Below are 288,358 nucleotides of genomic sequence, written 5' to 3'. Positions count from 1 at the left end.
CATAGTCACGTATGAGCCATCACCATCCATTTGACACGGGCTGGGGAGAGGACATGTGCGTTTCCTCTGTGACACGGGCTGGGGAGAGGACATGTGCGTTTCCTCTGTGACTCACTTTTGAGACGGCAAACCAAGTGCAAAGTGAAAATCACATTACATCCATGCCCTGCAGACACGAATATGTTTCAATTTTGCAAGGGGATGAATTAGGCAGTGAGCCAATCCGAGGGTCCAATGTTGCAACTGTTGGATTTATTATCCAACCACATTCGTCAATTTGAGCTGGGGGGGGGGGGGTACTCTCGAATACACACACCAAGATCCTGACTGTTCCAGTTCACTCCGAGAGCGTAAAAATGGACCCACGAGGATCATCGCGTCACAAATGACCTGTCCCTCTCACGCACACAGCTGACAACATCAACGGGCAGAGCAGATGGGGTGTTATGAGAAGGAGAAAGGACTTCCATTTTTTTCACAAGGTCAACGAGTTGGCTGTCACAAAGAATCAGAGTCAAGACATGGGTGACGGACACTCAAGATATAGCTGCCGATAGGGGCTAGGCTACCAGAACCATTGAGTGTCCACCACTGAATACTGAATATATGTGTTAATGTCACATGAACCCCTAGTGTCCCTATAGGCTAGGGCTAATACATTTGGTGTAGAGGGGGGGAAAGGGGTATAGAACTAGTATAGAACCCTGGGGGATAACGGTCAATGATATGGTTTAATTGGTTCATTTACACTCTCAGAGTTAAATTAACTAGTGTGGGCACCATGTTTAAAGTTGCTCTTCATAATGTGGCCTGAAGGACTTGAGTAAATAAAATGCAGTTCAAATAAGCTGCAGTACAGTAGGCCTGTTATTGCCAACTGTGGTCAGGCAGTAGATAATTATTAGGCTCATGTAAACAAACATATCTATTTTTGAATTAAGATGTCACTCAAAGCTCCATGAAATTGATGGATATGGAGTCTTTGTTTTTGTTTTTTTAAGAAAAGAAAAGAAAAATACATCCTCAAGAGGAATGTTACCATAAAGTAAATGGCTTTGGTTTGTCAAATAAAACATCCAACTTGTTTGTCCATTCTGTAGACTCCGGACCTTGTGGGTGTCCTGCCAATGAAAGCAGGGCTTCCTGAATTACAGCCATTTTTCTTTCTCTCGCTTGTCTCTGTCTAGTCTAGTAGCCAGAATGTGAACGAAAGCATTAGTTTTGCAAAGAAAATCACTCATTGGGCTAAAAACGGCCATTGCCGTCATCACAAATGTGATGATGTCAGCACAATTGGGCAATGGCCGTTTTTAGCCCAATGAGTGTTTGTTTTGCAAAACTAATGCTTTGAATGGATTCAGCATCATGAAACCCCCCTAGTTTGACATGTCACATGCTACATAAAGCATGATGACATTTTGAATATTTTGCCTTCTATAGGTTGTTAATGGTATGGTCACAGATTATGTCAATTATGAAAATTGCTCAACATATGCAAGTTGGCATCCGGCAGTTTCTTCATGCTGGGGACCCATACTAAACATTTATAACATAAAACCTTGGTGTACTCAACATGTCCGGGTTCACAATGGGGCTCTATTATATGGGCTGGCTACTAGACTTAGTAAGCTCCCGGTGAAAAAACAATGTGCATCTTGCCAGTAGTCTTGGTGAAACTCCACATGTGCAACAACAGCCCATTCACATCCAGAAGTGGAATGTTCTCGCCTATGTGAGATGACTAACCACTGTCTGTTACCCTAGCTCCCCTGAACACGTTGTGAATCGTTTAAGATCCTTTTGTAACTATTTTCCCAAATTTGTCACATAAGATGGGGAATGCACATTCACTTTTGATGAATTGAAAATGGTGGGCCCTATTGTAAACAAGTGTAATGCAGTTTATGGTGTCGTGCACTCACAGTTAACAGTTTTTGTATTGAGTTGTCCTTGAAATGTACTGTAATTCTGCAAACTGTTAATAAATCAATCAATCAATCAATTCATGGTAGGGGACAGTAAAATGGTATGGTATTGGTATACGCCATGAGGTTTTTTTAAGATTTGTTTTTGGCTTTTGTGCCTTTTTTATTGATAGTTAGTTACAGTGAAGACAGACAGAAAGAGGGAGAAGGGGAGAGCAGCAAAGGTTGTAATGAACGGGACTCGAACACGCGACACTCTGTCAAGCGAGAGCCTATATGTGGCATGCGCCTGGACCACTAGGCCAGCGGGCGACAACAATATTAGCTTTTTTGCAGCAGCAGATGTTTTTAATCCTGGTGGAAGACAATTCCTTGAGGCTCAAATTCAATAGGATGTAGTCTCTCTCTCTCTCTCTCTCTCTGTTTGAGTATCTCTCTCACTCTTTCCATCCAGTAATACACCTTTGCACAGGATGCCTATTCATCGCCTACTTCCCTCGTCGGGAGATGTATTAGTCACGGCATGTTTTGTTTTACGGGCCAAATAAATGTTCACACAGACTTGTTCCCTCTCGATCTGGAGCCTCGAAATCGGCGTGTCAAAACAATACACAAATGTCCTACAAAATATTGACTTTTCTCAGCTATTCATTGGCAGTGGGTCCAGCTACACACCGTAGCAGGCACAGACCGGCACACATCTGCGTCTGACTGGATTTGGGTACAGTAGCTGACATCTGGAAATTTGAGTTAAGACTTACGCAAGTGTGCCATGGCTCACTCAGCATTACTGTAATGGCCCGAACAGTGAGAGTTGCTCTTGTATTCTAAGTTTACTCGGAAAAAGGTATAATTACTATAATTCAAAAGTGCTGACTGCTCAAGTGTTTGCATCAGTGGAAGAGCTGAAGGGTAAACACAGGTACTGAACGTGCGTGAAGTGAACATTTAAAGAGGCACTCATCTCCAGCACCAAAGCTCAGGGACATTAAGGGGCAAATGAGCTGCATGCATTATGCAAAACTTCTTCAGGGATTTTTCACTCACTGTTCACATAACATCTCTTTCAAGCCCCCTCCCATCGCTCTCTCACACACACACACACACACACACACACACACACACACACACACACACACACACACACACACACACACACACACACACACACACACACACACACACACACACACACACACACACACACACACACACACACACACACACACACACACACACACACACACACACACACACACACACACACACACACACACACACACACACACACTGTACACACAAACACACGTTCACAGGCTCTGGCAGAAGTTACGGTGCAGGCATAAGTGGAAAATGACCCTCATACCCCATCCTGCGTCGATGTGGAGGGGGTGGATGGGGCGGTTTTTGGGGGAGGCCCTTCAGATGTCTGACATGTTTCTGCAGGACCGCAGGCCGCGTGCTGGCGCAGAGCACTGGCTTGCGGTGGGCTGTTTGTCTGTGTGATGCTGGCACGGCCTCCCATTCCCGTGCATCTGGTCCCCATTAGCCAAGCCGAGAGTATAAAGCAAGGAGGCGACGGGGGCCGGGACCACTGCATTGACTGCTTGGATCATGGGGCTTACTATCTGGTTGTGCGTGCTCTGCCTGCAGGCTGGCCTGCTGTCACATGCCCTGGACTGTTCAGGACCCACCGCAGGGGAGGACTGTGTCAGTAAACAGACCACAGGTGGACAGGTAAAGAGTGCACTTTTTAAATGCTTGGTTTCAATTGTAATGGTTGAATAATGTAACGGCTGTAAAGTATCCTAACCTATCGATGCTACGTTAAAGTTGTTGCAAAGAGATACTGCTGGGTTTTATCATTTGAACCCAATACAACACAGGCATTTTGAACTATCATTTGGTTACATGTTACATTATACCACTGACTTCTGCCAGTCGACAGGCTAATACATCTGTATGACTCCATGCATGAAAATGAACCAAATCTCAATGACGAAAGCTACGAAAAGCTAAAGACAAGCACTTTCTGTAATGCAAGTGGGCAAAACGCAGTAAGTTATGACTGCTGTCATCACTTTAGTTGAGCTGCGCTGATGTTATACTTGGCACTGGAATCCGAGAGGGGAAAGCGAAGTTGATTTTCAATTTTATGGAGCAAGAAATAAAACTAAATTTGAGCCTATCACTAAAACTCACATTGGTCAAGTTGCTGTGGCTGCTGCAAGAGGTGAGTGGGACCACAGCAGAAGTATGCAAATGGAAGATGTCGTCTAACTCAGTGGTTCTCAACCTGTGGGCCAGGGCCCAATGGAGGCCCACGAGGGCATTGCAAGTGGGCCACCAAATAATTGCAAACACTACGATTTTTATGTTAATATACTGTATATTTTTAAATAACACTAATATCTTTCTTTTTAAAACTTGAAAATGTTGTTTTCATTGTGATACAGATGAAGAGTAGCTTAAAGTATACAATGTTGATTCCATCGATCGAAGCCGGAACACAATCGATTGACTGATCATTAAAATGCGAACTCTTGGAAGCAGCCACAGCAACTTGACCTTCCATTGTGAGTTACTGATATGCTCCAATTAACTCTAATACTTCCATACAATTTAAAAGCAATTTCACTTAAGAGTTAATAGTGGTCATCAGATATGTGGGCCGGTCGACATTTTCAAGATGTTCAAGTGGGCCCTGATCCAGTAAAGGTTCAGAACAACTGGTCTAACTATTTCTTAAAACCAACCAACCCAAGGAAGTATAATTTCCTTTCCTGTCAGAAACAAAGTCTCATTGTAATGGGTTTTGCAGCCACGATGCCACCACACCAAAAATAAACCACTCTGTGGAACAAAATCCTTCTGCTCCCTTTTAGCTTTTCATGTGGCCGCCGGGCCTGCTATACTTTATACTTGTGGTGGACATTTTTCTGTGGACAAGACTTCGTGTTCTGTCCAAAGTAATCATCCTCATATGGACAACAGAGCCCTGCACAGCTGTAGGAGGCCGCGGCGAGAGGCGCAATTCCACGCACACATGAAAGAGTATACCGGTGTGGGAATTCTGTTCCATCCGTAAGGCGTTGGACGTCACATGTGTTTTTCTCTCCTATGTTTATTTGTAATTGTATTATAGTATGCACAACTTTGCACTTCAGAAGTGGGTGGAACTAACTGATATACCCCGGGGCTGGCAGCGTCTTCTCAAAGCTGTCATTTATTATTTATATGCAAAGTTTATTTTGTCTGTGCACTTTCCCACGGGGGTCACTTGTACAATGGAACAGAATACATTAAGGGAGTAATTTATGGCACTCGTCGACACATAATGCCTACAACAGCAGAAAAACCAAATGGACTGTGGCAAGTTTTGATGAGAGTTGTTTCGCATAATAAGTTGATGAAAAAACTAACATGCTGTGGCTCAATGTATAAAGGAGGACCTGAAAGAGAACTAGTTTCAAATATTGTGTTGCTGACCTCAGTGCAGAAGAATTACAGTTCCTTGTGTGTACCATGCCTGTACTCATTTGTACTGGACATGTCAGTGAGGACAATATGAACAGTCCTATGTGGGCCTGGGGGAAATGGGACACCATTTAGACCTGTAAGAAAGCTTTTCATTCTGTGGAATTGAAACTATTCATGAATAGTTACTGAAATTGTGAAATATCTGGGCCAGCGCTGCTTCGATCCATACATGGCAGACCTTTGTAACAACTGACACTGGCAATTTCTCATTTCAATACCAGCACAATTGGGACACCATTGCCGTATGCAATCATGTATTTGTAGATTAATGAATCATAATTCTGTATGAGAATACAAGCTGTATTGTATAATTCTATGTCCCCCCCATTCTTCTTTCTCTCTGCTCAGCCTGATGACCTGAATCCACAGAGGGCGTCTTCTCCCCTGGTATGTGGTACCAGTTACGTTTACTGTGCACAAGGACATCCTTCACACTACTAACACTGAAAGTCCATTTTCACCGGGAAGTCATCGCAGTGTATATTAGCACAGTCATAGTGGTTGTCAACCTGTGGGCCAGGGCCAACCAGTTGATTCAAATAAACTCAGCGGCCCACCCATCAAGTGGGCCCTCATCCATAAAAGCTTGAGAACCACTGCACTATACTGTACCATGTTGTACTATACCATCTGATTGGGGTCAAGTGTTTTCCCTATAGCTCTCAGATAGTGAATATGATGTTGTGTAATTGTGTGTAAACTACTGAATGGGACAGGGCGACTAAAACATGCAACGTTGTTCATGAAGGCATGCTGTCATACCTTCATTTAGCATGGCAAAGATTTATAACAGACCCAATACAAACCTCTCTGTTTAACATAACAGTAAATTAGCTGGCATTTCTCCGGTTACGGTAATAAATTGTATCTTGAGAGCCATTAATTGAGCTAGCTATAGGCCCCTATACACTGTATCTGGAGGACCATTGATTGAGCTAGCTACAGGACACTACAGACAGCTTCCACAATACATTTACTACAATGCATTCTGACACTTATTCTTTCTCACAGTGACAATACATTTATTACAATTTACAATTTAGGCATTTAGCAGACGCTCTTAATCCAGAGCGATTTACATTAAGCAAGAACAAAAAGCATGGGAATACATCACAAAAAAGCATTTATCATGAAACATGCGTAAGCTAAGAAAGTAACAGTGGAATATCTATATTATGAGACTATACATATAAACTATATATATATATCGATAGCAGCGACCTATGCCTAGATCGATGACAGGCGCAGGAAACGGCTGGGCCCTAGCAACGGCAATTTTCTATAGAACAATAGGGAATGGAAGGACAAGCACCCTGTCTAATGAATGAGTTAAGGATTTACACAAAAGTGATGCATTAAAGGCTAATTAATCTGAGTTAATTGGATATTTTGCCACAGGTTGTTTCATTCTGTGCTTTTTTGTTTTGTAGAGCCCATTCAGATTTAAGAGACATGTGGAGAGGAGGGGTCCCACCCACCTGAGCCAGTTCAACCTTCCTGGGGCATTCTCTGCCAAAGGATTCCCCAACACACTCATCCAGGTAAGACAGCTGTAGACACAGCCATGGGCAGGAGGTAGAGCTAGAGAGCAACCGCATACATACATGTAAAATGTCAAAGTTCCTAAATTGTGTGCATTTCTCACAGTGCTTCTCAAATGGTATGTTGAGGCACACTGGTGCCCCATGGGACAAGTCGAGGTGTGCCTTTGTACATTGTGACAAACATTATCCTTTGTGCGTATTTATATCTGTGTCCGGGGCCAAGGCTCCAAGAACATGAGTCAGCGATGCAAGTTAAGGAGTTTTGTTACTCACCATTTCTGGGTTCATTGAATTCCAGTAGACTACAAAACCTCTGTCACCACCAAACAACAAGATACTTAATGCAACACTACTAAACTTATTGGTTCTTTTTTTTCATCCATCATGCACTTTAAATATCACCATGCACTTTACTCTGTGTTGTATGTTATGTGTATGTTAGTGTTTTTATGTACTACGGTTATAGAGCACCGAAGTCTGACGTCACTTTCAGTAGAGGGCGTCAGTCCCCAGGTTCATGTATTTGTTTAGTTGCATTGAAATCCCCATTGAGGCGATTTTAGATCGCCTCATATAACAACTGTGTTTGAAAAATAAACATGTCACCCCGGCCGCTTCACTCATATGGATATGAAGAATCAACTGAATGAGAGAAAACGCTAATGTTACTGCTGCTGAATTAGTTAGATTTTCGCTAGAAGCAGACTGTATCATATATGAGTGACTGACTGTTGCAAACGATACAGAGACACCTCCCTAACAATAACGCAGAGACAGCTTGTTTATTTTTGGACCACAACGCTTATAGTAGATGATATTAAGATCGCCCCATGTTATTCTCCATAGAGAAATTACTTCCGTGAACCAGGGGAATCGTCGGGATGAGCGAGTTACGTCAGGACTTCGGTGCTCTATGTGGGAGCTCCCTAGAAATGTCGTTGTATGCTCAGTGTATGCTTTGTGTGCAATGACAAATAAAAGTCTATTCTATTCTAAACAAACCCAACAGGATGAGAACTCTCTTCAGGCAATACCTTTATCACACAAGGCCCTGTAGCTCTCCATCTGTGTTCCTGCTTTGCCCACCTCCAACTGCCCTGTAGCCTCCCTTAAATAGGGAGTGGATCCTATACCACCGGACACAAAATTAATTAGCAACAATTCCTCCAAATTCTCCCATAAATAACCCATTGTATAAAAGTAACCTAAACATTACTAAAGATGTGTTACAAATAATTAAACAAGTATAACTCCATAAAATAGCCACCAAAGTAATCAAAAAAGTCAACCAAAGAACAAGATTCCTTTACAGGATCTCCTCACTGGTAAACAAAAACACCTTGAAGACCCTAACAGGAGCCCTCGTACAAGGCCCTTAAAACAAGGCTCCAGTCTCCAGACTTCCCAAAACAAACTGGTCAGGCTCCTACTTGGCCTCACCCCCCGAACCCAACTCACCCCCGGAACCCAACTCACCCCTGACAGGCTGGGATGGCTTAGGGTCGACGACAGAGTACAGCATCTTGCAATGGGTCTGGTCCACAAGATTCGATACACCTCCAAGATACCCATGTAATGTCAAATACTTCCTTAATGTTAACGAAGTCCACACCCACAACACCAGAGGCAGTGCAACAAACCATGTGCAACCCAGATTCGGCACAAACAAGGGACTAAATTATTTTCACTCCTATGCCACCAAAATGTGGAACGCCCTACCAACAGTCACATGCAAATCCCTTGACTCCTTCAAAACCGCTCTGAAAGGGCACCTACGGACAGCTGCAATACGAAACTGACCCCCGTCAAATCTGGTCTGATAAGAGCACATACCCTCGAATTAATACTGTAGCTTTCATTGTCATTCAGTGTGTGTGTGTGTGTGTGTGTGTGTGTGTACGTACGTACGTACGAGAAGACTGTGATTTCCACTTTAGATCTCTCATTGACATATACTGCAATAACATTCATTTTTATACTGATGGTTTTCACAGCATGTGCACCGTCCACCATCTAAGTGTGTGTGTGTGTGTGTGTGTGTGTGTGTGTGTGTGTGTGTGTGTGTGTGTGTGTGTGTGTGTGTGTGTGTGTGTGTGTGTGTGTGTGTCGTTTCAGGCGGAGAGGGCCAGAAGACATCTGCCTCAATCCAGCAATAAGAGGAAGAACAAGCGCAAATCCCGTGTGGGCTCCTTCTCTCTCCTTAGCAACGATAAAAGCACCCCCCTACAGGTGAGTTCCTATGGCAACGCCATACGTAGCCTGCGTATGTACAGCTAGGGGACAGCTGCAAGTGTGTGAATAGGGTGGCCCAGGGTCGTCACCATGCTGGCCTGTGATCGACATTTTTGTCAGAAAAGAATGACAATGAACAGTTACCACACATAGACATAGCCCTAATTTTATACTACGGAAAACCTAATACGGTTATACGTATATATGCCAAAGTGCTACACATTTTAACCCATTGAGGATGGAAACCCCTTTTTGTAACTGTACCTTTCAGGACCAGAACCCCTTTTGGGGTAGTTGTTGCTATACTGTATGTGGACATACACACACCTGTCGATGTCCTGCCTGCATTCTAATGATTTCACTGTGCACTTATCCTTGAACCGTGTGTGTGTGTGTGTGTGTGTGTGTGTGTGTGTGTGTGTGTGTGTGTGTGTGTGTGTGTGTGTGTGTGTGTGTGTGTGTGTGTGTGTTTGTGTGTGTGTGTGTGTGTGTGTGTGTGTGTGTGTGTGAACTGGCATGTCCCATTCTGTGCTCCATATTGTTGTCATTTTTTTAATCTGAAGGTTTTCAGAAAACTTAGGTCAGGATTTAGAAGGCGTTTTTAGTTAAAACTATACTATACTTTCTGCAGTATTTCAATCTGTCTCCTAGCTATTCTGGCATTTCAAAAATTGGATCTTATCAGTACCGTCAGTGCTTTCATCGAGCACTACTTTAACAAAATAAGAACATTATAGTTCATTTATTTATTTCCAAAATTAGAAAAATTGCCACGAACATGGACAAGCCATTTGAAGTTGATGACCCCTGAAATGGACTCTGAGAGCGTAAAACAGACCAACCATTTTGGGTAAATGTTTTATGCTCTCAGAGCATAAAAGGATTTCACTGTGTGAATGTGAAAGAAGTGGTCTTTGCTGTGCTCGCTGACAACTAGAATATGTTTTAGAAAACGACTCATTCAGCGTGCATGTCAGCAGCGTGAGTAGGCAATTTGACGTGTGTGTGAGTTCTGTTCTGTAAGTCTGTGAGTGACTACTGTATCTCATCTGACAGAATTATCACATACGGTAAGTGTATTTTGCACTGTCTAATATTGAATGGGAATATCCTTCAAGGTCGTCCGAGCCAGAAGACAGGTGAAGAGCCAGCCGCCTAAAAAGGGGAATGCCGGGGCATACTCTATTCTGGTGAGACATCCTAAATTATCACTTCCTATGTGGGTCACACATACAGTATCTATTTGTTACACCAAGTCCACTTTCATGGTTGGGAGGATTCCAATGAAAATGTTGTCAACGATAACCACTTGAACCCTAATATCTATTACTACAAATATTTGGCGAAAATAGAACATCTATACGCTTGTATATAGTCTAATATACAGTAGATGTGCTTATAGATAAGCAGAGGGAAATAGTAATAAAACATGGACTTAAGTAAAAAGATGTAGCCTAACCACACCAAAGGGTCGAGAAAGTTTTAGCGTTGTCCCATGCAGCGGTGTGATATGTCCTGTTGCACGTTGACACATGTCGTCCCAAGTGATTCAACTAGTTGAATTCAATAGCCCAAACCACACCAAAGGGTCACCATGCAACTCCTCTCAACCGATTGGACCCAAGGAGTTGCATGGCGACCCTTTGGTGTGGTTTGGGCTTAACACTTGTTTGAGACCCTACCTATGGGGGACTCACACAGGACAATGGTTGGTAGCAATCTGTTTTGATTAGCCCATTAGAGTCCAATGACATGCATGTATTAGCCAGACTTCTGTTCAATATTTAACTGACATGACACTGACTGAATGCTCTCCAGGGAGATTCGCAGAACGACGGGCAGAACGACAGACCCAAGAGGAGTACAAGAAGAGGAGGAACACAGCGAAGGAGACCTGTCAAGAAGGATGTTTGTTAACAATAACTGTATTTTTTATTATGGCAAGGCCCGGGATTCCATTTAAAAAAAGAAATAATAATAATCAATTAAACCTTTTTTTTTTTTAAATATCAATATCAAACATATCAGACAGTCTACATTTCCCAAAAGGAAATGCATGTATTTAATTCAGTCCCCACCAGCCATACAAATGAAAAGAGAAGGGATATCAAATAAACCCAAAGCCCAATTTGATTTTGACAAGATTACAAGTACCACCACTAGAACAACCCAAACCTATTGACCGAACAACCTGATAAGTTTGTCTACGGTCTAAGTTCAAAACATCTTGCCATGTGTGTCCAATCTTACCGTTTCAACGGTATGCTAGCTAACGTTTACAAGCCAGTCTGGAAGCATATTAATACTTAAAATGTTTTTATATATTATTCTGGAAGCATATTGATACTTTTTATGTATTATTTCAAGCATCTAATATATACCTGCATGTATAGCCAGCCTACTCTTCACCTCAAAGGATTCCATTTCTTGGAGTCAACAAACTTGTTTTAAAATATTTTATCAGAGAACTTTTTTTCCTCTTCTATAAACTCATGATTTAAGATTGAGGATATATTTTTGCAGAAATATTTCTTTTATGAGAAGTTTGTTTCTATCAGATCTCAATAAAGTTTTAGTCAAGGTGACTGTTGGAAAAAAATATTGTACTCAGTCTTTAAATATTAAGATATTAGCACTAGTTTTTGGGTAAAAAATTTGTAATTATTCAAGAAGTATTCAAAAAGTGCTAGATTTTTTGAAAATAGCAGATCAACAAGCACACAATGCATCGCAACGATGTGACATGTGAAATTGTAGATCGACTATTTTCAAATAGCCGACCCCCTGGAACTTTGAGATCCACCGTTTGACCATTTATTCGAGGCGTATTAGAAACTGCATGCCAGTCTTAGTGGCAGCCTAACATTTTCCTTCCCTCTCTCCCAGAATCACACCATACGCTTCCTACACATGGCATAGACGAACGTGCCAGGACTTTGATTCAGAAAATGACGGATTAGAGATGGTGTAAATAGCACTGAGCAAATAACAGATGGAAAAGTGGTGCAGGTATAGCGAATGCTCAGTGCTTGGCTGACAGAAGGGCAGGAACCATTCCCAGTCATCCATTAGTGGCCACTTAACCACCTTGTTTAACCACACACACACACACACATTGTCAATTATTTCGAAGATAAATGATCTGCAAGCTCACAACACATTTTGGAAGAAAAAAAACTTCTCAATCTTCCAATTTATTTATTTTTCGCCTATAATGACATGTCCAAAATTGGGACGACAGGGTTAAAGTGGTTAACAGACTGAGGGCAATTAGCTAGTGGGAAAGAGAAAAAAAAATAGAATGAAAATATAGTGCAGACAATCTGTTTCAGGAGTCAAAGCGTGTCTATTTAAAACACCCTCTGTCATTTTGGGTGCATTTGTCCAGAACTGGAAACTTGCAGCATGGGTCTGGGACCAAATGGGTTGTTTGAGTATTTCTGCAGGGCTCTCGGGCAATGACCTCAGCTCTTTGCACAGAATCACTTCTTTGTGGGCAGAGAGGAAAACGGGAGCTCTGGTGAAGGCAATATTTGGTGAGTATATGTGGGCCTAACAGCTAGCCTACCAATTGTACCTAAAATAAATGTTCGGTAAACAGAAAATAAATGTTCGGTTACAGTACAAAGTTCATCCAATCAGAAGAGAGAACCCCACAAAGATTTATCATCATGTGTTGAAGTGTTCCAGTTCCAATGAGTTATCTCTCCTGATTGGTAAAGGTGAACCACAATCTAAATAAAGTAACATGACTCATCCTACGTTCATGACACACTAATTGCGCCATTGTTATGGTTTGGTTTCACAGACGTCAGACGCATACACTCAAAATGCCAAAGCAACAAACAACAAAACATAATATGTTATTTAACATAACTAAAACGAATATATGAACAGCTGAGATCCCTCCCTCCATGCAGCTTGTGTAAAATAAGCAATGTAAAATACATTGACAGTTCTGCAATGTATAGCTAGTTCTTATCACCTGTATGTGTAACAGCTCAGTTCTGTCAATTTATTTCGTAGACTCTGGTACCTAAATATCACACTTAAATCACATATTTACCAAACAAAGTGCCTTTACATATAGGAAAGCTGCAGACTGTCACATGGTGTGTGCAGACCGAAGCTTTCCTATATGTAAAGGCACTTTGTTTGGTAAATATGTGATTTAAGTGTGATATTTAGGTACCAGAGTCTACGAAATAAATTGACAGAACTGAGCTGTTACACATACAGGTGATGTATAAGAACTAGCTATACATTGCAGAACTGTCAATGTCTCAAGGTCAAGGTAAACTTTATTGTCCACAAGGAAATTTGTCTTGGGCTTTCACCCCAGCTACAGCCACACATAAAACATCAATGACAACAAAAATACATTACATTACCTTCTAAATACAGAAATACATCTCTATAAAAATTCCCCCTCCCCCAGGATGCTTCTATGTAGATTAGATTAGTTTAGGTTGCACCTGATAGTATTTATATCAGACTTAGATGTTGTGCATGATCTTAGCTTACACGCACAGCGAGAGAATGCACGCACGCAATCTGTTCACATTGCAGCCGCATTAACCACTTCAACTCTAGCATCCCTATTCTGGGGAGGATGTTTGCTGAAAATAGCTGATGTGCAAGCTGTTCTACAAGCCGTTGTAAGCTTGAATCCGATAGTTTTGACTACGTGATTTGATGTAGAGAGAATATATAATAGAGAGGGTTTATAAAACAGCATCCCGTATCCACCTGGAACCTTATACAAACATACTGAAAGCATGCTGGCTGACAAAAACCCCAGACTGGGCTCACACTTGACATTTCCTACAGCGATGTTCAAGGGAGAATTTGAGTTCAGTTCTTAAGCAGTACTCTGGACATCTGGCATTTGCAGCGTATGATCAAAATAAAGGAAACACAAGCTTCTCTCAATGATGGTGACTCTATAAGCGTATGGAGTGCTTTTTCTGACATGAATCCTGCTTCACTCATCTCCTAGTAGAGGGCAAATTTGACGATATAATCACCACTAACAACATTAAGTTGCGGCACCATCTGGACCTTCCATCTACAGTATTATAACTGTGGCTGAAATTACCTTCTCGCATGCCATCCCTGAATTTACCATAAAGGGCTCTCTCTGTTGGCTTCGTATAATGCATGTTGCCATCTAGAAAATAACAATGTTGTTGATATGTTCTCCATATGTTGTTGATATGTTCTCCATATGCTCTGGCATATGGGGATCATCATCACTGCCGTGCTCTGAACCATTTGTGTGACCTACAGTACTCATGCCTAGCTGACAAAGAGCATTGTCATTTTCAAAGACACCACCAGTGCCGCTGAGAAAGCAATGAAGAGAACCACAAAACATCTGTTAGTAGTGATTCTAATTCTCCAAAACACCCCAACCAAACCAGACTTTACATTAGTATTTCCATTATTTGTTTTGCTTTATTTAGACAGGTCAACAAAGAGACAGGAAAGGGATGGGAAGGACATACGTGTTGCATGTCCTTCCCTGGCCTCCAGCTTGAATCAAACCTTGAAAGCATGACTACGCAATATGGATACACCATCCAGTTTTTAAGTAGTGCAGCCACTCCAAGGATCAGCAATGTGTGTCCCTTTGTATGTCTGTATGTATGTTTAGAGTACCAACAGGTGACAAAGTGGCGCTGTTGAGCTTCACACTGTGCACTGGTGCATGATGGGAAGCTGATTTGTAGTGCAACAGTAACACCAGTAGTTTTTAGTGTAACACCAGCACAGAGCACAGTGCAGTACACACTACGGTGTAGCACATGCACAGGTGCATGATGAGAGGAAGTACAGGACATACTACATAGTCCGACAGCCAATAGTCCGACAACCAACAGTCCAACTACTCCAATAGTCCGACAACCAATAGTCCGACACCCCAACAGCACCACTCAGTTCAGAACTTCAGACGGGTCTGATTTATTTTTTTACCCCAACATGTATGTAAGCGTTAGGTCAGAGCAGACACAGACCTCAGTGTGTTTTACCCCAACATGTATGTAAGCGTTAGGTCAGAGCAGACACAGACTGCATCAGACTGCAGAGAAGCCTGTCAGATGTGAACCGTGCTGTCACCTTTCCTGTTTTCCCTCTACACCTCAGACTTCTGCTTCAACTTGGCTATGTGCCATCAACTGCAGTTCTCAGATGACTCTCCATCACAGTGGACAACTAGAAATGCACTCTGTCGAGGTGCCAACTTAAAGTTGCATGCATGATAGGGTTGAACTCTAAGTATATATATTTTTATTTTAACTTGAACTATTCTTATCTCTCTACGCTTATCTGCACCTATCCTGTGTTTCATGATGCTTTTGCTTGCTGTTGCTGCTACGATATCTGGATTTCCCCACAGATAACAATAATGTTTTACCAATATGTTATCTCATCTTCTTAGATCTTACAGAACTGTGCACTGCAGCACTTGGTCTAACAAAGAGATAATATCTCACTATAAGGTGAGATTTGTCATATGTATTTGTTTGACAAGGTGAGGAGAGGAGAGGCTCTGCATTTCTGCAATGGCTGCTCTTCTGTCATGCAGAATGTCTCTTCTCCCTTTTCTCTCCTGTCAAATAAAGAAGAGCCGACCTCCCTGGTCCCTGACATCACCTCCCCAATCGTCTCGTCTAACTCTCCTGTCAAAACTTCCTCAACCTCTCCCCTCAGCACTCCTGTCCTAATGAAAGGGAAAGAGTGACACATCCAATGTATTGTGTAGGCCTACTGTGTGTGTCCGCACGTGTTTGTGTGTGTGTCTGTGTCTGTGTGTGTCTGTATGTGCAACTGTGCATGCATGCATGTATTTGTGCGTGCATACTAGTAGTACTATTGTGAGTGCCAATTGGCATTTAAAGAATAACCATCCTAAAACATTTATGTCCTCCACACAGGTACAGTATACTAAAGCACTTGAGTGAGCGAGAGAGAGAGATAAAGAGAGAGAGAGTCTGTGATGTGTGTAACTGATAACAATGTTATGACGTGAGCACAGTAGCCCGCTGACCTTTCAGCATCGATGGCAGAGGGAGGCTTATTTGCTCACAGAACTCATTGTTTCTATATTGACTTTTCCTGGCACTGTGTCCAACTCTAATTATCAGTAAAGCTTCGGTCTGCACACACCATGTGACAGTCTGCCAGCTGCAATGTCCTCATTTTGTCACAGATGAACATTTTCAACATGACCCATTGTAGTGGTATTTCAAGAGCACTCAAATGGGAATAGTTGCCATGATAAAAAATAATATATGTATCAACCACTACATAACTACTCACACAGGTGGAATTCAAGGACCTAATGACACACAGGATGGAGACAGCAAAGTTATTCTTCACATGCATGTTTCAAAACAAAATATATAAAATCACTCCTTATACTTTCTACCTGTTAGTGTATATACAGTACAGTACAAGCGGAAAACATCTGCTTGTCTGGCATAGCCAGGGTTATTGTGAGCATGTCTGAAATAAGTGTCAGAGCTGAAATTGACATGTAAATATGAAATAAATGCTTAAACATGTAGATAGGTGTAGAAGAACAGAAGTGAACCTTTCAAGTCTGTTTTCTGAACCACCAATATGTCAATTTCAACCTATGATTCCCTGCTTTCATATTTTCATATTTCAATATTTCATATTTCAAACTAAAACTAAAAGAAATCCAATGGCAGTCCCTCAGTAAAAATTTGGTCACAAATGACGGCGAGTTGCTCCGAATATCCCAACAGAGTTTTATGCAGGCTACACATGAGCCGACATGACATTTTTGATGCTGACCTTCTATATCAGCCTATTTTAGCCTTAGCAACACACTTTTTCTGGATTAGTGCAAAATGCTGAATATTATGATACATCTTTGGGGATTCATGTAAATGCTAAACTCATGCGATTTTGCATATCTGCGCAGATGCTAACCATATACTGTATGGGCAATTCCATTTAATCTGTGTGGAGTTCATCAGAGTGTTCCCTGTTTGAAAATGATTGATACCTGCTGAGTCACTACAAGCCAATCTCTGCCCTGCTCAGTGCATTAAAGCAGAAAATACTGCTGACCTGCTGCACACTATATGAGGCCCAGAGAAAACTGATTTATTAAGAAGGGAATACGCCCAGACAGGGTGAATCAATCTCATAGCTGTGGATTAGAATAGGATGGTGTGGAGTGAGAATGAAGACAGTGGCTCTTCTGAAGAGCATGTCCCGGGGAGTAGAGCTGAGGCGCCATCTTAGATGGCTGACTAATGCGTGGTAGGAAAACCTAAGGTGATCATTCCGACTCTTCCGAGCTCATACTCAAAAGTAGAAGGTAAATCATCGTTATTATCGGGCAAACAAGAGTAAGATAAAGATACTAGGGGCTCCATCTTGCGGCAGGGGCCCCTTTTCCTTAATTTGGGGATTTAGTATTGTGTGAGAGGTGTAGCCCTGTAAAATGTGTTATCTTGTGCCACAGCCTAAGTCCCGAAAACACCTCAAGGTTCAAGGTTTCTTTATTTTGTCTCCCAAGAGAGAAATTTGTCTTGGACTTCCATTACCCCTTACATTATGCATAGGTGTGGTTTGGGTGTTACAATGATTAAACCAATCACTGTGCCTCCTGCCATTTCCTTTAAGAGATCCATTATCCATTTAACATTATGCCCAGTGATTTACACTATGGCCCATGGCCATGGAAGAGTGACAAACGTTGCTGCCTTGAAATATAGCCTAGTTATATTTGATACAGCGGCCGGGTTGTTTTGTGTCCAGTAGCTCCAACACAGCCTCACTCGTGCAAATCTAATAACTTCTTGACACTGCTGAATTGAATTCCAATCACAGAAATTTGTGGAGAATTAAGACAGAACGAGACCTCTGAGCTGTGAATGTTGTGCAACATGACTCAAGCCGAGGCAGCTCAGGTCTCACCGTCTCAGAGTCAGGAGCTCATCCTTTTATCAAACAGAATTTGCATTAGGGGTGGTTTGAAGAGGCACTTTCCATTGTCCTAATCCTGTGTGCATAAGATAGCAAATATAGGGAAAGCGCATCAACACGCCTACAGACACACCTCCACCCGCAAATATAGGATTCTGCAAAATGAATAGTGGGTTGTGTGGCCGCAAGATAACGTTTACGCATAGTGGAAGCTCCTAATGCGTAATTCACGGGAAATGTTAATTACTTGAGGATAAAGCATGGCATAAGATGGAGCCCTAGAGATACAGACAGAAGGAGATATAAAGACAGTGATACAGAAAGAGAGGCCAAGGGAGAGACATAGACAGTGATGCTCAGCCGGAGCAAAGTGGGATTAACATGTGACTGACTTTTCCCTCTGCTTCTCAGTGACATGAAGGTCATAACTGGCTGGGATGCAGATGGGGCTGTCAGTCGTGTGGAGAGCTTAGGGGGCAGCACTGAAGCAGGGAATTAATCCTAATAAAACCACAGCCTTTCAACTAGTAATAGGAGCTTTGGAAGTGGAGTGTGTGTCACGTCCTCACATCTCAAGGCCTGCCAGGAGGGAGGGCGGCGAAAGGAGCAGCGAAGGACGTGAGAGGTATAGAACCCCACAGTCCAATCCTCAGTGTTAAATTAACTCCATTGGCGTCTCCAGTCATCTCCATTCTACATACTACATCTGGCCAGCTCATTTGTGCTTTCTGCACCAGCATCTTTCTTTAGCACAGCTTCCTTTTGAGTTCCCAGTGTTGATGTCAGTTACCGACTACTCTCATTCTCACAGCTATCTTCTCTGATACACTTGGTAGGTAGCCAACAGCTACCTACCAAGTTGGCTATATAAAATGCTGAAATTCCTGACATACCCCACCCCATCACCTCATTAACTGTGTGCAAATTAAAACTGTAAATGCATTGTACAGGGCACAGTTAACATAAGGAACACAACATTCCTAATTTCCTAGAATGTAACGCTTCCCAAGTAATAAGTTAGCAGGGGTCTATGATTAAAATATAAAGTATAATATAGAAATCACACCTGTGTGAAGTGAGGGGCGCTCTTATCATCATGGCGTAAAATAGACAATATGCCTATTTGCTCAGACACTATGACTCTCCATTCATATAGTCATTAGGAATTTAATGTTTGTGTAGGACAAAACTCACACCTGTGTGAAGTGAGGGGCGCTAATATATTAGAGTCTAACTCATGTTGATTAGGTGATGTAATGGTGATGTAAAACAAACGGTGCCAACAAACATTAAACGCCATTAACAATAAAGAGACAATATATTTTCCCTTCATTGTCAATGTGTTTACTGAACAAACTTTGAACTAAAGACAATCATTAAACCTGTGTATAGGAGGGGCTAGCGCCCCTCAAAAATAGACACTATGACGAATTGCTCAGACACTACGCCGAAACATTCTCCATTCATTGTCAATGGGACTTTTAGGACAAAAATAGAAACTACGACGATTAGCTCAGACACTATGACGTAAAACTCTCCATTCGTTGGGAATTTAATGTTTGTGTAGGATGGAAATCTACACTAATAGCTTAATATAGGAGGGACTAGCGCCCCTCAAAAAACACTTAAAGTCAAAGTCACCACATTAACTTGGAGGGCTTTGGCAAAGAGGCGAGAAGAAAGACACCTTTTTAGCTTGCATCAGGAGAAAGAGCCCTGCTTCCACTTCAAACACATTGTAGAAGTCATTTTGGGAGATAAAAGGAATAGCAAATCACTTTTGATTACCGGGATGATTGGAGTTTTGCAGTGTTGCAAGGTGGCACAGATAAACGTTCGTTATGTCACCGATGGATGATAACAAAATAAAAATGCCAACTGCTGTATGGAGGGCTCAATCGAGCGGGGATTCAACCCCAGTCTCCCACTCGCCAATAGGGCTGAGCCCGATTGGCAGGGCTGTTGTGGGCTGGGTCTGGTGTGTGAGACTGTGTGTGTGTGTGTGTGTGTGTGTGTGTGTGTGTGTGTGTGTGTGTGTGTGTGTGTGTGTGTGTGTGTGTGTGTGTGTGTGTGTGTGTGTGTGTGTGTGTGTGTGTGTGTGTGTGTGTTGGGGCAGTAAAGATGATTGTGATTTTGAAAATAATTAAGTACTTTACCTAAGAAGACACATGGTAAACCAAAATGGTTGCCAAATGACTTGCTGGCTCATAAAACTCAGAGTGGAACATACTTTTGTCAATGGGGGGCTTTATCTTTCTGGGTATTATGGGGGGCATGAGGTTTTCAACAAAAGACTGTGTCCCAGCATCAACCTCAACAAAGTCAGAGAAAGGGCATAATTGTGGTAAGAAAAAGTAGCCTACCTTTTATGACGTATATGGCCAGAACACTGGAGCCTTCATTGGGTTGAACATCCAAGCCTAAGGGTCTAGGTACCTGGGCAGAAACACATCACATTTCATCTTACTGTACATTATTATTATATTACATTCAAAAGTCATAAAGGGACATTTTAAAACAGTGAACGTGCACAATGGGGGATCGTTTAGAGGTCCAGGGAGGGTGAAAATGACTCGGTCACACGTGCTGTAGCTTTGCCTGGCCCTCCACCTATCACAGAGCTTAAAATGCAAGTGTAGTATTTTGAGTATATCAATGTGTGTGTGTGTGTGTGTGTGTGTGTGTGTGTGTGTGTGTGTGTGTGTGTGTGTGTGTGTGTGTGTGTGTGTGTGTGTGTGTGTGTGTGTGTGTGGAGAGAGAGAGTATTATTTCAAACCACATGCAGGGTCACCATGATTTATGATATTTCTTTTACACGTATGGCTTCTTGCCAAGTTCCAGGACCGGTAGTACATAATGTACATTCAATTAGTTGAAACAGCCTGATGTTTGCTCATTAGAGTTGTGTTCTTTAGGATATGTTCCAATCCCACAGAAATACCCTCTGGGCTGGTGATGACATAGTTGCTGCCTAATAGAACAATATTGTTTAGTCGTTTATCATACAGACAAGATGATATTAGTTTTTTATTCTCTGCAATATATTGATTTTCAAGCATCTTAAATCTTAAAACATTTTTTACATATAGCCTATAACAGGGCTTAATTGTCATTGAAAAGAAATGCAATCAAGGTCTATTTTGCATAAAACACATAATTTCCTTAATCATCTTCAATTGTTACTCTTCTTCCTGACTCCTCTCATCACAAGAGACTCCTCTAACCAAACGGACCAATATCGCCCTCATGTGGTTAACATTTTACACTGCTAGATCTGTGGGGAGGGGTGAAAAATATACAAATTACAATAAAAAAAGGTCCACTCTTTTTATGTGTGAATGTGAAAGAAGTGGTCTTTGCTGTGCTCGCTGACGTATTCCCCATCGATGATGTCACTGGAGGATGTTTCTGAACTGCCCACAGCCCTCCTATGAGACATAGGCCCAATTCCCTCCCTCAAGCCCTGAACCCTCATTGACTTTAGTGACGTCAGCTGTAAGTGCTTGAGTTTGAGAGGTTGCAAGGGCTCCAAATTGTTGTGAAAGAAATGGGACAGCACTTGAGTCCGCCATTCATGACACTTCATCACTTTATAAAAACTGTCCTTATTCACAGCCAGTGCCTACATGCTTGGCCTATTTATACATGTCTATTTTAGTATTTAAGCTGATTGTTTTATTATTAGTTTCATAAATACACTTTCCTGTGTGATAGGGGTTGTAATATTCATATATACCGGTAATATTATAAATTGCATTTCCATATTATTTTACTTTGCTCATTAGTCATTTCTCATCATGTTTCCCTTATTATATATATATATATATATATATATATATATATATATATAGCCAATCCTTCCATTCCATCTCCCTTTGAGAACAGTGAGAAAGCACTATTGTGTTTTAACTGCGATACATAACTCATTTGCATACTTAAATGATTGACGTTTGGAGGATCCCCCTCATTCCCCTGGTAATTTCTTTGCCAAAGTCAGCCTAAAGTCAGCATCGATGCTGACTTTGGCAAAGGGCACATAAAGGGGCGGGGCTGAGCCCTCACTGACTTTAATACCGATTTCAAACGGGACATCCCTCAAGCCCTCGCAGACTTCACATGAACACGCAGCTAAATCAGTGAGGGCTCATTGAGTCAGCAAGGGAGTGGATTGGGATTGGGCCACAGACCGAGTAAAAAATAATTGTGCCATTTTTTCATGATTATTAGTGAGGACCTATTATATGAAGATATATAGAAGTGGTGAAGTGGTCCTTTAAAATATTTTTTTACTTTAACTCAAATACAATTTTGATCACCAAACTTTTACTTGTAACAGTGTTTCTACATTGCATTATTGCTAGTACTTTTACTAAAATATGTATTATACTGTAGGGTTCAATTTAAGCAGTTAAAATATGGAGTTTTACTTACAGGAGGTTGCATTGGCGATGTCGAACCACAGCCTCCCCTTGCCACAGTGCAGGTTGCTGGTGCCAAGCCACCGTCGCAGTTTGAGATTTCTGGGTGAGAGACAACACAAGAGCGCTTAGCCTGGTGGTCTGACACTGGATTTACAGGTTTTGTAGCAATTTTATATACATTTCGTTTTTAATGGTTCATCTAAAGCCAAAATATAGTCCCAATACCTGCTGTACACTATTGATTGAACATTTTATTCAGTATGCTATGTAGAATGGGTATAGTTCAAAATAAAGTATATAGGTCAATACAAAAAACTGCTACTGAGAACTGCTAGAGGATATACCCTTTAAAAAACCCTAGTTCAGCAGTTTTCATTTTTCAACCAGTGGTACTGGTCCGGGGACCAGCAGTGGTCCTTGAAGGGACTCTAGGTGGTTTCCAGCTAACCAAAGGGACCCTTAGACATTTAACTCTCTGTGAAATTAAACCAAATGGACCCTTACAAGTTACATTTTATGATCTCAAGTGTTATTATTGTTAAACATCTGCATAATTAGGCTAAAGATAGATAGTGCACAACATTGTGATTTTCATAATTTAATATTCACATTTATTCTGTTCAATTGATTGATTTTTTTTTTTTTTACATTTGACCAAACAAAAGCCTATGCATTGTATAGTTAGAGATCATTTTGTGCACCTGACAACTATGACTGAGTCATTATTGTTTTCTGACAGTTCTACTCATGTATCCCTCAAATATCACCCTCATGTGGTTAACATTTTACACTGCTAGATCTGTGGGGAGGGGGGGGGAAATAAATTCAAATTACAATAGAAACTTCCACGTCTTTTTATTTAGGCAAAGTTAAAAAACATTTATTTTGGAAGCAATAACAAGTAACAGTTTCATATAATACTCTTTTGGGATGGGGGTTGTAAGTAAAGTCTAACTGCCTGATGAGGATCAATCAATCCAGACAACATTCTTCTCTATCAAGACCACACATAAATCTGCCCATCAGACGCTCCTGAGAGCAAATGCTCCCCCTTGTGGTCAAAGACGACACTCTGCACTGCATCCTCGTGGCTCAGAGTGCAGGCTACCTTGTTTGTGGACAGGTCAACCACTCTCAATAATCCGTCTCCCCCAGCAACAGCCAGCATCTGCCCCACAGGACTAAAGGCCACTTGGTTGCTGGGTTGAGGTCCTGTCTCTACGATGACAGCTGGGGCCACCAGATTCCTGACGTCCCACAGCATGACAATGCCACAGGAATCACAGGAGGCCATGGTCTGGCCCGACGGGTTGAAAGTGGCATGATTACAGGAGCTGGTGTGTCCGCAGACCGTCTGAGAACAAGTGGCAGTCCTAGCATCCCACATGGCGAGGGTTTTGTCAGCTGAGGAGCTCAGCAGGGTGTTGGAGAACGACAGGAACTCCACACTGTTGACGGAGGCGGTGTGTCCACGCAGCGTGGCTCGACAACGCTCACTCTGAAGGTCCCACACCTGCAGATATATACACACAGAGAGCAAGAGGATATACATACATAAAACTGCTTGCATGCTACACCTAATAGGTATTATTATTACTATTACAAATAGTACAAGTCAAGTCTCAGTGCGACGTGTGAACTCTTTTTCAATGAAGGTATTATTTTACAAAACAAAACAAATTTGAAATACAGTGAGTTTCTGCTGGACAGCAATGATATTGAAAGGATTTGCATGCACTTTCAATTATAACAGCAAACCTTGATGGTGCAATCCCTTGAACAGGATGCCACAAAGTTGCCACAGGAGTGGAAGGAGCAGCCCCAGGTGGCTCCAATGTGGCCCTCTAGAGTGAGGACCAGAACACCCAGGGAGAGGTCCCAGATACGGAGGCCCCCGTCACCTCCTGTGGTGCCCAGTTTGGTCTCATCCGGGTGGAAGCTGATTCCAGACAGCCAATCGGTGTGGCCCTCCCCCGTAGCTAACAGATCTCCTTCTGGAAGACCCCAAACCCTCCATAGCTGGTCATCACTAGAGGAAGCCAGTATAGGTTTTGTGGGATGTGCCGCGAGGCAGCTGACTGACTGACTGTGTGCCTGCATAGTAAGGCATACAGAATTGAGCGACATAATGATCATATTAATAACTCAGGGATTCGGGCCAACAGCTGAAAGCTGCTACCCATCTAGACATGTTACAGTTTACACACCAACTGATATAGATATCAGGGGTTCTCAACGTTTTTGAAATGCTTTGGCCATGTCTTGCGACCCCCACCCTCAGTTTACCATTCATTGTCAATGGACGCCAGCAACGTGAAGCTACGAAGCAAATCCGACGTTTGTAGCTGCTGCAAAAGATACAAAGCTACAAATTGAAGCTGAGCTGGGTTCAACTTCCAGATGCAAAACTACAAAGCTACAACTGTAGCTGCGCCTCCGACACACGTCACTATGGATGCACGCTTGATAACGTCAACAACCGTGTGAGCAACAGATTTTACAAAGCGACAAGTAACAACGCAACAAATATGCTGTGATCTTTGCATATACCTCGCGTGAACGCAACATAATTCTGATTTATGGCCAAATTTGCACCAGGGAGAAGGATAATAAATAATAATGAGTATCATCAATGATTATAAATTTTTCAGTATGTAGTAATCGTCCCAAAGCTAAATTGAATGACCTTGAGTGTATTGGTAAGGTGGAAGCCATCTGCCTTGGTCTTGGAAGGAACACTTTCATCTATGGACTCGTGCTTTTGTGGATTGTTGGCTTTAAAGTTTAGAGGGAACTCAGAATCCTTGGAGTGTTTGTAGACGTTAGAGGTCTTGGCTGGGTCTTTGGATGGGACTTCCGTTAGACACCTAGCTCTCCTATTAGATTTGGCACTTTGTGCTTCTTTCCCCCCTGTGCTCAGAGTAGATGGTAGGGAAGGAGAGACAATACTGTGCAGAGCAGCTTGGAGGCTGTTCACTTGCGCCAGCGCCTTGTCCCTTTCCAAACTGAGCAACATCTTCTGCCTCAAAGCCGCCTGGTATTTTTCATTCATCTGCGTTACGGCGGGTTCATATTTGGAACAGTGGACCTTTAGTCTTCTGAGGTCTTCGATCAGCCTGCCCTTTTCCTGGACAACTCGCTCGTGGTGCATGCGGTGGAAATCTCTCTCTTTCTGGAGCTTCACCAGTGTCTCCGCTGCCGCCGAGGACACCAGTCTGTACTCATTCCTCTCCATCTGTGTGTTCCTTAGCTCCTCGTCCAGACGCTGGGTTTGTGTGTACACGTCTGGCACCAAACCAACCTGCAGGGGTGGAAGAGCAAGCACTCAGAAAAGCAGCAATACCACCACAAGACAAGAGCCTACTCATTAGGCAGAATAGCCATTTAAGAATTGTATGTCATATTTTATTTCCTCTGTTTGGTTTGTGGTCATGTATGTCTTGTATTTTAACATGGAAAACGCTTAGCTAATTAAAAAATATATATAAATTGTATCATGTCATTGGACTACTCACATGCATCGTGGACATCATTTGATTCATAATCATCTAAATCTACATAACGTGTTACTAAAACTGTCAAATATAGTAGAGGAAAATGTACAATCATTTGATTCTGAGATGTAGTAGAGTTTTAGCCTCATATAAAGTATTGAAAGGTACCGTGACAGTACCTGGGTGACGTAGCCTAAGTAAATAAATATAGTTAGTGTACACACCTGTTCTGGCTTCAGTAAGCCCTTCTGCGCCATCTCGTGCCATTCCCTTTGAAAGCAGTCGAGCGTTTGCGTCATACCCATTTTGAGAAGAAAGCTACGCACAAAGTCATCCAAGGGCTGTTCTCCGGCCCTCGTTGTCTGGAGTTTTGGGGGGACAGCAATAGGGGCGCCGTCTCCCCGGTCCCCCCTGATAGCTCTCACCGTCGCCTCCAAATCCTCTTCTCCCCCATCAGTTAAACTCCAGTCATCATCTACAGCCACCTCCTCGTACTGAAAGTCATCATCAGTGTCCTGATTGGATGCTGTGGTCATTGTGTGAGTGAAGTTTACCTTATTTTATTGTCTGTTTTGGTCCTGTACTTCAGTCTTTTTTATTTACTTATTTTTCTTAATGTATTGTAGGTCTAGTGATATATATGTATATATATATATATGTATGTTGGTGTGTGTGTTGAAAAATCAATAAAAACAATTTAATAATAATTGTGTGAGTGAAGGAATTACCGTGGAAGTGTAAGAACGAATTTACAACGAAGAGATTAAGAAGTTAAGAAGCTGGAAGCTGTTAAGAAACTCGACGTTGCTATGGATACCAGACGCCAGACACCCCCCCCCCCCCCCTCCCCCGAGATGAAGTCAGGACTTCAACGCGAGATTATCGTGCTGCTCGCGTCGGTCGGTCAGATTCATCATCACATACCCAAACAAACATGGCGGACTACCGAGAGGCGCCCTTGGCCACTCGGCCAAAAACATTGGACCCGAACGAGTATTTTAACTTGTCGCCGCACGTGCGACGCGCAGAAGAGGAGCGAGCTGGCCTGCGGGCCGGCCTGAAGCGTCAGTACCAGCTGCAGCTCAACAACCCGCACAGAAAAGAGCTGATTGTAAGTATAGCTATACGTTAGCATGCTGGCTGGCTAGCAATGTCAGAGCCCCCCCCCCCCCTTCATGAGCAGAGCAATGTAATCCTTCCCATTCTGACCTGAGATCAGATTCATACGAGGTTTCCACTGGACACACACTGGGTCTGATTAATAAAAACGTGTCAGTTCCGTTCGTTGTATCTGAAATTGTTAGGCAGGGTTCAGGTACGAAATTAGTTTTGTTCACCTCATTAGCTGAACCCGGAATTCAGAAGATTAAAATACAGTCCCTCGCAGACAAGTCCACGTTCACAGCAGACAAATATTGACTGTAAACACAGCTGATGGTAATCATCACATTAATTGTGTTTTGTGTGCTCTACTGTGGGTCTACTCTACGCTTTCATTCGTGCTGATTTTTGTATAATGGGATGAATCTAGAGTTGCAATACCCTCCATTGACTCCCCACTCATCCAATTTGCTTTTGTGATCTGCTTGTATTAAACAACGTTAAAACTCACCAACATTGCAGCTACTAGGCCAAGCTTTAATTATCCTCTTTCAATCTGCCAAGCTTTTGTTTCATAAAAATCCATCATAGAAATGTTATGAGCTACTTTCTGTCAAGAAATTCTCTGCAGGTGTGTTCTCAAGTGTTGGAGTTTGGAAGCACTCGTTTTTTTTAACGGGTCGCGCTGCTGCCTCCTTCATTATGTGCAAATGCAAAACAGGTGGTACTCAGGGCCGTTTAGTGACTGCACAGTCCACTTATGTTATTGTTGCTTTACATTGTTGTCGTTTTAAAATATGCCAATACATAATACATTTAAACACTGACACCCACATGATACACAAACACGTTATCATTGAGCTCCATTCACCTGTCAAAATGTCTGCTGTTAAAAAGGGTCTGTTGAATTGAATATACTGAGTGAGTGGTTCTCAGATCCCCAAATGATGTATTTACTATTTAGACGTGGACCACCATCTGAACGTATTTTCTTTTGCTAGGGACCGATCAGGGTAGATTACGTCATTTTCAAATGATCGGAATCGGATCGGGAGCCAAAAAATATAAATATCAGAATTGTTGAAAATTGGTATCGGCAGATTGGGAGCAAAACATCCCTAATTACATTACCCATTCCTATTACTCACCCATAGAAATGAATGCATATATGTAATGTATTGTTTATATCAATCTACTATGTACACACGGAAGTATGTTGAGCTGCATCTCTCGTGTGTGTCGACACCTGGTTCATTTGTCAATTTGCTTTTTGTCTTGTGCAGGAAGACCCTGCCCTGACCCGTTGGGTGTATGCACGGACCAACCCCTACCCGCACTTCAGGCCCACGAACAAGACGTCTCTGCTGGGTGCGCTCTTTGGCGTTGTCCCTCTCTTTGTTCTCTACTACACCTTCAAGACCGACAGGGTATGAGACCAGATGCCCTGCATTATGTTTGCTTGATACCTCAGGGCTCATTCAGTGCTGGGAACTTCTCATTAACCCATTAAAGGACCACTTCACCACTTTTCAACGTATCTTCATATAATAGGTCCTCACTAATAATCATGATAAAATGGCACAATTTTTTTCTACTCAGTCTGTGTCTCATAGGAGGGCTGTGGGCAGTTTAGAAACCGTCTTCCAGTGACATCATCATTAGGCAGATTATTTTTTAAACAAGATTTCTTTACAAAAATGTTTCGATTTTCATTATCGTGAGAACGATGGCTTCCATTTTCGCAGTGCAACTTTTCAGGACTAGAAAGCCTGCCATTTTTATTAGCTTGTATTCCACATCGATGATGTCACTGGAAGACGGTTTCTGAACTGCCCACAGCCCTCCTATGAGAAACAGACCGAGTAGAAAAGAATTGCGCCATTTTTTGATGATTATTAGTGAGGACCTATTATATGAAGATAGGTTGAAAAGTGGTGAAGTGGTCCTTTAAGACCAGGAAAGCATCAGTGTCGTTTTAGAGCCGAGCTTAAAAGCATTATATTATACTTTGGCTATTCAAACATCGTGAAGGTTTGTGCAAATCTTTGAATATATATTCTTCTAAAGCTGACATTTTTTTAAATGTGAAGGAGAGGTCGCACAGCTCGTAGTCACGTTTCGGCAACAAAATGCCTTCAGGGTATCACAGGGTATCACTATCAAGTTTGTCTCCTGTGGTCAGCACCTCTCCACTATTGGTGTGCGCTCCTATACCTTTTTGTTACTAACATTTTAACTCACATTTTAACTTTTAACATACTGTTGCATTGCACCCTTAAAGACTATCATCATTAGTGACATTTTACGTAGCTGTGTGGTACAGTATACAGTACAGATACTATTAAAGCAATAAGATGCAAGAAGCAGTGGTTTAGGAGGCACTTGGCTTATTGCTTTCATAAAACTCTTATATGGCAACATGGAAATCATATAGGCCTACATATCCCAGTTAAAACTAGGGATGCCAAACGACTCATATTTGGCCAATCGACGAATCGAGGCCAAAAATCGACGTGTCGAACGACTTTTTCCCTTTTTTTTCTTCATTATTTTTTTTGTTGTTGTTGTTGCTGCGCAGCAGTTGAGGAGAACGCAACTATGCATTCCTTTAATCAACACAACTTCTGCAGCTGCATCCATATGTTTAGAATTTGCACAATGATCAAATCCCAATAATAAAAAATAAACTTTATTTTGTAAACAACGAAACTGAAGGAGCAGCGGCGCTATCGGCTAGCTGCTAGTCCCAACTCTCAAGTGTCTGCAGCCTGTCACGAGTAATGAACTGATACGAGACGCACGTTGTTCCGTATTTTAATGTCGGGTCGGATAATAAATACAGTATAAATGACGGCGGGATTTATTTGACAACTCTATCCTGCTTTCTTCACGGGAAGAGAAGAGCGCTCACCGCTCAGAACAGAGCAGACCTGTGGCTGTCAGCTCACTTTACGGCATGTGTAGATGAGCTGGGTCATGGGTCTGGGAAGCTCAGAGCTGCAGCCATTGGCTCATGATACGAGCACACGACCAATGGGACAGATCATTCAGTGTTGCTAAGATACCACCCCCCACCACACACACACGCACACACCCTTGGACGATGGGGTCCACAGCGCTCAAAGTAAACTTGCATGCAACGAGCGGCACTGACTGACTGAAAAAATAATAATACAAATAAGAACGATTTTTCGACTCATACGTTTTGAGTCGCGGGAGGCATGAGTCGATAATCGAGTCGATTTTCAACTTTTTTCAACATCCCTAGTTAAAACAGTTTTAATAACAAAAAATATTCTACAAGAAAGTAATCCCTGCGACTGCCTGCACAAACAAGAACATTGTTGTGCAAATACACAGAAGGTACTGAATGTTACACGTCGCGTTACCTCTATGTGAATGTTTACATTGCATTTTAGAATAGTTCTCAATCAAGCCAATGGAACAATCTTTTTTTTTTTTTAATGAAATACTAAACACTCACTGGTACATGTACTGTTACAGTATGGTACACCCCGTTCTTTATCATTCTACTATTCTATTCATGTTAGAAGTGAAGTGAAGGCACCACTTGCCTCTATTCAGAGGTTTCCATCTAAATAATCACCCAATAATGTCAGCAAGACCCAGTTGCAATTGTCATACTGCTAGGCTCTTTGAGAAAATAGGCAGCGAGCGAATCATAAAATGCACATTCATAAAACATGCAGTGGGGGAAATGTCTGGAAGGTGAAGAGAGTTCGGTGATATGAGTTTGTTGCCACAGCAACAGAACTGACCCCCCCTCCCCCTTTCTGCTCCAATGTCTACTCTACAGGATAACAGAGAAGAGCAGATCAAAGCCGGGACCCTCGAGCGCAAATTCAAGCTGGCATACTGAGCTCTAATCTCTGTAGAAGACTATTATATTCTAAGAATGTCAACGTGTAATTACTGTTAAATTAATAAAACATTATGTTGTTAAAAACTAAGAGTGGCTTTATTGGACTTTATTGGACTTGTTAAAACACTACAGTTTATTTTTCTCCTTTCACCGAATGAAACACAATAAATCAAAGGACACAAAGTTGATGAGGTTAATAAGAAAGTCTTAGCATAACGCATGTATGAGTCTATATATTGTAAATCCTATACTGTATGTGTCAACTATATGCATGATGCATATAGGACATCTTGAATTTCCATTTACTTTTTGTTGGGGTTAAAGTGACTGCGAAGTGTCTCCCAGCACTGGTAGTATTTCTTGTCCAGTCTGTGGCAGGTTTCTAGACCCCATTTGGTCACGGCCATACTGAACGAGGACTCAAACATGAAGGCCTGGGGAAGGAAATGGGGAACATGTAGGATTTTGTCAAAACAAGCTTTTGTGGATTGCAATGTACAAACGTATCAGTCATATAAAGACAAAACAACTGATCTTTAACCACAAAGGTATTTGTACGACAAAGTTATCAGATCCAGACGGGATGGAAAAGGTGGACTGAGCTTGCAATAAACTTTGGGAGCATATTTAGCTGTGTGCAGATGTTATAGTATATATTGTTTGTACTGCACCTGAATTACTGCTTTTTTTTTTGTATATTATACAATCAACAATAACATTCAAATGGCTTTTATAAACAAATGATTAGTTAACCACTTACTAATTAAAATAGCTGATGCATTGTGAGCTTGTGATGTGCTATTTTCACTAGTTTTGGAAATCTCATATTGTTTTCCTAATAGAGGGTATGCGTGTGACATAACCGGAAGTTATGCGGGAATGCCTACTGAGTGACAAAAACTACTTTCTGGCCTTGACAGCCCATACATCCACACAGAAAAGTCCTATATGATTGCATTAAATGTCTTTAAACAACATTAAATTCACTTTATGCATGCGCATACCCTCTATAGTCGATTTACTAGATTTGTTTGAGTAACTGCACCCCTACTACTTTTCTCATGAAATATGTCGTTACCATGGTTCCCTCCGCCACTCTCTCTGGTTGGAGGTCGGCGGTGCTGTTCTTCTCGAAACATTCCCCGTCGGGGCCGTGCGGGGTCATGATGCTGTGGAGACTGCCTCCTCCGGGCTGGAAGCCCTCTTCTTTGGCCTCGTAGTGGCCCTTGATCAGACCCATGAATTCACTCATGCAGTTCCCTAAAGCAACAACAGGGGGAGGTATGACAACTCTACACACTAGACCAGGTCTAAACCTTAGTCTTTTGGTTACAAGCTACATGGATTAGGGATGTGTATATATATAGTGTATGGGCCAATGTTAAATGTATTTTGCAATTAATCACATGTGTGCATGTGAATGCATGCAAGACATTGTGGTCTTACGGTGATAGTATGGTGGACGGAAGGTGTTGTTCGTCACACCCCAGCGAGGCGGGAAGATGACAAAGTCAGCGATGGCCACACCTGGACGAGTGGACTTGGCTGTCAGCACGGTGAAGATAGACGGGTCCTGCAGGTGAATCACAGGTCAATGTGGGTGGTTTAGCCTATATTAGAATTCTGTCATCACTTCACATTTTAAGTTAATTCAGAAGAAATTTGTGATTTGGGTGACCATCTATAGTCTAGAAGTCTCCATCTAAACCAAGGGGTGGTGGGTGAGGATTCATCAAGTCACAGGCATGGAGAACATATGCCAACACAGCGGATTATTACACATATCTTCTGAAGTTTATATTACACACACAGAGAAATATATACAGTAAGAACAGTGGATCTATCTATGACATCCCTAGCAGACAAAGATAACAGAATGAGCAGGAACAGGCATGCATCTCATATCATATTGCATACAGAAAGTCCCTCTGATATGTAGTGGACACTGGAGTGGACAATCATGCCATGGTTTGATAACCATGACATGATGTCATGGTGCTTATGCAGATAAATGTTTTGTCTCTGAGGTCACTGTGCACAAGGATGCTAACGCACGCCAAAGTCCTTTTTAGCGGTGCTTCTCTCCCGTGCGGCCCACGGGAGAGAACTTGGAAGAGGGAATCTTGAAACAACAAGAAAGTGGCCGCACACGCCAATAGCCAGAGTGCCAATACTTTATTAGAACAGCAGGTTAAGACAGAATCCAATGTCTCGGAGGTCATACATCATAACAAACCTGATGTGTCCAGTTTATTTTATTCCTGATGTGTAGGATATTCCTGTGTATTGAGTCGAGACTGCTGACAAACACGAGAAGGCATGAACACATCACCCCTGTACTGGCCTCCCTTCATTGGTTGCCAGTACATTTTATAATTGTATTGACAACTTTTAAAGCTGTGCGAGGTCTGGCCCCTTCCTACATCTCGGCCATGCTAAAGCCGTACAACCCCCCGCGTACCCTCAGATCGGTGGGTAGGGGTCTCCTGATTCCCATGAAAACTAAACTAGTCACCATGGGTGACCGGGCGTTTGCAGCCAGGACACCATACTTGTGAAATGCCCTACCCCAGAACCTGAGGGACGCAACCTCAGTGGCTCTTTTTAAATCACTGTTAAAAACACAGGCTTTCCCCTAGATTTATTGTATTGTCTTCACTATGTGGTATTGTTTTATTTTTATTGTTTATTTCTTTCTTCTGTGTAATGCTGTAATGTTTTATTGCTATTGTTTTATTTAAGTGCCTCTTAAGTGAAGTATTGCCTTTTTATATGCCATAGGAAAACACTTTGTAACTCTGTTTTGAAAAGGGCTTTATAAATAAAGTTTATTGTCTCCACCAGGCCGAAGGCATGGGGAGAGAGTATGTTTTGCACTCCGTCCGTCCGTCCGTCCGTCCGTGTGTGTGTGTGTGTGTCCGTCCGTGACCAGCTAATCTCGGCCACCGTTAACCCGGTCGATGCCAAATTTTGCACACACACTCCCTGGATGCCAACGATGAACCTCTGCCCCAAACTTTCCAGAACGGCCTGTTATAGCGCCACCAGGAGGCCGCTTTGTGCAAAACAAGTTTTTGCACAGTACACCTACAGATTTTGTCCAAACATCACGCAAATTTGTACACAGTCTCTCTAGAGCCATTCAACGAAACCGGTCTTTCAGATTTCTCAGACTCCATCCTGATTGGTTAAGATTGGCTTCCAAAGTTCACAGGAGTGCTCAGTTTCAAACAAAATGCTGCAAATCATGAACACATCGCGTGATTTCCGTGAAATTGTGCACCCACATTCCCACTAGGCCGAGGACAAAATGCCACATGAACAATTTCAACTCAACCTCAAGGTGGCGCTATAACTGGCCAAAAAGTGTTTTTACCTCTAACTGCACGGATCTGTGGATAACCTGGTGGAGACCTGTGCCCAGAAGGGCACTTTTTCTAGTTATTATTATTATTATATAAGTCTGTGAATCACCACTGAAACCTTGTATCTTTTTTATGTTGTATTGTTAACAAAGAAAGAAATATCTAATTCAACAATCATTCTTCATTGTTTCATGCTGTTGTTTCATGTTTTGTTTTTATTTATTTCTGCCTATTGATATGCCAAAAATATGGACGTCAGGTTGAAAGTGGTTAAATCAATTTGTTCTATAATAGGCCAGTCAATCTAAGCTAAAAGGGGGCATGATCCAAAAGAAATTGCAATAGTAATAATTCAAGGTATTTTATGATCCTTAGGGTCATACATATATCATATTAAAAATAGATTATTATATAAATTGTGGATCATGGAAATACAGGGGTTGAAAGTTGGGTAGCATGTGATGTGTCAAACTAGGGGTTATTCATGATTCTGAGTCCATTCCAGTCATTCGTTTTGCACGAAAAACACTCCTTGGGCTAAATTAGGCCATAGCCACTTGCCCGAAATGTGCTGACCTATGGTCGTTTTTATAGAAATGTTTGCCTTATAGGATGTTAATGGTACCCAACTTTCAACCCCTGAATTGACCAGGACCCACAATTTATATAATTATCTATTTTAATATGTTATTTGGATGACCCTAAGGATCATAGAAAACGTACTATTGCAATTTATTTTGTAGGCCAAATCTTAGATTGACTGGCCTATAAATATTTAACCACTTGAACACTAGCCTGTGTGAGCTCATAGACTGGCTATATCTTTGGCAAAGATATTTGGTGTAGAGAAAAAATAGTATTTTGTATAGTGCCCAGGGGACCCTGGTATATGGCTTAACAAATGAATAGTGGTTAACCAATGAAAAGTATTATAACATAACCTTGTAACTACTGTACATAATTACTACAACGGTGGATCCATCAGAACAGGTTCTTTTTCTACGTTTCCTGAAAAGTTATGTAACACGGTTTCCACCGGACAGGGAATGTTATATTTCTGAATACAGTGACTCACCGCATGGTCAAAGGCCACACAGTTGATGACCATGAAGTTATCCAGGTTGTACTTGTATGGTGTGTAGTTTCCATGCCAGGCCACCACATTGAAGGGAGAGAAATCCTATACAAACAAATCAACACAAATCACAAATGTGCAAGCAGCAAACACAAAAGGACACAAATTGAGTTGTTCAGCGCGTGAGGGGGCAAAGAAACGATGAACAATGTCTTTGTAATCTCAAATTCTCAGAATAAGCACTTCATGAGAGAGAATACTAATGATAATGATTGATGAAGGACTGTATTTTGAAATAGGGTGCGCTTGCTTTCATTATTTGGAATCTTTCATACCCAACATTTTTCGAGACAATCAAATCAAACTTTCACAAACTTTGGGCATTATTTATGACGCACACATCGGAGCGGGGTTGAGGGTGAGAGTGAGCAGCAACCACAGTGGGTGACGCCGTGACGGAGATATTTCTTCATCTCGATTGTTATGGCACTTTCAAAGAGACATTCAATGGCAGCACAAAATCAATATAATTCATTACAACTTCAGCTACCTTCAATGTGACCCACCCACACAAGCACACACACTCTTCACAACTAATATACACTTGTGATCACAAGTGTAATAAAAGCTTACACACACACACACACACACACACACACACACTTCTGTAGCATATCCCCATGAGTACAATCAGCAATCACACACCCATTATATGCAGCCAGTAATATAGCCTACCTTTAAAAAAAGCATGCACAACACACATACGCAATGTTATGAACTTGTCATACATTGACCGGCTTTGTGGACCCCAAGGCAGGTAATGTTTGGACATTGCAGTTGTAAGAACTCTAAATCTAATAACACTCAATTTAAAATAAATGGAGAGATGGGGGAGAGAGGAAATACTTGCACACACACATACAAAACACAAACATATTCTAGTATATATCTAGTACTCTAGTATATATCTAGTGCTGTCTACATCACGTGCTATAAGTTTCAGACTACGGCACACACACACACACACACACACACACACACACACACACACACAGACACACACACACACACACACACACACACGCACACACACACACACACACACACACACACACACACACACACACAAACACACACACATTTTAATTATTTTATTTGGATCTGCACAAGAGGCGTAATACAATAGACCCAAACACTGATCAGAATTAGGTTATACATTATATGGTCCAACCAGATATAGCTGCTGCACATGCTTAACACACAGAGGGAAAAAATATATATATAGCACATTGTTGACATACTATTACTTACTTACTGTCTAGACACTACTAGACAGGATGTTTGTTTTGGGTTTTTTAAGCCACCTAGGGATAAATGAAACAACGCCTTCTCCAGACAGACAGACTGCCCATAGTAGCTGAGACAGAACAGTATTTAGCCAGCTTTTTTGCATTTGTTGGCCCAGACTTCCAAATACAAGGACAATAAGTTGACAGTTATATCCCAAGGCCATAATACGTTCCACCAGAAGCTGATATTTCATAAGTTTGGATGTAAAACAAGTGTCCATATACAAATCAAATGGGCAGCCTATTTCAAATATAGTGACAGTTTTTCTAATTTCATTGATGAACACAATATCTGGGGTATTTGGAATATTTTGTAGTGAATTGACATGCGACATTGTGATCAAACCAGTCTATTTTTACAGTGCTGTGTTTATACATTGTCCTGTCCTGTCCTGTACTCCTCTGATCTTGTCTGAGACCAGGTCCACCAGACGGTCATGTCTGGCAATGTGGCTGCAACCATTTAAGATGTGTGCAACTGTTTCTTTGTCATGTGGTACTGGATGTAGGGTGCAGTGTGGGTCGTGTGCTGATGGGTACCAGGTTGCCAAGTTGAACTTGGTCGGCAACACCTGTAAACAGGCTTTAATAGTGAAAATGAGAATGTCCTCATGACCTATGGTGTTATTTCACAGTATAGAGTGTGATAATGAGTGGTTTGCAAAGGGAAGAAGAGCCAGTTTTCCCTGCAGCCTCAGACTGGTCCAGTGTTGTGCACTTTCTGATCGCTTCATTCCTAGAATGGTGGCTCTTGCGGTCGCGGATTTGATTGACAGTTCATGGTGCGCACCGTCCTGCTCGTAGGTCACACATGCACAGACACGCGGATCTATGATGATGCTGTTGTTGAGCGCAGCAGTTGTTGTATCAGGCGCCACCCACTTTAACTGTAATCCTGATCGCTGGCATAGATCATTAAGATCCATCCAGTCGGACCGCACACCGAATCCAGCGGCTTTAATGTCCAATTTACTCGCCTTAGTCTTGAATCCAAGGAACTGCGTCTCATTCTCCAGCGCGGGTGGTACTTTACGTCGCTGCATGTGTTGAATGAATGACTCACGAGCCATTTCCCTGACCGTGGGGTCGTCGCTGTTGAGCATATTTATAAGGTGACTGGTTCTGGTGGCGGTGTAAACCCATTCAATATTCGGTACACCCAGACCACCATCTCTGATGGGCTGAAACAGTATGGCACGGGTGGAGTGAGTATTGAGACAGAACCAGCCCCTCACCAAGCGCACTGCCTTGTTATTCAGTTCTGTAAGGGTGTTCTGTGGCAAATGGATATTCGAGAATAGATGTTGTTGTCGAATGCCAATTCTCTGATTGCCTGCAATTTCATTCGGATAGGGAGGGGGGGAGGAGTCGATCAAGTCCAGTCTGACAGAGTAGTCATCATACAGTTCTCTGACTTGCTCTTCCCAGTCGCCTGCAACATTAAATTTATGCCCCAGGTATTGATAAGTTTCATGTCTTGAATACACTCTGATACACTCTGAGTGAATACACTCCTTGGGGGTCCCCGAACCTTGAGACCCCCAAAGACGCCCCCAGGGGGGCGACACGATTCAAATGAGCCCACCCCCGTCCAAAACGGTAGAGGAATGACAGAGTTACCATTTGGGGGTCCCTGGGGGTCCCCGAACCTTGAGACCCCCAAAGACGCCCCCAGGGGGCAACACGATTCAAATGAGCCCACCCCCGTCCAAAACGGTAGAGGAATGACAGAGTTACCATTTGGGGGTCCCTGGGGGTCCCCGAACCTTGAGACCCCCAAAGACGCCCCCAGGGGGCGACACGATTCAAATGAGCCCACCCCCGTCCAAAACGGTAGAGGAATGACAGAGTTACCATTTGGGGGTCCCTGGGGGTCCCCGAACCTTGAGACCCCCAAAGACGCCCCCAGGGGGGCGACACGATTCAAATGAGCCCACCCCCGTCCAAAACGGTAGAGGAATGACAGAGTTACCATTTGGGGGTCCCTGGGGGTCCCCGAACCTTGAGACCCCCAAAGACGCCCCCAGGGGGCGACACGATTCAAATGAGCCCACCCCCGTCCAAAACGGTAGAGGAATGACAGAGTTACCATTTGGGGGTCCCTGGGGGTCCCCGAACCTTGAGACCCCCAAAGACGCCCCCAGGGGGGCGACACGATTCAAATGAGCCCACCCCCGTCCAAAACGGTAGAGGAATGACAGAGTTACCATTTGGGGGTTCCTGGGGGTCCCCAAACCTTGAGACCCCCAAAGACGCCCCCAGGGGGGCGACACGATTCAAATGAGCCCACCCCCGTCCAAAACGGTAGAGAAATGACAGAGTTACCATTTCGGTACAAAAAAAAAAAAAAAAAGAAAACGACCGGCCGGCCGACCTATCCACGGACCGGCCGACCTATCCACGGACCGGCCGACATATCAAACGACCGGCCGACCTATCCACGGACCGGCCGACCTATCCACGGACCGGCCGACATATCAAACGACCGGCCGACCTATCCACGGACCGGCCGACATATCAAACGACCGGCCGACCTATCCACGGACCGGCCGACATATCAAACGACCGGCCGACCTATCCACGGACCGGCCGACATATCAAACGACCGGCCGACCTATCCACGGACCGGCCGACCTATCGCACCGGCCAATGGGGTACAAATGGATTCTGCCCTCCCTCACCTGGCAGCAGAACAAAAGCCACCTTATTAGCATGAATACCTGTTCGCCCAACACCTCTTGGCTCAAGTGCCCCCCACCCCCCTAAAGGTGTGTGACTACGTGACTAGGGGGAGGCGATATTCAGTCTTCATTTCAGTGGGTGCATATTGGCTTATTAATAATTATTTTGCCAGTGGGCGCTAAAGCTACCACGCACCCCCGGAGTTGACGCGCCTGCATACAAAACACAACCATATTGGTCCAGTCAAGCAAATAATTTGAGCAATTTCACTGCACTGTGGGGGAGGCAAACAGCAGGATGTGACAGTAGCAGCTTCCTCCCCCTCTGATCAGACCCCCTATCCCCCCCGGCCCCTAAAAAAACGTTCTTTCAAGTTGTTTCCAGGCTCTGTGGAACTCCAGGTGAAGAGGGTCAGGTGCAGCTGCCAAACTCATCCTCACACCTCCACAGACCTCAGTCTCTACCCTTGTGTTGATGTTGTCTTTGCCTGCAGTATACAATGACCTTGCCACCCCCCCCCCCACACACACACACACACACACACACACTCACACACAGTCACACACACACACACACACACACACACACACACACACACACACACACACACACACACACACACACACACACACACACACACACACACACACACACAGACCCCCGTCCCTGTTATATATTATGAGGCGAGTCAATTACGCGCACGACAGGACGTTTCAGGGGGAAATCATTCTCTGAGTGAAACATGCAGAGATTAATGTTTAATTCGGGCAAGGTTTTTACTTGACTATGCAAAGCTATGCAGGTACGCTGTCTGTAACTCAGAGATGCGTTAACTAATCATGAGTGATTAAGCCATATGAGGGAATCGAGGCGGAAGCATGCTGAATGAAAAGCGGCTAACGATTTCACGTTAAATCATCAACCGCAACTGTTAGGCTAATATGTGCACGTGGACGAACACAGCTCCCCTGCTAGTATTGCTGTGGTCTTTATGATAATGGCCCACAAATGACATGACTGTGGGATGTGTTGAAACACTGTGTTGAAACACAATGAGCTGAACTCTGACTCCAACTAAGAAAAATGGGTGTGAGCGGTACTACAAATTAACTACATGAAAGGACTAAGATATTGCTAAATGCAGGTAGGCCTACAGTGTACATTAAGCCCAGCCTTTTAACCCATTCTGACCTGAGATCAGATTCATACGAGGTTTCCGCCGGACACACACTGGTCTGACGAACCCATTCTGACCTGAGATCAGATTAAAAAAAATGTCAGTCGTTCTTCAATTTTTCAAAAATAGCAGACCTACAAGCTCGTATCGCGCCACTCGGTGGCGCGATATGAGCTTGTAGATCTGCTATTTTTAAATAGCTAAAGCATAACATGATGCTGACACCAAAATGGGTGCCCGGTCAGAATGGGTTAAAGGTTACAGTACATGTCATCTCAATACATCCAATTAGCATGCCATATAATAGATATATATAGATAAGGAAAATACAAAATGGCAACAAAAAACAATAAGTGCATAGCCTATAATAAGAACCGTTCACTTTGGTTCACAATACGGCGCAAAGGTATTTTGAACCATTCAAAATACCTTGTACCAATATGCAGTATAGTGTTCAGTATATTTAGTTTACCAGTGTCCCCCTTGGTCCCCTCACCAAATCTCCTCTGGGAAATGGACGATCTACATTCTACAAGGTCACAATTGCGTTGCGTTACGTTGCGAGCTTGTAGATCTGCTATTTTTGCTGAATGTTTGCCCTAAAATAGATGTGGTTACACACATCCCTCAATAGGAGGAAGACGTGTTTTCATTTCACGGATTGCCAATCCATGATAGATAGCAGCACCAACTAGGAGAGGAATAGCCAACGAGAGAGAGAGGGAGTGAGCGAGGGAGATTTCTTTTTTTGAATTAACGTTTTGGCGTCAAGCCTTCCTCAGCATGTTAAGAAAGTAGTCAGTAATGTGTTTACCACGAGGGACTGATAGACATGACAAGGACTTCAGCTGTAAAAACAATAATTGAAAAAAACGAAACAAAAAAAACAGCGTGTGTGTGACCCTGAAGGTGAAAAATAGCAGATCTACAATCTCAAAAAGAAAAGATTTTGTGTAGAGCGTAAAAAAGGAGTGGACCAAGTACAGACCAAGTGATTCATATTCAAGATGTATCAACAGAGAGTGCAGGGTTTTTTTACATTCACATGTTCAAACACCCATAAAGAAAGTGAAAAGCAAACTACCTGTTGGCAGGCAAAGAGTTTTCCCTGGTACTTGTTGATGATGGTGTAACCTGTGGGCACTTCACGATCTTCATACCATGCAACTGGACACTGGAAGTCCCGTGGATTAGCCAGGCCATTGGCTCCTGCAAAGATTACACACATAAACCACATTAAATATCTTGGACTCAAACTTGACATTTAAAAAACGTGTTAAAAATGTAGCCAATAAAATCAAATTCAATGTATCTAATTTCAGACACATAAGTCCATATCTAACAACAGCAGCTAAACTCTTCATGCATGCTATGATTTTTGCTACACATAACATACTGTTTCACAAACTGGTCACAGACAAATCAGACAACTTTAAACCCCATAGAAAAGAACAGACATTAAAAACACTTGACCAAAAGCCCAACCGTTACCACCATTGCCATATACTGTAGTTCAAAAGTACAACATATTTAATTTTGACAGATTTCAACATTTTGCAGATGCTTGTCTCATTTTCAAGATCTTGAATGGACTTGCACCTCCACAACTGAAACAGTTCATAGATCGAAGGGACAGAACAACCAGGGCAACTACCAGAGGAGACTGCAAAGTGCCAACCAGATGTAGTGTGTTTGGTAAAACTCTCTGTTAGAGCCTCCCATCACTGGAACAGTCTCCCTACCTTCAAATTCAACCTGAAGAGCACTGGTTGAAAACCACTGCTTTACATAAACACACATACCTATGGGTCCCAGGTCTGGGAGTTCAAAATGGGCCCCGTACACCTCCAGTATGTAGCCTCTGGTCTCTCCAAACACATTGACACTGAACCGCATCCCTTGCTAAAACACATTTTTAGAAGTAGGTACAGATGAGATGAGGCCTCCTGTTCTCGTGTATCAATATCAAGCTATATAATAGGTTGGTACAGAAGATTGCGCAGCGGCTTATCCATAGCTCAGGCTACAACATTACATTTCTTTTCACACAGGCAGTGGCAAACAAATCACCTGGATGACACAGATCTCGTTGGGCTCAACCAGCATCTTCCCAAACTCGGTGGTAATGAGGATCTCACCTTTCTGGGGTACTGGATGGGGGGGAGAGAAAGAGACAGAGAGAGAGAGAGGCTTTGAGAAATACTATCATCAGAAAATATAAGTTTATAAGTTTTGGTAGAGGAAACAAATCCTCATTGTTGGACTGACCAATTAGGAAGTCTCCATCGGAGTTATTGAAACACCTATAAAGACAAAAAATTGTGATAATCAGGGAACATAATGTAAAAAAAAACAGGGTCCCACAGCCAAAAACACATAGGCACACACACATGCACACATGTATCGAGCACAGACCTGTCAACCATGGAAGTGTTGCAAGTGTACACATGGATGCCAATGCCATTGCGTGATTTGCTGTCCCCAGCACCACAGACAGTCCGAAGTCCCTGAGACATGCAGACAAAGAGTCTAAATCAACACATTTGTAACTGCACTATTTATAACTACTGCTGTAACTGCGACACTTACAGACACAAAGTCCACTTTCTTCTCAGAGGATTTAGGAATGGTGAATGGCAGCCAGCGCATCTATATAACAGGAATGACATAATCACGTTATTCAACGAGGACAGAACCTTGTTGTGGTGGCAGAATGGTACCAGACAGAATCGATGTAATTGGCCAAGTATGTTCACAAAAAGGTTTCTGCATTGCTAGGTCAGGCTTGAGACAAGAGTCGAAGTACAGTATGTATCATCATCAGACCAGTTAGAAATATATATAACAATGGCATTGCACAGATAGATAGTAAATTATGAAATATTATGGCAGATATTAGATATCTAATAGACATTGCACGTGGTAGGTCCTGAGTGCAAACTGTACGAACAACAAGGTGTGATGTGTGCATGTGCTTATCCACCACTTACATAGTAGACCTACCACGGTACACAATGACACATGATGCAATATCAACTTATATGCATAGGTTTCTGTCCCAATGTCCATCCATCCAAGTACCTGATTAGGATCAGGTTCCACATCATTCCAGTTCTCTGTTAAGTCTCCGCAGGGCACTGAGGTGAAAGGCTTGTGTTTGGCAGAGGGCAGGATGCGATAGAACCAGCTGGGAAAAAAAAAAAAAAAACACAAATATGAAAGAACACATATGAGATGAACGTCATGTAAAACATGAATTAAAATGACTAACTGAACTCTGAACATATACATAATATACACTGTATAGAGATGGTTCTCTGTCTTGCACTTTGGTACAACTTTGGTACCAAACTTAAATGTGCTATATAAATAAAGGTGGTACGGTATGGTTCACATTACCTCCTCTTATTGGCTGGCCGTGGGCAGGTGAAGGCGGAGCCAGAGAGCTGCTCAGCGTAGAGGCCATAGGGACAAACCTGAGGATTGTTCTGCATGCGGGGACACAGTCAGTGGTGAAAAGATTACTCAAGTAAAGTAAAATTACTCATTGTGCAGAATGTGCCATTTCATGTTTTCAAATGTATAAACATCTTTTGAAAATACTATAGCTGATCTACAAGCTCACGATGTGTCACATCGCACGCAACGCATTGTGAGTATTTTGGCTATTTTAAAATAAAGCCGAAATGTATATAGGGCTGAAGTTGTTACTGTATGACCTTTGTACGTGGTTTAACATCACAATATAGTATAATTACTATAGTACTACTATGTAGAAACAGTCCACTTTCTCTGTCACAGCTCTCTTCTATGTGTCTGTTTTGTTAATCAATTAGTGTTTAATGTAATTCACTGGTGATGAAATGAAGGGCATGAAAGATGACACAAATTAACAAACCAATTGAGCGTTGTGAATTTGCTAATGTGTACATGCACTCATGGGTACGTGAAAGAGACGAACGGAAAGCAGTGTTACTCAAATGTTTTACTTAATTTAAGTAAAAGTGTTAATACCACAATGTACAAATACAAGTAAAAGTCCTGTATTAAAATTTACTAAACATTAAAAATAGCTGATCTACACGCTGTGGGTTTGTAGATTGGATATTTGTTGCCTTGATTTGGATAGTACGTTGTAGAATGACAGGACATATGGGGAATGATGAGGTCGTCAGGTTCAGGAATCGAGTAAAGTAAAAAAGGTACAGTACTTGAGTAAAAGTACCTAGTTATTTTTCCACCACTGGCGGAGAGAGAAACAGATAATGGGGGAATAGAGAAAGAGAGAGAGAGAGAGAGAGAGAGAGAGAGAGAGAGAGAGAGAGAGAGAGAGAGAGAGAGAGAGAGGGTGAGAGAGTGAGAAAGTGAGAGAGTGAGAGAGTGAGAGAGTGAGAGAGTGAGAGACAGACAGACAGACAGACAGACAGACAGACAGACAGACAGACAGACAGACAGACAGACAGACAGACAGACAGACAGACAGACAGACAGACAGACAGACAGACAGACAGACAGACAGACAGACAGACAGACAGACAGACAGACAGACAGACAGACAGACAGAGTTACCTGTCCTTCAGGGAGTGAACCTGGACAGCGAGGATCTTCAGATGAGCACTCGTTCCCAAAACCACTCATATACTGAAATACAGAGAAGATTTTGATGTAGGTACCTTTAAGAATAAGTGATGAATAATGTGCAACCTGTGCAGAAAATGGATTATTAATGTTGGTTATCAAATTAAGGTTTAATTATTGTCCTGTTAATTCAAATTAGAATGATAGAATCATGTTCACATCAGTTCTAGTTTTGTGTAGTTCCCCCTTTAGCCATTCAATATTTGGGATGATTTTGCAGAGAACCTCGCCCTGGGAATGAGCTGATTCCATTGCATTTTAGCAAATGTCATTGTTTATATAATATTTCTGCCAAAACACTTTTGGTGCAACTGGATTCTCAGTTAAGTTATCTCAGTTATTACGCTGTTATCCAAAATTGTCAGTCAGTGGACTTGCACTGATATGTAGCCATCCCCTCTCTTTATAACTGAACACCAACAAAGTGGCCCATGTACAAACAAACCAAATAAATGTTGCTGAGTCATTCCTGCTCTGCAAAAAGCACAGACTGTGTGCTGTCCTGTTGTACTATAGCCTACCAAACATGCGTTGAAAAAAGATCAAATAGGGTAGGCTATACACATAATCCTCTCCTGTCTGTTCCATTTAATATTGATTTTTTGGTAGGCTATTTGACAAAAAATATATATATCATCATTAGAACACAAAGTCCAATGCACGCATTCCAAGGGAGTGTAGGCTACAAACTTTTCAAGGCAGCCGACCACATCTGGGCAGCTGCTGAATACTGCACTGTGATTGGTCTGTAGGGAACGCCCCTCAGCAAGCCGACATGCCACTGTCAGTGTCAAATGATGATTATCCACCGATATGCGGTGGACAACATGTGGCAATTATTGTGGCTACAATAACAACTTCAACTCGTAGAGAGTTGATAAACTTTTAACATGCTACGACGCACAGGCTGTACATAGGCTACTTTTACATTATCATTCTTCATTCACTGTGCAGCCAAGGCTATTCTGCATATTTCATAAATGAGCAGGCTACAGAAAAAGGCTATGCTGATTGAAGGATGCAAACAAAGAAAACATACTGATTGTAATGATTACCTTCAGTTCGGCCATAGTGCTGTGTGCTTTTCTCCACAGAAAAGGTTTCTGTTATGGTTGCTGCGGTTAAAGTTTGACTTATGTCCTTTTAGATGAGTGCTCTTCAACCAATGTCCAACACACAACTGGGTGAAGGGAAGGGAAACGGACCGGGGGAAGGATTTATAGACTTTCTCAATATGGGTTTAATTAAGTACAGACCTTGTCCGTGACGTCAGCATGGGTTCTCTTGCACAGAGGGGGGGGGGGGGTGCTTGAGGTCTGTGTCAACAAGCATACCTATACTGCACGCACGCACGCACACACACACACACACGCACACACGCACACACGCACACACACACACACACACACACACACACACACACACACACACAAAGGTATTAGCCTACACAGTGGTGAATGTGGATCCTGAGAATAAAATAAATAAATAATAACAAAAAAAACAGCAACAAAAACGTGTCACCTTATATAATACGATTAGGCTTCATAATGGATGAAAATTAAGGGGAAAAAAAGTCAAGCGCAAAAAACAAATCACGCCCATGTGAACCGAGCAATGCGGGCTGCTCAACAACACCACTGGCGGTATTGTAGCTGTTGAGGCTGTACTCTAAACAGACAGACATACAGACATACACACGCGGCCATTCATTGGAGCGGTTAGGCAACGCTCAAAAATGTTTCGCCAACATTTCATTAGCCTGTTGGCTTTGCTGCTCCATTGGTCGTTGTCATAGCCTGACAGCCTGAATTTCCATTTTGTTTCACTTCATATCATTGTAATGGTCATGATAGCTTTAATTATGTGTGCTTATCAACCACGCTGCTGTAATTAATTAATTGATTCCATCTCCCAAAAACAATTGTCAGTCAGTGTGCATCATAAACGCATGCACTAAACCGTAGCCTATTCATATAACTTGTAGGCTAAGATTAATTCATGACTCATGCTGATCCTGCATGAATTAATGCAGGGTGTGTCATAAATTGCTCAGCATTAACACATACTAGGCCTATATGACTTATGCCATAATGAGTAGTTCACACACTTCAAGATCATATAGGCCTAATGTTAATTCGCAGTTACTATATATACATTCATTGATTTGTGACTGATCAAATTGATTCTTCATACCTTTAACACTTTATTTTAGGACCAATTGGAGAATTGTGCTCCTCAGAGGCAGCGCAGGTCTCTGCCAGCCAGGCCAGTTGTAGATTTATATCAATCTTATGGCCAATCAGGATAAATACCGTCTTGAATTGATGACATGACTACAGAGATACTGTGTATACCGGTTTGCATGATGTTTGGACAAAATCTGTAGGAGTAAAAGGTGTTTTGAAAACACACCCTGCATCCAGCAATATATATTTTCACACAAAAAATGGGTTTGTGATAAGTGGATGTGGCTGTTATTCAATCAAGGAGTGGTTGGTGCAAAATAATGGCTTGACAAAAATAAAAAAGTAAACAAATGGCAGTGCAGCAATGTTGTTGGAGACAGTGTGGGCGTTTGAGTGCCGATCACTCTCATATATTTTGGGACGGTGTTCTCCAGAATTGGGAGGAAATTATGGGTTATAAGATAATTTGTAACCCCCGGATTCTGTATCTTGGATTGACAGCAGAGGACATAATGGGGCATGTCAATGGTGGGCAGCTAAAAAAGCCATCACGAGAAGATGCTGAAAACAGAACACTGGCTGGATTATTGAAAAAGGTCTCATGGAAAGAGTTACTTGAAAAACTTTGGGAAAATGCTATTGTATAAGAGTAAATAGTGTGCAAACCCCTTCTTTTTTCTTTTCTTTTTTTTGTACTGTATCTTCTTTCAGCAGGCCCAAGGGAAAGGAAATGATCCTTCCCACTTAAACTGGTGATCAGTGATCACCCCTACCTTTTTCCCCACTTTACTTTCTTTCTTGTGACCACGCGCTGCCTCTGACTTAAGGTGCGTCACCCGTTCAAATCATATAATGGAAATAAAGCCAGGTGATGGGTCGCACACAGTACACCAAGACTGCTTTAGTTTTTATTCTTGCATGGTGAATAGCTGATAGCCGAATTGTGTTGTTATTCATGTCATGTCTACGAATTGATTGCATACGGCCCAAATGGAAACAAGACCGCAAGGACCTTTTTTTGGTCTATCCCTTTTGAACGAAGTGTTTGACTGTACTCTGTTGCTGTTTTTACATTTATGTTCAATAAACTATTCAATCAATCAAAACTCCACGTGGCCTTGAAAAAAGTATTATGTTCAACTAAATTCATGATGGTAAAACTTTTACTATATGATGTAGGATGGTTTTAGTACCAATAAAAATGATATCATATAATTACTATGACGTTGGGTTGAGTCCTTTTTTTCTGCTTAGATTGACTGAACAAATCTTTCCATTTTCTATCTTATATTGTCAGTTGTCAGTTTGTCAGGGCCTATGGAACTATGGATCTTAAACGTGTCTGATAATTCTACAATTGGTCTATAATTTAAATAAAACTATCACATAAAGTCATAGTGACTTAACTTTGTTAACTATGAGTATTACGAATTATGTTCTGTTGTAAGTAGGATAGGCATTTATAAGCTTTCGGCTTCTGCCTATTCATTTTGATCACCTTCATGTTTTGTAACAGCTTCCATTCATTGTTGTAAATACTGTATTTGAAACTGAAGGATGATCAAATAAACTAAACAGTAGAAGCATTTGTTAATGGTGCAGCAACGGGAATTCATTATACTGTCGATTCTCCATTGATTCACCCATTAAATCGCCACGAGTCCTGCTTTAGTTAACAACAGCATGGCCTCTAAAAACGTAGACATTTACGTAAAATGTAGGCTATTCAGTTCTTTTTCTTTTCTTTTCTTTTTAAAGAGGACCAGAGGGGTGCCTAATATTCCCAGTGGTACTATAAAAAAGAATCAATTTCTCTTTCTCATTCTTGCCTCTATTCCCTTTTTGTCTGTCTTATCTCTTGGGGAGGTGTTGGAAAGGGGTAAATGATGGCAATTCTCATAGTGGAGGCGCAAATAAACTCGCTGCAGCAGAAGTAACTGTTCTCTAGTAGAGCGTGCAGCACAACCCGGACCCCCCGCTGGCAGGCAGTTAGGGTGCTGTGCCAAAGACGAGGAAGAAAATATCACGACCCAGTCTGAGGAAATTGATCTACTCCTTGTATGAAGACAGAAAATGAGTGAATTTAATTTCGTTCTTGACTTGACTGATAGAATTCTAGATTTCCTTTGGCTGCTGTCCGAATGGGGTCTGTGTGCTTTAAAGGGCAAAACCGGTTGTAGATGGTAGAAAGGAGCCTATACTGCATATACTGACACTTATATCTATGCATGCGTGAGTGGGCCATAAATGCTTTGTTATTAGATGTCTGCTGGACTTAGTGGTTTGAAATGGTGTTCTTGAACTCACGTGGCGGTATATCCACATATATATGCATTAACAAGTAATGACACAACCACACACACACACACACACACACACACACAGCATCCATCGTTCTGTGAGATGATGACATTATTCAGCCACCTCCACGCACACACACACACACACACACACACACACACACACACACACACACACACACACAGCATCCATCGTTCTGTGAGATGATGACATTATTCAGCCACCTCCACGCACACGCATGCACGCACACACACACACACAGCATAGCATCCTTCGTTCTGTGAGATGATGACATTATTCAGCCCCCTCCACGCACATGCACACGTGTGTGCGTGCATGCGTGCGTGCACACACACACACACATTTTCTGATTTCAGGACATCATCATACTCTTTGTGTTGTTGGCCTTGTTGGGGTCCATAAAAGATACACCAATTAATGTGTACTCTAGATACTATAGGTTGCTACATGCTCCAAGTAAATCCATCCACCCATCGAATTAACAGGATAAGTGAGTTTGGTGAGTGTATGGATTAATTTGGAGCATGGAGCTGCCTTTACTGTCTCAGAGTCAAACAGAAACACAATGTATCTGTTGTCAATAGTCTTTGCATACAGCACAATACATTACACAGCCATGCTCAATGCATGCATGCCATATGTGGATGCTCACATGCAGTAATGTAAAAAAGGCTTCAACAAGGCAAGGCACAATTCTTCTTCCCGTTTATTAACTCAAACATTAGTCTCAGAGGCTACCAACTTGCGCACTGTCAACCACCTAACACTGATGATGAAACATTAATCAGAAATAATTGCCTATGCTAATTTTCTTATTTAAATCGATGGGAAGATTAGCGTGAGTAGACTATTAGGAGGGTCCATAATAATGTTATGCAGAGAGATGAGTGTGATAGTGTTACTGTTAATCGATATGTACAGTATGGTTTACCACTAATTTTACACACAATCCATAACATGTCATTGTCATCAGCTACGGTATGTTTGAGTTGCATTGTGAAGAACTGATGAGACTTTTTTTTAACTTACGGTATTGTACTTGTGAGTTGAGAAGATAATGATAATCTGCAGCAGCCCAAAACCTCTGCCAATTTCCACTTTGCAAGATTTTCCACCATTTAGCATATTTTACACAACAATTTTTTTGCTTTTAAAGTAAAATGGTGCTTTTATCAAAGGCACTTAACATAGATTGTGCATTCACCCATTCACACACAAACGAGTGGCATTCCAACGCACTGCCATTCCTACTATGTGGCTTCCGCGTGCGGTTAGGGTTAGGGACAGGGTTAGTATTGAGCGAGTATAAATGGGATTCAGAGTCTTGCTCAAGTCTTGCTCGACACTAACTCCCGGGATTGAACTGGTAACCTTGTGGTTCCCAACCGGCCGATCTACCCTTCCGATTGGCTATGACTGCTATGAATACTGCTACGAATTTTGCGCAAGTAGCCTGTTCTGCACAAACTGCCACAAATCATGAACGCAGCATCCGATTGCCATGAAACTTTGCATGCACACTCCCAAGGCCTCCACAAATTGTTTTAATTGGCGGCACTATGGCTGTGGCCATTATTGACTTCCAAATGTGTGGGCCCAGCTGGCCCCTGGGCCTGGCAGAGATCTGTACTCAGAGAACGCTTTTCTAGTTCCTTCTGTGTCAGCATCAGACTAGATAGATAGATAGATAGATAGAATACTTTATTGGCAGTTTAAGAAAATTGCAGAAAATGACATCATTTTAAAAAACGCCAAATGGACTTAGACACAAAAAAGCCTTCGCTTGTTTCCATTGTGGTCCACTTTGTGACATGAAACTATACACATACATACTGTACAGAAAAAACAACCATGGAACATATAATACATAATCCTTATATATAAGGCTGGGAGCTATATACATAGGACAAGAGGTACCCTGAGAGAATAGTCCTGAGCATGGGAGATGGGCTATCCAGGGTCTGAAGCTAACTATGACCAGTTAGTGTGTAGATGGAGCCATGATTTCAGGTCTTTCCTAAATATTGCAATAGTTGCAATAGAATTTAGGGATTTCAGGGCTGGAGGGAGTGCATTCCACAGAGTAGTGGCTGCGTAGAAAAAAGCATTTTTTCCCATGAGTGTCCTGAAACTGGGGGGAACTAGGTCATAAGGTCATCTGGTTGAGTACCTGTGAGCATCCCTCACTCTGGGCAGGTAGCCCAGCAGGTACTCTGGAACAGAGGCACCTAGGATCTTGAAGACCAGACACAATGAGAGCTGAGATACTCTCTCCTCCATGTTTAGCCATCCCAGGCTACTAAAGTGGGCAGAGGTAAGATGAGACCTGGGGTTCAATTTTAGTAGTAACCTCACAAGCTTGTTTTGGGAGGTCTGCAGCTTTGTTTTCAAAAGCTTGGAGATACCTCTGTACCATGAAGTACACGCATAGTCAAAGTGGCACTGGATGAGGGCACCGGCCAAGGTCCTCATAGCACTGCTGTTGACATAAGGGGATATCCTGCCCAAGAAACGAGTTCTCTGGTTGACCTTTGAGATCACTTTCATTGCCATTTTTTCACCTGTGAGTTTGTTATCTAGTATAAAACCCAAGTAAGTGACCTCTTCACTATTTGTGACCACACTGTCACCCACTCTAACTGTGAAGCCTGGGGACTTGTTGAGGTTATGACTTGAACCAAAGAGAATAGACTCAGTTTTCCCAAGGTGCAGTGACAATTTGTTGTCGGAGAGCCAAAGACAGATGCTACCGAGCTCTGTGCTGAGTACTCTCTCGACCTGCGACTTATCTTTGTCCGAGACCAGGAGAGCTGCGTCGTCTGCGAACAAGAACAGATTGCATTTACATGCTGAGTTCATGTCATTTACATAAATTAGAAACAGTAGAGGCCCTAGGATGCTCCCTTGGGGGACCCCACACTCTACTGGGAGGGAGGTAGACAGGGTACCATTTACATCGACCACCTGTTTCCTTCCCTCAAGGTAAGATCTCACCCATTTTAATGATGGGCCATCAAAACCGATTGCCTTCAGCTTGTTTAGCAGTATGGAGTGGTTCACAGTGTCAAACGCCTTTTGAAGGTCCAGCATGACCATGCTGGACCCATGCATGTGAGTCCACCTCACGTCTGAGTCTGTCAAGTATAACAGACATGTGTCAGTGGAGTGAGATCTTCTGAAGCCTGACTGAAATTCAAAAAGAAGCTTGTTTTGAAGCAGATATGAATTTATCTGTTCATACACTAGTCTCTCTATGACCCTTGAGATGGAACAAAGGATGGACACAGGGCGGTAGTTCCCAGGGTCCAACTTGCTGCCCTTTTTATAGAGAGGAACTACTCTTGCAAAACTTAAAGGTACTTTGACCAAGTGGCAAAATATGACGCAAAAAAACAAAAAACAAGTATCCTGGATTACTGTGTTTTAATAAGACACTAATGCAGTTTAATGTTAAATTACCCTTGGCATAAGCTATCCAATTGTGTTGTTTGCGCCTGCATGCACACACGTGTGCGCGCCCGCATGCACACACTGTGCACGCCCACACACACACACACACACACACACACACACACACACACACACACACACACACACACACACACACACAACAGCTTCATTTAACGCTGATTAGATTTGCAAGGACATGTAGTATAACAGCTCGATGTCTCCTGTAACTACTCTCTCGCTTTCTCTCACCATCCATGTCCCTCTATGCGTAAGTTGAGTATCCCTTGAATTGTATCCCCACTAATGATATGCAAATGGTTTAATATGAAGATAAAGACGGTGCTCTCCTGGTTCATGGCCTTTACGTTTCCACAACAATAGTTCCAGCGACGAGGACGTTATTTGGGAGTCATTAAATGATGGCCTTCCTGACATGCACCCCCTCACCAACAGCCCGCATTGGCCATTAAGAGCTGCTCCTCACACCCACACCAAGACACACACTACAGACGCCTTTTAGCACCAGCTCCCAGTTCCTTACACATCACAGTGTCAAAGAATAGAAAATTACACTCTCCTCCCACAGAGAAAATTGCTTTGGAATTGCTTGGTTATAAAGACGTGCTTTAAAGGGAGGGGGTGCATGCAAAAAAGAAGAAGGGAAAAAAGGCACACAAACACAATTATTTAAGCTCTCCGAGGACGAATCTTACAACTTAATCAGAGGATTTACCAATTATTGATGTCAAAAGGGATTTTTCTTGTCAGTTGCATACTGTATATGCATTTTTATGCACATTGAAGATACATGCATTTTTCTTGGCCATACATGCACACTTTGCAAGTGTGCATATTTCTCTTTAGTTAGCATTAGTGTGTCAGCAGTAGCCAAATAAGATATGGTAATATGTTTGGGCAACAGCCAGAATAAACCATGATGTCAGGTCTGAGAGACATAGCAAAGGGTCTGAAAAAGTAGATTAGTAGAACACAGCAGAGGAGATTGAACGAAAGATGGGGTGATGTAGGAGAGTGAAGTATATCGGTCAAGTGTTACGATGCACGGCTGCATAGTAGCCAACCCTCTCTCAACCAGACAAATATTCAACTCCAGTACTTGGGTCAAAGTATAGATACTTGTCAAATATTACTCCACTATGTGAAGTGAAGGTTTCTCTGTGAAATGTTTTATTTGAGCTAAAGAGTAGTGATTTTAAAAATACTCAAGTATTCAAAACAAATTACTTTTTATTTATCTTTATATTTTTATTATGAGCCCTAGTGGGCTGTTTGCACAGACTCAAATATTATATATGTGTAGCTATGGTTGTAAACCAAAATAATTGATAAAATAGATTTTTCAATTGATTCTGTTACTATTGGGTGTGCTAAATAAAATACTAAAAGTTTAGGAAAAATTAACAACCAGAAAGGCATCGTTTTCAAGACGGCGTCCAATTTGCTAAAATACCTATAAACTGGGATTTAATATGTAAAAAATCATACCAATTATGCACTTCGTAACTACTTTTTGAATTTTGGCATGATGTTAGGTATGGGCATAAGGTTTTCAAAAACCATTGCAAACTAATTTGGCTCGCCCCCTAGTGGTCGGTTTGCAATGAAACCACTATTAGATATATCAGTATATGGTTGGTACCCCAAATAATTGATAGAAGAGATTTTTCAATGGACGTTGCCCGTGGACAAGGCACGTTACCTCCGCAAGTTAGCTATTATCGGCATACAGTAGATGTTTGTCCGTATGTGATTAAGGATTGGAAGAAAGTTGCATTGGCAGCCATAGAAAATTCTGCCCAAGGTAAAAAAAACGGATGTGACGTTTTTGGGCGTTCCTGTCTTGCTCCGTGTCAGTGTTAATATTTGAGTCTGTGCCACTAGGGGGCGCTCCCAATACGTTTGCACAGCTTTTTGAAATCATTATACCCATATGTGCGACCCCAGCTAAAATAAATGTGCAAGAAATATTCATAATAGCAAAAATATTCTAAGGAAGCAGCTGAAAATTACAACACGTCAATTTGACAAAGCAGGCTGTGAATACTAATAAATAGCAATATATGGCATGTAATTATAGTCTCTGCAACGTGTTGCCCTTCGGAGCGCAGAGGTGAAATGGCAACAGGTAACAAGCAGGCTACTTGTATGAGCAGTGAAATGATGGTGCTACAACTGTAATGTCCATCATAGGATTGAGCATTAGCCCATCATGTCTGGTGCAATGAAGTTAAACCTGATTTATACTTTTACACCGTCGCACGACAGAGCATTATTTAAGCATTATCCTGTTTCAATCTGACTGGAGCAAGGAGTCATGGCTGACAGACAGACAGACAGACAGACAGACAGACAGACAGACAGACAGACAGACAGACAGACAGACAGACAGACAGACAGACAGACAGACAGACAGACAGACAGACAGACAGGAAAGGGTGCCTCTGAAATGGTATAGTTTATACAGAGAGCGTATGTGTGATGTGGAGACGAGAGGTAAACAAGAGCATTGGAGAACATTGCATGTTTGTCTGTTTTGGGCCCAAATATGTCACTGCAAACGCATGGAAATAATATTATTGAAAACGATAGTGACTGTGTCTATACCTGGCCAAGTGGCCATGCATATAGGAAACGTGTGTGCCTACATGCATGTGTGGATGTGTAGTGTAGTGTACGTACATGCATAGGTGCATGCGCATCCAGTAGCTTACGCATTGCTTATGCAGGGGGTCGATTCCTCAGTTGTTCCCCAGGTCTCTCAGGCCAATTTGGGGGTAGAAAAGCACTTCGATCATGGCCTGCTAGTGTGAGGTATACCCCAGCGGGGGGCAGCAGAGCCCTGCAATCTATATTGGATTTATTCCTTTCCCATCTACAGGCCCAACACAACCCACTGAGAGGAAGTCTCAACTGTCCCACAATAACACACACATGAGCTGCGCACATAGTCCTATAAACAAATGTCGTATCTGGACAATAATTCTATACTATATCATGCTATAATCAACTACATTCTGTGCTAAGTAAAATGTTGGAGTCTGTATGTCTGCAAATCTGAAAGCAATCACGCATAGTCAAGTACCTTGGCTGGTCAGGTGTGAGAGGAAGTTAGCATACTATTGTTCAACAAGAGGCCACTTGATTCTGTATGCATCTGCTATTCCTATGTATGTAAAATCAACCACACCCAGATTACCCAACTGTTTGATGGAAAACTGCATATAATGTCCGGTTGTAAATGAAATAGGTCGTCTGATGGCAGGCTGACCATCGAGGTGGTTAGTCTGTGGTGTGCTCCCGTGGCACACAGCATGCATGGCCACGGGGAAGCTCTCTGTTGTTTTTGGTCTCTGTCTGCAATAAATACAACTCTACACTTCAGCTCATCTCTGCCTGCGTGTTCCTTCATCCGATCGTCTGAGCAGCTGAGGCTTTGATGCCATTGCCTTGGTACAGGGCCTACAGTTTGCTATTTAGAATAGAGAAACTCATTCAGCCTTTTTGTCTCTATTTAGTCTAGTTGTAGTTAGTGTATGGTATAAAATATACTTCACAAACATTCCTAGATGCAGAGTATGCACGCATGTGCATGCGTGCGCCGCGCACACACACGCATACACCCATGGCGCACACGCACACACACCTGCACACCACACACACACACACACACACACACTGTACACTCCCCCACAGCAAGGAAGTTATAACAACACACTCTATCTCTGCATGGGTTGCACCATAGGGTCAAAGTATACTGGAATTTAGACTGATGGAGATAGAAACTGAGAGAGAGAGAGACAGAGACAGAGACAGAGAGAGAGACAGAGAGAGAGAGAGAGAGAGAGAGAGAGAGAGAGAGAGAGAGACAGAGAGTCGGACCATGGTACTCATGGAAAATATTGTTCTGATTAATACAGGCCTGTTCTGAAATTGATTTTTATCACATTAAATCAAGAAAGGGGAATTTACATAAAATTCAGACAATGTCAGGGAGGAATTACGTTCTTAATTTAGTCTATAATCTAATGTAATTTGCATCACACCATTTGAGCAAGGTATTACACTAACTGAATAAATATAATTCTTCAGTCTCTGGGTGGGGGGGGTGCTCTCTGGTTTTGATGAGCTGGCAAGATCACTGATTTGCATATTTAGCTACTTTGATTAGCTCTCGTGATGATTCTTGTGGATTTGTGTCCTTCCTGCAATCGAATTAAAACGAAGGCCCGCAATCAATAAAAGGGCAATGCAGCATTGAAAACACATAAGGCACTCTGCTTGTGCGGTCAACAGGTGAGATGGCAGTGTTGCTGTACTGCTGCTGATGATGTAGCTCACTGTTTCTCAAAACCTGGTCCGGGCCCACCAGGGGTCCAAATGGACCCTTGTGGGTCTGTATTAACTCCAGAGTGTATACAAATACATTTCATTTTATTGAGACTGCAGGTCGCAGTTACTATGACAACCAGCAGGAAGTTGTCACGCACTTCCTGTTAGCGCTTGATGTTACTCTCTTGCTCTCTCTCACACACACACACACACACTTACTTGCTTATGGTAGTCCATCGTATCCGATGATGACTTCTACTTCTACTGGTGAGTTTTCAGGTGACTGTGAAGTCCAATCCGAGCGCCACATGGTTTATTGCAGTGAGGGCATATGAAGTCAGTGATAGTTGTACTTGTGGCCTTGGCTGCAGTGATCATCTTCCTCCCCTGGCGTTTCCTTTCCCTTGCCGTACTCCTCTCTTCTTCAAAGCACTGCGCGCGCGCGCGCGCGCACGCACGCACGCACGCACGCACGCACGCACGCACGCACGCACACACACACACACACACACACACACACACACACACACACACACACACACACACACACACACACACACACACACACACACACACACACACACACACACACACACACACACACACTAATTAGTGTTAAACCAGTTCAGTTGTGTTAGATCAGCTCAATTGATGTCCAGCACACATGAATTTTACTTACTCTGTTACTCTTGCCTGTTAAAACTTTTAACATGCTTGCCTGTAACGGCAAACTTGATATTTTACAACACTTTGTCTGTAGATGTAACTACACCTCCTCACGCGTGCTTTGAAGAGCCTTTGCTTGTAAGTTTTCATGCTTTAGTTCCTGCGGTCGCTTCTCGCCCTTAAGGCGTCTTGTATATATCTATTTGAGAACCCCAATCTACACTGTAAAATTATCTGCATTCATTTAACCTACGAGTCCATTTGGTTCCACTTGTATTCACCTTGGTGTGTGCTCTCAGAGTTACAGACCTGTAAGGGTCCATTTGGAGCCCCTGGTGGTTCCCGGACCCGACATTGAGAACCAGGGAAGTAACCTCTTTTCAGCAAACGAGCTCTTCATTCATGGGATCAAACAAATCAGTTATCATTGGAGACAATGGGGAACTGTGACCTATCCACCTGCACTGAAAGAGTGGCCCCACAAGGCTCATGCATGCATGGGCCCCAGAATTGATAACGCTCGACAGAAGCCGCACGGTTTCCAGGCTCCAACTCAACTCATCTGTGGAATGGTGAAATCATGCGTATGTCGCAATAGCCAGATATAACCCAGTACACAATTACAGGAGTGGATGGACGTATAGGTATAATGAGTCCATTTAATAGCCCATGCAGGCGTATAGCCCTGGCCCCTGTGTGGTTCTCAAAGTGAGGTCCGAGGACTAGGGGTCCCAGGCTCCAGCAAAACGAAGAACAGTTTAACCCCATGCATACTTCGGTTGTTTGGAAATAGCCATATTCCTCAAGCTTGTAGATCTGCTATCACTATCCATTTTGACTTTTTTTTATAAACAAAATATGGCACGACATATTTTCAGATGGGGTTCTCAGACAAAAACATCAGTTTGGGGGTCCTTGATATGAAAATATTTCAGGACCATGAGGCCCATATCGGTCTAAGGTCATATACGGGCAGATGCAAAGATACAGTCTACCATTCATTGTCAACGGAAGCCAGCGACATGAAGATGCAAAGATGCATCCGACGTTTAGCTACTACAAAAGCTACAACAGTGTGAACGCAGCATTAGAGACACAGAAGACAGCTGATCCAAATAGTCGTAGGCCAATAGAATCATCATAGGAGGGCTGTGGGCAGTTCAGAAACCGTCTTCCAGTGACATCATCGATGGGGAATACAAGCTAATAAAAACTGCAGGCTTTATAGTCCTGAAAAGTTGCAATGCGAAAATGGAAGCCATCATTCTCACAATAATGAAAATCTAAATATTTTTGTAAAAATATCTTGTTTAAAAAATAATCTGCCTAATGATGATGTCACTGGAAGACGGTTTCTAAACTGCCCACAGCCCTCCTATGAGACACAGACTGAGTAGAAAGAAATCGTGCCATTTTATCATGATTATTAGTGAGGTCCTATTATATGAACATAGGTTGAAAAGTGGTGAAGTGGTCCTTTAATGTTTTCCTTAGTTGTGAGCTAGGGAAAGGCACATTTTAAATACATGATATATTAAAGTGATTATAGGCTTGCAAGATTGCTTTCCGTGTGGCCTTCTGGAACAAAGGCCAGCGAAACCCCAAAGAAAGCTATAGGCCTACTTTGGCTGAAGCATTTTACAGTCATTAATTATTTTCCTTGCATAAGGCCAAATTACCGAGTTTGTTGAGCGAAATTAGAGCCCTTTGTTTTTTATCAGACCACATTACCGTTGGAAATTACGGATGATGACTGCGAGTGCGATTGCCTTTGTTGTTCCGATCATCGCCTGCGCGCTAACAAAGTCATTAAATTGACTCGCTCGTGCTCTCATTATGCGGGTTGTTAATAACCGCTAATTAACTTTGCTTGCGCGCGTCTTAAAAGCCCTCTCTCTCCGCCTCGCACTCCCTCCCCTCGTCTTCCTGGCAGAGCAGCATCCAATTATTATGTCCCAGCAGCAACAGCAAGGACGGAGGACATGTCGAAGGCCAGGAGACAGCTAGAGTAATGTTTGATTAGAGACCCAGTGGCGTGCATAGATAGACACTAGGGGGTGCTAGAGCACCCCCTGCCCTTTTTGGCAATTTTGCTCTTTAAAAAAAAAGGTTTATTTTTTTTCTTAATTTTTAGTGTGTGGACCATGCGGTGACATTGATCAAATCTTGATAAAAAAACGCTTCTACTATATTATTTAGGCCCCCACAATCTAAAGCTATGTTTCTATGTCAGTGGTTCTTCGATAAAGAAATAAAATAGCAGACCTACAAGCTCGTAGCGCGCGCTATGAGCTTGTAGATCTGCTATTTTTCAATAGCTAAAGCATAACATGATGCTAACACCAAAATGGGTTACCACCCCAAAATGGGTTAAGGCAACCAGCCGGTTCAAGCGCTGCACAAGGTGCCCTTTTTTCATTTGAGCACCTGCCCCTCTAAATGTCTGTGCACACCACTGAGACCCATTGTTTCTCAATATCATCAGAAATCCCACAATACATATTGTGTGTGTGTGTGTGTGTGTGTGTGTGTGGCTCGTGCAATGGAGTAGCCTATAGTATATGGCGCCTATACTATTAAGCTTAGGCAAGACTCACTCGTATTTCCCTTCATGTGGTTGTGACTGTCTGTAGGATATTTCAATATTTGTACGTCTCTTAATGTTTTGATGAATTGAACAAGGTGGACCCTCTTGTAAACAAGTGTAATGCTTTATTGCATGGGTCGTCCACTCACAGTTAACAGTTTGTGCTTGAAATGTACTGTAATTCTACAAACTGTTAATAAATACTTCAACCAATCAATCAAAACTGTAGACGTTGTAGTTACTCTTCAGACCAGGAGATGGCGCCAGCTGAAAAGCCTGAAAGTTGTCGGAAAACCTGTTGAAGTTGAACGCCTTTAATATTAATAGATTTTCGAGGGTCTATAGGGCTTTTTACACACACACACACACACACACACACACACACACACACACACACACACACACACACACACACACACACACACACACACACACACACACACACACACACACACACACACACACACACACACAAACAAATATAGGGTACCTTATAAATATTTACTTAATTACAAATAATTAAATAGCCTAAATTAAATTAATTTATAAAATTATAATATTTATTTATTTTTCTGTCAGGCTATAGCAATCTCTACCTGGTAGACCCTAAAAATCTCAACAATTCATGCACGCATCCATTCCTGGCGTTTCCCAACTTTCAATGAATGTCACATTGAAAATGCGAAAATTGCATCCATTCATCCTTCTCCCCCTAATGTTATGTAGCTATATATGCACGTAATTAGTATCCCACGTTATAAACAAAGAACGGATGTCCTGCTGGCAGAAATGGCTGCATGACATCTCTTTTTTTCCAAGGGGTTAATAACAGTGCGCGGATAAATGAATCAAATTTTGCCCCCCCCCCCCCTCCCCTCCCTCCCCTCCAAATTACAGAGCGACTTATACAGAACCGTCTCTGCATTACGCACGTGACTGTTTGTCAGCGTGCAGGACTGCAGGTGGAAAATACATAACATTTTATATTATTACTCTCATTACCGGGTGACCTGAGTGCAAATAAACAAATCTAGTAGTTTCTGACACAGTAAATGTGGGGAATTAATTGTGCTTTTAAAGCATCTTTTATAGCGTCAGCATGTCTCTTTGATTTTCAATGTGCATCAATAGCAACCTATATCCAACACACTAGCCCTATACCATAACATAATACATTACACATGGTTGTTCTCAAACCTTTTCACTCAAGGGCCCCCAACTAATTACCCCCTCTGAAAATATGTTGTGCCATGCATTAAATACCACAGGTTAAAGTGGTTAAAAGTGGATTTGAACCTAAAATAAAATAAAATGTCTTAATGTACTAGGCTTGATGCGATGGAGTGACTGTGGGGAGATAAAACCGAGGACTGTGGGGAGATAAAAAAAGGGGGAGGGGGCGACGACGATGAGAGTAAATTGCAGCTTGTTGAAGTTTCTTTTTTTGATTGAATCGTGAAAACGATGCTTTTAACAGCGATGGGCTCTGATGCGAGGCCCGGCCCCCGGGGTCAGGCCATTCGCAGCAGGTTTAAATGTCTTTCATTTAAAATTACATTCTCGATCCATTCCATTCTAGACTTATCCCTCTGCAGCACAAACAAGGGACTCAATTATTTTCGCTCCTATGCCACCAAAATGTGGAACGCCCTACCAACAGTCATTAAGACATGTGATAACCACATTTTCTTGTGAATTACGCTTTTAACACATGCGCCATGCACAGAGGCTTTTCTACTACATTTATTTAGTTTACTTTTTTTTTTTTTAAACATCAGACTAATTTGGACTGCGATTCCAAATTATGTAAAAATGTTAATTACACAAATTCATATTGTTATATATAGGCTGTTATATTAGTCGTTGAGATATAGTTTTGCAAGATTCAACTGCATATTGAAATAAATTATTAGAGAATGCAAGTTTTGGTTAGGACTAACGTTTAGCAATTAATAATTATATATATATTTTTTATATATATATATAGATATATATATATATATATATATATATATATATATATATATATATAACCAAGTTATAAGCTTAGGCCTATACCTTTTATCTTGAGTATAGGGACTATATGGCTATATGACAAATGTATATCCTAAGGCATTTACAGTCTTTGCATGCAATTATGTAATTCAACAGAACGGTTAATTTTAATAAAATGTATGGAAAAAGGGTGCATGGTATATGGCTCATGTCATGAGTATTAATTTTTGTCGTCGCTCTCAGCAAAAATGTTGATACCAGTTCAAGAAAAACGACGCCGCTGTCGGCGAGTTCATTCCACACCACAGGGATGAAAACTGTCAAGTCTTGCTCTTCCATTTCTCTCAAATTAACTATAATGCGCGCGCACACACACACACACACACACACACACACACACACACACGAGCCAATCAGGCGTGTAGTCTGTCGGTGCGAGCGCGCATAGAGCCACGCGGTTCGCGAGGCAGCAAAGCGCCGTCTATCATTGAAAGACGAGAGAGTGAGAGAACGAAGTGGGAGAGAGAGAGAGAGAGAGAGAGAGAGAGAGAGAGAGAGAGAGAGAGAGAGAGAGAGAGAGAGAGAGAGAGAGAGAGAGAGAGAGAGAGAGAGAGAGAGAGAGAGAGAGAGAGAGAGAGAGAGAGAGAGAGAGAGAGGGGGGGGGGGGGGGGGGGGGCTGACTGGAGCCGAGTCAGAGGCAGCGCCGCGACGACGACGAGTGAAGTGAAGAGAGCGTGGGACTTCGAGAGAGAGAGTGACACCTTCTTCACGTTGCTCTCTGTCAAAATAAGACCGAGCCGCCGCGACGCCGTCAAAATGAACGGTCAGTTTGAAGAAGAGGTCCACGGGGACCGAGGAGGAGAGCAGCGGAAGAGCAAGTCGCCGACGCTGCTGTCATCGTACTGCATCGACAGCATTCTGGGCCGCCGGAGTCCCTGCAAAGTGAGGCTCATAGGAGCGCAAAGTTTGACAGGTCTGCCGGACAGAGCGGAGCAGCTCGACAAGACAGCTGAAGGTAAAGAATTAGCCTGTCGTGTTGTGTTGATGCATGCACGCTGTTGTTGTTGTTGTGCTCTTTGTTAATTTATTTATAGTGAGCCTGTTAATTTAGTTAGCCTGTCCTGTGTTTATGAACCAAAATGTGAACTTGAGAAAGAAGAAGAAAAAAAATATATAGACAAATATAAGAGCTGATCTAACATATAGTTTTAGATTCTTAAACAATTGGGCGTTGATCTACATTTTAACCTGCTGACGGGGATCTAAGCATCATATCTAAACGTGATTATTAAACTTCTGTGGCATGCATGTGCCAAATGACATGTGTGATGTGTGACTGTTTATTGCCTAATTACTGTCCTTCAAGTTCATAACTGCTTCATCGCATATTCTGACCAAAAATAGGCTATATAGCAGAGCAAGGTGCGCACAGCAGGCCTGAAATGTTAGCGTTCTTATTTGTTGTCCTTTGCGCATAATAACGGTGTACTCATATCCTACTCAGGCTCAACTAACCTGTCTATCGACACCGATATGCACCTGCCACCAAAGCTCCGCAGGCTGTATGGACCGGGAGGGAAGTACCTTCACGACCACGGAGAAAAGTTGGATAGGGAACGACTGCTGCTGGACCAGGCCTGCGACAACCTCAAGATCAGCCAGGCGCCGCAGGTGAGCATCAGCCGAAGCAAGTCCTACCGGGAGAACGCGTCCCTGGGCCTGGGAGAGGGCGACAAGAGCCCAGGGGAAGGTTCCGAGGACGGCAGCCTGGGACTGGTGGAGCTCGGGCCGCTGAAGTTCGAGGAGGACACGGGGAAAGAGGGGGAGAACTGCGGGAAGGCGGTCAGCCTCTCCCCGAAGGACGAAGAGAGGGAGAGCTTGATCGCCGGGGACGGGGACGTGAGGGACGGGGAGGACAGCGTTTGTCTGTCGGCGGGCAGTGACTCTGAGGAAGGCATGTTGAAACGCAAACAGAGAAGATACAGGACTACATTCACCAGTTACCAGCTAGAGGAGCTGGAGAGAGCTTTCCAGAAGACACATTACCCCGACGTCTTCACTAGGTCAGACATACATCCTATTATATTACCGACATATTAGATATAATTAGGCCTATTACAGCCCACATATTAATTATGCACATCGTATTCCCTTTCTTGAATGATTTATATAGATATTAGGATATAATAGACAAATAGGCATATGCCTATTAAATACAAATGTTTATTATTAATAATTCAGATTCCAGAACGAAATAATAATAATTAAGCTATAACAATTTAAAATTTCAATTAAAACAATTTAACACACAATTCCCAAAAACAAACACACACACACACACACACACACACACACACACACACACACACACACACACACACACACACACACACACACACACACACACACACACACACACACACAACAGTTCTGGGGAAACATTACAAATTGTAATTAAACTTGACAATGTCTTACATTTATTTAGGTCTATTTACGCGTAAACACTACCCGGCTTACGTAAAAGCCTAAGCAGAAATCCCCCTGTAATTCCATATACGTTTGTAATTGGACACTACGGAGTTCGCACCTCATAAACGCGCCAGCGCAGTAAACCGTGCCTGGCATGAGGGAACACAATGCGTCTAAGTGGAAACACTAAGGTCGTTTAGCTACATTTATCCCTCGCCATTGTACACGCATGGCATCCATGTTATTCTCATAAGAATTAGCGGATGCGCCAGGCTCACATTACCATGCGGCGGCATGTAATGCGGATTCATTCAGCGCAATTTGAGGCCTTCACAAGCTCAAGGGCGCTTACGCGCGCGCGCACACACTGACTGACACACACACACACACACACACACACACACACACACACACACACACACACACACACACACACACACACACACACGCACACGCACACGCACGCACACAAAAATGTACTGTAACTATTTTAGACTCATATTATCTATATAATATATATTATTTTGATGTAATTATATTTTAGGCTAAACTAGAGCATACATCTCTGATGATATTTCAAAATCCTACAGCCCATGCAAGCATGGCAGTTATGCTGCTGCATGCACACATTGCACACACTTATATTTCAAAACCCAAGTCGTTGTAGGCTGTGTATATACTAAAAATATACAAAGAAAATCATTCACCATTTGATTTGGAATTATCCTATTTGAACTGAATTGATTTAATTTATTTTCACGCGCCTTGATGGTCTAATTTGCGCCAAAAGCCCATATAGGCTATTTCAGGGGACGTCAATTGCCTTGTTCAGATGTCATTATTTCAACCATTATGTTGTTACAGTGACTCACTGACAGAGACAATCACCAGGCGGCAGGCCCTACACATCCAAGGCAGAAAACAGTATATATGCTTCTTTCTGTGGCAGGGAAAATGCTAACCTATATCCGTGGTCTATTGTTGACTGCAGCGAACATGTGTAGAAACAGCAATTCTACCTCGCTACCAAATTGTAACCACGTATTTCTCCGTCTTTCTTTCTGTCTGTCTGTCTTTTTCTTTCAGAGAAGAGTTGGCGATGCGTCTGGACCTCACCGAGGCGCGTGTGCAAGTAAGTGGCCTTCTGTTTAGTTTATTGCTGCCTGAAACAGCGCCCGAAAGCTTTATTTAAACACAATAAGCTTAACTTAACAGCATGACTCGTAAATAGATAAATCATAATGTTTTATATCCCCTGTAAAACGTTAGCTCTCTACGCCGTCTGGATAATAATCGAATCGGTGATATTATGCGTCTCTTGGCCTTGAATCGACGGTGCGCCATGGGCCAATTTGAGACGGTCATTTATTACTCTGAAATGTGCTAAATGGGTCCAATTGCTGCAGCGGGGAAGGCCTTTCCTGTTATTGAATGTTATTACCGTGCGATTGGGGACGTTTTAGTGGCAATTAAGTCAACGCTGGTGATTCATAAACGCTCACTTAGTGCTCCGAGTCCGAGCAAACACTGTTGTATTTCCAGGGATACAAGACTGTTTGAATTCCCATCAGAGGGGGAGAGGGGAGGGGAGGGGAGGGGACAGTGGTGGACGGTGGACGCATGCAGTATACCTGACTCAAATACTCCTGGTCGCTCAGTCAAACTCAAAATTCTTACTTGATTAAAAGTATTTAAGTATTCAAATGCTTTATAGTGAAAATAGCAGATCCACAAGCTCAAGCCTATACTTTTCCCCAGAAACCTATAATATTTGTTTTTGAAATGTGTGATAGTATAGGTATATATATAGGCCTAAAATATTCTCAAGTACAGTGTCATGATCACGCACGTTGAGGGCTTGTTATATAGGCCCTATACCAAAAATGTATACAATACTTTAAGTGTATAGTCTATATATATTCAAGTAAACATATACGTCCAAGGTCCACCGCTATATAGCTAGGGGGAGAGAGAGGGAGCCAGAGATGGAGAGAAAGAAGAAGGGGTGTAGAGAGAGGAAGAGAGAGGGAGGGAGAGAGAGGGAGAGAAAGAAGAAGGGGGTGTATAGAGAGAGGAAGAGAGAGGGAGGGAGGGAGAGAGAATGAAAGTGTGTGTGTGTGGGGGGGTGGTGGTAGAGAGAGAGCTAGGGAGGGAGAGGGAGGGGGAGGAAAAGTGGGGGGTGACGGGACGATAATGCTATTTGATTTCCCATTATGTGATTGCAATAGGCCTGCATTGATCCGATGCTTTGCACTTGGGAACGAATGAGAGACCATTAAAGGTGTTTGCGCCCTCCCCTCCTCCCTCGCTGCTCCATTGAGAGCGTGGCTTGCATGTCGAAACCCTGGGCTCATAACCAAAGAGACAGTTCAAACACGATGGAAGCTCTGGCGGGGTTATGGCCGAGGGTAAAACAACAGATGTCGCTTTAGGGGACCGTAAGGTGAACAAATCACTTAACGGGCGCCATCAGGAGGTGATAAAAACTCATAAATTCCCGAGGGGCCATGTAATGCTAAACAGCCCCTCCTGGAATAATGCCTGTGTGTATGTGTGTGTGTGTGTGTGTATTGTTGTACTGTTCTTTCTGCTTTGGCAATGTAAACGTATGTTTTCTCATGCCAATAAAGCCCTTTGAATTGAAATTGAATTGTGTGTGTGGTCACTGACTGTCGCTCAAGTTGCCCGTTCAATCACTCTGCTCGTGTTGACATTTTCCTCATTGTGAGAGCCCCATGTTTCTGCAGTGCAAACTGGTGCAACAAGGGGATGCGTGGGAAAGTTAAATAACGCGCCCCGGATGGAAGTCAGTTGTTTCTACGATTCTAAGAATTTTAATTTAAAGCGCATTAATTGCTATTGGAGCCAGTTCAGCGGCTATTTTATGCAGCTCTTAATTATCTCTCCCCACCCCGAAGCCGGATCTGAAAGGAGCGAACGGGGTTTAATTAGCTATAACTAGACGAAAGGACTTTCCCTCTCGTGTAATTACTGTTGACCTAATTAGGCCTATACTGCAGCCTGGTGGCCGCTGTACCTGCAACACATAGCCGTCTACAATTGGCAATTGTTTTCAAACATTTTCATGTCAAGGACCCCCAAATATATGCCCCAAGTCTATTTGGCCACAGAATCCCATCTGACAATGGGGAGGAAAATATCTTGTGGAAGAAAACATTCAGACCTATATATATATATATTTATAGGCTATAATCTTTTTTATTTTACTTTTTTTTAATGGAGAAAACATGAAAATGTTGCATTGTTATGTGTTGTGAGTTTGTAAATACTGGTAGTCTATTTTATATATAGAATTTCTTTGACATTATTTTAATTGTTTTCATCAGGATGGGGGACAATTATTTTAGTGCTTAGCACACCTGACTGCATGCACCTTTAACCGGACACAACGTGATAAGCATCTATCATATAAGCTGTAGCACTCAAAGCAAGTGTTCCTACTTTAACTGTGTTGAAAACCAGGACATTTGAGTCTTTTAGAGATTTGGTATAGGACTCGGGACATCAGCTTGAAAACGGGACAATTCCGGCCAATGTCTGGTCACCACAGGTTATTCCCGATGGGGCCAATAGGCTTATACAATGTGTTGACTGCATGGATGTCAGCACCTCAAAACAACCTTTTTTGCTTTAGTTCTTAAGGACCTGTATTTGGTGGGTCCAGGGACCTCCAGGGGTCCTTGAGGCGTTCCCAGGGGTCTCTAGCAGAAATCAGTTCAATCCCTTTAACCATATTGGCAATTTTCAATAATCTTGAAACAATTGGAAAATGTATATAGAATATTTTTAAAGCATTTTAACAATACAAATATTTTATGGGGTCTCCAAAATATATTCTGATGGCAAATACTGTAGCCTACATAATATACTGTAGGCCGGGGCTCCTTATGCCGCTCTCTGCCAATGTAAATTATACTACATTTTCTTTTCAATTTTGGTCAAGTATTTGGATGTACATTTCATTCTGTGTTGACAGTGTTTGCGGTGTTTTGTATCCGTTATGTGTTGGTGTGTACGACTTTTTGGAAAACAATAAATACTAATATTTGAATAAAAATAATAGGGGGTCCTTGTCCTTGACGTGAAAATGCTTGAGAACGACTGAGCTAATCACAATCTAGCCTGAGCCAAATGGGAATTTAGTGTGGCTTTCTGTTGCTCTCACCATGCGATGATTGTATCATAGCACGCCATAGTACATATGTATAACATAGTAGTATATATATATAGTTTATATGTATAGTCTCATAATATAGATATTCCACTGTTACTTTCTTAGCTTACGCATGTTTCATGATAAATGCTTTTTTGTGATGTATTCCCATGCTTTTTGTTCTTGCTTAATGTAAGTCGCTCTGGATTAGATTAAGAGCGTCTGCTAAATGCCTAAATTGTAAATTGGTGTCCATTCCCAGGTGTGGTTCCAGAACCGCCGAGCCAAGTGGAGGAAACGAGAGAAAGCTGGGGTGCAGGGCCATCCGTCCGGCCTGCCGTTCCCAGGTCCCCTGGCAGCGGCCCACCCTCTCAGCCACTACCTTGACGGAGGTCCCTTCCCTCCTCATCCACACCCTGCCCTGGAATCCGCCTGGACGGCTGCAGCCGCCGCTTTCCCGGGCCTGGCACATCCGCACAACGGCTCGGCACCGCCCCTGGCTACCCAGTTAGGACTGAGCACCTTTCTGGGCACAGCTGCCATGTTTCGCCATCCTGCTTTCATTGGACCCACCTTCGGCAGGTGAGACGATCGCAGACACCCCTCCCCCCCAATCTCTAGCAGCGATTCCCGACCTGTGGGCCAGGGTTCACTGCCTGGTGAGATGGAGGACGTTGCAAATCACTAAGATTTTGATTGATTGATTTGTACGATGAAGTACGTCACAATTTACAAAACATTCACTGAAATGTGGAGATTAGGACAGGAGACAAGGTTTTTGACTGACAGCAACAGTGTTTTTCTCATGCTTAACATCCTCCCTGCATGGCTTGCTCCGTCTACCAGACTCTTCTCCAGTATGGGTCCACTGACGAGTGCTTCCACCGCCGCGGCCTTGCTCCGGCAGCCCGTGCCTCCTGTGGAGAACGCCTCCCACCCAGGCCCCATCCTGTCCGACGCGTCCTCCTCCTTGTCCTCCTCCTCCTCCTCCACCACGGTGGCTGCAGCTGACCGCAGGGCGTCCAGCATCGCCGCGCTGCGCCTCAAGGCCAAGGAACACTCGGCTCAGCTCACCCAGCTCAACATACTGCCGACAGCAGCCCCGGGGAAGGAGGTGTGCTGAACACTTATAACACCAGCTATAGCGCCCCAAACCAACCCACCCACATTTAACGACTTAAACCCTATAGACTTAGTAAACTGGACCCGAGTTGGCTCTGTACTTGGGACCACTTTTTTCCCCCTCTACACCAAATCTCTTCACCAACGTGTCACGTTGTGAACATACATATCTGCTATTTTTGGCTCCCCTGAATTCCCCCAAGAATATGGTTGCCGGGGTTAGAGCGGTTAACACCCAAAGCCCTCCATACTCTCCTGGAGGTCAGAGCAGTAGAAGCTCATCGGGACGACCACCCAAAACACAGCAAACTCCTCTGTGTTCAAGCTCTCCTGACTCTAAACCACTTAAACCCAATATACTGTACCAAGATTGAACGGTGTCCTCCAGGGCTCTATACTAGGTCCACTCCGTTTTTCCACCTGAAACAAATCTCTAAAAAAATAGCAGTTCTACAAGCTCACATGCAGCACATAAGCGAGTGGCACGTTATGAGCTTAAGATTTGCCCCCTGCATGCAGAACAGGGATGCTATAGGGTTCATGTGGTTAAAGTATTTATATATAGTGTTTTGCTGTACACCCCTCAGTACCTCCCCCCACCCCAACAAAATAGCACAACCAAATTCAGAGCACTGCCTAAACTAATGTGTAAGTCGGTTGACTGCTCACTAGTCTAATACTTCCAAGTCGTCCATTCCACCCAACCATGACCCAAAATTGCATTGTAAAACAAAATGCTATACGCCAGAGGATTAAAACCAACATGTGCACGCATACGCACCTGCAGTACAACTCTCTGAGTCCAGTGATTTGAATTCATTTACAATGTCCAATGTAAAAAACAAACAGGATCAGGTTGAAAATTTGAGATGACATTTCATGACCTTCACTGAAAATGTAACTTAGGACGGTTGGTTGATATGTTTAGCAGTTGCAATATTTTACACGCTTCCGTTTTATTTTATTATAATGCTATCGAAGAAATACATTTCAAAAATATTTTTGGGGTGGTGTTACCACCTACAATATTTCTGCACCAAATACTTAAACTGATTTTGACATTGGCCTAGTATCTTGTTTGAATTTGTTGTTCAGCACTTAATAACAATACAAGGATTCGAATTTCCACTGAGTTTGACGACAGGACAAACATGCCAAGTTGGGATTTGACCAGTGTCTCTTTTCGCTGAACTGTGCAAGAGAAAAATTTGTACATATTGTGTAAAAACAAAACAAGGAAAGAAAAAAGAAAAAAAAGGTCATTGTATATTTGAGAAGAGACCATGTTTTGATCAGTTGCACTTGGTGTAGTGTTTTATGAATGTTACCCTGTGTAGAATTTCTCCTGTGTTTATGAAATAATATTAGGTTTTTAGATAATTATTTATGTCATATCTGTTTTCCAGAGAGAACTGAGTGATGAGGACAGTTTTGTTTTCTTATAAAGTGATTGTACATTTCCTGGTTTATTAATGCTAATTTGAATAAATTACACTGGTAAAATGACTTATTCCTTATTTCAAATTCCATTAGGACTGACATAGGCCTAAAACAGGAAAATATGTGAAATAGAAAATTATATAACTATTAATAAAAACTGCTATAAAGAACATTGGTATATTTTTTGTCTTACATTGTCATAAGAAAATGTTGACCTTATACCCATTATCAACTCTTGTCTATTTTATACTTATTGGTGAAGGCTGATTATTCTAATTGAGCATGTCATATAGTAACAAATTATAAATACATAAGGCTAAATAAATAAATGAAATACATCTAAAATAGCTGATATTTTCTATAAAGATTCTGAACAATTTTTTCTAATGGCATGCTAAATACAAATGGTAAAGCCTGATGCACATAACAGGAGACTGTATAGAGCTATTATTAACAGATATATAGGGGAGCCTGAAAACAAGGTTTAAGGTTCATAACATATTTTAGTTCCTTTGTGCCAATGGGGAGGAATGAAAATCTAAAAATACCACTAAGGATGAATTTAGCATGGGAGAGGTATAGGCCTATAGACAAGGGCCACCTTGAATAAATACGAGAGAAAATGTATTAGTGTCCTAATGGCAAATATAATTCCGTGCGCTGCGTGCGTCTGTCTCTATAGTGTCGAGTTGACAAAATACTAGCCCATATATTCATGGCCTAATCCCCACATGCGAAACGCACGACAAAAGGCGAGGGTTTTCAATAGATCGCCCACTTTATCCCCTTCACAAAACTTCCTTTAAATCTTTTAAAGGCGCTAAATTGGTCTTAACATCTGTAATGCCATGTCGATGGAAGCGAGTCCCTTTGTCATTAATGAAGTAACAAAGCACTTTATCAAAAAGTCTTTCTGTGGAGGCCCAGATCCCCTCTCCTCGCCCCTCTCTCCCACCTTGTAGACTTAATTCCTCCAAATCCCTCCATGCATGCACGGAGCGCAGCGGCGACGCACAAGCATGGCAATCAATGCAAAACTTCTTCACGTTCGTTTGACCCGTCTATGGTGCACAACCAAATCGCGTGAAATTACCCTGCGGATTAGTTTAGATCCCTTTATTGACTGCGTTGAAAACCAGCTCGTATTCGGATTTCGGCCTCATTTTATAGGAATAAAGGCTACCTCATGGCTAACGGCTAATCACTCAATTCACACCGCAGTAATTAGATAGGCCTACTATAAGCACTGCACCTCAACGACAAACTAAACAGTCTGACTGCACAGCTCTATATACGACTATACCATTTAAAAAAGCACAGAAATATTATTACACACAAAAAGCACTGTGCGCGATGTGATGAATGATGATTATTATTCGTCATATTCCCCAGTAGACCTAAAGGCCAAATTGGCCAATGGAGCGTATTTTTCTGTTATAGGCCCCTTTGGATTTTTTTGATGAGATTTTCCGGCGGAGCTTTAATCTTATTGTGAATTTAACTAATGAATGGCAAACCAATTTGTCCATATATCTGGGGAATGCCGGGCGCCATCCAGGAGGCGGGTGACCCGCTGTGCGAAGGGCTTAACTTTGTCTCCAACGCAAAAAGGCGAGGAAATTGAAATGCTGTCGTCGGGAATGCATTTTAAAAGTCACACTTGTTGGAGGCGTCGCCTCTCTGTTCTTATTCAAGACGCGGCCTGTATGGGCCTCTTGATTATGCACGAGTCATGACATTTGGAAAAGATTGCATGAATGATTGATAATGAATGTTTATAAAAGGAAAAAAAAGTGGATGAATAAATGGACTAGAAACGTACACAAATCATAGTGTGTGTGTGTGGCTTGGTAGCCTATTACACGAATTAGGGCATATAGTCCAGTGGTGGACACGACCGTCCACGGCTGACTGGCTGACTCATGTGCAGGTCTGACAAATGTTCTCAGTTATTTAAATTGCCACCCATTATATACCATCATAACCGCTCTATGCCCTGTTCCCATTTACTGCGACGCGCATGATTTGGCTGTTGTCTGTTGATTTCGATTCTCCGGGGCCTGGTGGTTGCTCCCACCACGTCCCTCCTAGAGAATAGACCCAATCACTCTACGCCTATAGTCGGATCACTCCTCGCTCAGTCAGTCCCCGGGGCCGAGAGAGGAGCTCCACAGCCTGGTTAATAAACCAGACCGAATCAGCCGTTGGCAAAAATAAATTGCCTGCCGGCGCGGTCCGTGCGATATTAGTCTGGTTTATTAACCAGGCTAGAGCTCCACCACAAGGCACTTTGATGAAGACTCGCCTCCCCCCCGGAGGAGGAGACCAGGCAGGCAATGAAAGGCCTGAATAGCGGACCATGGCACTCTGTTCCCATTTGGAAAGGGCCTTAATTCCCCGTCTCTCTCGCTCTCATCCAATTAGCTCAGTGCAAGCGGTTTATCGTCTCATAACCGCCCTTTCAGCCCGAACAAGGGAGACACTTTGCAATAGAACCAGCTCTCCTTTTGACACCCTCTCCGGTATAGGCTACTCATGTAGCCTATGTTCCACCTCGCTATGAATAATAGGGACAGAATGGACCACTAATTCCCTCATCAAAGGCTACCTTGTCCAATGTCCATCGCTTTGCCCAGCGCCGCCATTCTGCATGGTCAAAACGTAGTACAGGCAATAAAGCTTAACGTGTCAATAGAAAGAGACTCGTTCGCTTTTATTAGCTTAGTGAGGTCGAATTAATGCAGGGACTATAGATTTGGCTGCGGTATTAGTCCATTGACAAAGCTAAGATGAAAAAGCATCACATGTAGAACGCAGACTGCTGAGCGCCCCCCCCCCCCCCCCCCCCCACACACACAAGCTATATACTGTATGTTCCCATATACAGTCTGACAGTCCACTCCAGAGATTAAGGTGATTTTTGCCCCACTTATATACATCTTTTGTCCCCACTCAATATTTGCCATTGACAATGAAAGGAGAAATTAGGTCAAATGTCAGCTAAATATTTAACCAACCAATCACATACCATCACATTCAGTTGTTCATGAGATGATGTATAATAATTATAACAGCGCCCCTCACTTCACACAGGTGTGATTTTTATAAACTGTATATCACAGTGGTCCTCAAACCACTTGCACCAACATTTCAAATAGGTGTACTCTTGTTTCTCTCTCAGTCTATGCTAAATGACCTATAGTTTAGCCTTTGCATGAGCCTGCAAGGTCATAGAGGGCACCAAGTGCATGCTATGGGCTGAGGTGGAGTCTGCACACAATTCATTTCCACCTGAAATCCTCCCCCTTTAAAGAAACACTCTTGGACATCTTAATAGAAGTAACTGCACGTGCCTCAAATCAGTTTAAACAAGTTTTGATGACATGGAGTTAAATTAACACTGGATTTGGATGGTTTTGCACTGCAGGGGTGATGCATGGTTTCAAGTTTGTTACTCAAACTTGCCATGGAGAGACTGCTTCCCTCACTGTATTCCTTCGGTCCGCAAAACCACCACTCACCCCCATTGGACACAGCAAAACCACCGCTCACCCCCATTGGACACAGCAAAACCACCGCTCACCCCCATTGGACACAGCAAAACCACCGCTCACCCCCATTGGACACAGCAAAACCACCACTCACCCCCATAGCACACAGCAAAACCACCGCTCACCCCCATTGGACACAGCAAAACCACCACTCACCCCCATAGCACACAGCAAAACCAACGCTCACCCCCATAGCACACAGCAAAACCACCACTCACCCCCATAGCACACAGCAAAACCAACGCTCACCCCCATAACACACAGCAAAACCACCGCTCACCCCCATAGCACACAGCAAAACCACCGCTCACCCCCATTGGACACAGCAAAACCACCGCTCACCCCCATTGGACACAGCAAAACCACCGCTCACCCCCATAGCACACAGCAAAACCACCGCTCACCCCCATAACACACAGCAAAACCAACGCTCACCCCCATAGCACACAGCAAAACCACCACTCACCCCCATAGCACACAGCAAAACCACCACTCACCCCCATAGCACACAGCAAAACCACCGCTCACCCCCATAGCACACAGCAAAACCACCGCTCACCCCCATAGCACACAGCAAAACCACCACTCACCCCCATAGCACACAGCAAAACCACCACTCACCCCCATAGCACACAGCAAAACCACCGCTCACCCCCATAGCACACAGCAAAACCACCACTCACCCCCATAGCACACAGCAAAACCACCACTCACCCCCATAGCACACAGCAAAACCACCACTCACCCCCACAGCAAAACCACCACTCACCCCCATAGCACACAGCAAAACCACCGCTCACCCCCATAGCACACAGCAAAACCACCGCTCACCCCCATAGCACACAGCAAAACCACCACTCACCCCCATAACACACAGCAAAACCACCACTCACCCCCATAGCACACAGCAAAACCAACGCTCACCCCCATAGCACACAGCAAAACCACCACTCACCCCCATTGGACACAGCAAAACCAACGCTCACCCCCATAGCACACAGCAAAACCACCACTCACCCCCATAGCACACAGCAAAACCAACGCTCACCCCCATAGCACACAGCAAAACCACCACTCACCCCCATAACACACAGCAAAACCACCACTCACCCCCATAACACACAGCAAAACCACCACTCACCCCCATAGCACACAGCAAAACCAACGCTCACCCCCATAGCACACAGCAAAACCACCACTCACCCCCATAGCACACAGCAAAACCACCACTCACCCCCATAGCACACAGCAAAACCACCACTCACCCCCATAACACACAGCAAAACCACCACTCACCCCCATAGCAAAACCACCACTCACCCCCACAGCAAAACCACCACTCACCCCCATAGCACACAGCAAAACCACCGCTCACCCCCATAGCACACAGCAAAACCACCGCTCACCCCCATAGCACACAGCAAAACCACCACTCACCCCCATAACACACAGCAAAACCACCACTCACCCCCATAGCACACAGCAAAACCAACGCTCACCCCCATAGCACACAGCAAAACCACCACTCACCCCCATAGCACACAGCAAAACCACCACTCACCCCCATTGGACACAGCAAAACCAACGCTCACCCCCATAACACACAGCAAAACCAACGCTCACCCCCATTGGACACAGCAAAACCAACGCTCACCCCCATAGCACACAGCAAAACCACCACTCACCCCCATAGCACACAGCAAAACCACCACTCACCCCCATTGGACACAGCAAAACCAGAAGCTGGCAATAAAGATACAATACGCTCAACATACTCTGGGTTTCACTTTTTATTGACGTTTTAGTATTAAAATCACAACATACAAAAAAAATAATATGCTTATTACAACAACAAACAAAACCAAAATCACCTAGGTGGGTTTGGAATACCGTACGAAATGATAGGTTAATACATAATCTGCACATATTGTGAGACTTAAACAAAGTCCGGAAGGACATCAGCTGATCCACAGACACAGCACTCCATTTTTCACCAAACTTTGTTTCTGAACCATCGCACCTTTCTTCAACCCACACACAGACACACACAAAACTGCAATGAATGGCAGTAATTAGAATAAGTGTTCGTTCACGTGGTTGCTTCGAGGGGAAGTCATTTCAAAGCAGAGGGGAAAATGGCAGATCTATATAAACTCAGAACGTGTTGCTTTGTGAGCTTGTAGATCTGCTATCTTTAGTGCTTGACACTAGTGCGCAACCAAGTATAACTTGGTAGCCCTTCATCCTGCTCCTCTTCCCTACTATCCTATATTACAGCGCGCACAGAGTCATTTAGGTTTGATTGCTGCCCCCATTTACCACACCCGATAGGGGTGACGGGGTCACAGACAGTTGAGAGTGACTGTGTTGTGTGTGTGCGCGTGTGTATTTGAAGGAACTGGAGGGGGGAGAAGATGTGATGGGGTTCATAATAGGGCCATTAGATGGCATGTACGTGATATAGAGGTCATAGTCTGTAATCGCTCACAAACACACACACACACACACACACACCAACGCATCCTCCACAGGCGTGCCGTTTTTGCCGCAATTTTCGGTATTGAAAAGACAATCCGGGAATGTACACAGACATATACGTACATTAATGGAATATTCATGTATTGGGCCAGTATTTATCAAAGCAAGTGTAGCCCACAGCTGCAGAGTCGATCAAAAAAAGAACATCGACTTCTGTACAGTTAGTTAAAATGGCAGGTGTTCAGTGCCTCAGCAGCATCGATCCATCAGAGCACCAGGAGTCTATTGGTCATCAGTGAGACTGTATGTACATGCTGTGCGAGTGTGTGTGTGTGTGTGTGTGAGAGACGGAGCTGTTGTTTATGTACATACTACACAAGTGTGTTTACTTGAGGGAGGTGAAGGCCTGGAAAAGTTTGGCCAGGTTAACGTCCGAGTAGCTGCTGGCCGTTAGCGCCTTGTCCGGCACCTCCTTAAGCCTCCTGTACACTTCCTTCTCCTCCTTCCATGTCTTGAGGCGATCTGAGGAAAGGATGAAAGTTGGAGAAAGTCAGGGGATATGTAAACGTAAAGATGTACATCCCTTCTTAATTGACAATGTACTGTATAATGCTTTACTGTGCACCTCATGGATCCGGTGTTAATTCTGAATATTCCATTGCTGCTAAGATTTAGATTTGGCTGCTAATGGCGATGATGTATATCTATTTTACTGTACTGTTCTAGTCATATAACCATCTTTATCTTGTTCTCCACTTGTACCCGTGTGAGTTAAATACAATCTTGATTCTCAATAAAGGAGACAAAAAGGTAAAGAGAGTGCTTTGATATTTCAGTGAATCAAAACCGTTTAAAGTTGGATTTCTTCCTTAAGAGAGCTGATTGAGCAGTAATGCTATCACTTTGAGGCTGAGGAGGTAGATGGCAACACACCACTACCTGTGATGGCAGACAGTAGACACACACTCAAAGTTTGTATTACTATACTTATGCAGACAATATTATTACGAGCAAGACGCCCTGAGGGCAAGAAGCTGATACAACAGCTTGAGAAGCAGGAGTTATGCCCCGTTCACACCAAGGAAGCTAGAAGCAGCAGCTTCTAGATTCCTTGGTGTGAACGGGGCTTAAAACTATAAATCTGGTGTCAGTGAGGTCAGATGTAGAGTTGCTGGCCGGCTCCATATATGCAGATCTAGTATGTTAAACCATGTATGGCTATCCAGGGTTTGGTGAGGTCAGTGTCGTGATCCAGGTGATGATAGTCATCTCCACATATGGAGATCCATGTGTTGTACCAACTTGTTTCATTTGCAAGTGTTAATATTCAGACATCTCCATATAAGTTGGGGTACCATTAATAACCTACAGTATATATGCAGGCAAAACTTACAATTTTAAATTCTGCTTTAAGTAGCATGTGAGTGGTCAAACTAGAGGGTTTTCGTGATCCTGAATCCATGGGCTAAAAACTGGATAAGTGGCTGCACGTGCACACACACACACACACACACACACACACGATATGAAAGCTCCCTAGACTAGAGTGTATGAAGTAAATACAATGCGTCTGTTACCCCCTCAGGTGGGCTGTAATATGGCTAGATGGGGCACAGTGAGCTTCTATCTTGAGTCACCAGAACCGATCTGACCACATCAACTCAAAGACACTGAGACCAAGCTGACCGAGGCTCAAAATCACAGCCAAGGGAGACAGAAGATGACAACTAACAGCTATCGCCAAGTTCCTATTCTGCATCCGTCTTGTTGTATAGTACAGTACATACACAACGAGGCTAAGTTGTTATCGGTGTGTCTTGCTGTGCTTTTGCTGCTTTATTGGCTCAGTGGTTATTCTGGCTCTGGCACTCAGCTTTCAGTGTCTCCAGCAGGGCTCCAGCGTGCGACCTAGGTCGCATATGCTACTTAACGTGCGAGTTAAAATATAATGAGGTCGCTCCGGTGCTACCCATTGCTTTCACTCCCCGCCTCAACCATGAGGCACAGCAGGCATTAGTGCGATAATAAAATATTACTTTCTTCTGGCTCATTCCGCCGAGTCTCGTCTCTCTCTCTCTCTCTGCATTAGTTTCCCTGCAGCGCACAGTGCAGGAGAATGATGAGAATGATGCTCGGCTTTGCTCGGGCTGAATCCACGGAGATAGCAGAGTCAGAACATGTCCCCAAACACACTTGTTTGATTAAACATCGAGTGCCACTGAAAAATAGCGTGTTATTTTGCGTCGAGTAGCGTGTAGCCTGCGAGTAGTGTGCAGGCTACATGCATAACAAACAAAATACATCTTCCACGTGAAACTGGTATATTCTTTGTCGTACGACGTGTTGCGTGCTGAAAATAGCAGATTGACAAGCTCACAACGCATCGCGTCCACCACACGTTGTGAGCTGGTAGATTGCAGCTATTTTCAGCACATGGAAATATGCAGGCTGAGACATTCAGAAACTTTTCCCTTCACAACAAAAGCACATCAGCTTTCACATGTTTGGGCTTCATTCCATATAAAGACAGAAGCAATGCAAGGATTACGAATTTCACAATTGCAAAAGGGTGCAGGAAGAGTGGGCACGTAAACATTGTGGGCACCTCAGTGTTAAATATCCTTATTGGCCATGTAGAGGTTGAACATGCCCATGCTCAACGCGAGACTGGTGACTTATTGCACCTGTGCCACAGCGCAAATGTAAACACAAGCTAACAAGACTACAACTCAAAATTATGGAGATATCAGATTTTTGTCCCGCTGCTTCCAGTTCATCGTTTCTGCTCGAGAGAGACCAGATCAAGGTAGGAGGGAACTTGTGAACTCAATACTGCCACAATCTGGCGGAATCAGGTTAACCGTAAACAGACATGGTACCCTAAACATACATAGGGACACACATTCCTGGGACATGTGAGAATGGCTGCATGCTGGTATTGCAAATCTAAAATAGCAGATCTACAAGCTCAGCTTGTAGATTGTTGGTTGCGTGTTCAAGTATATAAATCTGGCATATTTCACTTTTGTCAAACCATCACAATTCACGTGAATATTTTACTCAATGTACCAAATTTCATATTTCTAAATTCCATTCCTGTGACATGTGAGAATGGTCCAGTGAAAAAAAGAAAAAGCCCATTGGGGGTGTAGGGATTTTTTTCCCCACTGGTCCCAATTTCACTAAACCCAGGTGAAATGGGCAGGGATACCTTCTATGATGTCATTGAGCATCATGAAGGTACCCAAGGACCCACCCACCCGAGCCCGTAGATTGGCTATTGATTTGATTGATTGATTTGGTGTAGTGGGAAATACTAGCAAGTCAACAAAGTATATAGGGTTTAACTGGTTAATAACCAATTCAATAATCAATCACTTTATAAAACAAGTCTGTGCGAGTGTGTGTGTGTGTAAAATGGTTCTGGATCAGACATATACTGGTTCATCCATCTGGCAGGCTGTCAGGTCCCAGCTATCTCCTGTTCCGTTCTTCCTGCCCACTGCATTAGTGGCTGATGGATAAATACCAGTCCACTGTCTGACCCACGGGAACAAAGGTTAGATACACACACTAACAGTAAGTAAGGCAGGGGCTCTCATGTACACACACACACACACTAAGAGGAGATACTCAGGGACGATGAAAGGTAGTTAAACACTGCATGGACACACAACACCGTCATGGCAACTACAAACCATCCATGTGACACACACACACACACACACACACACACACACACACACACACACACACACACACACACACACACACACACACACACACACACACACACACACTTGACTTAAGCAACAGCAGAAACTATCACCAGATAGGGATAGGAAATACATCAATATGATATCGATGTCAAGATACGAGACTAGATATCATCAGGCAATTTGTAATATATTATCATAATATGGAATAAGTGTTCTTCTCATGGTTTCAAAGGCAACATAACACGTTGAAAGCAGTACACAAAGTACAATTTAACAAGCTATGCCAAAAGGATAACAGAGGGCTTGTTTTGTTTCCATTGTACTCGATTCATCATCAAGACATTCAATAGTACAATACCAAAAGTAACAATAGCCCTAGTACTAGATAGTTCTCATCTGAGCAAGAACAGAGATGGAGGGAAGGAAGGATGAGAGGAGATGAAGAGGAAGGTTTGAACTAGTGAGGGAAGGAAGGATGAGAGGAGATGAAGAGGAAGGTGTGAACTAGTGAGGGAAGGAAGGATGAGAGGAGATGAAGAGGAAGGTGTGAACTAGTGAGGGAAGGAAGGATGAGAGGAGATGAAGAGGAAGGTGTGAACTAGTGAGGGAAGGAAGGATGAGAGGAGATGAAGAGGAAGGTGTGAACTAGTGAGGGAAGGAAGGATGAGAGGAGATGAAGATGAAGGTGTGAACTAGTGAGGGAAGGAAGGATGAGAGGAGATGAAGATGAAGGTGTGAACTAGTGAGTCCATCAGAGGAATAAAAGGGGTGTGATGATGATGCATGATCAAGCGGAAGCAATCATGTCATTTCTGAAAGCTAGGAGAAAATAATTCCCCCCCCACCACCTCTTTTCTCTCCTTTCTCCTTTCCACCTCAATCACTGTGTAGCGAACAAATAAAAGAATGATTTAAGTGAGAGAGACACCTTGCTGTAAGTCCGTGCACAGTAGGGTTGCAGTTCAAACTAGAAAAAGTTCCCTTCTGGGCACAGGTCTCAACCAGGAGGATAGGACTGTGTGAGATGTTTGGCAAAATGTTTAGGAGTAATATAAACAGGTTTGTTTTTTGCAACAATTTTCTTCATTTTGTTGAGGAAATGCAGAGCCAGATCACTCATAGCATCTCTGAAGATAGAATTCTGGATGAGCAAGACATGTGCAGCATTTTGAACAAAACGGGCCACTCTTTGGAACTTTGGAAGGTAATGTTAGCCAATCAGTGTAGAATCTGCGAAATCCAACAGACTCGTCTTGATCACATGACTACAGAGATCATGGGTACCGATTCGCGTGAGATTTGGATGAAATCTGTGCGACTAACATAAGCAATGTGTTTTGCAGAAATCAACCTCATGGTGGCGCTATAACCGGCAGATGTGGAGGGATGCAGGGACAACATTTTCCATGGCCTCTAGGGAGTGTGCATACATAAGTTGTATACAGATCGATTCAGTTATAGCTAAAAACAGGAATTGGCCTGTTATAGCGCCACCATGAGGCTGATTTTGAAAAAAATGAGTGGCATGACGTCCTCGGCCTAGTGGAAATGTGCGTGTATAATTTCACGGAAATTGCTCACTGTGTTTGTGATTTCTGGCATTTTGTTCGAAACGGACTAATCAATTGAGCTTTGGAAACCAATCTTAGCTAATCAGGATGGAAGATGGGAAATGGTGCAGATCCGTGTTGATCACATGACTATGGAAATAGTGTTATACCGAATTGTGTAATGTATGGCTAAAATGTGTACGAGTAATCTACAGAAATGTGTTTTGCCTATAACAGGCCGAATATTTTGGGCAGAGGTTCGTCGTTGGCATCCAGGGAGTGTGTGTGCAAAGTTTGGCATGGATCGGGCCAACAGTGGCGGAGATTAGCTGGTAACGGACAGAAGGACGGACGGACGGACACAAAAACACACACGGACGGAGTGCAAAACATACTCTCTCCCCGTGCCTTCGGCCTGGTGGAGACAAACATACTCTCTCCCCATGCCTTCGGCCTGGTGGAGACAAACATACTCTCTCCCCGTGCCTTCGGCCTGGTGGAGACAAACATACTCTCTCCCCGTGCCTTCGGCCTGGTGGAGACAAACATACTCTCTCCCCGTGCCTTCGGCCTGGTGGAGACAAACATACTCTCTCCCCGTGCCTTCGGCCTGGTGGAGACAAACATACTCTCTCCCCGTGCCCTCGGCCTGGTGGAGACAAACATACTCTCTCCCCGTGCCTTCGGCCTGGTGGAGACAAACATACTCTCTCCCCGTGCCTTCGGCCTGGTGGAGACAAACCTACTCTCTCCCCGTGCCTTCGGCCTGGTGGAGACAAACATACTCTCTCCCCGTGCCTTCGGCCTGGTGGAGACAAACATACTCTCTCCCCGTGCCTTCGGCTTGGAGTACCGTCGGCTCCAACATTGTATTGTCACACACTCGTGCGCGCTCCGTGACAATGGTGGGCGCGAGTACGCCAGGGCTCCACACACTCTCTAACTAGGTGGTAAATGCAATAACAAGCCTGTAATTAAGTGAGCATGATGAAGTTAATGGAGATCGGCCACTCTGTCCACCGCAGACATGAATATTCTATTAGGGGTTGCGGTGGTGGCGGGCAGCTGGAATAGCAGTTAATTTAATCACCACTGCGAGCACGGGGGAAACTTCTTTTGTCCAAGTGTAATTGCACAGAATGAATAATTGATTTGACAATCGCACCCGCAGATTTCTCCACCACCTCGCTTTGTATTGGCACGGCAGGAAGCGAAGGGGGGGGGGGAGACGACGACGAGAAGAGAGATACAGACATGGTGGAAGAGGAAAGGAGAACAGGCAGAGCGGATGGAGAGAGAGAGAGGTGTTAGGGAATCGGTCAGGTAAATGGATCATTAGGAAAGCGCGGCTCAAGGACAATTCATCTTTTATCAATGCAGCAAAATTACATTATTGCTCACTCATGCAGTCATACTGCCCATACTCAAAGACTGTAATCTGGAACCATCGGGGGGGCAACAGGAAAGGCAGTAGAGGAGAAAAGAGAAAAGAAAGGCAGCCGAAAGATTGAAGAATGGAGGGAGGGAGAGAGGAAAAGAAAGCTGTGCGAGGATAGAGAACAGACATGAAATAATTTGGAGGCATTGATCCAGGATGTATGGATGTATAAGGAATGGACAGTATATGTTTGATCATTGTGTGATAATAATGCCTCCATGTGTGTTCTATTAGCCATCTCCTGCAGTGGATGAAATTACCTCCCTGTTTTTCTCAGTCATGGCAATCAGTCATAATACAATTTACATGAAGAAAAGCACACACTACAATGATGCACCCCTGGACTGCAGTGTGCACATTAAGTATAACCATGAGATTTTGTTCAATGTAGACTCAACTAAAGCTGCCCTTTTTTTCTCCCTCAAACAGCGCTTAATTTGTGGCGAGTCATGCATACAACACAACTAATGCATATTCAGTATACGTTCTGTTTTCTACCTGTACTGTATTAATGCACTGCTTAACACCAGCGTTGTTAGAGCCATTTTCGCCTCTGGTAACTACATAATAGTATGTCTTACTTTGTGCCACCAGCGATTTAAAGGAACGTCACCCACCACTTTTAATATAGTTGACACTTGATACAGTTTTGTGTGCAGGATGAGTTATAGCGAGTGGACAGGAGACACACACACACACACACACACACACACACACACACACACACACACACACACACACACTCTATAGGATTGTATGTTCTCCTCTCTGTAATCTGAGCAGTTTGGCTCCTGGAGTCATGGGTGTATAATGCAGTAATATGGGGTATTACTGCCCCAGGTCCAAGGGATAACACCTTAAACCTATACTTTAATACCAGCGTGTGTGTGTGTGTGTGTGTGTGCTTTCATGTATGTTCCACCATTGTACAAACTTGGGGTTCGTAGCATACTTGTGTGTGTGTCTACTGTAACGGTGTCTTTACAGGTCTCCCTAAACAAATTAGACCAGACAATTGAAGTTGATTCATAATGATGCTGCTCGAGTCCTTACTAATATCAAGAAAGTGGTGCATATCACTCCAGTCTTTACACCGGCTACCAAGAATTGATTCAAAGTTGGTCTATAACAAAGCTTTTTTAGTGCGCTCGCTGGAGCAAGCCCAGAATGAAATACTGTGCTTCCATTGAAGTTGACTGTCAGTGATTTGCACATTGTACAGTTTCATGTGGCACCTTAAAGGAGAATTCCATGCTAGAATGCTTTCTTATCTTTCTTACCTTTCTTTGTAGTTGTTACGTCCAGGTGTTTTTTTGTGCAAAAACTCCTTATTGGCTATTTTCCCTACCATAAGCCCTCAATGAATTGCATTGCATTGAATGGGGCTACGGGGTGTTATGCTAGTTCGCTTATTTCCATCGAAAGAAGTAGTAAAGTGTGCCGCTTGGGATATTATTTACATTATGAAGAGAGGATATATACAAAGAAATTATAATTTTGAGTGATGGAAATAAGCGAATTAGCACAACACCCCATAGCCCCATTCAATTCAATGCAATTCATTTAGGGCTTATGGTAGGGGAAATAGCCAATGAGGAGATTTTGCACAAAATAACACCTGGACCTCTTTGGTGGGGACGTAACAACTACAAAGAAAGGTAAGAAATCCTTTTAGTATGGAATTCTCCTTTAAGCAGAACCAATTCCTGTGTGTCCTACATACGGACAATGAAGTGCTTCTGTGCGAGTACATAAAGTGACTCACAAGGCAAACACAATTATAGTCCAAGCCAGTGAGAACTTGGATGCAGCCCAAGCAGAGGCAGTATTAACTAGAAAAAGTGCTCCTGGGAACACAGGTCTCCACCAGGTCAGGTAGGTTATTGTAGGCCAGAAATGTTCAGAATTAAATTATCAGAGGTGAGTGGACTCTGTAGAAGTTGAAGTTATTCCCTACAACTGAGAAAGGGCAAAGGGGGCATGGCTCTTCCCTGTTTAAGAAACTACTATTACGCAGCGCAGATAACTCCTCTGCTATACTGGAGTAACAGGGGGTATAAAGCGAGATGGAAGGAGTTGGAGCTTGGTCTCGTTGCTGACTTCCCTCTGCAGGCTGTAATAGGTGACAAGGGTTTGGCGGACCGATTAGAGAGGATCAATAATCCATGGATAAACCATACGTTAACTGTGTGGCAAAAGGTTGTGAGATCATGTGGTTTAAAAACAATGTTGAAACTTTTCAGATGGTGTGCCTTCGATACAGATTTTGCCCCAAATGTCATTTATACAAAGAAGTGAAGTCGATAGTTTCAGATCAATACAAGTCAAACATGGTTTTGAACAGGCTGACTTTTACAGATATCTCCAGGTGCGGCACTATATCAATCAAGAATGTAAACTCAAAGAGTTTTCTGCAGTTGAATCAGAGTTCTTTTCCATATTGAAGTCAGCTCTCACAGTGGAGCCAAGTAAAGCCCGACACACACCGTCTGCGACCGTCTGCCGCGCGGCGCCGCCTGGAAAATAGAACTGGGTTCTATCGGCGCGCCAGGCGCCGCGGCGCGACGCAGCGGACGGAGCCGGTGTGCGTTAGGTTCATTGAAAATAATGGAGGCGGCTGTGTCCGACGCGCGGCGCCGCGCGGCGGACGCAGCCGGTGTGTGGTGGGCTTAAATCCATCTCTGAGTTATATGGCGCCATTTCAGATACTAAAAATGAAAGCACACTGTACATCAAAGAGAGATGGGAGAGGGATGCAGGAATTGAACTCTCGGAGGAAGTGTGGGAAGGGATCTGGGAGTTCCAGTCTACCTCAACTTGTTCTATGGACAGGAGAGAGCACTGTTGGAAAAATATTATTAGATATTTTAAGAAAAATTCAAAGGGGATGATAGGCCGTGCTGGAGGGAGTGTGGGGCAAAGAAAGCCAACCACTTCCACATTTTCTGGGGGTGCCCCAAGTTGGGGGTGTTTTGGAACAATATTCACAAATCACTGTGCTCAGTATTTAATACTCCAATACCTTTTAACGGTAGCGCTTTACAATAATGACCCGTTATAAAGCATTTATAAACGTTTATAAGCAGTTTGTAGACTATTAACAAATCATTAACAACCTGTTTGTTTACATTTGTAAATGATTACTAAAACCGTTATAACTATGGTTACAAATCATTTATAAGGTATTAGTAAGTAGTAAACTATTCATTAATAAGCAATTTATATACATCTGTAAATGATTATTAAATCATTTGTAATGACCCATTATAAAGCATTTATAAACGTGTATAAGCAGTTTGTAGACTATTAACAAATCATTAACAACCTGTTTGTTTACATTTGTAAATGATTACTAAAACCTTTATAACAAATTTACAAATCATTTATAAGGTATTAGTAGTAAAAGTATTCATGAATAAGCCATGTATAATACATCTGTAAATGATTATTAAATCATTTGTAACTGATGTTATATAATATATACAAGCTATTTGTATATTTGGGAAATGTGTTTGTTCATGTTTAACATATGCTTTGTAAAACACTCCTAAAATATCTATAAATCCTTAGTACATGTAATTATGTGACCTAAAGTAAAGTGACGACAGTTCATCATTTTCAACTGTCTGTTAATGTGTCTGTTCACGTTTAACCCAGGGCTGCCATATATCAGAAAATGTCAAGTGAGACTCTAGTGTCTTAATGTGTTCGACGCCGTCCGAAGGGCGGCGGCGAAGAAAATTGGCTTTTCTTATGTCGATTTGGCCCGTTTTAATGTTGATATTTAACCTTAACACTGATGTCTTCACCTCCATGCCAGCTGCTCTCCCTGCACTGACAGCCTCCTCATGCTTAAAGTAGAAATGAAAAAGATATCTATCTATCTATCTATGCTCCTCAGACCCAGCCAGCCAGCCACACACATAGTACTCAGACCCAGCCGCCAGCCAGCCAGCCACACACATAGTGCTCAGACCCAGCCAGCCAGCAAGCCACACACATAGTGCTCAGACCCAGCCAGCCAGCAAGCCACACACATAGTGCTCAGACCCAGCCAGCCAGCAAGCCACACACATAGTGCTCAGACCCAGCCAGCCAGCAAGCCACACACATAGTGCTCAGACCCAGCCAGCCACACACAGCTCCGTAAGGGAGTGGTTGCACCACTCAAAAAATCTTCAAAAAACTGAAGAGGCTACTGGAGATTGGAGAACCTGATTTGGACATGATCTGATGCAGGAAAATGTCACTATGACAGAAAGAGAAGATGGGTCTGGCCACATTCATTCACCCCATAATCTCAGTGGAAATTGGGGAATATGTCAGAAAAATGGAATGTGGGAAAATTCCTTATTTTTACATTTTCTTAGTTCAAACGCATCTGTGGGCTCTCTCTCTCTATGAACAGAAACAAGTCGCGATGCGGCCCCTCCCCCTTCACTTAACACACACACACACACACACACACACGACTTTGTCCCTATAATGTGCACGGGCTATGGCACTGTTCCACTTCCTCATATCACGCAAGAGACGCCACACACCAGTATAGAAGAGAGATAGTCACAGGTCACTTACTCACTTGTTGTAACTTGTGGGGGCTATATTGTCTTCCATGAAAAATATTTCGAAGCGATGTTAAACTAATTTCCATGCGTCACACAGTCAGGGACCCTGCTGATGATTTGGTCCACTGTTTACCCTCCTGCATATATCAGCGCTGCATACAGATCGGCTATTTTACCGTTTGTGAGGAGCGTGCGTTATTACGCGGCGGAGCCGCAGAGAAAATTGTTATTTATCATTATAATGCGTGTGAAATGGCATGTGTGGCGTGGTGCGTGGTAAAGGGTTAAATTGCGTGACTGTCACACTCAAAGGGTGAGACATGGCAGCTCTGTTTAACCCTACATTTTATGTTGAAGATGTTGTGTTGCATTGTGGGTAATCCTCAGTACAGAGGAACTCCATACTGAGGGTAAGATGGTCTCCTGTTTGCTCAGGCACAAACAAATTAATTACAAACATCTAAGCTTCATATAAGTGGCCAGATATGCACTGGCCACTTATATGAAGCTTTACAGCTTTACATAGTGTTATTCAGTAACATTAGTTTTTGTATGACATGGTATCATATGACATTGTTTATTTAATTGTTTGAAAAACGGTTAGCATGTTAGCTATGATAATTCACTGACATGGAGTATGACACAACATACTCCATGTCAGTGAATTACCATGTAACAAAGGCTACACAGCTGTGCTAACAGCTAGCTAACATGCTAACCGTTTTTCAAACAATTAAATAAACAATGTCATATGATACCATGTCATACAAAAACGAATGTTACTGAATAACACTATGTAAACATGAGTGCATATATGGCCACTTAGATGAAGCTTAGATGTTTGTAATTAATTTGTTTGTGCCTGAGCAAACAGGAGACCATCTTACCCTCAGTATGGAGTTCCTCTGTACTGAGGATTACCCACAATGCAACACAACATCTTCAACATAAAATGTAGGGTAAACTTGAACAAACACATTAACAGACAGTTGTAAATGATGAACTGTCGTCACTTTACTATAGGGCACTTAATAACATGTACTAAGGATTTATAGATATTTTAGGAATGTTTTACAAAGTATATGTTAAACATGAACAAACACATTTCCCAAATATACAAATAGCTTGTATGTATTATATAACATCAGTTACAAATGATTATTATAATAATTTACAGATGTATTATACATGGCTTATTCATGAATAGTTTTACTACTTACTAATACCTTATAAATGATTTGTAAATTTGTTATAAAGGTTTTAGTAATCATTTACAAATGTAAACAAACAGGTTGTTAATGATTTGTTAATAGTCTACAAACTGCTTATACACGTTTATAAATGCTTTATAATGGGGTCATTACAAATGATTTAATAATCATTTACAGATGTATATAAATGGTTTATTAATTAATGAATAGTTTACTACTTACAAATACCTTATAAATGATTTGTAACCATAGTTATAACGGTTTTAGTAATCATTTACGAATGTCAACAAACAAGGTTGTTAATGATTTGTTAATAGTCTACAAACTGCTTATAAACGTTTATAAATGCTTTATAACGGGTCATTATTGTAAAGTGCTACCATTTTAACTTCACAACCTTGTACCTGGGCCACATTGAATGTCTTAACCAGTCGAGATACACAAAGCTACTGCAGGTGCTCTTGGCAACCAGCAAAAAGTAAACAACAACAAGATGGCTATCCCCAATCACACCCACAAACCACAATGGACGATTGGCATGGATATTTTCAAAATGGAAAAATTAACATACATGTTAAGAACTAGATTAGACAATTTCTACCAAATTTGGAACAACTGGATAGTGCACATTGCCCCTCTGAGAGCGGACTTTGTGTGATGTCACTGGTCCATTGCCTGCTTTACGATTGTAGAAAATGTGTCGAATGGTCGAAGACCAAAGCTGTATTGTTTTTGTCCCCCTCAGCAATAGTGTATATACTTTCTTTTTTTTGGGTTGTTGTTGTTTTTTTTTTGTCTGTCTTTTTCTGCCACTCTTTTCTTTTTGTCCTCCTGAAATGTTACAATCTGTTTGTCCCTGTTTAAGTGTGGACTTGATGTCATATGAAAAAGGACTATACAGAGACATTGGAGTTGGAGCCACATGGAGGGGGGATGAGGGAGGGAAGAGGGGTGGAAAAAAAATAAAATCTTGAGAATTGCTCGTGTGTCATATGTGAAAATGCTATCTGTAATGTACTGCTCTTTCCAAATAAAACAAATATTATAAAAAAAAAGAAAAAAAAAAGTTGAAGTTATTGCACAGACATGCAAACTTCAGATGCCAATCTTAGCCAATTTATGTTTTGCTAAAAATCGGCCTGCTGGTGGCAATATAATCGGCAAATGTGAAAAGGGTGGCATTTCTTCCACGGCTTATTAGTGGGAATACTGTAAGTGTGCAAAATTTCACTGAAATCGGACAATGCATTCGAGGAATTTTGTTAAAAACGAGCCACTCCTGCAAACTTTAGATGCCAATCTTAGCCAATCAGGATGCCATATGAAAAATCAGACAGATCTGTATAGATCACATGAATAGGCCTATAGAAATAAAGTGCATGATTGGAGAAAATCGGTGGAAGTAATAGCTAGAAAGGTGTATTGCAAAAATCGGCCAGCTGGTGGCGCTATAACAGGCCCATGTGAAAGATTTGGTCAACTGTTCCTGCTCCGGCCTCCAGGGAGTGTGTGTGCACAGTTTCACGCCAATCGGTCCAACGGTGTAGAGATTAGCTGTTCAGACCAAGGGGCCAGTGAGGCGCGCCAACGTTGAAGCACTAGGCCCTAGTGGTAAGAGGAAGGACTGCAGACGGACCCGTGGATTCATGACTTTGCGCCAGTTCAGTCTCTATCCTTCTTTATACTCTATGGTTCAGACGGATGGACGAACACACGGGGGGTCAGGGGCGAAAACATAGTCTCAGCCAGGCCTGGCAGTTTATAATTGGAAAAACACTAAGATTGTATTGTATCTTTTTTGCTCTGTAAAGCACTTTGAGCTACATTTATGTATGAAAGGTGCTATATAAATAAAGTTTATTATTATTATTATTATTAAGATTGTATTGATAATATAACAATGTATTTTATGCAAAGAAAAATATCATGGTATTTTCCTTTTATAAAAAAATCTGGAAAAAAGATTTTTCATTGATTGTGATACAGATGAATAGCAACTTCAAGTAGCTTATATAGTTCCATTGATCCAAGCCAGAAGACTATAGATTGATTAAAATAAAACGTGCTCTGAAATTGCATGCAGACCACCCATCTGACCGGCAGCCGAGCGCTGAAGTGGTCAGTAGGTTCAACATAATGTACATAATGTGTCAATTATGTTTGGTCCTGGCGACTGGATTGAAAAAAAAGGGGCACGTCAAGAATTGATTGACGATCATTTCCTGCATCCAAGGAAAAGTTAGAAAAATAAATAAATCCAATCAAGCCTATAATAATGTTAGCAGCACCCCCTGCCTCTATGCCCCTATTTCAGCTCTTGTGAGTGGTCATTCTGTTGATTACATGTTATATTTACCTCTTTTCTGTTCGGGCCGCTACTCTGAGGTACATTCATACATAACATAAATATTTAATCAAATAAATAAATCACTCAGCCCGGCGGACCCTTTCTAATCAAGTGACATCAATCAGGGAGGACTGTGGTTAAAGTGGCCTTGCGGCAGATGCCTTCTGAGCGCGCTCAGAGCCCTGGAGTAGTATCTATTTGGTTCCAAGGAGGGGGCAGGACATACGCTCCATGTCCCATTATTGGAGCAGGGCTGTCCTTCGTCAGCGTGCCCATTACTACCCCTATCATTTCCCCAAACGTAAAGCGTGCTTTCAATCAACACCAACCCAACGAGTGCCTGTCCTAGAGGCGAGGCGAGAGAGAACGAGGTGTAGGGAGACTGAAAGGAGAAGGTTTGGAGAAGCCAGGGGTAAACGGGAGGAGAGATGGAGAGGCTCTTTCTTCCTTTCGGTGATTGGAGAATTTTGCATTCTGTATTTGTGTGATTGAACCCCTCTTCTAAATTAGGGCTGTCGACTCGAGGGGCTGAATATCCTTAACCACATCGCACCCAACCCAATGCCCATGGTCCACTCGCTTGTTCTCTGCGTGTGCGTGCGTGTGTGTAAAAGGCGCAAGTTAAGCCACTGATTGCTAATGCTATGTTGTGAAGGGTGGGATATATTTGTGCACTAGGAGCAGTTGTTCATAATGCGATTTCTATTGCAGTGTCCATCCTATAGGCTTGATTTTGAAAACACAAAAGTGTAGTACAAGGAACAATGTCATTATATGACGTTTAACACAATGTACTCCCGCACTGTGTCTTCTTAAGGCTTAAGATAAACTGATGAAGGTCTAACAGACCAAAATGTTGTTGAATTCCCATTAAATCATTTTCTTGCATTTGAAGACCGTGTGCAGGATTTATTTCTTTTCAGTACGCTGGGGTCCTCGTCTGGTCTTACTCTTCACCTACGCACCTGTTGCCTTCGTAGGTGTGAAATGCAATAATGAAAAAGGCAGTGAAAGGATAGCTAAGGCTGCAACGCCCACTATGTAATGTCAGATTAACAAGCAGCTAAATATTGTTGGGACTAGTTCCACAGATTTTTACTTGAGGACTTGTTTTAGACAGGCATATAACGTCACAGCTGAGAAGAAGAATTGTCACTGTTTATTTAACTCTGGTTACTGAAAGTGTACGGGACTTGTGTGACGAGCACGTAGAACAGAGGTAACTCTATGGGTAGAACGTAACGGCGGTTATAAATCACAGATGATTAGTTGATTCTTTGAAAACTGGCCGAGTGACGAGCATTTTTATGACCTAATGAGTTTATGGTGCGTTCGTAAAACAGTGCACCGGAGCGCACTCGCCTATTAGTTTGCATTGCACAGTGCGCTCTCCCCCTCACAGTCAGAGGGAAAAGCAACCAGTGCCGATACCACTCTTGAGTGTGTGTGAAGAGTCTGAAAGCAACGTTAGCATATGTAGCTAACGTAGCATAACAGACAGACTGAGAGCCATGCATGCATGCATGCTCATGTATGCGGGAGTGAGCAGTCAGTGGCCACTGGCCACACAGAGACAGCGGAGCAGGCATGCTGCTCTGTCTTTCAGTCTACTCTGTACGTCTTTCATGCGATATCGGGATTCGGGATTTTATTTTCAGCTGATGTCATTGGTTAGTGCAGTGGTGCTGCCTGCATTCAAGTGCAGCACAAACAACATAACACATTTATTGAACGGTCAAATTCTGTAGTAGCACAGGTGCAACAAACTGAATTTTACAACTCGCACTGTTCTATTTTTAGTAGCAAATGAGACTACCTAGTCGCACTGTCGAGCCCTGGCATCATCACAGGGTCAAAAAAAATGACCAGATTCACTTCCTGAAAATGCAGCGTTGCATTGTGGGAGAGCCACTACTAGAAAGTCTTTCAACCGCCAACTAGTGGTGGAATTGTTGTACTGAAATTCACGTTCACATAAGGATACATAAGCACTGGATGCACTATGCATGGCAACGTAACGGACGGAGTGTATTGCATTGCGTTATCTCACCCCAACGTAAGTGAAAACGGACTATGGACTAGGCCTTAAGAGTGTGTTATTGGCCCAGGCCGTAGCGTAACGGTCTGGGCACCGGACTGGTGATCCAGTCGCGGTGTGCCGCGGGTTCGACTCCCGGACCCGACACGGCCTTTACCGCATGTCATCCCCCCATCTCTCTCCCGTTTCCTGTCAGCCTACTTTCTATCCCTTAAAAAATCAATAAAGGCGTAAGCCGCAAAAAAATATCTTAAAAAAAAAAAAAAGAGTGTGTTATTGTGTGCGCGCACGTCTTACTTTTCTCGTCCATCTGCTGTACTTTGGTCACTGCATAGTCCCAGTCGAATATGAACCTGTAGAAACACAGCTGGTTGTACAGGGCCTTCTCAGAGTACTGTGGAGAAAACACACACACACACACACACACACACACACACACACACACACACACACCACTTTAGCCAATGACTTAGCTCTCGGCTTGGGCATTCTTGCAGGCCTTTCACAACAGATGTACATAACATAACCGAGGCTTCCAAGTGTGAACCCAAGCAGTTTACATTTGTAACCAAGTTGTATAATAGCTTCCATAAGACATTGGTACTTTAGCACCTTGGTAAGGAATGCCTCTTCCACATCAACATCATCAGGTGTGTTAGCTGTAACACTCCGAAATGGTTCGAGAAATTTACCATGTGGGGGTCCCTCTACTGTACTGTAACACCCCAAATCATCATATATACAGTTAATATGTGTGTGTGTGTGTGTGTGTGTTCGGCTGCGCAACAGTGACACTTGGTTGTGAAAACCAACCAAAAGCTATTTTCGTGCTCGGACACAGCCAGCCAGCTAGCCAGCCAGCCAGCCAGCCAGCCAGGAGACAGACCCAGGGACACACATAGTAGTCTATAGGAGTGGTCGCACCACTCAAAAATGAAAACATTTTTTTACCGACCAACATAGCGGTAGTTTTAGTCACATTTTAGTCACCTGGAATGTTCTAGTGTTTAGTCTAGTTTTAGTCGACTAAATGTCATACGATTTTAGTCGACTAAATCTACAGTTGATTTAGTCGACTAAAATGTATTTTGGTGGGCCTTGATGCCGTCGTAAGGACTGTTTTTACACAACTGCTTGTAGATCGGCTATTTTCAGCATGCAACCAAGTGTAAAATTGGATCTCTTGTCCACTAGTCCCTTTAGGCGGGTAAAAATATGGTTTGACCCTAAAAAAATTGCAACAAAAGGTTTCTCAACTTTTTTTTGTAGTATTAGGTGTCCTTAATAACATACTAAAAGTTTACCAAAGTTTGACCACCCGAAAGGTGTTATTTTCAAGATGGCCGCCGCCAGTTCTTAAAATACCATTACTCCTCCATTATTCATCCTAGGAAAATAATTTTGGTGTCTAACCCTATGTCTTGGTTATCTAGGAATCCAATTAGAATATATAAATTATATAAAAGTACAATGATATATTAAAGCAAATTTTTATAAGGTTATAACAGTGTAATAGGACATTTCTCTTTTCTATAATGCCGTACTGCTGTATATAGGTGAATTCATCACCTATACACAATTCACATTCTGTTGAAGCTTTCAGGAGATTTATTTTGATACCATAACAATAAGGAATATATTCATTATTACTGGGTGGTACTGTCATGTGACATTTGTAAAAGCATGGCTGCCAAGTGATAGACTGCATGGGAATATTACACAAATCATGGAATAAATTTACAGAGAAATGTCTGCCCTTTTTTTTGTAAAGGTGTCTGGCAATAATAATAATAAAAATAAGTCCCCTATAAGGGTAGTGGTTCCCAAACTGTGGGCCGGGACAAACATTGTGAAAATAGGCAATCTATAAAAGCTCACAACGCTGAGTGTCTTTGCAGCAAACACACTCAGTCAGTAGAACCAAATGGCCACTTGTCTGGTCTATGGGGAAGATGGACTCCTCAGTGGGGATACAGTGGAGAGAAATGGCCCCTCATGGGCCTAGAGCAGGGGTGTCGAACTCAACTTGGGGCGAGGGCCGCATTGGTCAAAAGGTCACTTGATGGGGGCCACAACCAGTTGCGGACGCACACTCGATGTCTCATAGGGGATTCACACTATGGTCCCGGGTGCGCACCGTTCCCGGGAGCGGATCGCCCAACCGTCCCCGGGACCGCATGGGGGGAGGGTCTCTGGACCGTTGAAGTGTATTCAGATACGGATCGTTCCAATGTGAATGCATGCGTACCTAAAGAAGGAAGTGGACTGTTTTTTTTAAAGAACGTGACATAATATCTAGTCGACGAGCCAAGCGTCAACAAAAAAAAACACAGCCGCTGCACGATGCGTAACACCAGCGCATTTCTCAACGCCGCCCTTCTCCTGTTGAATCTGCTTATACGCGCAGCACCGCGCTGATCTTATTCTGCGGACTACACGTGGCTCTTGGGCTTTGCTTGGCAGTTTCCAAAGTAAAACAAAATAATAATAATGCTAAAGTAGAATCCATAGCAAACTAATACACTGGAGCACAGAACTGACTGACACAGTGAATAGCAGGCAGGCTGACAGTGAAGTAGTATCACGGCAAAAAGCCAAAGAGGCAATGCAATTCAGTGTGTCTGGATTTATTTGAGACAATGTCGCACAGTTGATGGTCAGTGTCCGTGCGCGCCAGCCATCACCGTCATCAGGAGGATTAAAGTGTGTTATGCAAGTGTACCCGGGTGCGCTGTTGAATCTCGGGCAATGTGAATCATGGCCATCGGGGACCAGGCAACCGTATTCGGAAACGGTTCAATTGAAACGGATTCAGTCCGTCTCAGTGTGAATCCCCTATTAGTCAGTCACTGCTATAATATCTATCTATCTATCTATGCTCAGACCCAGCCAGCCAGCCACACACATAGTGCTCAGACCCAGCCAGCCAGCCAGCCACACACATAGTGCTCAGACCCAGCCAGCCAGCAAGCCACACACATAGTGCTCAGACCCAGCCAGCCACACACATAGCTCCGTAAGGGAGTGGTTGCACCACTCAAAAAATCTTCAAAAAACTGAAGAGGCTACTGGAGATTGGAGAACCTGATTTGGACATGATCTGATGCAGGACAATATTATGTCACTATGACAGAAAGAGAAGATGGGTCTGGCCACATTCATTCACCCCATAATCTCAGTGGAAATTGGGGAATATGTTGACAGCTCTGCCGATTAATAATCGATTAATTGAACCCACCCCCCATATTAATCAATATCACAACATGGAGGTCTTAGAACTACCACCACAGGGACAGACAAGCCCCAATCTCCCAAGCTCTCAAGTGCCCCATAGCTTTAATGGGACATGTACTGTATGAGCCACCTCAGACATGCATAGAGGAGAAGACCATGAGGGTCTTCTTAACTTTGCTCTTCTGTGCTCCAAGTCCCCAGGGAGAAATCCAGTGACCCCCCCACTCCCCATACTCCCCTGTACCCACCTGAGGGGAACCCTAGGCCCACTAAACTCTAGACCGGACCCCCCTTTACCTTCTCACCCAACCCCACCTATCATACTTAGGTTCTGACTACTCTGCACTAAGAGTAAGTAGAGCGTCACAGTCCCGCCCCCTTGAGAGAGACGGAGAAGAAATCACTGTTCATTTTCCTCATAGACTTTTCAAAAAGTATTTATTTAAAGACGTTTACACTGCGGACAAAGCCAACTCTTGTCGTGACAAATCATGATATTAAACACAATGTTTTGGGCCAAACAAAGAATTAGAAAGTAGAAAAGAACAGCAGATTACAACACTTGTTGTTTTTCTTCTTTGTAATTATTTGTTTGGTCCAAAATATTGTGTTTGTTGTCATGATTTGTCACAACAAGAGTTTGTACGACGCTTATAATGTCTTTCAATAAATACGTTTCGAAATGTCTATGGGAAAAATGCATTGGGAATTATTTCCTGGGCCTGGCGTCATCATGAAAGGGGGCGGGACTGCGACGCTCTATAATGCAAGAAATTAGTTTTGGGTGGGGTGTATAATGATGAATTATTTACAGTAGTTTGAGCCAAAGTTTATCCAACAAGCTATCCAAAACGTTTCAATATTGCAATCATGTAGGCTATTATCTATCAACTGACAATATTCTCTGCCACAACCTTCTGAATTACTGAAAATTGTGACTATTAGTTTTGTTGTTTTTTGAGGATATCTTGAAACCTTATTCCAAAAAATATATAAATATTCAGACATTTATTAAATATTTAGTTTAGTTAACTTGAAACTGGTGACTATTTCAGAGGGTTTTAACAGAGTCACAAACACAATATTGGATTTCACAATTATCTAATTGTATCTCTGCAATTTGAACAAGTTCAATGGACTCCTAGACCCCAAAAACATAGGGTTAGACACAAAAAGTACTTGTCTAGGATGAATAATGAAGGAGTTAGGCTATTTTAATGGTTTTTAGGCCATCTTGGACGCCATCTTGAAAATAACACCTTTCGGGTGATCAAACTTTGGTAAACTTTTAGTATGTTATTAGGGACACCTAATACTACAAAAAACTGTTGAGAAACCTTTTGTTGCAATTTTATTTAGGGTAAGGTGCTTTTTTTTCATAGATTTACTCGCCTACTTCCTAACATTTTAGTCTAGTTTTTATTTGTTGACGAAATTGTCAGTATATTTAAGGTCATTACACACTGGCGAATTGGCGACGCGATATATTCGTGCGAATAATTCGCATTTAAAAAAAACCAATTGAAGTCCATGCAAGCTTCCACATCAGTGGCGAATGTGCGAATGTGCGAAAATGCGACCGTTTTCGCTTTTATTTGTTCGCTCTGGTGTCGTATTTTGCAGAGATTCGCAGGCGAACTGCAACATGCAATATTTCGCATTTTCAGATCGCTTATTCGCATCGCGTCGCTAATTCGCCAGTGTGTAATGACCTTTAGTCTTAGTTTTAGTCATCATAGCTCAGTTTTCATTTAGTTTCCATTTAGTTTTCTTCAGTGGAAAAAGGTAGTCGACGAACATTTTTCGTCTTCGTTTTAGTCGACGAAAACAACACTGACACACACACACACACACACACATACATCCGTAACTCATCCATGAACCCGGCTCCCTTCCTCCGTCTGACATATTAAATGCCAGAAAACAAATTTGCTCGCCTTGTTAATCTCCACTGCAATTAACAGGATCCACATGACGACAGGCAGCCACAGAGGTAGACAGAGGGGAGAAGAGAGAGAGAGAATACAGTGTTAGAACAGAGAGAGAGAAATAAAGAGGATTGGGCCTGAAATACCCTCCCTCATAATAGTTTGTTGTGATAAGCCATTGTGAGAGAGGCTTGCGAACAGCAGAGGCTGTCAATTTGATTAGCCATTATACTGCATGTTTAATTGCAGTTATTGGCTCATCATTTCCCTGCTCCACGGCAGAGGGCAAACGCAATGCTCCGACCGCACACAGCCATCAGGTGTGCTGCGCACGCCGCTTCATTATTACCACCAGGAAGAAGCCTCCGACAATTCCTGTGTGCATTTGTGCGTGTGCGGCCGTGCGCCTCGCGCCCATTATACCTGCCAATCGCTCATGAGTGTGATTGTAATTTCTGCGTTTTAAAACGCTGCTGCATAATTGAGAGAATCTAATGAGACTGATTTGAACAGTGATGGCTTTCTATAGTTGCCCAACTGGCACACACAGCTGTTGACCACTGGATGTGATGCCAGGTCAACAACCAAACCATGCACATCCCCAATTGCGGAGCCTCGGTTACGCTGGCCAAGGTTGAACTTGCTGGGCTGGCATAGAAAAACCGACTCAATTTGTGAGCATTCACGCGACTCAAAAAATAGAAGTAAAAAAACCGTGTATTTTTTTATTATTTTATTTTGTAATGCTTTATTCTACAACGTTATAAACGTTTCCGTTTTCCAAATGTAATACAATGGGAGAGGTATGTACAGTGTGACACTCCGGTGCTGCTACTGCTAAGTGACACAGTCATCATCGTCATGCTTGTGGTTGGAGAATAGATCCCACATGAGATCACCATCACCGGGTGGGGGGACCCGTGGGGGGGGGGGGGGGGGGTGGCATCTTAGCAACACTGAATGCGCTGGTCGTGTGCTCGTGTCATGAGCCAATGGGCTGCAGCTCTGAGCTTTCCATACCCCAGGTTCACAGCTCACACACAGGCAGTAAACAGTCACACAATCACCCCGTTTTTTACTACCCCGTTTCGCACCAGAGCGGGGATAGGAGAGAGGGACTAGCCCACACCGTTCCCGACGCAGCAGTGTTGTTTTTGGCAGCAAATTTCTATTTTAGTTTTAGTCCTTGTCTCTTGAATAATTTTCACTTAGTTTTAGTCACCTGGAATGTTCTAGTCAAGTGTTTAGTCTAGTTTTAGTCGACTAAATGTCATACGATTTTAGTCGACTAAATCTACAGTTGATTTAGTCGACTAAAATGTGTTTTGACAGGCCTTGATGTCGTTGTAATGACATATTTTACACTTTGGTTGCATGCTGAAAATAGCAGATATACAATCTCACAACGCGTCGCAGCCAGCATAAAACTGGATCTCTTGTCCACTAGTCCCTTCCTAACATTTTAGTCTAGTTTTTATTTGTTGACGAAATTATCAGTATATTTAGTCTTAGCTTTAGTCATCATAGATTTGTTTTTATTTAGTTTTAGTCAGTGAAAAAAGGTAGTCGACGAACATTTTTCGTCTTAGTTTTAGTCAACAACCTGAGCTTTGTATCAGTTAATTACGGGACTCGTGACAGGCTGCAGACAGTTGAGAGTTGGGACATAGCTGATAGCGCTGCTCCTTCAGTGTAGTCGTTTACAAAATAAAGTATTTTTTTATTATTGGGCTAAACATATGGGTGCAGCTGCAGAAGTTGTGTTGCTTAAAGGAATAATACAGTAGTTGCGTTCTCAACTGCTGCACAGCAACAAAAAATAAATGGATCGACATGTCGATTTTCGGCCTCGATTTATCGATTTGCCAAACAGTGAGTCGTAACACACACTCGGCACATGCACAGCCATTCAAACGATGTAATATTGAATGTAGGCGGGCCACTGACCACATGGAGATTGACTGACAGGTCAGGAAGGTGTGGCTAAGATGTTACGGGTCGTTATTGAATTTGGAGGCCCATACACACACACACACACACACACACACACACACACACACTCGTCATTCGGCTCAGGGCTTTGTTCATCACTGACACCATTTCAATTTGCACCAGAAATCTGCAGCATTTTCAGCCTGACTGCCTAAAGGCGCAAACCAGCTGTGAAATTGCCTCTCTGCTGGGAGCGGAGGACCCCACCAGCCCCCACCAAGTAGGCCCTTTGCTCTCTTACCCCCTCCCTCTCCCCTGACTGACTCCCACTACAGTACCACACACCCCACACACACTACAGCACCACACACCCCAGCAACACGCACACATCTGTTGGGTCTTATCGGCCAACGAGAACGACAAGTGCATGCGTAAATGTGTTTTTACGCTGAGACATAGAAGAAGCAGACAATGAGGCAACAGAGTGAAAGAGAGAGAGAGAGAGCAGTGATAAATTGAATGAAATCAAGAAGAAAAGGAGATAAAGAATACCAAGGCACAGAGCGGCGGCATGAAACAGCCTGGCACGGTTCACACAAACCTAGACTTTCCAAAAGTCTTCAAAACAACTTGACCGCATCTCACAGACAAGAATACACATACATACACGCAGCTCAAATGGATGTTTTATACAACTGTAATGGATTCTAATATCAAGGTTTAGAATTAAATAGTGTAAATCCACATGTTGACTGATGTGAACACACATGTCATAACGTGGCTGGCTTACCGTCTATCATCATGCAATGCATTCTAAATCATCTATAGAATTAGTTTGGCTTTATATAGTCTAGCCTGCAACTCATAATTATATATACATGAGTATATCATAGATCAGGTTAGACACACGGCAAGTGAGGAGCGCAGCTTAAAGCTCTCAATCCCAAACTAATTGTTTCATCATCCCCGACTAATCATTTCATTTTCAGGTTGTGCACAGGGGTAAAAGTTCCTGCGCACAATCACGGAGACCAGGGGTTAGGAGGAATCCTCCACGATGCGGTGCCTCTGGCTCGGCCGCCAATCCATTCCAGCACAACAAGACCAGGAAGCCGTACAGGGCTTTGTGTTCTTTGTGTAGGGTGTCTCACGTAACAACTATTCCACAATCTAAAGAAAATAAGAAACGGATCTTCCTCGCATGTCAAATTGTTTGACTGTTTGCGCCGATTGTGCTATTGTGTGCACCCATATCATCCTATAACAGAGAATGATTGATGCGCTAAAGCATCTAAGATAGAACATAAATAATAGTAATAATAGTAACTTTTAACCTCTAGCCCAGGGGTCCTCAACCAGTGGTCTGGGGACCACCAGTAGTCGTTGAGGGGGTTCCAAGTGGTCCCCAGCAAATAGGAGAGTTGGTAACCAAATGGTCCCTTAGATCTGTTGCTCTCAAGTTAGATTATTGTTAAACATCTGCATTCGTTAGTTTAAAACACGTCTACACAATTAGAGATTGTAGATCTCTCTACCGCATCAATAAAACATGGAATTGTGGCCAAAACCTTTAGTTTTAGGTCTGAGAGGCTAAATGTCATCAAATGGTGGTCCTTGGCTCAAATGCAGTATAAACTAGAAAAAGTGCCCTCCAGGATAGGAATGTAGGACATTGCAGCTTGCCTTCATCTGGTGGTTGGATAAAAGGGCAACAAAAGTAAATTATCCACAGATCCGTGCAGTTAGAGGTAAAAACTATTTTCGGCCAGTTATAGCGCCACCTTGAGGCTGAGTTGAAATTGTTCATGTGGCATTTCGTCCTCGGCCTAGTGGGAATGTGCGTGCACAATTTCACGGAAATCACGCGATGTGTTCATGACTTGCAGCATTTTGTTTGAAACTGAGCACTCCTGTGAACTTTGGAAGACAATCTTAACCAATCAGGATGGAGTCTGAGAAATCTGAAAGACCGGTTTCGTTGAATGGCTCTAGAGAGACTGTGTACCAATTTGCGCAATGTTTGGACAAAATCTGTAGGTGTACTGTGCAAAAACTTGTTTTGCACAAAGCGGCCTCCTGGTGGCGCTATAACAGGCCGTTCTGGAAAGTTTGGGGCAGAGGTTCATCGTTGGCATCCAGGGAGTGTGTGTGCAAAATATGGCATCGACCGGGTTAACGGTGGCCGAGATTAGCTGCTCACGGACACACACACGGACACACGGACGGACGGACGGAGTGCAAAACATACTCTACCCCCATGCCTTCGGCCTGGTGGAGACAATAATGCACCTTGATATGAAAATAGTTGAAAACCACTGATGACTGCTCTAACATAATCTCCATTTAGTGACCGTATATGATAGCCTTGATACAGTCAGCGTTTTTTGCCAGCAATCCTTCCTGCATTAAGCAGCTGCAAATGTGTTGCTTTTAGCCTGTACATTACGTATACAATTCTTCATATTTTATTTCATACGATACATTGCTCTTCATTTTTATTGTAAGTATGCTGCTCTGATGCCCAGTGAGTTTGTTCATGTTTGCCATTGTTCCTATGATGCAAACAACTCCCTGGCCTTTTATGTGAATACACAGCCATGCATACAGTAGCTACATTGGACTTGACTTGATTGAATTTATAACCACTGTCGTGTGACTGCTTAGTGTGATTGAGGTTTGTGAAGCCATTTCATAAATCAACTTGCTTCATAGTACAGGCCTCTGATGCCCAGCTAGCCAATATAGTATGGCTTGGAGTCCAACGCACGCACACACACACCACAGCTGCAGAGACAGAGGGTGAGATAAACACACATGCCTGCAAGCACACAAACGTAAGCACAAACTTTAGCGTTTTAGATGTAACAAGCATTATTGCCGGTTTTCGCAGACTACACGGTGATCGGCTTCACAAGGCACTGTAATGAGTCAATATATGGAAATCTTTACTAGGCAAACATGGTGGGAAACAAAGGCATTTAACTGGCACCCGCAAAGCCTCCAACAATTCAGAACCTGTAATTTCTCCCCATTGAAAGGCATAATTGCCTGCTATTTGAAGATATTCATGCTCAATTTTTGAAATTAATTTCAATTGGGGGGAAATGTAGAAATGTCAGCTCCAGTGAAAGGGATTTGATTTCAATTATGCTCGCTCAAAGGACTGTGATTTCCAAATACACTTAAGCAAAATTATGACAAAAAAATCTTTTCTGCAAAATTCCGTGTTTAAAGAGCGATTAGGGGATAATGGGGCAGCTTTGAGCCGGCGGTGAATGCAGCCAGCTCCGTCTGAAAGGCACTCAATTATCTCTGATTGCTCCCGCTATAATGTATCAAATAGAGATACCTGCTATTGCCGTAATTTGTGTGAAAATTAACATGCTGCAATTTCCACTAGAGGGAAAAAGGGAGCTCTAATGGGGCGTCTGAGCGAACGTCAATAAAAAGAGACGCTGGGGAGAAAAAGGGAAGAGCGAGGGAGGGTGTGTGTGTGTGTGTGTGTGTGTGTGTGTGTGTGTGCGCGAGAGAGAGAGAGAGAGAGAGAGAGAGAGAGAGAGAGACACACAGAGCAAAGCTACGCTAAAGACAAAAGAGAGAAGGATGAGGTTGTAAGAAAAGGAGAAATAAGTCAGTCAGAGGGAGACACGTTATTTGAGATATAGAGGTATTTTGAGAGAAAAGAAAAAACACAGCCTATTTGAGATAAGCACTGATGAGAGAAAATAGTGAGAGACAGGAGGGCGGACGAGAGAGGGAGAGAGAGAGAGAGAGAGAGAGAGAGAGGACGAGAGAGAGAGACGGAGGGGGGGAGAGAGAGGACGAGAGAGAGCGAGAGAGAGAGGACGAGAGAGAGCGAGTGAGAGTTAGAGAGACGGAGGGAGCGAGAGAGAGAGGACGAGAGAGAGCGAGAGAGAGAGGACGAGAGAGAGCGAGAGAGAGTGAGAGAGCGCGAGAGAGCGAGAGAATGAAATTTAATTTACTGAAAATATTACAATTGCACATTTGCACCTGTGCATAACTCCCCCAAATTACCAACCAATCAAGGCAGAGTGCCCATTACTCTCCCATTACATGGAGATCAGATCACGCTCTGAATCTGTCCATGGAGAGAGGGGGGGGGGGGCATGGAGGGAGGAGATATGCCTGATTTAGTCGGGCTGCGCGCCGCTGATGTCATACGCCGAGAATAGCCGACCTACAAGCCGACGGCGCATCGCATTGCAGCGCGTCGTGAGCTTGTAGATCGATAGTTCTCAGCACGCCCGCGGCGAAAGTAATTGTGTCTCGTTGCGTCCGAGCACTGAGGGAGGGGACGGAGAGGAGGAGCACGGCTCGGGGAGATGGTAAAGTGGGGAATGCTCACGTTCATCTTCCGCTGCAGCCTGGCCCAATTATTATTGAGATGCTAAAACGATGCCACCACTCCTTATGAGTGTGCAGGTTTTTTCCACACGGGTACATACAGTTTGGATGCCTTTAATTTAATTTGAACCAGGGGGGCAGTCAGACAGATATTTTGTGAAGCCACTAAGGAAATCGTAGTTCATATAATGTCCTGTTGTGGCGCTGTCATTGGACCCAGAAAAACCCATAGCCCCATAGAAGTCCATGTATTTGGGCCCAACTTCACCTAGACTGTATTACCTTAATAAACATGGTCATGAATACTTTCTGCTTCCAGTCACTAGTTTAAAGTCTCATTTCTAATGTCATAATATTCTTTTTGGAAAATTATGGTCCCATTAATTAAAAAAATGACCATAAAGTCGCGTATGTTCTCAGGGGCGTGGCTACCGTTACAGTCTATGAACGGGATTCCCCTCCCACTCGAGTCAAAATAAAAACCAACGGAGAAGACCCGCCTCGTTGTCTGGGCCAGCCAATGGCCAGCTGGGCCAAAACGGAGCCAGCCAATGGGCCAGCTGGGCCAAAACGGATCTAGAAAGATGGCGACTTACAGTGCAGGAATAACAGGCTTCATTTTACGTCCATGGTAGACCCGGGGAACGCTTTGTCCATATTTTTTACAGTCTATGATTTGAACACTAAAAAACATATGTAATTTGTCACCGTTGGACGGTGTATCCCTTTAAATTCAACCGTACCTCCCGACTCCAAATCATTGTTGAGGCTTTGTGATAAATAATAAATATAACAGACGCTATCAAATACAGATATTAAATCATATAGGGAGTTCTGGTGCTTAACCCATTTTGGGCGGGAACCCCTTTTGGTGTTAGCATTGTTATGCTTTAGCTATTGAAAAATAGCAGATCTACAAGCTCATAGCGAAGAACGACTGTGTGTCAGAGTGTGTCAGAGAGTGGTCACATGTGACTGAACACTGAATGAGGCTCGTTGATCGTCAGCCACAAACAGCTGGTTCAACAGTCTATCAGTGATATGATTCATGTGTTGGTTGTGCCGTTCCACTTCTGGCCAACAGCTCCGCGTCAGACAGCGAAAAGTTAGTGCCCAGTTAGCCTGAGCTAACGCTAGACATTTCTGGCCTAGATGGGAGGGCCGCGGCTCAGAAAAACGCGCACCCTGATTGGTTCACCGATCTGTCCGTCAGCCCCGGTCTCTCTCCCACTTTTAGGCCAGTGCAGCCCATGCGTTTTTCGCGCAGACGAAATGAAAGCCTGGGTATCGAGGCTAGTGCCCAGTCTGTCCACCTCATAGTCCTGTTCCAGCGGATATTTTCACGATTTTTCAAAAATAGCAGACCTACAAGCTCATAGCGCGCCACCGAGTGGCGCGCTATGAGCTTGTAGATGTGCTATTTTTAAATAGCTAAATTACAACATAATGTTTAAAACACCAAACGGGGTTCCCGCCCAGAATGGGTTAACTTTATCCTTTCAAGGACCCCCATCACTTTGAGAGTTACACACTCGTATAAGGGGCCATTTGGAACCCCCACTCAAAGAACAATGAGGGTTCCTGGATCCCACTTTGAGACCCACTGGTCTATACATAAACACCGTGTTCGAACGATATCCATGTACTCGTTAGTGGCTATCTGGACTATTGGCCGAAACAAAAATCAAAAGGTTAATTTCCTGCTGCACTTATGTTGATGCACGGATGCTCTTGATAACAAGCCACGTTAAATGGCAAAAATGTAAATGTCAGTGCACGTTGTGGCACTCAACACATTAGGCATTTCATTGAGACTATTGTATATATTAATATTGTATTGAGTAATGAAGGTCAAACACAACTAGTGAAACAAGTGGATAGAGGAGGCAGGGGAGAGAGGAAGGGGCAAACAGGCACAGAGTTAAATTCTGACAACAGTTTAAAGTGCCGGGGCCCTCAGGCACAGTAATGGAAGCCTAAGTGACAATGGTGACAGCAGAAATCGTTCCCAAGGTTTACAACCTGTCGCCACAGGCCAGACACACAGCCAATGCAGAAAGAGAGAAAGAAAGGGAGACAGGGAAATGGGTGAGGGACCGGTGCTAGGAGAAAAATGACAGCTAAGGGGTGCCAGTTAATGTCTAAATGGAGAGAGGAGAGAGGAAAGAAAAATGTTCAATTGAAAGAAGAGTATTTCTTTTAAATCCAGTGGTCCGGATAACAAAGTGCTCATAAAGGTTTCTATCAAACGCAGACAGTTACTAAACTACCAGCCAGCTCTCTCACACACACACACACACACACACACACACACACGAGTGGGAGTCTCACTTTATCACCCATACTGTTGTGCATGCGTGTAACAGTTATATGATATTAATCAGCTCACATGGAATAAACTGGCTCCAGAGCACCATCACCTGGACAAAACTCACATTATTAGTTAAAATTGTGTTTTGTTCAGGTCTGTGCGAGTGTTTACTTTACCTCTTGCCTTAATTTCATAATTTCAGTGTCTTTGTGCGGTTGTTCTACCAGTTGCATTTGAATACAACCTTACCTTCGTGGTGGCCCGTGTGTGTGTGTGTGTGGGGGGGGCTGGGGGCGTGTGTGTGTGTGTCACCTCTGGTCTGAGGGTGGCCCTGGTGCAGGCGGGGCAGATGGGCCCGTGGCGAGAGAAGGAAATGGGGAGACGTCTGATCCGATTCTGGCATGCTGGGTCCTCACACACCAACCAGCCCTAAGAGAGACAGGAAGGGGTGAGCGAGGCTAATCCAGAGACAAACAAACATGTACATCAACATTTTCCTTCGTATCGCACACTGTTAATGCATTGACCAAATGTACCGCCCACTGCCAGGATTTATTCTGTTAATGCATTGACCTAAATGTACCCACTGCCAGGATGTCTTCGTATTAATTTACCTTCTAAGTAGTCACAGATCATTATAATACTGCAGTTGTAGTCATTGTTTTGTAGTCATCAGGCAGGAACCATAATCTGGAACTTCCTTTCCATCAAACCGGAAGAATAACGGCTTTTATTGAGAAAAATCGGTTCCAGATTGATGGTTCCAGCCTGATGACTACAAACAATGATTACAACAAGTAGCAGCGATACCATCCGCTCCCGACCGGATCATGAACCCGAAAAGGAATACTGCTACATATGCTAACGTTGTTTTCAGACTCTTCACACACACTCAGAGTGGTAACGGCCTATCGGCACTGGTTGCTTTTCCCTCTGACTGTGAGGGGGAGAGCGCACTGTGCAATGCAAACTCCGGTGCGCTGTTTTACGAACGCACCATAAACTCATTAGGTCATAAAAATGCTCGTCACTCGGCCAGTTTTCAAAGAATCAACTCACATCATCTGTGATTTATAACCGCCGTTACGTTCTACCCATAGAGTTACCTCTGTTCTACGCGCTCGTCACACAAGTCCCGTACACTTTCAGTAACCAGAGTTAAATAAACAGTGACAATTCTTCTTCTCAGCTGTGACGTTATATGCCTGTCTAAAACAAGCCCTCAAGTAAAAATATGTGGAGTCCCAACAATATTTTGCTGCTTAATCGGTCAGGCAGTCAGTAACAAATAAAGCTTCTTGAATATGCAGCACAATTCTTGTTGTAATGTACTGCATTAGGATGCATGTTAAAATGTTATTGAAAACTGAACATTCTCATTTCTCACAATAGGTAGGATAATCCTCATTATGTTTTATTTTTACAAATTTAATGTAGCCTAAGTAATGTATGCTTGAGAGTGATTAGGACATACTGTAACAACAGCACTATATAATTGAAAAAAAAAAGTTAATATGTGATAGAAGTTTTTGATAAATAAAAATTCATCAAGCTGCATCGTAGAATCACATTTGCTTTATAGAAATGTAGTTTAGGTGTAGTAGTTATAAAATTAACTGAAAACTACACATGATATGGAATAGGCAGAAGTTAGTTTTGCTTGTTTACTTTAGGGTTAAAGTAGGGTTTTTTATTTTACGGAAAGATTTTTTACCAAATATGTTATTTTTATTTAATATGGCGATCAACACCTGATGAATGTCCTGGGCCAGTGGTTATAATGGTGGAGCCAGTGACTTTGAAATGCCTCCTCATTGACACAATATTTTCATCGTGCTCCTAAAATTATTTGTGTGCTACTAGATTTTTCAATTTAGGAGCACACGTGCTACTTGGAAAAATGTCAAGTGTCAAGCCCTGCCAGGGTGCCAGCCCGATTGCGGCGAGCCACCCCGCGTCCGAAACGGTTGAGAAATGACAGAGTTACCGTGTGGGGGTCCCTCTACTGTACTGTACTGTACTGGCGAATACTGGACTACTCGCCCCGGTGCTTGCCCGTTTTTCCTCCCGGAATTTTCCCCAGTGAGGGGGATAACTTTGTAATATGCTATTGGCTGTTTGTATTCTTTTTGGAAAAATATAAAAAGATACTCCTGTGGAAAGGCTATATTATTTGACTTATATTGAACCTATAAACAATTTAGTATTATTTAGTATATGTAAGGTTTTGCCCCCTCAAATGGTACCTCGTCAGATAATCCCCACATATCCTACAACAACTTCTGTGAACAGACTTCACTGTAGTAGCTTTTCATAAATTATATTTGTACTTAGGCTGTTCTGCTGTCATGAAAGTTTATAGTTAGAGAAATTCAAAGTCCAGCCGTCTGCTGTCCAGCCTCTCCCACCCCTCACTGGGGAAAATTCTGGGAGGAAAACAGAAACGGGGCGAGTAGTCTTGTTACCGTACCGGCACACCAGAAATCACCATATATACAGTTAATATGTGCGTGTGTGTGTGTGTGTGTTAGGTTGCGCACAGGCGATGAAAAACAACCATGCTGTTTTCGTGCTCAGACGCAACCAACCACCCAGCCAGCCACCCACACACACATACGTAGCTCCGTAAGGGGGTGGTTGCACCACTCAAAAAGTATCCCTCTCTCTATAATTCTGTGTTCCACAGCAGTGTGTTGCACTTCCCATACAAGCAGAGCAAGGGGCAGCGAAAGCGGCAGTGGTTAGGACCCCCTGTAGTGAGTTAGTGGCCTTGGGCAGGTGCAGTGGTTTAAACACCCCCCCCCCCCCTACTCAATCTGCCTTCATTCATCTCTGCCTGTATGCCCCATCATTACTTAGGGGGGGCTTAGAGGGGGGGAAGGGGGAGTTAATACCCAACTAATGACTGGGCTTGAGATCCACCCCAAACCAACTGATTTGAGTCATCTCGTCCGTCCGTCCGTCCACCCATCAATGTGTCCCTCACACTAAACTCTCCTGCCAACGCAGTTTCCTCTGTGGCTGGCTTAATTAACCCATTAAGACCTTAGGCGTGGTTCGATAAATGCCTTCTAAATCAGTAGTTCTCACACTTTTTCTTCTGAGAATGCACGCGGCTCACCCATTTGACCACTTAATGGCTGGCAGGCGTGTCTGTGTGAAACGATCACACAGGACAGGATTGCACTACACAATGCTCACTTCTCAACCAAAGTGAATTACTAGCCACGTCAAATCGCTCCGTCAGAAAAGCAAGTAAAAATGCACTTTTAAGGAGATGGATCCTCAGTGCGTTAGGTTATGCGATTTGTTTTCAAAAAAGGTCTCTTGTGGGAATGAAACCAGTTGAAGCACTGGGCCACAAATGACTGACTGACTGACTCTCTCACACACACACACACACACACACACACACCTCTAAATGAAAACCAAACACACACCTACTGTAGGTCCCAATTCAATTATAGAGTCCCACAGTTCACAGCTTTACCCAGAAATAACAACGCCAGGACTAATTATCTGAACAGCAACACTTTGGCACAAAAAGCAAGCAGCGCATCATGGGAAATGAGATTGCTCCATTGACACTGATAAAGACACAGCTAGAGGTAGCTGATAAGGCGTGTGTGCGTGCGTGTGTGTGCGTGTATTGTATTATTATGCAAAGTGTCCCCACAAGTACAGTAGAATTGATAGATGTTTCATGATAATACAAAAAAAGAGTAAGCTTACAATTAGGAAACAGGCTGGGATTAGACATTTAGGTCACATTTAGGATATAATGTAGCCAATCCAAAAGGTCACAACGCATTGTGAGCGAAATAGCGTATAGATCTGCCTTTTCGGCTTCAGTGTTAAAGACGGCAAATGTGCATTAAAAAAATATCTCTTATCTATCACACATGTATAGTAATATGTGTGTGTGTGTGTGTGTGTGTGTGTGTGTGTGTGTGTGTGCACACGCACGTGTGTGTCATATCATTATAAGGTTATTAACCTGATTGTTTGACACAAGCCTTGGCACACACTGCTGTTCCCATAGGTTCCAGAAACGTGTGGCATGCACACACACACACACACACACACACACACACACAAACGCCACGTTCAAAGCGTGAGCAAATATCTAAATTGTTGACTACACACCTTGTGCATCACAGACACATGCACATGGATTCATCTAGTTATGTGAACCACACACGCATGCACAGACAGACACACTCATGAAACATCCAAGGATATATTAACCCATTCTGGACGGGAACCCCCTTTTGGTGTTGTAAGCATTGTTATACTTTAGCTATTGTAGCGCGGCACGAGTTAATTAAGTGAACAACATATTTTGAGATTGAGGTTCGGGGGCCAATTACATATAATTCTGGGGGTCCTTGACATGAAATAGTTTGAGAACCACTGATATAGAAACATGAGGTTTGTGTGTGCTTGTGCTAAATACGTGCTTTTCATTGCTATAAAGTGCTTGTTAAGTAACTAAGGATCTCCCCGTGTCTCCAGCTGATGACTAAACAGAAACATACATGTTCTGGTCAGGATACCAATTGTATCTATGCAGGAGAGAGAACTCATATAGAATACACACACACACACACACACACACACACACACACACACACACACACACACTTTAGTGAAACTGAGAAAGGGGATGAAAATAAATATAAAAAACACAAGACACCCACTAGGAGGGCGAGAGAGAGAAAGATATCTAATTCGAGGCATTTAGCACGAGTGGAGCTTGGCAGGGGGTTGGTACGGTGGAGACGGTTGTAGGTAAAGGAATATAAAGAGCTCATAATTGCATAATTATAGCAGCGGATACCTGACTCACTGAATGCAGACGCTCCACATAATTTAACCAAACAGAGGCAAGACCAGGCCATGACAGGAGGACCGCCATCAAACATACTCCATCTAAATGTATACCTCTATATCCCGCTCTGGCCCCTTATTCCACTCGTCTCTAGGGCTGACCTCGATTAGTCGAATAGTCGACTAATCGATCGGAACGGGTCTCAGTCGACTGACCACCTCTTAGTCGACTGAGCAAAAAAAAATATTTACAAAAATATACAAAAATATTGTATTATTCCACTAGGTCTGTGGGGGACATAAACACATTTGAACATTCTGACTGTTAAAATCTCCAATGTGCATGTGGAGTGTGTCTGCCTGTGTGGCAATGTGCCACTGCCTGTGACTTTAATGGCACAGTGCGCTGGCCTGATAGACTCCAGAATCTCAATCTCACCTGCTGTGCTAAATCTGGCTAATGACAAGCCTCTCAGTTGTTCACAAAAAAATATTTTTGTAAATATTGTATTTTTATATACATTTTTTTTGCTCAGTCGACTATTAGTCGACTAACAGCAAATGTATTCATCTATCAGTCGACTATACAAATCCTTAGTCGGGGACAGCCCTACTCGTCTCTGAACCTATTTTTAAAGAGAACTGTCCCCTCTGACAGACACAGACACAGACACAGACACACACAGACACACACACAGACACAACTGTGTACAACTGTTCCGTTATTGATAAAATGTGTATCTTGTATGCGTATTGGCGTAATGGACACCATTTTGTTTTTACCTTCATTAACCATTTCTCTGTATTGCTGATGCTTCTTGTTTTTGCTGTACACAACAGTATTTTTTCCTTTTCATACTCTTACCTGTAAGATTGAAACCTTAACTGCTGTTCCCCGGAGGAGAATAAAGGTATCTCATCTTTCCATCCATCCATCCATCCATCCATCCATCTCAGGGAAGCAGCCAAATAACCACTTGAACGTCAGCATTCCTACTCTGGGGGGACGGGGGGGACATTCCCCCAAAAATAACCAATCTCCAAGCGGTCTGAGTTTGTAAATCGCCTATTTTTGGCGAAGAGAATTGGTGTAGATGGGGAAAAAAGAGGCCCAAGTGCAGTTACAAGGCATATCCTCCTCACTGAGACCAGTGTTTAAGTGGTTAAAGAAATGATGGCATGATGCAGCTGTTTAGAATGTTATACTCATAAACTACTGGCAGTAAGGTCAATGATGGATCAAAGCTCCCGCTACTGATATGCTAAATGCTTCGGTCTCTACATTAAGACTATCCACTCAACACCTGACCTATACAACATGCCCTTTTATCTATTCTTAACCCCAGTTCCCTCAAAGGAAATGTTTGTGGTTAAGGGTCGGCTGGGGTTGACGTTTGGACACAGGAGACGCTCTTCTGACATGACTCTTAAACTGATGGAATCCACCTGCCACACACAGTGGCACACACACACAGTGGCACAAAGTACGCATGCACACACACACAAACGGGAGGTGGGTTGAGGACACGCCTCACACAGAAGCTGTAGCTGGCTTTGTCTTTCAATAATCAACACTCCCAGGTCTATACTGAATAGGACGGACACACACACACACACACACACACACACACACACACACACACACACACACACACACACACACACACTCTCTCAAACAGGTCCACTTTGTACATCCTCTGCTTAATCAAAGCATCTCTATTCAACAATTTGACCTTTTGTTCAAAAAAGGATTATCACCTTCTCCAGTCCTCATTCACTTTCCCTCTCTTCTTGCCCACCCTCCCTGCACCTTTCTTCCCCTGCCCCTCAGCCCATCTCCAGGGGCGACCCACAAGACGAGGGTAATTGCAATAATTTGTTAAATGCCATGGCAACCGTGTTTAGATGGGGATAAGAAGGAGAAAAAAGGGGGTGGGGGTACCACGGACACAGATGAATGTCATTTTGTTAAAGACAGTGGGACCAGCGGAGTGCAGGATGACCAGAGAGAGAGATAGAGCAATAAAACAGAAGAAATGTGATGGGGAACAAGTGTTTGTACAGTCTCTGGGTGCAGATTTATTGATAGTGGGGTGTGTGTGTGTGTGTGTGTGTGTGTGTGTGGGGGGGGGGGGGGGGGGGGGGGGGGGGGGGGCTCAAGACAGGAGGTAATTTCACTAATGATTAATGTCCCTGGTGGTCCTGGCTGGAGAGAGCTAACACACACACACACACACACACACACACACACACACACACACACACACACACACACACAGAGGTGTGGAGCTTTCACTCTCTCTGACCAGACAAATAGCTCTATTTGAACTCTCCCTCAGCCTGAAAGGCATCCTTAATTACACAATATTAGCCCTCTTCGTCGCCCCTCTGTGTGTGTGTGTGTGTGTGTGTGTGTGTACTGTAGCTCAGCCTTCAATGCTGTGTGTGTGTGTGTGTGTGTGTGTATGTGCATCGCGGGGTGTACACATTCAGCTGTCTCACGCGTAGCAGCTGTTTCACACGTCGTGACAAAGGGGTTGTGGGGGGCTTGCTCCCCACATATTCACGGCACTAATTGATTTCTGTTCAGCACTGTGGGAGAGTTACGCACACCCCCTCTCCAAGCACACACACACACACACACACACACTTTCTTGGCCAGCCTTTGAGACCAACAGAGCATTCCACTCACTGGAGACCAAGGTGTTGCAAAGCACCGTCGTGATCGAGAGAATGGGCCCTGCCACACACAAGGTATCTGGCTTGGTATGATGCAAGACAACACTGGAATGCAGTTTAACCACTTAAATCCTATGATACTTTGTACGTCAATGGCGAAAGTAGATCTCCCCAAGCTCATGTGTTGATTGTGTTGTGAATGTGAATGGCTATTTCACATTGGCTATGTGTGCCTGTTTTCACCAAATGTAAAAAAAAAAATGGCAACAAAAAAATACGGGGAAGCAGCTTTTTGCTTCTACGGGCCGTCGGCATGGAACAAGCTCCCACTGTACCTTCGTCAGGCAGCCTCTGTAGACATTTTTAAAGCTCAGCTTAAGACCCACCTCTACAACATTGCTTTTAAGTGATCTTTATTTTTTTTAATTTTTTTATTCGGCTTGTTTTTAATGTCGTTGCCTTATTTTATCTGTTTTTATCTTTGTACCATTGTCCTATTGTTTTAACTGCTTGCCTGTTTTAATGCTGTTTTGTTTTGTTTTGTTTTGTTTTGCTTTTATTATCTTTTCTGCTCTGTAAAGCACGTTGAGCTACATTTATGTATGAAAGGTGCTATATAAATAAAGTTTATTATTATTATCAATTTTTATTATATATATATATATATATATATATATTATGTCAATTTCCCACCTATTAAGGGGTTGACAACTTGACACTAATTATTTACTCGTTTGCCCGAGTAAATATGTCTGGGCAAGTGGAGTTTATGAAGAACCATCAATCAATGCTACATGAATTGGTTCTACAAGTGCTTTTTCTATCATTTTATAATGGACTATTTACTTTTCGGGCAAGTGGGCGTGACCTTTGGGCAAGTAGAACATGACCTGTACTTGCCTCTGAGACCTCAGTGTCAAGCCCTGTATTATCACATGGCCAGAAAAGGGACCCTAGGGTGTATGACCCTACATGGACTGACCAGTGTTGTTTTTGGCAGCAAATTTCTATTTTAGTTTTAGTCATAGTCTCCTGAATAGTTTTCACTTAGTCTTAGTCACATTTTAGTCACCTGGAATGTATTAGTGTTAGTCTAGTTTTAGTCGACTAAATGTCATAAGAGTTTAGTCGACTAAATCTACAGGTGATTTTGTGTGCTTGTAGATCTGCTATTTTCAGCATGCAACCAAGTGTAAAATGACTTATACTGGATCTGTTGTCCACTAGTCCCTTCCTAACATTTTAGTCTAGTTTTTATTTGTTGACGAAATTGTCAGTATATTTAGTCTTAGTTTTAGTCACCATAGAATAGTTTTAATTTAGTTTCCATTTAGTTTTCTTCAGTGGAAAAGGTAGTCGACGAACATTTTTCGTCTTAGTTTTAGCTCAATGAAGCTCAATGAAATAATTAAACTCACTCCTACACAGAACGTCAGATGTCAGAGAGGGGAGAGAGGAGATAGAAGGGGAGGGAGACAGAGGCGGAAAGAGGTTACTAGATGTGAGGGACACATAGCGGCTCAAAATATCTAGTATTTGACAATTTGGTGTTAAAAATGTTGAACTTTGGAAATTTGCAGATAGATACCCTGTACGCACTTAACCATGTGCAACCCAGATTCGGCACAAACAAGGGACTCGATCCATTTAGCTCCTCCTATGCCACCAATGTGGAACGCCCTACCAACAGTCATTAAGACATGCGAATCCCTTGACTCCTTCAAAACTGCTCTCAAAGGGCACCTACGGATGGCTGCAATTCAAAACTGGCCCCCGTAAAATCGGAATCCCCCACCCACCCATTTCCCCCCCCCTCGCTGTATTATTTTTCCTTTTTACCTCCTCTATGATGATTTCCTGTTTTGACTATCCACACTTTTCCTGGGCTGTGTGTGCTCCACTTCCTGTCGATTTGATCCAATGAAATCCAATTAAACTGGTCAGATGACCAATGATATCCAAGGAAATCGACAGGAAGTGGAACACACACAGCTCAGGAAAAGTGTGGACATAGTTGTGTATATTCGTACGTCTCTAAATGTTTTTATGAATTGAAAATGGTGGGCCCTATTGTAAACAAGTGTAATGCTTTATGGTGTCGTCCACTCACATTTAACAGTTTTTTGTTTACAGTTGTACTTTAAAGGTATATTCAGTGATTTCACTCAAAAAACCTTAGGTTTCGTTTTTGGATAGAGAGCCAAAAACGAAACCTACGGTTTTTTGACCCCCAGGGGTTAACTGGGGACAGGGAGGAACTCCTTATATGGTCAGCACACTCTATAGTAGAGAGGATTATCACAACAAAACAAAAAAATAAGTGATATTTGAATTAAGTGAAATCACTGAATATACGTTTAATGTACTGCTATAAGCCGCACCTGAATATAAGCTGCAGCAGCCAAATGTAGGGAAAATCCCATATATAAGCCGCACCGGACTATAAGCCGCACCGGACTATAAGCCGCAGCTTCGTTAGCTCAGAGCCTGAGATGGCTCTGCGTTAGCTGTAAAAATCCATAGATTAGCCGCACCGTTGTATAAGCCGCAGGGTTCAAATCATGGGTAAAAAGCCGCGGCTTATAGTCCGGAAATTACGGTACTGTAATTCTGCAAACTGTTAATAAATCAATCAATCAATACTGTATGTTGGTTTGTTTACTGTTGAGTGAGAAAACAATGTTGCACAATAACCTGGAGGATCTAGCCTGGAAACCAGACATCTGCCAGCACTGAGAACCACTGACCTAGACTGGCCTCCAGGTACTATGATAATGGGCGCTGCACTAAGTAAGTAGACAGAGAACAATATACTAGAGGGCCAAGCATACTCACACTGTAGTATTTCTTGATGTGTTGCCGGACGTGGAGTAGCAGTTTGTTGCAGATGTTGACGGGGTAGTCGATGGGGCGTGCCCCACAGGGGACATGGCAGCATCTCATCAGACTGGGCTCAATCTTCAGGCCCTGGAACATAGTTCATGATGGAGTTGGCGAAACGCACAATTTCAACGAACATGCTAACTTTACCCGGTTCCGGTTCAACAAGAGCCCTTTAATGAAAATAAATCACATAATATTTTATTCAATCGACATGTACTGCCATCGGGGGAATGTTAGCCCAAACCTGCGTTCGCTCTTTGCACTACAAATCCAAGTTGAGATGACTTAAACCTGTCAAACTCATGGGCTCAAATGGGTCAGACGGCTGTTTTAGTCCTATGCCAAACTTCCACAATTGGCGTTGTGGGATAACAGATTTAGTATTGTATTGAAGGGATAGCCCCTTGAGATGCAGCATCTCATTTTCAATGGGGACCCATAAAACATGAACACAATACATAGAAACATACAGTGCACAGATACAGAAAATATACAGATACATACACACACAGATAGCTTGCTCATCCTCTCCCACCCACCCCACCAACCACCACATCATCAGCTGATTTTGGGCAAGAACCCCTTTTGGTGTTAGCATTATGTTATAATTTAGCTATTGAACAAGGAAAAACAACCGCACACTGTCTTCAAATGCAGTGACCACCATTTATTTACAGGGAAATAGCAATTTCCCTGTAAATAAATAGCAATTTCCCTGTAAATAAATGGTGGTCACTGCATTTGAAGACTGTGCGGCACCGTACCCTCTCCTACACACCTGTCGCTTGTAGGTGTGCAAAAGCTTTGCTTTTCATAATTTAGCTATTGAAAAATAGCAGATCTACAAGCTCATAGCGCCACCAAGTGGCGCGCTATGAGCTTGTAGGTCTGCTATTTTTGAAAAATCTGATCTCAGGTCAGAATGGGTTGAGCAACAGAGGAAAGAAGGAGACAGTGCAGATACATCAGTGTATGTCCTTGCTGGTACATGTCAGTTTAGAACCATGCACAAGGTGTATGTCCTTGCTGGTACATGTCAGTTTAGAACCATGCACAAGGTGTATGTCCTTGCTGGTACATGTCAGTTTAGAACCATGCACAGTATATGTCCTTGCTGGTACATGTCAGTGTACCAGCAATGAATGAAGGATGAAATAGATCTTAAAGGGACACTTCACCCTTTTTGCAAAAACATATATGTTAATGACGTTTAGAAGCTTTAGAACACTTTCCTGGGGGTCTTTATGTGTGTAATATGTGGTTTTAGATATTTTAGATTGTAGCAGTGAGCCTGTTGTCTCTGATGTCATGGACACTGGGCTCACTTCCTTCCTGGACTACATGTTGTCTCAATAAGACAGCTCTCCCCCTATCCACAAGGAGGAGCAGTGCACCAAAGAATTATGGGAATAGTAGTCCAGGAAGGTAGTGAGACCAGTGTCCATGACATCAGAGATAACAGGCTCACTGCTACAATCTAAAATATCTAAAACCACATATTACACACATAAATACCCCCAGGAAAGTGATCTAAAGCTTCTAAACGTTATTAACATATATTTTTTTGCAAAAAGGGTGAAGTGTCCCTTTAAGAGATATCCAAATCAGATGGGCCTTTGTCCAACCACAATAGAGGTATTTCTTGAAAGTCTACTGTGGTTGGACTGCTGTGATGTAATGCGGATTATGGATGTATCATGTACTTTGTAATAGTTTGTCTTGGATGTCTTGTACTGTTGTTTTGTCTGCCTTTTATTTTTCAACTCTTATTGATCCTGTATTTAAGGTTTGTTTGTTCTGTTTTCTGTTGTCCTTCTTTGGGGTGAAAATTCAATGTATTTATTCTACATTATACTTACGTTTATTAAAAGAAGCCGTTAATGCCACCATTTTTTGTTTATAAAAAAAATAAAAAAGAGATGTTTGGTATTTTAAAATAAGGATATTGTAGTTGATAAGTAGAATGGGCCAAATACTGCTTTAAGTAAGAAGGGCACCTAAAATAAATACATTTATAAATGAAAAGAAACCAATGTATTTGCCTTCTTGATTTAGGCTGCAACCAATTAAGCGAGTTGTACATGAGGCAGTTTTGAGACAAACCTGCACAGGGAGTTATACAAGACATTAAGAGGCTTAAGATGAGAGTCTGTGGTGTTCTGATACACAACATCTGCGTAATCTATTAGGAAGTAACACTTGAGCTTATTTTTCTAACATCAAATGAAAAGCAATTAATAAAACGATAGAGTGAGCTCAGGCAACCATACAACCAAACTTCAAGATATTTAAATGAGTCGACTTTCTCAAGATGAGAGCCATTTGAAAATTATATGTTTGCTTGACTGTGTCATATACCGAACACCATACTACAGAACTTCCCTTTATTCAACAGCAGTATACGCTGGTATATACCTTAAAAAAATATACCATCTATAAGCAATTGATTGTGGTCAGGGGTCACATGTGGGCAAGAGAAGGCAGGTCAACATGACCCACTCCCACCCAAATGTTCTACTTGACAGCTAGACCTCCACTCACTCCAGTTAATGCAGTAAAAAATAAAGCTTCACGAATATGTCAAAAATAAATGTCATTATGATCACTCTCCCCTAAATGTAGTTGAAGCATTGACAGGAGAATGAAAGACTTCAGACAGGCACTTATACACACTGTACGAGCCCCTGGGAGATTCTTTTGGCGTTGTTCATTTTTGTGTAAAAAGGGAAGGTCCTAGGTTTCCAGTCACTTAAGGTAGTACTTACTTCTCACCCCATAAGAGACCTGTGATAAAATAAAATACCCTGAAAATAGAAGTTCTACAAGCTATTGTTCTACAAGCCCTTTGGTTCCAATATATTAACCCCTCCAAGGACCCATTTTCAGAACTACTCCCACACACAAATTACAGACATAAATACACACAACTGCAGCACACACACTCTCTCTCTCTCTCCCTCTTCTTCCTTTCGCTTTCCTTCATTTGAAAGAAGTCTACCTCCCTTCTCTACACTGTGTCCTTCCTCCTCTGTCCAGCTCTCCTCCTCCATAATCCTGGTTTCATTCCAAACTTCACTCTGATAACAATACTCACCCTCCCCCGAGAAAGGCTGAAGTCTCTTATCTGACCACTTGAATGAATAAAACTCAAGTGTTCAATAAAACGTTTAGTTTTCGGGTTGTGTGTGTGCATGCGTGCGTGTGCGTGCGTGTGCTCTCACGTTTTCATCTTTCTCTCATGAAATGTCGACTCTGGACACGCCCCACACATTTAAGCATCTTAGCATGTGTTGGGGTCTTGTTCCCTCTGTTAATTTATAGCTTTCACAATAACACATTTAACCACTGGGCCCGCAACGGCGCACCGCGGGCGAAACCATTCCAGGGCACCCTGCCCTTCACAAAGACAAGAGAACTCTTCCCGGGGCTGCCACCGGCTTCTCCGGGGTTGTTTGCGTTAACGCACTGGGCGCCTGTTATTATAGGTGAATAATCAATAGGGAATAACTAGTAGTGATTAACTTCTCCATTAGGACAAATATTAGATGAAAAGAACACTTTTTCCCCCCTTGTACACTTTTTACAAGGCCTCTCTAGCTAATGGGCATCCAGTACATCATCATCCTCTCCCTCCTTCTGGCTCAGTGTCAGCAGTGGAGTCAAGGACCGCCTGTCCTCCCCTCTCACTGAAATGTTAGAACATGCTCACTACCCTAATTAACTTACTGTCTTATCAGTCGCAGTCTAGTGTGTGAGACAAAGAGAGAAGCCACACTGGCCTTCTTCATGCAGGTGGGGGTTCAACACCACAAGTTAAATCCTGGTTAATTAATGTGGCTGGCAAAATGATACCCCGTTATCACATAACCAGACTGCAGGAAATATAGTGGAAATTGTGAAATTCATCTCATGTGAAAAGTTAAAACAGGAACTGATCTTCTGTGACAGCATATTTGGTGTTCGAAAGTTTATGGCAAGCTTTTCGGCATATATTGGCGGAATAAATATTTTCCCTGTGGTGAAAACGCATAACGTTATTTTGACGGAGAGCATTGTTTCGGCCAAAGAGAGAGACAGTCCGTCACTTTGGATAGAGTCAACATGCTTAAATTAATAAGATGCTTAATAGCGTCAGATACATAGTTTAATGCACCGTCTGGTCTTCTAATTTAGATTCATAAATGTCTATTCATTTCATCAAGCAGTATGTTTGGGTTTACAGGAAATTAAGTTGGTTTACAGGAAATACAAAATAGACTTTTAGGGACCTTTGGCATTCAAGATATGTTGAATATATATATATATATATATATATATATATATATATATATATAGAGAGAGAGAGAGAATAATACGATATTTTAGGCTAGAAACAGAACTAACTGCCAACCCGCGTCCCTGTGATAATGAAAGATTGAGAGAAAAATATGAGAAAAACGCTTGCTTATCCTCTGTCCTCTTTCGATGGATTGAAGTTACAGTATCATGTGCTTACCTCTCGCACAAGTATAAAGTAAATGAAAACCGTCGCTTATAAATCAATACCAGCCAGCACCGGTCTCTCCCATTGCCATTCCAGCAAGTTATGCCAATTGTTTTGCCGGTAAGTTTCTGCCACTGTAGTTTTGAAACAGAGCTTAAGTCACACGTTTTTGTTTCCTTCCCATGTTTATTTGCCTCGTTATAAGTGTTCATCTATTCCAACTTCATGTGTATTGTACGCGCAAATTGTGCACACTTTAATTTAAAATGATGTGGGTCGTGTTAACCCATTCTGACCGGGCACCCATTTTGGTGTTAGCATCATGTTATGCTTTATCTATTGAAAAATAGCAGATCTACAAGCTCATATCGCGCCACCGAGTGGCGCGATACGAGCTTGTAGATCTGCTATTTTCGAAAAAATCGAAGAACGACTGACATTTTTAGAATCTGATCTCAGGTCAGAATGGGTTCATCAGACCAGTGTGTGTCCGGCGGAAACCTCGTATGAATCTGATCTCAGGTCAGAATGGGTTAAGAGGGTATCTCATCTGGCGTGGTGTCTCAACAAGGCATACCGACGCATCTGTTGAAATGTGGGTTGATAGCGCCCTGTTATGCAATGAGTGTACATCACTCCCCTGTAATGTATTGCAAGTCTATGTCAGTGGGGGGAGGGGGGGGGGTGGCGGTGTGTGGTTATTAATGTCTTTTGAGACGAGAGAAAGCTGTGTGCCCTGCTCCTTATTACTGTACAAGCTGATAGCATACATACACACAACCTTGGCCTGACAAACTGTTATGAGATCTGTGTGTGTGTGTGTGTGTGTGTGGGGGGGGGGAGGGGGGGGGGGGGTGGGGGGGAGGTTAAGGGAAGGCTTTTCAAGTTGCGGAGCTCAAACCACGCCAATGAAAACAGAGCCCGCACTGGAGCCAGGCAGCTGTCTAAAATACAGACAGACACAACAAAGTGGATGACTAAATCACCAAGCCTTCAAAGAAAGTTTGATACACTTTCATTAAAATAATATATACATCTTCATCTGATTCCAAGTAAGTTCTTACCACACCACGAACGCATTATATCGTCGCTGTCAGTGCATGTCCAAAACTGTTACTTTTCGGGCAACTCGGGTCCGTTTTTGCTAGGATACGTGGTTACGGTAACGACCACTGTGCCGCCATGTACTCACAGCTCCCTCGAAGGCGTTGTCGTAGATGTTGTCAGTGCTGCACTGAGGGCAGGTGAATGTGAACCTCTCGCAGTCTTTGTAGCGTTCCTCGTCCGTCAGCTGGGCCGGAGCTCCCAGGAGGTTGTCGCTCTCCTCTTCCCTCTGGTGCTGCTGCTGGGCCCGGAAATGGCTGGGGTCCAAACCTGTGGTGGAGGGTGTAACAATTTGGAGTTAATTAAGTGGTTTCTTCCCGACAGGAAACTCTAGCTCTATGGGGCGGCAGTGGTGCAGGGGTAGAGTGACCAGATGGGAACCGCAAGGTTCCCAGTTCAAACCCAGGCTCCCCCAGAGTTAGTGGCAGTGTCACCCAGAGTTAGGGGTTCAGTGTCTTGCTCAAAGTGTCTTTGAGCAAGACACTGAACTCCTAATTGCTCCCAATGTGCAGGTTGGTGCCTTGGATGGTTTCCCCCGGCATCGGTGTGTGAATGTAATGCACAATCTCTGTAAAGCGCCTTGGAGTTTGACAGGCTGACAGGTCTGACAGGCTGACAGGTGACAGGGCGCTGCGCACGCAGCGACCAGCAGAGTAGACGGTTTGTACTGTTTACTGTTGTTTTTTGTTGTAACGTCTATGCTCCCGTACGGATTACCGACAAGTTTAAGAGTCTCTACAACCGACCTTGTGCTGGCCGTTGAAGTTTACACATACTTCACTCAAGAGAGAGACTGATCGCCCAGGCCGTAGCGTAACGGTCTGGGCACCGGACTGGTGATCCAGTCGCGGTGTGCCGCGGGTTCGACTCCCGGACCCGACACGGCCTTTACCGCATGTCATCCCCCCATCTCTCTCCCGTTTCCTGTCAGCCTACTTTCTATCCCTTAAAAAATCAATAAAAGGCGTAAGCCGCAAAAAAAATATCTTAAAAAAAAAAAAAAAAAGAGAGAGAGACTGATCCAGGGATACTCTCGCTAGTTCATACTAGTCGAGTGTGGCTACGCTAACCGTCAGCTAAGCCTTGAGGAGCTTCACTTTCAGGACTGGAGCCCCAATCATCGATATCAACAATGGACTCTTTTGCCCTGTTTTTGGTGCTGCTAGCGTTTCATTTAGCCTGGGGGCTTGAACACACGCAACTGTCTCCCAGTCAACCTAGCCGAGTCCAATACAACAGAGAACTCTTACTTCGCTGGAATACTCAGCAGGACCCACCGGCGGATCTTATTCTGCCCAACCCAGATGACCTTCTGAGACCCGCCCAACGTAATAATCCTCCGGGAGGACAACCGCACAAGGCAGGGAGAAGAGGGAGAAGAGGAGGTGTTTGCCTGAGGAAAAAACAACCCATTACGTGCACTCCACTGCCTTCCGTCATCCTCTCCAACGCGCAATCCCTCCGCAACAAATCCGAGGAACTTCAGGCGCTGGTCCAATACAGCCACGACTTCAGAGATACATGTATCTTAGCCTTCACCGAAACTTGGCTATCCGAACTCGACTCCGACGCCGACTGGGCCATCAAGGGGTTCGGGACACCTATCCGACTGGACAGAGATGCCAAAATCACGGGCAAGTCAACTGGCGGGGGGGTGTGTTTATATGTTAACGAGCGATGGTGTAACTCTAAATCTGTTATCATTCGAGAGAAGATGTGTACCCCTGATATAGAGCTACTTGCTATATCTCTAAGACCACCATATCTGCCTAGGGAGTTTCCCCAGATATTCATTACGTTAGTGTACATCCACCCAAGAGCTAACGAAAAGAATGCATGTGAGCAGATACACCAGGTTACACAAAAGTTACAACTAATCTCCCCGGATGCACCGAATATTATAATCGGTGACATGAACCATTGCTCGTTAAAAAACACATTAAGAGACTTCCACCAGCATGTTACATGTCCTACTAGGGGCAGTAAGATTCTAGACCTGTGCTACAGTAATGTGAAAAATGCATATAAATCACTACCCCTCCTGCCCCTGGGTGCTTCTGACCACAATTGTGTGCACCTCATTCCTGTCTACCGCACCGCATTACAAAGGGGTAAAGTGCAGTGCATTCGCTATAAGAACTGGAAGGATGATGATGCCTGTAAGACTCTCCAGGGTCTCCTTGACTCTACGGATTGGGACATGTTTGTCGAATCATCCGCTGACATTGACGAGTTGACTGATGTTGTCACTAGTTGGACCTCATACTGTTAAAGCATTGTTATCCCCACTAAATGTGTCAAAGTGTATCCCAACTCCAAGCCATGGGTATCTAAGTCCATCAAATCACTTCTTCAAAGGAAGAACAGAGCCTTTAAGGAGGGGAACCTTGTATTACTACGCAACTTGCAAAAATAAATTAAAAGAGAAGTCAGGGCTGGTAAAATGAAGTACAAAAACAAAATTGAAGCTCAACTCAAATCAAACAACCTAGGCTCTGCCTGGGCAGGGATGAAAACAATTACAGGGGTGAAAGAGGGAGAAAGGAAAAAGGTTGAGCTGCCCAACTTTACCTCTGATCATCAATTGGCTCAGAGCCTCAATGATTTCTATACCAGATTCGATGTCCATGACTTCAGTAGTAACCATTGCGTGTTAAGGAACAGTCTGCAGTCAGCCCCCCCTTTAAAACCCTTTTTTGATGAACAGAGTGTCATCAAGTCCTTTAAAGGCTGTAAGCCTGGGAAAAGTCCCGGCCCAGACAATATTGGGGGTCACCTGATAAAGACTTGCGCTGAACAACTAGGCCCTATCTTTTATTATATATTGAATCTATCTCTTTTCCAGCAGAAGGTGCCATCCCTCTGGAAACAGTCCACCATAGTTCCGGTGGCCAAGAGCAATAAGCCCCAAACGCTCAATGATTTCAGGCCTGTTGCTCTAACTTCCCTGATCATGAAACAATTAGAAAAACTAATCAAGTCCGAGCTTGTGGCAAAAACGGAGTGCTTACTGGACCCCCTCCAGTCTGCGTATAGGGCTGGAAGGGGTGTTCAAGATGCACTTGCCACCTTATTGAATCTCCTACACAAACACCTTGAAGGTAGTAAAACCCATGCTAGGCTGCTCTTTATTGATTTTTCCTCAGCATTTAATACCATACAGCCCCATGTCTTGGTTGATAAACTGGTTAACTCCTTTGGTGTAGATCCCTGTCTGGTGGGCTGGATTCTTGACTTCTTAACCAACAGATCTCAACGTGTAAGGGTTAATGAAATGCTGTCTAGCTTACTGACATCTTCTACTGGCTCGCCCCAGGGCTGTGTTTTATCTGCCTTTCTTTACATTCTTTATACCAACGATTGTGTTAGCCATTTCCAAAATAGATTCATCATTAAATACGCTGACGACTCGGTCATCGTCAGCCTGCTTGACAATGATGAGAACTGTCACGGGCAACTGTCACCTATCCTGGTGTGACAACGCCTTCTTGCAGCTTAATGTTTCAAAAACAAAAGAGCTATGCATAGATTTTAGACGTTCCCCACAATCCCCCCAGAAGAGTGTTGTCAATGGACAGACTGTAGATATTGTGCCCAGCTACAAGTATCTAGGCACAATTATTGATGACAAACTGAAATTCGACCTAAATACTGATGTGATGCAAAAAAAAGGTCAACAACGCCTGTACTGCCTAAGTTCAATGTCGACAAGACTCTGATGAAACTGTTTTACAGTGCCTACATCGAGTCCGTCATTTCTTTCTCCGTTATCTGTTGGTATGGTAATCTCTGCATCAGAGACAAAAATTCCCTAGGGAGAATTGTAAAAGTGGCCTCAAAAATCATTGGCTCACAAATGAACGGCCTAGACCAGATCTTTAAGAAACAGGTACTTAACAAAGCCCTGTGTATCCGATCTGATGCTGCTCACCCACTATACGGAGAGTACATCCTTCTCCCATCCGGCCTTCGCTTGCGAGCCCCCTGTGCCACAAAAAACAGGCACAAACATTCCTTTGTCCCGGTCTCTATTCACACACTGAATGCTGCTGTGCGTAGATCGAGGATATAACCTTATGATGAGCACTTTTACTTTTTACTGTATTATCTTGTGCCTATGTCTATGCACACGCACTTTTATGACCTATCGCATAGCACTTTAAACGCCTGCACTTTAATGGTTGTGTGCACCTTTTACTCTGGTATCCGCTATGTGAACTGTTTGTTGTCTGTACTCTCTCTCTACGTCGTCCTCAGACGAGCCCTCCATCGGCGTCTCCAGTCATCTCGGTTCTCCATACATCTGGACAGCTCCTTTGTGGTTTCCGCACCAGTATCTTTCTTTAGTACGTCCACGTAGGTAGGTGTGGGACGTCCTCTCGATCGATGCCCGTGTGTTGGTTCCCACAGTACAAGCTTTTTGGCCGGGAGTTCTTGATGTCAGTGACAGTGGCCAGCTAGTCTCATCCTCCTTACTGCTATCTTCTCTGTTACACTTGGTAATGCCCCGTACAGACGCTTGTTGGTGATGTGCTCATCCTGGTTGATGTTAAGTACCACACGTAACATTCTGGTGTAGCACCCGTCCAGGGATTTCTGTAGGGCTTGTGTAAGTGTCCAGCATTCACAGCCATAGAGGAGGACGGACTCCACGGTAGCAGAGAAGAAACTGATCTTGATGTGTCGGGGGAGGTTGGATTTCCACACACTGGTCATACCGTTAAGAGCTCGCCAGGCAAGTGCCTTCCTCACTTTAAGGTCCTTCTCTGTGGAGTCGACCCATGCGCCCAGGTATTTGAAGTCACTGACCTCCTTTAGGACAATACCCTCTATTGTCGTTAGGGGCAGATGTTCTTGGGGGATGTTATAGAGTATGACCTCAGTCTTCTTTGCATTTAGACTGAGGCCAACTTTGGCGCACTCCAACTCCACACTGGTCAGGAGAGCCTGTGCCTGCCTTACGTTGTCAGATAGCAGGCAGATGTCATCAGCGTAGTCCAGGTCTGCGAGGGTTTCTGCAGGGTGTCTCGTAGACCTTCTGGGTGAGATAGTGAAGCCGAGCTCTGGCTCCCTTCCATTAATAGCTTGTCTCAGGGCATAGTCCAACACTATTATAAAAAGGAAGGGGGCTAGGGTGTCTCCCTGCAGCACTCCGGTTTGGATGCTGAATTCCTGTACAGTACTGTACTGTACTGTTTCATTCATTGTTTAATGTACTGTCTATGCTGCAACCCAATTTGCCCTTCGGGGACACTAAATAAACTTGAACCTTGAGCCTGGATAAAGGTGCTATAGAGCGTCGCAGTCCCACCCCCTTTCATGACGACGCCAGGCCCAGGAAATAATACCCAATGCATTTTCCCCATAGACATTTCAAAAAGTAATTATTTAAAGACCTTTTAAGCGTCGTACAAAGCCAACTCGAGTTGTGACAAATCATGACAACAAACACAATATTTTGGACCAAACAAAGTGTTTTAACCTGCGTTTTTTTCTTCTTTCTAACAGTGTTTATTGTCATGATTTGTCACAACTTGAGTTGGCTTTGTCCGCAGCGTAAACGTCTTTAAATAAATACTTTTTGAAAAGTCTATGAGGAAAATGAACAGGAAATTCTTTTCCAGGTCTCTCGAGGGGGGCGGGACTGCGACGCTCTATATAAATGCACCATTTACCATTTAGAGGGCAGCCTAGACTTCCCACTAGACTATGGAAAGGCTTGGAGGGTCCTGCCTGTGTGGATCTTGGAGCACAACAAGGCTCATCAGGGGTTAAAAAGATGAGGAAATGTCTACTAGGGATATGTAGTCATTTTCCTTTGATGCCAGGACCTTGAGCTTTTATGGAGTTTGCTCACTCAAGGTGTTGGTGTCATGATATGGCCGGCTTTGTGGGCTATTCAGGGTGGGGGAAACAAAATACAGCAGCCAAAGCACCCAGGGCCTCCAACGTAATCAGCAGTAGTCACTCACAGTCACTCCAATGACCCCACATTACTGGCATCTTATCACAAGATACCATGTCAGTAATAAGGCTTATTTATACCTCATCAGGAGACTTTCAACAAGTGTCAAGCGGACAAAAATAATTACACATTTTAAACTGGAAAAAGTACACTTTTAACACGGAAAGGTTTGTTCTTTCTGCATGCTCAAAGCTTGAATCACACATAGATAACGACGAATCAATATGTCTGTTGCTGAGGGGTTCCTATAATTGTAGGGAGTCATCAGTAATTGGGGCTAACAAGGGATCTTACTTGGGGAGGTCTTGTAGCTTACTGGGTACGGAGGGAACAGGTCGAACTGGCTGACAGGTATACCTCCTTCATGTGCTTCCAAATACTTACTGGTATTGATGCTGTTCTCTTGTATTCTTCAATCCTTAAATAATAAGGATACTTGTGTAATGTCCAATTACACAAGTATAAGAGAGTATAACTTTATCTACTTAAAGGCTTAGTGTTAAGCCCAATACATGCTCCTTCCGACGTTGGGAAAGGGAGGTGATATTTATTTTTCGGAAAACCTGTCTGAACCGGACGTCAGAAGGAGCATGTGCTGTGCTTCCGTCCCTTGGGCCTGTATTACTCACCCAGCCATGTGGCTATGAGCACGGCGTCAATGCCCTCGATGGGGTCACAGATACGGGACACCACAGGGTGCACCTGCTGGGCCAGGTAGTACTGGGTGTCCAGGCTGAGGCCTTCCTGCTTCTGGAGCTGCTCCAGGGCATAGGCCCTCTGACTGGCAGACAGCGTGGAGCCATCCTGGATGCGGGAGAGAGCGGGAGAGATAAGGAAAGCAAGAGAGATACAGAGACAGAAAGATACTTTGAGTGACTGACCGAATGTATTTCGTGATGTCACAAAAAAAGTGCACAAGAGCACTACCCAACATAGAGTCAAGTATCATCACTGAGTATAAACACACAATAAAGCCTAAAGCTTAATTCCATTGTGGTCTGACAGACAGACAAGAGACGGATAGAGAGAGACAGACAGAGAGAAACAGAGCAGGGGTGGAGGTGTGGGTATTAGGTTGTAGTTTGTTTGTCTTTAGGGTAGGGCTGCTACAATATATTGTGTATCATCATGCAGATACTAATAATTTAGGATATTGAATTTATAAGATATTGTGTCCCCTATATGGAAGTACCGGTGGTGGCTCGCCACCGTTACCGTGGGGCCTTTACTCCTTCATCTTTGTGTAAATTGCTGATATTTTTTACACAATGTAAGACCGCTCCATCTTATGTCATCATTATGAACTAAAGTTATATTATTTTGTGGTCGGCCTACGGAAGCTTCATGCCTTGTCACACACAGAGAGAGAGGAGGAAAGGCTGTGACTTAAGTGAAAGTCTTTTATCTTGCTACCGCTTGCAATGGGCGTTCACATTACATCAGAGTTTTTCTTGTTGATGTCATCCTGGAGCGCATACAAATAACATCCAAATCAACAAGTTGGTTTTGGCAATAAGGTGACTATCATTCACCTTGGGGTCTATTTTCAGAAAACCGCTTCATATTCAAGTCAATTAACAATTAACATAATTATTAAGTCAATGTGCTTCAAGTTACTCAAGCTACAACAGGCATCGGGTAGTCCTGCAACTTCACCCCATTACATAGACTGCTGACTTCATCACCTCCCAAAAGAACAGATTTGACCGGAGCAAAACAATTTTCCCTTGTGGACAAAAAAGATTATACATCACACTGTATGCATTGCATGCACACACACACACACACACACACACACACACACACACACACACACACACCTGGCAGATGATGTAGGAGACGGTGTCTCCAGCTTTGACCTTTCGTCCTGCCTGGGAGTTGATCCACAGAGCCACGTGCACGTGAGGCAGACTCTTCTTATCAGGGTAGTCCTGAGGATCTTTAGTCAGAGCCTGGAAAAATGGAGAGATGGTATGAATTTGTGTTCAGTTTTTAAACCGGATTAAAATAGTTTTTGCCCTTTCACCCACCAGGCCATTATGTCCATTACTGAGTAGTTTCATTTATGCATTTTTGCACAGGCATGGAATTGGAGAAAATAGGAAATAAGCAACATGGCTGTAATAAGCAACCCACGGCTGCAATAAGCAACACAATATCCAGGGGGCAATTTGTCATAACATACAAAGTTGTCCACCAGAAATAATATCTATGACCCAGTAGGATCACAACCATGGACAACTCGGTCAATTTTGTTGCGAAAGTCCAATATGGCCGCCGCCAATATTAGCCCCCATTAGTTATAATGGGGGGTGAATAGGGCAAAACTGAGAGATATTTCCATGAAACTTCTCAGGTTGATCAATGATATGAATACGAACATATATGGCCGCCACAATATTAGCACCAAGAAAATAGGTTTAGGCTCCAACTTCTGAACCAGAAGTTGGAGCAGGAGCAGAGCACCAAACTTGGTGTGTAATTCATGGTTTCTGACCAAAGACTCAATGGAATACCTATGTTTATTATTGGGTGTGTCTGGACCCTTATTGTGCATATTTACAAGATGGTGGCTACCCGACTGGAGACAAGATGCAGCAGGAGCTTAATTTCATTCCTGACTGGGAATGGCTCAGATGCATCATCATTCTGTGTGCTCTTTATGGGCCCAAAACCACTGGCTCAACTCCAGTACGCTCCTTTGACAAGTGTCCTGCTCAGTGCTCACTGACAAGAGTGACATCCTAGCACTCTGGGAAGAGCACTTCAGTGAGGTCTTAAACAGAGTCCTCAATTTCCAAAGATACCCCAGCTGCCAATCAAAGCTGATCTGGCTGACCCCCACCAGTGCAGAAAGCACTCCAACAAACTTCTGGAAAGGCACCAGGAGGTGATGGGTTGCACGCAGACATCTACAAGAATGGAGGCTTGGCACCTGTACCAGGTAATCTGGAAGAGGGGGAAGTCCCTCAAGACTTCAAGTACGCATCCATAGTGCATATTTACTGTACAAGAGGAAAGGGGACAGGGCATACTGCGATAACCATCACGGTATAGCCCTCCTGAACATCGCAGGAAAGATCGCAGCAAGAATCATCCTCAACCGGCTAATCAGCCATGCTGAGAATGTTGTCCCTGGATCCCAATTTAGTTTCCACGGAGGCAGAGTGACATGATCTTTTCCATTTGCCAGCTGCAAGAAAAGTGCAGAGAGCAATATGGTGTTTGACTGTTTGTCGACCTCACCAAGGCCTTTCATACAGTCAATTGTGACTCGTGAGGGCCTATGGCAGATCCCTGGCAAGTTTGGCTGTCCAGGGGCATTGATCTCTCTCATCGCGTCCTTTCATGACAGGATGCCAGCCAGAGTCCAAGAGAATGATGATGCATCTGAGCAATTCCCAGTCAGGAATGGAATGAAGCTCCTGCTGCATCTCGTCTCCAGGCACAGATTTTCTGGCAGCCTTTGATACAGCTACATTATATTGTCTTGTTCATTGACATAGGCCAGGCTGGCTCTGTAGATGGACAGGGGACTGCATTCCCGTCACTGAGAGACCATCCATACTCGGTGAAGGAAGGGATGTCCGGCTTGGCGTTGAGTTTGTATTTCTAGCTCATCTGGTTCAGAATTTAGAGCCAAACCAATTTTCTGGGTGCTAGTATTGGATATCATGGAAACTTCCAATACAAAGAAATATGGTATTGATATCATTGATCAACCTGTGAAGTTTCGTGGAAATATCCCTCAGTTAAAAATGTTGCCCTATTCACCCGCATTATAGGCTAATGGGGGCCAATATTGTGGCGGCCATATTGGATTTCCAGAAAATAAATTGACCGATGTGTCCATATAGGTTGTGATTCTATTGGGTCATAGATATTTCTGATATTTTTGATGTTACGGCAAATGCAGGTATCCAAAAAGGGGTGGTTTGCCCACCTGGGTAATAGGAACTGACAGGAAATGTAATGTCTCTTTTCTTTTTCATGTTTGTAGCCATTTTGACAATATGCAAGCTCAAGAATAAATGTCCATTCTGTGCCATGAATCTTAGCCAATGGATTAATATTGCTTGTGTTTGCCAAAACAGTCAACAATCATGGTAGAAATCATGGTAAAGCACTATTTCGGGTAGCCACCATCTTGTAAATATGCACAATAAGGGTCCAGACACACCCAATAATAAAAAATAGGTATTCCATTGAGTCTCTCATAGTCAGAAACCATGAAATAGTTTACATTTCTAGCTCATCTGGTTCAGAAGTTAGAGCCAAAACCTATTTTCTTGGTGCTAATATTGTGGCGGCCATATTGGATTGGTTAGTTATTATTCCATTATAACTAATGGGGGCTAATATTGGGGGCGGCCATATTGGACAACAAAATTGACCGAGTTGTCCATATAGGTTGTGATCCTACTGGGTCATAGATATTTCTGGTGGACAACTTTGTATGTTATGACAAATGCAGGTCAACCCCCTTTGCCCCTTGGGTACAAGGCAGTAATAAGCAACCTACGGATGGAATAAGCAACCTATGGCTGGAAATTCCAACCTATGGTTGGAATAAGACATAGACATAAAAAACCATATAAAAAAATCATAAATCATATTAAAAAAACATATAAAAAAATCATAAAATAAAGAAATCATAGAAAATTATATGTGATTTTATAAGATCTTTTTTACCATGTATTCATTTACTTGTATTGATCCTATAAACAATTTAATATAGTTCTAGTTTTAACACAATAGTTCCGCCTTAGAGAACTTTGGTTCCTACCTAAACTACTGCACTGAAACTGACACAGGCATTCATTGATTTAATCAATTCTTGTTTTTAAAGGTCGCTTGATGGCTGCTTTTTTTCAGGTCCTGTGGGAAGCAACCAGATATAAAAAATGTGTTGACAATTTGTAGAAGATCTGAGGCCATGTAATTTAAAATGTTTCTGGGAGAAAATTTAAAAATAAATGAATTAATGAATGAATACATTAATAATAATAATAACTAGATAAAGTGCCCCTCGAGGCACAGGCCTCCACCAGGGCAGGTTGTGGCCTCCTGGTGGCGCTATAATAGTAATGTAAAAAGGGTGCCATTTCTTCTTAAGCCTTGGATTGGATGTTTTGAGGCATTTTGTTCCAAAAATGTGTGCAAAATCCACCTGTTGGTGGCGCTATAACAGGCCAATGTGAAAAGGGTGGGATATATTCCTCAGCCTAGTAGGAAAGTCTGTGAAAGATTTCACGTAAATTGCACGCTGCGTTCATGATTTGAGGCTTTTTGTTCGAAACGGGCCAATCCTGTAAACTTTGAAAGCCAATGTTAGCAAATTAGGATGGAATATGAAATATCGGACAGATCCATCTTGAACAACTATAGAGATAGAGTGTTAGAGATAGTGTGTAACGATTAGCGGGATTCTTGGACAAAATCCGGAGTAGTAACACACACACACACACAAAAAAAAACACCCAGTCCGACAACACAGTCAACATCTGGTTCCTGTCACTGTGTTTTGGATCTTCAAAATAAGGGTTGAACGGGGGGATATCCTGGCATAGTAATCATTCTTTAATTAATTCTGGCGGCCTAACGGTTAATTTGCAGTCCCTGGTGGATTGGCGTTCCGAGGCTACTGACACAGGAGGGTTTGTTAGCCCGCCAACAGTGGCAAACAAGGCCCAAGCTTTATTGTTTTTGGCAATCTTGTAAGTGAAGAAAGAGCGCCTTGAATTTCCCAGTCCTAAATTATAAATTGTCTTTATCTAAAGTCTCACCTTGTTTATCTCGTACTGGTTCAGTGGTATGTTTCCACTCGCAACCTTCTCTCCCACTTCAACCAGATGTCTCTGGATGTTCTCCACAATGGCATCACGGTTCTGGTCCGACAAGATCTGACCTATGACGTAACTGATGCACGGAGAGGAACAACATTACACAACAACAACTTCCTGCACTCCTATACAACTACTTTACATGCAGACAAATGAAGATATCAAAGTATCTAATGGAGCACCAGAACAATTTTTCTGGAAATAGCTTAAACGCATGTTGGTTCTGAGAGTGAAAGGAGCTGCCAGCCCTATGAAGTGGATACAATTAATCCTGACCTTTGACTTCTGTTCACCGATACCTCTTCTACCGTTGTTCTAGAACCATTCTCATGCTCCACCCGTGTTCTCACTGACGTTAACACTGCCCAGGGCAGCAACAATTACCCCCTATCATTGCAGTAATAGGACATACATCTCCATAGCACTGTTCCTTTTTAGTTCACTCAGTGACACACTTCAGCTGGTTTTGTGTGGCAGAGGGGTGGAACGGCCTCAATATCGCCGCAGGCCCACTGGTGTTAACCACTTAAACCCTTTATTCTTAGAGAAACTGACCACTTTTTTTCAACACCAAATCTCTTCACCAGAAATAGCAGACACAACGAAACTTTGAGCTTGTAGATCTGCTATCTTTGGTGAATTGGTGAGTAGACAAGCTGGAGTTCAACTGGTTAGGCTTTCCTAAGAGATATCCAAGTCTGCTCCAACTGATCTCTCCAAATCAAACACCCGTTAAACTAACTCCCCTCCAACTAAATCTTTAACTTCAATCCAATAAGCCAGTGGTTCTCAAACTTTCAAGGACCTCCATAACGCCAGGAACCCAACCCGCAAGGAACCCAGCCATATACTAACTACTTTCTAATTTCCCTCAAACAAACTCCTCTTCCTAATAGGGATGCAAACGATTAATCGATTTTCCGAATAATCGTCGGGGTCTCCGAAATCGATTTTAATATTTCATAATCGAGAAAAAAATAAAAGTTTTTTACTTCTTTTTTTTAATTGCCAAAATATAGGCTAACGCCAGGGCTCCACTGGGCGCGTCTGCGTCACGTCTCCGTCAGCGTCGGGAATGTGCCCTTTTAATCAATGGAGGGTGGCTCCACTGCCCGCGTTGCGTCGTGTCTCCGTCACCATTAAAATTTAACCGGTTCGTTTTTTGACGCACGCGTGACGCAACGCGCCCAAACGCGCCCAGTGGAGCCCTGGCGTAATACGTAAGGCTGCATGATATATCGAACATGTACCTTCATCAGAGTGGAGAATATAAGTATAAATCAAGTTGAGCAAAGCCACTCTTCTCTGGCCCTCTCTCTAACAGACACAGTTAACGATCGTTTGTTAAGTGCCTGCCAGACAGACAATCAGATGAAATGAAGGCAGTTGTAGAGTGTAGACTAGTGAACTGAACGTTTTCTGTTTATATCAAGTACTTCATACCAGCCCCTTATGAAACTACTTCTCCCCAAATCCAAATGGATTTCATTTTCCATCCTGAATGGCAGTAAAAAGCATACAATGAGAACTTAGAAGATCTCCACAAAGGTTTACTCATCAAAACTGATTATAAAACTGTAACCGTCAAAGCATGCACTCAACAACATATAATGGTTATGTGACCATGGCATGTGCATAATATAAAATCTTAAAAGTTTTATCTGATATTGATTAACCCATTCTGAACGGGGACCCATTTTGGTGTTAGCATCATGTTATGCTTTAGCTATTGAAAAATAGCAGATCTACAAGCTCATAGCGCGCCACTCGGTGGCTTGTAGGTCTGCTATTTTTTTTTTTTATCGAAGAACGACTGACATTTTTAGAATCTGATCTCAGGTCAGAATGGGTTAATCAGACCAGTGTGTGTCCAGTGGAAACCTCGTATAAATCTGATCTCAGGTCAGAATGGGTTAAAAACTAAAAAAATAATAATATTCGATTTCGCTGATGGTCACTTTCTGGCATCCCTACTTCCCAACATGTCTGGTAGCTGACATACTTGCCACACTCCTTGGCCAGGTCACACCAGTCCCTGCGCACGATGTCCAGGCCTTTCAGCTCCTGCTTGGTGCTGTAGCTGCCGTCGCCCTGCTGCTCCACCACCAGGGCGGCGTACTTCTTCTTCTTCAGCAGCAGCAGGGACTTGAAGACGCCGTCGATGTCGATCTCCAGCAGTTTGTACAGCTTGTTGACCTCTGCCTTCACCTGGACGCCGGGCAGAACACCAGCAACACAGCTTAAAACGCTTATTAGCGTGCACACTGCACTGCACACTCTACTACGTGCTCAAGATCAGTTGTAAAGTGCTGTACATGAGTGAAGTAATAAGTAGTAAGCGTTGCTGTGTCATGAAGCCCATAGAGAAAGAGACTATCTTGTGTTTCTGTAGCGTGGGGCAGCTTGATGTACATTCCCCTGCCATGATACACAAGCACTGTTCACCTCCTGGACAAGACACTACCCCACCCACCCAACCCTTGAGAGCCAAGTCAGGACAGGAGGCATTGGGTTCCATATTTATAGGCCCTCATTTATCAACCGTGCGTACTCCAAAATATGGGTGCACGCCGAAATTACCGACATTTTCGCCATTTAACATTTCCGGCAAAGCTTGAAATTGAACTTGACAACGTTCAAAACTCACGTCTGCTCGGGAGCTGGCGTACGCTTTGTTCTCACCTGTTTTTCTGTCGTAGAACAGCGGAGCAGCATTGTTTGACCAGCCGAGAGGCTGTCACAGGCATCTAAACATATGTTTTCACTCCTAAAATGTATAAAACTAATAATAGCCTACATGTGAAAAATATATATTTTGTAAAAGCATGTCATATGAAATTCGTAGGATATTATCATATTTCCAAGTGTGCAAGCTTATTAAAACCGCGCAATTAAAAACAATGCTGCAAGTCATGCTTAAGCCCCCCCGACCCCCCCCATGACATATCGAGAGGCATTTGCAGTGCTGCAGCCTGCAGCTTTAGCTTTTCTTTTAGCAGATAAGTAAGTCTACAGCCATGTCTTTCTCACGTCTCGTCCTTTTAGTTAAGGATAAACCTGACGCACTCGAATGCCACTAAATGTGACATGCCGACAGTGCCGAGGCAGCAAAGTGGGGACCGCAACTTTTCTTTTTTTTTCCGTCATATGGAAATCACGGGGTGCCAACTTAATTCACGGTCCATGGACCTCCACCACTACAGCCTACCACCAGTACCACATAAGGTTTAGGCTGCGAGGCATGCAGCCTAATACAGTAATGTCATAAACGTGCATGCAGGTCACAACAGTGACAGAGACAGACAGAACAGGAGCGGAGGAGGAGATGCAGAGTTGCAAAACAGCATTTGTCACGGGCTGAAACTCATTACAATGACGTGAGCAATGTTATTTAATTAATGCTTCACATAATCACAGGTTCAGGTTTTCGTTCACTAATCTTGTTGTATATTAAATGAATAAACATCTTAATAATTTTTTAATAATATTCCATGTGGCCCAGGCCGTAGCGTAACGGTCTGGGCACCGGACTGGTAATCCAGTCGCAGTGTGCCGCGGGTTCGACTCCCGGACCCGACACGGCCTTTACTGCATGTCATCCCCTCATCTCTCTCCCGTTTCCTGTCAGCCTACTGTCTGTCCCTTCAAAAATCAATAAAAGGCGTAAGCCGCAAAACAAAATATCTTAAAAAAATATATATATATTCCATGTGAGGTTAGGTTTAGGGTTTGAGATATGTTGTATAGTTGTAGGACTAATGACTGGTTATGTGTGTTATATACGCTAAATTAAACAAATACATGAACCTGTGTACTGGCGCCCTCTACTGACAGTGACGTCAGACTTCGGTGCTCTATAGATGCACACTGGAGGCCTGCCAGGCTGTCTTGGACCCCTGAATGTCACGGACAGACTTGTTGATAGATAGTCATGTTAAACTGAGCAACATGACCACCCAGTTAAAACTTAAGCATCCGTGTTTTTATAGATATAAAGGTCACTGTGAATAAAGTGGCCGTTCAAATGTTGGCCATGCTTTTAAAGTAAAGTAGGATGGGATACGTCCCAGTCTTATTATCTCGTCTGAAGATGAAATCCAGGTTTTCTTTTATACGGTAGTCAATTATTTTTACCCTTTTCTTTTAATGTAGAAATATTATACCAGCTTCCGCCAAGCTAAAAATGTCGGAAAGTACCGTCATGACTCTTGCATCTTACTAAACGTTAAAGAACACTGGCCCCAGCATATTGCATAAAGTCCTAGTGGTGGCCTACCAGTCATTTTGTATGCTTTCATCATTTTATGTTACTTGGAGTACACAATGTTTTGTATTAAAAAACATAAGCTAAAAAAAAAATGTATATAACATATTGGTGGTCCTTAATTTGAGTGGGTGTTCCTATATTTTTGAAGTGGTAAAACCTTAACACTGTTACACTGGTAACATTTTAGCACTGGTGCTACCTAGTAAAAAAGTTATTTTCAAGCCCTGGAGAATTTGTCGTCTCTGAAACAGTGGTCAAAGAAGTTAAATAAAAGCAGCGTTTAGTAGAAGCTTTGTAGTGATTTTTGTTTATATTTTGGTCCACTATGCTTCTTTAGTTCTTCCCCCTTGCTTTAGTTTGAGTGAAAAACAAATTGAAGGTGTTGGTAAATTAGCGAGTGTTGCGCTGAATTCTGTGACCATCGCTCTTGCATTGCGGACTTTAAGGACAGCCAATGAGCAGAAAGCTGTGAAAAAGTCACGACTACGTCACACGCTGGTAGAGACTATAATAAATCACACCCGTGTGAAGTGAGTGGTGCTCGTCATCGTAAAAATGTACGTCATATTTGACCTAATTTCTCAATATTTCAAATATTGAGACGTGTGGGGACAAAAGCAGTATATAGCATAGCCCCTCAAAAATGGGAGCCATGAACTCCCTGCTTGGCACTCTGCATCAAGGTTTGGGGTAAGTCCCTCTGATATATTAGCATCATATCCAGGGGGTGTACTTGTCTTGTACATCAAGCTGCCTCATGCTACAGAAACATACATGGAGAATACACAACTTCTCTGTACCCCCCCCCCCCCCCCCAACCAACACACACACACACAAACACACCTTGTTGCCGAGCTTGAAGACTTCCTCCAACAATCTGCTGTTGGTGTTGATCATGATGGAGTCCGTGTCACCGTAGATTACCTCCAGGTTCATCTGATTCAAAACAGGACGTCAAACATTAGTGGGTAAGAGGAGAGACAAAACACCACCATCACCAATGTCAGAAAGAAATAGACCCATTTTCTCCCCAATTTAGCCATTGTGCTCCCTCTCGCTGACATTCCTCTGAACACTGACAATTGTGTCCTGTGTGTCCAGCCAGGCCAGAGGCCCGCTGTCATGTTGGGCCCTTCTCGCCTGTGTTTTACCTCTATGCCACCCACACGCCCTAAAGTTGAAAAGGTGTCAAGATTCCTACATAACTGACATTTGAACAGGTTGTTAATTGTACTGATTAGTGAGGGCACACTGCTGTGCTGCGAGACAAGGTCCAGGTTTATGCAACCACAAATTATTACTGCAATATATACAAGTGCTATTAAATAAAAGTTATGAAACATATCGTTTTAATTGATTATGTACAATTTTAAACAGAGAGCAGGTGCATCCCCAAAGTGAGTTTGAAAACCAATGCCGTACTGTAGATAAATAGTTTTTCAATGACTCACCTTCTGAACCATGTCCTTGGTCTGCATCAGAATCTGTAGAAGTGGAAAATATATGAATATAAAACAAATGGACAATGCAGAAACCAAAAATGTATTCAATTTTATCAACACTTCCCGTTGTTTTCCAAGGCAACCACGTTGAACTGGACGCATCCGGCATACATTTATGGAATACTTTCATTACCGCAAGTGATTCATTTGATTTGATTACTTGTGGGTAAATGTAATAATGTATGTATTTATAATTCTGAGAGTGCACTAGTAAGATGCCCTGAGCGTGTCTTGAGTGTACAGGGTTTGATGAGGACCCAGGTAGGACCGGGCCTGTTGAGAACTCTAGTTTTCGCCAGCTGCCGGGCACGGCTGCACTAATAACTTTGGGGCAGGCCCGTCTAGTTTGAATGGACAGGTATCAGTCAAAAGGGAGACATCAAAGAGGAAGGACGGGTGGGGAGGATTCAACATAATATTATGGAACATCAGAACAGGTCAGCTCCATATATGGAGATGGAGGCGTGATGTCACGAGGCATGACCATATATGGAGGCGTGATGTCATGAGGTGTGATGTTACAAGGTGTGACCATATACTGTATGGAGGTGTGACGTGACACACGGAAATTCAGGTTTTCAGAGTAATTGCGACCTACTGTCGCAATAAACAAGTTAAAGGTCTATTTATATTTCATCCACACTCTTAAACAGGCCTTTCACCCAAACAGATCACATGCATGCTTTAGTGACTCCTAATGGCCTTCATGAACTACAGGACAGGGTTTCCTGCACAATGTTGTTGGCATGCTTGAAATAAATTGCGCCATGCCAAGCTGCCCAAAAAAAAAGAAAAAACGTTTTTTTTCTTTTTTTTGAGGGGGCTAGTGAATCATGGGGTGTGTGTGATATGAAATGTCCAGTACCTCCCCAGTGTCTCCCCAAGTGCCACCCCAGTGTCTGCCCTGTAGTGTCTGCCCAGTGGCTCCCCAGTGTACCCCTGAGTGCCTCCCCAGTGTCTCCCCAATGTCTCCCCAGTGCCTCCCCAGTGTCTGCCCAGTGCCTCCCCAGTGTCTCCCCAGTGCCTCCCTGAGTGCCTCCCCAGTGCCCCCTCAGTGCCTCCCCAGTGCCCCCCCAGTGCCTTCCCAGTGCCTCCCCAGTGCCTCCCCAGTGTCCCCTCAGTGTCCCCTCAGTGCCTCCCCAATGTCTCCCCAGTGGCTGCAGTTTCTCCCCAGTGCCTCCCCAGTGTCTGCCCAGTGCCTCCCCAGTGTCTGCCCAGTGCCTCCCCAGTGTCTGCCCAGTGTCCCCCTGAGTGCCTCCCCAGTGCCTCCCCAGTGTCTCCCCAGTGTCCCCTCAGTGCCTTCCCCATGCCTCCCCAGTGTCTCCCCAGTGCCTCCCCAGTGTCCTGCCGGCGGATTTCGGTCTGGAGAGGCTCAATTGTACGCCCATTTCCTACACCAGAGAATGTGGGCGGCCAATCGGGACACGGTATGCAATATGGGCGGGCTTTGGTACAGTGACTTTCAATGCTTGAGACCTTTGACTGACAGTAGCTCTGACCAATTGCGTCAAAGAGAAAATGTTTCCCTGGAAATGAAATCCAAGCTGAGCCTCCCCAGACTAATATCCCGCGGTCCGTGCGATATTAGTCTGGTTTATTAACCAGGCTATCTTCCCAGTGCCTCCCCAGTGCCTGCCCAGTGTCCCCCAGTGTCTCCAATAGCAATACAAGAGTATTAATACAAATTAATCTTATTAATTAATTGATAAATCAAATTCATTCATTAATCAAAGTTTTCGACGTGCGGCCAGAGGCCGCGCGCCAGAAGCCCCCCCCCCCCCCCCCCCGCGCGCCCAGCACCATGCCAAAGCTTTTTTCCTGCAGGAAACACTGCAGGATAAGTGATGGACAAATGTTATAATTCTGTTCAAGTCGTAATGTCTGTGTGTGTGTGTGTGTGTGTGTGTGCGAGCACACGTGCGCCTGTGGAAAGATCTGTGGTGCATCGGCCTCGACAGCCAGCGGCAACAACGCTGACACTCCCCCCTCGGACCCGAAGCAAGCGTCATCGTACACGATGGACAGCTAAGTTGGAGATGGAGGCGTGTGTGCGCTCGCGTGCGTGAGAGATTTGGTGGTGGTGGGGTGGGGGGTCAGGGTCGCTAATCTGGGGGGAGTCGGTGGGACAGAACGCGGTGTGACCTGTCACCAGCAATCTGCCCCTCAATCAACCACCGACGCATATATCCCGTTAAAACCGGGAAAGCATCCGTGTCATTTTAGATTACAAAAATAAAAATAGCAGACATGCAAGCTCGCAGTGCGGCACTTCGTGCTCACAGCATCTGCTAAAAAGATTTTTAAACACATACCTCGAAAAGAGTGAGAACTACCGATTTAGAGGGCCTTCGTAGAATCGGCCTCCGTTCTTAAGGGGATATACACAGACGGACACGCGGTGCTCCGCGGGGACAAGGACGCGGCTATTTCAGAGAGTGTGAGGAGAGGGGTGGGGCGGAGGTGGCGGAGGCTGGGCGCAGCACAGGGGTGTTCCACTCCCTGAAACCGGAGTGGGACTTAAGCATGCTTTATGGGCTGCTACATACCACTGTCCTGCGAGTGGAGGGAGGGGGGCTCATTACAGAACAGCCTCTTCCATTAGGAACTACAGTCAAGGTCAAGGTCTCGCACACACACACACACACACACACACACACACACACACACACAGGCAGGCATCCACATCCAGGCACGCGCACACAAATCTAGGCCAAACTCGATCTCCATGAGCACTAAATGGTAGTGGCTAAATCTTTATGCAGACACAACGTCTGCGCAGTAAAATCTGGAGTGTTCATTCACTCTGAAAAGCGTGAAGACTGTCGGATTACAAATTAAATTAACACTCGGGATGTTACTGTAGTAACATTGCTAGTTTTATTGGAAGCGGAGAAGTGGAGGGAAGATGTTGGGAGAGACAATTTGAGAAGTCACCTGGATGGCATCAATCAGCATCAGGTGTGAAACCCCCAAACGTACCAAAACACAGAAGTTGACTGGCAGACAGTCAATGGCTGCTATTTATACATCACTACATAATGCTATATCATTGACCTATGGAGTTATATCAAGGAAAAAAGGTTATGTCTGTATCAGAAATTACTTGACAGGTGATACATTTTAGTTAAACTTGCAGAGTGATGCATTTACCTGGGTTACAACTTCTGATAGAATAGAATGTCGACTTGTCAGTGAATAAATACTTTTTGAAAAGCCTATGGGGAAAAAGAATGAGGAATTATTTATTTCGTTCTGAAAGGGGGCGGCAGTGGCGTGCACAGATAGACACTAGGGGGTGCTAGAGCACCACCTGCCCTTGCCCTCTGGACAGCAATGTGCCCTTTGGAAGAAAAATAAATAAACTTATTTTTTCTTTGTAGTGTACAGTATGTGGACCATGGTGACATTGATCAATTCTTCATTAAAAAAAAAGCTTCTAATATATTAATTATGCACCAAAATCTATAAATCTCACACTATTAAGGCAACCTGCCGGTTCCTCGCTCTGCACAAGGTGCCCTTTTTTCACTTGAGCACCTGCCCCTCTATCTGTGCACGCCACTGCGGGGCGGGACTGCGAAGAGTTTGTATATTGTTTTTTTCCACCATTGCAGAGTCCCGGGCGGACAGTTCAGTTGGAACTGGATGAATAAAACCAAACAGCAAAAACATTTCCAGGGTTCCGGACAACATCGACACAGATTGGCTGTCAGGACGCGATGCATGGAGTCAGGGGGACACAAATTTGTCATTGTATAACAGTATATCTAGTGCTGCCAGCTTTAGATGGTGGGCAATGTTCCCCCTAACATGCGCCCGTGCACGCGTGCGCACAACTGAAATCTTCCGCGCACAGACACAGACGCTGGTGTAAAAAAAAAAAAAAAAGTTTTCTTTCAAAGAAAAAGGTGTTCCCCCCGAGTAGGCCTATCATCTACATTACAGTAATAATACCTATCCCGAGTCGACATTTGCCCACACTTTATTTCTATTTACTTCACAGTTATTTACACAGGCGAGGCGTCAGACTCCTCTCCATTTTTGACACTTTGCTCTCCTCTCCTCTCCTCCTGTGCATGACTGCGCCGTCTGCGCGGCGAGTGAGGAAGGTGGAGACTGGAGACTTAACAGCAAGAGCAGGCAGCACATGCAGTCAGTGTTAATGAAACCCCAAGAACCAGATAAGATCGCGTTGCGCCTTGGACCCGTGCGTTGATGGGACATTTAGATTTAAAAGGCGAACGGATGGAAGTGTGGATAAAAGCTTCGCATTAGCTGGTTAGCTAACGTTGTTGTTATCACTACAGCACAACAAGCCTCCAGTCCAGCTTTCTTCAATCAATCAATCCCTCTGCGTAGAGCTACATATAATAATAGCCCATACAATAGCTGCCGTAGTAGGGGCCATAAGGGGCTGCTGACATTCGACAATCTGATAAACTAGGAGTTCAAAGACACACCAACAAACTCGTCTTAGTATGCGTGTGTGTGTGTGTGTGTGTGTGTGTCCCAATAAAGTTTTTACGTTTTCTCATGCCCCCCATGTAATGCACAATTGAGTATTCATTTACCAGTCGTTCTCAACCTGTGGGTCCCCCACACATGATTTGGGGGTGGGGGGGGGGGGGGGGAGGACCCCAGAATGCCCAGATGACAGTGAAGTTACAATTGAAGGACTTTTAAGACCTCAAAGGCTCTAAAAGAAAAAATACCATTACTGCATCAAAAGTAATCAGCAAACCATGCTATAAAAACGGGTCAAACATTGGTCAGATTATTAAATGATAAAGAAAGAGGCAACAATTGTGAAAATAGCCGATCTACAAGTTCACAACGAGCTTGTAGATCGGCTATTTTCACAATATTTATCTGTGGATGTTTGGAACCATTCTGTTACTTGTCTGGGTTCAAATATGATTACTTTGGGGTCACAGCCTGAAAAGGTTGAGAACCACTGTAGACTAACTGAATATTCCTAAAATTGCTAGCCCACCTTGATATAAAATAAAAATGTTGTAACTTGCGTAACCTTATGTAACTATTTATTGATTCACTCATGTCTGCTCAGGAGGTTTGAGTGTTTGCTCAGACCGGAATTTGTTTTTGAGGGAACATTGATGGTGGGTGAGTGCACCAATTTACCCATTTTGCACCAATTTTCTTTAACAATGAAAGGTTCAGAGCCATTACTGACCATTTAGAAAGAGCAAATATGAAGAAGAAAGGAGCCAAAAAGTACAGTATATCAGGGTTTCTCAAAGTGGGTGCCAGAGAATGCTTTGATACCATTTGGAATTGATCATCAATTCAGTTTAATCAAGTAAGACCCTATAGACTTAATACAATGGACCCAAGTTGTATGGTACTCGAGTTATTTTTCCATCTACACAAACTAACGTCACCAAAAATAGCAGATCTACAAGCCCACAAAGTGTTTCTTTTATATTATATTATTATTTATTTGCCCAGGGTAGTAGCTGAGCACAAGTGCTCATTTTCAGCAACGACCTGCACATAGAAACACACAGACACAAATTACAGGGGTGCCCCCTGAGCCAATAAAAAGGTTTGAGAACGTCTGCTGTATATACAGTAGGTGTGTTGATATGGACATTGATCTACGGTTTTCCTGATTGCTTTGAAAAACTACAGAGCCATCAAGGGGCAATTTAGAAAGATGGTAGATAAAACATCTGTATGTAGACAAAATGTACAGAGGTGATTTGGAGAGAATACCAATTATAAACTTGATTTTTTTAGTTTAGTTTAGTGCCGTTATGCTCAAAGTAGTTACCCGGCCTAAATAATTCTGAGGCAACATGGCAGCGACTCTCTGCCACGCTCTGATAAACCCACATTAAGAACAAGAAGTCAAGAACACACACACACTAAAAAACGACTTAGTTGTAATTGTATAACTCCTGCACTGTCAATCAGCAGTGCTCTACTCTCAGCGTGACGCAAACTTTTTTTAAAGCTGGAATAATGCTCTTTAAAGAAAATCTCATGATCTCCTGAATGGCCAAGATGGTAACAAATAAATAGACTTTCTCGAGATAGAGGTTGGCATGGATTGTGTTTAATATCAAAGAATAACTTGGCGCCCCCCCTGCAAAGATGCTGAGGACAACCCTCTGTTGAATACCCATGCTGTAAACGATCATGCTGCCACCGCAGACTGAAAACATTAAAACTCACTGGCCCAAACCGCTGGCCTAGTGAGCCCAGCACCTATAGGCTCAACTGCAGCCTGACAAGAGTGTTTGAGTCCTGATCCATGTCACTCCCCGTCTCCCTCTCCCCATTTCCTGTCGATATACTGCATCATATACTATCAATAAAGGCCGAAAAGGCCGAAAGATTATCGTGCAATAGCATGTCATTTAGATAGCAGGATGTTGCTATGAATGCTATGTTTGATGTTTAACTGCTATCCTAGTTACTTTGTAGCACTTAATGGTTTTATTTGCACTCCATTTACTTGACCGCAGCACTTACCCTGTTGTTAGCTGACATGTTGTCAGGATTCATGCCATTTACTCATTTTCAATTTCAACATTGTACTATGTCATTAATATACCTTAGAGTTGTTGTGTGGAAATAATAAAATGTCTTCCCCATTCTGTGTTGCCTAGAAATGGAGGACTGAAAAAACCCAGTAACATTATGAAGTACATCTCAGTGACATCACAAAGATGTACTTGATAATGTCACAGATTTTTTCCAGACCTCCAGTTCTCTGCAACACAGAATGGGGGACGCAACATTTCCACACAACAACTCTAAGGTATATTAATGAAAGATTGTTGAAAATGAGTGGTATTCCCCTTTAAGTCACACTGGACGAGCACATCTTCTGAACTGTACATTTCTCATCACTCCCAACCTCTAGTCTAGAACCCTACAGCCTGACTAAAAACGTAACCAAATCTGTATTAGAAGCTGGACGTGGTACTTTCTCAAACTTTGACACGAGTCACACTGATGTAAAAGCCAGGGGGAACCAGAGAAAGAGAGGGAGGGTGGATAGTAGAGACAGAAAAAGAAGAGCATAGAATGGATGGAAAAGGAATGGATGGAAAAGGATGGGAGAAGTGATGATGGGGGAAAGACAGAGATGTGGGAAATATACAGAGAGAGGGGGTCGAGATGGGGGAGGATGGCGAGGTGAGAATGCGTTGATGTAATTGATGTGCGGACTCATTTAGACACATTTTCCATGCGCCGTCAGTTGCGGCACGATGTACTGTGCCAAGGAGTGACCCCCGTGAAAGACAAGTCGTTTGACCATGACTCGGGAATGCATGGGTGTGCATGTTTGCTAGTGTGTGCGAGAGAGACAAGGAGCGCTCTTCTTTAAACACATACCACCACCGCACACTCTTACAGACCTAACCAAACATCTCTCCAGGGGGGGTGTGTGCGTGTGCGTGTGTGTGTGTGTGTGTGTCCGAAGAGTGCACAACTCATCACTGTACTGTACGTGCCACCACCACGCACAAACAACTGAACAAGCAGAATGTGAGTGCTCGAGTTACTTCAAGTTATGACAGCACTTTTACAGTCAGCCTCGGCTTCCCATCAGAAACAGAAGAGGAGAGAACCGTTATGCCTCGACTTAATCAACTAGTCTTAACTAATTAGCTGTGGAGCTGGGTGACACCGTTAACCTGTGGAAGTCAATTTCCAAATAATCTGTACAGACGTACATACATGGAGGACATCAGTTTCTCTAGAACAGTCTTCCCGCTGTGCCAGCAACTTTGTGGTCTTTCAAGACCCACATAAAATGTTGCTCCATGATGCATTGCAAACACCAAACATCCCAAAAGAAAGACAACTCTCCACGCTCATCAGGGGGTGGGAAACAATTGTCAACACAATACTATTATTTTTTATAAATCCTTTAACATTAAACTGGACCGGGTTGAATTTGTTTAGACCACATTGTTTCCTGGTGTACTCTTCTTTGGAAGATCACTCACGTAATGCGGAAGAGCCCTGCTATTTCATAGATTTTAAAAAGCATCTTTTGATCATGTCTGTGAACCTGTGTGTCTGTACTACACTAGCCTGGAACTCACCTACTGTATGCTTTCTATGGCATAGGCAGCTGCGAGAAAATGTGCGCAGCTGCTGGACATACTGCACTAATTAATTAGAGCGACAGAGAGAGAGAGGTGTGTGTGTGTGTGTGTGTGTGTGTGTGTGTGTGTGTGTGTGTGTGTGTATGGGTGTGCTTCAATTTAACAAAGGTGCAGACGATCAGAACTCAGCAGAGAGTGATCGACGTTTGCTACTCTATGCCAAATTGAAGTGGACTCGGACCAGGGGGGCAGTCAGACAGATATTTTGTGAAGCCACTAAGGAAATCGGGATTTCCTGAAAATTCATATAATGGCCTGTTGTGGCGCTGTCATTGGGCTCAAAAAACCCCATAGCTCCATAGAGGTCCATGTATTTGGGCCCAACTTCACCTAGACTGTATTACCTTAATAAACATGGTCATTAATACTTTCTGCTTCCAGTCACTAGTTTAAAGTCTCATTTCTAATGTCATAATATTCTTTTTGGAAAATGATGGTCCCATTTATTAAAAAAATGACCATAAAGTGGCTATGAACAGGATCCCCCACCAACTCGAGTCAAAATAAAAACCAATTAAGAAGAGGGGTGGGGGGGGGGGGGGGGGGGGGGGAGTCCCGCCTCGTTGTCTGGGCCAGCCAATGGGCCCAAACGGATCTAGAAAGATGGCGATTAACAATTCAAGGACTGACAGGCTTCCTTTTACGTCCATATCAGACCCGGAGAACGCTTTGTCCATATTTTTTTACAGTCTATGACTCGGACCCAGACTTTTTTTTCTCCCTGGAAATAAAATGTCTGGGTTTCCGAGGCTAGTACTACACGAGTTGTGATGTTATTGTGTCGGACGGTGTGTCCTGTGTAGCTAATTGACGGGTGGCTCTGTCTTGTTGTGATAACTGCACCTTTTCCCACCTGTTGTGCTATTTTGCTGTTCTTATCTCCCTTAAATCTTAAGTGATTTATGTGTCATGATGTCTTCCTTTTATTGAAATCCTCCGACCCTCCGAAAAGGTCCTCTTTGTTTTTTTGTGCCAGATGGTCATTTAAAACAAGGTCTTAATTGACCTGCTTGGTTTAATGACTGACACATACACACAGTGACAGACATGCTTCTGTAGATAAGATAGATTGGATAAATGAGGCAGTTGTTGAGAGGTCATCTCCCACAGTCCTCCTTCATTCTTCCACTTTGACACCCCACCCCCTCCACCCACACACACACACACACACACACACACACACACACACACACACTACATGCAGGGACACACACTCCAGTGTGCTGATGAGCAGATCAGAGGTGGAATGTTAAACCTCAGAACGGCATGGAGGCCCTCGTAAAAAGAGCCGGGTAGCCTCCAGTGATGATTGTTTTGAAAAGCGCACGCCGGCTGAGAAGCATTTTGAGGATGACAGTGGAAAGCCTGAAATAGTACCAGCAGAGGAACACAGCGCTGTCAGTCGCATCTTATGTGTGTAGACTGTAGAGCCCAAAAGCCCACCTGATATATGGCTTTGGACATAATGTTTCCCTCGGTTGATCAGCATGGTCAATTATGCAGCAGACATATCCAGATTTCTTTTTACTTTTTAAACATTTTTCATATATTTAAATTTAATTTAGTTTTCCGTTTTTACGTTAAATGTTCTCAAATACATTTTGCACTTTTTTAAATAAAACATCATTCATCGGTGGTCTAGGACCCTCCAAAATTGGGATTGACATCGAGCCCAAAACAATAATGCTCTATCAGTGTGTCGTCCACAGTAACAGTCTTTGTCAAGTTGTGCCTTCATGTGAAATGTACCCATTCTGCAAACTGTTCAACCTCTAGGCCTACTTCAATCAAACTGTACATACAAATTGGAGCCGTTGTTAAACACCCCCCCCCCCCCCCCACCCAGGCAAATGCCATAGCTGTGTTCTCATGACTGTTGTATGGAGGGTCAATCTATTGTAAAGCCCTGCCTGATTTAATACAACCGGCTAAGCACACGCACACACACACTAAAAATACTATGGTTATGACAGCAATGCTTCCGTGTAATCAATTACAGCCACAGTACTTATGGACAGACAGAGAGGACTCTTCTCATTTGATCACACACTGTTTTTAAACCAGTTTAAAAAGAGGGTTACAGAATCATACCCAAACATTTTAATATCACAAATGTGCTTTTGAAATGTATTTTAAAAGAACCAACATGCACCAACTCATCAGTCAGTTTCTGATTAAACCTATTAAAACTGTTGAAGATAACCATCATTAGAGCGATAAACCAAACGAAATGACATTCTTCATAATAAGCCAACTTCAACACCTTTTAACCTTGTACACCGATCCAAGGATAATTATAATGTTATTATATGACAATCTTATCAGACATTTCTATAGCGGCCATCTTAAATTATCACTCAGTATAATGTCGAGGGCTGAATAGCGTTGCCCATTCCTTTCATTCAAGCTGCCATACGTGATTACAACCCTCCACCGACCATAAAAGCTAGCTATGCTTTCATTTTATTGTGTTATCAATCACAGTAATTGTTACTAAGCCAGCCGCTCATAGTTCAGATTCTAAAACGGTGTGCTGCTGTCCACCATCAGCATAATACTCTGCTGTCCACCATCAGCATAATACTCTCATAGTTCAGATTCTAAAACGGTGTGCTGCTGTCCACCATCAGCATAATACTAAACGGTGTGCTGCTGTCCACCATCAGCATAATACTCTCATAGTTCAGATTCTAAAACAGTGTGCTGCTGTCCACCATCAGCATAATACTAAACGGTGTGCTGCTGTCCACCATCAGCATAATACTAAACGGTGTGCTGCTGTCCACCATCAGCATAATACTAAACGGTGTGCTGCTGTCCACCATCAGCAGAATACTCTAAACGGTGTGCTGCTGTCCACCATCAGCAGAATACTCTAAACGGTGTGCTGCTGTCCACCATCAGCAGAATACTCTAAACGGTGTGCTGCTGTTCACCATCAGCAGAATACTAAACGGTGTGCTGCTGTCCACCATCAGCAGAATACTCTAAACAGTGTGCTGCTGTCCACCATCAGCAGAATACTCTAAACGGTGTGCTGCTGTCCACCATCAGCAGAATACTCTAAACGGTGTGCTGCTGTCCACCATCAGCAGAATACTCTAAACGGTGTGCTGCTGTCCACCATCAGCAGAATACTCTCAACGTCATAGTTTGGCTTGGAAAACCACAACAAAGGCTGGGTGAAACAGAAATCAAGCTAATGCTGAAACCATTCTTTTCCCAGCTTTTTAATAACCGAGAAGCACACTATACACACACAATATATAATAATAATATATAATATATTATTTTTATTATGATTAATATTTTGTATATCAATGCATTGATAAATATCTTGGTGTAGTGTGAAAATAGTTTTTTTACTTACTAAAATCAGGCCTGATACTTTCATTTGAATTAAATTAAGCTGGTTGAAATGTGTTCTCTGGTTTCAGGACAGTTCTTTTTGAGTGGTGCAACCACTCCTACATCCAGGAATGTCCGTATGTATCATGTATCATGCATCATGTATCCGTCTTGAGCACGAGTGGTGTGCGCATGCGTGAAACCAGCAATGGCCAGCAATATCCGCGCGTGTGTACAATGCGCGTGCGTGCCTCACATCTTGTGGTAAATAAATAGCGTCAATGCTAGCGAGCTAAAATATAGCCATCCTTGCTCTAGAAAGCACCAATGTTTCCATCTAGACCACCGGATAATCAGCAAAGACCTCCGAACATCGCGCTAATTGACCAAACCATGGAGAGCTCCGTAGATTAGGAATTATTTAAGCTTTTAGTCTGCCTGTGTAATGGGAGGTGGACGGCAGCTCGCATGCGCGATCCGGTCTAGGTACGCTAAAGAAGGAAAGGCCGACCCCCGTGGACGGCAGCTCGCATGTGCGATCCGGTCTAGGAGGTATGCTAAAGAGGGAAAGGCCGACCCAAAATAATGAAAAAATTGTTCTCAGCGACGCGGATTGATATCCATAATAAAGCTCTGAGAGAGAGAGAGAGAGAAGGGGGGAGAGAGGATAGTTGCACCACTCGGTTCACACAGGTGTGATTTTTTTCTAACGCTGGATGCCAAAGGAAAACAAAAAACACTTTAACTAACTAATTAATCAATAATCTGTAATAACACGATTGAAACCATATACGGTCCAGTCAATTACGACACTTTAATAAGTGTTATTAAGTGCCAATAATAGCTGTGCCATATGCTAGATCAATCCATTACCAATCATAATCCCTGCCATTAAGCCCGGTCTCAGGTGGCCTCATTAGGATGTGTTACTAAACTTGTAGTTTGTATTCTGAAACCTTGTACCGTCTGTCTGCGAGTGCAGCTGAAATAGCAGCATCTGTCCCATGTGACTATTTGTTAAGCTCATGTCTATCAGGAGCAAAGCCAGCTCTTTAAGAGGCCTAGCAGAGCGTGGAAACATGCAGGCCCCTTAGCGCACACAAACGCAACGGGGTAAGGGTGGCTTATGCACTAGTTACACCGTACGTCCGATTCTGGGAAATTCAAAAATGGCTTTTGTGATTCATAAGACATCAATCCAGGGGTGATATAGGACCTGCACGTGCAACACAGGGGGGGCAACAATATGTATTTACCAAGGGTCTGATCCAAGATTACCTTTAGAGCCCCACCTGCACCCTTTGCTGTCACCCAGCTCCTCTTCACCTGTCACTTTCATCCATCCATCACTCTTCACTCATCCATCCTTCACTCATCCATCCTTAATGCTGTGTTCACACTGGCAGCTACAAAGCATCGTCAACATGCTCCATGATGTCAATCAAGCATGTGTCATGACGAGCGAGAAAAATATAAAGCCTGCGATTAAAAAAACAAACATGTGGAAGTCAACTGGCTGATGGTCATAATTTGTTGTCCCCACGGTAATTGTGTGGAGAGACAGTGAGTGGAACTGTTTAAAGGTTCAATGACACGCCCCGAAAATATCATTACTGTACGTCTGTACATCACGTGGTCCAACTCACGCGACGGGCACACTGAGCACTGGATACTAGGCTTAGTAGACTATAGCAGGTTGGGCTAGTCATTTGGATGGCAGATTACTTAGCATTCGTTCTGGCTACATATGCAAAAATATTAATTTCTATAGAATATCTTAGTTAAAATGCAATTGAGTTGCTGCGTTTGTTTTTAGGGTAACTATTGCATAATCACAATATCACACTCTAGTCCCACTCCCTCTGGTCTCCTCTGGCCCCCACACTTCTCCCGGTAATCTCCCCGGCTTGAGATGCCTTGTTCCCGGCCAGAATTCAGGCTCAGCCTCCCAGGACACCCATAGCGTAGCAGCGTTTCTCATAAATGTAATGAATAATCATAAACAAACTATTTAACATGAAACAATGTTGTTAAAACTAAGATATTTGAGGGCAAATATATATATTTATACGTGTAGTGATGCACAGGAGCGGGGATGGAACCAGAGTCTCCCACTCGCCAGACTGACACACAACCTGTCGTGCCAATAGGGCTGAGCCCGATTGGCAGGGCTGTTGTGGGCCGCGTCTTGGACGGGGGGCTACAATCACCCCTCCAGTCTTTCAGTCCCTGCGCACACAACGTCCCTCATGTCCATCACGCGAGGATCTTACGCTCCACGTCCTGCAAACTACGACAGATTGTAGTGATGCCCAGGGGGGGAATAAAAAAACTTCAGTGCACTGTGCCTACACATGTTGCGACCGCAAACCGCATGTGTAGGCACAATGCAAGGAATAAATGCATTCGCCATGTATCCGAAGGAAGTCTGATCCAATCATTTTTAGATTTCTCCAGTTTAATCCTGAGTTTAAGTTTTGTTGTGTTCAAGATCTGATTTTAGGCATGTTTAAGCCTCCAGGAAAATCCGTGTTGAGGTTCTTAATCCACTGTTTTTCATTAAAACGTTTTTGTCCTACTGTCCAGTTGGGATTGTGTTGAAGTCCAGCGCATTTTAGAGCTTCAATGCCGTGAGCCATGAAATGTTGCACAAACCTTGTGGTTGTCTTTTTTCCATTGTTAATATTGTATCTGTGTTGTCCCAGCCTTGTACCTATTGTTTTACCCGTTTCTCCGACATATTGTAAACCACATTTTTCACATGTGATTAAATGATTGATAGGGCTGTTGTGGGCCGGGTCTTGGATGGGGGGCTACATATGCACAGATTAACAAATTAAAATACATTATCTGTGTAAAGTCACTTCCTGGTTTAGTGGTGCGAGGCTTTGCGAACGAGGGGATACATAAAGGCAGGGAGATGTTTATCTCGGGGGTGGGAGGAGTCGTATCAATTAGGGATGCCAGAAAGTGACCATCAGCCAAATCGAATAATCGACCGCTCTGCCGATTAATAATCGATTAATTGAACCCCCCCCCCCCCCCCCAATATCAGATACAACTTTTAAAATGTGATATTATGAAATATGAACATGCCATGGTCATATAACCATTAGTGCATGCTTTGATCGTTACAGTTTTATAATCGGTTTTGATGAGTAGACCTTTGTGGAGATCTTCTCAGTTCTCATTGTATGCTAGTTACTGCCATTCAGGATGGAAAATGAAATCCATTTGGATTTGGGGAGAAGTAGTTTCATAAGGGGCTGGTATGAAGTACTTGATATAAACAGAAAACGTTCAGTTCACTAGTCTACACTCTACTCTACAACTGCCTTCATTTCATCTGATTGTCTGTCTGGCAGGCACTTAACAAGCGATCGTTAACTGTGTCTGTTAGAGAGAGGGGCAGAGAAGAGTGGCTTTGCTCAACTTGATTTATAATTATATTCTCCACTCTGATGAAGGTACATGTTCGATATATCATGCAGCCTTACTTATTAGCCTATATTTTGGCTATAAAAAAAAAAAAAAAAAAAGTCCAACGATTAATCGGATACAATAAATACAATATGCCCCAGACTGCTGCATGAGTTGACGTCATCACAACATGAACTTGATGTACAGTATCATAATGATAAAATCGGGCTGTGTCATGCCCCCTTTAAACACGGTTTTGTGTAGTTGCAGTTGAAGCCACCTCAACTTGGATAGTAGCATTGTAGATTTTGTAGCAGCTTTGGAGCGCTTCCTATCTTCATGTCGCCGTCTTCCTTTGTAAATGAAAGGTAGCTCGTAGCTTGAGAACATAGGGAGTCAGTCCACCAACACGCCTCAAGCCTGAAATGGCTAGTCCGGTGCGTCACAGGAGCAGGGGAAGGAAAAGTTGATAGTATAAATAATAATGACTGACGTTTCGATCTTGCGATCTTCCTCAGAGTCCTGAGTAGCTTATTGTAGCCGCCAGTCTTCATGCCATCCATCCATCCATTCTTCATGTCATACAATAATGTCAACTACAAGCTCATGTCATTGTCAGGCTGTTTTTAAACACAAGGACAGGGACTCAATTACAGCAGAGTGACTTCTGGGAGACAACCTCCACCCTGAGAAATGCCACGAGCAAGCACCACACGGCTGGACACACACCCATACGCACACACACACCCCCCCCATGCACGCACACACCCACACACACCTGTTGAGGGATGTCTGAACTGCTGGCAAAGGGTGTCAGAGGTCAAACTAATCTGCGGTCCAGAACAATAAGCAGCTTCCACAGACTGGTGTTGTTAACATCACTCGATTAGCAAGAGACACGCACGCATACTTCATTAATCCCAGACCAGAAAGCACACAAAAAAAGGAAATATGGCTGTAGATCAGCGATTCACAACCTCTAGGTCTTGAGGATATTGTGTGCCCCCTCAAATAATTGGCAAAACACAAAGATTGTATTGATAATGTCACATTAACTTTCAAGATTTTCAAGTGAGCCCTGGTCCAGTAAAAGTTGACAACCACTGCCTTACAATTATTCGAACTATTTCACAATCTGTCAATTATTGAATGTATAATTCAGTGAATCTGGGATTAATACATTTTGTATTTTGAAATAATATGACAAGTTAGTTTGGATTCAGATCCAAACAGACACCTAGTTGTCACAAACTACTTCATAATATCTGCTAGGCCAGAAGGGTGGGAGGCGGAGACTATGTTTTCAACCGTTTTCAGCTTCATCATTCAAACATAATATTAACAACTTTGTTGTTAGGCATGTTGCCGCCGCCTACAGCTGGAATTCCCTATCAATGCAGCTGGCTTCTCAGTGTGACTTGTGTAGTTTTGAGGAAGTGGAGTGTTAAGAGAATAATGGTGGTTTATCCGGAAACAATCCAGATTTCACCTATATAGTACAACAACAAAAATGTGCTCGTCATGTGCTTACTTGTCATGTGGTCAGAGTACAGCAGCAATTTGTTGTTACCGAGAGCCACACTCCTTTGCTCCCATTTTCGCATTTTGTCGATTGTACCAGCCAAGCTAGTTCCAGTAAAGTTCCCTTTTCTCCAAGGGCTGATTATATCATTAAATAAGAAGTGCTGTGGACACAGGGTGGCAGTTAGGCGTTAAGTGCCTTGCTCAGGGACAAACCGGGTTACCTTCCATCCACTCTACGGCTGCCCCAGGTGAAACAAATTCACTTGTGAACGTGAAGTGGATTAGATTGATTGGTGGACAAATAAAAAGTATATTTCCCTGGAGCCAGTGGAACACGCACTGCAGCAGCCTATTATAAGTACACACGTGTACATTACGGAGCGTTTCATGTATCTTCTTCTCTGCCCCCAACTGTTCTCTGGCGAACATACAAAGGAACCCAAAATAAAACACTGCAGGGTTGGGGGTGCATCAATCTGTGGCGGACCCTCAGCTGTGTAACCCTAAACCTTCACCTTCCTCTTAATGCCCATCATCCCCCCTTAATACCCACACATACCAGGACATAACAGGACCACAACAAATGGTTCCCCGACAAAGGGCAGAGTTCGACCAGTCGCTCACACCGCAGTGCAGCATGGCGTGCATGCGCGCGCGAGCCGCGCGCACACACACACACGTAATCACAAGAGACATGCAGAGATACAGATAAGATACTGACAAAGCACACACACGCACACACACACACACTGCCACCACCACCCACAGTGACATTCTGCACAAACAACGTGGCTATTGGCTAATGGAGGTAACTGGGGGCTTTCCCTTCTTAACTTGGCAAATCTGATCAGAAGAGCCGTGGCCAAGGGTCTGTCAACTCCTCCTAAGACCCCTCGCCTTAACCCGTCCTCGGGCTAGAAAAACGACTGTGGGCCCTGGCCTGACCTACTCTCCCACAGGGGCGGGGTGAGGAGTGAGGATAAGGTGTTAGGCCGCGGCTTAAAACAAGAGTGACAGAAAGACGAGACCTCGTCCAATCAATAGATACGCAGAACACACGCGCGCGCGCGCACAGACACACACACACACACACACACAGTGTGCCCACACAGGAGAGGGGGGACGACGACATCAAGGAAGGGGTGGGATGAGGGGGATTTACATTGCTGGTCGGTGTCCATGTTGCAATTATAAAAATAAAAAGCCTCCTAAATCACCATGTGAAAGTAGAGTGCAAATGTGATGATTAAAATGGGGGCAGGAGGTGCCAACGGCAATACCCACAAATACACTAGAATCCCGGCTATAAATGCCAGCTGGTAATTTTGGAACGCTGCGATCGCAAACTACCATGAACCACTTGGCCCCGGGCCGCTGAACGCAACTTCGGGCTCCAGTTTAACGCCTTTAAGTTTAACGTTTAAGTTTTGTATTTATTTCATCTCTATACAGTATGAGTTTTGCATTCCTTTATCCTCTTGTTTGGCTTAGTTTCTTCATATGCCTTCCGCCCCCCAAAAAAAAAAAAAAACATTAAGTGGCGTTTCAACAAGATGTCACAGGGTTCGGAATAGTAGCATGCGCTAAATCAGGCATTCACAACTCTGCAGTGGTGGCCAATACGTACAGTACAGTATGTTTGAAGATAGATTTTACGTAGATTAGATTTGCCATCATTATACTGAGGGGCAGGGGGTGATGTGACCCTAACAAACCCACAACCCACATGATGCCCAGACTGTTGCTAGTCTTTCATGTTGTTTTCAGTCAGAATAACCAATTACAGAGACACACGTTTGTTCTGCTAACCAAACCACACAAGAGATTATTGTTATTAAGACCTGATAGGCAGGCACGAGGCCATGCATTCAGGCTTCTGATATAATAGATCATTTTAGAAAACAGAAATTCATTGTTCTCAGGTCAATACAATTACAGACAGACGATAAAGACAGAGCAAATACTTAAACGCCACATATAAATGACACCAAGGTATTAAAACAGGACCTAAAGATAAAGTGCCAATCGGCACAGGTCTCCACCAGGATTCTTCCTCAGCCTAGTGGGAATATGCGTGCACAGTTTCATCGCAATCGGACGCTGCGTTGAGGAGTTGTGGCCATTTGCTACTCCTGAAAACTGTAGGAGCCAATCGTGGCCAATCAGGATGGAATATGAGAAATCAAACAAACCTGTCTTGATCACATGACTATGGAGATCATGTGTACCGATTTGCGTGAAATTTGGATAAAATCTGAAGGAGTAATAATAGAAAATGTGTTTTACATATGTCGGCCTCCTGGTGGCGCTATAAAGAGCAGATGTGAAAAATTCCAGGCAAAGGTTTTTCCTTGGCCTCTAGGGAGTTGGCATACAAAGTTATCCACAGATCTGTGCAGTTAGAGGTAAAAACACTTTTGGGCCAGTTATAGCGCCACCTTGAGGCTGAGTTGAAATTGTTCATGTGGCATTTCGTAGTGGGAATGTGGGTGCACAATTTCACGGAAATCACGCGATGTGTTCATGATTTGCAGCATTTTGTTTGAAACTGAGCACTCCTGTGAATTTTGGAAGCCAATCTTAACCAATCAGGATGGAGTCTGAGAAATCTGAAAGACCGGTTTGGTTGAATGGCTCTAGAGAGACTGTGTACCAATTTGCATGATGTTTGGACACAATCTGTAGGTGTACTGTGCAAAAACTTGTTTTGCACAAAGCGGCCTCCTGGTGGTGCTATAACAGGCCGTTCTGGAAAGTTTGGGGCAGAGGTTCATGGTTGGCATCCAGGGAGTGTGTGTGCAAAATTTGGCAAAATTTTGGGTTAACGGTGGCCGAGATTAGCTGCTCACGGACGGACGGACGGACACACGGACGGACGGACACACGGACGGACGGACACACGGACGGACGGACACACGGACGGACGGAGTGCAAAACATACTCTCCCCCATGCCTTCGGCTGGTGGAGACAACTAGTAACCTCAATGTTTGTTATACGTTTGGTTCTATGGTCTTCGTGCATGCAGTTTATGCCCTGGACGTCTTCATTCGTCGGCTAAAGGGGGAACGGGAGCGTTTTGCTCCATTAGTATATTAGTGCTGTCCAGATTAACCTGCAGTATAAATAGCCGTATCTGTCATCATAGCTACGCAGTAAACACCAGGAAACAGCCAGGCAGAGAGTCATGACAGCCTGCAGCATCAGCAGTCGGTTCGCCAACTTTTTCATGTGAAGGACCATCAAATTCATGTGTATTTGCCCGCGTAGCCATTTGAAATACTTTGCCAGGTAAACCAGATTTGTATAGAGGGCATGCGCATGCTTAAAGTGAATGGCACATCGAGTGGCAAATCGAGAGTTTAACATGGTATAATGTTGTTTAATACAATCGGATACGACTTTTCTGTTTGGATGCATGGGCTGTCAAGGCCAGGAAGTAGTTTTTTGCCACTCAGTCGCCATTCCTGCATAACTTCCGGGTTTGATGATGATGTCACGCGCATACCCTCTATTAAAATTAAAAATATTAAATCAAACTGATTAATGTATCATCATTGCGATGATACATGAACTCCTTTTGCTGGAGATCCCCAGGGAAACTCCTCAGGGAACCCTGGAGGTCCTCGGACCCCACATTGAGAACCACTGTGTCCCGATACACTGTTTGGATCACAGAACAATGTTTATGTAGCTTGGTTCCTATGGCGGTGTTAGACTCGGTTGAAACGTTTCAACTCGATGATGTTAAACAACAAAAATGGCTGCCCCCACTGTGGTAACTTGCGACCGTATCAATCTGGGTATTAAATCGACCTGTGATTCTTTAAAGAAACAACAGGTTTCCCACATATTTTATAGTGTTTTTTAGATGCTAGGAGCTTAGCAACCTATATTTTAAAACAAACATATTTCCTTAAATAAAATATAATAATTAAGAATAGTGAAAATAGCTGGTCTACAAGCTCGCAACACGTCTCGAAGTGACACATTGTCCCGGTCAAACGGCTTTTGGGTCTCGATCTGAAAAGTTTGGGAACCACTGTCCTAGAGTATCTTCAACTTTCTCTTTATCTCCAATCACTCTCCATTGTATTCAGTATTCAGAGTATTTATGATTGCCATAAAATAAGATCATAGATCATAACAGCATTATATATGTTGTTTGACATGTTGACAATCCTGATGCAAATCAGGGACTATAATTCGATCTCAGGTTTTCCGCAAAACAGAGAACAGAGACCCATTACAAACGCAGGTATAGAGTAACATGTGGAAACTTTGCATGGCCTCTGACACAGAAGCCGTGCATGCTACACTGATCCCGTTTAATCCCAGGCCTTCTTACACTTACGTCATTCAATGTAACACTTTAGGAGAGAAAAGAAAGCACTAATAGGTCTATAGAACACCCTAATCACAAAGCAAAAGACACGCTCCGGGTGTGGTAAACAACATGCATGCACACACAATAAAATTTGCAGTGTTAAATTGACTGTGAGAATCTGCAGTGTGAGAGACAGGGACTGGGGGGGGGGTGGTAAAGTGTAATGTAACTAACCCATTCACCCCTGGCTGTTGACAAGAATACAAGTAGTAAGCCTGGACCCGCTTATTTTGGGGGGGGGGGGGGGGGGCATTACACCTGTACCAATTCATCAAACACACGCCTTCTACTATGTACATCTGTCAACTGGACAAGGAGCATGACTTGAGGCACAAATAGCCCAAGCAAATATAACACGCACACATTCAGAACGCGCACACACACACACACAACACATACACGAAAAGTTGTTGTGCGAGTGAAGTTACTGCCCTGCCCTCTATTAGGAAGCACAATGTGTGTGTAAGGAGATCATAATAAAAGGCTCCCCTGGGGCGCCAGTCCAACGCCACTGTGCTGAGCGCGTGTATTGTTAGAGCTCATTAAACCATTCTGGGCGGGAACCCCTGTGTGTTTTAAGCATTCTGTTCTACTTTAGCTATTGAAAAATAGCAGATCTACAAGCTCATAGAGCGCCACCGAGTGGAAATGTGGCGCAAATCTTTGAATATATATTTCAGAGCGAAAGAATTTAACTAAAATATTGGCTTCCGTGGGGTCCCTAGAACTACATATTTTGATTCTGGGGGTCCTTGACGTGAAAAAGGTTGTGCACCACTGACATAGAAAAACATGGGTTTTTCAGAAAAATGTTAGGATTTAGAAGCCTTTTATTCTTTTATCGACCTCAGTCCAAAATGGGTTAAATGAACACATGAACACCACCGCTGGCATGGAGCGACGGAGTGTGTGTGTGTGTGTGGTGTTCAGTTACCCATACAATACCATCACATCCAAAAATAGCCGTTTTATGTCATGCAATCCACACTTGTACGTCTGTCTGTGTAGGCTCACTTTATATACGCCCGTGTTGAGAGACCTCATTACACGATCACACTTTACATAGCGTGTGTGTGGTATTATGTTAAAATGGTGCATTTATATAGCGCCTTTATCCAAGGCGCTTTACAGAGATTGTGCATTACATTCACCCATTCACACACACATTCATACACCGATGGCAGCGGAAACCATGCAAGGCACCAACTAGCACATCGGGAGCAATTAGGGGTTCAGTGTCTTGCTCAAGGACACTTCGACAGTAACTCTGGGGGAGCCCGGGTTCGAACTGGCAACCTTACGGTTACCATCCAGGCACTCTACCCCTGAGCCACCGCCACCGCCGTTAACGTTACATGGGCCGGTTTCACATAATTAAAATCAGGTTTCATATTTATGACAAAAGAAAGTCAGACACAGTGAGAGAGAAATGAAAAGAAAAAAGGAGAGAGACAGAAGGGGGTGTAGCTAGAGAGAGAGAGAGAGAGGTATGTAGAGACTAGAGAGAGAAATGAGGGATAAAGAAAGTGAGGAAAGAGGGAAGAGAAGTATTTGAGGGTGAACTGAGGGATGTGGAACTTGATCCAGCAGCTCCCTCTAGTGGAGGTGGAGTGGAAGTCATTTTAGGATTTGAGCATCAACCTGAGATTCACCCTAACCTAACGCCAACCGCACGCAGAAGCCACGGGTGATTTGTAACCGGCAACACATGTCGGGTGCGACGTGTTGTCGGCCTCATGACCGTAGGACTGGTGTGTCTAACCAACATATGCACCCCGATGTTCAACTAGGATGGTCGTGGGCGTCGTTAGGTCAAGTTTAAGTAACAGGTTTAGAGATAGGGTTATTCCCGATCTATCGATCATACAGGACGGACACACTCGTCCGAGTGCTCCAGCGACTGAGCTACAACATCATTTATCTTATTATGTTGTTGATGCATGCACGATTGCGCACGTGTGTGTGTGTGTGTGTGTGTGTGTGTGTGTGTGTCTCTACCTCTCTGCCCTTGTGTGTGACCAGTGCAGCCAGGGGTTTGGCGTAGAATCGACTGAAGCTGAATCCCAGGCAGCCGTACATGCTGTTAGCAGTGAGCTTCAGAGCCTTCTGACGGATGTCATACTAACACACACACAAAAACAAAAAGGTCACAATACGCAAGATGACTGTGTGTACACGCGCGTGTGCGTGAGACATCTATGGCAGAATTACTTAAATAAATAGATGGCATTCTTGATCCAAGACTACTTATGTAGTCATTTTTCGGCTTTAGGGTTAAAAACAAACGTGCGTGCATTTGTGCCTACCTGCATGTAGAGGTCGGGGTTGATGTCCTGCTGTTTCATCAGCTGTTTGACTTGCTTGCGTCTCTCCACCAGCTTTCGGATCTCTTTGGGCAGAACACCCATCTCCAGGTCAGTGTCCGGAACCTCCGGGATTTCCTCCGGCTCGTCCTCCTGTTTAAACAGGAGGTGTTGAGTGAAACCTCACTTTGAACGTTGCATTCAGCGTCCACTAATGCCCTTGCCGTGGACACACGGAACCCTCATAAGAAGTTAAGAACCCACCTCGTTCTTCTTGCGCGTGCCGGTGTGAGCCTCTCGCTGTACGGTGGTGAAGCAGATGTTGAACTCCTGGATGATGGACGGGTACAGGCTGTTGAAGTCCAGTAGCAGAATGAACTTGTCATAGAAACCTGTAGTGGGAGACGGAGAGACATGAGCAGCAAGCACAACACGCTGGAGACAGAGAGAGCGAGACACATCATCGTCATAATTTTTCGACCGTGGTCGAGATCATGGATTTCACAATGCCACGCCAGACTTTCCGGTCCTTCATTGCCACGATGCATGCGTATCCCTAGCGATGACATCAGACATCAGTTTTCTACCTCTGGTCTGCTTTGAGGCAGGACTCCAGAGAAGAAGGGAAGATATAACCTCATTGTCAGCTCTGTAGCAGTGGCCGGCAAACTGTGTTCTTGTGTCAAACTGTGACATTGAGCACAACAGTTCAAGTCACACAGAAAGAAATAGACAGAGAGGATGAGCTCAATATATGATATATATATTTCATAAAAAAAAATTGTAGGACACATTCACACAAAAATATCTGAAGAGGCAGAAAGTGTTTTCCAAAGAATTTTTGTCTGGAGACAGAGAAAAAAAAACTGTATTAAATGAAATGTGCAGCCTCTTTAAAAGCCAGAAGGAGACGTACCGACTTTGGGGTCCAGCACCAGACCACCAGCATACGCTGCCTTCTTCTTCCTCCTGCCTTTACCTGCATCGCCCTCCTCCTCTCCCTCCTCATGGGCCCACGTGAGGAACACAACCCACCACATGTTAATACAGTCCAAATTAATGAATGAATGGATCATTTATGCAGTGACTCTTAAGAAAATATCCGTCTGTGTTAATATATATACGAAAACGACTTTTTTATGCATCTTGAGTATCCTGCATGAGCAAGATTAACTCGCTTATTGGTTCTATGATTTCAGTTATGTGTTTGCGGTAAATAGCCCAAGCAATAGTGTGTGTGTGTGTGTGTGTGTGTGTGTCATTACCTCCTGTTGGGCCTTCTTGAAGGAGGGTTTGTCAGGAACAATGTAGTCCTTGTCGTGGAAGGCGTGAAGCAGCAGGAACTCATTCCTCTCCGCGCGACCACCCATCAGAGTACGAGACTACCGACAACACACAGGTAGCAGGATTGTAAGAGGGGGCACACGAGCACGTAATGAGACAATGAAGTGTGTTGGGAGAGGCAATTAAGCTAAAACTTTGGAGAATCTGGGCACTCAAATGAATGAGGAAACAGCCTTAATTATATTATTTATTATATTGATTGCCACCTGGTGGACAAAAGTGGTGGTGCTTGTTGTTTTAGTATGACGTGCATTCCAGTTTTGGGTTCCATTTTGGCGATTTAAGATCCAATGTGTTAATAATGTGTTATCCTTTAAGCCTAAATGTCTGACTGTACCTCGTGCCATTGACCTTCATCAGGGCGATGAAGACCTCTGTAGGTTGATAAATGTTGACGTACACTTTGTTATAATAAAGGCCGTTTTCTCCTTTGCACAATTGAGTGCCCAGATTCTCATGTTCTATCCCGTCTGATCCAGGAGCACCTTTGATACTTTTAACTACCAGTATATGTTTAACCTCTTTTGTGTTTCATTTTCTTTTGTCTTTAAGCTACAACTTAATTTGAGTTTGGGAACCACTGGAAACACTGCCATGGAGAGCATGATGTTGGTGTTGTGCGTGTGCGTTACGGCCGTTACCATGATATTGGTGATGTGCGTGAGCGTTACCATGATGTTGGTGTTGTGTGCGTTACCATGATGTTGGTGTTGTGTGCGTTACCATGATGTTGGTGCTGTGCGTGTGCGTTACCATGATATTGGTGATGTACGTGTGCGTTACCATGATGTTGGTGTTGTGCGTGTGCGTTACCATGACGTTGGTGCTGTGCGTGTGCGTTACCATGATATTGGTGATGTGCGTGTGCGTTACCATGACGTTGGTGATGTGCGTGTGCGTTACCATGACGTTGGTGATGTGCGTGTGCGTTACCATGACGTTGGTGATGTGCGTGTGCGTTACCATGACGTTGGTGTTGTGTGTGTGCGTTACCATGACGTTGGTGCTGTGCGTGTGCGTTACCATGACGTTGGTGTTGTGCGTGTGCGTTACCATGACATTGGTGATGTGCGTGTGCGTTACCATGACGTTGGTGTTGTGTGTGTGCGTTACCATGACGTTGGTGCTGTGCGTGTGCGTTACCATGACGTTGGTGCTGTGCGTGTGCGTTACCATGACGTTGGTGATGTGCGTGTGCGTTACCATGACGTTGGTGATGTGCGTGTGCGTTACCATGACGTTGGTGCTGTGCGTGTGCGTTACCATGACGTTGGTGATGTGCGTGTGCGTTACCATGACGTTGGTGCCGTGCGTGTGCGTTACCATGACGTTGGTGTTGTGCGTGTGCGTTACCATGACGTTGGTGTTGTGCGTGTGCGTTACCATGACGTTGGTGTTGTGCGTGTGCGTTACCATGACGTTGGTGTTGTGCGTGTGCGTTACCATGATATTGGTGTTGTGCGTGTGCGTTACCATGATGTTGGTGTTGTGCGTGTGCGTTACCATGATATTGGTGTTGTGTGTGTGCGTTACCATGACGTTGGTGTTGTGCGTGTGCGTTACCATGATGTTGGTGTTGTGCGTGTGCGTTACCATGATGTTGGTGTTGTGCGTGTGCGTTACCATGATATTGGTGTTGTGCGTTACCATGATATTGGTGATGTGCGTGTGCGTTACCATGACGTTGGTGTTGTGCGTGTGCGTTACCATGATATTGGTGATGTGCGTGTGCGTTACCATGACGTTGGTGTTGTGCGTGTGCGTTACCATGACGTTGGTGTTGTGCGTGTGCGTTACCATGACGTTGGTGTTGTGCGTGTGCGTTACCATGACGTTGGTGTTGTCCGTGTGCGTTACCATGACGTTGGTGTTGTGCGTGTGCGTTACCATGACGTTGGTGTTGTCCGTGTGCGTTACCATGACGTTGGTGTTGTGCGTGTGCGTTACCATGACGTTGGTGTTGTGCGTGTGCGTTACCATGACGTTGGTGTTGTGCGTGTGCGTTACCATGACGTTGGTGATGTGCGTGTGCGTTACCATGACGTTGGTGATGTGCGTGTGCGTTACCATGACGTTGGTGATGTGCGTGTGCGTTACCATGACGTTGGTGTTGTGCGTGTGCGTTACCATGACGTTGGTGCTGTCCGTGTGCGTTACCATGATGTTGGTGTTGTGCGTGTGCGTTACCATGACGTTGGTGTTGTCCGTGTGCGTTACCATGACGTTGGTGATGTGCGTGTGCGTTACCATGACGTTGGTGTTGTGCGTGTGCGTTACCATGACGTTGGTGATGTGCGTGTGCGTTACCATGACGTTGGTGTTGTGCGTGTGCGTTACCATGACGTTGGTGCTGTCCGTGTGCGTTACCATGATGTTGGTGTTGTGCGTGTGCGTTACCATGACGTTGGTGTTGTCCGTGTGCGTTACCATGACGTTGGTGATGTGCGTGTGCGTTACCATGACGTTGGTGTTGTGCGTTACCATGACGTTGGTGTTGTGCGTGTGCGTTACCATGACGTTGGTGTTGTGCGTGTGCGTTACCATGACGTTGGTGCTGTCCGTGTGCGTTACCATGACGTTGGTGTTGTGCGTGTGCGTTACCATGACGTTGGTGTTGTGCGTGTGCGTTACCATGACGTTGGTGATGTGCGTGTGCGTTACCATGACGTTGGTGATGTGCGTGTGCGTTACCATGACGTTGGTGATGTGCGTGTGCGTTACCATGACGTTGGTGTTGTGCGTTACCATGACGTTGGTGCTGTCCGTGTGCGTTACCATGATGTTGGTGTTGTGCGTGTGCGTTACCATGACGTTGGTGTTGTCCGTGTGCGTTACCATGACGTTGGTGATGTGCGTGTGCGTTACCATGACGTTGGTGTTGTCCGTGTGCGTTACCATGACGTTGGTGATGTGCGTTACCATGACGTTGGTGTTGTGCGTGTGCGTTACCATGACGTTGGTGTTGTGCGTGTGCGTTACCATGACGTTGGTGTTGTGCGTTACCATGACGTTGGTGATGTGCATGTGCGTTACCATGACGTTGGTGTTGTGCGTGTGCGTTACCATGACGTTGGTGATGTGCGTTACCATGACGTTGGTGATGTGCGTGTGCGTTACCATGACGTTGGTGTTGTGCGTGTGCGTTACCATGACGTTGGTGATGTGCGTGTGCGTTACCATGACGTTGGTGATGTGCGTGTGCGTTACCATGACGTTGGTGTTGTGCGTGTGCGTTACCATGACGTTGGTGCTGTCCGTGTGCGTTACCATGATGTTGGTGTTGTGCGTGTGCGTTACCATGACGTTGGTGTTGTCCGTGTGCGTTACCATGACGTTGGTGATGTGCGTGTGCGTTACCATGACGTTGGTGTTGTCCGTGTGCGTTACCATGACGTTGGTGATGTGCGTGTGCGTTACCATGACGTTGGTGTTGTGCGTGTGCGTTACCATGACGTTGGTGTTGTCCGTGTGCGTTACCATGACGTTGGTGATGTGCGTGTGCGTTACCATGACGTTGGTGATGTGCGTGTGCGTTACCATGACGTTGGTGATGTGCGTGTGCGTTACCATGACGTTGGTGTTGTGCGTGTGCGTTACCATGACGTTGGTGTTGTGCGTGTGCGTTACCATGACGTTGGTGTTGTGCGTTACCATGACGTTGGTGATGTGCGTGTGCGTTACCATGACGTTGGTGTTGTGCGTGTGCGTTACCATGACGTTGGTGATGTGCGTTACCATGACGTTGGTGATGTCCGTGTGCGTTACCATGACGTTGGTGTTGTGCGTGTGCGTTACCATGACGTTGGTGTTGTGCGTGTGCGTTACCATGACGTTGGTGTTGTGCGTGTGCGTTACCATGACGTTGGTGCTGTCCGTGTGCGTTACCATGATGTTGGTGTTGTGCGTGTGCGTTACCATGACGTTGGTGTTGTCCGTGTGCGTTACCATGACGTTGGTGATGTGCGTGTGCGTTACCATGACGTTGGTGTTGTGCGTTACCATGACGTTGGTGTTGTGCGTGTGCGTTACCATGACGTTGGTGTTGTGCGTGTGCGTTACCATGACGTTGGTGCTGTCCGTGTGCGTTACCATGACGTTGGTGTTGTGCGTGTGCGTTACCATGACGTTGGTGTTGTGCGTGTGCGTTACCATGACGTTGGTGATGTGCGTTACCATGACGTTGGTGATGTGCGTGTGCGTTACCATGACGTTGGTGTTGTGCATGTGCGTTACCATGACGTTGGTGATGTGCGTGTGCGTTACCATGACGTTGGTGATGTGCGTGTGCGTTACCATGACGTTGGTGTTGTGCGTGTGCGTTACCATGACGTTGGTGTTGTCCGTGTGCGTTACCATGATGTTGGTGTTGTGCGTGTGCGTTACCATGACGTTGGTGTTGTCCGTGTGCGTTACCATGACGTTGGTGATGTGCGTGTGCGTTACCATGACGTTGGTGTTGTCCGTGTGCGTTACCATGACGTTGGTGATGTGCGTTACCATGACGTTGGTGTTGTGCGTGTGCGTTACCATGACGTTGGTGTTGTGCGTGTGCGTTACCATGACGTTGGTGTTGTGCGTTACCATGACGTTGGTGATGTGCGTGTGCGTTACCATGACGTTGGTGTTGTGCGTGTGCGTTACCATGACGTTGGTGATGTGCGTTACCATGACGTTGGTGATGTGCGTGTGCGTTACCATGACGTTGGTGTTGTGCGTGTGCGTTACCATGACGTTGGTGATGTGCGTGTGCGTTACCATGACGTTGGTGATGTGCGTGTGCGTTACCATGACGTTGGTGATGTGCGTGTGCGTTACCATGACGTTGGTGTTGTCCGTGTGCGTTACCATGATATTGGTGATGTGCGTGTGCGTTACCATGACGTTGGTGTTGTCCGTGTGCGTTACCATGATATTGGTGTTGTGCGTGTGCGTTACCATGACGTTGGTGATGTGCGTGTGCGTTACCATGACGTTGGTGATGTGCGTGTGCGTTACCATGACGTTGGTGTTGTCCGTGTGCGTTACCATGATATTGGTGATGTGCGTGTGCGTTACCATGACGTTGGTGTTGTCCGTGTGCGTTACCATGATATTGGTGATGTGAGTGTGCGTTACCATGACGTTGGTGTTGTGCGTGTGCGTTACCATGACGTTGGTGATGTGCGTGTGCGTTACCATGACGTTGGTGATGTGCGTGTGCCTTACCATGACGTTGGTGTTGTGTGTGTGCGTTACCATGACGTTGGTGATGTGCGTGTGCGTTACCATGACGTTGGTGATGTGCGTGTGCGTTACCATGACGTTGGTGATGTGCGTGTGCGTTACCATGACGTTGGTGATGTGCGTGTGCGTTACCATGACGTTGGTGCTGTGCGTGTGCGTTACCATGACGTTGGTGTTGTGTGTGTGCGTTACCATGACGTTGGTGATGTGCGTGTGCGTTACCATGACGTTGGTGTTGTGCGTGTGCGTTACCATGACGTTGGTGTTGTGCGTGTGCGTTACCATGACGTTGGTGTTGTGCGTGTGCGTTACCATGACGTTGGTGTTGTGCGTGTGCGTTACCATGACGTTGGTGCTGTGCGTGTGCGTTACCATGACGTTGGTGTTGTGTGTGTGCGTTACCATGACGTTGGTGATGTGCGTGTGCGTTACCATGACGTTGGTGTTGTGCGTGTGCGTTACCATGACGTTGGTGTTGTGCGTGTGCGTTACCATGACGTTGGTGTTGTGCGTGTGCGTTACCATGACGTTGGTGTTGTGCGTGTGCGTTACCATGACGTTGGTGATGTGCGTGTGCGTTACCATGACGTTGGTGATGTGCGTGTGCGTTACCATGACGTTGGTGATGTGCGTGTGCGTTACCATGATATTGGTGATGTGCGTGTGCGTTACCATGACGTTGGTGTTGTCCGTGTGCGTTACCATGATATTGGTGTTGTGCGTGTGCGTTACCATGACGTTGGTGATGTGCGTGTGCGTTACCATGACGTTGGTGATGTGCGTGTGCGTTACCATGACGTTGGTGTTGTCCGTGTGCGTTACCATGACGTTGGTGATGTGCGTGTGCGTTACCATGACGTTGGTGTTGTCCGTGTGCGTTACCATGATATTGGTGTTGTGCGTGTGCGTTACCATGACGTTGGTGTTGTGCGTGTGCGTTACCATGACGTTGGTGTTGTGCGTGTGCGTTACCATGACGTTGGTGTTGTGCGTGTGCGTTACCATGACGTTGGTGTTGTGCGTGTGCGTTACCGTGACGTTGGTGATGCGCGTGTGCGTTACCATGACGTTGGTGTTGTGCGTGTGCGTTACCATGACGTTGGTGATGTGCGTGTGCGTTACCATGACGTTGGTGTTGTGCGTGTGCGTTACCATGACGTTGGTGTTGTGCGTGTGCGTTACCATGACGTTGGTGATGTGCGTGTGCGTTACCATGACGTTGGTGTTGTCCGTGTGCGTTACCATGATATTGGTGCTGTCCGTGTGCGTTACCATGACGTTGGTGATGTGCGTGTGCGTTACCATGACGTTGGTGATGTGCGTGTGCGTTACCATGATATTGGTGCTGTCCGTGTGCGTTACCATGACGTTGGTGTTGTGCGTGTGCGTTACCATGATATTGGTGCTGTGCGTTACCATGACGTTGGTGTTGTGCGTGTGCGTTACCATGACGTTGGTGTTGTGCGTGTGCGTTACCATGACGTTGGTGTTGTGCGTTACCATGACGTTGGTGTTGTGCGTTACCATGATATTGGTGTTGTGCGTGTGCGTTACCATGACGTTGGTGTTGTCCGTGTGCGTTACCATGATATTTGTGCTGTGCGTGTGCGTTACCATGACGTTGGTGTTGTCCGTGTGCGTTACCATGATATTGGTGCTGTCCGTGTGCGTTACCATGACGTTGGTGATGTGCGTGTGCGTTACCATGACGTTGGTTTTGTGTGTGTGCGTTACCATGATATTGGTGCTGTCCGTGTGCGTTACCATGACGTTGGTGTTGTGTGTGTGCGTTACCATGATATTGGTGCTGTCCGTGTGCGTTACCATGACGTTGGTGATGTGCGTGTGCGTTACCATGATATTGGTGCTGTCCGTGTGCGTTACCATGACGTTGGTGTTGTGCGTGTGCGTTACCATGACGTTGGTGATGTGCGTGTGCGTTACCATGACGTTGGTGAAGTGCGTGTGCGTTACCATGACGTTGGTGATGTGTGTGTGCGTTACCATGACGTTGGTGATGTGTGTGTGCGTTACCATGACGTTGGTGCTGTGCGTGTGCGTTACCATGACGTTGGTGATGTGTGTGTGCGTTACCATGACGTTGGTGATGTGTGTGTGCGTTACCATGACGTTGGTGTTGTGCGTGTGCGTTACCATGACGTTGGTGAAGTGCGTGTGCGTTACCATGACGTTGGTGATGTGTGTGTGCGTTACCATGACGTTGGTGATGTGCGTGTGCGCTACCATGACGTTGGTGCTGTGCGTGTGCGTTACCATGACGTTGGTGAAGTGCGTGTGCGTTACCATGACGTTGGTGATGTGTGTGTGCGTTACCATGACGTTGGTGATGTGCGTGTGCGTTACCATGACGTTGGTGATGTGCGTGTGCGTTACCATGACGTTGGTGATGTGCGTGTGCGTTACCTAAGGCTGCAACAACGAATCGATTAAATCGATAAAAATCGATAATTAAATTCGTTGCCAACGAATTATCTTATCGATTATTATCGCGGGTGTTTTCCAACATTAAAATGTAACGTAAAGCTGCTTTCTTTTTACCGTTCCGTAACGGCACTAGGCTGAACGAACAATATGCAACGGGTCGGTATAAACACAACACAGGGCGCGTTCGGAAATAGCGCACTGAGCGCACTGTGCAATGCAAACTAATAGGCGAGTGCGCTCCCGGTGTGCATTTCCAAACGCACCCACAATATTGTCTTGAACGTGACCAGAGCGCCCGGTCCGCATCTACCCCGCTCTCTCCCAACTTCAGTCTCCCCCACACACACACACAGAGAGGGAGAGCGTCAGCTCTGTGGCTGCGATGATCTGCTTGCAAAATGCCCCAAACAGGTCCCAAAACATGGCATTTGTGAGCACGGCCACTGTCCATATTTGTTTGTCTTATGACAAAAAATGCTCCACAATGTCTGAATCTGTGAGCTTGCAGGTTGTCTACGACGAGCACTATAGCAGTGTAGCTTGCTAACGATCGTTAGCTCCTCATTTGTTCCACCTGTGTAATCACAGCAGCGCATTGAAGTGGGCACAGGGCAAAAATCTCCGTGAAGTGAACGTTTTTGCTTAACAATGATTTATTCAGTGCTGTTTAACTTTAGCAATATGTGATACTAGAGCCTAGACCCTAGAGAACATGCCAATATGGCTGCTATAAGAACGGTTTCCCCTATCAGCTAGCATGCTACTTGTGTGCACTGTGTGTGTGTGTGTGTGTGTGTGTGTGTGTGTGTGTGTGTGTGTGTGTGTGTGTGACTGTGTGCGTGCGTGCGTGTCCACACAGACTGTGTAGGACAGTGGTTCTCATAGTGGGAGTTCCAGCTACATTATAGATAGTTAGGAAGTAAACCAAGTGGACCCTAAAGGGTCTGTAACAGAGAGTGCAAAAATGGAACCAAATGGACTCACAATTGATTTTACCATAGAAATTAAAAAATAAAAATTGGGGTCCCATAGATAGAAATGGAAAGAGACAGTCAGCTATACACGGTCAACATTACAGATTACAGTATCATTACAAGTAGGAATGGCAATGAAATCAAATTGGATAAAAAAAGGGGGTAAAATATTAATTTTGAATGAGTATTCATTTTTATTGTCTTTATTGTTAGTTACAACACGCCTAAAATAATTTGAAGCTAATTTTTTTAAGTAATTGCAAAAAGGTGCCATAATCCGATTCATCGATTCATCGTTTAAATAATCGGCCGATGAATCGATTATGAAATTAATCGTTAGTTGCAGCCCTAGCGTTACCATGACGTTGGTTTTGTGCGTGTACGTTACCATGACGTTGCCGGCGATGTTGGTGATCTGCAGGGCCAGCGGCAGCACGTTGAGCTCACACATCATCTGGAGGATGAGCTTGGCGTCTGTCCATGTCAGCTCCAACAGGTACAGCAGATGAGGAGAGTCACTGATGCACACATGTATACATGTATTACATAGGCTATACTGTATATTGCCGCTATCGGGCAGAAAACATATATCTCCATATTTCATTGTTTTAGTTCTATTTTTCCCCTTTCATAAGTTAACCCATTAAAGCAGTGGTTCCCAAAGTGGGGTCCTTATTGGTCTGTAACTCGTACAGTCTCAGAGTTAAAATTAGCATTGATTTTACAATATAAATTGGGGTCCCAGAGATAGAAATGCCATTAAATGGGGGTCCATAGCCTAATGAATGTCAAACTGGGGGTCCTTGAAATTAAATGGGTTGAGAATCACTGCTAGAGCTGTAAAACTCTTCTTTTATGGGGGTCCCTGGCATATCAGTTCAAATGGGGTTCCGTTGCCCAATTAGTGTAAATTTGGGGGTCCTTGACATGAAAAGGTTTGGGAACCACTGCATTAATAGACCTAAGACTGATTCTACAAATGCCAATTAGTCAGTCAGTAGTTTTTCATGTCAAGAAAGAACCCCCAAAATGTTTTTTTTGGGCCAGGTATTATACCTGTAACAAAATGGCTGCCGCATGAAGACACACACACACACACACACACCTGTAGAGATTCCTAATGTCTTCCTGTGCGATGGTGGCTCTCTCCATCTTCAATATCTGGGCCGTCAGCTCGGTCAGGTTGTAACTTTTACAGCGAATCAGCTCCTTGGCTGAGATCTCCACGTCGCACACTAGACGGCCACAGGTGGCGTTCTTCTCTGCGAAGGAACCGCGACCCTGCAAGAACACAGCACATCCAGTCACACGGATGTGATACATTTGCACAGGCTGCCTGTAAACACTGTAGGGGTGCAACTATCCATCAATGTCTTAGCGATTATTCTATTGATTATTTTTCAATCAATCGAGAAGCACTTTTTATATAAACAATTGACACAATTTTTTCTATATTGTGTTTTATCACTCAATTGATTAGCCTGATAAAATAGCTGATCTACAAGCACAATGGGGCACACATTTTATTTTTTAGTAAGTTATTTTAGTTTTATTAAAGTTTATTGTCAATCATTTTTCATAATCAATTAAATTGATAAGTTGGATTATCAGTTTCACCCAATAACACTGCTACTGACACAATCGGTTGGTTTTCATTCTTTGCTTCGTTGCTCTTCTTTCTCACCCCTAGTTTGGGCATGTTGGCCCTTCGCAGGCGTCCGATCTTGGACCAGTGAGGGACCTTACACACGTTGATCCGCTGAAGCAGGACTTCCAGGTCGAAGCCAAAGATATCGTGACCCTGACGGAAGTGAAGTTGGACAGATCAGCGTGTTGCCTAAAATCTTACACAATAATTTTACCTTCCGATGATGCCATTTTCTTATGCACATGACAATTCATTTAAGATAATTGATACATCTGTCCATAATGTTTTTTGATTAGTCAATTCCATCTATGCGATTTAACCCATTCTGGGCGGGAACCCCTTTTGGTGTTAGCATTATGTTATGCTTTAGCTATTTTTCAATAGCAGATCTACAAGCTCATAGCTTGTAGGTCTGCTATTTTCATAGCTTTTTCAGAAAACTGCCATGATGTAGAAGACATTTTTAGAATCTGATCTCAGGTCAAAATGGGTTAATAATAAGACAGTAAAATAAGGTAAAATAAGGAATAGCTCAATCATAAGCCCAAGTCATCTCAAAATTACTCAATATGCTGCTCACACAGCAGTGGAAAACCATGACATTTCAATATATAATATAGAACAAAGAAAAGTTCGATATCAAGGTTATCTGATAAAAATATATATTACATTTTTCACAATACCATATTATCATCACAATATGTAAATTGGTCAAAGATATATTGGAGTTTGTCCATATCAACCAGCCCTAGTTAGTAAGACGTTTCCTACTCACCACCAAGACATCAGGGTCGATTTTATGCATCTTGGCCAGGAAGAAGCCAAGCAGTGTCCTCTCTGTAGCTGCTATCTCCACCTTCCCATTCTGACACACACACACAGTTAACAGAGGATGAAATTATTTTAAAATGGGTAATGTGTAATAATGGGTAATATTAGTCACTAAATAATCGTTGTCTTACTTTTCAAAAGATCAACAGAATCAGTTATGCAAAATATTAAAACCCCATCCATTAAAAAAGGTCTTTAGTGTTTACAATCCTAATGAAATAGTTGTAGCCAACAGTTTGTGACATTTAGCTGACATTAGCAGCAACAATATTATGTGAACAAAGTTGCGATGCAACAAGTTAAAAGCTTGCATATCATCCGTTTGACGCAAAAGACAAAAAGTAGTTGAACCACGAAAACGAGAAGGAAAACAATGTGTCCATTCTGTCCAACATGGTCCAGATGATCACTCTGTCTCTGACAGACTCACCTTCTTCCTCACAACATCTTTGAAGTCGTAGGGGAAGATGCAGTCGCTGGGCTTACTGACCACTGAAACACAACAATTCACCATTCACAAGTGAGATAATACAAATACACTGGCCAGCATCAAATTATTGCTTTTTTATTATAGTTTTATTTTTAACACAACTTTCAACAGGATTTAATGGAAATGAGGTACTGCATACACTGCGGCATTGCATCATCAAGGACGTTTTGAGAAAATAAGACCAAATCAAGAAGACAACGATGGACATGTGGATAATTTCCTTGCTGTAGGGCAGAGATCTTTCAACACCATAGTTTTTTTTAGGTAAATTAATGCCAGATTAATTTACATCTTTGTTCCATTCTATAAGTATTAACAAGAGCTTTGTGACTAAATAATAACTACATCAGATCCATTGGAACACAGGGACTGTTTTAAACAAGGTTTCTGCCAGTGATGGTACTGCGATCACTCACCACAGAAGTGGGTCTGGTATGGCGGTCGTGGGGGGGCTTTGTCCAGGTGGAACTCATGGTGCACTAGTGCAGCCAGTGACACGATCTGCATACACAGGAAAAGCTACGATCAGACACATTCTTGCATCAAATGATGCCCCTCGGACTAAACCTCAACTTGAAAAAAAAAAAAGAAATATGGATATGATCTCAGGCTCAATATAATTGTACTAACACGATACATTTATATCCAGCCTTACATACACAGGACATAAACAGCATCTATAGTGCAAGAAAAGACAAAAAACAGGAAAAGAAAAGTGCAAGTGAATTGACAAAAAGTGCAATTCAGTTCAAGGTCAGCTGTTCAGCAGCCTGACTGCCTGGGGGTAGAAACTGTTACTGAGACGGGTGGTACGAGATTTGATGCTCTGGTAGCACTTTTTGGAAGGGAGTAGTTTGAACAGGGTATTGCGGGGTGGCTGGTGTCTTCCATGATGTTATGGGCTTTTTTCATACAGCGAGTGGTGTAGATGTTATGGAGACTGGGTAGTTCTGTCTGTGCTGCCGATGATTTTAGCTTCTGTTTTAACGGTCCTCTGCAACCTATTGCAGTCCTGAGCGGTCGTGTTACCGTACCACACTGTGATACAGCCAGTTAAGACACTTTCAATTATACTGCGATAAAAATTCACTAGTCCTTTTGTACTTCAGCCTCAGAAAGTACAGTCGCTGCTGCGCCTTCTTGAGGATGTACTCGTTGTTGAGTGACCATGTGAATGTGTCTGTGATGGAATTTAAAGTTATCAACTATGTCGACAGATGACCCTTTGATGGAAATGGGGGTGTGGATACCTTTGGACTTCCTAAAGTCTACAATGATTTCTTTGTTCTTATTGGTGTTAAGTGAGAGGTTGTTGTTATCGCACCATAGAGTTAGATCCTCTATCTCCCTCCTATAGTCCCTCTCATCACCGTCGGTTATTAGTCCGATCACTGTGGTAAAGTGTGGTATCATCCGCAAATTTAATTATGATGTTATATGAGAATAACATCATATCTGGCGACACAATCAAACAAGCTGTACAACAGAGGACTGAGGCAGCAGCCTTGGGGCGCACCGGTTCTGGTGAGAACTGTGGATGAGCATCTCTCTCCTATGCGTACACAATGGGGCCTGCCTGTCAGAAAATCAAATAGCCAGTTACAGATGGAGCTGCCCACACCAAGGCCACTGAGTTTCAACACTAATTTAGATGGTACAATAGTGTTAACTATAGTCTATGAACAGTAGTCTGTAGTAGAGCTTTTCTTTTCTAGATGTACCAGGGCAGTGTGTAAAGCAAGAGAGATTGCGTCATCCACAGATCTATTTGAACAGTAAGCAAACTGTAAAGGATCAATACTAGCAGGAATGATGCTCTTGATATAAGAGATAACCATTTTTTCCAGGCATTTCATGAGAACATAAGTCAAGGCAACAGGTCGATAATCGTTGAGACAGGTAACAGGTTTTTTCTTGGCAATGGGTACAATTATTGTTTTTTTAAAACACAATGGCACCACACACAATGACAGGGACAGGTTAAATATGTCTGTATAGAGTATAGACCCATGACAGCTGGTTATAGCATGTCTTAAGGACACGAGAGGCTATCCCATCTGGCCCTGCAGCTTTATGAGCATTGACTCATACGTTTTCTAACCACACTAAGTCTAGCGTCCCTGGGGATGTCATAACATCATAACGTCATGTACATTTAACTAGATTTGGTGTAGAGGGGAATAATCTACCCGTCAGTTAAGTATACTAGAACTTACGCGACGCCATACTGTACTGTAGCACACTGTGCCGTACTGTACTGTAGCACAGGGGCTTTCACATGAAGTGCCATGTTTTACTTTTCGTGATAGTCAGTGTGCCATATACATTCTGGTGGAATGCAGATTTTTTTTTGTGCATGGAGAGATGTGTGCCAACAGAGTGGTTTGGTAGGAGGAGCACGGATAAACGGCGTGCTTGTGCTTGTGTACCCCATGTCCATTAGGGTAGGAGGATACGTTTTAAGTGGTTAAGCGCAGTCAGAATAATCAGATCATGTAATATTGTAGAATGTATTGTATATGTTGTATCATGGCACAAAGTGTGTTATACAGTATGTCAAGTGTGTGCATGTGCTTCCCAGCAGTGTGTGTGACCTCATTCTGGTGCGTCTTGGGGTTCTGGACCGTCTTGAGGCTGATGGACATGACCGTGATGGGTGGAGGCGGTAGGTCTTTGACCACCGTCACCAGGTCACTCCTCTGGGCCAGAGCCTCCACCTTACACCAGCTGACCGACTGGTTGGTGAGCTCTGCAGGGGACACAGAGGACAGGCCCGGTCAGCGAAGAGTGACAGGAACCAAGATAATTGTTTTCATATCATCAATGCCGTTTTGACAAAATACTATGTTTAATCCATGTCTGTTTACTTTGGACCAGTGTCAAGATGGCCCGGTAGGCTACATTTTGTTGCTGTCGGGAGGAAACCACCGAACTCCATATTTGAGTTTTTCTTTTTTTTTCATAAATCAGTGCTATTGAACAATGACACTGATGTGTTTGTGTGATGTTTCGAAAATATTGAAAAGTAGTAAAAATGCTTCTGAGAAAACCCATTGGACCCTCAAACTGTCTGCTAAAGCAACTAACCCCACCACCTCTCCCCCTCTCATGGAAGTAATTGACAATATATAAAGTCACAACACCAACTTTGATGAGGCAGCATTGCTTTGTTTTCAAAATAAGTTTTTCTTAATTTTCTGAAATTTAAAACGTGCGTTTTTAATTTCCTGAAAAACGAACATTTTGGAGTTAGGTGGTTTCTTCCCTACAGCAGAGATATGGTTCTTACGTGGCGTCTTGATGTGGAGCCAGCAGGGTCCTTTGATCTTCCTGCTCAGAAGAAGATGCTCCAGACTGCATGTGTTGGTCCCAAACACGCGGGAAAAGGTCGCCCCCTTAAGGTCGGAGGGCAGCACCGGGAACTCTGCCTGCAATGAACGAACGAACGCATTCCGCAATGATTATACATGGCCCATTCTGCACCGTGCATCTACATGGACAGGTTGAAGTTGTACTCACCGAATATCTGACTTCCAAGTACTCGCTTTGAGTGGGCACATCAGGGATTTCAAAGGCATAGTTCTTTTCCACTTTCTATAGACAGAGACCGCAGTGAACAATCACCAACATGTAACAAGTCTGCTACTACAATGTAATAAAATGACACAGATTGGATGAAATCCAAACAAAATGAGTGAAGACCTTAGACTTAAACTTCATGATCTTGAACTTCTCAGAGAGCTCATTGAATTCCTGATAGACATCCATCATTCCCACGGGCGTGTCGGAGACTTCTCCCGTCTTGGGGTTCACTTTCTGCAAGACAGGGAAAAAGGAAGGGCGAGATTGCAATGCAATGTTTGGCTCACAGTTTTAACTTTTGAAACCATGACAGTCAGTAGTTAAATTGCTAATCCCCCCCCCCCACGAGATTTCCCACACAAGCTGCAGTAGATAAGACATTAGATGGTTTTTAATAATGGGAGGTTGCCATTTCCATCATAATAGCCCCGTGGCTTTTATTCACCATAGCTAAAGTCGCGGATGAATGACTTTCAGACTTAAAGTGGCAACCATGTGACAGGAAACAGTTACTCACATATTCTCGAGGCAGAAAGTACATGGTTCTCTCGATGTTCCTGACAGTCACACAGCAGCTGACGTGCGCTTTGGCCAACTCGATCCACACCTTCCCGAATAGGTAGACCACACCTACGTAGGCCACGGAGATGACAGGGTTAACGTTTCTGTACCTGCCTTCCTAAACCTGCTTCAGAAATGTTGGGACTTATTTTTACCATTATAAAAACCATCATGGGGAAGTGCAGTCTCAGCTCCCTTTACTGTTGGTACACTATACTAAACAAGGCATGAGCGTCCCTTACCTGGTTGGCTGTACTGGTCCTCAAAGGCATCCAACCAATAGAAACGGAACACCTGCTCTCCGTCCGGTCCCTCCACCAATGGGAGTTGGCTGGAGTCTACTTGCACATCTGCAGGAGCCATGCCGATTCCTTCCTCCTCATCTTGTCCCCATGCACCTCCTATCCTGCTGGACCTGAGGAGGCATGCAACCAGGAAGATCTTAAACCCACCCAGGTTCGTTCATTTATTCATCATTATATTTATATACAGATTTTAGTGTATGGTCATTGGTCAGTTTTGTCCTACACAAACATTAAATTCCCATCGACAATGAATTATGGAACATTTTACATCATAGTATCTGAGCAACTAGACATGGTTAGACTAGCTAACAACTAGACATGGTTAGACTAGCTAACAACTAGACATGGTTAGCTAGACATTAGGGCTGCACGATTAATGCATTTTATTTAGAAATCGGGATTTCTTTTATTTGGACGATGTCAAAAAAAGAAAATCGAAAATTGTTTTTCACTTTAACTAGGGCTGTGGTGCGTGCACCCCTTGTGGTGCGCGACATGAAAAGGTTAATGGTGGTGCTATGGTTTTATTTTTATTTAAAAAATATTAACATATTATGCCAATAATGGTAAGTATATGCAGAATATAGCCTATGCTGCATATATAAGCCATATTATTCAGGTTCATATATGTGCATAAATAGGAAATGTATGTGTCTGTCTATAGAGCGCCGCAGTCCCTCCCCCTTTCAGAAAAACGAGTGGCCCAGGAAATGAAAACCCAATGCATTCTCTGATTCTCCCATCGGCACTTCTTATTTAATTCATTTAAAAACGGTTAAACGGCGGACAAAGCCAACTCGGATCGTGACAAATCATGACAATGAACACAATGTTTTGGGCCGATCAAATAATTTATAAGACGAAAAACAAAACAAATAGTGTTGTCTCCTGACTTTCTTTTCTTCTTTCTAATGATTTGATCGGCCCAAAACATTGTGTTCATTGTCATGATTTGTCACGATCCGTGTTGGCTTTGTCCGCGGCGTAACCGTCTTTAAATAAATTAAATAAGAAGTGCCGATGGGAGAATGCATTGGGTTTTCATTTCCTGGGCCACTCGTTTTTCTGAAAGGGGGAGGGACTGCGGCCGGTGCGGCGCTCTATATAGCTTATGCAATTTATATTTCCATGTGGGGGGGTGCATCAGCTAGGTCAGGAGATAACAGGGGGTGCATGGCCAAAAAGGTTTGGGAACCGCTGAACTAGGGTATTTACGCTGATTAAAGCACTGCACAAAGCCAAAAGTCCTGCTAAAAGCATAATAAACCCGAGTCCAACACCAAATTAATGTAATCTGTCTCTGCCATGGTGCACGCAGCCATGTGTGCTCAGTCACTCATCCACGTAGCCCTGTCCAGTGTGTGTAGCGAGTCTTGCTAACGCAGACACAGAACATGTCCCAAACACTGAGGTAAACTTGTTGTTGGATTAAACGTAACGTGCCACCGAAAAAAGCTCATAGCCTATCATAGTACGGCAGTCGAGGTGGATGGGTGGGAAATTTGGTATATACTTTTTTATTGGCCTAAAATATTGTCTATATGCATACATTCGTGAATCCACTTGCTGTCGGTATTGGGCAATTTTTTATAGGGGTTTCTTGTAACCCTACCATTAACATCCTATGGCAGGCAAAAATGTCAAGAATGTCTAACTTTCCTTTTGCTTTAAGTGCCAAACTAGGGGGTTTTCATGATTCTGAATTAATTCCATTGCCCAAAATGTGCTGATCTCATCACATTTGTCATGACGACTATGGCTGTTTTTAGCCCAAGGAGTGTTGCTAATGCTTGGAATGGATTCAAAATCATGTCAAACCCCTAGTTTGACCCACATTTCCCACCCGTCCACCTCGACTGCCGGACTAGTAAGACAAACTAGAAAGATTAAAGCAGTGTTTCTCAAAGTGGGGTCCAGGGACCCCCAGGGTTCCTTCATGTCATGTGGTCCAAATGGACCCTTAAAGGGTTAGTTCAGATTTTTTGAACTTAAGTTGTATGAAATACTTGCCATTAATATAGTGGTTGCAACTGTATTAATTGATTTCCCGAGTCCCGTGGTGGGAGTTCTGCTCTGGTTTTGGTGAAATATCAAGTAGTTCCGGTCATTTTGTGGGGGGTGCTGGGGGCCACGCAGTAAAAATAAATGAATCGACAAAACTAACGTCATTTGTATTGTTGACCTATTTCTAAAATATTAGTGCAACTTTCGTTCTTTTTTTACCACTCTATCACACAGAAGTATGTTTTTTGTGTCCATATCACTACGCCCAAAAAATTGTTCCATGTGATAGAGGGGTCAAAGTTCAACGAAAGTCATGCTAATATTTAAAAAAAAGGTCACCAATACAAATTACGTTCGTTTTGTGGATAAATTTACTTTTACTGCGTGGCCCCAGTGCCCCCCCACAAAATGACCGGAACTACTTAATATTCACTAAAACCAGAGCAGAACTCCCACCACAGGACTCTGGCAATCAATTAATACAGTTGCAACCACTATATTAATGGCAAGTATTTCATACAACTTAAGTTCAAAAAATCTGAACTATCCCTTTAAAGCTTATAGGCACTAGGCAGCCCAGGCGGTGGCGTAACCGTCTGGGAACCCGACTGGTAATCCAGTCGCAGTGTGCCACGGGTTCGACTCCCGAGCCCGACACGGCCTTTACTGCATGTCTTCCCCCATCTCTCTCCCGTTTCCTGTCAGCCTACTCCCTACTGTCTGTCCCTTCAAAAAACCAATAAAAGGCGTAAGCCGCAAAAACATATCGAAAAAAAAAAAGAAAAAAAAAAAGCTTATAGGCAACTCTGAGAGTGTACAAATTGAACCCTTATACTGTAGTAGGGATGCCGCCGATTAATCGATTTTCCGATGAATCGTCGGAGTCTCCGAAATATTTCATAATCGAAAATCGAAATAGCCAAAATATAGGTTATATAGGCTGCATGATATATCGAACATGTACCTTCATCAGAGTGGAGAATATAAGTATAAATCAAGTTGAGCAAAGCCACTCTTCTCTGCCCCTCTCTCTAACAGACACAGTTAACGATCGCTTGTTAAGTGCCTGCCAGACAGACAATCAGATGAAATGAAGGCAGTTGTAGAGTGTAGACTAGTGAACTGAACGTTTTCTGTTTATATCAAGTACTTCATACCAGCCCCTTATGAAACTACTTCTCCCCAAATCCAATTTTCCATCCTGAATGGCAGTAACTAGCATACAATGAGAACTGAGAAGATCTCCACAAAGGTTTACTCATCAAAACTGATTATAAAACTGTAACCATCAATTAATCGATTATTAATCGGCAGAGCTGTCGATTATTCGATTTGGCTGATGGTCACTTTCGGGCATCCCTATACTGTAGGTCCATTTGGTTCAATTTGTACACTCTGAGTTATGGATAGTTTGAGAACCACTGGTCAAGAGAAAATGTGTATGAAGAATGATGACTCACAGAAGGACTGGATCCAGGGGTTCGGGTTTGGACTCCACTTTGACTGCCGCTACAGGGACTGCGGTGGGCTCTGGCTTAGCGGGTTCTTCAGCAGAAGCCCCCTCGTCTACCTGCTCAAACGCCACCTCCATCGGTTCGTCAAAGTCCACTCCATCAAACTCCATACCGTCGTTAACTGAACAAGACAGCAACAGGTGAGCCACAATATTGCACAGTACCTTGCTGTGAGTGACATAAAAATGTAAGAAACACCCCAGAAACGGTTCCGTTTATTAGAATTGATTATAGATTCTTCTTTTTTTACCCCTAGTGTGTAATGTGTATCACAGAGAGAGAAATAAATAAAGAGTGAATGATGACTTTAGACTAGAGTATCTAAAGAAAGGACAGCGGTAGGTATTCATTACCCTCCTCCTGGTCTGGTTCCTCCACTTTCACTTTCTTGCGCGCTGCTGGCGGGACCGGGGCAGAGGGAGGGGGGCGGGGTACTGTCCTCCTGGGTGCCAGGTTGGCAGGGGACGGCCGAGACGATTTCAGCTTTGGCGGCATGGCTGAGGGCGATTCCTGCCGTTGAGAGAAATGACAATGTATTTTCTTGATCGTTTGGTTCATTTATAGTTCTCAAATGAAATGTATCTGTAAGTCTGGTACCTTCGACATCTGTGGTTTGATAGAGAACGGGTTCATAGGAGACCCAAGGGTCTTCCTTTTCTTTAGGGCGACCACTGGAGGGGTCAGAAGAGATGGCTTCTGAGGGCAAAAAAACCTGGATGGGTTAAAGGGCCACTTCACCTCTTTTGCTGCCCAAGTAGTCTCGTGTAGCCAGACAACTATTCCACAATCTCCGACGGAAGCATTTGGAATTTGCGAGAGGCAACAGTCTGGCAATGCGAGACTACTGCCCAAGTGACGTCCCTCATGCGACTCCTCCATGTCACTCGCGTGACTACTGGCCAACCACAGCGCATCTTTTCCAGGACTTATGTTACACACGCGGAAGCTTGACATGCTTCGCAAAGGAATCTCGGGAAAATTGTGCCTTCACTTTTGACACGGCCCCCAGAGCCGGAAGAGACATATACGTTTATGTCTATGACCACAAGGAGGGGAAATGCACTAAAGCATTATGGGCATTGTAGGAATTCAGTAATCATTAGTCATTTTTTTCTGGCCATAGGGTGCAAATTTCAAATTGCGCTACTGTTATCTACTACAAATACTATTATCATTGAGTGACTGCAGTTTCTTTCAGCGGTGAAATAAAGATGAATCATGGATCAATTCAGTGACACTAGCAAATGACATACTATAGTCACACGTCTAAAGACATCAGACTCTGTTCAGCAGCTGAACACTCCAGGAGATGAAGGATGTTAAGGCTCTATAAGTTACAACTTTGTCAATCATACATAGGCATATCTATGAGTGGCAGCCAGAGTGTTTCATCAAATATAATTTTCCCTTGTGATATTTAGATTTTGTCCAGCCCATCACGTGTGTACAGAATTCAAAATGTAGGATTGATTATTGTCACGGACGGACAGAAGTCATTCTTTCCCTTTGCATACCGCACCGGATCGCACTCGCCTATTAGTTTGCATTGCATTCAGAACGTGCCCTTAATTAACAACCTAAATGGTAAATGGTGCATTTATATAGCGCCTTTATCCAAGGCGCTTTACAGAGATTGTGCATTACATTCACCCATTCATACACCGATGGCAGCGGAAACCATGCAAGGCACCATCTAGCACATCGGGAGCAATTAGGGGTTCAGTGTCTTGCTCAAGGACACTTCGACAGTAACTCTGGGGGAGCCCGGGTTCGAACTGGCAACCTTACGGTTACCATCCAGGCACTCTACCCCTGAGCCACCGCCGCCCCCGCCCACCTAACTGCAGCTGTGTGTGGCTCTCAGCGTAGTCGGTGTCCCACCGAAGTTGAAGTGCATCATGCGCTGTGTCAGAGAATAACAGATAGAAGCGCGCAAACTCTATCCCTAATCCCTAATATACACATAACACAGCACGTGTTTGAACGTCTGAACTGACTCTGATGACATGCGTCTCATGACAGAAGACTGACCTCAGAGCGCAGGTCCTGTAGGAGGTCTCCCAGTAAGTCATCTTTGGACAGGTCCACATCTTTCTACAAGAGACACACATCACATCGTCAGACAAACACGGAACAAGAGCCACACACACACACACACAAAAACAAGCTCCACATGTGTCGCTTCTGCTCCCAGTAGTAAACACAACAAGCACCTCAGAGACACTAACAAGCACACACCTCAGCTGGTTTCTTGACATTGCTGTTCATGAAGAGGTTCTTTATGGTGTTAGGTTTGGCGACAGGAGCTTTCTTTAGGGTTGTCTTAGAGTCCTTAGCACCTGCTTTGCCTGCTAAAGACATCAGACACACAAAATAATGTACTTGTATCAACTAGTATCAACGATGAAAAATGAAGACACGTTACTTTGAGAACCTCTGCAGTATGCAAACAAACAACAAGCATAGGCAAACACAGCCTTGGTTGTTCACCTTTGCCTTTTTCTACAACGTCGTCGGCCAGATCATCATCAAAGATTTCTCTTCCGTCCTCCACATACCCCGTTCCATCTGAGACAGCAAGAGAAGCCAACAGAGACAGTTGTTACATTATTATTCATTCATGTCATGATTACCTGTTGTTTTGTTCGTGCACAAACAAATCTACACTAAAGCTCCCTCCCTCTACACTAAATCTCTTCGTCAAAACTAGCAGACATTATCTGATATTTTCGTCGTTTGGATAGGGAGTCGGGGCGCTACGGTTCAAGTGGTAAATTGATAGGGGGGGGGGGGGGGGGGGGGAGAGAGAGAGAGAGAGAGAGAGAGAGAGAGAGAGAGAGAGAGAGAGAGAGAATATAACAATGAGAGAAGAATCAGTCGCCACAGAATCCATCCTCACCGTCATCAATGATCCAGTCATCATCTTGTCTGTCTCGCACCATCCTAGAGTACTGCTCCTCATCCACCTCCTCATAGACACTGGTAACATCCTCCACCTGGAACACACACACAGGTTGACTATACAAAGGCTGGTGTATCAAATGGAATAAGCATACATTTGCACATCACATAGGGAATATCTACAGTACATCTCTGTATGCATGCTACATGCAGTTCTGATATTCATCATGCATGCACACAACACACTCTTAAGACCTGACCTCATATTTGATCTTCTCCCCTTTCTTGGCTTTCCTGATCTGCTCCAGTGCAGACTTCCTTCCCACTTTCTCCTTTTTCTCTCGCCGGGATCTGGAGCTGGCCAGACCATCTCCTGCATCATCTCCTGGATGGACCGGAAGAGGCGGGACATGTGTCACATTATGATATACAGACAGATCAGATGTCTGACTGTAAGCTAAGCTAAGCTAAAGCCAAAACACTTTTTTTCCTTTATAAACTAGAAACAGAGCACAGGTGAAAAATGTATGGCTGTTAATTTAACAAATGTCTTCACTGAAGCAACTTGGATGCATCTGTGCAGTTTCGTAACAGGTGGTACGCACCTGTTTCACTTGGAATAACTGTGTGTGTGTGTGTGTGTGTGTGTGTGTGTGTGTGTGTGTGTGTGTGTGTGTGTGTGTGTGTGTGTGTGTGTGTGTGTGTGTGTGTGTGTGTGTGTGTGTGTGTGTGTGTGTGTGTGTGTCTTAACAGAGATAGATAAACCCAGTAGTACAGGTGCAATATAGTGGAGATTCATTTATTATTATTATTGATTATTAATACAATCAGACTTTTCTGTTTTCTGTCTTTTCTGTTGGCTGTCAATGGTATTGCAACTTAGATGCGGCTAGGTCTCCCCTTCCTTACTCCTTCCTTCCTAAACATACACAGCTACAAATTAAATATAGCTTGTCGTGTGACAGTTGTTACAGTAAGTTACAGTAGTTAATTAAACATAACATACAGACCATATAACTGTGCTGTGGTTGATATACCAACACAGCTATTGTTACAACCCCTTTGTCAGTGGTTATCAAAGTGAGGTCCAGGGACACTCAGCGTTCCCTGGGGGGGGGGTCCAAATAATGGACCTTAAGAGGTCTGTAACCATAACTCAGAGCATACAAATGGAACCAAATGGACCCTTTATTTCATTTGTACGGTCTCAGAGTTATGGAGGTCCTTGACAACATAAAGCTTGAGAACCACTACCCCACTATGCATGCTATTTTTTGCTTGGCTAGCTTCTTAGCTAGTTTCACTTATGCTTGTCTGTGATGCTCACTCACCTCCCTCCCCATTCTCCATCTCTTTCTCTGGGTTGGACACCGGAGCCATTGGTTTATTTCCTGTTTATTGAGAGTTTATTCGCCTTTTTTAATCCTCTCTCGTAAATACGACGGGAGTCAAGTCAACAACACAACAATACAATAGAGCATTCCGCGCCAAATCGCCTTGACGCCAGTTCCCGGGGAAAGTCATATGCAGGATATTACGCACGCATTATGGTCAGCCAGTGAAGTCTATATCCCATAGGCTCGGAGGCCGATCACGGTGTGATTGGTTAATTCGCCAAATGGCTTGGTATCAACGGTTGCCGGACAACCAACTAGCCAATCGCACTTATCGCAGCCTAACCGTCGCTCCAGGCTATGGGATAGTAGGCTCCACTCAACACTAGTGCTCCTCAATTATCTGCATTCTAGGGTCTGCACGCATGATGTCGCTGTTGTACAATATAAAAATCGCGAGAATCAGAGAATGGATATCTGTTACTGCAGTAGCCTACATTTTGGTAGTTGTTGTGTTTGTCTTCCGTCACAGTCCGTCGGTGTATGAATTTAATTTAATTTAAACAAAGATCACAAAGCTGCCATCTGGTGAGCATAATTACCATGCCGATTTAAAATATTCGGAATTATGACTAAATTAAACAAACTAGCCTACTAGTACAATTGTGCAAGTGTGTCTGCTTATCAGACATTAATTCGGGAAGCATAGCATCGCCTGCTTATACTAAATACTAATTGAACCTTGTTTCCATAGCGACCTAGTTGGACTTTTTGAGTGTTTTTGAGCACGGTGTGCTAGCTGTCCTAGATCAGATAGCCTAAGTAAGCCTGGGACCGAGGCTAGTCCTAGATTGGAGGATGAAAGCGCGTCGGGGCGTGGTGTCTGTTGGGACTCGCCCCAGACACTACACCCAGTCCTTATGACAAAAACATAATACAAAGGCTGTGCTTGTGCATGTGCTGTCCCCCATACTGCCCTCCCTCGGGGCTTTTCAATACACTCATTTGCATGGTTCTTTTGTTGCAAACAACTTGCAATCAACAGTGCTGGACACACTGACAGTAAGTATTTACTTGAGTACTGTTTAAGTAGCCTCCTTCTTTTTTGCAAGCATATGACCTTCACTCCACTACGTTTTAAATAGGCTATTGTACTTGTTATTTCTGACACAACACTACATTTCTAGGAAGGGACCTAAATGTAGGCACAATGTAGGTACACAATATATTAGGAATGAACAATGTCAAATATGCCTAGATTAGTGAAAATAGGCGATCTACAAGCTCACTATGCCTTAATTGCAGTATACAAGTTGTGAGGTTGTATACTATTTTCACTTTTTCCCCGTTTGTCTTTAGGGGGAGGGGTCAAAGTTTCGATTCAGCAATGCATTGATATTAAAAAGTAAATGTAGGCTGCCTGCAATCAATAACATGTTGTGCCCTGAAGCTTTCAGAGAATATTGAATGCTTTATCTAGGGCTCTCGCATGAACGTGACATGTGTTGCCAATTGAGGCCAATTGATCGCCTACACATTAGGCTACACAATTACACCTTAGACCTTAGACAATCAGGGATAAGTTAACTCTTTGAGTGGAGCTGCAAGAACTTCATCATGCATGGTGAATAAAACGTAGTATTTTCCAGTAAGGCTATGGACCTGGTAGCTGTATGTTCAGTGGTTGACAGTGGCGTAAAGTAACTATAGTACATTTATTCAACTACACTGTAGTGTAGGCCTACTTAAGTACAATTTTGAGGTATTTTTACTTTACTAGGAGTATTTCCAATGTTCAGTACTTTTACTTCTACTACATCTCAGAGGGAAATATTATACTTTTTTACTCCACTACAATTATTTGAAAACTTTCATTACTTTGTAGATTTTTATTATAATTACAAAACATTCAGCCCACGCAGCCCTATATACATTCCAGCCATTTGAAAATAGCAGATCTACAAGTTCAAACTGCCTGAGCACAATATCTCCCCTGGTCAAGAAAGAGGGGATTCTCCCATGCTGGATACTGGGGTTCAAATCTTGGGTAGGTTTAAATAGGCCTATAACTAACTAAATTCCTATAACTACATGCCTATATTCATCAGTGTTGTTTTCGGCAGCAAATTTCTATTTTAGTTTTAGTCATAGTCTCTTGAATAGTTTTCACTTAGTTTTAGTCACATTTTAGTCACCTGGAATGTTCTAGTGTTTAGTCTAGTTTTAGTCGACTAAATGTCATACGATTTTAGTCGACTAAATCTACAGTTGATTTAGTCGACTAAAATGTGTTTTGACAGGCCTTGATGTCGTTGTAATGACATATTTTACACTTTGGTTGCATGCTGAAAATAGCAGATATACAATCTCACAACGCATCGCACGCGACGCGTTGTGAGATTGTATATCTGCTATTTTCAGCATGCAACCCAGCATGAAACTAGATCTCTTGTCCACTAGTCCCTTACTAACATTTTAGTCTAGTTTTTATTTGTTGACGAAATTGTCAGTATATTTAGTCTTAGTTTTAGTCATCATAGATTCGTTTTTATTTAGTTTTAGTCAGTGAAAAAAGGTAGTCGACGAACATTTTTCGTCTTAGTTTTAGTCGACGAAAACAACACTGATATTCATGACACATATTGATCCTCAGTACACATACAGTAGGCTACATGTCCTTTTTACTGGTGATAGATTGCACATCATAATAGGCTCTTTATACAGTCCAAGTGCAGGCAGCCAGGACAGTCAATAGGTCCAGTATACAGTATGTATATTTTCATTCAGTGACAGAATGCACATGATAACTATGCAATTATTTCTGCGTTATACACTACGTATTGACCAACCCTGCAGGGTGCAGCGGGCCAGATTGTAATTTTAAGTTGTCTTTTATATTGTTCTCATTCTATTCTTATACCGTTATCTCTATCATTATTTCATCCTTACTGCTGTGCTGCTATGACAAGTTGGATTTCCTTTTATATATATTATAGCCTACTGTATGATTTGTACTGTACTGTAGATAGATAGATAGATAGACAGTCTCTCTCTCACACACACACACACACACACACACACACACAGTCACACACACACACACACACACACACACACACACACACACACACATGAATGGCATGAAACATATGGATTGGAGGCAGCTTTAACTCTCAGTATTGTACAGTGACTGGCAGTCTGGTGTTGGTGGACCAATCAGGACAGACCAGTGAAAGCAGCCGTGCGAGGGACGGTGTGTGTGTGGGTTGGGGGGGGGGGGGGGGGGGGGGGGGGGGGGGGAGTGTTGCACGTGGTGTTGCTGAACCAAAGATGCATTGTGTCTGTGTTTGTGACTGACGGAGCAGTAAACTGACACATAAACTGGTATTATTTCCTGTAGGACATCATCGTCATCATCATCATCATCATCATCATCATCATCATGGTGAAACAAAGGTGCACCAGCACACGTTCCAGACACACATCGACTGCTCCTCAATGTAGGAGGAGTCCACGCAAGGTAAGACAGTAATTGTACTCATTAAATAAAGATGCTCTTGCTTGCTATTTATAAAATACTGCATACTTTGCCTTGTCTCAGCCTATTAACGGACTACCTCAAAAAATATATATAGGCTAACTGTAAGTGCAATTGTTTCAAAGTTTGAGGCTTCAGTCAACGTGGATAGGAATTTCTGTTTGAGAAAGATAAAAAAAAATAACATGTTTTAATTAATACTGTAGGCCTACTATTCATACTTAAGGTAGTTAACAATTCATTGTCAATTCAAAATATAGGAATGTATTTGATTTGAACATGAACATCAAATTTTACTCTGAAAGAAACCTACAGTAGGCCTATAGAGGCCCCTTATAACAGATTAAATCACTTTCAAGTTGTGTAAGCTTCTGAAAGGTGTGTACACATTTGTATGCTGGAATATGTACATAATCTGTGTGTGTAGTAACAAGTCAGTGTCATTGTAACTCATTAAAGTTTACTTCAGTTCAAATGCTGTCAAAGCACTGAATTAATCTCACCTATTCAATTCAACACGTGGAAAAGGGGGGGAAAACTGAAACGTAACAAAAGACCCTAAACGGAGACTCACTGCCAAAACTCAGCTATGGAAAACACAGTGATGCTCCGTGCCATCTCTCACTTATGGTGCTATGGGCAGCCTGGCCAATCCCGGCCCCTCATGCAAATGAGGCGGCTGCATCCGCGGCTCTGATTGGAGGGCAGCGTTGTCTTCCACGCTCTCCTCTCCTCCGTCGCCATGGCGAGGGCTACTACTAGGACCTAGTGGACTTGTGTGCTGCTGCTGCTGTGTCGGGCCTACAACGGGCGAGGGCTCACTCTGCTAATGAGAGGAGGAGGAGGAGGGGAGGGGAGGGGAGAGAGGGCGGGGGCTTAGAGGTGGAAGAGACAGAGGAGAGAGAGAGAGAGAGAGACGGAGTGTGCTGAGGGAGGGAGGGAGGGAGAGAGAGAGAGAGAGAGAGAGAGGCATCGTCTCACTGATGCTGAGTCACATACGGGGGGACCACCAGAGCCCTACCCCATGAATCTTTGGGAATAATGGAGGAGCTAGAACACACGTGCCCCCATCCGCGGACGGTAGGGCATTAGCTTAACCGATGTTAAGTGTGTGTGTGTGTGTGTGTGTGTGTGTGTGTGTGTGTGTGTGTGTGTCTTTGTGCCTTCGTGTCCTTGAGTGTTTTGTATGAGAGGGAGAGATAGATGGAGAGAGGGGGGGGGGGGACACAAAGAGGCTTGCTTGTTACGAAACAGTCCCATTGCATGTGGTACTGAGATGCTCAGAATGCTGAGTGGACTGTGTTGTGTGTGTGCGCGCGCACACGCGCGTGTGTGTCTTTGTCTTTGTGCATGTCTAAGAGGGTTCGACATGATGAACATGATACCCAGCATGAGGGCACGCAGTGAAAGCACAAGAACAGAGAAAAGAGGCGTTTAAAACCTGATGATATTGTTTGCTCCTCCTCAGTAAATTCTGATACATTGTCTGAGATTTTACTGTACCCATTTCACCTGTCCGAATAACTTCACTGCCTTTCCCGTTTCTGTCGACACCAAAACATCTATCATCATCGCCTCACTCCTGTTTCCGTCCCCTATCTGCTTCCCCACCTCTCTGTCTCTCCGTTTGCCTGTGACACTTTATCATCATTGCTGTGTTTTCTCTCTCCCTCTCTGCTCTGTTCCATGGTTTTTCCAGGCTAATCCTTCCTTCCTATGGCAGATGTTGCACAGCTTGAGCCGGTGCGGGCTTTACTGAGCACGCTCGCTGTGTTCATCCCGATAGGCTGGTGGTTCTGGCTAGCTTGTGTAAAAAAGCCAAGTCTGAAGTCTGCCATCTGCTCCTTGTTGACTGTCTAACTGTCAGCCCCTCCCCTTCACACCTTGCCCAGTGTATCATGGGTAATATTAAGTGTTCAGAGCATCAGAGCATCAGCCTAGAAAAATTGTTTTGCTCTTTTGGATCTTGAGCCAAGATGTTTGGTACTAAATGCGTTGGTTCTTGGTTGGTTGGTCTGTGTTCTGCTTATAGAGAATGACAGGATAAAAATATTGTGTATCATGGTTATAATGTTTTGGCCCTGCCCGAGGCGATTGCCAGGAAATTCAACATTTCCTCTGTTAAATACAAAATGACAATAATATGATAATAATTATGTAATTATGATAAATATAACAATGATAAATGTGTTATAATAAGTGTAAAGAATAGAAAGAAAAAACGAAAGGTGATGGAAAGAGATGGAAGAAGGAAAGGTGGACAGGGTTCAGTTGCCTCAGAAGGCAAGGGGAGTCTGACACCAATCTGGATGTTGGGGCAGCTTAAATACAGATTCTACAAGGATGACCAAAAAGATGTGTTCTCAGCAATTGAGTATGGAAGGTAAATTCTGCCTGACTATAGAAACGCTCCACACGTCCATGCTCAGCGACTGTCGGAGAGCAGAGACACTCCCCTGACCAACTATGAACATGTGTTCCATTCTCATCAACTGAGAATGAAAGGCCTACTGCTATATGTAAGGCCATAGTCACTGCCTTAGCCAGAATACTGATTTGAGGCACATTCTCCCTGCGTTTATAAAACCTTGTAGTTAACATGTCGTCTTGATGTCTGGGTCTGCTGATTGCCTACAGAGGAATAGCTACTTATTGCTTTATGAGCCTGCTGCTTAATAACGAGGATCTACTAAGACTCATTTACTTTCCTTACTAAGACATTACATTCAGATCCAGCAGCATACAAGGTTCAAGGTTATTTATTAGTGTCCCCAAAGGGCAATTGGTTTTACAGCAGGTCATAAGGCTTGAAACACATATAACATACATCAATCGAACCAAACATATTGCTGCTGGTCGCAAGCGTGCGCTGTGCCCGGCCTACTTGCATCTTCAGAAGAAAATGCGACCGCCCTCTTCAAGAGGCAAGCAGAGCATATATTGATATAACCAAAGTAAGATGAATACTAAATCAATAATAAATCAATAATCTAAAAGGAATATATATTGCATTTCTGTTACAGTTTTATGTTCCCTTTACGGAATTATTGTCATGAATGGACAATGCATGAGACCCAACTAAACACAACTGATACTGGAATGTCCGATTTCAGAGTCACCTGCTCAAAACCTATGCTTATTCCAATGACAACATCATTGAATATTCTGGTTACCATCTCATGTAACATTTAAATAACCTTTAGCTGAGGTGCTGACTTGACTCATAGAGCATGCTACACATTTGGGTTTAGTGTTTCTGCCTTGTCTGTTGACTGGAAACGGACCATGTTTGTAGAGGCCGGCTGATTTGGATACCTTAACTTAAATGCATACAGTAGGTGGATTATGAGACAAAGGGTCCCTGGGCACAGACGTACCGGGGACCCCCCAGCAGCAGGTGCACTAATTTACAGCCAGAATCAGAATCAGCTTGTCACATCACAGGTTTACAGAAGTAATTTGTTTTTATGCATAGCTCCATCATGCTTATTACTTATTTCTATGGGAAACAGGAAAGGGGAGATAAAGAAGGGAGGGGGGCATGGGGGAAAAGAGATCAATCAAAGAAAAGAAGCAGATTATCTACATATTGTACACATAGTTCCTGAAATAAGATATAGTACCTGAAATAAGATATAAAGTTGCATGAGCATAGCAGCAGATGTATACATGATATGGTATACTATGGACGTTAGTTAATGTAAGCTAGCTAACACACAAAAAAGACAAATGTCAGTGTGTTGTACGTGGGATTAAGGTGCACAAATGTCAGCGCGTGTCGACCACATAATCCACATAAAGTAGACCGACACTGGTATAATCTGCAAGCACAAGCAGGTCCATGAGGAAGAGAAAAGAAAAAGCCCAAGTCACAGTCAAACACCACAACTATTTTGAACTGTGCTGGGCACTTGCATACTGTAGTGTAGTAGGCTATACACAGAACGCCGCCACCATACCAACACACCCGCATCTCAATAGGATTTTACAGGTTCCAGTGCCGTTTTGCACTTGCTTTTTCATGCCCCTCTAAAGTCATAAACTGGCAGGTTAAACTGGCACTTAAGTTAAAAGGTATAATGGTGATTTCCTTCCTGTGACATCTACAAAGTGAATGGCTATTTTTTTTTTTTTCCATTAGGACTTTGCCAAACAATGCAAAGTTAATAACAGCGGCAATTAACACAAAGGCTCTGGCTTAGGGGCCCTCTGAGCTCTTGGGCCCCTTGGCCTGGGCCCGGTAGGACCATGCAGTAATCCACCCCTGCTTAAATGACGTCAGATGTTTTTCTGCCTCTCTGACTATCTTAGCCTGTTTGCTACTTTCTCTCTGATTCTGCAAACAAACGGGATGAACTGACAATATGGGGTATGGCTTAATTTTATTTAGTGAAACATTCTGTATAAAAGGTTTAGTTTAGTTAATTCATCAGAGGCCTTACTGTACTATACTATACACTACAGATATATCCCAGACAGTGCGGACACACATACACAAGCACAGGGGGATCAATAGCACTGAGTGCTGCCCTGTCCATCCCCAAATCAATAGTTGTGATAAGGACTTGGCACCAAGATCTGGTCAATACAGACAGTAACTGAACTGGGCTTGAGAAGCACACATGCTGTGATAAACATGCTGTGTTAATCTTTATTTTTGTCCTCTCTACTATTTCAAATTTGTGCTGTCATTTCTCCACCTCTCCTGTTCCTCTCACATCATGTGCTTCTTTGCATTCCACAATGCTCAGTCATTTTAAAGAAGCTTATCATTATCATAAAATACTTGTTGGTGGTCCAAGCCAGAGAACTAAAAGTCATCTATTTTTTTTAAAGGTTTTTTTGTGGCTTTCGCCTTTATTTGATATATTTTATGGAGGGACAGACAGTAGGCTGACAGGAAATGGGGAGAGAGATGGGGGGGAAGACATGCAGTAAAGGCCGTCGGGATCGGGAGTCGAACCCGCGGCACACTGCCAGACTGGATTACCAGCCAAGGTGCCTGGCCACTAAAAGTCATCTCTATCTCATCTCATGATCATCATCTGTCTGTCTTAGACTCTGACAGAGCCAGCCATTTTTGCCAAGGAGACCAGCTGTGAGTGTCATGCTCCCCATGAGAGACTAACCATCGCCCAAGCCAGTTTAGGAACCCCAGGTAGGTTTCTCCTCCCCTTGATTCTCTTCTCTGTTTCTTATCAACTCACTGAATCCTCTTTCACCATTTACCGTATACACTCATTATTGACATTGTTACAGTATATGAAAAAATGGTTGCTTGAAAGCCAAAGCTGCAATTCATGAATATTTTAGGTGTATTTCTTTTTTTATGATGTGTTCCCTATGTAATGTTATGTAAATGTATTCCACTTTTTGACTGTTCGTTTTTCCGTTTTGTGTTTCCTGCGAGGACTGCGGATGAAAATTAGCAACTGTGCTATATCCGGTGTATTTACGTCCATTAATATGCATTGTCCTGTCCAAATAAACAAATAAAGTAATGTGCCATAGGAACCAGTCAATATCCATGAACTCTACTTTTGGCAAATAGCAGAACCGCATTGAGAAAATGATGTTATGCATTGGCTTCACAGATTGTCCGAGCTTTGTATCACGCTTCACTAGGAAAGACCTAGCATCAGACATTAGAACCTCTTAGGGTTGTTTATTGAGTATGGTCTTTATGGGCGTGTCGCATGCGAAGCATAAACGGCCACGGCATGAAAAGACATTGGGGAAGCCAGCATGGTCATCTAAGGAGCGTGTAGAATGCGGCTTAGATGGCCAAGGGCGGGTGAAGCCATTAAAGGTACCGGCATTATCATCTAAGGCAAACCTAAGGCAAACCTTTTTGGCCTGTTACCTCCTGACCTAGCTGATGCACCCCCCCCCCCCCCCCCACATGGAAATATAAATCTATCTAGAGAAATATATTTCCTTTTTATCCACATATATGAACCTGAATATGGCATAATATATGCAGCATAGGCTATATTCTGCATTACTTGCCATATATTGGCATAATATGTTAATATATTTAAAATAAAACCATAGCACCACCATTAGACATTTCATGTCGCGCACCCCCTAGAAGGCGCTCGCGCACCACAGTTTGGGAACCACTGATCTGAAGGTCATCACCTCACGTGAGCGTGAAATGTGTGGCATGAAATGCAGCTTGGGTGGTCAGGTCGGGGGAGGATGCCATTAGAGGTGCTGGCATGAACATCTAAGGTCATCACTCACTACACGCGAGCGAGCATGTAGCGCGCTCGCTCGGGGGCACGAATGACACCGGAGGTGCTGGCTTGGTCATCTAATGTCGTCACATCACCACACGCAAGCGTGCAGAGCAAAGCAAAACGGAGCAAAGCATGGAATGTCTGTATCTGTCTGTATTGTCCTTTAACTATTTTTCAACAGATAAATCTGTAGTTCTGTACACATACTGTATGAATGGAAACAAATGGTGTTGTGTTGCTGTAGTCAAGTGTATGTTGTTTGTCTCTGATGGTGTTGTGTTGCTGTAGTCAAGAGTATGTTTGTCTCTGATGGTGTCTCTGTGTGTTGGCAGTGGACCGGCCGGTCAGAGTTTATGCAGATGGCATCTTCGACCTGTTCCACTCTGGCCATGCCCGAGCTCTCATGCAGGCCAAGAACCTCTTCCCTAATACCTACCTGATAGTTGGAGGTAGGACACACTACATTACTGTACACACAATATTCAGGGCACTTTTCTTTAGTGATTTGTGATTAAAATGTTCAACAATTTCTTGTTCAGTGATTTGTGATTAAAATGTTCAACAATGTCTTGTTCAATCTACTTCTTTTTTTACCAGCTGCTGTGTAAGCACAGCTGGTCAGCGTTCTCTCTGCGGCGCTTTCACGCCCACTTGCTGTAGTTGAGACCTACTGTATGTTTCTCATTGGCTGTACTGACAACCTATCGTCCTGATTGGCTGCCTCGTCTCTATGCAGTAGTACTGTCCATAAAAGGTTGTCAATACTGGAATGAGCTCCCTCTTACACTGAGGGAGATCCCCACTTTCACAGCTTTTAAACGACAATTGAAACAATGGTTAAAAAATAACCAGTCTTGTGATCATGCATGACGCAGCGCTTAGTCCAAAATAGAGTAAATGTCAAGTTATGTGGGATTTTTCTGAAACCTTTTTGCCCAAACTTGAAAAACGGCTTAGCCGACAGGGGGAACTGTGGTCAACTCAATAAGACAACTTCTTTCCTCTTTCGTTTGTTTTTACTTTGAAATTAGTTGTGGTACAGGTAAGTACAGTAGTATTTAGGTTGAAAACCTTAAACAGAGAAAAAGACAAAAACAAAATACAAGCTGTCATTAACTATGTAAGGTCATTCATAATTAAACAAAAATAATAACTGAAATTCACTCATTTCACTTGAATAACCAGGGTTACTAATGTAACCTACAGCACTGAATCACTAGTCACTTCAGTAATTCAAATAAACAGGTTGTTTTAACTCATATTATCTACAATATTCAATTCAATATCATCAATTCGACCCAGCAAGCAATTATAGCAGTTAAAAGTAAGTTAAAGTAACTTGCATCAAACTTAAGAAATAAAATAAACTGCAATGCAGAAACACTTATCGCACCAGTGGCATTCCCCTAGATGGCTTGACAGGTTTCAGTCTTCCCAGCTCCAATGTTTGGTTAGTCTTTTAGTTGTTCTGCTGTTCTCTCCATGCAGTGTTTACCACTGATGCTGCTTTTCATACTGAACAAACACTTCCTGTTTTCTGTGTTTTCTGTGCCTCTCCCCAATCAGGGGGGCGGTGGCTCAGGGGTAGAGTGCCTGGATGGTAACCGTAAGGTTGCCAGTTCGAACCCGGGCTCCCCCAGAGTTACTGTCGAAGTTTACCATTTACCAATCAGTGATTGTCACCAGCTGCTGACTCATAATCAGTGATTGACAGCAATAATTGGCACCAATGATTGATTGAGGCCAATTAGGGGGTTTGACAGCACAGTAAACCTACCCTAATAATAGTTTAATCTTTTCTTATTTTTCATTCTTATTAGTCTTATTACGTTTGAAATGTTTGAAATGAGAGGAAACACTGAAGCGAAAAATACATGGTGGTAATGTTAACTCGTAAAAGTATTGAAAGTTTAGCAGCAACCATACCATAATGTGAAAACATTTGGACATTCGCAAACCATATGGAAGAAGGTTCTAAATTTATTTTCACTTAAATGTTGTGGTTTGTGTTTTAATTTTTTGAAGAATTTCCAAAATTATTTTGAAAAATGCGGTACATTTGTTGTAAGCATTCCAAGAAATCCATTCATGTTAAAATATTTAAAACAAATTGTGAAAATAGCTAATATGGACAAGTTTATAATTATTTGGGTCTCACAAGCTCAAACGTTCGGGAACTCCTGGTTTATTGCTCTCTCTCTCTCTCTCCCTCTCCCTCTCTCTCTCTCTCTCTCTCTCTCTGCGACAGTGTGCAGTGATGAACTGACTCATAAGTACAAAGGGTTCACGGTGATGACGGAGGATGAGCGCTACGAGGCCTTGAGACACTGTCGCTACGTGGACGAGGTGGTCAGAGATGCTCCCTGGACACTCGCACCTGACTTCCTGGAGAAACACAAGGTGTGTGTGTGTGTGTGTGTGTGTGTGTGTGTGTGTGTGTGTGCTTGTACTAGTAGTACTAATATCGAAATCTGTGTAAAGTATCTGTTGTAACTAAAGCTGTTAAATACGTAGTGTAGTGGTCTAGTAAAAAGTACAATATCTCTCTTTTTGAGCAGAAGTAGTACAGAAAAATGGAAATACTCAAGTAAAGTAAAGGTAGGCCGACCTCTAAATTGTACTTAAGTACAGTACCTGAGTACATGCACTTGTTTACTTCCCACCACTGAGCCTGTGGATGTGCGCTCCAGTGCAGTCCAGTGACTGTCATAAGGGATGTGTGCTCCAGTGCAGTCCAGTGACTGTCATAAGGGATGTGTGCTCCAGTGCAGTGTTGACTGTCATAAGGGATGTGCGCTCCAGTGCAGTGTTGACTGTCATAAGGGATGTGCGCTCCAGTGTAGTGTTGACTGTCATAGAGGATGTGCGCTCCAGTGCAGTGTTGACTGTCATAGAGGATGTGTGCTCCAGTGCAGTGTTGACTGTCATAAGGGATGTGTGCTCCAGTGCAGTGTTGACTGTCATAAGGGATGTGCGCTCCAGTGCAGTGTTGACTGTCATAAGGGATGTGTGCTCCAGTGCAGTGTTGACTGTCATAAGGGATGTGTGCTCCAGTGCAGTGTTGACTGTCATAGAGGATGTGCGCTCCAGTGCAGTGTTGACTGTCATAAGGGATGTGTGCTCCAGTGCAGTGTTGACTGTCATAAGGGATGTGTGCTCCAGTGCAGTGTTGACTGTCATAAGGGATGTGTGCTCCAGTGCAGTGTTGACTGTCATAAGGGATGTGCGCTCCAGTGCAGTGTTGACTGTCATAAGGGATGTGTGCTCCAGTGCAGTGTTGACTGTCATAAGGGATGTGTGCTCCAGTGCAGTGTTGACTGTCATAAGGGATGTGTGCTCCAGTGCAGTGTTGACTGTCATAAGGGATGTGTGCTCCAGTGCAGTGTTGACTGTCATAAGGGATGTGTGCTCCAGTGCAGTGTTGACTGTCATAAGGGATGTGTGCTCCAGTGCAGTGTTGACTGTCATAAGGGATGTGCGCTCCAGTGCAGTGTTGACTGTCATAAGGGATGTGTGCTCCAGTGAAGTGTTGACTGTCATAAGGGATGTGTGCTCCAGTGCAGTGTTGACTGTCATACAGCACGTGTTCTTCTCAGATCGATTTTGTGGCTCACGATGACATCCCATACTCCTCAGCGGGCTCGGAGGACGTCTATAAACACATCAAAGAAGCAGGTTAGTCTGCACGAAAAACATCATCACACAAATCATCCCTTTCTTGGATTATGATTTCATAGCAAGGTTATTGTCCCCTCTAGTTTATTTATTTCAGTGTGTGTGTGTGTGTGTGTGTGTGTGTGTGTGTGTGTGTGTGTGTGTGTGTGTGTGTGTGTGTGTGTGTGTGTGTGTGTGTGTGCGTGCATGCATGCGTGCATGTGGGTGCTTACGGGTGTGTGTGTGCGCATGCCTACCAGGTATGTTTGTGCCCACCCAACGGACGGAGGGCATCTCAACGTCTGACCTCATTACTCGAATCGTCAGGGATTATGACGTGTACGCGCGCCGCAACCTCCAACGTGGTTACACTGCCAAAGAACTCAATGTCAGCTACATCAATGTAAGCACAGAGCCACCCCCATGGCACGCAGCATGGTACAATAAAATAATGTTGAACTCTGAGCAAACATAACACAATTAAATGAAATATATCCAGTCAGTACGGTTATAATAATAATAATAATAATAATAAAACTTTATTTGTATAGCACCTTTCATGACATGAAATGCAGCTCAAAGTGCTTTACAGAACAATGGAGAATAAAAGAAAAGCAAGGCAATGACATTAAAAAACAAGCAGTAATGCAATACAGTGAGGACATGAATAACAAAAAATAAAAGATCAATTAAAAGCAATGTTGTAGAGGTGGGTCTTGAGCTGAGCTTTAAAAATGTCTACAGAGGCTGCCTGACGAAGGTACAGTGGGAGCTTGTTCCATGCCGACGGCCCGTAGAAGCAAAAAGCTGCTTCCCCGTATTTTTTAGTTGCCATTTTGTTAGGCAAAGCGAGCAGGCCAGCAGTGGAAGACCTTAGGGGGCGGTTTGGGACATATTTAGGCAGGCAGTCATGTAGGTAGGAAGGTGTGAGACCATTGAGAGCTTTATAGACAAATAATTTTGTCAAATCAATCCTAAAAACAACCGGAAGCCAGTGCAGTGATGCCAAAACTGGAGTAATATGTTCTCTCATCTTAGTTCTAGTTAAAACTCTGGCTGGTTATACTCCTTCTCAGAGTTCTCTTCTGAATTGAACAAAAAATAAATAAACCTGCAGATTTATCCTTATTTGCCGGGACTCGCACATTTGCTGCTCACTATCTTAGTCCAAACTGGACCCTTGTAGGCCTGTAACTCTTAGGGCATACAGTATATTCTCAGAGTTAAATTAACCCTGAGCATTTTACAGTGTAATGGGACTAAATTACTAGGTGTTTGACAGCCTGCTGTGAATATAGTGACATACATGTTGCTCGACAGTCGACAACAATTACTCTCAACTGAAAAGCTCAAATGAGGCTTTGAATTGCCGTAATGGATTCCCTCTGGGTTCCCATGTGGTTCTGCCAGGAGAAGAAGTATCGTCTGCAGAACCAGGTGGACCGCATGAAGGAGAAGGTTAAGACAGTCGAGGAGAAGAGCAAACACTTTGTGTACCGCGTGGAGGAGAAAAGCCATGACCTCATCCAGAAGTGGGAGGAGAAATCCAGAGACTTCATCGGCAACTTCCTGGAACTGTTTGGCCCAGATGGGACGTGGGTAAGTCAGTCAGTCACACACTCTCATGTATGAAGAGGAAACATTCGCACACAGCTATGATATGTATTTGCAGTCATCATACCAGTGTCTTCCAATTTGCATAATTTACCCGTGTATCAATTAGTGTTAGTGCATTGTTTCTCAACTGGGGATCAGCATACCCCTTGTAATCCATCCATGGTAAAATAGAAAAATACGCCCGCACACTGTTGATCTGCTGAGGATAATTTATTAAGAAAGGGCAACGTTTCGGTCACTTAATGCCTTCTTCATTCTTCTTCATACAGCAGTTTGACAGATTTATTTATATACAAACATTTGGTTAAAAAACAACCAATCACTAGACAGCTTGTGATGATGATGACCAATATGGTGACATCATTTAAAGTGCTGTGCGATTATACTGATCATGATGATGCTATACATGTAACCTACATGTATGTGGTGTTTGTTTTTGAAGAGCTAGGTAGGCCTTTTCCAGTGGCGGACAGTAATTAAGCAGAGAAAAGTGAGTCTTTAGAGGCCGAGGTTTACAATCCTCCAGTGACTGAGTGGTTGAGAACTATATATGTCTGCCATTGGCCTTCTCGGAACTGTTCCCTTCTTTGCCTTCTAAATTCTCGCCTCACCCCGTCCGCAGAAACAGGTGTTTCAGGAGCGCAGTGGACGGATGATCTCCTACGCCATGTCGCCCCGCGAGTCTCCGTGCAGCAGCCCTCCCCGAGAACTGTCTCCACCGCGCTCTCCTCCGTCGCCCACATCCCCTCCGTCCCCCCGCTGGCACGCCGCGCGGCCCTCTGCCTCGCGCTCGCCGTCACCCCCCATCCGCTGGCACACCGCTCGACCCTCACCCCCTACCTCCCCCAAAGGGGCGTCCGCTTCCATTAGTAGCATGAGTGAAGGCGACGAGGATGAGAAATAGACGTCTTTGGACCATGGAACGTGCACACACCCACTTGCGCGTGCACACCCATACACCCAGATACAAATCACTCACAGGACACTGCCTGGAAGCTGCTCACATGTACACATGACATGACACACACACACACACACACACACACTCATAATATCCTTCTACACATCCTGCACTGAAACTGGATGGATCCTCCATGAAGTTGCAGAGGGTGTTCATGGGAAATGTAGTTCTTCACTGTACTGTAAGACTAGTGGAAACGACATCAAGAACAAGAAGCCATCACAGTCTCTGTTGTTCGGGCTACTGAGCAGACAGGAGGTTTGCAAGAACCTGGGGGTTCATGAAACCAGATGGGGGGGCTTGGGGTGATTACAGCATCTTCGAAACATCTTCATTTGTGGGTCTTGCTGGCGTGCACCCACTGTCAGGTGGTCTGGAATATTTCCCAGCACCTCTTGACCTCTTACTAGGAACTGATAAGGTTTGCAAAATTGCCCAGTGCTGATGGAAACTGTCAGTGACAACCTGTTCAAAAAAATCACCTCGTCGTTTTTTGGTCCTCTTGTTTCCTTTAGTGGAGATGTTCTTTGTAATTCACACGTTACTGTAAATGAGTTCTCAAGTCATAATGTATTTTCCATTATCTCACAGCCATCCACTGTGATATGATTTGGTGTGATGGTCAGTGTGTGCAAGATGCAAAGAGATTAATATGATAGATCTTTGTTTTGTTTTATTTTGTTAATGTAACGTCAATGTCACCTTCTAACACCACTCAACTCAACTCTGTGATGTCACTTGGGTCACTTTACTTTCAGTAAGCAGACATGGGAGGGAAATGGCACCCCCCAGAGCAGCAGAGATGACACTGCAGACACCTTCCTCACAGTACAAAACACATGCTGTAACTTGACTGAATCAGTGCCCGTCTGTCTTCACTGCTTTTGCATAATTGATTGTTACATGAAATGCCTTCACACCTTTTGCGTAATTGATTGTCACATGAAATTGATGTGAACGGACTAATAACCTTGATACAAGTACTTAATATGTATCCAGTGTGAATCAAGGTCCAGTTTAAAACGGGGAATAAAGCTAGTCCCCCAAATAAATCTTGTGTTCTTTGAGGTGACTGACACAAAATAAAAAATGTAATCAAACAAGTAGAGAGACTACCACAACTAAAAAATAATGTTACAGGGTCTCTAGGATGATTTTAGTCTATACTGTATTGTGAACTTTATAGCTTTCTTTAGCTAACTACTATTTTAACTATACAAAAAAAGATCGTTACCAAACATCTAGTATTTGCTTCTAGAATGTATATCAAGTCTTTTGAGACCAAGCCTAGATGTGTCGCACTATTTGCCTGTCCAATGCTTGCAATCCAAGCAATAGTGAAATCGCAGTCATTGACTACCCCCCCTCCTCTTATATGCTAGCAAACAAGCAAACAGTGAAAACGCATTTACACCCCCCAACCCACCTGTGTCTTACTGCAACAGTGAAATCACAGTAATTACTAGCTGCCCCCCTTCCCTCACCTAGTGTAGACCAGAAACATCTTGTTCTGCAGAAGCCTACTATAGCTCAGTTAATACTTTGTCTTTTGGGGCGTGCACTGAGAGCTTGTACGTAGATCTGCTCTTTCCAGCGCGTGACACGTCAAACGATGGAGTATGAATTAAGCATATCTTCCTAGCCAGAGAGCCAGAGAGGCTGGCTGTTGTTTTTCTATTCATATCCGTGTATTCCTTTTAATATTTTGCAATGCATCATTAGTGGCTTTATTGCAAGTTTTCCATCAGCTGTCAAGTAAAACAAAAAAATATATAAAAAACACTATTGGAGATACAAGGTATCCCCAGGACTCTGATGATACTTGAAATGTAATGTATGAAGCACTTGAGGTAAACACATGTCAGGTACTCAAAAATCATGACCCCATTTTTGTTATTTTGTTTTTCTTCAGTCATTTGAAATGTGCTTTTGTTTTTGGTCGGGTCTGCTCACCAGCGACCCATACCTCACCTATCCCCAACGCCCACAAATAAAACTCATAATGCACTGTAGAGAAGTTAATGTCTTGTATGCACTACATGTAACCCTGCACTGTATGTACAAACTTTGGGAATGTGTGTTTATTTTTATTCCAAATGGCTTGACATGTAAATAAAACAAATGGTGTAAGTGCATTTGAAAGTAATTTTCAAGCAATCCAATCTCTTCAGAGACAAATAGCATAGTTCAACAGCAGTTATTTTTATTCTAGGTTTTAAACAGTAGACGATCTCATGCTAATTCACACCTTCAGATAATATCACTGTGTTGGTGGATGTTGGTACAACATGAATACAGGGATTGCTGTCTGTTCTATGATCGTTACAATTGCATAACTGCACGACTTTCACTACAATGAGGGAAAACCATGCGTAGAAAGTGCTCAAACATCTCTTTAAACCAGAGATAATGTGGGAAGAAAAACATGAGGAATCACTCCACACTGGCAGAAAATGTCAACATTGCTCATATGGTTATATACAGTATACAAGTAACACCACAGAGGTATGAAACAGGCTCCATTATAAAAGCTTGCCAGATCCCTGGCACTCTAAAGCAGACTCTCTATGCTTGTATGGAACCGTATTGTACCTGTCTGAAGCGGTCTTTATTGTTACAAGAATAAAACTGAACCAGGGTAGTCCTATCAAAGGATCTCCCTTATAATAGTCACTGAGAAATGAGGAGAAAACACACATCAAAAGAGTAGTTAACTGGGGCCTTTAGAAGACAAGATCTGAGCTCAGAACACAGCATTCCCTGCACAGAAGTCCTGATTCAAAGGCTTGGGCATATATTAGAGAGTATTAGAGTATTGCTCTCATTTGTCTCCTAAGTATGACTGATGGCAGCGCACAAAGGCATTGGCAGTGCTGGAAACGTTAGGTTTTGCCTCAATACTGAAGGGAACGAGGGACAATGGATGTTTCCCATAATGAAGCGTCTCTCCCAAGTCTTCATCAGTTATTTGTATAGAGCTGAAGGAGATGAGAAGAGGAAGTCACCTCAGATTATTGAGATCCATCATATAACAAGCTCCATCTTTTCTTCTCCTTTTTTCATTTGACAGGGACAATGTACAATAATATTGCACCAGAAATAGCTTTAAACTAATTTACATCTGTGATTTCACAAGTCTACGGTCCTATGGTCCATTTGTTGTCAAGCTGATCAGAATGTGTTTTTCCGACAGGTTTTTTACAACCATTTAATGCTTTTATCGTGAAAATAACAGCACCTACTCTGACGCATTGATCTAAAAAGATCAAATGAATGTTAAAAATGTGCGTATAGCAGTACAGCAAAGGGCATTCATAAAGGGTCCCCAATGTCATTGACATGTACTCTAACGGCAACAAAAAATGTTTAAATACAAAAGTTAAGTGATAGTGATCTCTGCCTCAGTAACCCTGCTGGCACTCAAGGCTGCTCTATCCAACTTTTCCTTAACTTTATCTCCGACTCATGTTTCTCATTGTGTAATTACACCCACTTATTCTATAAAACAAATTATATAAACCAACAAAAAGGAATCTAACCAAAGACAAAATCCTTGAATTCTAAATAGTTCCTCACATGAAGTTTAAAATGGCCCCTTTCCCTGGATAAAACAAAAGGCTAATATCAAACACATTTGCTGTTTAAATAGCTATATACGTCTACTTCCACCAATCATCAGTGAAGATAACAACATGACACCAGTACATGTTGAAAACACACAAGCGTAGCTGAAGATCATTCAAGGTTCAAGAATCAAGTCATGTGATGATTATTAATACCACAAATGGCCACACGAAGCCGACTGCAGTTGCACCCACACATTGTGTGATTCCAGACTTCATGCTGCGTATTCAGTGCAGCAGGTCAACACAACACCACAGCTTCCATGCTGGTGTTAGCATGGGCCAGAAAGGGATCGTGCAATCACAGCAGGCCGTTCCTCACCGCAAAGGGTGCATCCTTCAACAATACAAACACAATTATGCTGGAGCGGCAGAAGCTGCAGGAGAGACAAGGCTGACACGGCGTTGTTCTAACAGAATCCTGAAGATGTGCCTTTGGTCCTTCATTTTGTTCAAAAGGCTGCAGAGCTGGGCAAACACGTCGGTGTGGCTGTACAACTGCTGGTTTGCAAAAGCACTGTCTGTAATAACGGTCAATATTGCTGATTGATGCGCATCTAAAAGCACACATAACAACTAGCTATAACTATACATCTTAAAACTCTGAACTATAGCCAACTGTACATCTTAAAACTCTGAACTGAGAGGTAAGAACTTTCTCCCGTTTTGAAATAAAACTTAAAAGTATATCCAACAGCCACCACACAAAAAAAAAGAAAAGAAAAAAGAATATCAATATATTCTTACTGTATACAGTAGGTAAGGCTTTCTCTCATGGAGATACAAAATAAATACATTGGTTCCTACTGTAAATCTTTATAAATAACCTGTATTTATAATTTGTTGTCTTTCTTATGTTATTATCATTACTATATATTAATTAATGACACGACACGTGTTCCCGTTATAATTTCTAGTTGAAATTCGGCAGTTCTCCGATCTCTATTCACCACTTAAGCAACATGCCACTGAAACTTGATTTTGCTACGGCAGCACACACACTGACCTATTTGTGTCTAATCAAAAGGGACTCCCACGGGAAGGAAATTAAAACTCCTTTGCCCATTTGCAATGAAACTCAAACCCTCAGTCTTTCTGTGTGCGAGGGAAGTTGAAACAAGAGGTCCTTTTATGTGAGGGTTGGACTTGGACACAGAAAAACTAAACAGCAAGTCTTCTACAGCTCTGACGAATCAGTGCAGGACTTCTTCAGCCACATGGGGGAGTAGCCATGTCAGCAAAGCCTGGCTGGTAGGACTCATGAGGAAGAACTGACTTTGATAAAAACATAAATTAAAACAAAGTTAAGTTACAGCTGTTGACAAAAAGGCCTCAACTGGCCAAATGACCAAATTCACAAGAGATGATCTACTTTGGAAGAGCCAGTTTGTGGCTTACTGAGAAGGCAACAGGCTGCCATTAACACCAGAATCTAGGTGGATGATAGTCATTGCCATTGGGTACAGATCTACGGTCAGTTTGTATCTTCCAGCTGCGTAACTGGGTTTGTTACAATTTGATCACATTCATGCTTTTCAGTAACTCTTCCATGACAACTCAATAACTTGCAGCTTAAATAATGTGTAACGTTGGATATAATGTGATGAAACCTTGAAACACACATTTATAAATAGTTAATTTTAAATCTAGTTGATGCAATATATATATATAACTTTTGCTCCATGACTTTCCCATGGCCTGAGAATTGCATTTTCAAGTTGAGTGACCTTTGCCGGATTTTCATGGCCGCGGGAACCCTGTTAGCAACTTTACCCATTGGAATGTTGATTCAAAACTGATCTTAAACTTGTATTTACCCAAGGGCAAGGCTCATCATACTGTACATGCACTGGCCAGCAAGGGGTAGCTATGGTTAGGGACTAGCGGGTTAGACACAAGTTATCTTTTGGCCTTGTAATTGGACTTGCTGGCATCGCGTGGCTCTTTGCTGGGGTTGCTCCAGTCGTCTGCCTCGTTACTGGTCTTGTAATGCCGCCACGCTGACTTGTTGAAGACGGGCAGGCGTTCGAATGACTCGCTTGACAGGGCCTTTGGTGGTGGAACAGTCAAAAATAAAGAGCCAATGAGGACACACTCAAAGAGAAACTACAGAGGGCAAATAATGAAGAGGTTGTGTTGCGTGTAAACAGAGTTAATGTTGGTTCATGTGAGGACGCTTATGAATCATGAACACTATGGAAAATAAGAGGCACGGTAAATACAACCTACCTTCAGATAAATTACAGCATCAGTTCCCACACCCTCCATGGAGTAGAGCTTCAGATCCCCCTGGAAGTACCTGGCATACAGTCTAGAGATGGGTAGACCATAGCCAAAACCAGCCTGGAGGAAGGACACCAGAGGCATACAGACAGAGACATTCACAAACTGTAAACAGAATCAGCACTCAGCAATCACAATCAAATGTACCGGTAATCATTTTAGGGGTGAATGTCTCATCACGTTTAACATTAACATGATGGACCTTTCCCAATTCAGTTATCACGGTAGTTATAAAAGATATCCAGATATGGAAAAAGTGATACAGCTGCGGTAGGAGTAATATAAATATGACTAATAATACTTGATTTGTGTGTGTGTGTGTGTGTGTGTGTGTGTGTGTGTGTGTGTGTGTGTGTGTGTGTGTGTGTGTGTTGGTCTGAGTACACATACCAGTGGGACAGCTCCAGGCTCCATGGTGGGTGTAGGGGCGGTGGAGTATGTATAGTTGAACAGGCGGTCTATCTTCCTAAGGGGAACGCCTCCTCCTCGATCACTGATCTGAACACAGAAAGAAACCAAAAGAATCTAAAAGAACATCCGCCAGAAACATCCCAAAGGGTCCACTTGCTATCCGATATTTAGAAAAATGGGACAGACACTAAATCGAGACTCTGCATGCAAAGTTCTGTAAATCCATTCTCTGCATCCGACGGAAAGCACCAAATAATGTACACGTACTGTACAGAGAAACTCGAGACTAGAGAGATGCCTCCCTCTGTACACCAACACAAGCACACACAAAACTATATGACTCTTTGGAACAATCAACCAAAACCCAGAGAAAACTGGGTTTTGCTATTTGACGTTTTGGCCCTAAAAAGAGAATACACAGGGGCAGAATACCCAAGCACTGGGATTGATCCAAGACTACGTACAGAGTCATTTAGCACTGTCCCATGACAGAGAACCTGGCTCACAGGAGAGGACAGACTGTGCACCTACTGCACAGAAGATGAGGTGGAAACCGAGCTGCACTATCTAACTTCCTGCCAGCTGTACCAAGACATCAGACACACATACATCCACCCAAAGACAAAGAGTTTGAAAATGTGACTAAAAATGGAAAAACTCCCATATCTGCTGAGGGGAAAAGTACAGTAATGTTGTTTCTTATGCCAATAAACTGAAAGACCCGAAGCTGCACGTCACATCACACACCAAAAATAGCCATAGCAGTGACACAGTGTGTTAGTATCTGCTATGTGCAGTGCATGACATTATGAAATATATCAAGCCCTTAAAACCAGTTATTTCTATCTCAGACTAACTATCTGGGTTTTATTTGTCTGTCTGTGTCTGTGTGTCTGTGTCTGTGTGTGTGTGTGTTCTGTACCTTTATGGAAAGGTCCTCATTACCCAGCGTCACCTTTGCCTTCACTGGTGGTAAGCCCTCCTTATTGTCTTCATGAAGCTCCACTGTAGCCCGCATTGAGTTCTGCGCGCACGCACACGCACACGCACACGCACACACACGCACACACACACACACACACACACACACACACACACACACACACACACACACACACACACACACACACACACACACACACACACACACACACAGTTAATTGCCAGGCAGTGGTCCATCCTGATAGAATCAAGGTCACGTTACACTTTTAATTAATTAATTACATGTGGAGCGTCAGGACCGTACGATGAAAGAGATCCTGCTTTTTGCTTACCTTGAAAAGCTCGAACAGCATGTGGAAGAGGTGAGAGGGCACGTACACTGACTGGATAGGCCTGTCAGGGGTCTTCGCTGGAACACACAGGAGACATGAGGAGTGAGGACATGACATCACATCAGTGTTGCCGACTTAAGTCTGCTTATTATAAGCGACGTTAGGCTCAAGATTGAGGTTGATGCTCATTAGGAAAAGTTTACCGGTACATTCATTTTCATTTGACTCAGACTATTGTGTTTTTAACAGTTTGGCAATGATTGTTTTTTTTTTCTGTGTCAGTTTTGTAACATAATAACGTCTGTTGTTGTTGCATGGTCAGTGGTCCTCCATCAGTAGTTTTGTTTTGACACTCATAATAAAAAGTAAAAATAAGCTTTCATTTCCCTCACATTCGCCTCAGTGCAGTTTTGCTTTGAGACACTTTCATTTTCTAACTCTCCTTAATGGGGCATACAGGGCTCAGTACTATGTGTACAGTACACAATTACACATTCAAACGTTTCAAAGAGCCTGCCATTGGCACTTCAGTGAAACATCAGTGGATATAGTCCAAGCCTTGTCATGGAGAAAGGGGGCGTTTGCCAGGTGTGGGGGGGAGAAAGATCAGGAAAATTGTGTGAAGATGTCATAGTAATGTATATTGAAAAACACTCTTAAAAAGGATTGATTGGGTCCAGGCGCATGCCACATATAGGCTTTGGCCTGACAGCGCGTCGCGTGTTCGAGTCCCGTTCATGACGACCTTTGCTGCATGTCTCTCCACTTCTCTCTCTCCCTCTTTTCTGTCAGTCTTCACTTGATACTATCAATAAAGGCAGAAAAGCCACAAAAACTAATCTTTGATTGATTGGTGGTACAACCCCAAATTCAGTGCACTCAAATGAACAAACTGCAACAGATGAATAGCCACATCACTGTGCCATGGGCCTCAGTGCATGGTTCAAATGACAGAAGCCTGTAAACTGTGCATACTTGAATCTGACTTGGAGGCTGCTGAATGGTTTTCATAGGTGGTTTCCATTGTGCACAGGTTCCATTGTTAAAATGTCTGGTGCATGACTTCACTCAGTGTATAGCCTGTTCTAGATCATCCACATAATGTAAACTAAATAAGCTACAATGCCTACTATGCCTCTGCTGAATATTCATTCAGCTCTTTATATCCTTTAAATGCATACCTCTCAAACAGAATGACTTAAAATGATTAACATTCATCTTGATTGTAAAACTGATGCCATGGCTGTGTCTGTATTGTCACTAGTAGTCATGGGGGGAGGGTGGTTGAATCAGACTGTGCTTGTGCATACAATGTGATCAAATCCTGCAAGTGCCACTGTGCATGCAGATGTCCCGTCTCCTTGCACCCTTCCAACGCCCATAAAAAAACACCCACGTACATGCATTCACTCCCTCAAACACTTTGAAGATAATGAGACACATTCTCAACATTGTAATACAGCAGGACTACATTGAGACTTTCTGGCACCACTAGCTTGAAATAGAATGTGTAAGAGAACACAAGTAGTAGTAGTTTCAAGTCAACACTATGAATCACCAAGCCATGGGCAAATTAATAGATTGAATGGGCGGATCATGGATGAATAGAAGATCGATGGGTAAAAGCTACAAGTCTTATGTCTGGTGTGTAGTTAAGTCTACAGCCTGAATCTATGTCAATGTAAATCTATTTTTATACTGGGTTAGACATTGCACCAAATCCCTCCCATGCCCCCCACCGCCGCCACCACCACCACCGATACAATAGTAGGAGAAACACTGTTAATAATATTATCTTGATGATCAGAATGAGACAAACATACAACACAAGAGTGAATCTCTCTTACGGTTGAATTCCTCGATCTTGAGGTCAGGAGAAGCCATATAGTACTTCTCGCATAGCATCTTGGCTGTGTCATAGGCATCTGAGAGACAAAGCAAAGACAAGTTAATGCATTTCCAAGCAAACAGCTGAATTATTTCATAACTGCGCTATGCAAACATTTAGTTCAGCAATGCAAAACAAATGGACCACAAGATAATACAGGTGTATAAAATAAACAGACGGGGAAAAGATTATTGCGAAGCCTGCAGAGCTATTCAGGCAGACAACTCAAGGCAGCGTGCCAAACCCTGATCAAATGACTAGTCACATGCACTCTTTATCTGATCAGGGCGGGCTATTTAAACTGGCCATTCCTTGACCAGGTAGGCCAAGGAATGGCCTACCTGGCCATTCTTCGCTTTCCCTCCTTGCTGGTTGCTACTCGCTACACTGTGCTGCTCTACTGTTTCTGCCTCTACTGAACATTGCCTCACTGTCTGCTGCTGCCCTATGAAGTTTTGCAATCCCACCGCCTCCCCAGCATCCACCTGTAGACTCCGATTCTATATTCCCCTTATTCATCATTATTCATGCTTACAGGGATGGAATGAATAGAGAGAGAGCCCCGACGTCAAACTATACTTCATGTATCTATGCTCAAATTCCTTGCTCAATTAAGAATATTTAATTCAATCCAAGAGTTGTTTGGCCCGGGCGGCTGGCATAGCCATCTGGGCACCTTGGCTGGTAATCCAGTCTGGCAGTGTGCCAGTCTGGCAGTGTGCCATGGGTTCGACTAGCGATCCAGACGGACTTTACTGTGTGTCACCCCCCCCCCCCCCCCATCATCTCTCTCTGTATGTATCTCTGTTGCTTGAGTGAAATAATAAAAATAAAAATCGTGTGGCATTTTTGCAACTAGTCAAGAAAAGAAAATGCTGCTGATTTTAAGAAGTTATGTTTAATGAGAAAAGGTCTTTCAAATCTTACCTCCGACTACATCAGCCACGTGACAGGTGGGGTCAATGCTGCCAATGTGTTTGGGATGAGCTGGGTTGGTGTCATTGCCAAACAGGAGAGCTACAAAGAAATACAGTGAATAGAAACATTTGAATGTGAAATGTGCTACTAGAGGGAGCAATATACATGACCACAGTGGCGGAAGGTTCCTATAACGGCAGTATTGAGTTGTACTTGAAATGTACTTTAATCAATCAATCAAAACAGTAAAGAATTAAATTGTTTCAGCCATAAGCGGCGGGTGGATTTTACCAATCTCGTACACCATTGCTCACGAAAGCAAGATCATTGACCCAATTACAGCCACTGCATTTTAGGCCTACCTTTTAATTAAAGTAAAAGTAGTCTGAGGAAAAGGAACAGTTCTGTTCCCCGGACATTGTTTTGGCTGAGATGGCTGAGATGGATATTTTGGCCGGCGGTGTTGCTGCCCCTCCCCTCCCTCCCGGCTCATGGCTCTTTACAGACGGGCCGACAGTACACAGACAGCAGCCTCTCCACTGACCGTGTTAGTGTTGTGTTGCTGCAGGAGACGGAGTGGAATGAACAGTGCGGTCACTGGAACAAAGCCACCGTATTAGCATTTGAATACCTGTTCTGTGAACACCGTAAAGGTGTGTGCCTACGTGACCAAAATGACCAGGGGGAGGGGAGCTTCAGCCTTCAGTCAGTGTGTGCTTTTTGGCTTATTATTTTGTCAGTGGGTGCTTGTGCCCTCAAGCACTCCTGAAGTTGACCAGTTTTATACCAACATAGCCCATGCTTACAGAGCCCAGGTGTACCCCCATCTAGGTCTCTCTGATCATGTTTCGCTCCTCCTGCACCCTTGGTACACCAAAAATCTGATCTAGTAGGCCCGAAGTCAGGTCTGTCAGGACACTATCCCTGGGCTCCAGGACTACTTCAGCACCACAGACTGGGATATTTGTAGTGGCCCGGAAACACTGACGTGTGGGTCTCTGAATAATTGTACAGACTCTGGAATATATACATTTTTGTGTGGATAATGTTACACACTGGAAGCAGATCCGTGTCTTTCCAAACCAAAAACCTTGGATGACACCAAAACTACAAGAGCCAGGAATGCGGCATTGGAAATGAGGAGGTGGAGAAGGTTTCGACCTTTAAGTTTCTGGGAGTGACTGTGGCCGACGACCTGTCCTGGAGGACCAACATCACCTCTGCCGTGGGGAAGGCACAGCAACGCCTTTTCTTTTTAAACTTAAAAGGGCAGGACTTCCACAAGCTCTGTTGATCCACTTCTACCACTGTGCAGTAGAGAGTGTGCTCACCTATAGGCGACTGGAGTGGTTTTCCAGCTGCACCAGGGCAGACAAGGGGGCCATCCACAGAGTGGTCAAGGCTGCAGGGAGGATCATTGGGACCAGTCTTCCAGAGATCTGCACAGTCTTCACCTCCCCCTGCCTATGCTATGCCATACAAATAACATCCTACAGGACCAGTTCCACCCAGCACACCGTTTTTTATAATAACATCCTACAGGACCAGTTCCACCCAGCACACCGTCTTTTATAATAACATCCTACAGGACCAGTTCCACCCAGCACACCATCTTTTATAATAACATCCTACAGGACCAGTTCCACCCAGCACACCATCTTTTATAATAACATCCTACAGGACCAGTTCCACCCAGCACACCATCTTTTATAATAACATCCTACAGGACCAGTTCCACCCAGCACACCGTCTTTTATAATAACATCCTACAGGACCAGTTCCACCCAGCACACCGTCTTTTATAATAACATCCTACAGGACCAGTTCCACCCAGCACACCGTCTTTTCCAACGTCTGATCCATCCGGTCCAAAACCAACACCTCTACCCACAGGCTGTCCGGCTGCTGAATGAACAACCTGCCCACCACCCCCCCATCCCTGAGCCTCCTCTATAGTACTAAAAAGGTACTGAAAATGGACTAGCACTTTGGGTTATTGTACACAGTATGGTTATTTATTTGTATGCCAGTGGTGAAGCTCTATAATGCAAGCAATGCCAATAAAGATCTATCTATCTAAAATTCAGTACATTTGAAAGGATTTTACTGAAAATATTAAATCCATGACCAAATGTACTTCTATCGATTACAAATCCTTTTGGTCCTTCTGTCAATTTGGATTTCTAAGATAAAGCGCAGAGTGAGCTTTTGACATAAACATGATGGAAAATAGTAATGAAAGTGGCTGCACTCACATCCACAGGTTAAAGGAGGGAAACTCTCAACTTGTCTTCAAAATGCCATACTGTGCATAATGAGTGATGCTGTGTGCCTGGCTGTGGCCACATGTTTACACTGTAAACATGAGGCTTGTACTGAGTGACACCCTGATGCTGCGTTCAAACTAGCAGAGACAAAGCGACACTGATGCCGCACTACAGCAGAATAGTTGAGATGGCTTAAACGTATTTTCAGCACTCCAGTGACGCAGTGAAGTGTCAATCAATCATGTGTTTTTGTTTCATGACGTCAGCCAGTTCCCTGTCCACTCCCACACATGCTTGATGGTGTCAACCAGTGTGTTAAGCAACCCTTCAATGCCAACTCTGCCGCTAGTGTGAAGGCAGCATTAGAAGATATTGCTGAAAATATTGCATTAAAAATGGAGTGCCACAGTTTTTGTGTCTATGAGGCCCAAAATATTGTGTTCATTGTCATGATTTGTCACGATCCGAGTTGGCTTTGTCCGCGGCGTAACCGTTTTAGGGTGTTTTAGGGTGGGAAAAAATCGTGGCACTCCATCTTTAAGCCATCAGTCTGTTAGTTTTAGAGAGCTGAGGCTCTATAAAGTCAAGATGACTTTCCCTGTTGATTAAACAAAGAGGAAGACTGAGAGGGCATACGAATATATTACCATGTGCAGGTGTGTTTTGTGGAACAGCGATGGGAGTTGTTTGACTCAAAGCTCAACAAAACTGTTCCAAAATAGAACTGGCTGTGCTTGTTAATGGACTTCAGAACTCAACCCTACAGTACATTGCTGCTGTCGGGTGGAAAACTTGTAAGAACCTGTGTTGACTGTAACAAATTTGAAAAATAGGTATTCAATAAATCAATCACAACATGTGATAATGTGACACTCACTGTGCTGGTTGATGAGCATGCGGAAAGAGATGCGGTTGGTGTAGAAGCGGTCCAGGAAGTACTGTATGTTGCTGCTGATGAAGGGGTCAAAACCAAACTTCTCCTTGTACTCTAAGACCCCTTGAGCCATGGTAGGAACCACGTCGTTGTTGCGGTTGCGGACCTCTATCAACAGCTCCAGGAAACTGGAATTAGTGGATGAAAGAAAAGATGATGGATTGATGGATGGATGGATGGATGGATGGATGGAAGACAGTAGGTAATCAGTAAAATGGCAGTTTAACTTGGACCAACGGTATGTAGAAAAACGAAAAAACACACATTTCTGTGTGTACGTGGGCCTGTGGAGGACTGTTTGGGGCTTCTGCAGCTGTAAGTGGTAGCCTTTTTGAGTGGTGCAACCACTCCAAGGAACAGCAATGTCCGTGTTCACCTATGTGTTGTTCACCTATGTGTGTCTGTGACATTAATGAGCACCAGTATAAGACTATGAGTACCAGTAGGGGCGCTGTTGTGCCAGAAACAGATAGAGGGATAGTGCTGCACTGTTGTCTGCTAATGAGTGAGAGAGAGAGAGAGAGAGAGAGAGAGAGGTGGGGGGGGGGGGAGTTGCACCACTCAGTTCACACGGGTGTGATTTTTTTATTAACAGGGTACAAGCAAAACATATAACAACGTTAATACATCTTCATTGGGTCATATGTTTTGCCTGCACCCTGTTAATAAGAGAAAGGCTTTAATAAGTTTGCTCCAGTGCCATCTTTCTTCATGCCTCACTAGTCCTGCTCCTGAGACACACCGGACCAGCCTGAACTTGGCTTGAGGCACGGTGGACCACCCATTGTTCTTTTCCAATATGACTTTTCATAACCTTTCCAGGGCTTGGACATGTTGTACTTTGATATATCCATGTCATTATCATGAGTCATGACCATAGGAATCTGGTCATGACAGCCTCTATCTGTCATAAAGGACTGTCACTCTGCAACCAGGGCATTGTTATGGTATAAATATATAGTCTTAACTGTCCAATCAGCCTAGAATAGGGCTTTGTTTATTACAGGGATTGGCAACTTCAGTGAGACAGGGCAGTGTGCAATGGATAGATGATTTACACATGTATTTAGAGCTGTACCTACTGTACTACATTGTACTGAATGTTTGACCCACCTACTACTGCGTTGAATATTTCCTTCTGTTACATCAATTATGCCACAGAGGGTAATACTACTCAAGTGTTGCCTAGTGCTCTGCAGTTAAAGGACAACTTGGATGATTTTTTAACCTGAATCATATATCTAACACAATACTTGTGTCTCGCGCGAGAGCGCGCTCGTTTTTTTTTTCTTGTCAGACAAAACACAGGTTAAATATGTGGCTACAAGTTGCTTCTCTATTCAGTACATCACTCACTCATTCAACACATGAGGATCCTCTGGTTTTCTGTTCTCGTAACCCAGCAGTTCCACAAAGCTTTGCATGTACCTGAAAAGAAAAAACAGTCAAAGTGAAACTAACATTCTGTACACTGTTCTCTTAGTTTCTATGCACTCAGCCCCCCTAGGGAAGCCCTCACCGCCACCCACACACACACACATTGGAATTATTATAGCGCATACGTAATAGATGCAAACACTGATCAGAATAATTGAATAACAGATTACTATAAAACCTGCAAAACCTGCCTGTCCGTCAACCTGCCTGTCAAAGTGATTTACAGAGCAATGGAGAAAATATAAATGAAAAGCAAGGCATAAAACATTAAAATAATAGCAGTCATTATAAGGTTACATTGTGGGCCCGGATGGTTAGCTCAACCGTCCGGGCACCTACGCTGCTGAGCGTGCCGTGGCGTGCCGTGGGTTCGACTCCTAATTCCGATGGCCTTTGCCACGTGTCTTCCCCCCCCATCTCTCTCCCCATTTCCTGTCAGTCTAATTTCAACCTATCAATAAAGGCAGAAAAAGCCTAAACAATATCTTATCTAAAAAGAATCCATTATGGTCAAACCAGACCACTGGATGCACACAGAGGAGAAAAAGGGGAGGAGAAAAAGATAACACATTGATGACTTTGTATTATAGAGAAAGATGAGGTTGTTGAGGGGCGATAGCCTCTCTATATCCATCTTCTACTGTATGTTCACAAGCTTTGTCCTACACAAACATGACATTCCCATTGACAATGAATGGAGAATGTTACGTCATAGTGGCTGAGCACATAGTGTCTATTTTTGTCCTACACAAACATTAAATTCCCATTGACAATGAATGGAGAATTTCACGTCATAGTGTCTAAGCAAATAGGCATAGCGTCTATTTTACGTCTTGATGATGAACGATGATGAGACTTAGAGCGCCCCTCACTTCACATGGGTGTGATTTATTTCCTTTTAAACTACTCAAGGATACTGTATACGAAACAACATCTTCTCCAGATAGACACTCACTCACAAGCATCTACCTTATCGGCTTACTGTCGGGGGCCTATATCATCATGTATTAAGTGTATTTCTGGACGAGGTCACTCACCATTTCTGGACCAGTCTGATGGAGGGCTGACTCAGGAGGTTATCGGGTAGCAGGTTCACCTCTCTCATGGTGTTGGCCAAGCGCACGGGCAGCTCCTTGCGCAGAAACATGTATGACGTCTTCTCACATGCATTTTCCCTGCCTGAGAGACACCCAAAATCAATCTTATGGGAAAAATGCACTTTTGTTGTTTTTATACATACAGTATACATACAGATATCGAATGGGATTTTGGATGTTGAAATATCGTTATATGACATAACACATAAGGATTCATAAGGATCTTTTCCTGGTTTTAAGGCTGCATTGCAGTAAAGCACTGTAATTTCAAGAACTTACATGACTTATGACTTATTTATGTTTTCATACAACTATCTATGAATTGTACTTAATTTGAGGTCGTTAATATGAACTCTGTGAAATATCCATTTAAGTGGTTCTACAACAGGAACTAATATTTATTCTAGTAGTGTACATTTTGGAGAATGATGAGAAACAGTGGTGTGCATGCATTCAATAATCTACTATAAAAACTGCCCTTTCGGACTGTGAGATCAGACATTTTGTGGAAGATGTATATCCTATACAAATATCCCCAGGCCTGTTAATAAATATTGTTAAAGGACTATTTGTGTTATTACACTGTTCTAATATTTGCCTTCGCCCAACTTAGGTATACAGGCGTTATTGAGGATCGGAATTTCAATAAGGTATTTGGCCAAAAACTGATATTTGATTTTGTACATAACTATAGCCCTAATTCCAACTGGGTTTACATTAAAGAAATGTTGAATGCCCCACTGCAGAGTGCAGATGTGACTCAGCACAATTTAATTCAGTTAAACAACCTTCCAACAGTGCATTATTTAATTGGACTAGTGTGGCAGTGGTTTCCCTACATACAGTAGTGACAGTACGAGGCCAAAAAGCTTGCATTTTTTTGCAAGCCTAGCGTAAACACGATACACAGCTTATTGAATTCCTGCAGAAGAACAATGACTGAAACAGTCATTGCAGACTCTTAGGTTGTACATGACACAAAAATGATGGTCAACTCTAAGATTTCTTTGCTTATTACCCCATTTTCTTGCCAATTTTAGTCAGTCGTCATACTACTTAATTCCTCCCCACATCAGGCACATACTGTACACTCCCAGTGAGGATACCCCACCGGGAAGGAATAGACTACTAGAGCCTTCATCCTACTCCTTCCACCCAACACTCCCTGCTGACAAGGGTAACCGGAGAACTCGCCGGTTTTCCGACTCGCCGCGGTTTAGTGCATTTTAGTTTTACTTCACCTTTATTTAAATTGCATTGAATTGAGAGAGAGAGAGAGAGAGAGAGAGAGAGAGAGAGAGAGAGAGAGAGAGAGAGAGAGAGAGAGAGAGAGAGGATAGTTGTTTAGAGTTTACACTAGATGAAGTAGGAATGCTAAAGTTGAGACACCAAAGTACAGAAACAATGTAATTCATTAGAAAACAATATCCTGAAATATCATTGGTACTATCATTGGTATTCATACTCACATTTTAATCATTATCTAACTGACCATTTAATTGCACAAAATGATTTGACTACAATTAACATGTGGGTTTGACATACTATACTGATGAAGACAGCATGTTAGCATAATAATGATGAAGCTTGTTTCTCTCCACTTTTCCCTGCGCGAGTTGGTAAGGCGGCGAGTTCTCCGGTATTCCTGACAAGTGCCATCACCGCCTGTACTAGGAGTACGTACAGTTACTAATGTCACCCTCCCTGCCCAGCTCCCATCTCCCATACACGGACAAGACTATATTGCACAATACACATTTACTGAGCTCAATGTGAAAGTGCTGATACAAGTGAAAAAGCATGGCACCACAGTGTGAGCAGAGTCATGAGTGTAACTTCAGAATTCTGTTAGACATGATAAGGAGTAAGGGCAAGGGCTTTACCTCACTAGAGCTTAGGGCCCCTAAGGTCGTTGAACTCTCATATAAGCCTCAGGGATATGAATGTAGGATCTGGCACTAAGAGAATAAGTCAAGAGAGAAAATCATGCCTGGCTGCTATGTGAAAAGCACTCAATTTAGGCATTAGGCACTCACACTTGGAACAGTTAACATTTGGGGAATTAACTAGAAGTACGAAGACAACGCGACAAAAATAGTGAGTGACTCGTGGTCTGGCAGACCTCGTCTGGAAACCAGATGGTTCTGCCAGGGCGAATGGCATACCACCAGTGAGGTGTGTGACGATGATTATCTTATAGTTCGTCCTTGGGACACAGTCACATACTCATGCTTCTCTCCTGGCACAGGCAGGATTGGATAGGGCAATGGGGAGGGCAGGACCCAACCTGTTGTTACTTCCTGTAGCATTATGTATATCTTGTCCGCCACGGCTGTGAACTATTGTCCAGAAATCATGTTTTAATCTCAGCTGGTCATGCTTTTAATCACGGGCGGATTAATTAAACTAAAGCCTTTGTGGTGAAGTTGATGACACCAGAAGTCACAATCTTAGGCTTGTCTGTGCCGTGTGTGCCTAGAGCAGTTAGGTTCTCAAAGTGTAGTCTGGGTACCCTCAGGGATCCTTGGAGTATTCCAGGAGGTTCCCAGAAAGATTAGCATAAACATCTGTTTAAGCATAAATCTGTTAACCACTTTAACCCTTACAATGTGATACGTTGCAATCTTGTAGAGCTGTTATTTTATTTAATTAAAATGGTTAGGGTTTGGCTTAAATTAAAATCTTGGAAATGCTCTAAACATTTTAATCAATGGTCAAATACTGTAATACATTAAGTTGGGGGTCAAGTTGAAGAAGAAGAGATAAAAGCACCATTGTTCTGCATGACCTGTGACGACTGGGTTTTGAGTAAACATTCAATTCAAAAGCACCGTGTCGTCTCATAACAGTCTGAGTTACAGTATAAGGTTTCACGGCGACATAGTGTGGACCTATTTATAGCCAACTGAACTCACATTAAAGGGACACTTCACACTTTTTGCAAAATAAATATGTTAATGACGTTTAGAAGCTTTAGAACACTTTCCTGGGGGTCTTTATGTGTGTAATATGTGGTTTTACTAGATATTTTAGATTGTAGCAGTGAGCACAGTGTCTCTGATGTCATGGACACTGGTCTCACTACCTTCCTGGACTACAATTCCCATAATTCTTTGGTGCACTGCTCCTCCTTGTGGATAGGGGGAGAGCTGTCTTACTGAGACAAAATGTAGTCCAGGAAGGAAGTGGGCCCAGTGTCCATGACATCAGAGACACTGTGCTCACTGCTACAATCTAAAATATCTAAAACCACATATTACACACATAAAGACCCCCAGGAAAGTGTTCTAAAGCTTCTAAACGTCATTAACATATATTGTTTTGCAAAAAGGGTGAAGTGTCCCTTTAATCTGACTCTGCAGTGGCTGCCACGATTCTAGGAAACAACTTAATAAAGAGCCACGCCAATTGAGTGGCCCCTATAATTATATTGTTGATGAAGAAGTTATTTCTATAGAGGAAGGACACAGAGACATGTCTGTATATCATATGTAAGACTGTGGTGGTACAGTCAGAACATAACACACTCACTCACACACACACACACACACACACACACACACATCACACTCCAGTCTCCTCCTCTTTCTATACTCACCAAAATCCAAAAACTGCTTGATGGAGAGCGGAGAGGGCGAGAATCTGGAATAATATTCAATCTTTGGGTTGGCGTTTTTCAGCAGAGACAGGAAGATCCTCATGGTGGGAACTTGACGATGATGATGGTGATGATGATGGTGTACAGTACGAGAGAATCCAATCAAAAACAACACGCGATAAGCTCATTCAATTACACACTTTTGACAGCGTGACGCCGTTATCCTTTGTCCGCGGTCCACATTTGACAGCAGCAGCGACCCGGTAGAAATTAATGTGTATCCATACGAGGTAGATGACAGCAATGCGAGTCTAATGTCTTGGTTGGTTTGATGTCGGAACATTGCTGCACGCTCACAGCAGCACGTATCCCTCTCAAGTTCAGAGAGTCAACCGTACGTGACGGACGTTGGTGCTCCACGCCGATTGGGTCAAAACCCGGAATTGAGGAAATCCCACGGCCCCATTGGACGAGCCAACGTGTCAGTCAACCTGTTTGCCCGCAGGGCGTCACAACCATATAGTTATAACTCTATGGTCACAACAGGTTAAGATAAGAGAATTATTTTGCATTATAAATTATCTTTGCGGAACACATGCTACTACTGTACTGTACAACATAATTATAGCTTGGACACAAACACAATGGACCATGTGTTATATGTTTTCCAAATACCAGTCAGTGTATGCCTGTATATGGGACCAGCAATCGATGACCTGGAAGTCCCAACTCCGAAGTTTGTAAACATATTTATAAATTATCATCACATCATCCTAGCTGCTATTTAATTATTACATTTAGGCCTACGGGATGACAGCCGACAGAGAGACATCTAAACATGTAGGATTCGTTTTGTTTTGTTTTAGCTCGTGATGATTTGCACTATAAAATATAAAAAGCGTGTATTCAAAGACTGCTACTCCCTTTAAACTATCCATAATTATTATTATGATGACCAGACCACCACCCGCTCTATGACAGTTCTCTGTCACGTCTACCAGTGCTAGTACCACCTAGTGGCTGCGCGCGGGAAGACATCACCACCCTGACAAGTCAAGTCTGCAGGACTGGAAAAATAACTTGCAAGGATAGAATAGAATAGAAGATGATAAATCATAAATGACACAAGACAAGACACATTTAAAGTATTTCAATCGATGATATTTTAAAAAATACTGACATTGTATGGTTTTATAATGTTGACAGACAGTACAGATCCTATGTTTACAAAAGAAAACACAAACATACAGATTACTAATATTCCATTTGAGGGGGTATAGCCTCAGGCCAATTTATTTCTAAGCCATGAATTAGATGGTGGGTCAGAACAAAGTCAATGACAAGTTTAGGACCTGGGACATGCAGCAGACCACCTACAATAAACAATAACGATATTGCCATAAAAGTTAATAAATAAACGTGTGGTTCTACTGCCGATAGAAATGTGTGTGGACAAATGTTACAGATGTACACAGCAATGCTTGTGTAATCATTGTGTGCATGTCCCACCCTTGAATGTGGCACTTATCACATTTTTATCTAGAGACAGACAGTCACTCATTTTTGAACAAGACATCTTTAATGTTTCAAGGTCTCTTCTTAGAACAGAGAGAAACAATGAATTGTTTAAGGCACATTAAACAGTTTAACTTTTTTGTTTTTTAAATGTGAGAGATGTTTTTCATTCAGTTGACAGTGAAAACATTACATTCAAAGAATGGAAAATGGAACAGTGTGTTCAACCTACACGGTTTCATCAATGCAAAGCCACTGCTGTCTAATGTGTCTATACCTATGTGGGTCAGATATTGTATTTGTAAATGACTTACAAATTAACTGTAAAAATCCTACAACTATTCTATTGTATGCATTGTGCACAGAATATAGTCTGTAGTAGTTTATAGGCTACATCTTCAGAATATTTATGACACTGATTTACTATGACACATTAGGAGTCCATAAGGACAGTGGTTCTCAAACATTTTACTTTCAAGGACCCCCCATAACTCTGAGTGTGTACAAATGGAATCAAATGGGTCCTTTTTGTTCCATTTGTACCCAGTTACACACCTATAATGGTCCACATTTGGACCACCTTCATGCAACCCAGAAGGACCCTCAACCCACTTTGAGGACCACAGCACTAAGTAGTATATACATTTAGAGCTATAGCTCTGATTTCTGGTACTATTTGAATGTCCACCACAAGCCGGCATGGCGAACCCTGATTGTGCAACATGGCGTCATAGTAAAATGAAGAACACACTGTAATAAAATGCAATAAAAACAAAATTTGACAATTCTTCAACTGGAATTATTACGAAGAGGCTAAAGCTGGGAACATCAAAATCCTGTTGATGTGCGATAGGAAGGCTATTCCAAGATGTGAACCGGATACACTACACTACAGCTTTGCAAATCCATGACATCCACAGGCCAGTCAGTGTATTACATGAATCCAATACATGCTGTGTTCTTATGTGGATCTCCAACTGTACTTTCCAGGGACTAGTCCACGTTCCACCACTGGTTCGTTTTATTGTCGGTTTCATTTTGCCATGGTCGTTATGCTCCCCTCCATATATTCTCTTTGTTTTGCAGTAGAGCAAAGACACACCTGGATATATACAGTATACCAATACAATATCATGTAGAATCACATACATCACACACTCACACACTCACACACACACATAGAGAGCTCAGGCGCTCTCTGGCCCCGTGATCATGCAAGTGTTCTCGTTGTCCTTGTAAGCCTCTTGTGGTAACTCTTCGTACTGTCGACGGTACAACAAGCGGTTCACCAGCGTGATGATGAACATCTCCAGAATCAACAGTTGCTGACTCATCACTAGAGAGACAGAGCGAGAGGTCACAGGTGAGATGATGAAGTCCAGCAGAGAGCTGCTTCATATAAATGGACTCATAGATGAGAAAATGTATATGATCAGCAGTTCCCAAAGCATTGACCCATGTGACCACCTAACAAGGCAGCCAAATGGCTGCTATGCTAAGTGGTCAGATGGGTCCGTGTGCATTTTCAGATATTAATTTTAATGATCAATCTATCAATCAATTGTCTTCTGGCTCGGATCAATGGAAGTAACATAATAACCCATTTCTTTCAGGGTTTAAAAAAAATTACATAGATTTTTTTAATATTAATGAATTAGAATCTTAGGCCCTCATTTATCAACCGTGCGTACGCCAAAATATGGGCGCACGCCGAAATTACCGACATTTTCGGCATTTAACATTTCCGGCAAAGCTTGAAATTGAACGTGACAACGTTCAAAACCCACGTTTGCTCGGCAGCTGTCGTACGCTTTGTCCTCACCTGTTTTTCTGTCTTAGAACAGCGGAGCAGCATTGTTTGACCAGCTGAGAGGCTGTCACAGGCATTTAAACATATGTTTTCACTCCTAAAATGTTAATATAAAACGGTATGTGTATGTAAAAAACAAAAGAGAGATTTCCAACTTTACAAGTAATTAAAATCGCGTAAAAACAATATAACATGTTTACAATGTATTAGTTTGTGCTTAATCAAACGGTGCTTTACTGGCCTCGTTATGCGAGCGCACTTGTGAGATGATTTTGGAGCGCATGCGGTGATGCAGCATATGTGATTATGATATTATTTAAAAAAAGGCATAAATGGACTGCACGCCTTTATTTCCAAGTGACAATGACAAGCATACAGCTTGCCTATTTGTAGTAAGTACTAGTAGGCTATTCACCATTTAAATAAGTGCTTAGACAGGTTTTGACAGTTTTGACAGTTCAGATAAAAGCAGATCATTTTCGGGGGTCGGGGGAGGACGTGACCGCGGCGTGCGTCGCCAACACATACCAGCACACATGCAAGCGGCAAGCCTTCATCCATATGTTTATGATTCGTTCATCAATGATCAAATCACTACATAAACGTTGATTATGACTGCCTTGACGACATGATAGCCTATCTCTCATGCAGGCATCACTGACATTCACCCACAGGACTTTAATATCACAGCAGTGCGCAGTCTCACGCCTTCGCCGTGCACTGCGCACGAATGGGTAAAATTAATATAGGCCAGCCCAAATGTATTCCATTCATGGCGATGCGATGTCGATGTGTCATGTAGGTGCGTGCGTGCGTGGACATGACAGCAAGGCAAGCGAGGTGAGAGGGAAACAGACAGGGTAGGCCTACAACTTTATTTAATTCATGCAGGTGTTCGTTGTTTATTTATTTAACAACACACCAGTTAGTTGGGCTTGCAAGTTGCGTGTGCGTGCAGCGTGTGTGTGTCTGTGTGTGTGTATGAGAGAGGGGGGTGAGGCGGGCAGAAAGGCACGGTAACCATGGTTTCCAGATCGTATAGCAGTGGTTCAGGTCGCAAAAACGAGGGCGAGGCTTGATTTCTTAGGGCGTGCCAGATCAAATTCAGCCATGACATTTATTAACGTGAGAACGAAATTAAGGAAGGATCAGCTGTTTGCGATCACTTTATAAATGCCGTGGTGACGTGGGTGTACTACGAAACCTGCACTCGAATCTGTGGCAGATTTTACACTCGATTGATAAATGAGGGCCATAGTGGGGTTTTTTTTTACCAAATATTTGCGGGCTCACTTGCAATATCCTCTGGGCCCACCAGTGGGGACCAGCCCACGTACAGGTTGGGATTTGGGTGATGTAGATTGATGAACTATACTCACAGTATCCTCGTGCCATGGAGGAATAGGGTGGGGCACAAGCAATGGTACCATTCATAGCCAGGATGTTGATAATGGCAGTTTGAAGCTGACTCAGGATAAGCACCAGCTAAACACACACATTATTACATTAATATAACATAATCACTGGAAAATCCTACTACAAGAGCCATAAGAACTGTCAACATACAATCATTCAGCGGCCACTTTAACAGGTACAATGCAAACAACCTAATCTGGTGTTAAATGAACAATGTGGAGTTTACTGTTTAGATTGCGGTCCGAGAGATAAAGAAACGTGTCAAACTGTGGGTCCTTGAAATTAAAAAGGTTGATGATGACTGTTGTACAGGGTGTAGCGTTTACTGAGAACAAATACAGGCATCCTCTTAATGAGAGATATGACTGGATGGCGACACCTGCCTTATACTCAATAGGTGTCTAGTTTACCAACATTTTATGTGTATTTATCCAGGACAATGATGGGTTGCTATGCAGCCACAATTGCCACATGTAATACTTGGACAGGGCTTGACATTAAGGCTTGTCCGGGACAAGTAATAAATCTTTCCGGACAAGTGCATTAAAATTGTACTTGTCCGTTGGACAAGTGACTCTTTTTTCTGTGGCACTCCTAGCAGCCAACAATATTGTTTGGCATTATTGTCTGGCTTTCCTAATATTCACCTTTCCAATATTGTTAATAGCTTACATACATTTCATGTATTCCAAATACCCAGCCATAGATCGGTCCTATCCGTGCACGGTTAGCAGACTGCAAACGTCGGCATTTAAACTAGCACTGCGTGTATACTGTGTACTTACCCAGTAATTCATTCCGAAGACTAGGAGTCAGATATTGTCCTCTAGTTTCATATCCATTTGAAAGTTCTGACAGAAAACGTGTGTAAAAAAGTTAAATATCCCCACTTTTCCAGGAGGAAAAGCTGGACTGAAAATATGAAAACGTCCTTTGGGAACCGTTCATGTTTGGGATGCACAAATGTATGGGACACACAATGGACAGGTGTGTTGCGCTTTCATGTGCCTATATTGTGTGTCCCATACATTTGTGCTCCCTAAAGGAAGTTTTGATATGTTCAGTCCTGCACTCATTCCGTGCCCCTCACCGGAGAGAATGTCGTCCGTGTAAAGTTCATGGAAAAGTGGTGATATTTGACTAAATACACGTTTTCTGCCAGAACTTTCAAATGAATATGAAACTAGTCCCCAAATCTTAGGAATTCATTATTGGGTGATTGCAGACGCAGTGGTAGTTTAAATGCTGATGAGATCATTATAGTAACCGTGTTCGGATAGGACCAATTCATGTTTGTGTATTCGGAATACATGAAATGTATGTAAGATCACATTCTAGGGGTATTAACTTTAGTATGTGCCTGCTTAGATGCATGATGTTCATGTGTGACTGAAGCACCTTACCTGGTACATTGCATACTTGGGAATGATTTTGAGCGTTCGCAGGGTGGTCCTCAAGTGCATAAACATGATGGCGACGGGCCACAGGGCTATGATGGTCAAGATGCCCACAAACGGGTTGATCCAGATGGCTGCACCAGTGATGCTCAACTGGAACACAAATTACACAATCACACCCCTGTAGGGTCAGTTCCAAATATATATATATATATATGTATTAACTGTAAAGTTTTAAGTGTTTGAAAATGATATTTGTTTCAGCTTATTAACATCATCAACTCACGTCAACCAGGACAAAGTTTCCATTGGTCCAGAGGACGATGGAGAGGATGGTGAAGATTATCTTTAGCAGGGCAAACTGAAAGGAGCCCAGCTTCAGCAGGAACAGAGAACGCCTGGATTATGACATTGAAAAAAGAAAAACACTGTATTAAAACACTGTAACCAGCCAGTCTTATTATTGTCCCACTCGACTGCTGACTAAGTGACTATATAAGAGAGTGGCCATCTTGTGCATCATTATACAGCTTCATGTAGCTAACGCTTAGAGTATATATGAATAGAGACGGCACCTGGAGGAAACCCTGAGGCGAAATGGACATGGTGGCCGAATTTGGTATTGCAGCGTGGGTCCAAACACATGAACGCGCTGGTCCGTTGACTATCATTGTGCACGTTCACGATGACACGTGAACGCTGTTTCATACGTGAACACACGTGAACGTGTGCAATGATAGTCAACGGCAGCGCGTTCATGTGTTTGGGCCCAATCCATCCCAGAATGCACTCTGTTCCTACTGAAATCGCCTCATGCGCTTTAGAGCAACTTAATGCAAGTGGATGGGAGGAGAACTCGGGTGCCGTCTCTATTCATAATGCTCTAAGAGCTAACGGCACAAAAGACAGTCTAGTACAGTCTACGATCCACATCCCTTGTGGATGATGAATCTATCATTTCCCCTCCTGCCAAACTCCATGTGGCGGGGAATGAGTTGTCCATGATAGCGTCCAGCTTCCTCATGTAAATAATATATTTTTATCCCATGATTTTGTAACCCATTTTTCACCCCTGTGTCAATCATCTAATGTGATCCTGGGCTCTACACACCCTCCACCAACCTAATCCCCATATATGGGGGACAAGGGGAGAGCAACGGACTTGAACTCATGCTTCCTTCATGCCTGAGTGTCCAAGTTGCTCCTTTACACCTGACAGGGGGGAGTTTCCCTGGTTGGACGTAGCGCGTGGAAGGAACACGTTATTCCAACCAGTTCCTTTCCCCTCCATCAAGCTTCCTCATATATAGTGAGGGTATAGTGAGCTAATGTATACATGAGCCAATTCAACTACATTATTGGCAAAGGACCTTCTTCAGGCATAACTAATGATATGCATGAAGAATGTATAGGTTTAGTGGCCTTTGTTTTAGCCAGTAGGGGGTGTAATATAGGTCTAATATGTGATGAAAAACACAGGGGGACCCCTCTGTACACTGAGAGGGTTAAATAGCCGAGGGGGCATTCAACCTGTCTTGCACAGAACAAAGAGTAGACCTTGCTTCTTTTTTTTGTTAAAACATACATTACTGTACGTGACATTATGCAATATTCAAAGATTTTAACTAGACATCGACTTGTTGCCAAAACGTCCTCTCTCCCCTGAAATCGAATAAATGTAATCTGTAACGGTCTTAAATAAATTGATTTGTTACAGTGTAAATAATGTTAACAGCTGACAGAGGGCAGGTCGTGGTTATTGTTGGTCTCCATTTAAACGATGTAAGAACAGTGATCTCAGCTCAGTGTCTAAATACTCAGAAAGTGTTTGTGCTTCACCGTGAGATGGCCACAAATGGCAGACACGGGCAGCAGCAGCAACAGGGTCCCGTGCTGATCCTCAGTTTGTGTTTCCCCGCTCGTCGCAGGAAGGCTTCGTCGCCACCCACCTCCTCCAGCATCAGAATCAGGAACTTGTACACAACGATGGCAAAGTAGCTACGGAGAGATGTGCACATATGGAACAGGACAGAGGTAAACAATAAAGGGGGGCAGTGGTTCAAGCTTATTACTTCTGAGTCCTGACACCATGTGACGTTTTCAGACGCTTGTAATCTTACTTTAGATTAGAACACAGGACGCTCTGACAATCGCATGCGGGGGTTACATAACAACTGACTGGTTTATTCACATGTGTCATTCATTCACAACCCACACATACCGGCGCGCACATGCGCACAACAGACCTGGTATAGTGACATATGTAGTTCTATTGGTTTGACATTATGTAGTTCACTTTACATGACAGAAATTAAATTATTTCTGGATCTACATGGGAACGGTGTGGCTCCAATGTGGATCTCGGACTTCATTTGGCCAGTCTGTGACGTATGTACAGCTGTAATGTACAGCATGACTGGCGCAAATTGAATTCATAGGCGGCGGTAACATTTGCGTTTTCTCACCGTTGCCCATATGAGTCAAACCGTGGGGCTAATTTGTTTATTTTTGTATCACAGTTCTTATATGCCACGATATTATATTCGTCTATAGCAAGTCAGAATGGGGGGAAGAAAACCGTGACCCAGGTATGCATGCGTACATTACGTCAGACTTCGGTGCTTTATTGACTTCCATTATAAAATTAAGTTAAATATTTAAAAAAGTATAAAACATTAAATATTAGTGGAGGTACTTCTGTGCCACACTGGCCACACACATTAAATATTTTCCAAACAATAAAAGATGTGAAAAGGAAACGTATGGCGTTACTTCCTTGGTCTACTGGCATGTGCACAAGAAATCTGGCGCTGATCTGTCCTAGCGGTTCGTAGGACTACAATATTTGTAGACAGCTAGCAGATCCACGGCATACGAAAGAAGAATAGTGTAAGAGGAACACGTAAGGAGTCAGAACGTGACAGAGGAAGAGGTTCAATACTACAGTATGTCTGAGAGGGGAAGAGAGGAATGGTGAGATTCTGAGAAAGAGTGAGTAGAGAAAACAAGCATTACTAGTGTAGCCTATTGTACAATGCCAGCCCTGTTTTCTAGTATATCACTCTGCGTGATTTTCGGTGTGGATTCCCTTGCCTTGCTGACCTCTCACTACAGGGGTTCCATACTGAAAGAAAACCCAGCGCAGCATGGGATGTAAGCTAAGGACAGAGGAGACATGCAGCGAGGGAGTGAAGAAGGAGACACTCACCAGGCGGAGGTCATGTCAGTAAACATGGTAGCTCTGGGAACCCACATCCCCATACATGACATGGTGGCAATCACCTGAGAGAGAGAGAGAGAGAGAGAGAGAGAGAGAGAGAGAGAGAGAGAGAACGTATGATGAGTCAACGCATGTCTCGTGCAGAAAAAAAACCTTTTTCAAATGAATAATTGAACCGAATTGAATAGCCAATTCCCGTTTCAAGAATTCCATGCTAGAAGGCTTTCTTACCTTTATTTGTAGTTGTTACGTCCCCACCAAAGAGGTCCAGGTGTTATTTTGTGCAAAAGTGCATTAGTGGCTATTTCCCCTAACCCTAATATACAGTAAGTTCTCAATGGGGGTTGGGTTTTTGTGCAAATTCACTTATTTCCATCGAAATAAGTAGTAAAGTGTGCCGCCTTGGATAATATTTACATTATGAAGAGAGGATACCGGTATATTTAAAAAAAAATGATTTTTGAGCGATGGAAATAAGCGAATTAGCACAACACCCCAATGCCCCATTCAATTCCTTGCAATTCAATTCATTGATGGCTTATATTAGGGGAAATAGCCAATAATGCACTTTTGCACAAAATAACACCTGGACCTCTTTGGTCCAGGTGTTAACTACAAATAAAGGTAAGAAAGCCTTCTAGCATGGAATTCTCCTTTAAGTAACAGACGTTTGGCATGTAAGTATATAAAAACTGCTTTTAGTCTTACCGGTGCGGCACCGTTGACCCAGACCACAACGCTCTTCTTGTTGGACGGCAACTTGATATAGAAATAGATGCATTCTTCTATGTAGACCAGCATGGAGACGGCTGCCATTAAAGTCAGCACAGAGTACAGGACGATCCCAAAGACATCCAGTTCTGGAGAGAGAGAGTAGAAATTAATGAAGATTTGAAACTAATGTACTCTAGGCACAGAAGAACACATTATGGTTACTGGACGGGTTGCAGAGGAGAAACCCTTCCCCTCGAAAAGAAAACATGGTGTAGTGTATGTAGTTGATATAAAATATGTTTAACTAATATTGAAATGAAAATGATATATGACAGGCTAATTGTAGTCTCAAGTTTGTTTCAATTCTCACATATTGTCTTGAAAATGTTTTATGTAATTTGTAATATATTGCAGGATGGAATTTGTTTGTATTATTGTGTTACTTATCCCGCTCATGATTCCTGACATTTTAGGGCTTCCATCCTAACAGCATTTAGTTGTGAACAGCCAAAATGCGTACTTCTAGAAAGACAGGAGGGAATTAATTGCATTCTTAGAATACTGTTCTCCAAATATTCTGCGAGACAGAGGAAATTGTTATTTGTAGTTTTTGAGAAGATTTGCCATAACGACTAAAATATGTAGCCATTCCCCACATATTAGTTGGACCTGTTGCACATACAGAACAGCTCACAAGAACCATATGCCTCATGCTTGTAGCCTACTACTCATACCCTAAATATGTTTGAAATATAAATTTATATTTTATTTAAATAAGTATTAAGTACACCTTATACAGTTCTAGTTTAAATATGGGACACATTCTTACCTGCCATGATATTGTTGAAAACAATATAAACAGAAAAATAATTATATAATGGATACATTTATATTTTGTTTTGTGTTGTGATTGTTCAGGGCTCTAACAGCCTCAGGGGAAAACTCTTGCTGTGTCTCTATGTGTAACCTTGTGATAACGCAGCCTTTCCAAAATCCTTGTATGAACCTCACTTAAAAAAAGTTACTCATTTCTGGGAAGAGCTTCTAAAGTTTGACAAACACATGGATGTGATTACCTTGCTCAAATAAACAGCTGTTCTACGGAAAGAAAGCGAACGTGATGAGTGTTGGCTGTTCACATGGAAAAAGAAAGACGAGAACAAAGGTTGGGTTAATCGTTTCAAGGAAATTCATGGATTGTGGGCACTTTTGGGTCTTGAGCCATTAATTCTCTGGCATCTTCCATCATCCTCAACAATCACACGATATCAGTCACAAAACACACTCAATGGTCAAGCCATCCTGATGCAACAATAGGGGTGCAACATTTGATTGAACCAATAGATTTATTATATTTAAAAACAATCTTGTAACAAGTAGCAAAAATAGCAAAGTGTGGTGAACTTTGTGCTCTTTTCAATAATTTTGTGTGACACTTTTTAGAGTTAATTATTCAGTCAGTAGTTAATCAGATAAATCAATTTAGAAGAAGACTTATTTAGAATAATAATCAGTACTAAGAAAATAATCAATAGTTGAAAGTGAAACCCTACTCAACAATGTCTTTCTTTAAGGCATTTTTAATCATATATCATTTTTACTAGATAGGGGTAGATACACGGATAATACATATCTTGCTGCTGTGCTCAACTCTTCTAGGTGCGTCTTCTGACTGTACTGACAGGCAGATTCACCACACTACTTTGGCAATTTTCAGAGCCGAGTTGCCAGCATGTGAAAGATGAATTAAGCTAGCACTAGCAGCTAAATCAAATATAATAGATTAAAGAGTATAGTGAAAAGCCAACAGAGCTGACTGGCACCAAAACAGGACTACATCTGCTGCAGTGGGGGACAGAGAGGACTGCATGTGTGTTGAGCAAGAGGGAAAAAGTGCCACAGACAACCAGAGGAGAACACCCGTAACAGTTCTTCTGACCCAGGTCACTGGGGCAACAGAATGGACCAATAGGGGTGTGCTGCTTACTGGGCCAAAATGTCATTATAAATGAAAACTGAAGAGAGAAGTGTGTCTGAATGTGTGCAGCTAATCTCATAGAAGCAACTGGACCGATCATCAGTATCAAACCTTTTAGGTTAAGAAAATATTGCAGAAAATATGATCACTTATATTTATAATGAGATCCCTTTTATTCATGCTGTAAGTAGTGTAGCTCTAGAGTGTTTTATTTATTGTTGCACTGCCTGTATCTACTGTAATATATTGTTCGTCTCAGACCAAGGACCGCAATGGAAATAAGTCTCACGACTTTGTTGTATTTATATCCTTGACGTTGTTTTTCTTTGATGTCTAATAACATCAAATCAAATCAACTACAGTATGTCATTTAATACTCGCCCACGTGTCCTTCACAATTGGTCATGTTGTCACTGTATCATACAAAAATGTTCCGTGTGGGGGCTGATACTGTGTATTTTCAGTATGCTACGGATATCAGCAACGCAGAACCGAAAGTGGTAATGGAGATAAGAATTAGCACATATAATTGGCTAGTCAAAAACGAAATGCCATCCCACTTCTGGTTTACCAATGTAATGAACAATCAACCCATTGAATGTCTTTTATTTGACTCATACAGCAAATGCATCTCTCTGACAGAGTCCATGAGGAACTGGAGAGGGGGTCTCTCAACACAACTAACCTCTCTGTTGCAACACAACACATAAACCCTGTGACTGACAGATTATAGACCAAAATAACAATTCCTTTCCTTTGCACATACTAATTAAATAACAAACAAAAACATACATAATCAGACACAGATGCACCCAAGGCAGGCTGGGAAATCCCTCCTCAACCAACTAACAGCCCAGGATGCTACAAATCTTTTCTTTATTTATTTTCAAGTGAGCCCTGGCCAATTAAGAGAGCAGCACACAAATTAGGCTAAAAACTTCCAAGACATTAAAACAAAGACCTCCCAATAAGTGTTAGTGTTTCACAAAATTGTAAATTCCCTATGTACAAAATGTACCAGTCACAGACCTCCATGTGTCATCACTCGTCATGGCATCAGGCACAAACAAATCAGTCAGCACCATGCATGGGCACAAACGGGGGCATGTCCATATATGGACATATATCCCATTCTGACCTGAGATCAGATTCATACGAGGTTTCCGCCGGACACACACTGGTCTGATTAACCCATTCTGACCTGAGATCAGATTCTAAAAATGTCAGTCGCTCTTAGATTTTTCAAAAATAGCAGACCTACAAGCTCGTATCGCGCCACTCGGTGGCGCGATATGAGCTTGTAGATCTGCTCTTTTTAAATAGCTAAAGCATAACATGATGCTGACACCAAAATGGGTGCCCGGTCAGAATGGGTTAAATTGGCATAAAAGGGACAAGGCTAACAGATACAGATACAACATATGGGCATATCAGTCTGATCTGTGGTGCAACGTACTGTAGGTGTGAGGGCCGGCCCAACCTGACCTCTAGAGTATAAATATAAAAATACAGTAGTCTACTACTGCATAATAACACTGGATAATAAGCACAATGTTATAATAAAAAAGTCAGTATCCTTGGTCTGCCCTGGTCCTTGTGTGTACCCCCGTTCATATTTTGCACAGTCTGACATGGATTTCTGGCTTTTTAGGGAATTAAATAAATTGACAAATTATGCTTTCTGTATACCAAAGTAGTATGCCTTGAATTAAAGCAATAAGTTTTACAATGTCTCTCAAGAGGTACAAGAGGGTTTATTCGTCACCTTGTCAACCGTAGTTGCATGTTGCACGGTGTTGCATTGGTGTGCTGTGGACTGGCCTTAAGTCTGACAACAGGTGTGTCCTTCAGATGTCGAGTGTGGTTAAACTAACCTGCCTGTAAGTTCAGGGCCAATGAAGATCTTCACTAAATGAATGGTTACTATAGGCAGCTGTCTCTGATATTCACACTTGGCACACAGGATGGAATAAAGATGTCCATCATGTGGTTTTCCACAAGAAAAATGTGTTATCCGAGAAGGGTGCGCCATTCTCATTTTTGTGTGAAAATGAATCAGGTCAAACCAAACAAAACTCTGACAAAAAACAAGAAGTTACTGAAAATTAACCAGGAACTATGATAAACGATAATACATTTATAAATAAATAATGTCATTGTGGATCTTATTGTGCATATTAAGTAAGTTAGTTCAAATGAAACAGGTGTATTCTACTACAACTTTGTTTTCCCAGGACATTGGCACAGTGCACAGCATATGCACACAGAATAGGCTACAAAAATGAAAGATTAGTCTAATCCAATGAAGGGTTCCTCAAACGTTTTCATGTCCGAGGGACCCCCAAATGAATGTATTTGGCCCCCCATCTGAAAATAGTTTGTGTCAGGGAACTGGATACAAGATTTGTGTTGTTAAAATATTTAAAATGTGTTAATTAATTTTTTTAATCTACAAGCTATTTTAATTAGCCAATATACATGTAAGGATTAAAGTGGCTTTGATGCATATGGGGACCCCAGGAAAGCCCTAAGGACCCCTGGGGGTCCACGAACCAAACTTTGGACCCCAGGAAAGCCCTAAGGACCCCTGGGGGTCCACGAACCCCACTTTTAAAATCACTGTTGGGCAATAAAGTTGATCTGATTCTGATTTGGTTTTAGGATAGGTTTGTGATTTATATTAGCCTATAATAATATCAATATATGGATTTGTAATTTGGCTTAATTCGTTCATATGACTTACAGTATGAGTAAGAAGATGAAAAGGGACACAGACAGACAGGCTATACTGGTATAGTCTACTATATATGGTGGGGCCTTAGAGTATACTTACATTACATTTACATGTATATATACTCTAAGGGTGGGGCACAACCGGTATAACGGGTATATTGCATTAAATAACAAGCCATGCTCATTATATAGGACAATATAATATGGACATTTTAACATTTTAATCGCCTATAGGCCTATAAATGATAATGAATTTGGATAGGCCTATATAGGCTATAAACACGCCATTTATAACAAATGGCATTTAAACTTTAATATTCTTTGAGACTGTTTGGCAATGTGTGAAAAGATGTGGTCAGACACAGCTGGCTTGATCAACCAGTTCAAAAGCAATGTGAGGATTTAAAATGTGGAAGGTGGAGAATCAGCCAGAAATAGTTTTTTTTTATAAAATAATGTAATGTATCGAAGTCTTATTTAGCAGCACTGCAGCAGGTTAAACAATTAATACAGCATGGTGGGTCATAGGGCATATATAGGCTAGCTAACGTACCCCATCGGCTGATGGAGAGAAAGAAATGCACAAAGACTCCGATCTGCATCTCAACTATACCTAACCCAGGCTCTTTTTTTACACAAAATGAAATGCAAGTCAGCCAAGTCTACTCACGAAGAATGATGTCGATTGCAACCGGTGGTTGGTCCCTGCAACTCGGGTCAATAGTTCGATTGGTTCCGTCCATACTGGCTGTAAAAGAGTGAAAGTTCTCGCGGTGCAATTTCCAATTTCAACCACTTGCTTATGTCCAGACGTTCAGAACCGGCGATGAAAGGATCTATTCTGCCCTGAGTGCCCTCTAAAAGTTTCAAGAGAGTGGCCCATACACTGCAGCGACAAGAAGAAATACCTCCCCGAGAGCCCTGCACTGCAGTGGAAATGCCACTGAGACAACGGTGGTGCAGGGATTTTGGGAATCACCCCCGGCTCCCGAAAACAATTTGTTGTTGAAATAGGAGGAGGAACGCCTTGGTTTTGTGTACGCCGTACCGGACGTTACTCCTCTGACAAATCACGGATGACTGTCTAGTAATTGACGCAATGCACGGGGGTCCCGTGGGCGCTGGAGGGGCCAATTGTGCAAGATTTCATGTTCGGTCGGTCCTCCTCCCAGACTGTCCCGTTGTTCACACAAGAATTGCCCATGCATTGAACCACCGTACTCCCAAAGGAAGAGAGAATGTCTCAGTGATAGAAGAAATAATATAAAGGCTGCCGCTTCACCGGGAAAGGGGGCATGAGGAAAGGGAAGGGGAGGGGGTGTGGGGCATTCCTGAGGACGGGAGCCTGAAGCTTGCTTTCCCATCACATGCCCCCTGTTCCCATGGATACCGATGCAGAGGCGTCGTCATGTGAGGCATTTTGCTTGCAAACATTTTATGCTGTCTGAACTCTGAAGACGATGCTCTCTAGCTGAGCCTCTCTCCAATTGAGGGACTTGACAAAAACAACTGCTTTGAAGCCCGTTTACATGTTGTAGCCTACAGTAAGTTGACCGCTAGTCTATAAGTTTCCTAACAGTGATGTTGACAGATTAAGATTCCTATCATTTTAGGATGTTAAACAGCTGTGTCGGTCCACTGTGCCCGAATCAGGTGATGGGGGCATGGTGCATGGTGTATAGGCTATATTGTTTCCATTTATAATTCCTTGTAGTCCCTCCTTCAAACTGTCAGGGTTTTGCAGTAAAGGCAAAGGCCTGTATTATAGCCTACAGACTGACAGGAGGAATCAGCAATAGTATAGGCCTATTACCAATTGGCCACTAGAACAGACTACCCAACCAACAACCCAATAAATGGACTGGCACACTGACGACGAGGGAACCAGACTAGAGACATGGATGACATCTATTCTAGAGGAAGCACAACAGAGACACTCAGACAGGTGATGTGGTCGTGCACAACTCTCACAGGCTCCCTGCTGCAGGTGAAACTGTTACGATGCGACTCAGAAGTAGGACCCAAAACGCAGAACAGACTGGTCAAAGGCAGGAGGTCAAATGCAGAGGGATTTATTCACCCAAAAGCCAAAACTCAGGATAACATAGGACTGGAAACACTACTTACAGAACACCATAACAAATTAACAACATCTATATACTCAAGCAGGGAACATAAGGAACTGAGGGTTTAAGTAGACACAGGGATCACAAGACACAGGTGAACAGGACTAACAATCAACACAGGGATTGGCTGGGAGACTAACAGGACCCAGGTGGAGAAAACTAGTAATCACAGGGAGGTATGACAAGACAGGCAAACACAACTAGGCAGAACAAGAAACACTAGGGCATCACTACATAATAAAAGTACAGTTTTAAAAGTGTCAGTACATTGATTATAGTTCATGACAATACAGTAAATCAAACTAATCGATTAAATCAACTTTAAAGTTTCACTTGTGTTTCACTTTAAAATACTTATGGCCCAGTTATGGGGTCATTTTCACATCTAATTTGAACTTTTGTATGCACCCCATACAATGTTTAAACTTGTGGGCCCAGTCCACAGGTTGTGTATCGCTGGTCTAAAAGCAAAATGTTAGATAGACATCGCTTGAAAACCTTCTTGCTGTCCTTTCAGCATAATTAAGTGTCCTCTGTGTCTGAAGGTTGAGGTTACAGTGGAAGGTTCCAAAAATGTTTATGTTTTTATAAAAACACTGAAACGAATCACAATGTCCTTATCCTTGATTGATTCACAAATCACACAAAGCTCTCCTCTGTGTGTGTGTGTGTGTGTGTGTGTGCGTGTGCATGTGCACGTGCATGTGCTTGTGCGTGTGTGTGTGTGTGTGTGTGTGTGTGTGTGTGTGTGTGTGTGTGTGTGTGTGTGTGTGTGAAAAAGAAGAGAAAGGTTATCAATGTTGATGTTAAATGCAGGATGATTCAGTTATTCTTACCAGCTGTTGAGTCAATTGATTGCGCATTTCCTTAGCCTGGGGCCATGGATTTACCAACACTTTGCTTTCACGTTGATTCATCTGTAATTACACTGTGAAATACTGTACTCTAAAGCAGTGCTTCTTAAACTTTTTACATTTCAAGGACCCCCACAGAGTTACAGGCCCATAAGGGTCCATTTGCCTCTAGGCCAGTTCCAACTTTTTGAGTGGAGCCCCCCACAAAGAACACTGGACCCAATGTTGAGAACCACTGAGGTCGAAAGACTGACAATTGCAGGGAAGGGAAATGTTAATGTTTAAATTCTATTCTGTATTTGAATTTCCACATAATCATTTAGTCTATTTTGTTAACATGCATTTTATACAGAGCATTATACAGCCATTACTACGAGGCTTATTGAGTGGTTCCAAAGGTTCAAAGCTCTTGGGTGCATGGCTGCTTATGCATGGCATGTGGAGGTCACACTTGTTTGGTTTTTAACCAGGGGTGTGTTTACTCTCCACAGAAGATCATTGGCAGTTCAAATGTCCTAGTGGTCATTTACCTTGTGGGTTCATATCACAGACAAGACACACATGAATGCCGTCCGTGCACAAGTGCGCGCACACACACACACACACACACACACACACACACACACACACACACACACACACACACACACACACACACACACACACACACACACACACACACACACACGAATGCATACACAGTATACACTCATTATACTTCCCTGGAAATGATCACTCAAGCTGTGTGTGTGTGTCATTACATCTGTGTGTCATTACATCTGCAACAACAGGATCATACAGGAAAAAGACACACCCTTGTGAGTTGCCCAGGACCCCAGTAGCATTGTTAACTCAGAACCTTATCTTAAATGGTCCATTGATAGACAGATTTACAGTAAACCAACACTCAGGATTTGGCCATTTGGTCCGATTTGGATGCTAGTCAGAATTTGGATTTGGATGTGTCTGGGTAGCTCAGTCTGTAGAGCTCTCACCTTTGGACCACAAGTTCATGGGTTCGATCCCAGACACCGCCAACTCAGCCAATGAGTAGCACGTCTTGCTGCAACAAGTCATGTGGGAAGTACTGGGAGCTGATGGTAGGTGTGGCGCTCCACCTCAGCAATCCATCTCCCAGGGGTCTAGTGCATTGTAACGGGAATAGACTCCATCTCCCAGGGGTCTAGTGCATTGTAACGGGAATAGACTCCATCTCCCAGGGGTCTAGTGCATTGTAACGGGGATCGACTCCATCTCCCAGGGGTCTAGTGCATTGTAACGGGGATAGACTCCATCTCCCAGGGGTCTAGTGCATTGTAACGGGGATAGACTCCGGCGTGTTACCGGCTGATACCGACAATAAGCCACCTACTTCTTCAGAAGGATAAGGACAGCTGTTCAAAGGAGTTCCAAAGAAAGTCCAAATTCCAAAGTAATGGGGCTTTCACTTGGAAAATAAATGTGATAATAGTGTGACCAATCTTCATGAAGGTTGTTGAGCTCAATTAGAAAATCTTTCACCACTTGGAACAGGACAGATGCTAACGTTTGTTTTGCTCTTTATTTATTGTTCAAGTCAGTTATGAACACATTTCTTTTTGTAGATGGCTTAGTGAAGTGCATCTTTTTTTCCGGAACTTTAAAAACTAAAACTAACATTAAAAGCCGAAACTAAAGCTAGGCCTTTTTGGATTGGGGAGTGATTGCAGGACCTTGATATTTGGGACCTTTTTGACCCAAACGTTAGTCATCTCTTCAGAGCAGCCTCAACCCAACAGTTGGCAAACAAACCAAATGGGACAAGAGAACATCCATCCCGTTATGACAGAGCTATTATTGTTGCATAACGTGTGCACTGCTGTCAATATGTGTGATTGGTCTTATTTTCCGCATACCCAAATAAATTGAATCAAGCTGCGACGAAATGCACATCTGCAAAATCTGTGAACATTTCTTTCTTAAGGTTTATGGATTATGGTTGTGCAACAGGAATTGCGATTTAGCCAAAGAAAGCAATGAGAGCAATATTAAAACTGGAGGCTTAGAAAAAAGAACATTTATTGTTATTTCCACGTTAATTGTATAGAGGCATGTATTTCATTCATAAAATAGGAACGGTCAAATTAATCAGACAAGAAAAATATATATGCAGTCTTTTTTTCCTTACAATTTCAATATATATACAGTACACACATTGTAAAATAGAACATAGTAACAAAAAGAAACAAGACTTGGCATTAAGCAGAGTTCAAATAGGTTACATCTGCACTGTACATGCAGAAGTAAAATGTCTTGAGTGTTAGTCCAAAAACCCAAATGGGATAGAACTGATAAGATTCTTCTCTCCATTATGACTGGAGTCCCTATGGCTTCATTTATATCGTCGTGGTTGGGTGGAAACCTACCTCCAGAATTCAGCTATTCCCCCCCCCCCCCCCCGTAAATTATACCTACCTGCATACCTACCATACATACTAGTGTCACACGAAAGTTGCAGAAATAGCCAATCTACAAGCTCACGTGTTCCATCATGCTGAATTGTGAGCTTGTGCAAGAACAAAATAAAATAAAAAGTATAAGTGAAAGTGATTAAGTGTGTCTGTTTTAAATATTGAACCCAATGAAAAGTATTAAAAACAAAAAAAAACAAAAACTAAAAACTACTGCTACAAACAACTACACTGCATCCATTGGAGCACAGCTTCATTTTTTTAAATGTAACCGTTTTTGGACATACAAGGTTCCCAACCGACAGCAACCATTTGGGTGAGGTGCAAAAGACAAGGGTCAAGCTGATTTTCAAACCTGACGCACCTAGCTGTAGTCGACAAAGAAACAAAAAATAGAGGCAGTTTTTAATCATAAAACGTAGTTACGCTCCATGCTTCCGAGCATTAGTCAAATGTACACAGTACAATGCAGAGTGTAAAATATGGTACTTGTACCACCCCGATTACAATTAGTTGCGCACCCAGTGTTGACAATATCAGCTCTAACAATCTCACAGCACGTTGCGCTGCAACACATTGTGAGTTTGTAGATCAATATTTTCAGCCTTCACGGTTAGCTTTTACATTAAATTAACACTCTGGATTGTGTGCGGATATATGTACAGAGGTGTGTTAAAAAATCTCATGGCTGCACAGAGGCATTTCTCCCAAGACAACAATATTACAAAATTACACTCATTTAAGCCACACACACACACACACACACACACACACACACACACACACACTTTAGTCTCAAGGCCACAGCCGTGAGAAAGAAAATAAGCATTTAGTAAAAACAAGGACAGGTCCAAGGCGTCAGAATTCAGTGGTCGTGTGGAAAAAAGGCCAGGCCCTACACTCTATTACAACTTTGATATACCCCTTTAAACAAACAATTTAAAAAGCCAATGAGCATGGTCAACAGAGAGAGATACAAAAAAAAGAAAAGTTAACTGGAATTGCAATCAGTTATCTGCTGGGACTCAAATGGTATTGTACAATATGATTATTATTCACCACAAGACTAATTTATACTGCGTCAGCCAAGCTGTAGCTCATAGCTTCATCTAGCACAGATCTACTGTATAAGCCATGGATGGCTTAACTCTCAGTATTAATTAGGCCAGTAGGTTCTCAAACGTTTGCATTTATAAAGAGTTACAGATCTGTAAGGGTTCCTAACTATCAAGCATTTAGCTGGGGACCCCTTTGCACCGCCTCAAGGACCCCTGGGGTTTAATTTGAGAACCACTAAATTAGGCTGTACAGTCAAATCAAACAGTTCAAAAACTGTAGCTGTCCCCTCTAAATGACCTCTTAATCACCACACAACAAAACCCCCAGTCTTGTCTGTTGTACATTCATTACAATAGTGATTAATAATTACTCACAGACACATACACCATCATCATAACACTCACTATTGTCACGGAAACATGTCTGTAAACATCACAAAGGTTCTGACAGGTTTCGTTAAGAGGAGACTCCCGCAACACCCGAAAGGAGAGTGATCAGGACGATGCTGAAAAAAAATCAGCAGAAATTGATCAAGTTTTGAATTAGGTCCATGTCCCTGGTTAAGGAACTGCATCTTCTAGAAGCATAAGTCCTTCAAAAGTCCCCCCGCCCCCCACACACATCCAAAAAAGCACACTCCTGCTCGGCTGTTTTGATATACCATAGCGTGATATTATTAAGCTCTCATTTAGTTTTTTTTAGTTAGTTTTTTAGTTAGGCTCTTTACTCATTTCTCTGATGCGGGAAGTGACCTTCAAATATTCTGTCAGACCCTTTGAGTCACCCACACTGGCACAAAACACGTCACTGTTAGACTCCACTGAAGTCTGAGATCATTTGACGATTGGAGGTCAAAGCTCTACATTAAATACTCATGTACATGCAGTCTAGAGACAAGAAGCTGTACAGCTTACAGAACATTCTGTGAAAGTGAATTCTCATTCACTTTCACCTGTAAACGGAAATTACCCATTAGAGTTCTAAACGAGTGAGAAAACTTCACTTGCTCTAACTGACTAGACTGAAAGTGAATTGACCCCAAGCCATCTACTGTATACCAAGGATGTTTACTGCCACTTCCTGGCCAGCACTGGAACTGCAATAAGATCACAACCCCATATCCAACCCAAAACATCATTATACAAACAGTACTGCTTGAAAAAAAAATGAACAAAAAAGAAGAACATTTATAAATAAACGATACAAAAAGGCCAAAGATGCATTTGAAGTATATTTAAAAATTTAAATATATTTTGGACCCTGGAAATAAATAAAAATAAACCAATAACTAACAAAAAAAAACGAAAGAAAAGAAAAACTACCATACACAGTGTCCAAAACATATTTTGGGCCATTCGTGTACAGTATATTACAAAACAAAAACATATTTTCTGACGCAAAAAATCTGCAGTGTCGGGGTGAACGTCAACTGGTTATTAGGACACTGGCCCAATGAGGTGCTGAAGCAAGGTAAAGGTAAAAGGTGACATGCTGTAAACACTTCTTGTTCAGAGGTCGGACCTCCTGATGCGACAGCCCTTATTTGGCAATGAACAGAGGTGGACTTGCACAGGCCGAAAGCACCGAGCTGTAGAAAAAACAAAAACAAAACAAATACTCAAGGAACGTGACAGGATGAACGGGAAAGCTAAGGAAAACGGATCAATCGCTCCTTCCCAGCATGACGGCATCGTTGGGGGATATTAAAGAACGAATAATCACTTGCATCTTCCAGATGATGGATGAATGAACGTGTGTAAACCAAACACATAAAGCTGATCTTTGTTTTGGTTGTTTTTTAGTTCCCGTGAGTCCCAGAAAACACACGTACGTGCGGTAAATCATATAGCCAGCCTATATCCACTCGATCTGGGAGGCTTTTTTTGTCTTCTTTTTTGGGGGACACGTGCAGCACGTTGTTTGATGGACATTGATACTTCATTCAGAAAGTGCAAATGTGCCGTCTTGTACTCTCGATGTCCATAACCCAGTTCCCACGCTTTTTGCTCCATAAATTCATGCTCCATAAGTTCGGCCCAGAACAATGTGCGCACGCACACAGACATACGCACTGGTTTTCTACGATGTAGTCCAAGGTTTTTGGTTGGCATGATCCCATCTCTAAGGTGCGGTCCATACCGCCATTGTACATCATCACGAGTTAAAACACACAAAGAAGAATCAATGTAGACTGAACTGTGATGATGATGATGATGATGATGGCATCCACTTCTCCCTTTCTAAAAACACAAGGTGAAATAAATGTCTTTTCTGTTCCTGCCCGTCTCACTCGGTGGTTCAAGTCCTCGTTGTAGACCCTCAAACTAGCCCACAGTGCAGCCTCTGGCACAGTCTCCTGGTCAAATGGCTGCTTTCCCTTTCCCTGCGTTGAGTCATACTCTAATCCACTATCAGTCCCTGTTGAACACTGGATGGCCGAGGCTGAGGTTTTCCTCATTTACAGGGAGAAGAAACAAAATGATCCAAAAATGTGTTTCTAATAATGTGTGTGTGTGGTGGTGGGGGGGGGGGGTTTGCGTGTTTAGTAGGTGTGAAATTTAATCCATGGCACTGCATGCTGACAACATCAATACCAGCCGCCATGTCTGGGCTCTGTGTGATGGGCCAAAGGAGAACGCATGTCCGCGGTTATGCTGCATGGATCTGAAGGAAGGCAGATGAGTGCCGGGAGGCGGTTTCCATGGCGACAAACTAAAGTGTTGCTTTGCTTAAGGCATCATATTAGACGGCAGAGGGCTTTCTCCTGTGGGAGGCAAGAGGAGACGAAGGGGAGATCATTAAGAGGAAACATATGCGCTCATTACGCCAATATCTTCAGTTTCCTTTGAAGAAATATTAGCTCCGTGAAAATGTACATAATTGAGCGTTAACCAGGCATCTGTGCCAAGAGAGATTGTTAGCGAGCACCGCATCTAAGTTAAAACTCTAAGCTGTTCTCTTGAGCACTGGTTCTCAATGTCGGGTCGACCACCATTGAGTCTAGAATCTGGAACCTTACAGGTCGGTACCTCGGAGTGTGTACAAATGGAAAATGTGTACACCCTCAGATTACAGTGTAGAATGGGGTCTGAGAGATAGAAATTGTATCAAAAGGGGGTCCGCGGTCTAAAAGCCTATCAAACTGCAAATTCTTGAAATGAATCACTGATCATGAGTACATATTGACTGAGAAATGATCGGTTCACCTGGTTATGACTCGCTCTCCATGGAGATCGTGATGGTCTCACTTTCGGCTGTGGGGGTAGGACGGTAGAGAAGATGTCAGGCACAGAGAAATCACAATAGACCCAAAGGTAAACACTGACTTGAAAATCATTATTATTATTATTTAATTAACCTGATTTTAGGGTGTCATTAGCCAGATGATCTGTGTTGTTGCTTTGCTGGTCATTGGTTAGGAGGCGGTTCTCGGTCTCACAGAGGGGGCTTGCTAAGCCTTGGACATCGCCAGTGCTGAAAAGACAAGGCATTAACCAATTCAATCCGGGAAAAGGATTTAGAAGACTTTTTTTAAATCGGTCTCAGGTCCAAACATTCTACTTCCAATTTAGGAATATCACTAGAATTAGAATCACTAGAAACGTCCTGTCACCTGCAGATCTAGAAAAGGTAATTCATGCTTTTATTTCTTCTCGTCTAGATTACTGTGACTCAATTATTTTCCCGGTCTCTGCAAAATAGCTTTATCCCTTCTCCAATCAGTACAGAACCCAGCTGCCAGACTGTTAATCAACTCTAAAAATGTGACCACATCACCCCCATCCTAGCTAATCTTCATTGGTTACCCGTTAGTTTCAGAATTTATATTAAGATTTTACTTTTAAAGCTCTGAACGGCCAGGCTCCCAGCTACGTATGTCTCTTTGGAACGCCCTACCTGTTGTGCTAAGGTGTGCAAAATCTGTGTCATCTTTTAATTCTATTCTAAAAACCCACCTCTATGATAAAGCCTTTTCTAAATTGGTCATAGTTGTATTGCTTTGTATGTTTCTATTTTGTATTGTTGTGTCTGCTATTTTATTCATTGATCTTTTGTTGTATCTGCTTTCTTGTACCCTGCTCCGTAAAGCACTTTGTTGACGACGTCTAGAAATGTGCTATATAAATAAATTGAATACCAACAAAGTCGCTCTTTTACCAACTTGCTCCGGGCGTAGAGCCGGTGGAACTGCTCAGCCTGGTATTCCAAAAAGTAACCCAAGTAAATTATGCTTAAACGGTTAAACCTAACCTTATTCCTAACATTAACCTCAGTAAAACAGTGCCAAAACCGATGATACCTGTTACCAATAAATTCATTATCATTGTCATTAAATGGGTTAAAACAACAAATTGGGTTCAGACAATAAATATACAGCTCATAATGATATTTGGGGGACTACGCGGTCATTGTTCATGGCTTACTTTTTAGAAAAATTACAAGGTCCCATAGAATAATATTCTTAACAGTCTGGAGCAGCATTTATGCCAAAGTTATTTAGTTTGTTGGATGGAGAATGGTATTATGTACGTTAGACTAAACACACATATGGGTATGTATTTGGACTCTCAGTTTGGGGCTCGGGTCTTCAGTTCTGGGCAGACCTCTACTTTTTTCCAACACATTCCCTTTCCTTATTGGGCAACATTAGTTTTGCATTGATATTTCACAAGCTACACCATGTTAACATTTGTGAAGATCTGTGTCTGCTCACCTTTTACTGGGCTCTGGCTGCAGGTTGACAGTGGCCTGCTCTGCATCAACGTTGTTGACCAACCGTGTGGCAAACGTCAGCCCATCTCCCTGGCTGGTGTCAAACGAGAATACAAGAGACGGAGCTCAAAACCCCAGCGAACCAAATGCACACATGAATGTAACATGATGTTTAGACTACACAAACAAAGGAATCATAAAGAAGTTTAAATAACATGTCTTTACTAAAGCCTAATTCATAATTTGTAAATACTTCCTTAATGTTAACGAAGTCCACACCCACAACACCAGAGGGAGTGCAACAAACCATGTGCAACCCAGATGTGAATCCCTTGACTCCTTCAAAACCACTCTCAAAGGGCACCTACGGACAGCTGCAATTTTAAACTGGCCCCCGTAAAAATCTGAATCCCCCCCACCACCCACCCCTTTTCCCCCTCACTGTATGTTTCTTTTCCCTTTTTTACATCCTTTGATGAATTCCTGTTCTTCCTGTTGGCTATAGAAGTGTCCATTTGTACGTCTCTAAATGTTTTGATGATTTGAACAAGGTGGACACTCTTGTAAACAAGTGTAATGCTTTATTGGGTCATCCACTCAGTAAACAGTCTTTGTATTGAGTTGTGCTTGAAATGTACTGTAATTCTGCAAACTGTTAATAAATATTTCAATCAATCAATCAATGTCACACAACGGTGTTAGCTTGAAAATCTGTTCTTTTCAGCGAATGACACTAGTATAAACTAGAAATGTCATCCCAGGTTGCCTAACCAGAGCCTGCAAACTTTGAAAGGCGGTCATAGCCAACTGGAATAGAATCTGAAGAATCTGATTCATACATCTTTCTCACATGACTCCAGAGATTATGGGCTCCATTGTCATCACCGCTAAATCCCTTATCCCTAAACTTCGTTGCCTTTTTTTTTTTTTACTATTTTGAAAAACATTTTTGAATAGTTCAATTAGCCAATCTACATTGACACGTTGTGAGCTTGTAGACTGGCCATTTTAACTATTCAAAAATGATTTTGTGTGTGTTTTGCAAAAAAGCTTTATGCTGATCGTTCCAACGGTTCCAGAGATTAGCTGTTCACAGACACATGGACAGACGGAAATACAGGCCGACAGGTTAAATGCCCTTTCTGGTTTTTGTAGAGCCTGTGCCTTATGTGATCTACTTTAATCACCTGGTGAAGACGGGCAGAGGCCAATATTTCTTCTGGTCTCCAAAGACCTGAGCGATGTTCTTCCGGAAGCCCAGAGAGAAACCGTTCTTATCAGAGCCCGTCCTAAAGACTGGCGCTCTGAATGCCTCTGAGATGAAGGAAACAGATACAGACAGACATAGAATAGAGAGAATGAAAAGAGTCAATTATATACACAAACAATACATATCTCGAGTCACTATGAAAGCATCTATTGTCCAGACAAGGCTGCTTGTAAAAAAAATAGAACACTAATAGAATACAACGATACATTTGGATGGTAAAAAGGATCTCATTTAGAGTGATGACAGCAACTCCAAAGAATAAGCTGCAACATATGTTTGGATGAGTGCTATCTCTCTCTCTCTCTACATAGAGCAGTGTGTATTATTGGGTGATGCCGTCACGGTAGATATGCAGTTTAACTGTGTTTTGGGCATGTCATTATATGCACAATTATAAATTTGAGATTTAGACACGTGTGTGTACGTATGTGTGTATGTCTTGTGCCTTACCTATAGTGGACCTGTTCTTCCCTACAAGCCACAGGTGGTAGCTGAAGAGGGACAGAATACTGATGCAGAACATGGCAGCCACAAAAAAGAGAAACAACACGTGGAATTTGGCACGAGTGTCCGGCAGCTCATTCTGACAGGGATGAAGAAGAGAACAAGAACATGTCAATGTCGAATTTGTACAGAGACGGAGAGCAAAAGAGAGGAAGTAGAAAGTGTTAGAAAAGGGAGGCTGGCGGAAAGAGGAAGAAAGATATAAAAAAAGAATCTCATCATGACAACACAGCACTGTACAAAGACGATGACAAAATCACCACAAGACAGACTGCAACTAAAGGCTTTGGAGGGATGCTGGATTACCTTGGGGCAGTTCTCTGCCGATTTCCTCCGGCAAAGCTTTAGTACAAATAAGAGACAGACTCGTTAGCAACACCGGGAGAGCACAGAGGATCGAAAGAGGGGGAGGAGATGCAATGGAAGAGGGAGGATTTTTTAGGAGACAAAACTGAGAAATTAAAGGGCAAACCGAAGTAGCGGCCAGGAGAGGAGGGAAGAGAATAGAAAAGAGGAGAGAAGAGAGAAGGTGTAGGTGTGTCCAAAGCTCAAATGGAAAGACGAAAAGTAGGGATGCACTGATCCGGCTTTTTGGCATTCGATACCGATTTCGATACATGGGGGTCCAGTATCTGCCGATACAGAGTACCGATCCGATACCCCCCACAAAGAAACGTAATAACCTATTAAGCTGTATGCCTCACTGTGTGGAGTCTGGAATCATTATTTTGTGTAAGGCAACATCAAGGCTTGACTTAAACATTACTTTCCCAACTTTGTAAAACAAAATGTAACAAACACAGATATAAATGCACTGAATTATTTATTAAATAACTGTGCAACAATTAGACCAGGTTAATGTGTGCGCAGGCTAGCCTGGCTGCATTCCACATGTTATACTGTCAATACTACACTGCTGTGTCACAGAGGAGGTAGAGTTGTTTTCATACTGTAATTACACATAATTATCGGATCGGATGGGATGGGATCGGATAATGGATCGGCCACCGATCTGATACCCGATCTAGAATTTTAGCCTGGATCGGCGCCGATCTCCGATACGAGTATCGGATCGGTGCATCCCTAACGAAAAGCGGGACTTGGTGCTGGTCAGTGAATCAATGGGCTAAAAGTTGTTGGTGGTGGTAGTGTAGGGAGAGGAGGATGCAGGGAAGAGTGGTGTGACTGACGGCTGTGATAGTGGAGATAGTGAGAGAACAATGGCCCACCCTGTGTGGTTAGAACACAGGAGGGAAGAGAACAGAGAGGGGTGAGAGAGGGTGAAGTGGTAAGAGAGGACAAAGAAACACTGGCACAGCACAGCTTAGTACAAGAGTGTCGAGCAGCATGCGGGACCGAGGGCAGGGCATCCGTACAGGCTGCACAGCCTCTACACAGGCTCTTTAGACACACACACACACACACACACACACACACACACACACACACACAGTCACACACACACACACACACACACACACACCGGCGTGAGTGGACAGAGTCAGCAAATGTCACTCAATTTGACTGAGGGATTGCCATTGGATTTTTTTGAATTTTCGTTTTTTCATGTCATATGAAAGCAGGGAATCATAGCTTCAAATTGACATATTGGTTGTTCAGTTCACCAGTTTTGGAGATATGGCTTATAGAGTAATGTCTTGCAGAAAACAGCGAGTTGAGAAAACAGGCTTGAAAGGTTCACTTCTGTGGTCTTACATTACACTTAGCTATGTTTGGGCATTTATTTCATATGTCGATTTCAGCTCTGACACTTATTTCAGACATGCTCTAGTATGTGACGAGTCTGCCTGTGCTATTAACTCATTTTGAGAGGAAAAAAAGTTTTTCTCCTCTGGTGAAAAGCTGTAATTTGCACGATGGCAGTCTCTCAGTCAAATCTGGTCACAAATGTGTTCGGTGGACACGGGTCCATCGAGTGTCATTACTCACTGTCCAGAACTTTATGAAATACTGCAGTACGGTTGCTGCAATGAACAAACAGTACACCAGCGAATAGGCCAGGAAGAGTATGAAGAACTTGTAGTTGGAGAATCCCACACAGTTGTTCACCCTGTTGGAGACACACAGAAGCAGCAGAGTCAGATGGAGATGGATGACACTGTGAAATCAACATGGTGGAAATGTAACATTGCTCTCACTGAGCATACAAACTCTGTGACTCAATGCACATACTACATACATACCAGGGACAATGATGGTCCATCTTCAGCACACACCTATCATACAGAGGAGGGAACCACACAGAGGAAGGTTTATAGTGAGAAAGAGGGAGGAGATAGAACAAGCTGTTGTTCAGTGGGTTCAATTGTTTTCAGTGGAATGACTAAATGCAACAGTATTCAACCCAGTTACATTAAAATTAAAACAACTTATGTAGCTTATGTACTAGCTAGGTAGGACCATATAAACAACCTTTGGCTTGGACATAGCTACTAGCTAGGTAGGACCATATAAACAACCTTTGGCTTGGACACATCTAGTCAGCTGTTTGTAAGTTATCATCTTGTAGTTTGCATAACCTAACAAGTTATCCATAAACAACCACTTTGCACGTTAGTGCATGTTGACCCAAATGGGTCGGAGAGTCCAAAAACAATTTCTCTCACTATATAATTATTGGATATTTAATGTCACATTCACATGTCACAATGTTACCAGCTCAGTGGCCTTGTGGTTAGAGTGTCCGCCCTGAAACTGAGAGGTCGGGGTTCGATCCCCGGCCGGGTCATACCAAAGACCCAGTGCCTCCCTGCTTGACACTCAGCAGCAAAGGGTTGGATCGGGGGTCAAATCTACTAATCAAATGATTCCCGAGCGCGGCGCACGCTGCAGCTCACCGCTCCTTGGCTGCGGCTCCAAGAGATGGGTCAAATGCGGAGAACAAATTTCACTGCGGTAACGTGTGTGACAAATCGTATGACTTTGACATTACAGGTAGTCAGCTAACAACTGACAGTACAAGGCTTTTGTAAATGCATATTGGCTCCTGAGCTGGCACAGAAGGAACTGGGAGGGCGGTTAACCAACATGACATCAAGCTCCCACATTCTGAGGTTGTAGAAATGGTGTACCAGTCACAATCTGTTTAATTGTGTTATCAGGGGAAAGAAACCGTCTATACAGCAGATTTAAGTTTGAACGTAAAGCAACAGAATCGTAAAGCAACAGTATGACAGACGGTGTTTACTTACATATCACAGGCGGAGCAGTGGTGACAGCGGTCTGGTTTGATGACTTGACAGCGGTCACAGTAGCGGATCGCTGCACAAACAGCAGTCTGGTTATTATTATTTCTTCAGAGACTACTCCAACACAGAGCATATATCCTTATAGTTAATACAACATGGGGGAAGAAAACCCCCAAAAAAGCAAAACTAACTAAACCAATTATTTTTGTTAAAGAGGCTGGAACCTTTCATAAATAACATGATTTGTAAATTATATCTGATGTCATTCGGAGCATTCTTTTTTCATCTTCTATGAATCAAGGCTTTCTTCACAATACAAATTTAACTCAAATAAACTAAACTAGCCAATTACTAAAACTAAAAAACTAAAATCAAAAACAAACTACTTGTGCACTTAAAACTAACTAAAATAACTATATGACCCAGAGGAGAAACATTTGATGAGATGAGACAGCACTGTCTGATTGCACATGAGACATGAGTGCACAAACGCAGGCAAAAAAACCAAACAAACGTGCGCAGACCAACCTCCAGCGCCTGTGCGTGTGTAGAGAGGCAGGTTGGCGGCAGCCCTCCACAGGATCTCCTGCTGGGTCTCTGGCCTCTCCTCCTTCTCATAGCGCTCCTTCTCTACCTTCGGGAGGCAGAACTGGTGACATAGAGAGGCAGGCTATTAACGCCTAATTTATACTCTGTTGCATGATATTGTCGCTGATAGGGCTGTCACAACTGTTACATGATTGTCTAATCGCAATATTATTTGGGATGATCGCAATTATTTTGCATAATCGTCAAAAATGTTGAGATTTATGTCAGAAATTTCTTCATTGATTCAAATATTCCAATATTAGATGCAAAACACTATTAAATAGTTAATCATAATTATTAGTGTGACAATTAATCGACGATGCTGGGCACTGAAAACAAACTCTTTTAGCTTTTAGCTGTAGACTTTTATCTGTAACACAGACCAACATAGGAACAGACATTGTTGGCCAGTGGTATTCAACTACAGTATGTGACATTAAAGACCCGTTCTCATTCCAAAACAAACTGCATAGGCTACAAGGTTGTTGCCTTGTGAAAGCAGACAACAAAGCTACAGTAAACAGTACAAATATTTATCACATATCCAGCCTTTATATGCCCTAGGTAAGGGGAGTGATAAAGTACAAGCAGGGTCGTGGGTAAGTGTGTGCTGATTGGACAGCTTCTGTTCTGTACAGTTATAGGGCAGTTGACCAATGAGCGCAAACTAGATCCAAAATCTCCTGTAGGAACTGCCGAGACTGGATGTTTCACCCAGGGACCGCCCCTAATACGCATATGCCTAACTAACCTCACAGAACGACGCCTAAACCGAACCTTCCACAACAACTTTGCGTTAACCTAACCTCCCAGAAACTAAGCCTAAACATCAAAGCTATGGCAGCCCGAGGTGGAACAGCCTGAATAGTGGTACTCTCAGGAACTGGCACGGTGAGCAACCTCATTACTTAACATGACAAACATGGATGAAACTCTGCCACCCAGCACAGTTGCTGTGATATGGCTTGGTATCAATAAAGAATGATATCAGAGCTGATGCACTTACTTTTTCTTCTTTTTTTAATAACCCATTATGAGACAGAAAGAAAACCCCATTTTGGCCATATGACCTTCATCAGAGTGTAGCAAATAACACCATAGGGATGTGCCGAGACATTTTGGGAGATATCGATATCCAATATAATTAATTGCTGTTATGGCCGATAACTGATATTACAAGTGTTGATATGATCTCATTCTGTATTGAAAAATTATAATAATTTTGTCCATTCTGGAAAATACATGTAACAGGGTATCTGACTGCAGGCGTAGGCAAGTCAGATTTAACTTGAATACCTTTATAATTAATATTGTGAGCTTGTAGATCTGTTCAAGCTGTTACTTTGGGCTTGTTTATCTGTAAAGACAGACCAATTAATCGGTCTGATTGATTAATCGAACCGATGCTGATTAATCTAAAAACAACTCAAATCAGCCGATACCAATGTGTTTGCAGATTAATCTGATGATAACAAGTGTCATCATCATTGTCTCCACCAGGCCGAAGGCATGTGGGGAGAGTATGTTTTGCACTCCGTCCGTCCGTGTGTCCGTGTGTCCGTGAACAGCTAATCTCGGCCACCGTTAACCCGGTCGATGCCATATTTTGCACACACACTCCCTGGATGCCAACGATGAACCTCTGCCCCAAACTTTCCAGAACAGCCTGTTATAGCGCCACCAGGAGGCCGCTTTGTGCAAAACAAGTTTTTGCACAGTACACCTACAGATTTTGTCCAAACATCACGCAAATTGGTACACAGTCTCTCTAGAGCCATTCAACGAAACCGGTCTTTCAGATTTCCAGAACGGCCTGTTATAGCGCCACCAGGAGGCCGCTTTGTGCAAAACAAGTTTTTGCACAGTACACCTACAGATTTTGTCCAAACATCACGCAAATTGGTACACAGTCTCTCTAGAGCCATTCAACGAAACCGGTCTTTCAGATTTCTCAGACTCCATCCTGATTGGTTAAGATTGGCTTCCAAAGTTCACAGGAGTGCTCAGTTTCAAACAAAATGCTGCAAATCATGAACACATCGCGTGATTTCCGTGAAATTGTGCACCCACATTCCCACTAGGCAGAGGACGAAATGCCACATGAACAATTTCAACTCAGCCTCAAGGTGGCGCTATAACTGGCCGAAAAGTGTTTTTACCTCTAACTGCACGGATCTGTGGATAACTTTGTATGCCAACTCCCTAGAGGCCAAGGAAAAACCTTTGCCTGGAATTCTTCACATCTGCTCATCCTGGTGGAGACCTGTGCCCAGTAGGGCACTTTTTCTAGTTCTCATCTAATTTCTGATTACTAATTGCTGATTGTTGTGGTGAGTGGAAAACAGCTACCTTTAATGGGTCAGAGAACAGCTCCAACGTGCAGCTGATTATCACCACACTGTCAGGGAATTCCTGACTACACCATTTTGTTCGCCAGGGCAGTTGTTCCTCTTTAACAGTAATGTTAATTTATTAACTTAAAAGTGTTGATCACATGCCATTTTGTCAATAAATAAGCATATGGGCCCAGGCCGTAGCGTAACGGTCTGGGCACCGGACTGGTAATCCAGTCGCAGTGTGCCGCGGGTTCGACTCCCGGGCCCGAAACGGCCTTTACTGCATGTCATCGCCCATCTCTCTCCCGTTTCCTGTCAGCCTACTGTCTGTCCCTTCAAAAATCAATAAAAGGTGTAAGCCGCAAAAAAATATCTTAAAAAAATAAAAATAAAATAAGCATATGACTATGACCAAATTATCAACCACCCAGCAGTCATTGTTGACCTCATATACAGGCAGGCTACATCACCCATCACATGACTCAAGCTGATAAGCCTGCCCTCAGGTGGATAAGCTTGGGCAGTGACGAACAAACACCTGGGTGATGTTGTGTTGACATAAAAAAAATGAGTACACCTCTATGCCTGTATACCATGCGTGGTTCAGACTACTCTTCATATCTTTTATGGCAATGTAGTGAGTAAAGGCACACAGACAGTCACACCACTGTACCTCTTTGGAAGGGTTTGACGGCTTGGAGAAGATGGTCATCCAGTAGGACCATACAAACATGATGAAGGATATATGGAAAAACACCAGGTACAAAACTAGGACAAAACATGGAGCAAGGCATTAGGATCAACAACACATTCACAAGGTTCTACTTTCTTTGACAAAAGGAGAAAACACTAGACTGTGAAAAAGCAGACTATAAGATACAGCTGTCAGTGTCAACATACTGTCACTCTTGGGATACTATGATGGCAGGTTACATACTAAGATAGACATATAGCAAATCTGACTTGTATAATGAAAGAGAGATCAGGCTGAACGAATTGAACTGAACATATGTTCAGGCTCCTTACAAGAGGATCCATCTTGTGAGGATTCATTACTTTACTTGATTCATTACTTAACGTATGGAATATTGCTCAGCACTATCAGAAAGTAGAGATGCAAGAGCAGTGAATCCACTAGTCTAATTTGCACTTTGCCGTATGACCGGGGCAAATAACGCTCGGGGCAATTAACCGATTTCCAATATGAATAAATAAGGCTATGTGACAAACATCCCAACATTCGTCATTGTCCTCAGGCAGGATGCATTGTGTAGCTAAAAATCTGTTATTTTGAGCGAGTGATGCCTGCCAACAATGGTGCTTACATTATGTACGACTTAAGTATAAATTAGGATTATGCCAGTATTTGTGGCTTACAAGGTAATGTGTCGGTCTGTCTATGCATGGGCATCGCCTCTTAGTCAAGAGAGAGACGGAGTGTGCCTGAAGAGTGTGCATCATTTTGTCTGTGCCAATCTGAGTCAAGGTCTGCCAGAGCAGCTCAAATGGACATGTCACTGAGCCAAGCGGCTCCATTGCAATGAGCGGCAAATTGCCTCATTTCAGTATTCTAGACAATCTAGTCATCCAGTGACCAGTAATACAAAAAAAATCCAGTTAGGCTACATCTGTGTGTAGTCGTGTACTTACTCTGCTCTGCAAAACTGGGGATGGTGACTAGAAGAGAGAAGACAGAAGCTAATAAATTCACAGAACACATTGCTATACAGTTAGACCTATATAGACATTTAACTGATTAACTAACCACTTTACCCTATATTTTGTTGACTGGAGTCCATCAATCAAGCTCTGTACTATAGTAACTTTTCTGTTTTCCCTGACTCAGACTCTACTACATTAATTAAATATCCTTGTTATTTTCGGGTGATCAATATAGTGATGACGCGGGTCAACTGTTTAGGAAAAGCATTTCACTAACTTAGTCAAATCCGGCACCTTTTATGCGCTCTTTATTCAAAACGATTGTAAACGTTATAAGCAAATATACTTCCTTCACCAAAGACACTACACCTAAAGCAGAAAGATAGCGTATCATTCATTCATCGTTAGTTAATCGGTCCTATGAAACGTTAGTGTGATTATTCACACAGTCAGACACATTAAAGGTGGCCGGGGCCCGGGGGTGCCACTGCCCAATAAAACCATAAAACCACGGCAAAACTTTTTCTTTTGGTGAAACCATACATATGTCTTTGTAAAACACAATGGCAATGTAAGACAACGTCGACCCCACTGAAACAGCTGTATAATGTATGCATGTAGAAGCAGCACCATTGTTGAGCTGCAGTCCCGTTCACTTCCTGTTGGGCTGGACAACAGCTGGGTGGACAGCAGCATACAAACTCCGTACGACGGTGCCGCTCGCCCCCAAAAGAACAGATCTACAAGCCATCAAACGAGACGCTCCAGCGACTCCGCGACGCGCTGTTGGCTTGTAGATCTGTTCTTTTTTGCCGAGCGACGGCGTCGGCAACCCCCCCAAGCCTTTTAATGTCTTAAACGTGGAAAGAAACGATCATCGCACGGCAGAACTGGCCGAACTTACATATGCAGAGCTCCACGACGTACGCGTAGTAGGACCAGCAGACGACCAGAGCGATGAAGATGACAGGGATCCATGCTAAGCCCCGTTGACAGCATCTCAGTACGTGTGTGGGCGCCATCTTTCTCACTCTCTGACTGAGGAAAAGGGAGTGTCCACGACGTGACGTCACCGAAGTCGGGCAGTCAAAAAGAGAAAAAAGAAAGACACAAGCCCAGCAGCAGAGCAGACACTGTTCTGTTGTTAGTGTTGTTAACTTGTTACAATGCAACACACTTTTGATGTTTTTGTTCCATGGTTGAGGATGTTTCAAACTTGTTTTCCAATGGGAAGGATATAGAAGGATTATGTGTAATGTAATGTTTGATAAGCTGGGGAAGTGAATTAGCCTGACACTCAGAATTTTCATTTCGTTTCACAGGGACTGGAGCCATGTAGGCTAAAAGTGAATGAGCAGCTTATGGAAAACAAAAAAGGGGGGAGAGCGACATAGAGACCAAAATGTCAGCGCCAGGGAAAAATAAACCAAAACACCAAACAGCAGGCAGCCTACAGGAAGTACAGGATTCACTGTAATGTACAAAGTCCATGGACCTTTATGACTCATCCGGGCTCACAGTGCAAAACGGGATTAGTCAGGAAATCTTCCACACATTGAATAAGGAGTGTCTATGAAAAAGGGACAAAGAATGTCTGCTGCAGAGATGGACGTGGACAAGTACTTGTTGCGCATCGGTCATGTTGCAGTAGGTCCAAGCGTGCCTACCCTGGATGTACTTTGTCATGTGCACAGCTGTCACCTGCGTTCAGTGCCCTTTGAGAACCTCACCATTCACAGTGGTGGACACCTACGCCTGGACCTTCACATTCTGTACGACAAAATTGTCAACCAGCGCAGGGGCGGCTTTTGCTTTGAGAACAACGGTCTCTTCTCGTGGCTGCTGTCGGAGATGGGCTTCGATGTCACTCTGCTCTCGGGTCAAGTGAGAAATTCAATCACCTGCCAATACGGGCCCCCTTTCGACCACCTGATCTTAATGGTCAGCCTGGAAGGACATCGCTGGTTGTGCGATGTCGGGTTTGGAGGGTCGGGTTTCCATTTACCCGTGTCAATGGAGACCAGTGAACCGCAGAAGCAGCAGGGCCACGGATTATATCGAGTCACAAAGGATGAGGGGGGCATGCACTTCCTACAATGGAAAGGGGACGAGTTCGGAGAGGCAGATGGTGAGTGGACTGATCTCTACAAGTTCATGCTTGAAGCTCGGTGTCGAGAGGACTTTGTTGAGATGTGCGACTATCATCAGAGCTCAGCCAGCTCCGTCTTCTTCTGCAAGTCGCTCTGCTCCGTGCTGACGCCAGGGGGAAGGCTCACCTACATAGGTTATAGACTGATCACCACCACCTTCCCCACAGAGGGAGGTGGAAGGGGAATATTAAAAACCACCAGGAAACTAAAGGAAGAGGAGATTCCTGGCATTCTTGAGGAGACATTTGGAGTTGTGCTCCCCTCTCCACTCATCCCAAAAGATGAAGAAATCACACCACCAACAATCATGTATTGATCAAGTTACCATACACATATACTTAGAAAGATATTTTTCCACGCTGTCTCTGCAATACAAAACAAAATGCAAGAAAAAAATATAAATTGTGAGTTTGATTTAATAAATTAATATACATACACTTTTAAGATGTACAATGGTCATTGCATTAATCCATCCGTCTTTTGTTTTTCTTCTATTTTTTTTTAAGACAACAAAGTCTGCGTTCAAAATATTTACACATGTACAATTCTCAGGCAACTCTTTACAAAGCAAGGCATGAACAACAATACAGACACATAGTTTCAAACCTCTAATTCTTGAAACGTAAACATACTATGTTGTACGACTGCCGGCGACGCGACCGTACGATACAGTATAAATCAGCCATTACTCTCCTGTCCTGCACCTTCAATCTGAACAGATCACTTGGTTTGCGGCACACATCTCATACAATCTTCCCCCCAGCCACCGATTGGGCACAAAGGGCATTTAACAAACTGATTGACATGTATTGAATCCACCAAGATCCACAGGAGATTGCCGAGGAATGCAGTCTTAGGAGCGGTTTGAAACCCGCAGAGGGAAAGGGAAAGGTGGGATTGGGTGCAAAAATGTATTGACTCGTCACACACCAAACACTACTCAGCCACAGGGTTGGAAGGCGGGATCAAGCCTACTCTTTTGCGTTCGTAATTGACCAGCCTCTGACCGACGAGGTACCTGCACAGAGTGAGAAAGGAGAAATGAAGCTGATTTTAGTTCTTTGTTGTTCAATGGACCTATATTCATACTGTAATAACATTTTTGTAAAGCTCTATATCCTGAATTATTGCTATAAAGAGTTTAAGTAACAGGAGTCTCCCCATCTATCCAGCACTTAAAGTATCCAAATTATTTTTTCAGGACAGAACACCAATTTTATCCAATTAAGAGAGAGAACCCGACTAGGTTAATTTGTCATCTTCAACTGTATAGTCACACATGCGCTTCATTAGAGTTGATTAGTTTTTTGATTATTTTCAAATTCATTTAGAAAATCCTCTAGTGGTGTTGAAAAAGTAGCACTAGTGCTGGAACATCTGGTCTGTCCATTGTCATTGTTTTCAATGTTATTGTGACGTCAAGGCTTTCTCTTAATTTTCCTTTTTGCATACTCTATTTTTGTGTGTATGCTTCTACGTTGTCCACTTATTGATACCTTGTTGTAGCTGTGACTACGTTGTGTTGTTTTTATCCTGTTATGTAAAGCACTTTGTGACTATGTGCTATATAAATAAATTCATTATCATTATCATTATGTCAATATCAAATAAAAGAAACCAAAAAAATCAGCAAGTCAGCCTCCCCGTAGTCACTTCTATTTCTATGGGAGCAAAGGGGTGGACCGCCTAGTTGTGGCACGGTGACAGCTTTGAAGCGTGTGAGGTCCAAAAGAGCATCGCAGTCCCGCCCCCTTTCATGATGACGACAGGCCCGGAAGATAACTCCCCATTCATTTTCCCCATAGACGTTTAAGCCTCGGACAAAGCCAACTCTTGTTGTGACGACAAATGACAATAAACACAACGTTGGTCCGATCAAATAATTAGAAAGAAGAAAAACTAAAGAAATGTGTTGTACCCTCACTACCCTGACCTTTTTTTCTTGATCAAAAACCTTGCATGATTTGTCACAACAACAGTTGGCTTTGTCCGAGGCTGAAAAGGTCTTTAAATAAATACTTTGTGAAACGTCTATGGGGAACATGAATGGAGAATTATCTTCCGGGCCTGTCGTCGTCATGAAAGGGGGCGGGACTGTGATGCTCTATGCGTGTGAACTTGAAGTTTGGAGTTTAACATTGGTGGACATTGTCAAACAATAGGAAAAGTATCACCACAAAACCGGTACTGCCCACCACCCAACAGGAGGACAACACGTCTGTCCAACAGTACGAGTCAGGACATAACATATCCAAACAATTGTCAACCTCCTACACCCAGCTCCAGACATTGAAACCTGCCCATCTGGCTTTCTAAAGCAGGTATCTGCAAATCCTTACTTGTCATTCTTGATGTGTTCGTAGAGGCGCTTGAACTGTCGAATCTGGAAGGACAGGATACCGATGAGAGAGACGACCATCAACAGGAAGGGGTAGATTCTCCTCTGCATCAGAATCTCCATCTCTGGGGTCACACCTGTGACAGGTATGCACTTTGTTAGGGGGGGGGTTCAGGTAACACTACCAATAGGTAGATGTCCTACCTGAAACCAGGGTCTACACGATAGTTACGTATATATCAGGGGGGCAGTCAGCCAGATATTTCGTGAAGCCTCATTTGAAATCGGTAGTTCATATAATGGCCTGTTGTGGCGCTGGACTGGACCCAAAAAGCCCCATAGCTCCATAGAGGCCCATGTATTTTGGCCCAACTTCACCTAGACTGTATTACCTTAATAAACATGGTCATGAATACTTTCTTCTTCCAGTCACTAGTTTAAAGTCTCATTTCTAATGTCATAATATTCTTTTTGGAAAATTATGGTCCCATTAATTAAAAAAATGACCATAAAGAAAAAAAACCATCGCGTATGTTCTGAGGGGCGTGGCTACCGTTACAGTCTATGATCGGGATTCCCCTCCCACTCGAGTCAAAATAAAAACCAACGGAGAAGAAGGGGGGAAGTCCCGCCTCGTTGTCTGGGCAGCCAATGGCCAGCTGGTCCAAAACGGAGCCAGCCAATGGCCAGCTGGTACCAAACGGATCTAGAAAGATGGCGATTTACAGTGCAGGAATAACAGGCTTCATTTTACGTCCATGTTAGACCCGGCGAACGCTTTGTCCATATTTTTTACAGTCTATGGTATATATACATATTCGTTAATGCAGCTTTACAATAAGTCATTTAATAAAGAATCATGGCATTGGTTCTTCACACTCTTTCCAAGACTATCATTACTTCTTATGAAATGTTTCATACATTTTCTCCCTGTGTCAAATGCAAGCTCAGCTTGTAGATCTGCTATTTTCAGTGCACGACAACAGCACACAAATATACACACATAAATTAACTTATCTTAACTGTTGATGCTATTAAGGGCATGGCCAACTGTCCACGGGCCAGGCAGAGATTCTGGATCTCAATCGAGAGTTAACCCTTACAATTAACATAAGGGTTGATCATATCAATGAGAAGCACCAATATATGTACAGTTAAACACATGCACGCGCACATGTGCACGCACACACACTCACACACACTCACCCACGGCAGGTACCACGCCTATGGAGATGATGTACGGCACACACAAGGAGAGCAGCAGGACTGAGATGACAGGAGCTGCCAGTTTACGGATGATGAAGTGGAGATCAATATTCCGGATGCCGTTGGCGTAAACCTGAGGAAGACAGCTTGCACTTTAAACACTGTAAGGAAAAAAACCTGGCTTATTGAAAATGTTTGTCAGTTGCAAGACATGGAACAGTTACAGCATCATGGATCCCAGGAACAATAGTCGCCTCTACGTTGTGGACTAATGGGGATCCTTAATAAACAACACCTATGCAATGTGAAAACATTCATCTCAAATTCACCTGTTCAATGACAGTCTTCAGCCACCACTGGGGGCCCATGAGGGTGATGGCAGCGATGATCTTTGCATGGAGAACTCCAAGAGCCCAGTCCTGGAGAGAAAGAGAGAGACTGTGAGCAAGAGAGCATTAGATTTTCAATGAAGGCATTGAATTGTATGAGGATCATCATCAGACTTGAAACTCCCCTCTGCATTTTAAAGCAGTCATTCCATATGACGGGAAAAGTCTAGCTGAGAATTCAATTGAAATGTCCATGACTTCTTTACTGTGCAATGATGTTTAGTTAGGATCGACTACATTATTTGGGTATGTTCGGTAACATTTGGTCTCTGTTTATGTTCGATATATGGCCGATACTGTCAATAGACAATAACATGTATAGACAGCAGGGTGGTCCTTTAAAGAGTTACGGTACATGTGATGGGTAAAGACAAACAAGAGTTCTCACAAGTCAAGAACAATGTCTTCACAATTTCCATGCATGCTGCTCGATCTGTTTCATATGATCGTAGATTGACTACACAACAATGGAACAAATCTTGAGATGATATGTCTAGGAATGGAAAAAGAACCATCACATCACACTGCTGCACACGCATGTGCAAGTACACACACACAACCATATGTGTCCTTCATACCTGCCATGGGTAGAAGAGAGGTGTCTGGTCTAGTGGCACCCTGAGAGGAGCCACGATGACTAGTTCAAACAGCAGACCCAGCAGCAGTGGGATGACTCCAGCTACCAGCAGAGCAACTACTACGGTCTTTAGGATCTGCACGCACGCACGCACGCACGCGCACACGCACACGCACACACACACACACACACACACACACACACACACACACACACACACACACACACACACACACACACACACACACACACACACACACACACACACACACACACACACACACACACACACACACACACACACACACACGTTTGTTTTGTTTTTCTCTGTGTACAGCAAAATATTGATCTCAATTCCAGATGATATGAATCAGGATTGATGTAATGGCTGCGATAGACTATTCCCAGCTAACTTGGTCGATGCTTCATGGAAATTGTAATAACAAATAACGGCCAAAACAGACAGAAAGGTTGGTTGTATAGTAAATGTAAGTGTCCCTAATAGTAGGTATTAAGCACTAGTGCTATTATTCTGTTCTGAACTTGATTGGTGAAATTACATAAGCAGGCAAAGAATAATAGGATTTACCAAAACATGAAGGAAGTGAGCAAAGAGCACATTTCCTGTCCTGGTACCTTTGACAGAAAAAGACTCGCTCACCGTATAGAAAATAGAAGTAAAACTCCTTAGACTGAGACTTAAGAAAATATTATTTTATTTTATCATGCTCAAAGTGCTCTGTGCTCAAAGTGCAATTAATTTTTTTTTTTTTTTCTTAAGTCTCAGTCTAAGGAGTTTTACTTCTATTTTCTATACCTTGAGCGAGTCTTTTTCTGTCAAAGTTTCCCTTATGTTTTTGAGTCCACCGCTACCGTAGTCAAGTTTGGAAGAGAAGAAAAAGGACGAAGAAACAGTTTTCTCAGTGCTTCACTGTCCTGGTACCTTACCATGAATGTCCACTCCTGGACTTTAAGCATGATGACAGTGCGTCCCTGAGGCATCCAGGCCAGCAGCACGGTGGCGCCGCGGATGGACAGCCAACAGGCGTACAGGCCGCATGCCGCCGTGTACAGCTCGTGGATTTTGGAGCTGCCCGTCCAAAAGGACATCAGCCACCGCCCGGTGAATACTGCGACACGTCAGAAGAACATATATATGCTCAAAAACTCTGCACACGTCATAATTATTACTCAATAAGCTAGTAATAATACTCAGCTAACATCTGTGATTTTTTGATTAATTATTACTATACATCGATAGAATTGTGGCTCTCTAAGTCTAGTCGATCTTACGCTTAACTCCCAAGAGACACATATACAGAACAGTAGTACATACATACACTATACAATTTAGGCATTTAGCAGACTTAATCCAGAGCGATTTACAGTAAGCAAGAACAAAAAACATGGTAATACATCAAATACATAAAAATAGTCATCATGAATCATACGTAAGCTAAGAACCTAACAGTGGAATATTAGATATAATGAAACTATGTGTATACACTAGAGTGCTATGTCTACATAAAATGCTATTTAAGTTACATAAGTTGAGTCTATGCATACGCCTATAGAGAGTTAGACACACACGGACACAGCCTCTGAAGAAGGCAGCAGAACCATACTATTTGTCTGTTTTATATATATATCATCTTGAACATGTCAAATAAATACTGAAAGAACTTAATTGTGTGTGGTTCTGTTCAGTGTTTATGGAGACGTATACACAACTATACACATTTACTCTTCAATCATGGCTTGGGCGTGGGGTTAGGAAGAGGAATGGCAGTCTGTTGGTTGTTGTCTTACCTGGCAGGGTCAAACACACCAAGCTAGCCACCAGCAGGGTGATGCACATGAATGCTATCAGCAACACAATCTGCAGACAGAGAGGTAAATAAAAAAGTTAATAAAAAGTCTTCTGTCGACTGACAAGCTGTTGTGTTCTACCACCTATTTTTTTCTGAACCGTGAGCCAGTAACAGTGATCACGTTATCACAGTCTAGATGTGACACGAGCTGATCTGAATTAGATTATGGTGTAAAGGAGAGAGAAATAATCACCATCAGGACACCATTGTTGTGTCATTGAGAGTATTAGAGTTGTCAGTAGTGAGTGCAACCATTGAAGCCTGAGGATGTAGCATAACTTTGCCAGGAATGGCTAAGGGTGGAGTTATAGGGATGAAGCTGTAGGTGGTAGTTAGGGCTTAGGGCGTAGGCACATTTCTAAATTTAACTGCAGCACACACCACAAACTTTAGGTGGTCCTAAAATGCTTTCCAGAGAAGAGGTTTTAATTTGAATTGTTGTGCTTCTACATATACATGTCTGTCTTTAGTAAATTGATAATGATAATATACTGTCAAGTTTGAACAATAACAGTTTCTGTTATCGATTACTGGGGGGTAATCATTAGTGAGACTAACACTACAACAAGAACGATAGTAACTGATTCAAGCTTTACTCTGAATACTGGTTTAGGTTACCCGACTTAAGGAAGTCTAATCCTATTAGAGTCTAATCTTATTCAATCAACGGATTCAACGCTGATGCAAATCAATCCAATCAAGTCCATCCTTAAAGGACAACTTTAGTTTTTTTCAACCTTGGTTCATGTTTTAGGTTGTTATTAGAGAAAGTAAAAGATGAGTGTTATTTTTTCTTCATTTGCTGATTTCTTTGGTTTTAGGGATTTTAGCTGTTTTTGACAGGGGGGGCGGGGGCATTCGAGCATGGGGCTAAATATGTATTTTTTTCCAAGATTTTATAGCGATTTATTTTCTTATTATTTACTATAGTCCTACTAAACTCCAAGAAATTACATCCGACCACAAAAGATCACAGGATCTACTGAATGTGTCAAACTGACATATTGAGCCTATGACACACAGTGTGGCTTCCCCCCAGTAGGCTACCGTCACATTCAGTAGATCCTGTGATCTTTTGTGGCCAGATGTAATTTCCTGGGGTCTAGTAGGACTATAGTAAATAATAAAAAAAGAAATCGCCATAATATTTTGTAAAGAAATACATATTTAGCCCCATGCTCGAATGCCCGCCCCCCTGTCAAAAACCGCTAAAATCCCTAAAACCAAAGAAAGCCGCAAATGAAGAAAAAATAACACTCATCTTTTACTTTCTCTAATAACAACCTAAAAAAAAGAGTATATGAACTACATCATTGCTAAGGAAATCAGAACTGGCAAAATACAAAGTTGGCATTCACTTGAACAACTCATGTTTCTCATCATTTTAATTTGCAACATCCTCTTGCAGAATAACTCTGCGTGTGACCGGAGCCTGAGGAACTCATTCAAAACTAGCCCTCTAATTAACAATTTTATTATAGGCCAATGTGAAAAGGGTGCCATTTCTTCTTACGCCTTGGATGGCAATTGGGTGATTTGAGGCATTTTGTTCCAAAAATGTGTTTTGCTAAAATCCACCTGCACTATAACAGGCCAATGTGAAAAGGGTGGGGTATATTCCTCAGCCTAGTAGAAAAGTCTGTGAAAGATTTCACGTAAATTGCATTCTGTAATCTAGAGTAGTATTATACAATTTTTTTTTTTTTATAAAAGTCGGCCTCCTGGCCGTTCTCGAACATTTGGGGCAGAGGTTCATCGGTGGCATCCAGGGAGTGTGTGTGCAAAAAGACCGGGTTAACGGTACCGGTGATTAGCTGGTAACAGACGGACAGACGGACGCACACACGTTCCTGCAAACTTTGAAAGCCATATGTTTGGACATATGTCAAAAAACATCAAAAGTAGCAGATCGACAAGCTCAAAATGGCAGATGGAGCTTGCAGATCTACTATTGATGCTTTTGTGTAAAATATGGAGATAAGAGGATGTGATTTTGTATTTTCTAATCCTGAAACGTGTCTTCTGCAGGTACATGAAGGACTCGTGTGTCACGACCATCAAGTTTTACCTGACAATTAATTATTACAAATTACAAATAATTGCAATTACATTTTCAACAATGGAACATACTGTATAAGAAAGGGCATATTTAATAACTTTATACTTTCAAACTAAAACAAATCTACGAAACGTTGTGACAACTTCTGATATTTCCACTATTTTGAAAAATGTAAAATATTCAACATGGAAACGATTATGGCGATTACCGGTATGCAAAAATAATTGCAATTACCTCGAATAACTGTGATATTATGCAATAATTGTGACAGGCCTACAGTACATGTGCCGGTTATGTACATTAGGAAGGAGGACCGACTCACCCTGAATGGGAAGCGAAGTGGCCGGTGGTAGGGTTGGAAGCCTACCGGCCCGCCCTGCTGCAGAATGGCCTGGTGAGCGGCATGGAGACCCTCCCCTACAGCAGGCGCGGGGTTGTTATTGTTGTTGTTATGGTGACCCGCGGGGGGGTTGTTGTTGTTGTTGTTGACGGGCTGATTAGGGTCGTTGTCTTCCTGCTCCCCCAGGAGGTAAGAGTGGAGGTCTCTGCATAGTTTAGATTAGAACAACACAGAAATGTGGTTAGTTGACTCAGTTATGTTAATTAGGACCCACATTAGAGACGCAACAATGAGCCTCTAGTCTATAGGCTTCCTGAGGCCCTGAACAAAGCAAATACAATATAAAATATATATACAATATAAAGCAATAAAAAAAAAGAACACAGAAAGACAAATTAACATTATAGAATCAAATCAAAATGTCCAGTCAAATTAAACAAATACATAAATGAGTCACTGTTTTTGGAAAGAGAATTTCAGAGTGCTATTGACCTGAACGGCTGAACCAGGGAATATAGAGCAAATATTAGGACGATCATCAATCAATAGACAGACAGTGGGGAGGAATAATCTATCAAAGTTCAGGAACACACACATGCAACTGGTCCTGGTAGTGGTGCAAATAGTGTACTAATAGTGTAGTCCTAAAGAAAAATATAAATGTATGCCATGCAGCCATACTGTGTATAAGCATTGGGCTGATCTGTGATCTTGAACTTGGACTACCGGTAATTGGAAAAATAAATACTGAATAGTGCCTGATACTACCCTCAATTCATCTAACAAATCTGATCAAATCTGGATTAAAATTAATGTTGACGGATAGACAGATGGCGATAATTACAATGCATTGCACATGCTCTGCTGGACACAGATGTAAAATAAAGTTGAGCGATTTAACATCATAAAAGTGCTGCTATTAAAATATTTATATGGGCCAAATCATAATGTCTTGACATTGAATGCCTCAAAAACAAAATCAGCAGTGGTCACATGACCACGGAGAGGAGGATGTGCCTGAGATGCCTGTAGATTGGGAAGGTTGGGAATAATAGCTATTCTGGGGAGTAATGGAGTAATCAAATATTGTAAAAAAAATTGTTTGTTGTCAATACAGTAAAGCTACAGAAACTAATAGATGGGAAATGCAGTAACTTGGGAAAACATCAAGTCTTATTATTGTATTCTGCAAATCTGTACATAATGTAGAAATGATTGACTTACAGTAGAAATCCTGCACTGACTGTCCAGGCCCGCACCAGGCCTTTGAGCCACTGCCGGGTGTGACCCTGTTCCAACAGAGCCGGCAACACCACCTGGAGTAACAGCAGCTCCAGAGACAGCTCACTGACTGGGGCATCACTGGAGAGAGATAAGGAGAGACTTGGTCAAAGAAAAAGAGACGGCTAGCTCAGTGATTAGGCCATTACTAGGAATATAATGCTCTCTCGGTTGAAACGATGTGAGACTTGGATTTACATTAATGTGAGGTTACACTGAGACAGCAACACATCACTGTGTTGCCCCTTTCCTCTCTTTCCTGTTCAGAGAGGAAAGAAGAGACAAGCCTGGGGAAAGATGTGTATCTCATGAACATTAACCGCACTGGTGGTGGGGTGGGGAGTGGCTCGCGGCTTGGGGGTACCACTGATGGGGAAAGAGGAAGATATTGCCATGCCTTTCTGGAGTGTTAAAGACAATAAAGTGAGAGCAGTGGATCATTAACACCACATCAATTAAAAATGGTAGAAATAGATGGTAGAGCATGACTTTGTAAGGAGGAAAGGTGACCATGATTATTATCAAAGAAGAGATAACATAACCCAGGAAGCTTTAACTCGCTCCACTGCTAATCCTACCCTGAGCAAGCTTAGTGTGTTAGTGTGACAAAGGTCACCAGTACTACCAAAGATTCCGTATAATGGGGTGAGGCTTTTTAATGCACAACAACTGACTAAGGGAGCCGAGCCTCTATGCTAGCAAGCTTTGTTGGCTACCTGTAGAGCATGACGTTGTAAGGGAGGAAGGTGGGCATCAGCACTTTAATGAGCCGAATTGGGAGCCACAGCATGAGAAGCACGATGGAACCGAACACAACCACGGAGAGGATGAAGCGTCTCAGATGCCTGTAGATGGGCAGGTGGATCATCTCCTGAACCGGGTTGAAATCGGGGTCGTTGAGGTTTCGCAGAAACCACAGCACTCCGGGCCTCAGCACCTTGAGGGAGATGGGGGGACGGGAAAAGAGATAAATAAATGGGAGAACGGCAGTAGTGTGGTATTCAATGATTTACACTTCAATGGTGATGTGATTGTATTATCTGCAACTGAATGTGCGACCAGTGCCAGTACCTGTAGTCAATAAAGAATCCATAATGTGTGTTAATACATTTATCTTCCACAACATTAATTTCCCCAGATCCTACTCTCCCTAAATGCTCTTAACACAATTTTGAGTCTCTGGGAAAAAATAAACACCAGGAGAGCTATTATTATCCCCTCTTCTCCCAATTAAGTTGTCAAGCCAATTCCCTAATCATATTATAATTATCTTATAATGTAGTCCCCACGGGTTGGTTCATCAGGGAGGGTGTAGACGAGAACGTTTCACCTGTGATACACGCGACGCCACCGATCCACTAATTAAGTGAGTTAAGTTTCCCAGTTTGTCCTCCTGGTGAAACTCCTCACTCGATTAGTGGGCCGGTGGCGTCACATGTATTAACTTGTTATGGCAAGTCTTTCCTAAAGTGGGTTCTGGGGACACCTAGGGATCGTTGATGGGGTTTCAGGGGGTCCCCAGCTTCATTATTGAACCAAATAGACCCTTACAGGTCTGTAACTCTGAGAGCGAACAAATTACATTTGTACCCTCTCAAGAATTAAAATCAGGATTTGACAGTGTAGATTGGCGTCTCAGAGATAGTAGAGAAAAGCTTTCGCACACCTAGTGTAGAGGCTGAGGACAAATGTATTATGCGGGCAACGTGTCGGTCCTTCTTGAGGCATGCCAGAATGTTTCTATTTTATTATTGGTTTCAGAGAGGGTTTCAGAGATAGAAAATATTGTATCAAACAAAGGTCAGTGGCCTAATGAATATCAAACTCCATCAAGTCCTCCTGCAGGTCCCTGAAACTAAAATGTTTGAGTACAACTGCTGTAGGAGTCGCTAGTGCAGCGTGTCACACATCGCACTCCCCACCACGCTTCTCTCCCACGAACACGAGCAACTGTGTTCGTCGAAACACGTGGCCCAGCTGGACGCACCAGGGAATTCAAAGCCATAGTCTCTGCGGTGGTGGGCAGGAACTTTACCCCATGTGCCAACTGGACACCTCAGCAGGGCTATGTTTGGACTTTGGAATCAGGTTCTCACCTCTCTGAGGAGGAGGATGAATGAGGCGAAGTAGAACACATAGACCATTCCCACAAGCCAGTGTAGGAACATAGTGGTGCCTGGTGCCGATTTAAAACTCAGCTCTCTGTCCTTCAACGAGGCGTCGAACATCTCCTGCAGAAGGAAGGACAGTTTAAACCCACTGCACATTGAAAAGTGTGGTGGAACAGTAACATGTTATTACAGATGGAAATAAATTAAGTACCGGTACATGCAAGAGTGACAGTATAACGTTGCTGTCGGACGGAAACCTTATAGGTCAATGTCCAAAACGGTTACTTTTCAAGAAATAGATAAAATAACCTGTGTTCCAATATATTAAGTAGTTATTATTTATTTGCTGAAAGTCATTGGTACAATATTGATAACCCCCCACAAAAAAACGAAAAGTGAGTTGTGGAGGAGTCTTACTAGAGAGCAGATGTCAAGCCACCAGCCACAGATGAGTGGGAACACACCAATCTCCACCACAACCAGCAGAGAGACCTATAACAGAGGCACAGTTGATCCTCATTAACACTACAGCAGCTTATGTTATGTTTATTTATTTGACATCACAATCACATTGGATGGACAAGACGCACTGCCCAGTGCTTACAGTGTATTAGCACGAGTGCTGGTTTTCAACACCTGATCAAGTACAAAAAAGTAAAAACACACACAGACACACACACACACACACACACACACACACACACACACACACACACACACACACACAAGTAATATTTAACATAATCAAAATTAAACCAAATGAAATTGTGTAACAAAATAAAAGTAGACATAATTATTCAAGCAACCAATCAGGAAAACAAACTAACATGCAGATATGACACTTAGTTATTACTGTGGTATTATATTACCAACGTTACAAAGAATTGTGATTATTTTATTAACACAATGTTCATGAAATACATTGTAAAGTACCCCTAAAATACTCCTTTTCACCTGCGATTTCCCCCTATGTCACTGGTAACCTCTACTGTTGGTCTGGTGTAGACAACCACCTCTCCTCCGATACACATGCTGCTTTTTTGTTTTAGAAACAAGAGGCTGGCCACATAAAATGCTAAATGCTCGAGCTGTCAGTGGACAAGAAACCAATGCCAGTGTATCCTGTGCACCCCAAGACACTAAAACCAGTGCATGTTTGACAGACCACTTTCAAAGTGATTTGCAGTGCTTATGCAAAGAACACAGACACGGAAAAGAGTTACCTTGACAACGATGTAGCAGACTCCCAGGAGACGTCGTGAACGCTGGAACCTGACCAATGCAGCCAGACCCTTACACATAGCTGTCAAGGATCAATATCACACCAACTCAACTCTAAAACTACATGCATTATGAAATTCATCTTCAAGTAACCTGGTAAGACACAGCCCAGGTAAGCAGCTTACAGTTTGTCAAATTATGATGTCTGGTTGTGCATATAAACATGTATGAAATTCATTCATATGCAACTCTGTGCCCATTGCCTACATGTTAAACACAGAAGACAAATGAATTAATCTATGGGGGCCTTTGTGACATGATCATTTTATATGAAGATGTGTTGGTGATATGGTATTGATTGATTGATTGAGTGATTGATTTAATACAGTGGTACAGATGTACAATAAAGCTGAAAATATTAAAACAAAAAGCCCTGGCAGCTTGTTTCCATTGTGGTCCTCATCAAGGTATCAGTAGTAATAAGCAAGCAATACGCTAATCAAGATTAGAAATGCCCTAAAGAAGAGCGACCTTTAAGATGTGCATAAGGCAAAGGATACATGACAGAGAATGAGAGTCATAGCCAGTAGTATGTAGCCCACTATGGTTGTGATCAAGCCCTCAAAATGGGATGCCTGGACCTAAGGACAAGAAGTCACAGACAAAACAAGGAACAATTATTTAGCATAGCTTAAACGGTCCATGGTTTTTGGATGTAATGAATTGATTTGACTGACATGACGTAATACGTTTCTTACATGTTCCTCAAAGCCAAGTCCAACGACAGAGAAGTGCCCAATATGGTAAGGACAGAACGCTGAAAGAGGAAGTATAATAAGATGATACGTAATGCATTTAACCTGCATCATGAGCCTAGTACCTGTACTACTTAATTATTATATGCAGTTCAATTTTTTTTTATTCTCCTTTATTTAAATCTGCAGTGCAGTCCATGAGTTTCATGTCCTAACCAGGATTTGAACCACACATGATACCAGGGGCAATGCATGTACTGTAGGAGCTTCAGGCAGTACTATTTGACAACCAATAGGGATCAAGCCATTTAGGAGGAGATGAAAGTAGACACAAACTCTTGGCTTCAGTGCCACAAATCTTATTGACGGACGAGAGAGAATAAAGCTAAGAGTGTGTGGCGACTACTTTCATCTCCTAGTTCTGCTCCCGCAGGCGGCACCTCAAAAGGTTTGGTGCGCGTTGCACTCCTCTGAACTTCAGTTATTATTGTATTAACCCATTCTGACCTGCGATCAGATTCATACGAGGTTTCCGCCGGACACACACTGGTCTGATGAACCCATTCTGACCTGAGATCAGATTCTAAAAATGTCAGTCGCTCTTCGATTTTTCTAAAATAGCAGACCTACAAGCTCGTATCGCGCCACTCGGTGGCGCGATATGAGCTTGTAGATCTGCTATTTTTAAATAGCTAAAGCACGACATGATGCTGACACCAAAATGGGTGCCCGGTCAGAATGGGTTAAGATACTCATACAAATGAGTTAGAAGTCAGGAATGCATATTTTACCAGGTGAGCAATTGTGTGGTTATTCACGTCATGACATGTGTAATTGTTAGGGTTATGTATCATAGATGCTATTTTATAATATCTTACGTTATAGTACCAAATTGTGATTATCTTCACACCGTTTGATTTTAATCTACTCACCAAAGACCAGGATGAAGAGTGTGTTTAGAGACACCACCCAAAACACATGCTCCTAGAAAATGATAAAACACAAAATCATCAGCTGACTGTCTTTCAAATCCCAGACATACTTCCAAGCAAGTGTTGGGGTAAGAAGCTAAAAACATGACATCGGATAATTCTGTAGGCTTACGTCAACTTACCAGGAAGACCAGAGATCCATCCAGACCAAGCATCTGGGAGAAGGCGCAGAATGACATGACGTTTTAATGAAATAGCTCTAGGTATATAGCAGGACTATATTAGTACTGTACAGAATGTGAACTTATGCAATTATGTGTAGGGGAATGTCAAATCAGTGATATCAATATAATTGATATTGTTGTTCAGACTTACCCTCTCCCAGGTCAACTCTTCGGCTGCTCTATCCCACTCCAGAGCATTCCAATTCATGTCATCTACAAATAGGGATTCAGGCTGATTTATACTTTGTCATAATGACTATCGCACAACCAAAAAGTATGTTATTTTGTGTGCCTTCAAAGTGATTTCCTCAAGGTCACAAAAACTCCAATAGCCCTACATTGTTAACACAAGACTTCACCAGTAATATCTCTTTGACAAAAGAGAGCAATTTGTGATCTAAATTCATTGAGGTAAATCAATCCTGTCCTGTTCCAGAATACAACCCCTGTGATATTTACAAAAAGGGAATACTTAAAAGTATAGCAGCCCCTCTGTAAACAGTGTTGTTGTAGATTATTGCAACTCCCTCTACACCGGAATTAGCCAGTCATTCTTATCCCGACTCCAAATGGTGCAAAACGCGGCTGCCAGACTCCTGACTGGCACCCCTGTCCTGGCCTCTCTTCACTGGCTGCCGGTTCGGTTCAGAATTCAATTCAAAACCCTTCTTTTTACATACAAAGCACTAAACGGACTGGCCCCCTCCTACATCTCTGACCTCCTATCATATCCCTCCTCCATTAGGACCCTCAGGTCAGCAGACAGATGACTCCTAGAAATGCCAGCGACAAAGAAGAGGCTCAGGGGTGACCGTGCCTTTGCTGTCGCAGCTGCCAGTTCCCATTATGGAACAGCATTCCTCTTGCCGTCAGATCTGCCCCCTCCGTTGATAGCTTTAAGTCCAGGCTAAAAACATTCCTATATTCACAAGCCTTTCAGTCCCCCTGATGCTCTTGCACGTTTATACATAGGATATGATTGCCTTGTTGCTTTTAAACTGCACTTAACTTCTTTCTTTTTTTTCCTACTGTACCATTATGGATTTTTTTGATTGCTTTATTTTACACAGGTGTATAGCATTAATGACCTGGTTGGCACTAAAAACTGTGAACGTGAATACAAAATCTCTCCAACCTTGCGCTCCATTGTTAGCGTCTGCATCTTCAGCAGCAGCCCCGTCCTCTATCTCCACATCCTCTTCATTGTTCAGCTCAGCGTCGTCGCCCTGGTCCGGCGGCGCATCAGGGGGCTCTGGGTCTGCCTCGTTCTGGGCCGGGAGGTCAGCTGGGGCCGGCTGGGCCACAGGGGGCTCGTTAGCTGCTCCCTGACCTGCACCTTGTGCCTGGAGTCAGCCAACATTATAAGTCAGTTTACAGGAACATCAGAGAGGGAGGAATGTGTGTATGGGGTGTGAATGTGAGTGTCAGAACAAAAGTGAGATGCTGAGTGAAGACATAGATTTTGCAGTAAGTGACTCCATATAGACTGCAGGACATTTCACAATATTTTTATGTAGATAAATGTTGTAAGAGCCTATCGGTGAAAGCTATGGTGCTACAAAGACAATTTAGTGTATTTAGAGTATTTTTTAAAGCCCTGGAATGATTCACTTAACCTCTCCTTCTACTTGACCTCAACTTATCCTCAGTAGAGCTGGACTAAACCCTCAGTGGAGGGTTACAGTTATGAGAACGTTTCAGATTCTCTGGAACCTGTCCACAAACTGGAATTGCTAAACAACACAGTCAAAATATTGATGGATGGGTGATCTTCAGTGTGAGTGCATTTGACCTCGTTGGCTTGTGCAGCCACGTTGGGTGGCGGCGGCTGTTGCTGCTCGAGCCACTGGGGGGCGCCGCCATGGACGATCTGTTCTCGGAGCCACACCAGGCTGATGAATGCACACAGAGTGCAGGTGACCACGAAGCAGCCCTGCAGACAGTCCGCCAGCAGGTTTTCTCTAAAACATCAAATGCACATGCAAGCATATACACAAGTAATGTATACATGAGAGGGAACTTTGAGTGTGCCTGTAGCGAGCATGCTTTCAGGAGTCGAAGTGAACTAGTTGAAAATGTCCTGTACAATGCAGGCATTGTTGGAAAGTAAATTACGTTGATTTGTCTTCAATTTGACCATGGTGCTTTTTCACCTTCACATAATTTAACCACTTAAACACAGAATTCTTTGTTGTACGTCAAGTGAAAATAGCAATCAAATAATAGGCGATCGGCCCAGGCTGTGGCGTAACGGTCTGGGCACCGGACTGGTAATCCAGTCGCAGTGTGCCGCGGGTTCGACTCCCGAACCCGACACGGCCTTTACTGCATGTCATCCCCCCATCTCTCTCCCGTTTCCTGTCAGCCTACTGTCTGTCCCTTCAAAAATCAATAAAAGGTGTAAGCCAAAAAAATATCTTTAAAAAAGAAAAAATAGGCGATCCAGGTAAAAAAAAAAAAAGAGGGAACAGCCTTTATTATACCAACATGTTTGGACCTCACTCGGTCTTCACCAGGGAGGACAGTGGAAATAGCCAATCACACAAGCTTATATATCTATTTTCACCAAATATTTGTCTATTTTCACCTATAATGAAAATGGGTTTCTAGGATTCATGTGGTCCAACGACAGATATTACTAAAGTACAGTACTTTGATCATCACTCACGTGGAGAGCATGTCCAATGGCAGTGTCAGAAGTGAGCTCACAGAGCCAGTAAACAGACACTTGTAGATGCGACCTGTGATGAAACAAAAACGATATTTTACACCATTTAAGTGGTATAACATCATTTAGCATTTCTGTGACGGGCCTAAACATTCTCCCCTTCCTCCCCACACACAGGAACAGTTTTGACGTGGGTTTTGACATATAATCATTTTGGAAATATCAAGATTTGCAACATTTCACAAGATCGGTAGCGGTATCGGACCTATCGTATCGGCCGATCATGAGAAAAACAATCAGTGATCGGTATCGGTCCCAAAAAACCTGATCGGAGCATCCCTACAAAAAGATAATACATATTTTGGCCTAAAGTTACTCCTTTTTCTTCTAGTTGTTGTTACCCTGGCTGTAGGTGGTTGTACTGTTAAGTAACTTGAAAAATAACCATACAAATACTGCAATGTTATATTTTTCCATATCGCCCACCCCTAGCTCAGTTCTAATTTGACATGCGGCACAGACCAGAGAAAGGAGAAGAGGTGGGAATGGAGTATAGTCCAGGCTCTCAGTGTGCATGCTTGCATGTGCGTTATGGTATCTCGTTAAATTCGAGTCAACTGCGATGCAGTTCAAATCATTAATGATTGCGGTGCATCCTGCACTATACTTATATGCAACAAGACACGAACAAGACGAGTGCTACAGTGGACTGTTTTCTGAGTGCTGTGCCGGTGCGGAATCAAGCTACAGCGAGCAATGAGGGACAATACAGATGGTACAGAGGCTCAATACAAAAGGCAAAGCAACAATATATTAAAAGGCTGATTATATCAACAATTTTACGTTGTCAGGCTTCCAAGTTGCCTAACTTTCCGCGGGTCAATGTCGCCTGCAGTAGGTTAGGGACTTAATGAGTCTAAAAGACCCACTAGCATCTGCTAGAGGGTAGAGACTGAGGAGACAGCTCTTTGCTATCACTAGTAGGGCTACAAGTAAAAAATAACATTACAAATTGAAATTAATATTAATTAGCAATAGTGGCAGAATTAGGGGTGGACATATAATTGTATATTCATTGGTGGGCCATGGGGTCACAAAATGAATGAGGCCCACCTGCAAGGGTGAGGGTCCTTCAAAGGGTTACGCCAGGGCTCCACTGGGCGCGTTTGGGCGCGTTGCGTCACGCGTGCGTGCGTCAAAAAACGAACCGGTTCAATTTTATGGTGACGGAGACGCGACGCAACACGGGCAGTGGAGCCACCCTCCATTGATTAAAAGGGCACATTCCCGACGTTGACGGAGACGCAACGCAGACGCGACGCAGACGCGCCCAGTGGAGCCCTGGCATTAGGGTTCACCACACTGCAAGTTCCAAGGCAAACCATTCAATTTTCAGAACCTTTGGTCTAATGGTGGCACTAGAGACCACCGTCTCTGCGTCTGTACTGCAGCATGAAGGTGCACCGCAAATTACAATGTAATCCATCCAATAATCTTGTTTGGGAGTAAAATATGAGCGAGGTTATAATTTCTGGCCTGATGGTGACAAGATGAAGGGTCATAGGCATGACAATCCAGTTTGTATTCAGCGTTGGATGGAAGTCGGCTCTTCGGTGCTACTGAAAGTTTCTGACGAGTTTTCAGTCTATACTGAAAGTTGCGCATCAGAAGATGTACTTCTGATGCCTAAACATGAGTTGTTGTGCATTTATGAGAATTACAACCATTGTGTTTGATGTTGTTTAAGATTGTCCTCCCAATGTTAATAAATGCATACTGTGGGACAATGTCAATTTATAGTAATTCTACTACTTTGCTTACCGGTACTACTTTGTAAGTGTTTTTTACGTAACTGTGTGTGTGTGTGTGTGTGTGTGTGTGTGTGTGTGTGTGTGTGTGTGTGTGTGCACTCACATGCAGTTAGAGGAACTACACCAAGCCATGCGAAAGCCACCAATGTATAATGAAACCAGTAGCGTATTGCCGTGCCCACACTGGTCAACAACCCTGCGCAGATGTCCTGTATGGGAAGACGGGACGGCATATCTGGGGAATAGACTGGGGGTAACAGAGAAGACAGATGTCAATAACAGAGCCACAGCATCCTTATGTATCTACTTTAACCCATTCTGACCTGAGATCAGATTCATACGAGGTTTCCGCCGGACACACACTGGTCTGATGAACCCATTCTGACCTGAGATCAGATTCTAAAAATGTCAGTCGTTCTTCGATTTTTTTCAAAAATAGCAGACCTACAAGCTCGTATCGCGCCACTCGGTGGCGCGATATGAGCTTGTAGATCTGCTATTTTTAAATAGCTAAAGCATGACATGATGCTGACACCAAAATGGGTGCCCAGTCAGAATGGGTTAAAACTGCTGATCCGACAAGAACTATGATCTATTATAGAAGAAAGCAGGTCACAGGTGTAGTGTAGTACACTACACTACACATGAAATAAATGAGTATAATGTGTTAAGTAATGTCGCTCCGTACAAATGCTATTAGAGTCCATAAGAGCCCATGTGTTTTGAGGAAAGCTGACACTGTTTAAGTACTTACTTGGTGTGAAAGCAAATCTGTGCTTGCATAATTCACAGTACTCCTTTCTGCTGTGTTTCAACCACTGGACCAAACTGTAAAACAAACAACATGAACAAGGTGAGAAATAGAGTACACTGATGCCCCAAGATGTCAGACAGATGCATTATGCATTTTTCCGACAGTGCTTATTTCAGATACTATAATTATCCTCATCAAAATTCAATATTCGGTAGAAACCTTGATGATCAAAGTCTTTATAATGTTCATAGATGTGTGTTTAAGACAGAGCTGACAGTTAACACCTACTACTAGTACAACAAAATATGTATCCATTGTGCAAGACAAGCCCTTCATACGATGGCTAAACTTATATCAAGATATTAGCCTAAGGCGTGATTCATACTCCTATTTTAGAGCCGAATAAAAGTCGGTTCGGCTCTGTAGACTAGAGCCTACAATGTGACGTCATTTGAGGTTCGGTGGGGTGGGTACCGTCCTAAACCTTTCCGGTGCTACTGAAAATTTCTGACGAGCCAAAATCATTTCGGCACTACAGCGGTAAAATAGCAGTATGAATCGGCCCTTACTCAAGGATAACCGTGATTATAAGAAATAAGAATGATGACAGTCTCGGCTATGGTGAACTTTTCAGGACACACGCAAGCACGCACGCACAGTCGCACACACACACAGGCTGTGAGCATGTCGTAGGCCGATAATATTTCAGTCATAGTAAAACACACAGTATCATGAGTTTCTGATCACAATCTGGTTAGTCCCAGCTGTTTCCAAACACACTGACCAGGCAGTACAAAATAAACTGTGATAAAACCTACAGACTCCACAATTCTACTATTCAGATGCAACCCCCCCTACCCAAAAACCCTGGCCTCAACCTGTTGTTCAAAACTCTGTGGAGTTCATGAGCTAATATGGATTCAGCCACAGGTTCAACAAATGCCACAGAACAATCCAGGCCTGGCCTTTCTGACCTCCCCCCCCCCCCCCCCCCACCACCACCACCACCACCCACCACCCTAATGCTGCGTTCACACTAGCCACGACAAAAGCTACAAAATGAGTAAACGACCGGTCCGACTGGCCCCGTTATAACTAAACTAACCCTATTCCTAACCTTACAGTAAACTAATGGTCGGAATAATGGAATGTCGGAATTATGAGCGGACCCCCGACTGAGCGTGGCCAGCTACATTTCTCGCCATTGAGTCGCCATTGAAGTGTTGCTCAAGACACATTGTGTATGAAAAGGTTAGTGTTGAAAAACTGGTTAACGACATGACTACATTTTTCTTCCTTTTATAGAAAAGAGCAGGAATTTGGAGTGAAAATGGTGAAACAAAAACATTGATTGATTGACTGATTGATTGAAGCTTCACTACGTCATAGGAGCACTGAAAGAGTAGAAGACAGGTCGACTTTTTTGTAGAGCGTCACACCTGTCACACAGCGACAGAGGTTGTCAGCCGTCACACATTCGACATACATACGTCGTACTGTATATACACACATTTCTTCAGCTGTCACACATTCGACATACATATACATATTACATACCTCGTACTGTATATACACACATATTTCTTCTGTTACACACCGGCTGTCAATGCAGCCATTGTCACATACATTATCCTCAGTAACATGTCATAGGATTCACTGTCTACTTGACACTGTAGTAGATGAATGGTAGAGATGGTAGTGTGGTGTGGAAGATGGGCAGTCAACAATGACTGTTTTATTTTATGGAGGAGACAAAGTCACATACCATTCCTGATGGATGAACTTAATACTGCCAGTGCAGACGCATGGGTGATAGAGGGGTTTGTCCGGCGTCCCCTCCGAGCGGCACACACGACAAATATCCGCTGCACATATGAAAGTGAGGAAGATATATTTGAGATATTAAGACAGGTACCAATGGCACAGGGAGGATGGGGGAAAGTAGCATCGTTAGAGGCATCATGTTGAGAGAATAAGCGACTTGGATTGATGTATGATTAATTTGACTATTGTGGAAAGAGACTTAATACAAACTGGGCTCAGCTAGGACCATGCCAAGTTGGGCTATTGCTGTCCACCTGACATAACGTGCAATTGACACATAAGTTATTGATATGCTCCCTGACATGTTGACAACATATCACATCAGCTTCATTGAATGACAACATTATTCTTAGCAGTATGATCTCTTGTAGCTCAAAACATTCACTATAGCCTTGGTTGATTGTTAGCTAGTAAGCTTGCTTAACCACTAGGAGGCCACCATAGCGCCACCAGACTTGATTCTCTTTCAATGATGCAATTTGTGCAGTCAGTTCATTTACCTTCCTCGGCGGTATCCATTATGCTCGCAATGTACCTTTTCCCCCAGTGGTATGCTCTACTGAGAACCCATCCACACGTAATAATGTATAGCTGGCTAACAACGTTAAGCTTGCGAGAGATCAGAGTTTATCCTTGGGGTTCGGATGCATTGACAATCATAAAATGGTGTCCGTCCACACAGTTTTAAGACCCAGCAACGCTGCTTTGCTTCTTCACGTCCGATCTTACAACCAATTTTTTGTGTTTACAAAAGGTTTTTTTTTAAGTATTATTATTATTTCTACGGTGACATTTCCACCAGAAACGTGGCTGACGTTAACATCCTCCTCTTGTTTTGCTCAATAGTGACTCTGTCTCTGACTCTGAGTCTCTGACAGACAAAATATGCTAACCTCGCTAGTTGTTTCCCAAGTCAGTGAGCCTTGCTACCCCACGGCCCACATATCCTGTCACAACAGAACACTCCCATGTACGGCAGCGTTGAGGCCAAGCGCTACACACAAATTGGTGACCTATCGACTACTGTGACTCCAGAAGTCGCAATTGTCAAAGGCAAACCTAAATAACCTAAAAACTTAAAGAACATGAATATTTATTCGTTTCGGCAAATGCGCTCAGTTCACTGTAAAAAACAAAACGAAAAAAAAAACAACAACAACAACAACAACATTTGATTGTTTTCTAGGTTGTAAAATGCAAGAACTGCATGGATTTGATTTGATGGATTTCTTAATTTTTATGATTTTTTTGTGGCTTTCACCTTTATTTTATATTTTTTTATGGAGGGATAGACGGGGAGTAGGCTGACAGGACATGGGGAGAGAGATGGGGGGTGAAATAGTGGGTGAAATGCAGTAAAGGCCGTCGGGATCGGGAGTCGAACCCGTGTCACACTGCCATACTGGATTACCATCCAAGGTGAGCTGACCGCTGAGCCACGGCCTTGCTAGATTTAAGACTTTATGTTATTTATTCGTTTCGGCAAATGCGCTCAGTTAACTGGAAAAAATAAAAATGTATTGTTTCCTGGAGTCACATAATTTGACAGATCACCGATTTCAGTGAAACGTTTAGTTTCACCATGAATTTTACGGCAGGAAAACATCCGCGACTGTTGTCACGTGGTATACATAAAATAATCAGATACCGGTGACCGGTGTTGTATCATTTTCTCACTCAACACTGGTACACAGTCACACATGGATATTATTTACTAACACTGTGTGATGAATTGAACATGGTGGACCCTCTTGTAAACAAGTGTAATGCTTAATTGGGTCGTCCACTCACAGCTAGTTATTGTATTGTATTGTCTTTGTATTGAGTTTGTGCTTGAAATGTACTGTAATTCTGCAAACTGTTAATACATATTTAAATCAATCAATGT

General features: G+C 43.1%; 12 protein-coding genes across 14 annotated transcripts; 5 read left to right on the top strand and 7 right to left on the bottom strand.

The window, feature by feature from the left end:
• The first annotated feature begins 3,428 nt into the window (after positions 1 to 3,428).
• Positions 3,429 to 11,236, top strand: LOC310868154 (uncharacterized protein). The gene is made up of 6 exons (XM_083778423.1): positions 3,429 to 3,662; positions 5,814 to 5,852; positions 6,896 to 7,006; positions 9,125 to 9,238; positions 10,360 to 10,431; positions 11,060 to 11,236. The coding sequence occupies exons 1-6, from the start codon at positions 3,540 to 3,542 to the stop codon at positions 11,156 to 11,158; spliced, it is 558 nt and encodes a 185-aa protein (XP_083634549.1). The 5' UTR covers positions 3,429 to 3,539; the 3' UTR covers positions 11,159 to 11,236.
• Positions 11,237 to 23,626: 12,390 nt separating this feature from the next.
• Positions 23,627 to 26,659, bottom strand: spag16 (sperm associated antigen 16; the record flags this gene model as incomplete). Its single annotated transcript, XM_083777793.1, has 4 exons — positions 23,627 to 24,142; positions 24,388 to 24,723; positions 25,316 to 25,930; positions 26,348 to 26,659. 4 exons carry the CDS (start codon positions 26,657 to 26,659, stop codon positions 23,627 to 23,629), a joined length of 1,779 nt encoding a protein of 592 aa, XP_083633919.1.
• A 387-nt stretch (positions 26,660 to 27,046) lies between these two features.
• Positions 27,047 to 31,229, top strand: ndufb4 (NADH:ubiquinone oxidoreductase subunit B4). The gene is made up of 3 exons (XM_083778087.1): positions 27,047 to 27,234; positions 28,508 to 28,651; positions 31,042 to 31,229. Exons 1-3 carry the CDS (start codon positions 27,058 to 27,060, stop codon positions 31,102 to 31,104), a joined length of 384 nt encoding a protein of 127 aa, XP_083634213.1. The 5' UTR covers positions 27,047 to 27,057; the 3' UTR covers positions 31,105 to 31,229.
• A 172-nt stretch (positions 31,230 to 31,401) lies between these two features.
• Positions 31,402 to 46,586, bottom strand: hgd (homogentisate 1,2-dioxygenase). Its single transcript, XM_083778086.1, has 14 exons — positions 46,449 to 46,586; positions 45,325 to 45,396; positions 44,155 to 44,243; positions 43,837 to 43,942; positions 43,345 to 43,404; positions 43,171 to 43,262; positions 43,024 to 43,058; positions 42,826 to 42,905; positions 42,558 to 42,657; positions 41,840 to 41,964; positions 35,548 to 35,652; positions 32,554 to 32,680; positions 32,186 to 32,367; positions 31,402 to 31,541 (listed from the first exon to the last, which is right to left on the bottom strand). The coding sequence occupies exons 1-14, from the start codon at positions 46,461 to 46,463 to the stop codon at positions 31,410 to 31,412; spliced, it is 1,320 nt and encodes a 439-aa protein (XP_083634212.1). The 5' UTR covers positions 46,464 to 46,586; the 3' UTR covers positions 31,402 to 31,409.
• Positions 46,587 to 63,598: 17,012 nt separating this feature from the next.
• On the top strand, positions 63,599 to 72,324 carry arxa (aristaless related homeobox a). Its single transcript, XM_083778487.1, has 5 exons — positions 63,599 to 63,964; positions 64,454 to 65,012; positions 66,505 to 66,550; positions 69,855 to 70,174; positions 70,439 to 72,324. The coding sequence occupies exons 1-5, from the start codon at positions 63,766 to 63,768 to the stop codon at positions 70,713 to 70,715; spliced, it is 1,401 nt and encodes a 466-aa protein (XP_083634613.1). The 5' UTR covers positions 63,599 to 63,765; the 3' UTR covers positions 70,716 to 72,324.
• A 5,164-nt stretch (positions 72,325 to 77,488) lies between these two features.
• Positions 77,489 to 190,820, bottom strand: pola1 (polymerase (DNA directed), alpha 1). 2 transcript variants are annotated; one of them, XM_083778484.1, is made up of 37 exons: positions 190,661 to 190,820; positions 189,590 to 189,714; positions 189,328 to 189,424; positions 188,919 to 188,996; positions 188,667 to 188,776; positions 188,460 to 188,522; positions 187,026 to 187,124; positions 186,782 to 186,938; positions 186,375 to 186,549; positions 182,848 to 183,020; positions 182,562 to 182,674; positions 182,165 to 182,278; positions 181,982 to 182,056; positions 181,752 to 181,890; positions 181,057 to 181,211; positions 178,879 to 178,963; positions 178,403 to 178,464; positions 177,917 to 178,006; positions 177,178 to 177,294; positions 176,599 to 176,774; positions 175,882 to 176,011; positions 166,773 to 166,889; positions 166,424 to 166,511; positions 165,772 to 165,899; positions 165,511 to 165,660; positions 165,203 to 165,325; positions 142,330 to 142,362; positions 141,722 to 141,814; positions 138,614 to 138,819; positions 136,555 to 136,687; positions 132,589 to 132,720; positions 131,398 to 131,572; positions 124,892 to 125,073; positions 119,169 to 119,300; positions 109,137 to 109,253; positions 95,352 to 95,448; positions 77,489 to 78,705 (listed from the first exon to the last, which is right to left on the bottom strand). In XM_083778484.1, exons 1-37 carry the CDS (start codon positions 190,707 to 190,709, stop codon positions 78,569 to 78,571), a joined length of 4,425 nt encoding a protein of 1,474 aa, XP_083634610.1. In that variant the 5' UTR covers positions 190,710 to 190,820; the 3' UTR covers positions 77,489 to 78,568. The 2 variants fall into 2 exon arrangements, with proteins under 2 accessions (XP_083634610.1, XP_083634611.1); XM_083778485.1 differs by having other exon boundaries at positions 187,026 to 187,121.
• Positions 190,821 to 195,227: 4,407 nt separating this feature from the next.
• Positions 195,228 to 206,618, top strand: LOC310867755 (choline-phosphate cytidylyltransferase B-like; the record flags this gene model as incomplete). Its single annotated transcript, XM_083777879.1, has 8 exons — positions 195,228 to 195,281; positions 199,260 to 199,359; positions 200,776 to 200,892; positions 202,692 to 202,843; positions 204,040 to 204,118; positions 204,358 to 204,500; positions 205,508 to 205,696; positions 206,337 to 206,618. The coding sequence occupies exons 1-8, from the start codon at positions 195,243 to 195,245 to the stop codon at positions 206,616 to 206,618; spliced, it is 1,101 nt and encodes a 366-aa protein (XP_083634005.1). The 5' UTR covers positions 195,228 to 195,242.
• Positions 206,619 to 208,856: 2,238 nt separating this feature from the next.
• On the bottom strand, positions 208,857 to 226,764 carry LOC310868052 (pyruvate dehydrogenase (acetyl-transferring) kinase isozyme 3, mitochondrial-like). 2 transcript variants are annotated; one of them, XM_083778296.1, is made up of 12 exons: positions 226,406 to 226,764; positions 222,748 to 222,889; positions 221,630 to 221,701; positions 220,217 to 220,401; positions 217,082 to 217,171; positions 216,114 to 216,191; positions 214,267 to 214,343; positions 213,915 to 214,016; positions 212,972 to 213,079; positions 212,528 to 212,641; positions 212,227 to 212,347; positions 208,857 to 209,653 (listed from the first exon to the last, which is right to left on the bottom strand). In XM_083778296.1, the coding sequence occupies exons 1-12, from the start codon at positions 226,506 to 226,508 to the stop codon at positions 209,640 to 209,642; spliced, it is 1,206 nt and encodes a 401-aa protein (XP_083634422.1). In that variant the 5' UTR covers positions 226,509 to 226,764; the 3' UTR covers positions 208,857 to 209,639. The 2 variants fall into 2 exon arrangements, with proteins under 2 accessions (XP_083634422.1, XP_083634421.1); XM_083778295.1 differs by having other exon boundaries at positions 208,857 to 212,347.
• Positions 226,765 to 227,559: 795 nt separating this feature from the next.
• slc51a (solute carrier family 51 member A) lies at positions 227,560 to 242,378 on the bottom strand. Its single transcript, XM_083778488.1, has 8 exons — positions 241,859 to 242,378; positions 236,472 to 236,623; positions 235,752 to 235,825; positions 234,383 to 234,541; positions 232,830 to 232,941; positions 232,550 to 232,696; positions 231,110 to 231,215; positions 227,560 to 229,256 (listed from the first exon to the last, which is right to left on the bottom strand). Exons 1-8 carry the CDS (start codon positions 241,929 to 241,931, stop codon positions 229,108 to 229,110), a joined length of 972 nt encoding a protein of 323 aa, XP_083634614.1. The 5' UTR covers positions 241,932 to 242,378; the 3' UTR covers positions 227,560 to 229,107.
• A 3,828-nt stretch (positions 242,379 to 246,206) lies between these two features.
• LOC310867791 (palmitoyltransferase ZDHHC20-B-like) lies at positions 246,207 to 262,984 on the bottom strand. The gene is made up of 13 exons (XM_083777925.1): positions 262,864 to 262,984; positions 261,948 to 261,974; positions 260,971 to 261,065; positions 257,902 to 258,022; positions 257,377 to 257,446; positions 256,369 to 256,401; positions 256,115 to 256,235; positions 254,111 to 254,243; positions 253,578 to 253,704; positions 252,392 to 252,484; positions 251,036 to 251,151; positions 250,884 to 250,931; positions 246,207 to 250,441 (listed from the first exon to the last, which is right to left on the bottom strand). Exons 1-12 carry the CDS (start codon positions 262,979 to 262,981, stop codon positions 250,888 to 250,890), a joined length of 1,098 nt encoding a protein of 365 aa, XP_083634051.1. The 5' UTR covers positions 262,982 to 262,984; the 3' UTR covers positions 246,207 to 250,441; positions 250,884 to 250,887.
• A 14-nt stretch (positions 262,985 to 262,998) lies between these two features.
• LOC310867790 (arylamine N-acetyltransferase 2-like) lies at positions 262,999 to 264,456 on the top strand. The gene has a single exon (XM_083777924.1). The coding sequence runs from the start codon at positions 263,532 to 263,534 to the stop codon at positions 264,423 to 264,425; it is 894 nt and encodes a 297-aa protein (XP_083634050.1). The 5' UTR covers positions 262,999 to 263,531; the 3' UTR covers positions 264,426 to 264,456.
• A 51-nt stretch (positions 264,457 to 264,507) lies between these two features.
• LOC310867792 (E3 ubiquitin-protein ligase MARCHF6-like) lies at positions 264,508 to 287,397 on the bottom strand. The gene is made up of 25 exons (XM_083777926.1): positions 286,971 to 287,397; positions 286,412 to 286,511; positions 284,647 to 284,720; positions 283,996 to 284,139; positions 282,082 to 282,154; positions 281,206 to 281,374; positions 280,549 to 280,756; positions 279,565 to 279,626; positions 279,372 to 279,404; positions 279,190 to 279,241; positions 278,261 to 278,319; positions 278,063 to 278,143; positions 277,505 to 277,573; positions 276,699 to 276,773; positions 276,267 to 276,401; positions 274,887 to 275,107; positions 274,114 to 274,251; positions 272,872 to 273,094; positions 270,429 to 270,498; positions 269,568 to 269,749; positions 268,621 to 268,755; positions 267,983 to 268,072; positions 267,654 to 267,786; positions 266,449 to 266,584; positions 264,508 to 265,127 (listed from the first exon to the last, which is right to left on the bottom strand). Exons 1-25 carry the CDS (start codon positions 286,987 to 286,989, stop codon positions 265,046 to 265,048), a joined length of 2,763 nt encoding a protein of 920 aa, XP_083634052.1. The 5' UTR covers positions 286,990 to 287,397; the 3' UTR covers positions 264,508 to 265,045.
• Positions 287,398 to 288,358: the final 961 nt, after the last annotated feature.

This window comes from Protomyctophum parallelum, assembly GCF_964188405.1.
Source record: "Protomyctophum parallelum genome assembly, chromosome: 12".
Classification (NCBI taxonomy): Eukaryota; Metazoa; Chordata; class Actinopteri; order Myctophiformes; family Myctophidae; genus Protomyctophum; species Protomyctophum parallelum.
Note: the sequence above shows the minus strand (reverse complement) of the source record. Positions and strands in the feature narration are given on the sequence as shown.

Coding starts and splice junctions, on each gene's coding strand:
- LOC310868154 (XM_083778423.1), top strand. CDS start 3,540: ATGGGGCTTACTATCTGGTTGTGCGTGCTCTGCCTGCAGGCTGGCCTG. Junction 5,853..6,895: donor AGAGGGCGTCTTCTCCCCTG/GTATGTGGTACC, acceptor TTTGTTTTGTAG/AGCCCATTCAGATTTAAGAG. Junction 9,239..10,359: donor ATAAAAGCACCCCCCTACAG/GTGAGTTCCTAT, acceptor ATATCCTTCAAG/GTCGTCCGAGCCAGAAGACA.
- ndufb4 (XM_083778087.1), top strand. CDS start 27,058: ATGGCGGACTACCGAGAGGCGCCCTTGGCCACTCGGCCAAAAACATTG. Junction 27,235..28,507: donor CGCACAGAAAAGAGCTGATT/GTAAGTATAGCT, acceptor TGTCTTGTGCAG/GAAGACCCTGCCCTGACCCG. Junction 28,652..31,041: donor ACACCTTCAAGACCGACAGG/GTATGAGACCAG, acceptor TCTACTCTACAG/GATAACAGAGAAGAGCAGAT.
- hgd (XM_083778086.1), bottom strand. Junction 43,059..43,170: donor AACACTTCCATGGTTGACAG/GTCTGTGCTCGA, acceptor TTGTCTTTATAG/GTGTTTCAATAACTCCGATG. Junction 42,906..43,023: donor CGATGGAGACTTCCTAATTG/GTCAGTCCAACA, acceptor CCCCCCATCCAG/TACCCCAGAAAGGTGAGATC.
- arxa (XM_083778487.1), top strand. CDS start 63,766: ATGAACGGTCAGTTTGAAGAAGAGGTCCACGGGGACCGAGGAGGAGAG. Junction 66,551..69,854: donor TCACCGAGGCGCGTGTGCAA/GTAAGTGGCCTT, acceptor GTCCATTCCCAG/GTGTGGTTCCAGAACCGCCG. Junction 70,175..70,438: donor ATTGGACCCACCTTCGGCAG/GTGAGACGATCG, acceptor TCCGTCTACCAG/ACTCTTCTCCAGTATGGGTC.
- pola1 (XM_083778484.1), bottom strand. CDS start 190,709: ATGGCTCCGGTGTCCAACCCAGAGAAAGAGATGGAGAATGGGGAGGGA. Junction 177,295..177,916: donor TCGACCCTGATGTCTTGGTG/GTGAGTAGGAAA, acceptor CACTTCCGTCAG/GGTCACGATATCTTTGGCTT. Junction 176,012..176,598: donor GACATTAGGAATCTCTACAG/GTGTGTGTGTGT, acceptor TGTGTGCATCAG/TGACTCTCCTCATCTGCTGT.
- LOC310868052 (XM_083778295.1), bottom strand. CDS start 226,508: ATGAGGATCTTCCTGTCTCTGCTGAAAAACGCCAACCCAAAGATTGAA. Junction 214,344..216,113: donor CAAGATCGAGGAATTCAACC/GTAAGAGAGATT, acceptor TGTGTGTTCCAG/CGAAGACCCCTGACAGGCCT. Junction 213,080..213,914: donor ATGAGGACCTTTCCATAAAG/GTACAGAACACA, acceptor TTCTGTGTTCAG/ATCAGTGATCGAGGAGGAGG.
- slc51a (XM_083778488.1), bottom strand. CDS start 241,931: ATGGACGGAACCAATCGAACTATTGACCCGAGTTGCAGGGACCAACCA. Junction 232,697..232,829: donor GAAACTTTGTCCTGGTTGAC/GTGAGTTGATGA, acceptor TTTGTGTTCCAG/TTGAGCATCACTGGTGCAGC. Junction 231,216..232,549: donor CCAAGTATGCAATGTACCAG/GTAAGGTGCTTC, acceptor GTGTGTGTTTAG/CTGGTGCTTATCCTGAGTCA.
- LOC310867791 (XM_083777925.1), bottom strand. CDS start 262,981: ATGGCGCCCACACACGTACTGAGATGCTGTCAACGGGGCTTAGCATGG. Junction 261,066..261,947: donor CCCCAGTTTTGCAGAGCAGA/GTAAGTACACGA, acceptor GTTTTGTCCTAG/TTTTGTACCTGGTGTTTTTC. Junction 253,705..254,110: donor GAAGAACAGGTCCACTATAG/GTAAGGCACAAG, acceptor CCTTCATCTCAG/AGGCATTCAGAGCGCCAGTC.
- LOC310867790 (XM_083777924.1), top strand. CDS start 263,532: ATGAAAAAGGGACAAAGAATGTCTGCTGCAGAGATGGACGTGGACAAG.
- LOC310867792 (XM_083777926.1), bottom strand. Junction 279,405..279,564: donor AAGAGTTGACCTGGGAGAGG/GTAAGTCTGAAC, acceptor GCCTTCTCCCAG/ATGCTTGGTCTGGATGGATC. Junction 265,128..266,448: donor GAACACATCAAGAATGACAA/GTAAGGATTTGC, acceptor CACTCTGTGCAG/GTACCTCGTCGGTCAGAGGC.